Genomic DNA, 243,793 nt, shown 5'->3' with positions numbered 1-243,793 from the left:
ACTACACTTACTAAGAGCCAAAGACCTCCAGTTACCAAACACCTGCTTTCAGGGACCTTCCATGCACTGTTCTCTGAGCAATGACCATCATCAAAGAAGGATGAAACATCAGATGTAATTTCAACCTTATCCAAAACACCAATTCTGTTATTTCCGAAACTGCTAAATCCTCTCAGCCTGTTCTTTGTTTAAGCTATAAAAGGCAAAATCTTCAACTTTAGAGGATAATAGTGAATGCTTAGAAGTACTCAAGTATTGGATCCTCTCAAAAAACAGTGGAGCTGTAAAGACAAGAATTGACATAGCACATACAACCAGTAATAACAATAATAAGCTCGAATCATGTAAATATACTAACAGATCAAACTGGTTTGCCTGTCAAGTTCTTGTCCATATCTAACTAGGTTAAGCCCTTTAAAATTTATCTCCAAACAGGATACAAATGACAGCTTGTTTTTGGAAAGACAATTTATCTTATAGGAAAAAAAATCCTCATGTTAAAAAAAGGTTCAAGGAAAATAAGAAAATTTTTCTCTCAAGTTACTTATTTCCACTTTGTATGTTTATGTACATATATATATATAAATTTAAAATTTGATTTTAAAGACCAATTATAAAAGACTTCATAATATGAATGTTCTGGATTCTTTGTCTACTAAAATCCAGCTTTTTGGATAGATGACAAAATTCTAATGCCATTTCAGTCCACACTTGGATAAGAATTTAATCAAATAATATTACAATAAGTAAAAATATTGTTTCATTTTATCCAGAACACCAATAAATATAAAAATTATTCACTGAGAAGTTGCACACAATATTGAAATCTTTGGGTTTGCTATCAAAGCTGTTAAAAGAATCAAACATCTCTAGGGAATGGGTCGAGGTCTCTAGCTAAGCAGCATAGGTAAAATTCACTGTTTTTAATTCAAAATATAAGGACAATCATGTCAATTGAATGATTTACTCAAAAGGATTCAGTTGTTTGCAAGTTTTAGATCACTTGTTTTGGAAAACAGATGACTGTTGAGACACTGGCATTCATATGCTCTAATGCTGTTACAATTTCATAACTTCTGATTATTAGAGTCATGAGATAAAACTGGAGTTTTTGCATTTTAGAGTCCAGTTGTATGAAAAAAACAAAGCACAAGCTGCGTGCTGCATTCAGAGGGGAACATGCCTATAATATAAAGAAAATCACAATTATGGTAACGAAATTTAAAAATATGTATCTGCTGCAATTAAATTTGTACAGCCCTCCTAGTATGGGCACAAGTAAAGCTGCTGTATATTGCTATAACTGCCACTTCTAGTGATGTAACTGCATTTGCACTAACACGGATTAGAAGCAAATTGCATCCAAAGCTAAAATCATACTGGTTTAATTTGTGCACTTTAGTGGAGACATGAAACCTCTGAAGGGAGTTTCCTGGGTTTCTTTTACAGTGACTGGCATCTTAAAGACATCTGGAAACAAGCATAGGGTGATATATTATCACCGAGGCAGTGATTGAAAATTTACTGTGTGTAAAACTAGTGCACAGCAGAAACACTGTCCTTTCAGCAAGGAGCCAAACTGAGTACAGGACTTCTGCATGAATTTCCCTGCAAAGTCTTTAGCAGCCAGACTAATCCCAGACACACCTCGTGCTGACCTTTACACACATACACACAAAACTTTCTGGGAGACTTCCTTCCCCCAGTCCTTACTTACTTCATCTCCCACAGGGCTGCCTGCTGGACCTGGTGATCCTGCTTCCGTACCAAAGGAGAGAGCCTCCACCTCCCTTGCTCTCCTTCCTTCCCTCCCCAGTCCCTCACCCCTCTCTTCCCCTCAGGCTGGCAGGATTCCTGGCGCAGAGCATGCAATCAGTTTGCAGGGAGCAGCCACAGGAAAGATGCAGAAGCACAGCCAGAAGGAGCACCTCTACAAGCTGCTGGTGATCGGGGACCTGGGAGTGGGCAAAACCAGCATCATCAAGCGTTATGTCCACCAGAACTTCTCCCCCCACTACCGGGCCACCATCGGGGTGGACTTTGCTTTGAAGGTGCTGAACTGGGATGCTGACACTGTGGTACGGCTGCAGCTCTGGGATATCGCGGGTGAGTACAGAGGAGAGCCCCTTGCCCCCTCATCTATCGAAAGACAATGCAAAATACAGACCCCAATGCGTTTGTACTGCTCTGAAGGCTGGGAACTGCCACTGCCTGTGCAGCGAGGGAGAGCAGATTGAGGAGAGAAAACTTTAAGGGCAGGTTGACATTTTGGAGATTCCCTAAAACCTGCAGACTCCCAAACTAGGGAAGTCAGAGAGTCAGAGTGGAACCTCTGCTAGCTGATTTTTGGACATATTCAGGGACCCAGGCACCTCTCCCCAAATGCCTCAGTTGTTTCCCTGCAGCCGGCAATGTTCAGTTTTGCCTCCTTGGACTAACAGATCTCTGTGACAGGCAGAAGAATGTCCTGTTAAATCTTTTTAACTTGGTGGATTAGATGAAGCATTCAGTAAGATGATTACTTTTATAGTTTAAAAGATGAAGAAAATTTATATCTGAGTTAGTTTATTGAAATACCTTCCTTCTCCCTCTCTCTCCTACCTTCCCTCCTTCAGTCCAATGAAAGCAAATTTTTATATGTTTTGGAAAGAAAAATGTTTCTGCTTGGCAGTATTCTGGTTGTTAAAATATAATTACTAATATTTAAATACCCTTGTTCCAACATCAAGCAAAACAAAAGTTGATTTGTCCTCTGCAAGGAGAAAAAGAGTAAAGAAGTCCAGATATCTCCCCATACTAACATCATTAAAACCCACAGAATTTGACATTGTTGCTGTCAGAGCTTCAGACATTTTCAATTTGGCTTCAAATTAAACATAACATTTTTTTTGCCACTCACTTTCTGAAAATCAATCATTTTTGTTTCAGTCCACAAAATAAGTTTATCTTGATAGCATATATCCCATGCTCTAAGTAATAATTTTTCATTTAGTGAATGCAGGAAGCAAATACAACTGTAACGATAGATTGCAGAATAAAGGATGGCATTTAAAACTCAATTAAATTAAGAAATTGCTTTCATTAAGTGGGGAATAAAGGTGAACATCATATCAGCTGTTAGGCAACTGTACCAGCCTTTGGCCTGAGTTGTGGGCTCATTGATCTACTCTGGAACAGCACTGGGTAAAACTGGTGAGATGAAAAAATTCTTGACATTCTTAACGGTGGAGGGAGTGCTTTTCTTCTGCATTGAGCTGTCTCATGTCTGAGCTCTGAATTTGGCACTGAGGTACTAAAACTTATGCAACAACACTGCTTTATGCAAGACATAAACTCTGCTTTTTCACACACTAATACAGTCTTGTGTGTGGTTTTATGGTTTTAAATACATATATTCTCAGTTTCCTTTATTAAAAGATGGAATAATGGGGCGAACATTTATTTTACTGTTCACCAGTGGCTGATTGGAACAACAAATACATACACTGCCAGAAAAACGTTTCTGCATGAGAAAAAAGCATTTAATAGTAAATTCTGAATGTATCAGGGACTTAAAGAATGTATTTTGCATGCCTTGTTTCAGAGATTTATTACACTACTAATCATGTGCTGGCAGATCATATGATGTAGCTTTCAGTCAGGCTGCAGAAGCAATTGCACCTAGTTGTAGTACTGAATGACTAGCATGCTTTCTGAGTTATCACACATGGCAGAGAGAATTACAGCACAGTACTAAATTTCATATGAATTGCCCAATTCTAAGCATCATCGTGAAGGTCAAGACAGCGGTCAGTAATAAAAAGAGTTGCTGTCTTAGCTTTTATCACTTCTGCTTAAAGAGCTTTAGCTGTTGCTGGCTGTACATAGAGAGCAAGTTCTGTAAGCAACATACTGAATTCAGATGATCATGGCGCAGGCATAAAAGTTATCACACATAATGTATCTAGCTGGCTAGAGAAAAAGAGGTTCAAAACTGAAAGAGAAGTAAAACTAATTGGAAATATGGAGAGAATAGAATTGATTTCTCCTGGCTGTGGTTGGTTATGTATCAACATTTGCAAAATACAAATGGGCAAATGAGAAGAGGGAGGATTATAAAATCTCTGGCCTAAGAGCATCCTCTGTCTTTTAGTGGACTCTGTTATCAGCTCAGGTTTATCTTTTGGGATAAAGAAATAAACTTTCAGTCTCTTACCAAGCTAAGGGATGTTGGCTTAACATGCAGGACACCTTGAAGCAAATTTTGCAAATACATCAATAATATTTCATATCAGTAATTACATATGAATACATAGATATATATGTATGTATATATAGATACCAGGTATTATTTTACCTCTTATATCCTCTCGCCTCTCCATTATACAGGCAGTGAAAGCAGTACCAAGCCTGTGTGTACTCCTTGCTTTTCATGCTGTGGATCAGTGGGTAGTAAAATTTTTACAATTTAGAAATAATTTTCTTAAAAATATTGTAAGTAAAACCAGTGTCAAGCTTATCTACACTATTAGGAGGATTTATGTACATGGTGTCTGCCTTGGAGGACTGACATTCCAGCTGTGGTAGGAACAAGCAGTTTAGCCTGGTTTACCCTTAACATGCACGAAAAGAGAAAGTAAATTTGGTTCATCTGGTGCCATCTAATTAAATGTAGTTAATATTTGTGTAACATATTTTTCTGTGTCATAAACAAAACTATAATACGATCTAACAGCCAAATGCTGAAACTGCATTTATTTAGATGAGAGAGTAATGCAAAAAACCAAGGATAACTAAGTACTACAAAAATTAATTCAGGGATAATGTAGGCTCTTCATCACACATTGTTACATTAAGACAGTGGTTTTAACACAAATTATATTCCTGAAACTGGGGTTGTTAGGCAGGAATAGTAAGATTAACTTTTATGTTATATGATGTTATGGTGTTTGTAACAACATGTTATCTTTAAAATCTATGAACTTATATCTGATTCAGGGAAGTGTCTGAAATGACAGAATGTTTAGTATTGAGTGTGGGAGAATATATACATGTTAAAATTATCATTGTCTTTAATTTCTTCATAGTAATTCCATTTTGTTTCACCTTATGTCAAAAATTATCAGTTTTGGTGTTCCTGTTAAAGTGTGTTGTGTCACACAACATTAAATCTTGCTCTTCAGTCAATTTCTGTCTTTATTTCTTCATCTTTTCTGCTGCCTTTGTGTGCATATCCTTTAAATTAATTAAAAAATTGTTGAAAGGAAAGCTTTAAAGAAAGTGAATCATATTTTGCACAAGGTTACTGTGGATGGGGTTGGCCCTGCAGATGCAGGCTGGCACACCACTTCTGAAGAAAGCAGACAGCAGATCTGGGTGTATTTGCTATTCCCTTCTCTGCAAGGCTGCTCTCTGTGCTACTATTTGTGTTTTGTGCCCAAGTAGCCCAGAGATTTCTCTGAAGACCAGCTTTAGCCATAGATTTACTGCAGGAAGAAGCTTTGAGCATCAGAGAGCAGAGAGTAGCACATCAGAGCCTGCTTCCTGCTTCTTTTCCACAACCATCTCAGCATCCTCCTTATTACTCCTGTATTTGAGTGGGCTGGATTATTCATTACTACCAAAAAGATGTTGTTTTGTGTTTAAAAGTCTGGTTCTCATCTCATACAGAGTTGGACTGATGCTTTGGGGAAAGAACAGTTCCATTTCCTTTCCCAGTTACTTTCACCTTCAGAAGCAGCAGTCTTCCCACAGATACAGACGAGTTCTCTGCAGTTGCAAAGTTTTTAGGATTGTTATGCTGCAGAGGGAGTAAGTGGAAACCTGTTCACTAATGCCAGGCACAGCACGTCCTCAGCATTTTAGGCTTTTGGCAGCTGCTAAGCATTGCAGCACATATGCATAAATAAGATAGTCATGGTGATTTCTAGGCTAAGTTACCTTGAAATTACTGTTCTGCAAACATGAATAAGTCTCTTGCTGTGAGCGTTTTATTTCAGTAGAGATTGGTGGAATCTGGGGGCCAGATCCTGCTGACAGTCTGCTTTTCCTCATTCTGGGGTAGTGAACATCAGCTCAAGGACTGCTTAAGCTTCAGTCCATAAAGACAATTATTTGAATTCAAGTGTGAATATTCTGAAAGATGTTTTGAAGTGAAAGGTAAAAAAATGTTTAAATCTTCTCCAGAGTTTCCAGCTTCTCAGTGCTGGCTAAAGGATGTCTGTAAAGCAAGGTGGCTCCCAAAAGCATTGTCTCTTAGGACAGTGACAAGAAGTAGAATGCATCATAAAACTCAGGATTTGGCAGTTTTAATCAATTTTTAATTTCAATTTTTGTGCCACATTTCAGATGCTGTGGTCAAGATGGTGGAAATTACCTGAGTTACAGCACTTCATCATTACTTTTCATACCTTTATTAGAGACAACAGTGGTTAGTGAAAAATGTAGATTACTGAACTAATTTATATGGGGTAAATTTTTATAAACTATAAAAATTCAGCTGCTGGTTGCTTTAAACCCATGAACTGATAGCTTTTCCTGCTGCAGAGGTGCCACTGAGATTAAGATAAATGTGCAGGCAGCTGCCCTTCAGACAGGGAGTGCTTCCCTTTAGTAGAAATCTTGTTGCTTTGTTACCTTGGTCTCACTGGGTTCACTTCCAAGTAGAGTAGGATTCATCTGAATTAACAATTAGACATTTCTTCTCAGTCTCCAACTACAAAGGGACCCTAACCTTCAGTACTCCCAGAAAATTTTTAAAAATCTAATTTAGGGCTGATAATCCCAACATATAGCACCATCTCAGTGGGCAAAGGCCACTACAATTGCAGGGTTTGATGCCAAATGCCAGCGACCTTGCAAGGGATGCAGTAAAGTACCATGGGCCAGATCAAATATTTGCCAGGCTTCTGACCCTTCCAGCGAAAAGCAAAACCAACCTTCCCCAGTCGCTCTTGCAGTAAAGCAGATTCTAATGTTCAAGGCTGCCTGCGAGATACTACTGAATACCTAATGGTTGATCTATTTTCTAGCCTAGTTCCTGCCTATGACATTGTGCTACTGAAAACCTAAGGCCAGATTTTGACATCTTTTATACATCAAACAATGCCTATTTTTATGAGTAATTCTGCTAAATGAAAAAGTTTTAGGAACCTTATCTATTAATATAGGATTTTGTTCACATAAGCAAGAATCTGTGGAAAAGAGTACTTGTGCATTCTTAGACATATTGTTTAGTTCTCCAAGTTCCATGCAAACACTAGAGATCACCTTTTCCACAATTTAAATTAAATAAAAGTCATTATGCAAACGACTTTTGTATAGTCAAATTTATAAAGCACCTCTGATTTATAAAGCACCTCTTTTTCCATTTGCACTTGCCTAATGTCTCTCTGTCAAATATATTGATACATTAATTATAACTGATGGAGAAAAAGACCACTTCAAAAACAGTTTAGACAGTTAATCCAGCAGCTCCATTCTTTCTCTTTCTTTCAAGTGGTTGGTGATGGAAATTGGTTATCCCTGTCTTCCTGCAAAATGCTGCTTTTACAAACACATTGGCTTTTCTGTGCAGTGAAAATCCTGTGTATCTGGAGAAGCAGCTGGAAGCAAGAGGGAGAATCAGTGTCATACAATTTATCGGAAGCCTGTGGGCCACTACAAGGCAGGAGATCACAACTTTGGAGCCTTTAGCCTTTTATTCCTTTAATAACTTCCTTCATGGTGAATGATTTCATGCTGCAAATGAATAATTTAGTTGATGTTCTGTGCCACCATGTCCCACGTATCTTAGCAATCTGTGTCCCAATAAATATGTGTGAGGAGTGAGTTGAGCTGCTCTTACATCACCTAGAGTGTAAGCATCCCAAGAACTTTGTATGAGAAATATAAAGCATCAGTGAAATACAATATCCATCAAAAACTGTTTGTATATGTTGCTGCTTACCTCACTGCTATGCTTCTAATCAGACCTTGGCTTTTGGTGGAAGGCACCTTCTTGCAGATGAAAAAAGAATTTCTCAACAAGGAGATTATTGAATAGCACATGATTTAGCTACTCATCTGATTAGCCCACTGGTAGGAATCATAAGACATTTGAATAAAATATAGAGAAAAGAAATTTTGAATATGACCTTTCCCAGAAATAATCTATTTCTATCTTCCTTTGTCAATAGGACACAGTGTTTATTTAAGATAAAAAAAAGTTTGACATGAATTTGGAGAAGACAGGCTGCTTCTTTGGTTTCTGTATCATGTGAGTGACTTTCTCCTTGCTGCCACAGTGCTTAAAACCAAAGATAGACATCACAAACTGATGGTGTTGACCCTTTAAGTGGGTTCAGTGCTATTTCCATTAAGTGAAAGTGTGTGGTCTAGAAGCCCAGCAATCGGCACTTTTCCCTTCTCAGCCCTCCCTTACATTTGACAGCACAATTTCCATCAGATAAATTCTCCACAGGTAAACTTCCTGGGGTCAGAGGCAGACTGCCAATCTTCTTGTCTTCCTAACCTACTCAAAATTGCTCATGTTGAGAAAGTAAGGCTAGAAACAGGCTTGAATTTAATGCTTCTATTTCCATAGCACTTTGCTTCTATTTCCATAGCACTTTTTCCCACATATGAAAGCACATACAAGAGTTGTCTTGCTTAAAAACTGCTATTGCTGTGAAATGTTCCAGAAGCTTATAATGCTTCTTTGGATCACAGGTCTGCTGTAGACATTAGTAGAAAATCTATTTTTTATTTTCAAAAAAAGTTCTGTGTAATATATTTTTTCAGAGTTCCCATTAAAAGAGCAGATATATTAACAAATCCACAGCTGATCAACATACAACATCCTGATGTCATGTGTTAATTTGTTTACACTTTTAATAATACAAAATTATTTACATATATTTACAAAAGTCCATGTTTGAATATATGAATGTACTTTTAACTCACAAACCTTCTGTCCTTTCCCAGAAAGCACTTTGAATTCAGCAAATAAAACCATGAAGCTTCTGAAGAGATTTAGTATGAAATTCTCCTCACAGATCTGTTCACTGGAGCAATGCAGCTCTTTATATTGCTACTTCTGTGCTACTTCTTAGAGCACTTTCCATGTTTGTAAGGCTTTAAATTCACCTTCCTCACCTCTGTGTTTTAGTTTGCTAATAAAAGTAAACTTGTAATTACTCTGATGCCTGGTATGGCTCCAGAGCTATATTATGTTACTGCTGGTTTTTATCATTTGCATAAGAACATGCAGGATCATCTTCATGCTTGAGCAGTTCAGTTGTGTTAGATGTTTTAGACAAAATACCATAGTACTAAGGAACTTCCAATCTAGTACCTATACTTTTTTTTTTACTCTTGTTGAAAGTCCTATCATGTACCCAAAGACTCTTGGTACTGTTCACAGACCATACACTTATTATTCATTTATTACAGTTATTATTCACTTGTAGTGAACTTCATTAACTTTCCTTGGATGTTGAGTTGAAAATTCCTTTTTCATGCAATACTCTCCTGCATTTTCATACAAATTGTTCTAGCATGGTACTTGTAATTATTTAGGCAAAGAGTAGTTTCCCTGGGAAACTATAAACATTATAAAATGAAGTCCTGCACCCAGTAATGTTATCTCAGAAAACCTGGTATGTGAAATATTAACCTAGACTGGAAGCAATAATTTTTACAAGGTGGTGTTTTTTATTCCCCTCCTACTTTCTTCACTACAGGACAGGAAAGATTTGGAAACATGACCAGGGTGTATTACAGAGAGGCTATGGGGGCGTTTATTGTCTTTGATGTTACAAGACCTGCGACGTTTGAAGCAGTGACAAAATGGAAAGAGGATTTGGACTCTAAGTTGGTTCTTCCAAATGGCAAACCTGTGCCAGCAGTCCTATTAGCAAACAAATGTGACCAGGGAATAGATGTTCTTATGAACAACGGCATCAAGATGGATCAGTTCTGCAAAGAGAACGGCTTCGTGGGCTGGTTTGAAACGTCAGCCAAGGTAACGTTTCCATTTCTTTTCAAATGTTTCTAAGGACAGAGAAATCAGCTTGTAAAATAGTTCATTTGGTCTAAATATGCACCTTGAAAAGCTCCTCTCTTGGTGGTATGAAAGGTGGATTTTTAAATATATAGTATGCATTTCTATTTCTTTTAGGTCTTTTACTGCAACATTCTGAAATGCAACTGCTGTAATATGAGAGGCAGCAGTAATGTACCCAGTCAACAGGTTACTGCACAATAGCCTGGGGAGGAAGCAAGGCATAAAAGCTATCTCTTGTGAATGATATGAGGATGTTTTTCATCATTCTTAACATTGAATATTATCTCTAAATATTTATATAACCACTTTGCCCGAGAAATGCTGATTTGAGACTATTGCTTCATTGCATCAGATTCCAGAAATAAAGTCAGGTTATTATAGTCTTTTTACAATGTTCACTGTTATAAACTCTCATTCTCAAAAGCCTTTTCAAAAAAGTCACAGATCTGGGGAGGAAGGAAGTATCAGTGGTCAATGTGCTGAATGAGATGCTCTGAGGTTCAATTCTTTCCCTTGGTACAGATTTCCTGAGTGCATGGAATATTGAGATGAACATCAGAAAGGGCACTCAGACTTTCAAATTCTAAAGGCCAAAAGTGCATTGGTACTGTAGATCAATTTGTCTCATAATTTCTGTTCATGCAGGATTTGGAGAGCTGGCATGTGAAATATTGATTTGAACACAACAATTCAGTGGGTATTGTGTTGATTGTATCCTCCTTTTATGAAAGCTGGTGTCATCATTCACATCTCTTAGGAACTTTTGGATGCTTGAAATGTAAACAGTTTGGTTCTGGTTTAACCTAGATTTTTAGTAGTCTGAAAGTCAAAATCCTTCATTTGATTGTTTAATTCCTTTTAAACACTTTATGTAAGGTACTTAAGAACTTTTAGAGTGCATCTTTGTGTTTTACTTTTCTAGTCTTGACACCTTCTTTAAGCATTAATATTTAAAAGATGTTTCACTTGTAATCAACAGAAGTAACAGAAGGGGGATAGCAGCATATCCCAGACTGTTTCAAGCATTGCATGAGCTCTGGGCTGAGATTGCAGCTTTACAGTACTTAAAGGGGGCTTATAACAAAGATGGGGACAAACCTGTTTTGAGGGCCTGGTTTGGTAGGACAAGGGGTAGTGGTTTTAAACTAAAAGAATGTGGACTTACACTAGGGATAAGGATTTTTTTTTTTTTCTGGCAAGAAAAAATAGGGAGGTGTGGAAATAGGGGTGGTGAAACACAGGAACAAGTTGCCCAGGCATGGTGGATGCTCCATCCCTGGAAACATTCAAGGTTAATTGGATTTGGCTCTGAGCAACCAGATCTAGCCAAGGACGTCACTGCCCTGGCAGGCTGGTTAGATAACTTGAAGAGTTCCCTTCCAATCCAAGCCACTCTATGATTCCATGATTCTATCTTTGTAATGAATGTCTTTGCTTTCCTACTAAATGGGTCTCAAATCTAGCCACTGTTTCTTCAAGATGCCATCTCTAGGGGGAAATTTCAGTCTAGGTAAGTGTGTAAACTGTCTTGCTCCACAACAGGGTACTTCCTATTCCTTCATGTGCATCACCTGGTTTGTATTCAAGTCTGTGGTTCATCTGCTGATTTGTGTTGGGTGAGGCCAAGAGAAGCCAGTGTTCCTCTTTATGATAAACTACATTATACTATGAGAATGGAATCTGTACCATGAATTCCATACATCAGTCCCCAGCGAGAGCATGTCCACCATTCAGAAAAACAACCACATCTATTGTGCCAAAGGCCATTTCAGGTCATGACAGAAAATGAATATGCAAACGATTTCAAAGATCAGGGAGAGGTTTGATGATGATGATGGAGCCAGTCTACGCAGAACTATGGAAGTATAAAAGATGTATAAAGGATATAAATTTTTTAAAAGTCACAACAGAGGAAATTTTTCCAAGTTTCTCTAAGCTGCATAGAATTAACATTTTCTGTTATTTTAGCCATGATAAATATCTAGATTCTTCTTATGTTATTTAACTCCAAAACCCAAGCAGTCCCCAGATTGCGATTGCAATCATGTAAGAACAGAAAAAAAAAAAATCCAGCTATGACAAGACTTGTTTTCAAAAGCTAACCTGAAGGGAATGGTTAGAATTGAGGGCACACAGCTGTTACAAGACTATTCTCTGCTGTTATTCACCAGAGGCTAGGACCCATTGTTCTGCAATCCACACACCTGATTTCCACACATAATTGGAGGCTCCTGACTTTAAAATTATGCATAAAGCATTCCAGTAAAGATGGTAGAATCAAAACATTTCAACTAAGTTAGATCAAAATAATTTCCCCACTTGGTCTAAGTTCTAAAGTAAACCCTACACTTCCTTTTCTAAACAAAAGTTATTATTACTACTATTTTAGAATTCTGGATATTATACATACCTGGTATCCTTTCAGGCTAGGGTATTATAAGTGATTGAACTTGAGTCTGGGAAAAATAAATTACTAACTCTGTTTGCTTCAGAGAATAGAAACTCTTCTGAAGCAGAATAGCACAGAAAAGGAGTCATCATACTGCAGCTAGAAGTTTTAGCAGTCCAAATAAGTAATAACTCTCTTTTTGTGGTACCCTGGAATAATTAGATCTCCAGAGGTTTTCTGGAGATATGCTTGGAAATGTTAAAGCCTTGAGAGCAAATTGAATGTGATTTATGCATTTTGGAAAAACAAAGGTGATTACTTGTAAAAATAACATCTTTTCGTTCTGGTTGCCTTGCATAAAGTAGCATGCTACATATGTGCCTACCATATTTCAAATTGTCAATGATTTTAAGCTTTTGTCTGTAGCACTGGAAGATTACACAAAAAGAAACCCCAAAAATCACTGTATTATTCCCTGGTGTTATTTTTGTAAGTTATCAGCTCCAATATAAAACATTTGAGCCACCTAATAGAGTCTTATGTATTAGTTTTGATTCTTACATTAATCTGAAGGAAATAACCTTCATTCAGGCTTCTTCTCACTACAAAGATTTTGTTTGGATGGTTTTATGTGTGAGAAAGGCCTTATTGGGCAACACCACTTCACAGTATAGTCACAAGTTACACTGTTGCCCTATATCCGGTGGTGAGCCTGGTCTCTTTTTCATCTGAATATTTACTTCACTCATATTGGTTGCTGTTCAAGAGCCACATCCCCAGTCACCAAATAACCCTTAATAGTAAATTCTTTAATAAACTTCATGACCAGAACTATTCATTCTTTTAAAGGAAGGAAATTTCTTCTGTCACACATTTAATTATCGTGCACATGGCCAGAGCAGCTGAGAGCCTTTTAACTGTTTTCACCACCATTCGTAGTTCAAAGACATGAGCTTTTGACTTGGATTAGAAAAGGAGTAATTTCAAGCTTATTATCACTTTATAATGAAAATAGAATTTGTACAACAAAACAGGCAAGTCAGACAAAACTAAATGTACTTGAAAGTACCTAATTCAGAAATAACTTGAAATACTTTACGACTGGCCACGGCTGTGCTGTGATTGCCTGAGTTCCTCTTTTCCCTGCTATAATTCTGCTATCAGCAACACAGAATTAGATGAAAAGACATTCATGTTTTGTCCAAATTGTCCAGAAAGGCTGGTAGCTGTGCTTTTCAGGTCTTTACAAAATTAGGTTAAGCACGCAGCTCATCTCTTGAGCATCATGGCCTGGAGACTGATGAGCAGTCTGTCTCTGGGCTATTTGGATGCATCCTATTTGAACCAGGACAGTATTAAAGAACCTTTCTGCCTCTAAGAAATGCAGATAATAAGATGTCCTTCATTCAGCTTTTGTTTGACAAGCAGTCCATGGTGTGCCACCACAGATTGAGAATGAGTTGATTTGGAAAGGACCTTAAAAATCATCTAGTTCCAACCCCCTACAGGGCCCAAATGCAGGAATAGCAATCAAAAGTCCTCTTTGTCATTGATCTGCTGTGTTACCTTCAGAAAGTCATTCTCTCCTCTGTTCCAGCCTTTCTTTCAAAAAGCAAGGACATGAATTCTTCCTATTTTACCAGGGAATTCTGTGAATAATCCAAGCTCTACTGGACCTTGTTTAAATCACAGATTCTTCAGTTCTTTTGACTCAACAACTATTATGAAAGATGAAAAAAGTAAGATATGCAGTAGACTTGCAGAGGAATGGGATAAGCAGTTCTGGTTTCCATAAAGAAAAACAAGGTTTGGACAATAATTTGAATTAGGCTGACACTCTAAACTAATCTGCTGATCTGATAACTTAAATCCAAGTAATCTATTTGAGACCAGACCCAGTTAGGGGTGTGTGGATTCCTATATTGTATTTTTCATTCACTCAAAAAAAGTCTAAGCAATCTCACTGTACAGTCGTAGAAAATATTTCAGATTCTGCCATAAAGCAAGAAATAAAGCTAACTCTTAAGGCAGGAGATTTCATTTCAGATGTACAGTCACTCCATGCAGAATCCTCTGCAGAGTTTGTTTCCTGTATTTAAAAGGAATTGATTCAAATTGTCCTATATTAGAGCTGTCCTGTAGCTCTCAGGGTCATTGTTATGAAATGCATTATTTAATGCTGTCCCAAATCTGGAAATTCAGAGAATCACAATTTTTTTTTAGATCAGAAAGTAATTTAATGAAATAATTTTGTTGCAGGATATTCAACCAGCTGTAAGAATTCAGTCACAGAAATTATCTTGTTCTCAGAGTTTCAGTCACAGCAGTTCACATCCATGAATTTCATGTTCATGCATCCATAACTTGTATGGCTGCATTTTCCTAGAAACACCACTGCAGGAGTACAGAACACCATCTTAATAAGGCTCTGTTCCAGGCAGTTTCCAGGGAGTTCTGCTAAGGGAGCATATGGAGCCATTCCCTCAGAGTCCTAGCTCAAGGGGAGTGCAGGTTAAAGCATCTTTCAAGTAATTTCCTTGCTCCTGGATTTTAGTGCAGTATGGTAATAAAATGTGGAACCTATGAGCTTCTCAATAGGCTCCCATCTAATACCTGAATATTTCACAATTTGTAAATGTTTGCTTATGGGATGTCAATTTCCTTCAACTGCAGTAATAGTCTAAGGTCATGTCTCTAGGCAGTGCTGATTGAGAGCTCCCCAAGTGCTCTGTGCCTGCATACAAACTGTTCCTCACCCTGGTTTTCAAAGTAAGACTCAAAAGAATCAGATTCAGCAGGAGGAAAAAATTGTCAATGTAAAAAGGGAAAAACATTCCATCAGCAAACAACCAGATAGTCAAATCTAAGACATGTGCATGGTAAAGAAAAAGTTCTTTCATCTAAAAGTGAGACATGCCCTTAAAACTTTCCAGGGCCTTTATTCTTCTACAAAGAACTAAGAGCCAGTCTAATCTGTGGGAACTTATTTCCTATATTAAAATGGAATGCCCTAAATGTTAATGTTCTGCATCTGCAATAGAGATAGCAGATAAGGGGGAAGGTAATCCAGAATGCAAAAACGATTGCTGAGCTTGTATACTGCTTTGAGTCACATTCAATAATGGATTTATTTACCCTTCAGTTGATGCTTGCAAGACATTATTTCCAATAGCAGTCAATTCAAGGGTTTTAAATAATGCAACTCTCTTTCCCTGCCCTCAGTTGCTATCCTTTCCATAAAACTACCCTCTGAAAGGATATATTTTAATGAGATTGATCTACAAAACAAATGATAATTTCATTTATGTCCTCCACTGTTCCTTTCTGGATTTCAGAGATTACTCAGAGTTATTTTCTTTGCCTTGTTTTGTTTGGTAATAGAATAAAGAGTAGCATGTTCTGATTTTCACCTTTGCATTCCTTCTTGATGAGGCAAGGAGAAAGACCAGCACAAGTAATCAGGCATTGTCATAGAAACAGGGTTGAGGTCCTTGCTCTGGCAGATTTTGGCAAGTTGATGGAGGATAAATCACTTAAGGATGGATTCACAACTCAGCTCTTGTACTGACTGAGATAGTGTTTCAGATGCTGGAGCCACACAGAAATGGGCTAGGCACCTCAGGGGACAGGGCAAGGCAAAATGCTTGGGAAAGGCTTTTATAAAGGCTGGCATACTGAATCAGGAGTACAGGACTGATAGACACCATAATACGTGTAAGATCCCTTTTGGTCTTGCAGTAAAAGCTCTCTCTTTTCTTGAGAAAGGAAAGCATTGCACTCTTACTTTATCATGTGAAGACTTCATCCTGTGCCATCTCCCACTTTCCTACTAGCAACCACATGCTGGACCAAGTTTAATGCGGTTCTGCATTTTCTCTTTTTGAGAAATGGCCACAGCAGCACTTCCCTATCACATAGAGCTGCTGGCCAGATAAACACATCCAAGATGCAGTGCTGAGTAATATCAGCCTTAAAAGCAATATAGGGAGACAGAGTGTCTCTTGTGTTTGGAGAACTGTGAAAGTAAAAGTGGTCTCAGAGGAGGCTGGATAACAAGCACTACAGGTGCGAGAAAAAGTGGAGAAGAGAGAGGAGAGGAGAGGAGAGGAGAGGAGAGGAGAGGAGAGGAGAGGAGAGGAGAGGAGAGGAGAGGAGAGGAGAGGAGAGGAGAGGAGAGGAGAGGAGAGGAGAGGAGAGGAGAGGAGAGGAGAGGAGAGGAGAGGAGAGGAGAGGAGAGGAGAGGAGAGGAGAGGAGAGGAGAGGAGAGGAGAGGAGAGGAGAGGAGAGGAGAGGAGAGGAGAGGAGAGGAGAGGAGAGGAGAGGAGAGGAGAGGAGAGGAGAGGAGAGGAGAGGAGAGGAGAGGAGAGGAGAGGAGAGGAGAGGAGAGGAGAGGAGAGGAGAGGAGAGGAGAGGAGAGGAGAGGAGAGGAGAGGAGAGGAGAGGAGAGGAGAGAAGAGAAGAGAAGAGAAGAGAAGAGAAGAGAAGAGAAGAGAAGAGAAGAGAAGAGAAGAGAAGAGAAGAGAAGAGAAGAGAAGAGAAGAGAAGAGAAGAGAAGAGAAGAGAAGAGAAGAGAAGAGAAGAGAAGAGAAGAGAAGAGAAGAGAAGAGAAGAGAAGAGAAGAGAAGAGAAGAGAAGAGGAAAATAAAAATAAATCTGAACTCCAGAAATCATTACAATTTCTTTGGTCTTCTTTTATAGGACAAAGCCATATAGGAGGTGACAGTCACAGCATTTCAACATAGAGACCCACTGAAAGATATTTTTTCACTCCATCTGCATTTTCTTGCTTTTTTGAAACATAATTTTATTTTTAGGTATAATTGAGGCAATTTCCATGTCTCAATACCATTAGTAGGGTGGCTGTGATTATTCCTCTCTGTCCAATCTTACGCTCTGATTGTTGGTTTCTTTGTGTTTGAGTGGATTTTCACTCTCTTTTTTCTCTTTCCTCCTCTTCATTGCCTTTCAACATGCCTTTCATGCTCTCTAAAATCACCAGGCCTCTGGATGTCTGCATTTGGATTGCAGGATCACCTTCTACTCTCTGTAGCTCTATCACTGCCTAGCAGAATATAGATTTTTCTTTTGCAAAACACACTATAGGAGGAGAGGTGGAGAAATCAATATTTCATTAGTCAGACCAGAATACAGCAATGTCTGATCTGCAGGTCTAGGACGCCACAGGATTAAGGTTGTAACAAAAGACAATAGCAGCATCAGAAAGGAAGTGGTCAAGGCAGGGACCTGGGACAGCAGGAGTTGCTTTGTTGGCATGACCACAGGCTCCTTGCAGCAGGTGCCTGAACATTTCTCCTCATCCATACTGTGTGCCAGTTTTCATCTGAGCCATGGGAGCAGGCTGGAGCTAGACACAAACTCAAAAACAGCTGTGCTGTCTGCTAGGGTTACTCTTCCTCTTCCTCACCTTGTACCCCAGCTGAAATTGTCATCCACACGGCTTAAACAGTTCATATACATGTTAAGGAAGAGAAAGTGCCTCTCTATACTCAGGACAGGACTTTTTATTCCTTTCCTCTTTTTTTTTTTCTTTGTTTGAGTACTGGCTGGAGCATTTTTTTTCTTCTGCATTTTTAGGCTCATGTCTGGCACATGGACTTCCATCTATCACCAGCAGGGATGAGGGATGGCCACCTTTACCCATTTTATGTTTTTGTGGTCTTGCTTCCTTCCTCCTCTCCCAGTGCTGTAAAATGGTAGCCTCTGACAAAGAGGGTTGCTGTAAATACGCCTCAACACTAATCAGTTTGGGCAGAATCTTAAATAGTCCGTAAGACCTCACGCTGCCATTTCAACACTGAAGCAGCACATGGACAAATCAAATGCTCACCAGCCCATCAGTAAAGACAAACACAGTGCAAAAGATCTTTACATTTCTGTTTTGTGCACTTAACAATCCTGTTTTGGCTTTAGTTTTCTAAGCAGTTCTGAGAGATGTTTTTTATTGTCTTGATTTTTTTTTTTCTAACAAAATTTCACAGTGGTCTGAAAAGGGTTTTCAGTGCATGCTTGAGGAATTTTCTAGTCTGGTCTGAGAGAGCCATGTGATACAGGCAGAATTTTAACCACTCAGTGCAGAGACAATTCCCAGTTTCGTATTACTTTCTAGTAGTTACTATGTACATTACTTTTCTAAAGTATTGGGAGTTTACAACTTACTGATATTCTTTACATACAAAATATTTAAGTTCATGTATGTCATTGAAGAAACCTGTGAAATCTTGCACAAATTAACAGTTTCAGTTAGATCCACAGATTTCAGCCCTTTATTGTGGTGCAAAGGAATGGACAAGGGAATTTGTGGAGTTTTGCCATTGATTTCAAGGGATTTGGACAAAGTCAGTCTCACAGAATCCGTTCCTTTAGCTTTTGATTTTCCTATAAATGTGTCTTCTCTACTGAAACACACACCTTTCTTTCTTTTATTTAGTTTATGGCCTCAGTACAGCAGGCTCCAGACTGTCATCCAGAAGGACCTGGACTTGCTTGAGAATTGGGACTAGATGGCATTTAAATGTCCCTTCCAATGAAAACTATTCTATGACTCAGTGAGTCAGCTTGAAAACCTGGGTAAACTTAGGCTGAAAATGAAACATTATCTTTACTGAGCAAGAGTAGTGTGTGCATATACATAAATGGATGCCCATATATTTGTATGCATTTCCATATGGATATATGTGGCTGTGTGATACAATTTCCTAGAAGATTGAAGCTACAGTGGAGTTTCTATCTCCTGCCTTATAAAATAAGTAATCAATGCCAATAGTTACACTAGAAGAGTGTATTTTATGCAAGAAAGCCTGACTTTGCATTCCAAACATATTTGTGGCTGTTATTTAAAAAAGAAATAAATCCTTACTCAGTACTACTGCTTATTTTCTATGCTGCATTGGGCTGTGTCTCACTGATCGGGCTGCTTCAGCTTTACTTGTTCTACAAACAGGGTAAGGGCTGCTGCAAGTTAAATGTGCAGTTGGTATCAGGCACATGTAGGAAAAGATGGTCTTTAGCTTTCATTTTACACCCCTAGAGTGAGGATTTCATTTCTACAAGTGAAACCGGTGGTGAGGCATTAGCATCAGCCTCAACAGGAAATAAAGGAGGACTCCAAATCATACAGAACTTTTTTACTGTTTTGTGAGTAATTTGAGATTGTATCATTTATTCATGAATATGAAACTGGTCCATCACAGGTTTCATTGTGAGCATTGCATAGAGAAATCCTCTTGAAGTTGTGGGAAAGGCTTTAAAAAATAAGTGTTATGCATGGCTGTAATTGCTGGTAGGTAATTAACTATTTGGAAATGAATAACCATTATTCAATCAGTGAAATATGGTCTTTGGAGATTTACTTCAGGCTTTGGTCTTCAACACCTCTCTGGCATTTGTTTTTAGTTTATTGAAGCAATCAATCACCAAGAGATTGAGGTAATTTAAAATCAGCTCTGTGTACATTTTAAAGGAGATATGAATCATAATATATATTTAAAACTTAACCAACTTCAAAACTCCAGTGAGCACTATTTAACAGAGCCAATTAAAAAAAACCTGTTTATTAAGGTAAGTAAACTTCTGATGTTGCCGAGAGAAAAGTTTAATTATGCACAGGAAACATGCAACATGGTTTAGTTAGTATTCACTAATCAACCTCTCTTTCTTTTTCACTTGCAGGAAAACATAAACATCAATGAAGCTTCCAGATGCTTGGTGAAACACATAATTGCTAGTGAGAGTGATCCAGTTCAGTCTGTTGAACCAGATATTATAAAACCACACTTGAATTCTTCCAAGATGGTCAGTTGTTCAGCTTGCTTTAAATCCTAAGAGACTTCCAGACTATTGCAAGAGCTGAACAACTATGATTCACAATTTATACTTTATTCAACGAAACCAGCCTGCCCACATTGTCCCTAAACAGATTGTCATTTTCTCAAAAATATATTAAATTTTTCCTTTTTTTTTCCCCAGCTAAAATTTATTATGAGGTGTTCATTGATAACAACTATTCAAAACTCCTTTGGATATTGGTCAAATAAGACTCACGGTGATGGCTATGTTTTCCTATTTGGGTGGCACCAGTGGTACCAAGACCTATTTGTTTGCCATGTGGTTTCTGAAAATTCATATTTGTGATGTGACTGCGGCAGCACCCTACTTGTCCATTGATTTCCAGGATGTTTTCTCAATACCTTGACCAGGCAAATGTCATCACTGCACTCTTTGTCACCCCTCAAACTTGAATGATCTTGTTTCATGTGAGGAAGATGATGATGAAAATGAAATTCAAGCTATTCAGAAAGAGACACATAGTGAAAGGACTGAACATGAAGGAACATTTCACATCATTCATTTCTCCAGAAGATCTGAGCTTCTGAGACTGATGAAGAATTGGCTCCCTCTTTCTGAGTAGTTTCAGTCTCATAGTTGGTAGCATCATTTTAGATGAAGCAAAATGGAACAAGTCAAGTTGGAGGGGTGACAAAACAGGCAATCAGGGTTACAATCTCCTGGGTGAAACAGATCAGGGTTTTCAGAAAGGGTTCTATAAAGCCATCATTTCCTCTGGAAAGCCCACATTGATTTTTTCCCTGCCTCTCATCCCTCATGCCACAGATATCCCCATGTGTTTAGACTGTGAGAATTCTATAAGTTCTAACATGCATCCCTTCATTATGTTTATGGAAAATTCACTATGCACACTGTAACATAACAGCAGAACTTTTCAGGAATCCATCTGTTGAGTAGAAGGATATTTGCTTTCTGAAAACGTTCTTCTAAAGTGTATATGAATGATCACAGGAAGCAAGCAAAATGAAACAGTCTTAAGACACACTTCTGGAAGATGTGAAGAATTTATTGAGCCATCTGTGGAAATGTAATTGTTGATTTTCAGCATCTCATAAAAAATGCAGGTTGATGGAGTCATTCAGAGAAGTGTGTCTAGACAAGTAGTCTTGACATCTGGCTGCAGGTCCTTTCAAGACAAACTTTGCCTCTATCCTGCCATAGACAAATCACTTGCATTTTCTCTTCTTACTCAGACTTTTCCTTCCTAAACTGTGAACTCTCAGTTGCAGAAGCTGTTTTCAGAGATACAGTCCTCTTCTTAGAGGTGTGACAGCATGCAAGGGAGGAGACAAAAATCTCATGATGCCTTATGTTTGCAGATGTCACTGCAATACTTCACTGAACACTTAGTTGGAAATGAAGGAGTGAAATTCTCAGTCTAGTGAATACCTGCTGCATAGGAAAAATGAAAAAAAAAATGAAAAAAATCCTCAAGCTGACCTTATACTCTGAACATATTTCATGTGCCTGTAAAATTCATCCTACCTGGCAATGTAAGGTTTATGTTTGGACTCAAAGTTCTTTTCCAACCTAAATGATCCTATGTCTTTGTGCCTCTTTCACTAAATGCTCTGTTACTATATAGGCACTGCAAACATGAGTTATGTTTCTCTCCCTGGAGAGCCAGGGACAGAGACATAGCTCTTTATGTGTTCTTCCTAAAGCCTTCGATTTTTCTCACAAAATTTTGGAATAAGAAAGCAAGGTCTCTGTTTTAAAAATAAAAATTCACACCCAGAATTAATCTGCACAGACATAGATATATGGATACATATATATAATGAGCTGGCTTTTTTGAGAGTAATTTTAAAGTTGTCTTGGATGCTGTGTCATCCTGCAATAGCTGTGTTAAACATCCTTTAACTCCTGCTGTGATCTGTGTCAAATACCTTAAGCTTCCTGCCTCAGTTTCCTCATCTGTAAAACAGGCATCTATGTACACACCTACCTCACAGCACTCCCTGAAAGTTCCTGTTGGCACCGGGCTTTGGGGATACATGTTCTACAAATGCCAAGCTCTGATACTGCTCAGAATGAAATATGAGTGCCCTCTAGCATAAATACACGGTGCTGTAAAGCCTTAGTGTTCTAAATCTATCAAAGGCTTGCCTGTGCTACAAAAATTAGCCTCAATTATTCCACCTCAGTTAAGCTGGTCAAGGTTATAAAGCAACGTGTGACTGCATGGGATGATCAGATTGGCTGCAGATGGTCTGCAAGCGGAAACTGTGGCTACACAGATGTCATGGTACTAGTTTAATAATCTCAGCAACAAAGCTGCAATTTAGAACTAGTGCCACATCATTTATTTCAAATTTAAAGAGTCATTTAAGTCAAGTCATATGGGTGCCTTATTGAGGATAACAATTCATATCCTGAGGAGAACACAAGGAACTAGATATTTCAGATAGCTTCTAAAGGGCTACATTTTCATGAGTTGAGCCCCGAACTTGACTTATAGATCTGTGAGTGTCAGGTGAAGCAGAGGAAATTCCCATTTCATCCAAAAATACTTTTATGCCCAATTCACAATAAACCTAGCAACTTCTAATGTGCTTTGCTTATCTTCATATTACCTTTATTTGGTGGCTTCTAGCAATACTCACTAAGCATAGCATAATGGGAAATTCTACAAGACTTTGAGAGCTATGGCTAAAGATCTGGTATAACAGTAACTAAAATAATCCTGCATAAATAAAACACTTATATGACATATAGATATGTTTTTGTTCTGCACTCTACTGTATAAACCTTTATGCTTTAAAGAATGGGCTCATTGTTCCATAATGTTTCTGTTGTGTCAGGTTCTACTGCAGTCAATTCTTGGGCAGATTTTCCACCTCTGGTAGAGAGAGGACAGAGTGTGGCCAATTGCTAGACTAAGGACTACACAAGATGTGAGTTCTAAAGTCATACATATTTACACTATGAGAATTAGAACAGCATCACAAAGAATCAGGCCTCCTTAGCAGGTTACATAATTACATATGTTCATTTTTATTTGTACTAAAGTGATAAAGATCTGTCAAGTCTTTTTCTACAACACAATAAATGTGCGAATGCAACCTGAATATCTAGCAAACAGAGCTAGAGGAGGTTGTTGTAGGCAGGCCAGAATAAAAGCTTTAACTTAGAATTAATGAGCTCAGTTTGTGCCAATACTCTTTCAGGAAATGTAAAGTTTAATTATACTGTGTCAGGCTCTAACAGCTTGGATTTCCTTAGGTTTTTTGATGCACTCTGTGCTGTGTCCTCTTTGCTGGTCACCAAGGACCAGGCATCTTATTCACATGTCCATTTCAAAATTAAACATTTTCCCTTTCTGTTTGCAATACGAAGTGAATGATGAGTCTCTATTGTTTTGCAAATGGGCAAAGGTGTTACGGCTTTTTCTCGGCCGATTACAGAGTCTCTCACCTTCCACCGGTCTAGCTCAGGTGTTGGGATGATATTCCTCTGGGCCTTAGCCACAAAGACGTAGATAAGATATCAAAAGAGGCTCTTTCCCCTGATAAAGTTACAGGTTTATTTCTCGTGGGTAGTGAGTGAAAAGGGAAGGGAAAAGAGAGGGGGGAAAAAAGAGAGAACGGGAAAAGAGTGGGGAAAAAAGTGCGGGAAAGAGAGTGCGGGAAAGAGAGTGCAGGAAAAAAGAAAGTGGGAAAAAAGAAAACGGGGCAAGAGAGGGGAAAAAATGCGGGAAAGAGTGCGGGAAAGAGAGCGAGGTCAGCGGGTCCTGACCTTTTCTAGGGTCTGGAAAGGGGGGGCGGGGAGAAATTGGATCCCAGCCAGCTCTGTGTGGCCAGGAGGGGAGAGGGACCAAGATACAGGGCACAGCAGGGGTCACGGGATGTACCATTTACAATGTATCTAGGGAACGCAACACAAAGGTACTGCAAAGTGGAATTAAAATTCATTTTCATTCTAGTTCTCCAAATACGCCCCCTGGGTGTCCCAGTACCTCAAACTACATGTTGATGGACAAGGGAGGTGCTGGACATGAGAGATCACCCCAAAACATTCAAAGAAAACAGTGGTTGAACATCTTCACCCACAGACATCATTTGCAGAACCAGTAATGACAGAATATCTTTCATTTTCCATATTTGAAGCTCCATACAAAAAAAACCCTCATGATCCTAAATACTTTGGGCAGCATATACATATTACAGATAAGAAAATGGAGGAGTGAAAAAGAATTACTCAGTTATTCCAGAAATATCATAATTTATTTGACCAGGTTCAGCTTTCAATAGAAAAGTAAATCTGAAAATCAGGCTTTATTCTTACACACAATTTTTTTTAGATAATGTATTTTCAATAACTTTTCTATTCAGGAATTGCTGTTCCAACACTACTTTATGTATTCAGCTTGAATTATTGTACATCAATGTTTTATCTTCAGATTTTTTTTCTATTTTAACCTATCTGACTATATAAAATGGGGAAGGAGGGAGAGAGGGAAGGAGAATGTGCACCTTTAAACAGCAGTGTTGTTTGACTTCTTGAAACAGCTTTTCTAGATGGATGAAATGAAATTGGCAAACAGATGTGAGAAATTAATTTAGAGTCAATTGCCAGGAAACAGTCAATCAAAATGTCTTTTACTGCACCAATATTTATGCATGTGACCGCAGGTTCTATTGTAATAAAAGATGGTATTTCTGACAAATCATGGAATATGAGTAATTTGTAAAATTCATTCATTAACCAAAGTAGGCACATACAAGTAGCCATAAGCTAATTCACCTTTCCTCATATGTAGCCAATTTATGACATATATATATGTCTATTTTAATAATTTAAACTACTTACTTTCTGTACAACTTCTCTTTTAAACTATCCAGGTTAATATTTGACTTTGGTTAAAGAGTTACATATCTGAGACAGAAAACTTCTGCCTTTTCTCCCTATTTTATGTCCAATTCCAGATGCAACTTTTATGACTCCAGCTCTTCAAAGAACCTCCGTTCAAAGTTTGATTTTGCAGGCAGAATTTTCGGCTCACAAAGAGATGCATCATCTTTGCTTGGAGGCTCATTAGTAAACACAGGCTCAATTCTTGGAAGTCTGGCTGGGTGAAAAAATGGCCTAAATATGTAAAATGGGTATCTGCATGCCTAGGATGTAGTAATTTCATTTTTCGTCTGTCAGGACAAGCTGGTACCTGCAGCAGTGTTACTCACTGAACTTTTCATGATTCCTTAGAAATATTAGATTGTTTTATTAATTAAAAAAAAAAAAAAGGTGAATGCATGCAATGTGAGCCTAGTATTTATTTTGCAGTTCTCAGCAAAGCAAAAATACAGCATTCTGGTTTCATTGACTTTTTAAACTATGCAACCTGACACCCACACCCCAATCCGGAGGGTGCTACAAGACCCTCAAAAACTCCCCAGGACTTGGTGGCAAAGTTGCAGCTGCACTGACCACATCTCTCAACAAGGAAATATATTTGACTGCACAATTTGGGAATGTTAACTTCCTGAAAATGATCCCCTTCACAGTTGCAGTAGATGCCTAATTAAGATTGGAATCTCAGTGTCCTGTGTTTCAAATGCAGCAGTAATATTTACAAAGATGAAATATTAAACTGAGAAAAGCCGCAGCACACTATTCCAAGGAGTGGAAGCTGAGCAAATGAAAATTTCCCAGTAGGCTTCTCTGCAGGTAAAAAACAGAAAATTCTTCCGGTTTGGTATTTGCCAAATTTCTTCCAGGAAATGAGCTTTCTGTTAAGCCAGAGTAGCTCAATTCCACAGCAACTGATTATAGTTGCACCTGACTTCTACAGAGTTTACGTAGATTTGAAAGTTTTGATTTCAGAAATGGCATCTTTGTCAAAGGTTTAAAAGTCAGTGGTCCCTAACCAGTGGTACATAAAGGTTAATTTGCTGTACCATGCAACTTCCATGCAAATCTACCCATGTATCTTCTTCTTCTTCCATTAATCCATGTACTTAGTCTTCACAAACCATGCAAGGAAAGAGATTCCTCAGCCACATCCAAAATCCTGCAAAGGAGATTAACATAATGAATAGGGAGGCAAGGAATAGCAGGCAACCAGGGTCAGGGTGAACAGAAACATCTGGGACTGATCCAGGACCAATTCAAGAAGCATTGAGGCTTGACAACTTCCTCAGCAAGAAGTTTTATGAAAATCTGACACAGCATGAAGTTTTTATCACTTAGAGGCCTATGAATTTTCTAGGACACAAATTGCTGTTTTTACCTTGTGCCTTGTGTGCCTTGAATTTTGCTTCTTTACTGGCTACCTTGCCAAAAATGTCTCGTTTATTTCAGAATTTCTTTCTCTTTGGCCTTTGGTGCCATCTTGTCTCCTTAACTTGACACTCTGTGAGTAGTTTTTATCAGAGTCATTAAGACTGAGGCTGTTACTTTTTAGTTTCTGTCATGTTTCTAAGATTTTTAATTTCTTTAAATGCCAGCTATGCCCAGACAAAGGGCACAAAGCCTCATACTGTGAAGAAAAATAATGTTGTCACAGCCAAAACCAGAACAGAGGTTTATCCAGATGACAGAGACCAAAAGCCCTAGTGTTGTTTATTCTGGAGAAGAGAAGGCTCTGAGGTGACCTTTTTGTGGTCTTTCAGCCCCTAAAGGGGGCTACAAGAAAGTTGGAGAGGGGCTTTTTACAAGGAAGTGTAGTGACAGTGCAAGGGGAAATGACTTCAAACTGAAAAGGAGTAGGTTTAGACTGATTATTAAGAATAAATTCTTTACTGTGAGTGTGGTGAAGGACTGGATCAGGTTGCCCAGAGAAGCTGTAGGTGCCCCATCCCTAAAAGTGTTCAAGACCAGGTTGGATGGGACTCTGTGCAACCTAATCCTTTTGAAGGTGTCCCTGCACATGGCAGGGGGATTGGAACAAGATGATCTTGGAGGTCCCTTCCAACCCAAAGCATTCGATGTTTCTATGATCCTATGATTCTATATTCCATACCATGTGACATCTCACTCAGCAATAGAGAGAAAGTCTGTGGTGGGGGGCAGGTTGCTGCTTGATGACTTTCTCAGCATCAGCTGGTTGGTGGTGAAAAATTGTTTTAATTTCCATTACTTGTTTTTCTTAACTTTTATCTCCCTCTGTTATTTTCTTTTTGATTAAAAATTATTGTTGTTATTGTTGATCTGGAGGCACAAAAACAGAGGCCATTAGGGGCAATAAAACAAAAAATTGCAGCATTGTGCGGTTTTTAACCTTTGCTTAATAGTAATGTCAGATTGTTTGCTGAGTATACACTCACACATGGAAAAAATTGTTGTGCTGCATTTTTTCATGTGCACAAACTAATAATTAAGGTTAGAGTCTCATCAAAATTTTTATTTTGTACCAGTGGCTCTGGATAACTACCCAGAAGTGATCTGTCCTTATGTCTCAGCTTGTTTTTTCAACTTCAGTCTATCAGAAAAGATTCATTGCCTGGGAAAGGTGAAAAAATTGAGACACTCTCAAGATATAGTCACAGTGGAACAGAAAAAGGAGGAATTCTGCCAGCAGCCTTGCTGATGAAATTGAGAAAGGAGCCGAGCTGAGAGGAAAGGGAGCCAATCTCTAGAAACAGTTACCCCAAATGGATTATACAAGCTCTTCATTTCGGGTAGTTCAGACAGTAAAAAATCCAGCCGGCAGAAAGCCTTCAGGGAAATTGATGAGTGGGGTTGCCTGAGATTAATGAAAACTACACAAATAGAGCAAATTGGCAGGAGTAGGGGTAAGAGTCTGCCCTTTCATAGGTCTCACAGTTATTAATATTAAGAATCTGACATTACAGTAGATGGCTTTGATGTTCTAAGGTCTCCAAGGCCAAGAATTATGCTTCCTCCTCCTGTCTCCATCCCTATCCAAGTGCAGACATTAGACTAATGGAAAAAAGTGAAATGGTCTGTCCAAAAGAGGCTTATAATCAAAACACTCAAAAAGATATAGATAGTGATTGGGAATATTGAAAACTCTATGACCAGCATGATAAAACAAGATGAATATTTATCATGTTCACTAGTCTACTTCTCCATCTACCCATTTTATATGCCTGTTCCTGCAGTGTTTATTCATCTGGCTGTATATATATATATAAATGGCAATCATTTTAGGGTTTCCATCTCAGTAAGCTCACATGTATTGTTTACCTGGGTCATCCTCCATCTTCACGCTATAAGCTGCAGTCTGGTGTGGGAATGCAGAGCAGTTTATGTGGAAACACCATGCCTTGGGGCAGTTGAGGGGCTTGCAATGTTGTGGCAAATCCTCTCCGCTGGAGCTCCCATTCTCTGCTTGTTCAAGGGAAATACAAGCCCCAGGCAGTGCTTTGGTGTCCTGAAAAAAGGAAACAAGGGCTGCAGTCACACAGCCTTAGCCCAAGTATGCAGCAGAAGAGGAGATAACTCCTACCTCCTGATGAAGCCGGCACGTGGGAATGGGTCCAACCTGCCACACAAAGCAGTGGTTTGCGACTCCTGTGATGCCTCACCTGAGCTTGGATAGCACAGCCCCACATGACTCCAAATGCAGACTGACCCCCCACTGACTGAACTCTTTAAAGAAAGCCAGATCTAAAATGGGATGTAATCACTTAGTGCAAGACTAAGTTTAATATCCACCATTGCAGTCTTCCAGCCCCGAGGTGTCCAGCTCCGCAGTGCCTCAGCTCCTGGCAGCAGCAGTGCTCCAGCTGCCTCAGCTCTGCCTCCTGGCATGCTCATGTATCCCCCTGTGCTGACAAGACCGAGCAGTTTACTAATTCTCAGTTTTCCTCCTCCACACCGTTCCTTTTCTCACTTTTCCAATTCCTGCTCTCTTCTCCCTGCCCCTCCTGCCGTAAGGAGCAGTGAGCAAGTGGCTGTGTGGTGTTTGGTTGCTGGCTGGGGCTGAACCAAAACATCCATGGGGCTTTATAAAAAAAGAGAAAAAGCACAGGATGTTGTGTCTCCCATTCCTGGCCTGCTGCAATAACCAACGTGGTACAAATGCACATGGCCAAAGGTTTCCTGTTTCCTAATAAACCCTGAACTGTTTGGTGAAGGGTGAAAGCTTCATCAGAGCTTTTACGAGCCTTATACCTCAGGTCAAGGATCCCATGGCCTGGTGATCTGGGGATTGTTGTGGAAGTACAGCTAAGAATCAAGCTTAAGATTTAGAGGTGCAAGGTCTATAAAATCTATAAAATATCCTCTGTGGTTTTATAAGTGCTGTCTCTTTTCATTTTTATATATTGCCTCAGCGTGTTCACGTGTCACAAGTAAACTTTGTGAATAGAAATGAGCTAGCTGCAATCTGCATTTCTGTAAAACCAAGTTTGATTTAAGAGATACAAAAACTCTAAGTACATCTGGATGCACATTGGTCCTCTGCTCTGAAAACAATAAAAGCATTTGTGATGTAATCTACCATCTAAGAAAGAAATTAAGAGGGACAATAAAAGTTTAAAAATGCGAGCAGGGAGAAATTAATTTCAAAATATTTCTTGAGTATTAATAAAGGTATAAGGGATAATCTTGCTTAGTGGAGATTCATAAAAAGATACTCTTATTAAGTAAATAATTGGAAAGCAGAACATGTACATATGTCAAATGGATGGAGCTATCACCAAGAACATGGTGGAGCAATGTGTTGAGATGATTAAAGAAAAAGCACGAAATATATGGAAAAAGCATGGAAATAATATTATGAATTTTTTTAAAAATTACGAAGACAACATTTCAAATTCACAAGGGAAACAAGCAGTTATTGTAGCTCTTCTTATGACTCCTTGAGCAAATCTGCATCAGCAAAACCAAACAATCCCAGGCAGATGATATTGATAAGAGGGGAAATCATTGTGCCATGCATTTGTGCAGATGACACCAAAAATCATAGACATTTAAACCATGTCTCAGATTTGTATATGCTCCTTGTCCACAGAATAGGTACATGCAGTATATCTGCTTCCAAGAACTCAAATGAAAACGGAATGAATTCTGGAACTACAGGAGTTTCCTGCAGGGCCCCCTGAGCTGTCAGTGGGGGTGTTACTGTTATACAAGGGAGACACAGGAAATACAAAATCAACAACAATGCTTTTCAAGCATTCAAAGGTCATGAGGAAAGAATGTCCCCAAATACAAGCCTGTTGGTTTTCTAAAAATATATATATATATATATGTAGATCCTTCTTTTCTGATTTCTGAACCCAGAAGGCATATAATTTTTTTCTTCCAGCTTTTCTCATGAAACAAAATCTGGAATATTTTTTTTCTAAAAAAGGGCAATTAAAATTCCCACAGTCCCATATGATTCCAGAAACTGGAGGCCCAGCAAAAGCATTGCCACTAACTTGTGTTAATTAGTGGCTTTCAGTGACTGTCCAAATTCACCTCTCCAACTGCCATTTCTGAAAATATTTGCTTTAGTACAACATACAGTACTATACATGCATACATATATATAATATTTACAGAATAATACTCTGTATACATAGTATGCATGTATGGTATTATCTGTATAGCTTGCTTAATACAAATATAGCCAATTGTATGCAACTGTGGTTGTAGGGATGCTAAATCTCCTAAGAGAAAGTTCCTGCCAGAAAACCTTCTCCTCTGTGGTCTCATCTCCATGGGTCAAGGTTCCTGCCAGGACCCAGCTCTGGCCCTAGCTTTCCACAGGCTGCAGCTTCTTTCAGAGCATACCTTCTGCTCTGGGATCCTCCAGGGGCTCCACCATGGACCCCCATGGGCTGCAGGGGCACAGCTGCCTCACCATGGGCTGCACCAGGAGCTGCATGGGAATCTCAGCTCTGGTACCTCGAGCACCTCCTGTCCCTCCTTCTGCACTGACCTTAGGTCTGCAGGGCTGTTCCTGTCCCATATTCTCACTCTTCTGTCCCAGCTGCTGTGCAGTATTTTATCCCTTTCCTCAAATATCTTATTACAGAGGCGTCACCAACATCATTGATGTTTTGGCAGTGTCCACCTTGGAGCCAGCTGGAACTGTGTATGTGTGTGACATGGGGGCAGTGTGTGGTGTCTTCTCATAAAAGACAGTCCCCTCAGACGGACCTATAAAGTCAGAAAACTAGGACAGATCCAGAAAATGGAAAGCAGATGGCTCAGTAGAAGGTAGTGCTTTACATCATAACTCAGCAGATTAAAATGACTTCATAAAATGTAGGAAAGGACAGTTCATTTTAGTCTCGTGGGAAGTACCAATCTTGGCATGCTGCAAAAGAGTGATTCTTTCCTATTTCTTGGTGACTGTTATACAAAAGCTATAGGGTGAAGATCAATGAAAATCACCCTCTTAGATTAGGTCTCAAGCATATCTTTCTTTCCTTGGTAAAGAAGATAGAAATACCAAGGGGAAAGATTCAGCAGCTGAGCTGCTGAAGTGTACCCATCATTCAGCACATGGACCAATTCTGTAGGAATTACCCTGTAAAGCATTTAAATATTCATCTCCCAGAGGCCACACGTCAAACCAGTAGCTGAATTGCTTTTTCGCACCTTTTCTTGTGCCCGTTTTTTGCAGTGACATATAGGGCACCAGTGAATGACTGGCCTCAAAGAAATCTTCACTAAAACCTCAGATGTTCTGGCAGCCACAGAAATCATTGCCATTGATTGAGTCATTAGGCTGTCTAAGATTTCAGTCACTAATAACAAATTTTCTCATTTTCTTGTAACAATGACAACAAAAATAAGTTTTAACAAAGCAAGAATCTCAGGGCAGCAAGGCTGTATAAGAGCCAGAGAAGACTTTATGTGCATTCAGAGACCAGAAAAACTAGAGGGAGGGGCATCTACTGAAGAACCACAAGCAGCTTTAGATGTTCTTGAGATAAGAATGGTTGGTAGCTGAGGCAATGTCAAAGACTTGTACTGTTCTTGCTCTCCTTCTGCTGCTTTTTTGATGGTTAGTAAGAATAGGGCACTGGACCCTTAGTCTGAGCCCTGATGGACCCTTTTTATGTTATGCAGTAAGTGAAATGAAGACAGCTGAAATTTTTTGGTGTTGGGGAGATAACAAGCCTTCAACCAATAGGAATCCAGGGTAATTGGGCAACTAATTTTTTTTTGCCTGCAGAGATCATGCAGTACTGTGTGTTAGGAATATAGTTCTCCAGTAACCCTTTGGAGCCATGCAATTTAACAATCTGAGTATTTATATTTTAATTCTTAGCATGATGTAAAATGCCCCTATGAATAACGTGGTGGGTTGACACTGGCTGGCTGCCAGGTGCCCACCAAGCCACTCTATCACTCCCCTTCTCACCTGGATGAGGTGGGGGAGAAAACAGGATAGAAAAGCTCATTGTTCAGGATAAGGACAGGAGCATGACCCAGAAGTTACTGTCACAGGCAAAACAGACTTGACTTGGGGAAGTTAATTAAATTTATTGCCATTTAATAACAAAGTAGAATAGCAAGAAGTCAGAACAAATCATAAAACACTTTCTGCCCACCTCTCTCTTCTTCCCAGGCTCACGTTCACTTTATTTTTTTTACTTCTTTCTCTCAAGTAGTGCAGGGGGATGGGGAATGGGATTTGCAATCAGTTCATAGCACTTCATGTCTGCCATTCCCAACTCTTCCAATGATGCCAACATCTACTCTGAACTTGTTTTCTTTTCTGCCTTTGGACTGTGGAAAACCAGAAAGACATCCCAAGAGAAGGATACATTTTTTTGGTATCTGTCTTAGGAAGCCAGGAACAGTCTTTGGATATGATTTGACACTGGATGTGGCAGAAATACACATGACCAGCACAAATAGCTGGCTGACCTTTAGGCAAAACTTTGGGTGAGATGCATTATCAAGCATTCTAGCAAGTCTGCCTACAATAAATAAAACTTAAACCAAGAAAAGTTTAATTGAAAAAAAGTAAGGAGTAAACCATAAATACAGAAAATTAGATAACATATAAAAGTTCTCTTTCTTCTAATAATCTTAGGTTAACAGTAACTCCTGTAAGGACATTTTAAGTTTTTATATATATTTAATATTTTGAGAGAATATCTTGGTTTTCACCAGGAACGATAGCTTTTCTGAAGCAGAAGAATTTAGATTTCTCTTTTCTTGTTCATATATTCTTAGTTTCCTTTAGTATTTGAAATTATTTGTCTTGCATCTTCTTTAATGCCCTCTTACAAGACAAAGTGAGACATAAGTTTATGGTGGTTGTTTTTTATTAGGAGTCAATTATTTTTTTTCTTGGCTCTACCTTACCTTCCTCTATTTTATCTTTTGTCAAAACAGTAACAGATAATGGAGATGATTCTTTTCCTTTCCAACATAGATTTTACCCAATTTCAGCCAGTATTCATGCTTCAACAAGTCATTCGAGTCATTTGGTAGAAGACATATTGCCATTTCTAAATGACTTATAAGCATGTTAATCTTTTCATAACTCATTTATGACATTTCAGCTAGTTAATCTACAATAAAGCATTCTATAAACCAACAAATTGATATAAGTTTTGCCTTTGTTGAGTTCTATTTTTCTCCATCTTTGTCTCAATGGTTGTCCCGTTTGTGATCTGTATAGTTTTGACAGTTTGTGGTTGACCCCATTACACTGATCTAATTGATGACCACTTGAATTTTGATGACAAAGTAGCTGTATTAATCATGTAACACACCTGACTTCTTTTACCACATTAGCCCTCTGGAAAATCCTTTAGCAAATTATATCCACATGTTAAGCTCCTCTGAACAATCAGTCCTGCTAAAGCCTTAGTCCCAAAATCCATTTCTTTTCTTTAGAAATCAGTCTCTTAATTTCTAGCAACTTAGCCTTTTTTCCACCATGTTATAACTAAATGATATGAACATTTCATGCACAAAGAACAGTCATTTTAATACAGGCAAGTGGAATTGACACAGAAGCTGTCAAATTATTTGAAATATAAGTACATAACAGCAGCTTGCAATCTTGAAAAACTTCACTGTTCTTTTTCCTATGTGTGGAAAATGACTTGGAGTATTTAAGGCCATCTCTTCTTTGTGGCTTCTGCAGTGCTCAGAGTTCTCCCTGACTGGAAGTCCTAGAAATAAACTCATTAAGGAGAGATTTAGAAAGAACTGGGTTATAACTAGTGAAAACGACACTTCTCACTTCACCAGTCAGATGTTAAGTGAATTAGAAAGAAATGGCAAAAGTATGGATTTCTTTAGGGCAATTTTAAGAATTCAATTACAATGGAGTTTCAAAGCTCACAAATCTGCTAATCCTTCACAGGCCTAAAGGTTGCTATTGCCCAAATACAAGAGTATTACTCAGCAGGTGAACCAACAGGCTGCTTAGGTGGGATAAAATCTCTATTATTATTTATCTTTAGAGAATGAAGGTAGCCCTAAAAGATATTAATCAAAAGTTACAGGTCTTGTCTCAACAGAGCTGTGGTATATTTACAGACTGCACTTAAGTATGAGGCCACAAAAGTGTGATAGCAGTTACCTTACACGTCTACTTTATTGCTGGATTTTATTTCAATTATAAGTGGCCTTAATATTTATCACTCTGTATTGCTGGTCTCATTATGGAGCTACTCTTACAGGGGCATTTAAAATAACAGGAATAATCCAGTATGTTAAAATATTTTTTGAGACTTCATAGAGGAAATTTTTATGCAGGTACTGCAGATAGTTCTCTGAAATTATTTAGTTTTATTATTCCACCTACCCTAATCATAAAAATTGCATTAAAATGTTAGATCAGGATATTTTCTTTTAATGAAATATCTTGTATGCATATGTGTTGTGTGCAGTGAATCAGAAGATTATGAAATGTGTTTCATAAAGTACTTGTGCACCTAGGCAAGTGAACAATTTAACCTACTGCTGCAAAATACAGTGGTTTTCTCAGTTAGTCATACTGATGGATAAGCATCTCTATACAAAGCACACAAAAAAGAAATGCTGACTCTGTAAGTGATCTACCACACTACATTGAAATTCTGACTTTAACTCCCACTGTGCCTCAGCAGCAAGAAACATAGTGGGATTTTTTAAAAGACATTCTCATGGCATTCATCACATTGATTACTTCATAAGGTTTTCCCTTCTGCCCTCACTAAACTGTAAAGGATGCTGCTGCCTCATTGCCTGCCCTTGGGGCTCAATCCACCCACACGGCTTGCAATGTCTGGATCCCACCTGGTCACGGAATCAATCACAGAATCGTAGAACAATTTGGGTTGGAAGGAGCATTAAAGATCATCTATGTCCAAAGACCCCACCAGAGCAGGTTGTTCAGAGCCAAATCCAACCTGTCCTTGAACACTTCCAGGGACGGAGAGTCCACAACCTCTGTGGTCAACAAAGAGCAACCTGAAAGAGAAATCTCTTTATATGACAGAGTAGCACGCAAAAGTCTGTTTAGATGAAGTGTCAGAGAAATCTCTTTCCAGTTTCCCTCCTGAGAAGCCATAGTTTGACATCCAAGAGAAATTTTTCTAGGACACAACGCAGCATTGAAGTCAGTTGCATTCACCCCAGGTTTTAACAAGTGGAACATTTTCCATTTCACAATGCATTGAATATACTTCTCTCCTGTACTGCATTGCCTCTGAGCTGCAAGGGGAAGAGATGGAAACAGTACAATTGCCTGGAGATCTATCTAGGGTCTGTCACTGACCCAAGAATCTTCCTGGGAGCATATTATATTTGAATTTTCAGGGACAATAAACCTTCAAGAAAGAAATAAATTTCCTGAGGAGAAGGATAGACATCTAGATCAGCAGATAAACCTTACAATACAGTCATTGCAACCAGAAGAGAGAACCAAGGCTTGCCAAGGGGCCTCGTCCCTGACATATTATGGCCAACTTCCTTTTAACACAGAAAAAGCCAAATCTTCCACTGCTTTCTCAGTGTGGCTCCATTTGCCTAATCATACATTACTTAATTGAAAAACAAATGCTCAGTAGTTCTGCACTTGCAGACTTCCACCCTGTGTGCTGTCCTCCACCTGGTCATGTTTCTTTGTGTATGTTTATTCTTACCAAGAATGGACGTTTTGGCTGATATTAACAGAAGAAGGTGTGCTGTTTCCTCTGTAGCATTTATTTTGCTTTCCTTATCTTAGGCAGGAAAGCAAAGGAGGCTAGAGTGCAAGAAACCATTCCAGCCTAAAAAGCTTTAGCTCATGGGTAATGCTGGAATTAAAAGATTAAAACACTTGTTTCAAGTGCTAAGTAGTCATGTTCTCTTATTAATGTCACACTCTACTAAGCATTATGCCATAGTTTGTAATGCGTGGATTCATCCCACACATCCTGTGCAGAAAAGTGCTTTGGGCTTGTGTTTAAATTTGAGTGCTTTCCTAAATCAAGATTCCAGGAATTATACTCTCTTTCATTTCCTCCTCTCATTCCCCCCAAACCCAGTACTCAGTGGCCTCAAATGTGTTTTCTTTGAAAGCCACACTTTAAAACTCAGTGATTTTATGAAGACCCAGAGCAGACACTTAATCTGGAGACATCCCCAGACACCACATGCCCCAACGCTTCATTGAGTCAGACCTACTGGGCCTTCAAGGGACTCTGCACTTGCTGTTTCTGCTGAGACATTTCTGTGCGTTCCTGCAGAGGCATTTTTAACATCCATCTAAGTTGCCTGTAGTGCTTTGCTGGATCTGTAACAGACTCTCAGAGACAAACATTTATCACTCCTGCATTACCATACTCTGTTCTTGCTGTACTGTGGGGAAGAGCCTTACTTAGCACATTAATAATGCAAGGAACAATTAAAGAATCCTACTTTTAATGAGATGGTACTTCTCCCATCAGTTTTAAGCAATGAATATTGCAAGCTCCCTTTTCAAGCAGGTTAGACTAGTACTCACAACTCTCTGCTGTCAAGGATAGAAGCTCCTGCTGAAATGTGCTGAGCTCCTGACACTTGCAGGATCTGCTCTGAGCCTGAGCGTTGGGTGGCTGTCACATCTAATTAATGTCAATCCAGGCCAGGGATCCTACCTCTAAGTCATGGTCCTTGACCAGATAGTGCTGTTCTAACTAGAACACAGGGAGTGTAACTCATTGAACATGCTAAATATAGAATGTGTCAATTTATGAAGGGGCAGAGAGAGATAGACAAATTTCCATTTTAAAATGTTTAATTTTTTTCCCATGGAAACCAATGTATGTGAAATGATTTAAATGTTGGGGATTTTAGGGGAAAATATTTGTGAAAGTAGTATAGATCTTGGGGGAAGAAAACCTTCATCATATGAGGATATGTTCATCTCTGACAAAATATAAAACCAAAACAGGCACCAGAGATTATACAGCATTAATTGCTGCACTAATCAAGTGAGCCAGCAGTGTGTAACAACTTATCGCTGTTCATTTTAGAGTTAGATATTGCAATTGTTCAAGAGACTGAAATAAAGCATCCTTCAGCTTTGTAAGCAAAAGGAGGGTTGTGAAGCTATGATTTTTAGAACTGAATTGATCTAGCTAGATCGCATATGCTCCTGCTGAATCAAAATAACACAGGAACAAGGTTCAGTCCCGAACATCAGTGTTGAGGGAAAACCTAATTCCTACTACCTAAGCATACTCAATCCCTTTTCTAATCAAGTTGTCTATTCAAATTTTTATTTGCAACCTGTGTATAGGTTATATATATATGTGTAAAATGCTTTATAGTCTTTCAGTTTGGATAATATTGCAGAGAACGAACAGAATATTATGAATAAAGTTACTTCTTTTACTGATAACTTTTGAAAGTTATAGTAGAACAGGGTTCTTTGCTAATAATCTCTATGAAAGTTGTATGACATTGCTCAAAGTATGGATGGAGATCTCAGACTGTGCACGTCTATGAAATTCTGAAGGGAGTGACAACAAGAAAGTAATTGCCCCAACATTGTTCAAAGAAAATGTTTTCATTGTGTCAAGGCTTGGATTGTTACTTGGAATAATTTAGGTGGGAAGTGACCTTTTTATCCCATTTAGTACACCTGTCTCCTCAAAGTAGGTCTGATTTCAAACTTAGGGGAGGATTCTCAGGGTATTTATTGGCCAAATTTTGAAAATCTTTAAGAATGACAGTTCCACCACCTAACTTGGAAATTTTTCTTGTTAGAAATCTGGAAGCTGTGTTTCTTGCTGCTTGTCTTTGATTGTGCACCTTGGAGAAAGGTCTTGTGCCATTTTCACTACCTCCCTTAAGACCATTTAGGATACATTCAGGGTGTCATCTCCTGAACTATTCTGCAGAGATGCTGACACACCTTTGTGACCAGTTCAGGCAGCAAATTTAACTCAACTTTCCAGAAGCAAACTAAGAACAGAAACGAATATCTCATTGCAGGGAAATAGGATTTTAAAAGCAATGGTCTCTCTAATCAAGCAGAAAATAGTTATCTCATCTTGATTCAAACATGAAGTGAAAACAATTAGGGATGTCTGTCACTGTTAAATGCAATAAAAAATGCCTTCACTTTAGACAGCATCACATAAGATGATAACTGTTAAATTGGTTAAAGTTAAATGTACTTTCATTTGCCAGTATTCTCAAGTCCAAATGGGAATGCATCTAAACCCAGACTTGTGAACTTCATTTCCACAGGAAAATTCCCTCAAGTGGAGGATGTCTGTAACTAAAATGGTAATTTTCTTCTGCAAATTCACCATAATAAAGCAATTATTTTGCTCATATATTAAACTTGTTATAATCTGTGGATGGTAAAATCCAAGAAGTTCTCACATTCATTTTATACTGTGGGACCTAGAGCTGGATGCAACACTCCAAGTGGGGTTTCCCTAGAGGAGAGGGGAAGAGTCAGCTCTGCTGATCTCCCTTCTTTTGATGCAGCCCAGAACACAATTGGCTTTACAGGCTGCAAGAGCATACTGATAAATTGTGGATGCTAGTGAGAGACAGGGAAAACAGCAGTTTGAGTTTTCCCGAGCTACTCAGAGGAAAACAGAAGGGAAAGAATTAATAACAAAGTTTAGCACCTGGTGTTGTGGACAGGAGGAGCGCATGAGGAACGTGATGTTTTGGTAAAAGCATGTTTACAAGAGGTGTTGCCTTCCTTGGACCAATGAGCTTATTCTATCCTTAGTTCAGCAATCCAGTCTATAAAAATGTGCCTACTCCTGCAATAAATCACTTCTGCTTTCTGGATGAAGCCTGTGCTGCTGTATATTTTGCCTCTTCCTAGCCTTACAGTGACACTGAATCATGTTTTCCTTTTGGTCCACCAACTCCTCCAAGTCTTTCTACCCAGGACTAATCTTGACCTACCCTGTGCTCAGACCATACTTGAGCTTAATTTACTATGTACGCATGGAATTTAATTTGTGATATCCCTCATGCCTTCTATTTGATAGGTGTGTGTTTGAGTTGGGGGATTTTGGGGTTGTTTTTTTTTTTGGTTTTTTTGCCTTGTTTCTTGGTTTGGGATCTCATTTATTTGGCTTTGGGTTTTGTTGTTGGTTTTCATGTGTTTTTCTGGGAGAACATATGCATACCTACTCTCCAACACCACAGTCTTTTGTACTGAAGTCCTTTGAGTTCAACTTCCTGCATCTTGGGCCAGTGAGCTTTCCTGTGACTTCTGTGTTGGTAAAGAGGTTCACTAATGATATGGCAAAGAGGGCGAGCAAGGAAATGTAATACCATAGGAGAAAAATGTGTGAGGAGATAAGACCCACAAAACTTGAAGAGTTTTACAGCTCTTGTATGACACCCAGACAATTCTACTTGCAGATTAGCCACTGCTAATCCCTTCAGGCTTAGTCACTTTTAGGGACTTCAGACAGGTTAAATTGCTATTACTAACAGTTCAGAGCACACTACAACAGAAATAAAAAATAGAGTGCTGCAAAATCTTCATTTGTTTGATTCCAGAGGTGCTATTAAGCAGCTGTCAAGTATTATCATCAAGGGCATAACATTCAGAAAGTATTTAGAACCTGTATATATTATGTATGTGCACATACCTAAATATGTATAGCAGTTTTATGCTTTGGGATAATATTATAAGTAACGTATTCTCTCTAAATTAGCTTTAGTATTTCTTCTTTTAACCTTGGCTATATGATTTTTCCCATAAGCTTTTGACCCTGATGATTTTCTGAAGGACTCTATGCCTGAAAAAGCTAAACTTGATTTTCACACTAAATTGTATGGTGACTGTGGGGTTTATTGGACACCTATTGAGGCATATTAATGGTGGTCTATTCTGGTGCAGTAATGTCACCATTATTTTTTGTCATTCTCATCTCTATAGATTTCTATATAATATGCTCATAAAACTCGAGCAGCAATCTGAAATTTCTATATTTCCTGTTCCTTTTAAAGGTTACCTAGAAACATCTGCAGCACAATAACAGTAAACTATCACACACCTAAGAATACTTGCTGTAAACTGCTCCATTGTGCCAATTAAATGCAGTATGAACTCTACACAGGGGAGCACTTTATTGCTTCATTATTGCTTTTATATAATTTTAAATCCTGTTCACTGCAGCAACAAACATCCAAGCAAATATTTAAAAAGCTAAATAGGGAAATGTAGAACAAGTTAATCTGCTACTGGAAACTTTAATGTGTGCAACTCCACATATGGCATATCTGTGTTCAGGGGGCAATAAAATATTTTCAAAGGCACCAAGAAAATGGCATATTTGCCTTTTTAATACATGCAATTAAACATAATGGGAAGGGATCTAACTGGTTGAGTGGACTGAATAGATAGCAACATGTGCTAGTGCTACAAATATTGCAGTGATAGTTTGGAGAAACATAAAACTAGAAAGGTCCAATTCACTGTAAAAAAAACATGGCTGTGTGGGAGCATAAGGGATTACCTGTTGAATAAAGAATTTTTCTAGCAACGTAATTCATCAACCACAGCAGGTTGAAACTTCCTGTCAAAAATTGCCTTTGGTGCAATTAAGATTTGAGCAAAAGTAGATGTTTTGAAGTTCTTTCCTTTAAAAGTCTCCAGCTGTCTGAGTTTGGAGAGTCAGAGCCCTTGAGCTGCTATTGAAAAGCCAGTGAGGTGGGACAGCTGATGTTCTTCTTGTGTGATTAATGACAAAACTGGATGGCTCAAACAGCAGGTGCCTCAGAACTGTAGAGATGATGACAATTTATTTTCATTAAAATGTTGTCTCTGCTCTTTATGTTATTTTATCATAGGGTTTTTTTTTGTCAAAGCCTTCCAGTTTTCAGTCTGCATGGTCACAGAATCAAAGAAGGGTTTGGTTTGGAAAGTACCTTAAAGACCATGTAGTTACAACCCCCCTGCCATGGGCAGGGACACTTTCCACTAAACCAGGTTACTCAGGACCCCATCCAATCTGACCTTGAACACTTCCAGGATTGGGACATCCACAACTTCTCTGGGGAACCTGTTCCAATGCCTCACCACCTTCACAGTAAATAATTTCTTCCTTAGATCTAACCTAAATTTTCCTTCTTTCAGTTTGAACCCATTACTCCTGTTCCCTATCACTACAGTTCCTGATGAAATGTTCCTCTCTGGCTTCTTTATAGGGCCATTAAATGTCCTGTCATGCCCTAGTACAAACAGCAACCAAGGAAGACATAATTTAATATGAAGCCATAAAATGCTGCAAAGAACTATTTCTGTTTCTGGAGTAATTTATGCACAAAGGGTTCTGCACTTTTAAACTAATTTTCTTTTTTTAAGATTATACTATATCTACATCAGATCCTCCAGCATGGTGTTTCCTCTGAATTGTTCTGTTCTGGGTAAGTTTAGTCCATCTGACAAGCCACAATTTGAAGAAATTATTGCCTATCCTTGAAAGCAAGACTGTGCCAATACTCCATCAGATTTTCCAAATTTCCCTAGCAACCCTGTGAAACAGATGAAATTCTGGTCCAAGAGGGAAAAGTGAGTGGAAAAATGCAATGAGGATATTAATGATACACGGTGGAATGTAACCAACTTGGCTCTCTCTGTGTAACCCCTGTAGGCTTTCTGCTTTGATATAAAAGTAATTAATACAGAAATGCAAAAAGCCACTTCCTGGCAAGAACATCTATTTTCGATTTCAGAATGCAGTGGCCACTTGAGGGCAATTCCAAAGTATATGTGAAGTAACACCTAATGAACTTAGCTAAGTTTCTGGTGATGACAAGGGCATAATATCACTTACCATCATGAAATACCACATAATCTCATCAATTTACATTTCAATGTGTTTATGGTACACGTTTCTTGCTCACCTAAACAAGGTCCCTATGTATCTATTCATCACTAGCTACTGCAACCACCTTTTAGGGAGTTAGTTAAAAAGACTTGTAGAAAAATTATGATATTAAGATCCCAAAGGGTTTTGAAAGAGAGAGGTGAAGATACGATCAAAGGATACACCAAGAAATCAAGAGGTCTTAATTAGATGTCAAAAATAACACTTAATTTTGGCTTAGGGTAGGAAGGAAAAGGAAGAGAAGCAGCAATGAACTTGTCTTGTTGTACCAGAGCCCAGAGCTTAGAAACACAGATTCAGCCGCATATTTCTGTTTACCAAGCAGGTAGAATATGGCTCATATGATATCTTTTCAAGGTGAACCACTGAAGGGTTGCAAGAGAAACATCAAGATAGAAATGTACTTGGTACAGTAACTCAGAATTGAGACAGTAGGAGGTTCTTGCTCCTGAGCTAGTGTTTACTCACCTGAGCAGACTCTCAATCCTCCTGCTCCCAGGTGTAACCTACTTTTGGATTTCCCTTTCCGGATTTACAGATATAAGGAAGAAATTCTTTACTATAATGGTGGTGAAGCACTGGAACTAACTGCCCAGAGAATTTGTGCGTTCCCTATTATTGGAGGTGTTCAAAATCAGGCTGGATGGGGCTCTGAGCAACCTGGTCTAGTAAAAAACGTCCTTGTCCACGAGAGGGGGGTTGGAACTAGATGGTCTTTAAGGTCCTTTCCAACCCAAAGCATTCTATTACATGATTCTATGATATTTTCAAATCATTTAATGTGTCACAGTGAATGGCACCACTTCATTTTTTTCATTTGTAAAAGACTATTATCTTTGAATATTTACTGCAGTCCCCCATGGTCTCAGAGGAACAAAAAAGAAGCAGTCTCATTATTTTGCTGCCAGTATCTGCCCAAGAAAAGTTTAAACACTCGTTCTGTATGATGTGATTATAATTGAGCTGAATTAGATTTTAACCTCTGAAGAAAACCAGAAAAATGTAATTGAAGCCAATAGTTAATTTGCATTTTACTGTGTGATAGAGGTCAGGACCTACCTCGGGTCACTTCTTTAGTACTGGTTTACCAAGTGCAAAATCTGCAATCGGAACACACGTTTTTAAAATAATGGTTTTACCCTACCTGGTTGGCCAGTTTGTCTGCAGGGTATAAATGGGGGGGTTCAGATCTGTGCCCCACAAATGAATTTCAGTTATTTGTGTATTGAAACTCTCTCAATACTCTGATAGTAGCTCCACTCACATAAAACAAGCACATATCCAAGTAATTATACATATATAATGTTAGGTCTCTGTTTCCAATTTACTACATCCTGTGGCTAATTGCCTCAGTGCAGTCTGCCTATTAGTTTGACTCCCAGCTGCATTCAGGAAGCCAAGTGGGAATGCCTGCATAAGCCTTTGAAGTCCTTTACATTATCTGCTAATCTAAAAAGCTTATCAACACAACATTTGAGAGGAAGAAATGGAAACTTATGAAAAAAACATTAATCTTCTTGAAGTTTTATAAAGTGCTTTGACACAATAGGAGATGCTAAAGTGAGGCTTTGTCCCCAGTCCACTTCTCTCAATTCTGTCAGGATGCTCTGCCAACACTGAAACTCTAAAAAGCCTGCTGTTTCAAACCATTCCCTAGATACTGATGAAATTCAGTAGGAAGGAGCAACATTATGTTTTTGTTAACTTGTGCTGATCATCAACACCAATAAACTCTGGACTTGACTGGTTGAAGAGTTACAACTCTACTTGACATTTTGTGCCTCAGAGACATTGTCATCACACCATGTTAAAAGCAGGTTTCCCAGGAGGCTGGAAAAATTCTTGAGCTGTTTGAGCTGAAGGTGGAACATTTATTTTCTCTTTATTTATAGCAACAGTAAATGAGCAGAAAGATAGATATACTCACTGTGAAGCCCTAAATTTTAAACTTATTTCTGCTGATTATTCTCCTACAGTCTTGTTTTCCTCCAACAAAAACAAAAACATCTGCTTATGTACTCTATGGCCCAATGGTGAGTGTATATTTAACTAATAATGATATTGCACTTCAATAATATTAGATTTGGTTAGCTGAAGGCTATTGATTGCAGCATCCTCAGTAAATTCAAGAGCTGATTGGGGGCTAAGTCCCCATAGCTTTGATGAGGCTTGCAAAAAAGACCTTAGACCAAATCACAGCTTCCTGTGGCTCATAGGCTCAGAACACTGTCTTACCTTTCCTTAGATCTCAGGAAATGAGGAAGGATCTGAGCATTTGGAGAAACTTCTCCTCTGCCTTATAAGTAAGGAAAACAAAAAAAGGTTTTGTTAGGTTGGTAAGGACACAAAACAGCATTTCTACTTTTCATTGCTTCTTGTCACTGCTTCAACATTCTTTCTAGCTAAGTTTGCTTTCAAATACCATTCAGTTCTGTCAGTGTAATGTATCTCATGTTCTTACTGTTTTTTCCTTTCTCAAATCTATTGAGTCAGAAGCAAATCTTTCCATTATCTGCTGGGAAGACCTTAGTGTTGGTGTTTTAGTTTTCTTTCTAGTGTTTTTTTTTCAGTCATTTCTAGGCATTAGTCAGTCATATGTGAAGGAAGGTTCCTGGAGGAGGTAAAAAGTTAAATAAATAATTGTGATCTCTTGCAGATGTTTATTTTTCTTCTTTGTTGTTTGCTTTGAACAAATTATCCAAAGTTGTTTAAACTGGAAGTCTGTAATTATGCTTTGTCAATGGAAAAACAAATTGATTTTGGTCCTGGAGTAAGTGATTCACCTGCTAACACAAGAGTGTGAATAGGAAAAAAATATACTACAAAATTTCAAAATGTGTTCTTTCCATTCGTCACGAATTATTCCTTCCCAACACCTTTTTACTTCATTTTAAATCTCTGCCTTCTCTTTTCTTCATTTTTCACTCTTGGGTCATACCTCTACTTCACATGTTCACATTTTTACTTTTACATTTACTGTTGTTATCTCAAATGCAATAATATTATGTAGGTATGGGAAACAAGATTATCTTTCCAAGTTGTTTGTATTTACTTCCATCATGGATAGATGATGTGTGGATGGATGGACAGACAAACAGATACATGGACAGATATGTGGACCACTGCAGAATACACACTAATGTATCACTTTAAAAATCTTTTAGTTTTGCATATTAATATATGTCACATAAATATTCTGTTATACACAGAAATATGAAATTAAAATGAGAAAGAAGAAAAGTAGGTACAGTGAGGCAGAATAAGGCACTAGGCTAGAAATTAGAAACAAAGTGTGTTTCAATCTCCTTGAAGTATTCTCCTGGTGCAAAGAATCAACTTTTTTTGCTGAGCAGTGCCACTTGATGTGAGGGAATGGGGTGAAGCTATGCTTTTTGCAAGTGATAACTCGTAATTCCCTAGGCTCAGAAAAATGAAACAAGCAGCTCTGAAAAATCATTGGACCACAGGGCAATACTTTTGTGAATGGTTAAATAAACAGAGGACCTGTGGTATTCATAGCATCTGTTACTAGAAAGCTGAAAATAAGTAGTAGTTGGGGTGTGATTTCTTCCATCGCTAACTAATTTTTTGAAGGGACTGGCAAATTTTATTTGATATTACTCACAATTAAAGGACCACTTTAATTTGTCTTTCTCTGTCATGTAATTTATAGTGGTCAAGCAGAGGAAAAAAGAGTGGAGACTACAGGAATTACATATCCCATGTAGAGGGAAAACCAGTAGCAGGGGTGCAACTTAATCCTGATGTCTCCCAGATTGGGTGGAATAAGAGAACTGTCATTGGTAAGAAGCTTCATACAGAATGATATGAGATACAAAAAGTTCCAAGACCTAAAAAGTATTTCAGGTAAATGTTAAAATTATGCTATTGTCTCTGCAAGCTAGAAAGTTAGTGACACTTAGAAGGTTTTATTTTAAAGGTTGAAATAATGTGGACAGACTTATTCACATAGCATGTATATCATTCAGAAAAAGTGCATACCCACTATAATGCTTATGAAACTTATTTTTTGGGCTGTAATAGGAGCTCATTCAATTAGACAGTTATGACCTTTGGATTAAAAAAGCCACATCAAACACATACAAAAGTTCATTGATGACATTGGACTAGCTTAATAAGGACTTAGGGAGCTGCATTATGATTTCATCTGTTTCAACAGTAGTGAACCATTCAGCAGAAGATGCTTGTGAAGAAATCCTAATTATACAGCCTGGACAGTTCTTAAAACTTTCAGGATGAATGAGAATAGCAACGAGTTTCCATTCTAAAAGGAAAGGATTAAAAAGAAAATAATTAACAGAACCAGAGCCTTTCTAGGCTCTAAAAAAAGAGCTGCTTTATTTCCAGGGTTACTCTTCAAAACATGCTGTCTAAAGAATAGTCTTTTTAGAAAAAAGTTAGCATACTTTGACAGAAATAGCCAGAGATCTTCCAACAAGTTACAGCAGATGGCAGTTCAAAAGACAGAGGACATCTGTTTATGATTCATCCGACTTTGCAAAAGGCTATGAGAATTTGAGATAGCACTCTCAGTAGAGTTTTTATCCCTCATAGGTGAGAATGGAGTCTCCTCTATCTGGCAAAAGGTCTAACAGTGATGCCAATTTGCCAAGTAATCCTCATAAATACTCAAGAAGTTATCTTTGGCGATATGCAGGTCTTCAGGGAGAAGTTACAAGACGCGGATGTGTAATGCTTTCAGACAGAATGCTTTGCTCCTATAGACAAAATCTGCTTTCAGAATGTTTTTCCCTTTTCTTCTGTAAACGAACAATGAAGAGCCAGGAAGTCAGCTAGAAAAAGATTCTTTCACAAATGTTTCATTTGTGGTTATAGAAATTATGAAACAAACTATTGTTGGTGGAGTTGCAAAACTGCAGTGATTCGATGATAATGATTGTCTCAACTATTTTGCTTCTCCATTTGAAGCATCACTGACAGCTGAAAAATATAATTGGATATCATGCCAAAATAACTGTGATTTTGTTATGAAAGGATATCAAGAAATTTTCCACAATCAGCTATGATTTTATCTCTTGCCAGCTGGTCTCATGCATTTCAAAAATGGTACACTTGAACTCATTTACTAGAGCTAACTGTCTTCAATGTACATAGACAGGGTTGTGTAAGAAAATGAAGTTAAATAATAATGACAGAAAGTTTATTCTCAGAATTTCTCCACAGATGCGCTAATTAACTTCAGTAGATTTAAGACATGACCTCATAGAGACAGAGCAGCTGTCAGATGACCACACAGTTTTTAATGTAGACTGAATAATTGTGTTTCCAGAGTGTAGACAAAGCAAAGGCAGAGGTAGAGAGGATGTGACTGTTTTCTGGAGATACATAACAGCGGGGATAAAAAAGGATTATGCTATCTCATGGCTTACATATACTCATGGATTTTATTGGTTTATTTACCTATTTTCACAAATGTACAGTAGTCTAATTGATATAAAACATTTTGACTGCATTATTTTTAGTTTGTGCAGGAAATTAATATGTTTTTTGTAGATGTGACCAATGTAATGTGGATTTATAAAATGGCCTGTTATTTATGTTATTTATGACATGTAAGACACAAGAATTTGCAGATGTTTGTCACAAATAGAACAAGCAGATTTACTTTTTTTTAAATATGTAAACGACATGATAGCATGAAAATTGTAATAAACCAAAGTTTTTGAACCAGCAACTGAACTGCATCACTGAAATTGTCTATTCTAATCCCATCAAGTGACAAGCACTGTAGGTGCAGTGGTGCCATCACCATATTGTAGAATCATAGAACAGCCAAGGCTGGAAGGGACCTTGAAAGATCTTGTGGTACAACTTTTCATGGGAAAGAGAATCTGTATGAGATTATTTAGACTCTGTCCAATGGCAGCTCAAAACTTTCAGTGATGGAGACTCTACCACATTCCTGGGGATGGTTGTTCCCTTGGTCCAGTTAATGACTGTTCTTACTGCTAAAAGTGTCTTTCTTACACCAAGGTGAAACTGCTGGTGCGACTTCTACCCATTGTTCCTTGTCTTCTGCCTTGGGAAAACAGAACCTCCATCCTCTTTTTAGCTCCCCTTGGAGTACTGGAAACTGTGACAAGATCCTTCCTGATCCTTCTCCGGAGAGGAGAGACCCAACATCTTCAGTCTTTCCTCAAAGGGTAGTTCTTCAGACCTTTGATCCCTCTGTAGCTCTCTTCTAGACCTTCTCCAGTCTGTCTGTTTCTTTCTTGAATTGTGGGGCCCAGAAATGGAGACAACACTCCAGGTGTGGCCTGATAAATGCTGAGTAGAGTCAAATGATCATGTCTCTTCCCTTGCTTGAAACCAGATAAACAACATCCACTGCATTCCCCATATAAACACAAGGTGCTATTTTGGTGTAAACAAGGATCCAGGTAAGTCTGGCTTGATTTGTACTCAGCAAATCTCTCCTGTTTTTTTCCCAATAATCTGCTTCTTTTGGTAAGTAATACTTTCTGGAAGACTCATTCCAATACTTTCACAGGACTTTAAGTTGGGTTGATGGGGCAGTAGTTTCCTGGGTCCTCTTTTGGCCCCTTCTAGTAGAAGGGTATGACATATTTCATACTGATAATCCACCCCTGCTATGACAAACTACTTGCTAATGTTAACATAGTCTAAAGGTAGGAATCTTAATCTCATACTTAATCTTGCGAAATTCTGCTGCTGTCAAGCATAACTTAAACCAAAACCCAAGTCATAGTCAAGTTTATGTCACAACACTCTTAATTGTCATTTTTTTCAAATAAACAAACAAACAAAAGCAATAAAAAAGCCCCAAGTCTTGTCTTGAAGACTTCCCTCAGAATTCCAGATGACAGAGGGATAGATGGTTGGATGGGGCTTTGAGAAACCTGGTCTAGTGGAAGGGGTCCCTGACAATGGCAGGGGTGGAACTGCATGATCTGGAAGGTCCCTTCCAACACAAACTATTCTCTGAGTGTTTGCTGTTGTTTTTCAACCCCAGGAAAATAAAAGATGGTCACATTCATTAGGCATGTCTGAGCTTACATCTGAAACAAAAGTAATACTTTACAAAGAAAGGTTTTATGGAAGGAATTCTATCTGAAATTTAAATTTCACAGTATAGTCATTTCTACTGAACACATATGGATATAAAATATATATATATACATAATTTACAAATTCACACAAATACATAGAACTACTTGTGAAACTGACCTGAAGATTTGTTTTGTTTTGTTTTTGTAGCTCAGTTCATGATTGCATATTGTACAGCATTAAAATCATTCCAACACAGACAGTTTAATGGAGCATTCCCATCATGCAGCTATCACAAGAATGAAAATAATTACACAGGACTGATATACCTTGTGTGAATTAGTACAAGCTGTTTATGAGTTAGATCACTATACACCTATGGAAAGATTATTTCTTTCTGTGTGCATTGACTAGCTCCTCACTTTTTAAAAAAGGGAATACATAATACTTTCTACTCAGCTTGTTTGAAGGAAAATAGAACGATTGTGCTGTTGTGAGCTTTGAATAACTTTACTGCTTCTGTTTCTCTGGCAATAAAATTATCTACTATAATAGACCATTATATAAAAACTTTTCTGACAAGTGCTTTTATGAAAATTGAGCAGTGGAAAATTTCTACGGGTTGCAGTTTCCCTTGGGAAGAAAAAATGATAGGAAATTCCTTTCAATCCTGTCAGCACAATAAAATGCAGCATTTCATATATACAAATAATGTGAAGAAATTACTGCAAAATGCAACTTGGATGTGTAGAAAATTGAGAGAATCAATCAGAAATGCTTCTATCTTGATGTTCCAAAATAAATGCAAGCAATAAACATTCCATTTTCAAATTAGTTCATGATAATAATGTATCTTTACTGAACTCACATAAGGAAATGAACGATTTGGTATAAACAGAGAGCAGTACAGAATGTGCAGTATCAGGATAAAACGTTCATAGGAATTCATACTAACTGGGAGGTATTTCATAGTGAGAATTGATACAAGAAACAATCTACATTAAATTGTGTTAAGAAGTGAACAACAGACAAAATTGAGGCTGATGGAACCTGTTATCCCATTCTTATTGAAATAACACACTTTTCTTCCATCCTAAGCCTCCTACGACATCTTTAACTCATTGCAACGTGGCTCAGAATCCCACTTAACATTCTAACAAATCCTTACATCACATTTGCTTGAAGATATGAAAAAACTGAATATAAAATACCAAAAGAAAGCACTTTTCATATATATATTTACACTTTTCTCTCTTCATTGGTCTGTAACACCAGGTTGCACCCAAATGCATTATATAAGGCACATTTTACCTATGTTATTTCTTTGTTCTCTTCATTACTCCTAAACTCGGTTTTGTCCAACTCCAGATATGATTTTTTTAAACTGATTATCACAGAGTAGTTTATAGTGTAAGGTCCACAGTGCCAGTTTTTGCCCCATTTCCTGCCTGCACTGCAGAGCCAAATTTCTCTGTACTGATTATTGTGTTAGAGTCATAAGTATCTCATTTTACCTAGAGCAACTGCTTGCTACTGCTATCTATATAAAGTTGTAGCTGTACCACACTAAGAAAAAAGAAAAAAAGTAATGGAATGACAGTCAGACACTGCATTTTAAACAGCACTTAATGCATTTATTAATGTGTTCATTCACATTAAAATTGCAGACTTCAGAAACCAAGTTCATTTATAAAGTTACAGTCATTACATTGAGGTTAGACAAGAGATAGGATGGATCTGACCTGTAGTTCACTAATTGCAAAAAAAACCTTTTTGTGAATATATGCATGTGCAAACACATAGAGCAAAATACCTGACAAAAGAAGTTAAATAGGTATTTGGGGTATTTGAACTAATTGAGAAAGGGAATATTTTGCAATGTACAATTCTCCTCATTCTGTAGTCTTATGGTCTAACAGTATCTTATGAAAAGACTTTGTGCCTGACAGTTCTTCCAATCACAGTAACATGCAGAGTTGATTTGGATCAGGAGAAAGAAAGCACCCTTATAGTCATAAGAAGAAGATAAAGCTGATATCTGCATCATCATCTGTTTACCATTCTTATTTTCTAAACAAATAACACTGGAAAATGCTTCTATCCATATTTTAAGGACCAAAGAGGAGTTGGCTTCTCGCTCCAGTCCTGAAGGAGAAGGCATGGTCAGTCTGCATGTGTCATGGGAAGGATTTGGTAAGGGAAACATGGAAGGAAGGATGAGTGTTTGAGGGAAGAGCAGGTGAGTATACTGGAGAGGCAGAGGTGTAGCATCTCTGCTGCCTTTATAGAGAAACTGGAAATTAGGTGGAAATAAGCTATAGTAAATTTGAATGGGACAAAAGGTGGGAGCAGAAATCATTGTAAAGCAGAAGAGAAGGAGGGTAAGCACTAGTAGGATCACAGTGGAAAATTAAAGGCTCTAGGACTAAGATAAGTCTCACTGTGGAGGCAAGGACATGACTTAAAAGAAGAGGGAAATATTGGAGTCGGTAAGTCAGGAGTCTCTCTGATTTCTTCAGAGAGAAATCAGAGTGCAGGGATTGAATTAAAGTCTTTGGATGGAATGAGTAAGTGAATAGATGGAGTGAATAAGAAAGTAAGTAAATGGAATAAGTTTTAAGTGCTTTTAGTGAGTAAAAGGTATTAGATGCCTGAGAAGTAGTACATGTTCTAGTGAAGGTTGAAAAACATATTAGTGTTTTCTTAGAGGCTCCAAGAACCTAGCTTCAGACATAATAGAGTTAGAGTTAAGAGTATTACTTACATTTTTCAGTTAGAACAAGATAGGCCATGAACGTAGTCTATACGTAGCCTGCTGTGCTAAGAAACCAGAATTCTAATAGGTTAAGAAGTGGTCCGAGTTTGTGTCTTAGCTAGTTGGAATGTTTCTATAAAAGAGCATTCATTAAGGAGAGCTGGTGCTCTATGCCATGGCTTTATGCCATGTGCATTTTGCAACTTGCATTTTGCCACTGCTTTTTAGGCCATTGCTTTGATGCCATTGCTTTGCTTTGTTTTTGCTTTTGAGACTGATGTACTTCTACAAGAAATAACTTTATAGCAACTATTACCTGCTTCACTTTTTAAAGAAGAACATAACCTGACAGTGTGGGTGCCCAAGAAGCACCCAGAGGTTTTTTCAAAACCTCACAGGGAAAAATCTTTATTTCCTCCCTGCAGACAAAAGAAAGCAATTGTGACTACCACAGGGTTGTTGCTTTTTTCCTGCCTTCACAAGACAGTAGAAAAATGCTTTCTTCTATTCAGAATGTTGAAAAGTGGAAATCACAACATGAAAGAGAAGAGTATATACAAGAAAATATGATGCTTACTTATAAGTTGTGTTGGAATGCCAAATCTTCATCTCTGTGAAATAGAAAAGAAGCCAGAAGATCCATGAGTAGGTTGGTATTGTCCTGCAACCACCACTAAGAAATAAATAGTTCTTTGTATGAAAACTACAGTCATGTCTTCCTTTGTGCAATCTGACTTCTTCAACGAACCAGTGCTGAGGAAAGTTTTCATTCTTTTGTTGAAGAAAAATAGTTAAAAAGGAAGGTTCACGATCCAAAATGGGCCAAGCTGCAGGGAATTAGTGGTTCTTATCTCTCTAACCTAAACATATCTGATAATAATAATCAATCTTGGGGGGAAAAAAAGGTTTTGAGAAATTAGAAAGAGTGCGTGCAAGACTGTGAAATATCTGAAATGCTCTGACTTTCACGGAATTACAGAATCACACAATAGCTGAGGCTGGAAGGGGTCTCTGGAGGTCATCTGCTCAAATCTCACTGCTCCAGCAGGGCCACCTGAAGCCCTGCCCAGGACTAAAATTATTTCCAATCACAACAGATATCAGCAGTGTTCAGGATGAAAGGGAACTCTAGTAAGGAAAGCAGAATATAATTCATGCTTTTTGCATTAAGCAAGGTGCATGATAACCTTCTACAATGACATGACTAGCTTGGTTGATAAGAGGGAAAGAGGGACATTTTTTATACAATATCTTGTTTGTTGGCTTCAATGAGAATTCTACTGCTTTACTTTGTAAAGGTTATTTGGAAAACTGGTGCACCATTTCTTGGTACACAGGTTTTTCTCATTGCAGGGCACAAAAGAGAATTAATAAGGACTGGCATCTTCCCAAAACAAAGTGTATTACCATTTTTCAATGTGAATTAAAGACATTTTATGAGTAAAATAATGATTTCAAGGGCTGAAGCTTTTGTTCCTGTGAATAGGCAATCTTGGGAAAGTAGTATGAAATGGATAATGGTGCTGTCTGATTTCTACAGAAGACAAATAAAATACCTAAAGAAAAGCTGGATGACTCATACAGCCTGCAGGTTTTTCTAAAGTAGCCTGAAGACAAAAAAGAGAGTTTAGTCACTATAGCCTCCCAGAGAAAGCAAAGATGTGAACATACAGGGTAAAGAAGAAAATACACACAGTACCAACTGTACCAAACATGCCAGGGAATTCAGCAATACCAGTTGATTGTTCTTTTTCCACAGAAATTCTTGGCTGAAGTTGCTGTCTGAAAAAATATCTTTAACACCTGTTTTTCACTTATAATGATAGTTTAAATTGCAATAAAGATTTTGACAACTCTAATTTTCCTTTTTCTAGAGCGTAAAGGGGCTTTGTGAAATGAGTCCAACTGATGTTGAATCTGTAACAAAGTATCTTCAAATCTACATTCAGCCCTTACAGTAAATTATTATAAACACAGACATTGCCAAACTGTGACTTCACACATTATTCAAGAACTTTTGAATATTTGCACCAGAAATGTCTGATCATTTATTTCATGTTTGTTCAAACAATGCAAAACATTGCGGATTAGACAGCATCACAACATTTCTTGGTAAGTAGCTATGGAAAATGAGGGATAAAATCCAGTACATAGTTCTCTTCCAAGTGGGGCATGAAAATCATAGAAAGATCATATTAGCAGTGAGAAACCAGATGTCCAAGGCAGATGGTCATGTTCACCAATGGGCAGGAGTCTGAACTATCAAAGTATAATGGTGGAAATGTTCTTTCAGCCTACACTGAGTCTCTCCCATTATATCAAATACTAAGACAAAAAAAAGATCATACCAAACCTCTGGGTTCTAACAAGCCCCTCTGAATCAGCAGTGACAAGATTAGCAAGCAGTCTACAGTAGAGAATCATATACCTGAAAAAACACTTGAATGAATGAATTCATGCAAGCTAAATAGCATAATAAAGCCATAGCTTCTTTCTACTCCAGAGAGAAATGAGGGATGAAGTACTAAATGAGCCAGACACTTGATGTGAAACAGCCCAAACTGCTAAAGGCTCAAGAATGACAATCAGTCATTTGTTTTCTGATGCTTAACGGAGATATTGGAGTTCCACAGACTTCCTGAAGAAGGAATAAAACCTATCTAAAGGACGTTTTATTCTACTAAAATTTTATTGCCGAGACACTGTCATAACATCACAACTATTCATTGGAAATACCACCACAGTACCAGAGGAATTTTGTCTTCCAAAACCATATGCTTTTAGTCATCTATCCAGGGATTAGGAGTTCGGTCTTCCACAAATATAGTAGAATTAAATTTTGCCTTTCAAAATGAAAAAGAATCATAAAACAGTTAGAGTTGGAAGGGATGTTAAAAATCATTTGGTTCCAGCCTTCCTACCACTGTCAGGGATGCCACTCTCTAGATCAGGTTTCTCAGGGCCCCATAAAATCCCATCCAAACTTGAACACCTCCAGCTATGGAGCATCCACAGCACCTCTGGGCAATTTATTCCAGAGTTTTACCACCCTCTAGGCACAGAATTTGTTCCTAACATCTAACATAAACCTGCACTCTTTCAGTTTCAAACCCTTGTCCCTCGTCCTGTCACTATTGCACGTATAAAAAGACCCTCTCCCTGCATTTTACAAGCTCCCTTTAGGTGCTGAAAGGCCACAGTGAGGTCTTTCTGGAACCTTTCCTTCTCCAGGCAGAACAATCCCAGCTGTCTCAGCCTGACCTCATAGGAGAGGTGTTCCAACCCTCTGATCTCTGTGGCCTCCTCTGGACCCATTCCAGCAGCTGGCTTTGCTGTGCCGAGGACCCCAGGGATGGATGCAGTATTCCAGGTGTGGTCTCACCAGAGCAGAGGCCCCTCTCTGGTGGCCACGCTGATGCAGCCCAGGACATCCTTGGCTTTCTGGGCTGTGAGTGCACGTTGTTGGTGACAGATTTGTCTTCTGATATTTATGCTTTATTTTCAGTAACACCACAAGCACCAAGAAAGATACTGACAATATTACGGCTCCCTCAGGAGAACAGGATTATCAAAGCAATTTCACATGCATACAGACTGTGGCTTTTGTCCCACGAAATCCAATTTTAGCAGATAATTGTGTTTCAAGGTAAAGGAAGATCATACAAGTCTGTGACTACCCAGATTTTTCAAAACAGAAAAAACGAAGAGATTTTTTTTGTTAATTTTAATATCTCACAAAAAACAATGTAGAAGACCCAGTGTAGAAGACCTATTTGTACTATGACAAAAGAAACTGGTCTTTTCTGTGAAGATTAGTAATTAATCAAAGACAGGTTCTGGTACATAAGAAATGTAGTGTCAGAATTCCTCATATCTATGGAATAAAAAAAATGAATCTGCCAGAGAAAAATGAGATGCTATCTGTTTTAATCATGAGCTAGCATCTCACAGAAAATAAAGAAAAAAAAGAAAATTTAATTAATTTAATTGCCAAATATCAAAAGTATTTCAATGTGACAATAAGACTAAAGGATGAAGTGCACCTGATAAAAATTGTGTTCCACTTTCTATAACACATGAGACCACTGAAAAAGCTAACGTGCATTTATTCAGAAATAAGAGAGAAATGTGTTAAAGATGTTACAAACTCATATCTGACTGTGAGGCATGCAAGCAGATCTCATCCAGCTTCAGACAGTAAATGGGAACCAACTGGCCTTCATTTCCTGGTTATACAACAGCTGGAGGCATACTCACTTATTAAAACTAAAAAGTGTTTAACATTTCAAACCACTCTTATTTAAAACATGAGGTCTAAAATAAACTGCAAAATATTAATTAAATGCTTTTAAATATATTTTCTTCAAAGGGTGTGGTGGTGGAATTTCCTCACTGATATGTTCCCAGTAACTTTGAACCTTACAAAATGTTCACTGGCATTTCTGCATACAAGCAGAAAGCAACATCTGACCACTTCATTGGAATATTTGTGGTGGAATCTAAATATTTGGAGTGAATTTAGCAGTCCAGTGATGTCTATAGTGTAAATGTCTGCATTCAACCATGTGTCCTTTGAATTCCTTTTTAGGCAATAGATATGATCATTTATGTGAGTCATCTGACCAACTGTGGGATTTAATAGGTCACATCTTAGATGTACAAACTGTACTGTATCATCTATAAACAGATTTCAGGGTCCTGATCTTGCATAAAGATACTTACATGGAAATTTCATAGGATGTGTTCAGAAGAGTCCCTTAGGATCTCTACTATAGTCATCTTTCCTGACCCTCTACTTCCTTTTGAGGCCTCAGGAGCCACCAAAAATAGAGGGTAGGAATGTGTTAAGACGTTTTTATTTTTTTAAACCTTCACTTTCATGAGCAATCTCTGTGCTACATAAGCACTGGGATGTGGTTGAATATGAAAGTGCTGTCTGTCAGACCACACAAGCTGGGAGAAGATTCTCTTCATTCATAGGCAGAGCCAGTTTGTTGTAAAGTGTCAGCAGAGCCAAGCAGAGACTTGGCTGACCTTGGTGAGATAGTGGCAGGGTGGAGGGGACACTTCAGTTGCAAGTGAAACTGGTTTGGCTTTCTGTAGAAAATACAGAGGGTGACAGCCTGCCCCCCTCAGAGTTCTGAGATCTAGACAGATCATAAATCAAAGCAGACATGGAAAGTCTGGGTGCCTCCAGATTCCTGTTTAAGACTAATTAAGTATATGTTGAATGATTTGGAAACAACTAGAAAAGGGGTGTTGAGTCTTCAATCCAGGATCATTACATTGTTAAGTTACAAAAAAACCTTTAAGCTCATGGAGTCCAACTAAGGTTTGATTAACCCAACACCAAAATATTGACCACTAAACCATGTCCCCAAATGCCACTATGTGGTTTCAGCATTACAAGGATCAGTATATCCTTCTGGTCTGGTTCATGGTGGTACCTCTTTTGTCATAAGCTCCAAGTGAAATCTTCCTAGAATATTTTTCTGACTTTGAGACAACTGATCTATTATGGTCAGGTGTTTGGAGAAACAAATCTCTTCTATGACTGGAAGAAAAATTACAATTTCTTGGAAGTAAGGTGCTATATCTTCATTGGGACCAATAATAGCATTTAAAACAAATTCCTGAGACAGCTTTGGGGTGACAAAGCAAGAGAGCAAAGAAAACTCCACAGTCAGCCATGATGGTGACAGGGCTTGAGGGAAATACTGGCAATGTCTGACACAAAGTGGCTATTCAGTTTGTGCTTTGGGGGACAATCCTGGGTACCAGTAAAGCATGCTATTGGCACCACAGGATCACAAGACTTCTAAATCTTCTGCATCTCTAGATCATCTATATCTTTGCAGTGCTAGAACTAAAGGCACTGGAAAAACTAGACATGTCTCACAGTCTGTGTTGACTGCACATAGAGATAGTCACTGGAATGAGAAATATTTAAGACCATTGTTTTCTTTTCAATTCCATTTTATGTGTCAAGGAAGATTTGCATAACGGTGCTTTTAAAGGAAACAGAATTTTGAAAAGCACATTGCCAATTTATGCCAAATTAGTGACAAGTTGTAAGTCTAAATGAACTATTCCTGACAGCAGACATCTGAACATGCAAAGAGGTATCAGACTTATGCTTATTCAAGCTCTTCAAAAGAGACTACAAATAAAGGAATAGGCAACCTGTTAATTCAGTACTTTACTGAAATACAGACTTTGGACAAATAGCAGCTTCTGCAAACAGAATTCTGGAATAAAATACTCTTCCGGCCTAGTACTGCTGCTTTTGAAAAATTAAGAAACAATTCAATCCATGGAAAAGAATAACCATGGTGTGTGCTGTTATTGAGGCTAAAGCAAATAATTTGGAAATAAGGAGAAAATAAGTCAGCAACACAAGCTCTAACAAATTTAAAGAAACATAATCAGAAAGAAACACTCAGTGGCATGTCAAGACATTCAGCTTGATTGCTTGGATGTAAAGATCTATACCATACCATCACAGAACCTTTGACTGACATTATTTTCACAGATGTTTTTTGAATGAAAAAACTACAGGGACGTGAAGAGCAACAGGAGACTGAAGGAGCTTTTCTTCCATATGTCCAAATATTTGCACTGGTCTTTTAAGAACCAATAATAACCTTTGATAACTGTATAACATGTAAAAGGAAACTGCATTGCTTTTCCATCGTGTAGAAAAATTATTCTTTTTAGAGAAAAATATGTTTTTGAGAATTTAATTCCAATGCATGCTGACTTTTCAGAAAATGAGTAATGGAGTCATAATTATTCTAAAGGCAGATGCTTGATTGTATTGATTGCATTACACATAGCAAAGGTTGAAATTTTGGCAAAACAAATCAGAAATCTCTTCAGACATTAATAATAAACCATTGTAAATGTTGAAAAATAGCCCACAAACAAATGAGGTAAGTGGAATCTTTGTTACCTCATATGAATTAGCTCATATTTGGTTTAATGATACATTAATCAACAGAGAATGAAAAATGAATACAGACATGCCAGTCATTTAACATAGTCCAGCAATATTAAGAATCTGATAGAAAAATGTAGAAAAAGAATATGCAGACAAAAATATTCTGTTCTGCTTTCCATAAGTTTTGCAGCAATCTTCTATGAAAGAAGTCAACAAAATCAAGAAAAAGCTTAAAAGTATATGGTTTCTTTTTATAAAAGTACACTCATCAGGATAGCAGGATATTCAGCTTAATTATGAAGTTGAAGACTTGACTATCTAATGAGAGTATAAAATATGTTTGGCTGTACTATTTTCAGACAAACTGAGATCTTTATTTTGACATCTGCTTCTTCTCTGGAGAGATTTAGCTATGCCAAGAAAAATGTACATAACATAATTACAATGTACAAAGAAAAGGGCTTAGAGAAAAGGCTGATACCTCTTACTAAAAAATGTTGCATACTGATCTCCAGCCTATCTCCAGTGACAGGCACTCATAAGGACAATATAAACCCTCGATTAGCCACATCATTCAAAAGACAAGTAGAGCTACCTCTTCATTACATAAACCACACATAAACCAATGGCGACTGAAGAGGAAGGTCCTGGAGCAATGGGAGAGATGTCCATAAATTCTTCCCTGGGGTGTTCCTTGAGAGTAAGCCAAAGGGGAAGTCATGAGCTTCATAATGCAGTAGTGATGCAAAAGAACCCTTGTACATGCCCTGCCTGAAGTGTGGAACTATGGAAATCCTAACCATAGGTAGGGATGTGGCCAATGCTGGGCACATGACATTCATCAGCAAAGCAAAAGCAGGATTCAGCCACACACTTTGCTTAATAATGGCTAGGATTTGACCTAACAAAACTAACCAAAAAGCCCATGGGTTTAGATTTTTCTACAATTTTAAGATTTCCCCTGTGGAATTTAGAAGACTATGACAAATGAGCACCTATCAGCACAAATCAAGCTAATCTCTTGGAATCTATCCAAGAGCAAACCATTCCACCTGTTCTGGAATGACAAATATGGGACAGGCTGAAGGTAGAAGTATTTTTATGGCATTCTGCAGCAGAAACAAATCAAAGAGACAGCTTGCTTTGATTTCTCAAGATATAAGGGAAGGGAAAGATTACTCTGAACATATTGAAAACATAAAAAGAGAGCTAACCTTCATGTAAGGCATTTAACTTTATAGCACGTGCAAAGCTGTGATACAGTGCAGATCACCGACTAGCGATCTTACTGTAAAACCATGTACACAATTTTCTGCATCCCTATTAGAAAATACCTTTTTGAGGGGGAAAATTACACTTCACTGAAAAAAAATAAAATAAGTTTTAGGAAAAGAAAACAACATCAGAGAAAGCTTTTTGATTATTCTGGCTTTAAGGAGTAAGGGAAAGTGTTTGGTTGTGTGTATAGATGCAAGAAATAGTCTCAAATCCTGGAAATCGCCATTCCAAAGACAGATGGTATGACTTTGTGGCTTCCAGATTGTGTATAGGAGATCACAAACAGAAATATTTCTAAATGGTTTGACCTAAGAGAAAGAGTGTATAATATTGCAAGGCCAGCAGAATAAACGTGCAGTCAAAAAGTCAAAAAATATTTCTCTATTTGCAGACACCTGCTATAAATATTCTGTATCAGGTGAAAAGGAAAGAATTCTGAAAGAGAAAGCAGATATATTCTTTACTGACAATATATATTAGTTTTAGCAAAGAGAAAAAAATATATGTTTAGACAGTTTGGTAATCACAGATATTATTTGGTATGGTGATTTGCTAATCAGAGATACTAAAATTGTAATACAGCTTTAAATTACACTGATTAAATTAAAATTAATATTTGCTTTCAAATGAAACTGTATGATTAGTATTTATATCTGTTCTGTTATGATGAAGATCACAGGACAGAATCCAGTGATGAAAAATTCATCATATAAATTTCAGCAGAAGCCAGTTTTCACGATCCAAATGCTTGCAGGAAAGGAAGATTAGGATGAACACAATAGGTGAGGAAGTACTCATGGTCTGTCTTTGCCCTTGTCCCTAGTGGATACATGTAAAGTTGTCTTTGGAAAAGAGGAATATGTACTTCCACATTTTTAAATGAAAATAATTCCTCGATTGACAACTTACCACGGATGGAAAGAGCTCATAATAAATTAGATTTCTGTAATATCATATGTATCCAGAAAAAAAAAATAAAATGGTGCTAACATTATAGTGTGTCAATCCTTTATCTATGCAGTCTTTATCCAGAAGAAAAAGAAAGGATTGAATATAAACCTTTTTGTGCACAATTTCTGTATTTCACATGATATTCTGATATAAAACTGTTACAGAACAATAATTCAGAGGGCAGAACAATGATGAAAATTCAGAAAGTTTATCAACACTGCAGCCCTTCAGCTCTATGTGAAACATCAGCAAAAGCCCACTACTGGAATTATAGTGCCAATGGCCTCATATAGCATATATAAAATTTTCATTGTACAAAGAGTTAATTAAATATGGGCATTACTGCATGATTATTACAAAATTTCTGGTCTCCATGTATTAAAATGGCTGGACAAATGGAAATGCCTTACTGTATAGTTCACTCTTGATTAAACTTATCAAAAACCTGGTGTCTCCTCAGACTTTTGTTAAACTTTATAAGTGCTTTGATCTAAAACACATAATCATCTTTCCTCAAAGCACGAGAAGTGCAAATAGGAACAAGAATTTTTGCAGCAGTAATGAAAAATGCCAAAGGGATGTACGCATATTTTTTAAATATATCACCGGATTCTTTTCACTGTAGCACAAAAAATTTCTCTAGCAGAACTATTTGGGAGAAAATTACTTATATGCAGTTTCAAAATAAGTTCTCTTTAAGCAGCCTTTCAAACAGAAAGGTGCAGAAATAAATCAATAAAGAGCCATGAAAATCATCATCCCATACAAGAGCAGATTACTGAAGCTTCAAGCAAACAGGTTTCAAAAGGTTCAGTGCTCTGTGCACAAAGCTTTGCCTACAGAGATAGGATTTTTTTAAATCGGTCTAAAACATCATATATTGTATCAAATTCCAAATGATGGAAAATAAGACACTGGGAACCATTTCCCTCTTTATTCCTTAGATAATATAAAAATCCCTCAACCAGATTGTTGGTCCATTTATAAATACAGTATTCCAGAAGAATACTTAGCAAAACCAGACATCCCTGAGAGAAATTGCTTATTTGATTTATGAAGCATACTTTTTAAATATTTCTCTAATTTTACTTTGTTCTTGAGTCAAATAAGAAAATCTTGCATTATAAAAAGTTTTATCTTTAGGAAGTAAACCAGTGGAAGGAAAAATAAAAACGAGAAAACAGATTTGTGAGATTTTATTCAGTAAAATACCTTGACCCTGAAAATGGATATTTTAACCCTGCAGGTCATGGGTTCGCTTTCTGTGTAATGACAAAGATGGTAGTTATTATGTTTGCAAAGGATTAGTCATTACACTTGTTGGCTTTACTTAATACATAACAATTAGAACCTCATTCTCAACAGTTTTTCTCTGTTAAACTACCTTTCACAGTATCCATTCAAAATAATATATAGTGTTGGGAATAAAATGTTCTACAGAATTGTTCTGTCTCATACTATTAAGCCCTTTCAGTCAAAGTGGGAAACTAAAGAACACTCAGTTTCCTTGCCCCGTTTTGTGATCTTTTTTGTGGGTTTTTGCAGTCGCCAGGATTCTTAAAACAGTCTTCTATATCTCTGTTGTGAGAAGTTTCAACGAACAGAAACAAATGAAATTAAGAAGCTGTTGAAAAACACACTCAGAAGTGTTGAAATTAAAAGCCTTATCACATCTAGGTCAAATCCAGGTCCATTGAAATGTGTCTGAGAGCTATTATGATCTGTGTGAAATGAACATAAATACCATTCACAAAAATGTCCTTGTTTGCTCTAGAAATGTTCTGAAAATGCACTCAGTGCTAACTCAGGTCATCAACTATTGCAAAAAGTAGCTGATACTGCTTGAAACTTCAGCAGCTAAGGAAAAGCTTGTGAAAATGTCTACAAGTTCACTGACAAGGAAGGGTTGTGTAAAGAAATAGAGCAGCAGAGCTGTTCAGAGCCCATTTTCTGTGCGAGAAGGCACCTTGCAGTGTGCTCCAAACTAGTCTGCACAATGAAGGAACAATGGTCTGTAAATAACCCTTTGCTTGGCAGAGCCAGCAATCTCAACCTTTGCAAACCACACTATAACCAAGGGCAATATCCAACGAGACTCTACCAAGCACCTCCTGCTTCAGTTACAGCTGGAAATTAGCCTCTGCTCCAGCTTGCTGCTGAAGTTGTAATAATCCACACACTGAGCAAAGAACACCACTGAGCTAATGCAGCATCGTCTCACCCCTTCCAAACAGAAACACTGCAAAATTCCTGCAGATGAAAACTTTGGGAGATTTAAATCAATGTGAGGGTTGAGGGAAATAATCCAAAGTTTTAATTCATGACCCTCAATAGCCTGAGGCCTTTGCAATGTGATTTTTACTAAGATAAAATGTCTTATTACTAGTGTACTCTCTGAATTTATTTGATTTAGATTTATTATGTACTGTACATGATAGCACTAAATACTTGTAAAAAGAAAATTTTGCTTTAGAAAAAAAAGAAAAAAATTATGTTAATATTTTCCCCTATAAAAAGCATTGCCTAATTAACACATTTTACGACATATTTTCTATTTTCATTACACTGGCTTTCCCTTTGAAAAAGGTTTCTCTAAAATGTTTAAAATATTCTTTCATCTATTAACCAGCACTAGAAGAAGAAGAATGCTTCCTTGAATAAAGGAACAAAGTCAAAATCAAAATTGTCGCAGTAAAATAAGCATACCAGCAGCCATTAATCGAAAACTAGCCTGAATGATACAGATGCTTTGTCTGATCATATATGTCTTCTGTGTACTTGCAGCACTCAAAAATATACAGCCTATTCAACTTTTGCATAATAGTAGACCAACCAAGAAAACTATAATGTACAAAGTGGGTTGCTGTACCAATTCAGGTAAAAGACTCTATATGAGAAACAGATGAAAGAAGTGAGAGGAATCCACATCAGAGCCATCACTAGGGATTTACTAGACAAGATTATAACACCCTAGCTTATTACTGCATAAACATCTTTGAGGATGACATGACTAGGATACTATTTTAGGGATACATTTGTGAATTTTTATTTCCCACTCTACACAGCAAAAGGAGAAAAAAGGCTTTTTCAAGCATACATACCTGAAAGCTTCTATGAATTATTGCAGAAGGACATTTGATCACCATGCAGTCAGAAAAAGTCAGTTATCTACACTATTACCGAGGAGCTTAATTGAGAGACCAGAGTAGAAAACTCAATAAAACATCAGCTGAAGGGCTCAAACCAGTGTTGATTAGCTTTGGTTTTGCTTTTCTTAAGGATTCAAGAGAATTACAAATTTACAGTGTTTTATCAACATTGGGTTTTGCTCACAGCATAAATAAACTTGTAGAAAAATAGCGTGTTTTATAAATTATAGTTTGGATTCACAAGCTGTGATATCTAAGCTATAAACCTATACTTTAATTTACTTAACATATTTGATATATTCTACAGTTTTTTATACCACAACCACTGCTAAACTTCAAATACATGCCAAGATCAGTCAAAAAGGCAGCATGAGAAATGTTTCTGGCCTGTCTCTTAAGAAATAGTGTGTTACATTATTGCCTCTTAATAAGACGATTTTATTAGATTTTTAAATGTGTTTTTTTTCCTGTATGGGAGAGGATCTAAGTCATAAACTGAAATTTTCTGTCTAAAGACTGGACCAAGATACAAAATTATGGTACTTTTTCTGGGGTCTTTATTGCAGAATAATCACAATCATAAATCAAAAATGTAGAGTAAAAAATAGATCTTTCATTTTAGAGGTAAGAGTGCACTGTCCTGAACATGGTATACATTGACATAATACGTGAATTTTATGATTGAGTGACAGTGGTGCAGTCTCTTCCAGACTAATGTGCATTGATATCATGAATAGAAAGCATTTTTGCAGATTTTTAAGTAAGAAAACCTTTCTTTGAGTGAGACGTTTTCCAGGATAAATGGACTGAGAAACTGGCATTTCCTCTGGTCCCTGCCCCGTTTTATTACTCTCCACTGGATTAAAAAGAAAGCTACAATAGATTTAAAGATCTTCTTGAGTTAAGCTGGAAAGTCCATCATTACCTTCAAATTATACAGCCTCTAGTTATGGTGAAAAGGCCTAAGGATTCCAATATGGCAGCAATTGGAAGAAAATGTAGTGACCTTTATGAGACTGCTATAGCTAGGAAAAGAAAGGAAAAATATTCTGATGTGCCAACTTTTCCTTAAATCTCTTTCTTGGCTTGTCTATTTATTTCCAAATACATTATCCAACTTAATGGAAAGTGCTTCATTTCCTACAAATATTCCCTAGCTAGTAGTGTAGTTACTTCTTAAATTACAAGCAAAACCCCAGTTGTCTACAACTAAATAATCCAGATGTTGCTATTAGTTTCAGAGTCCATAATCAGAGTCCACACCTGCATAAATCTCATCTCTTTAATACATCTTGCATTTAGCATTGCAATATAAAGAGCAATTTGGCCATACAGAGTTTGACTCTGTGTAATTGCTGCAAAATGCCTTCAAGACAGCTTATATAGTTTCATATTTTGGTGAATAATTAAACGGCTTTTTCCTATAAAGTGGCTCCATTTGTAACAATACTGGTAGAAGATTTCTCTCAATCGACCAGTTTTCAGGTAGATCTGGGCCTGTTTAACCTTCTTTTGAGTTCTTACACTTCTCAGGTTGTTCAGTCAACATCACAAATATCAACTGGTCATTTGCAAATGGTAAATAAAATGTAACTGGGAAGATGAAAATATATGTCTGGAGCCTGAAAGAAAATAAGCATTTTATTATTTACTTCTTTTATTTAGCTTTACTAAGATCTCCAGTCAATCAATAATTTTAAATCTCATATTTTTAAGACCTGTAAAATCTGGCAGAAATATCTTTAACATATTGCATATCACCCTTGAGACTGCAATATGTGGGAGCTGGAACTGACTAGTCATGTTTAAAAAAAGCATCTACAAAAACCTCCAGTATTAAAATATTTATGGTCTTCCCTCATTTAGAATATGAAAAGCATTTCAAACGAACTTCCTTAGTACTTTGCAGCTTTTGATGTGTTACTGAAACATAGAAGATAAAAATAATATGAAATTAAAATTGAGGTGAAATACAAATAGTTGTTCATTCTACAGAATGTATGAAAAGCCTTGAATAGGTTATTTTTAAGGAAATTTGTTAGAGATCTGGAAACTCTCAAGTATTTTGGGGAACTCTGATCTTGAAAGAAGGGTGAGCTCCATACCTGTGAGTAGCATTCTTCCTCAAGTCTCTGGTTTAGATATTAATGAGGACACAGTGACAGATTTTGGTAAAACAAAGGATTATTTACTTAACTCCACTAAACTATCATAAACTAGTCAGTGTCTGTGCAGAACCACTAAAGGATTAGGAGTTTTTTTATGCTGTGGAAGACAGTCTTCAAACACTCACTCTTTTATCAAAATGGAGTGTATTATTTTTTTTCATCTCTAACTTTTTGAACAAAGTAAAAGTTTGTCATCAAGCTGTGTCTTTAATACACAGCCTTCCTCAGAGAGAACTTCTAATCCAGTCCAGACAATAGGTTCTGAAGGTAGCAGTTTGGCCTCAAATGGAATACTAAAGCAGAATAGGGTAAGAACATTACTGTATGTTTTTTCCATAAAAATGAAAAAGTAACCTCTCCAGAGGGTTTCAAGCTCTCCAGATATTTTTAAAAATCTTGGAGAGTTAAAACTGAGATATGCTAAGAAACTTTCAGGATGTTTAATTTTTACTGATGTTCTGAAAAGCTTGGGTATTTCTGTCTCTTCAACAATTCATTACATTAACACTGCCCAGTAAGTACAATCTACAGAGAATTAAATCTGTTTGCATTGTCTCTAGCAAGAAAGGTGGAAGGAGGCACAAGCCTTGAAAGAAGACATCTTGTACTGAGTAAGGAATCCAAGTCTTCTTTACACAAAAACCATTCTGGACAATCTCTGTGGTTCCAGATTAATTGGCTATTGTTACCAAAATTTGTTCATCGATAATATCTTTATGAGCATTTACATTACGTTTTCACTAGCCAGCCAAAAGTCATAAACAGTTTAAAGACAGCTGGTAGAGCCCTCTCTGTAAACCTCTAGCAAGTGTCCTCTGAAAATCCTCAGTGAGTACACCTCAGCTGTCTTTAGCCATTGTTGGCTTGGGGATTTTTATAATTTGCTTTGTTTTGTTGGTTTTGTTTTGTTCCTTAATATTTTTTTATTCACCTTTGAATGCTAGATAACATTTAATTGGGTAAATTAAGAACTGCCATCTGGTCTTAGTGGGATAGATAGATAGATAGATAGATAGATAGATAGATAGATAGATAGATAGATGATGGAAAGAAAAATAAGGAAAGAATAGAGAGACCTTTCATGTCATTGTTTCAAAACCACCATTCTGTTTTATATTCACTCAGAAACAGATAAAATGTGCACATTTTCCTTCCTACTAGATATATAACTCTTAATAAAGAAATGCTGGACAGCTTTGTGATTATTAATTTTTCTTCAACTTCTTTTTCAGTTTTTATTAATATTCATTCTTGCAATTGCTCACTTTTTTTAGTGAAGTTTAGTCACTTCATTTTTTGCTAATGTGAACATGCAAATATACGATCAGAACCTTCATTTAAGAATGTATACAAGGTACAGGCTTTATATACACAAAATAATAATGCAAATATATGGAGCAAGAAGAGATTTACAAATTCAAACAGCTGTGCAACTTTTACTTTGCCTGAACATCTGTTAGGATTGTTGAAATCATATGAAAATTAAGTACAAAGTGTACATTTTGTTTGCTATGCAAAATCTGTAGCACTTTTAGAGGCAGCTTTAATGGGTTATAAACCATGAAGGAATGGAAGATATTACAGGCAGATACATGAATATCTACATACACATAAATAAATATGTGTGTATATATATATATATTTACGTGGTATAAAAACTGGTTCTGTTTTTCTCTTTATTAACTGGAATAGAAAATAGAGTTGAAAATAGTGTGTCTTTCAGGGAGGGAGGGTATTTTTAAGGTACAGTTTTTCTTGTAGCTTAGACTTAAATTTGCTTCAGTAACTTATATAATTAAGAGGAAATTGTAAAGAAAATTATCCTCTCATTCTGTTAATTAAGTATCAGAGGGGGATCTTCTGCTCTCATGTTGGAGATTTGCAGAACAGAGGCACCATTTGAACAGTTGCTGAAGGCTGCTTTCATAGACATTATGCAGACAGGGTTCAGCAAAACTGGGTTCAAATTTGGCTTCATAATATGTTTTTCTCTACAAGCAACATTTAGACAAGTAGCTTTCATATGGATGTCTAATGCAGGACTGTAGCCTTCCATATCCATATTTGCCTACTACTATGCCCACTTTGTTGTTTGGTTTGTTTTTTTTTTCCTGGAAGAGAAAATGGTCTTTTCGAGTAATCTAAATTACAAGAACTAATTGCCTGGTGAACAGAGTTTACACTGCTCCTGTCCTGGAAACACTTGAAAGACTTATGTTGTGTTTTTTTACAGAAACTAGAGACGAGATCACTGTGCCATCATTAAAATCAGTGCTGCTGAGAAATCAAATAGTTGTCTCATGGTGATTCTGTATTCAATTTAATATAACTTAGAGGAAGATTCTGCTTTACCAGCTCAGCCTTGGACAATATAAGATGAAGTGCCCAAATTCTTAAAAGTTGCCTTGACTCTTTACCGAAATCAATACAAATATTTCTATCATTTATTTCTTCTGTATTTTAAGAGTGCTTTTGCTGATCATGTCCTGGCTCAGAATAACACAGAATAGCCTTTAGTCCACACAGCTGCTTTCTCAGATCTCTATGGAGAAGTTATTCAGCCATTTACAAAAACACTCAAATCTTTGTTACAGGCAAAAAATATTTCTGTGCATGCTTTCATAACAATCACAGAATAAAAGGTTGTGGAGAGAGGTTTGTTTTCAAAGCTTTTATATGTCAATATGCTCTTAAAACTGTTTATATGAGGCTTACTTTTCTATCAGGAGGACACTGGAATAAAAAAGTTTTGGGGGAATCTTTTTTACATATATTACAGTTTAATCACTTACATAAATGTAATGCATGATTTAAAAACAAATCTCTTCAATTTCGCACAGAGGCAGCAGTCTTGGAAAAAAAACACCTAACAACTCACATATAAATTTCACTTACTTTTCCCAGAAAACTTATTTTTCTACAGAACAAAAGAAAAATTACAAAACAAAGTGAAGGAAAAGAAGTCAAATTCAAAAGTTCTTTAATATATCCTCTGGCTACATTGCTACATTCTAGTTCTACAAGGAGATATAGTGCTCTTTCTTATTAGCTGGCACTGCAAGAATATAAGTGACCCAGCAGTCAACATTTCCCACTGTGGCAAAAACAATTTTGTAATTGTCCTGTGAATTAGGGAAGTGAACTCCAGGAGGATTCTTGCATCGGGTATTTTCTTGGGCGATGATGTGGAAATAATAGATTTAATGAGAATGGTGTAACGATGTGGAATACAATTTCATTCTTGAGTAAATTTCACATCTTTTCCAACCAAAAAGTGGATTAATGTAAAGCTTCAAGCAGGGAACTAACCTGGGGATCCTGCGGCTAAACACAAATAACTGAATGGCCAGATTTGCATTTCAGCAGATATGGATACAACACAGGAAGAAAAGAAAACAGGAAACCATGAAGTGGTAGAGGCAGAAACAACAGAATTTTTCACATGCTATGGGATTCATTTATGTTAGTACCCCTCTATTGACAATGAAATTTGCTTGATCAGATCTGAACCCCACACAGAAAAAGTGTACCTCAACATGTGCAGTTATAAACTAGGAATTATGCCTGTAGAGATGCTGTACCCTAGGAGCACCTGTATTCCAATTTCCCAGCAGTGTCTGGGTGAGTGGGGTGTACCAAAAGCTTAAGGATAAAGAAACACTGAGTGCCCTCTGCCGTTACCTCAGTCACACTGGGACAATATTCCTACTCTTGCATTAGTTATTGCAGTGAAGTGCCAAAGACTCAGCAAAAAGTATTCCTAGGCAAATTCAGGAATGGAACTATCCATAATGAAGGCATGGCTCTGCACTATGGTTGCTCTACCCTACATGGGGAATTTTTGATTATCCCTCCATGAAATCCATAAAGGATGGAAAAAATGTCCCCACAGCAGCAGATTCCAGAGCTTTGTCCCTTTTCATTGCCACCTTCAAGTCCCCTGTCTTCTGACAACACATCTGGCAATATCCCACACGAGGGATTAGGAGCAAAGCTGGTTTTCTAAGCAGTTTATGCAATTCATCTTATCCCTTATCAGGCCATGCAAATGGGAGAAACAAAGACAGGCAAGACTAAGGCTTACTGTCCTGTGTTGCTGCACACCCTGGAATGGGAAGGAATGTTATGTACCAAGCATTGCATGCAGAAACATTGGTTTCAGGAGTACAGACTACTTCTCTGTGTAACTTTCTGACCTCAACAGCAGATAAATATCCAGAAAGGTGACCAGAAAAGGAACTAGAAAAACGGGGAGGGGGCATGTGAACTTCTTGGTCCTCCAGTGTGGACACTCATTTCATATGTGATAGCCAGCAGGATCAGAGTCCTCTACCTGGTTCACAGGTTCCCAGACCTGTGATAATGGAGATATATGTCTACACATTCCCATTAATTAGGTTAATATTTGGGCCATGTTGATTTGAATAAGGTACAAGACCCAAAAACATAGCTCCAATTTTAATGTGTTCTACTAGGGGCAAGAAATTGGCTGGGGAAATACACATAATGAGCCACAGCTGTTTCAAGATTACAGCAGAAGTCTTGTTTTGAACAGCTCTAGAAATTGGCATGTATTACTTTTATCTTACTTGTTATGTTCCACAAGATAAGGTCCATGACAGCCTGGTCATATTTCTTTGGTAGAATTCTAATAAAAAGCCCAGGTCCTTTTATTCAGTGTACTTCCTTTAAATTATTATTTTTACAGTTGACTGTCTGTTTACTGCAATGAAATTATACTTAGGTTTAAGACCCTGTCATACTGAGTACAGTAGAAAAGTTTCAGTTAAGCAATTTTTTGGAGTTGCTGAGGATGCTCAGGCTTCTCAGAACTGTAAGTTGCAAAAAAAAGTCAAAAAATGGCATGAAAAAAATTTCTCTTCTCTGGAAACAATCAAGTTAAATGTTCTAAAACAGATTTTCAGACTTACTGTCCTGCATGACAGGAACACTCTGAAGTTAGTTGAGTAAAAAGTAATTCTACCTTTGCTTGCTCAGAATAAATTTATTGACCTTTCAAGTATGAAAGACTAATTTTTACAAGGGCGTGTAGGGGTAAGATATGGGGTATTGGCTTTAATATGAAAGATGGCATATTTAGACCAGATATTGGGAAGAAATTCTTTACTGTGGAGATTGTGAAGCACTGACACAGGTTGGCCAGAGAAGTTTTGACTGCCTGATTCCTGGAAGTGCTCAAGGCCAGGTTCGATGGGGCTTTAAGCAACCTGTCTAGTGGAAGGTTGTAGTGGTTTAGATTTGTTAATTTCAATATATTCATTTTTTGCTGTGAGATAGTATTAGGCGCAAAAGCAAGGCAGGCCTAAAACTTAAAGGGTGTAAATAAAAATCTTATTAACAACATAAAGAAATAATATATTCAGAATAAAACCTTCAGACCACCCCTCCTCCCCTCTCCCACACCCTCTTCTCCTTTTTAACAATAACATAAATACTTCAGTCAGTTGCTAACTTAAAAATAGTCATTTTCTGTTTACTCTAGGGAGAGAAGTCTCCTCTTGTCAGGCTATAGGGACTTCTCCACAAGAAGGAAAAAAGCAGTTCTCTCATGGCTTCAGTTTCTATGAACCGCTGCTGCCCAGGAATCTGCAATCGTGAACTCCTCCCATCTTCACAGCCTTCCCAGACACTGTGCTTATGGGCCACGTTAAACTCATGGGGTATTTACTTTTAAGCATGAATTGTTCAAAAGCAAAGGTTCTCTTTATCTCTTTTTCTCTCTGTTCATACTTCATCCCCAGGAACAGAGATCCCCTTTTTCCCTCAGGGCAATGATCCTTGACACAGATGCTTTTGCTCCATGATATATCAAATTGAACACTCTAACCCCCCAGGTCTTTGTCCACAGTTTATAGGAATTTTTAATATAGTACAATCCATCCCTATAGCTTAAAAAAGGGTTTTCAGCCAACTTTCACGGTGTCTCCTCATTCTCCTTCTATCTAGAACTTGGTTCCTGCTTCACTGACTTTGGTGCATCCTCTTTGCTCTTTTCCTCTCACTCAGGGGAGGATTGAAGATCTGCAAGTCTTATCTGAGCACTGGAAGGGTTAAAATCTCACATGGTGGATGAAGAGGCTTCGGTCAGGCCATGCTGGATCTGTGCAAGGATCTCAGCAGACTCAGCCTGTGCTGGAAAGGGCTGGCCTGAGCCCGAAATGGCAGCAGCTGCTCTGGAAAGGGTGAGGGGGACAGCTAGGATCTCACTCAGCCTCCCCGGGCTCAGCTGCACCACCCACTGTTGATGGCCTCTATTCCTCCCTGCCGGGCCATGCCAGCTCCCCAGACAGGGGCCCAGCCCTGCCCATGGCCACCATTCTCCCTGCCAGGCCATGCCAGCTCCCCAGACAGGGGCCCAGCCCTGCCCATGGCCACCATTCTCCCTGCTGGGCCATGCCAGCTCCCCAGACAGGGGCCCAGCCCTGCCCATGGCCACCATTCTCCCTGCCAGCTCCCCAGCCCTGTGCCCTGGCAGGCGCTGAGGTGGAGCCAGGCCCTGTTACCTGCACTCCTGCTGGGAGAGAAAAGGTACCTTTACTGGTTTTGCTCACTTCAAAATGTGAATTCACGGAGGTGGACCTAATTCTCCAATTGGTTTCTCAGGCTGTCAACAACCAATCCAGCCTCCAATTAGTCTCATCAACTCACAGAGGAAGTTCTCAAAGAGAAAACTTCCGTGAATGCTCTCCTCTAGGTGTTAATCAATACAAAGCCAGCACAAAGGTATCTCTGCCCATGGCAGAAAGTTGGAACTTTATGTTCTTTAAGGTCTCTTCCAACTCAAACCAGTCCATGATTACATGCTTTACATAAAGAATTTTGAAATTCTAGCTACTTGTCAAGTCCTTCCTGTCATCTGCTACAACGTATTCTAAAGCTGATGCCAACAATCAAAAAAGTTAGAAGATCAAGAGCACTGAAAAGGAGTCAGACTGCATTAACAATCTGACACCAAACCACAAGGACACTGCTCTTGATTCAAGAGAGGTGACAATGCACAGACGCCCCTTTGAACCATTGTCATAGCAAATGCTCTGATATTCAATACAGTTTAAATGCTTTAACTTCATCTTTGATCAAAGTCTGATAAAAAATACCTAATATATTCTCCAGATATTTCTTCCTGTTGTTTAGTGCTGTCAGGGTACATACTGATGTGACTGCTTAGACAAGACAGCGCAGTCCTCACAGCTGTTCAAGTCTCTTCTGGAAAAGCAGTGGTATATGCAGGAGAATCAAAGGCCCTTAACTCCAATGAAACTCTATTTGAAAACTCCTGAGATTTGTATCAGGAAACCCTTAGATGCCAAAACAGCAGCCGAAGCACTTCTAGTAAACAAGAAAATACCAAAAGGCTGTCAGCAACAAGAACATCTTCATTCTCTTTCTCAACTTTCTGGCCAGTGATGGCATCACTCATCTGTCATGCCTCACCGTTAATTTTCATTCCAAGGGCCAACAAAACAGGAAACATTGACACATAAAAAATCAAGCTAATGACTGTGAAGTAGATCACAGCAGCTGGATTTGCCTTGAAAGCAAATTTCTCCTCTTATTTGGTGGAGTAAGGCCAGCATTTCTCTCTGAAATGAGAACTGAAACTGGAATGTGAAATGAGGTAGGCGTATCAAAACATGTTCTGGTAAGATATGTATCTAATGCATTTATAGCAACTAATGACCTGGGCTTATATTTTGGGATACTTCATCTTTCCTAGAAAATCTTTAAGAAAACCTGAGAGGAAACAAACCGAGAGAAAACAAACCTATAAACAATGTCAGTTGAGTTTTAACAGTTTTAAGGGCCACTATACTAGTTGTTATAGAATAAATTTAATGCACTACCTGTACGGTTTTCATTAATTGCTTCTAGCAAAGTTAATTCTAGTAATTAATACATCTTTGCACGTCACACAGTCAGAGCCCTACATCTGTGCTGTGCAGTCACTGTTCAGTTTTATGGTTCTTGGTATGGTTCTGTGGTATAATCAGCATCAGTCTGATTCAGTGTAAGTAGTACAAATCAAGATTCGTTCCAGAGCATCTAAACATCCTCAAGACTGCTGTATTATCCTTCTTCTAGTCTTCCTCCAAACTGTCCTGTAGTTTACCAGTTATTTAGACAGTGAATGGCTACAGAGCTGGACTCCCTTTAGAGAGAATGGAGATAAAACATTTAAAGGACAGGATCTCCTTCCTTTTTAAATCAGCTTTTGAAAAGAAGCCAGTTTCGTTTTGAAGTACCTGACAGGTGGTATTTCTTTCTCCTGTTGATCTAAAGAGGAATAATCAAGTTAACTATGTCATGTGCAGCCCTCCACACAACAAAGCCCCCAGTTTTGATGAAATGAGTAGTTACTCTAATAAACCAAGTACATCTGCATCTTTCTGATGTCTGTCATTTCAGGGCTATTTAACTATTCATATGTAAATTATCTGGGCCACAGAAAGCTACCTTTGCCTGTAGTGGCTGACACTGGGATCCTGTACATCATTAATACACAGCACCACAATGACACAAGAGTAGTAGCAAGTTATTTAATTGACAGTGATGTGAAACTGGATGGACATTAAAAACATAATCTGTAGGATCATACTGGAAAACTAAATAAGAGATAGAGCAAACAATTCAGAATTACATTATTTCCCTTACTTTTCACACAAAAACATAACCACTTTCCTCCAATTCATGTTGCCCCCTCCCAAAAAGAGGATTCTTGATTTATAGTAATCTAGTAATACAAGCAGATAGCACTTGCATAGGACTTTTCCACTTCAAGTAATTTTGCAGATGTTACTAAGTTGGTTAATATTCTCCTGAGAAGGATGTACAGGAAGTAACATTGTCAGTATTAAGATGCTCAAGTAATAAATTTCAAGTTATATTTAATTTTTGGCTTTCAGCACTAAGAAGTTTATAAATAAAAACATCCCAGTTTATGTCACAGGAAGTTCGAGTATCTCTGATATTTGAGTCAAAAATTGTCAAAAGGAAGACTTTTAAATCATTACATTCTATATAATTTTAAATATATAAACTTTCTTATACATTCTTATTTTATATGTATAAACGTTGTCATCTTTATCCTCCCAAGATGGCTTGACGCCAGTCTCACAAACATTTTAATGAGAAATATTCCTAGAAAATTCAACAGGACTTTTCCAATATGTGAAAAACAGGACAGAATACCAAGATCAGTAGAAACCCTCTCAGCTTAGTATCTGATTTGAGAGAAAGATTCCTCTTGCACAAAACGTGGATTGGAAGCCTTATTCTGTTTTGGGGAATATTTTGGTATCTATTTTCCTCCAGAATAAAATAATGCAGATGAACTTATGATTCCGTATAGTGAATTCTAAGGGTCTGTATTTTGCCATGGCATCATCTTTATGTCTTTCAAATAAAAAGCATTTAAGCTAGATTTTCTTCTCAATACAAAAAGATTGTAAAAAGTTTATCTGGAAAGCTGGCACATAGATAGTGGCACTGTCTTGTCTCTAAGCAGTGTTGCACCACTTAATGACAACCACAGCCTCCATGATATGTATCAGATATCTGACTACAGCAAATGGTAAGAGTATACATTTTGATGAGAATTAGAGACATATTTTCTCAAAACATAACCTTTGTCGTTTTCTCTTTCACAGCTGAAAGATGTTAAAATGTCAGCTAAAATCATTATTTGCCTTATGGTTTTAATAAATTCTTACAAAGAAAATTAAGCAGCCTACACACTGACTCATGAACAGCTTTTTCCATTTATTTATTAACAGATGCCCAACGGTGTTTAATAGAGAGTGTTCTTCCTTCTCTCAGCATAATTTACCATATGCAAGAATTCTGTGTTTTATAGGAGATGCTTCTTATGGAACAAACCTCACGATGGTATTAAAAAAAAAACATACCCAAAGTCTAAACTCTATGCAGTAATAAGATTTTAATTGAGGTAATAAAGCTTGTGTGCACTCAACAGAGAAATTACTAAAGATTGATTCGGATAAATTCTGGCATGAGTTTTAAGACAAAGAAAAAAATCATTTACTGTCTCCTTGATAGTAAGTATAGACCATATCATGCTTGGCCAAACAGGTTTCAGTTTGTTGACACAAATCAGAGATGGAAATAAGATTGTAACAAAAATATTTTACTCAAAAAATCCCATTCTAAGTGAGAGTTTGGTAAAAAGACAAGCGATTAAAGAAATAGAGGACATATCCATGAGGAAGAATAATTTTTCTCTTTTACAAGGTGTCTTATAGATATTAGAGTGATGTGGAAGAGAAAGACCAAAAATGTTAAGCTATCTGCATGGTCGTTTTTCCATATCAGGAAGCTTACAGAAGAACTGCCAAACACTATTTCATCCAGCCCACAGTCTGCAGAGCCAGCTAAAATATAAAACATCACCTTCATTAAGAATTCACAGGCTTGAGAGACATATTACTCTTACTTCTTTTCTTTTTTTTTTTTTTTTTTGCTTAAATATGAGTTTACAGTTATTGTTGAAAATGATTTGGAAATCATCTTCCACATTTTCTTTTTACCAAATATCATTTGTGACAAATGAAAAAAAGTTTCAATATTTTACTTTTCTTTCTCAGAGGCTTTAAGGAAAGTGAAAATCTTAGATTATTTGGAAAACTCTTAAGAAGGAAAAGAAGTAGTTCTCGAAAGCCTTTTCTCAGAACAATGAGTCAGTTTCTAAGAGAAATTGTATTGGGTTTGCATGGTCAGGTTTTGGTAGCAGGGCAGCTGCAGGAATGGCTTCTGTGAGAAGTTGCTGGAAGTTTCCTCAGCAACAATCCCAGGAGGCTCCAAGGTAGACGTGCCACTACTGGCCAGGGCTGGACCAATAAGAAAAGATCGTAACAGCTTTATGATAATATATTTAAATAATAAAAAATGTAATTGGTGCCAGAGAAGAGCAGGGTGAGAATATGGGACAGGAACAGCCCTGCAGACCCCAGGGTCAGTGCAGAAGGAGGGACAGGAGGTGCTCCAGGCACCAGAGCTGAGATTCCCCTGCAGCCCCTGGTGCAGCCCATGGTGGGGCAGCTGTGCCCCTGCAGCCCATGGAGGTCCAAAGGGATGGAGAGATCCACCTGCAGCCCATGGAAGAGACCCAAAATGGAGCAGGTGGATGCCTGAGAGTAGGTTGTGAACCCATGGAAGGCCCATGGTGCAGCAGGGTCCTGGCAGGGACCTGCATACCCAGAGAGAGGAGCCCATGCTGGAGCAGGTTTCCTGGTAGGACTCATATCCTGTGGGGGACCCATGATGGAGCAACCTGTCCTTGAAGGACTGCACACCATGGAAGAATTGCCTGTGCTGGAGCAGGGGAAGGATTCCTCTCCCTGTGCAGGGACATAATGACCATAATCCCCTTTCCCAATCTCCTTAGACTGCTGAGAAGGAAGAACTAGAGTTGGGAAGGAGGGAAGAATGGAGGGAAAGCTTTTTTCACCTCTTATAAGGTCTTACTTCCCATTATCCTACTCTGATTTTGTTAGTAATAAATTCAATTAATATCTCTGATTCAAGTCTGTTTTGCCCATGACAGTATTTGGTGAGTGATCTCTCTCTGTCCTGAATTCAGGAACTTTTCACTGAATTTTCTCTCTCCTGTCCAGCATTGGTGGGGAGTGATAAAGAGAGTTTGGTGGGTGTCTGGCATCCAGCCAGGGTCATTAAAATGGAAACTGGATAGTTCCTGTATATAAAAGAATCTGGCCAGTCACAGCAATAGAATCAAAACTAGTATTAAAAAACATGTTTTCTCCTTCCGTACAGTGATCCCCTATTTGCAGTTCATTATTTTTGTAAATAATTCTGGCCCACTTTTACCAAGACACTTAGTAAAATATTTCCTCAATTCCTTAAAACAACTTCTGGAAAAGAAACCACTCACTTGGCTTTCAGGAACCTGTAGCTTCTTCTGGATAAGAAATTGTTCTTTGTTTTATAATGTTCAAGATCTTTTCAGGAAAAATGTGTATGTGTTTAAGTGTCTCTTACTGGTATTGAAGTATTTTTTTTTAGCACAAGGAGTTAAACACCTTCCCACATCCCATTCCTTCTTTGAATCTGCATAGCTTGTTCCAGCTCTTTAGACCATGATGGTGGCTTCAGATTATTTGTGGCGATATATCCAGCCACACAGATTTTCAACCATATGCTAAGTAGATGGGAAATTGTGTTTGCATGGTGCTAAAGTGAATCTACAATATCTCTTAATGTGAGATATTGCATCTCCCTTTGTCTTATGTCCCACACAGACACACAAAGACACACAGACATCAGCATGGTCTGCTTGCTCTGCTGATCAGCCAGCACTCCTGACATCTAAATACTTGTGACATGCTGTATTGAGCCTCTGCCCTTGCCAGACAGGAATTTACATGAAGGAAGCAAAAAAGGAATACATATGTGTCTCACATGCAAACGCTGTCTTCTTTCACATGCAGTGAACACATAGCAGAAAAAGGAGTATCAGGTGTAAAACACCATGCATTCACCTCAGGGTCCTGCACTGCTGTAGTGATGGGTATAAAAAACTGCAAGACAGAAAGGATTTAGAACCAATCCCAGGCTCATGTAGAGCACAGCTTCACCAGCCCTCAACAGTGCATAATATATATGTAATATAAATATCTATAAACTGTTCACAAATTGCATTTTCAGTCCCTGAGTCAGTTTCTAGGAATCAGCTGGTGACCCCATTGCAGTACTCCCATGTCTCTCTAAAGGTGAATGCACCTTAAAGTCTTAAAGCACAAGTTATGACATTCAATTCATAAAGGAATGATAAGTAGGAAACTAAAGTTAGTTTTTTACTTATAATTGTGATGTAGTTGGGTACCATCCCTGCACAGCCATGCACTAAAGTCATAAATTCCCTGGGTTGTCCAGGAGCTGGTCATCTAAAGGGAGGACTCCATGGAATGATTTGAGACAAAGAACCAGCCTTATGCTAGCTGATTGCCTGAACAGTCATAACTGAATGGTGTCACAGCTGGCAATTTCAAACACTTCTAGAGATTCCCTGGGCAACTCCTGCTCTGTTCAGCCCACGCTGTATGCTTGAAGGAGGTGTTATTCTGGGTGGACATCCAGTCCCTTCTTTCCAGCCACATCCTTATGAGGCCCTTGCCTCTGGAGAGATCATGTTTGGCACACATAAGGCATCTCTGAACAACCAATATTAACTGCCCTCGTACAAATGGTGTGTTGGCTCTGTCTGGGATGTTGTTAACCTTCATGTAGGAGAGTATTTGTTATGTGGTTAAGCTATTAAATATAGACAAAACTAAGATATTAAATTCATACATCTCCAGTCCAGATGGAGATGTGACTGTGAGGATCTGTGCAAGGTCAGCTGCCAACTGTCCTGAAGCTTCAGGAGATTTGATCACCCATGGAAGCATTACCTAAGGCAAGATCTGAATGGATGAGGATTTTCTCTCTAACAAACAATCCACTCTGATTTCTTCTGAAACAAAAGGCAATTTGCATCAAAATCCCTCCCACTCACAGAAGAACCCTCCCTCTCTGTTTCGTACTAAGTCTCACTGTCCTGTCTTTTAAAAGTTATGATTAATGGTGTGTCTTCCTCTGAAGTGATTAAAGCCAGACTATCCGGAACTACTAAATAGAAGGAGGAGAGGCTCAGGAGCTAGTGCTACACCCAAAACCAGTGACCAGAAGAATTGTGTGAGATGGGGATAAGGTGACTGTGGTGAGGGAAGTATGTGGTGAAATCAGGATGACAAGTCAGCAGGTCCGATCAGAGTCAGCATAAAGGAGCCACCTGCAAAATGCCTTAGAGACTGACAGGGAAGATTGAGTTTAAAAGTGCTACTAGAAGAAGTGGGACATTCTCCACTGAGGTTCCTCACTGCTCATCAATACAAGGGCTAACAGCCCATTACTAAAGCTGGCCCTAAGCCCATGCAGCCAAACTCCAACAAAGGAACATGCCCTCCGGGCCCCTGAAACAACAGTAAATCCCAAAAGGCGAAAAAAATACCTTCTAGCCAAGGTGCTTGGAAACTCCACCTTATATCATTAATATTTCCTGATTAAGATAACTAATAAGTATTTAATCTTATTTTGTTCCTCATCAACTTTCAAGACATTACCAAAGGCAAAATAAATAATGATCTTAATTATTCTCTGTTGCACAATCATTTACCTTGCCACCTTTTATATCCAGTCATTTTTTATAAAATCTCTCAGCAACCACAATTTTCTCTGCTATTCAGATGCTTGGAGATTTGCTGGAAAGATGGAAAATAATAGATATCCTGTCATTTGAGACAATTCACTACAGAGATACAAGCCTATAGTACCACTCCCCCATGAAACAGTAACAAAACATCTGTTTCCGATTTCAATATTGCTAATTCTGTCAAGGATTTTTCCTTTGTTCTGCTTGTGTAACTTCAACAAATGCTAATAAGAAAGGGGGGGGGGGGGGGGTCGTATAATTTAGAGCAGGCTCTTCTTCCCAAATCTTGTAACTTAAACTAATATATTCCCTAACTGATCACCACTGGTAGAGATAGATATATATAAATAGATACTAGTTTATCTTGACCCAGTGTCCTGGCAGATTTTTTCCCACTTTTATCTCAAGATAAATAAATAAAATTCTGAAGAAAATCCAACAAGTGCTAGGACATACATCATGTTAAAGCACTGCAAGTACCTCAAGTATTTAATCCATAATAATTTAATACATAATAATTGCATATTGCTATCATTACAGGGTCTAAAAATAGAAATAGCTTCATATAGTTTTAGATCTTGTGACTGTTTAGCTGATACTTGAAATACTTGATTTTTAAAATAAGGGTTTAGTGTGAATAATTTTTATGTGCAGAATGTAAAAACATTAGACATATGTGTGTAAAAAACATTATTCCCAATTTATGCAATATTATATCTTATGATGAATACATAAGTATGCAAGTTAATTTCTTGTGTGTTTAAGAGACATAAAAAGACAATGAGAGGAGGCAATATACAGTATTGGGCTTTTGTCTCTGCATGCAAATAGTAGCATTGAACTAGGCTGGCAGAAGCCCAGGCGACCAGTGCTTTTCATCAACCAGCCCTGCTCCATCATCCCTTGGGCTTTGGCCACTATGCTCCCTGTACAGATGCCTGGTGCCACTGGCACACCCAAGGGACATGGAGAGCAACTTGCACCCATCCTCTGGAGGCTCACCAGCTGCTGGATGGCAGGAAAGAAAGGTATTTATTGAGTTATTTTTAACTTCTTTCTTTCTTTCTTTAATAAATTGCCTTCTCCACACATCTGTTCCCTACCCTGCTCAGGGCACCAATAAGTGAACAATTTCAGGAATCATTTCCAAAAGCCAGCACTGCTAGAGAGGATGATATTAAAAAAGCAGCACTCAAAAGATTGAAACATTCCCTCTCTCTCTCTCTCTCTCTCTCTCTCTCTCTATTTGAACTTATGTAATAAACAGTATCCTGTGGCCTAGCATTAAACCTGAAGAAGTGCTGGGGTTAAAATCCACTTAATTACACCAGGTCATTCACACCCCATTCCCCAACTAGGTTGTTGTATATTGGTATGGAACAAATATTAGGAATATCAGTCTAAATGTCTTTGACTTTTCATCAAAATCTATGTCTAGTGAAGACATGGAATGCCTCCTGGGTGAGGACAACTGAAGCGGATTATACATCTTCAGAAGTGAGGAAAGCACTATGTGGGCAGCAACACCATCCATGTGCACTCCCAAAAATTGAAATTCTCTGTCCAGCTGGGCTTGCTTGCTTCTTATATATGTTCACTGCATCTGTGGACAATCACCATCTTGTCTGCAAATGTACCACAGATTTTTGAAACATTTTTAATAACTTATTCAGAACAATGTTGAGAAGTCAATAGGTTCCCCTGATGCATTTCAGCTCTGTCAAACCAATATACAAACTTGCTCAGTACAAGGAGTAGAATATTGAATTTAAATGGTCAGTTGGAAGTAAAATAAGGAGAAAAAATGCATAGCAGAGAAAAAAAAGAGAAAGAAAAAGCAGAAGGAGAAACAAAAGTAAAAATGAGAGAAACAAATTCTATCAATAGGAGCAAGAGTATTTGCTCTGCTGTTGCTTCTGTTACCTTATCTACTGGTTTAAATTCTATTTTAAATGAATGCAATTTTAATTCAACATGGAGGAATGCAGAAGAAGGCTGTGTATCTTTAATTCTTGTAGTCTCAATTGTTATGTAATTTGAGTCTTTCCCTGGAATGGAAGAGGCTCTCTTCCTTTTGGTTATATTGGCAAACTTTTTTGCCCGCCGATAAGGGGTGGACACAGATCAGAAAGCACATAATGACATTGCAGGCCTCTCAGCTGTCCTTAAGAAATACTCTGGTAAAGCAGTTCACAAAACTAAGGTAAAGTAAGAGTTCATGAGATATAGACCTAAGAGATTTTATATTTTTCCATTAGGTGAAAATGTTTGGGTTTGAATTTCTGCAAGGAGAAGACGATCCTTTTTTCCTACTCAGCATGGGTGAGGTGTATCTGGAGCTCTGTGTCCAGTGTTTGGCTTCCCAGTACAAGAGAGACTCAGGCACTCTGGAGTAGCAAAGGGCCAGGATAAAGATTTAGATCTTGCAGCATCTGTCATACAAGAAAAGAATGAAAGAGCTGGGACTGTCCAGCCTGAAGAAGAATTGAGTCACAGGGGATCTTATTAATTGTGTAGAAATACCTGGTGGAGTGTGTAGAGAGAATGGAGCTGAACTCTTCTTAGTAGTACCCTGTGACAGGACCAGAGAAAATGGAAACAAATTAAAATACAGTGTATTCTATTTAAGTTTAAAACCCTTCTTTCTTTTTCCTATGAGGATGGTGATGCAATGAAAGAGATTGCCCTGAGAGACAATGAAGTTTCTATCCTTGGAGATATTCATAACCTGACTAGTTACAGCCCTGAGCTGTGTAATCCACAGGACCCTGGCTTTGTATGCAAGGGTAGGCTTCCTACCCCAATTCCATTCTGTGATTCCATTAACAAACCAAATGAAAAGAGAAAATCAAAATTATCTAGAAATAGCAAGGCTACAGCCGCAAAAATCTTGCCATAAAAATGTGAAATAGGAATGCTGATATTGTTGATGCAACCTAACCAGAGCTGCATTATCTCTGAGACTCACACAAGTAATTTTTGAGCAAAAATTGCCTTTAAACGTACCAGTTGTTATGTAAATAAATATTTCTTGCAGTCTGAGGATAAAATCCAGACAACAAGGAGCTTATCCAAGCATTAGAAAGAATCTGGATGAGCCCATTGTGTATCCAATGGGAGCTTTTACTGACAATATACACATTGTAAGTTTAATAGAGGACTGCATATTTTGAGGTCTTTTCTAGTAGGAATCACTCAGAACTAGAGAAATGGAAATGTCTCATGCTGGAGATTTTCATGTATACATTTGGAAGGTTAATTTAATCTGAATTGCACTGCTATATTACTGCCTTTTTGCTTTCTACGTTCTCTTCAGCCAAAATTACTAAATGTGTTTCTTTTTTTTCTGAAGGGAAACCACTATTCAGTCATTAAGTTAAAGGATCATTTCTGAAGAGTTCGATTAGGCTGTCTTTGTTTTAAATCGGAATGCTCTTTAAAGTAGAAGAAGCAGTATTAAATTTTCATTTTAAAACAGCTTAAGCAAAGTAGGAGATGTAGGCCTGCAGTATTGTCAAATCACACAGCAGCACATGCAATATCAGAAATCCTAGATAAGATCCCTCTTCCATCTGCAATTGAAAACAAACAGAAATATGGTGAAATGCCGTTTTTAAGAGCTGAAATAACTGGTACATTGTATAGCCAAGAATACCAAGGTTAACCCAGTGTATGTACGAGGTGAACATAGCAGTCTGATTCTTGCTCCACTTACACCAGCTTTAATCAAGCATGAATGACACCTTTGGTAGTTATTCCTCTGTTGGTCTGGTGAAGGCTTCCTATCTTCACTTTCCCACTAAACACAGCACCAGAGTGTAAAGGTAGGAGAACAAGGGACAGTTCTTAGCTAAGTCTTTTTTCAGATTTTGTTCCTCTGTAAACTCAGCCTTTGCTCTTCACAAGGCTGCTTAGGAAGGGCTAGTTAGGTTATTTCATTGCCAGGTGGAATATTACATATGGCATGTGCCTTCATGCCAAAACTGCGAATGGTTTTCCAACTTTTGCAGACTGAACTACAGAAACAAGTAGAAAATACCAGACCACACTTGTAATGTAAATACAGATGTCACCAGGCATCTAAATAATCCCACTGTGCTATCAGCTTTGAAATCTGTTTATCAACACTGTGCCTTAAGTTTTTCTCAAATGCCTTATTAGCATACATACAGCCAGCATGACAAATCAACCTCAACACAAAAACAGTTGCTCCCCAGAGGACAATAGAGATTAAAATAAGCTACCGATGCCTTTAACCACAGTATCACATTGAGGAAATAATTTTGAAGAAGCCAAAATCATTTTGATTAAAAAGTCTCATCAGACACTTCACCTTCACTGGTTTCTTCAAAGACTTTTTAGGACAGATTTTAGTGATTCATCCTAGCTACTTTGTTGAAATAAGATCTTTCTAGCTGCATTTTTCTTACAAGTTACATTGTGCAAGTTAATTGAGCATATTGCTGTCTCTTGATAGATAATGTAGATAGATAGATAGAGTTTTACTGGAAAATTTTAAAGTTTAGCACAATTTTGAAAACTGTATAAGACATTAGAACCTACAATTTTACCTGGTCTTAAGTATTTTTTGCAATTAGTCAATTGTATAATTGCATCATGACTTGCATTTGTTATCCATGATTCCTTTGATAATGTTATTTCTATTTTCAGAATTCATTCAGAATCATCAGGGGAACAAATTGAATTTTTATATTCATGTTCTTTAAAGGCACAAGAAAGTTAAATCTGTTCAGAAAAAAAAAATACATCCCTGAATTCTTAACCAAAATTTAGAGATCTTAGCCAGATCCAGGAAAATGAAAAGAAGATCCTCTGTGCTCCCAATAGTGAGAATCAGTCGCAATATAAAGATCAGGTACAGAAAGAGTTACATGAAGGACTGATTGAAATTAGTCCTTTTTGCAGAAGTGAGTAAAAATGAGCATGGGTGGATGAAATAAGATGAAGAAGGAGATCAGTAGGGTCAGAAAACAGGAAGGAAGCCAGGTAGAATGGAGAGACATCAGCCAGCTTCAGCAATTTTTGTGGGCAGCCCCTGGCTGGACGCCAGGTGCTCACCAAAAGCATTTCTATCACTCACTTCCTCAACTAGGCAGGTGAGAGAAAATGCAAAGATAGGCTCATAGGTCAACATAAGGACAAGGAGAGATAACTCATCAATTAATGTCATAGGAAAGGCCAAACTGACCCCCTCCCACAAGAGACCATCCTCTACCAACTTCTCCAACATGAGTCCACGGGCTGCAGTTGATCACAAACTGTCCCAGTGTGGATGCCTTCCACAGGGTGCAGTCCTTCAGGAACAGGCTGCTCCAGTGTGGGTCCCCTACAATTTCAAAAGTCCTGCCAGCAAATCTGCTCCAACATGGCTCCTCTCTCCATCAGGTCACAAGCCTTGCCAGGCATATGTCCAGTGCTGGCTCCCCGTAGGGTCAGAGCCTCCTTTGGGCATCCACTTGCTCCAGCATGGCATCCTCCATGGGCTGCAGGGGCACAGCTGCCTCACCATGATCTGCACCAGGAGCTGCATGGGAATCTCTGCTCTGGCACCTGAGTAGCTCACTCGCTCCTTCTGCACTGATTTGGGCTCTGCAGGACAGCTCCTCTCACATGTTCCCACCACTGCCTTTTCTCTTTCTGCACTACTACTGGTGCTAATGGGCTCGGCCTTGGCCAACAGCAGCTCTGTCTTGGAGCTGGCTGTCACTGGCTTCACTGGACACAGGAGAAGCTTTTAGCAGTTTCTCACAAGCACCACCTCTATAGCTCCCCCTCTACCAAAATCTTGCCACACAAACCCAGCCCAACAACGCAAGTAGATAGGACTGAGCAGTGAGGTAGTCAGAGATACACATTGAGATGTGGTGGAAGGAAAGAGACAACACCTGGATCCAGAAGTGGGAAAAGTAATAAAAAAGTTTGCAAAATATGAAAAAATGTTCATCTAAGTGGAGGTAGAAGCAAAGGTCAAATGAGAATTCTCTTAAAAGTACAGTACTGATGCTGATGTCAAAATCTGCAGGCTTCCATTTTCTGAGGCAGAACTAATAGAATATCATTTGACTACTAGGAAGAATATTATATGCTGTCATCCATTCTACTCCTTTACAACATATGCCAAGAGAAATTAAAGCTATTTGGAAATTAAGGATAAGTTCCATGGGGGAAAGAGGCAATCAATGTTTAGTGTGCCTAACTGGCTGCAAAATTGTACATGACAACTAACATGGAACGTAGCAGACACAGCAGAAAATATCTCATAAAAAGTCACTTGCAAGTTTGAACAGGTCCAGGCATGGCAAGAACATACCAGATACACAATTTTGAGTACTGCTTGAGTGTAACATAGAATGGAATTTCAGAATGGTTTGGGTAGGAAGGGACCAAACAGGTCATCTAGTTCCAGCTCCAGAGGCATCTATTGCCTTTCCAGACTCTCCTTCCCTTATAGCCATACATTTGCTTTTATTCCCACCATACTTGTTTCCATTTTTTACCCATAAAGCCACTTACACTTCAAACATCTCATTCTTCTTCCTAGCATTATAGAATCATAGAAGTATTTAGGTTGGAAAACAACCATAATATCAACAAGTCCAGCCTTACCTAACATTAAGTCCATCGATGAATCATAACAGGATTGGAAGTGACTTTTAAAGGCTATCCAGTCCAACCCCCCTGCCATGGACAGGGACCTTTTCAACTAGATCAGGTTGCTCAGAACTCCATCCAAAGTGACTCTGAATATTTCCAGGAATAGGGCATCTATCACCTCTATGGGAAACCTGTGCCAATGTTTCACCACTTTTATGCATTTTTGTTCCTTGTATCTAGTCTAAATCTACCTTCTTTTAGGTTGAAACCTTTATGTCTTGTTCTGTCTCAACAAGCCCCACTTGAAAGTTTGTGCCCATATTTTATACAGGCTCACTTCTGAAAGGCTGCACTTAGGTCTCTCTGGAGCTTTCTCTCACACTGAAATATCAATGAAAACTATAAGTTTAGAACGTGAACTGCAGCTGGGCAAACCTGGATATTCACTCTTCTTCCTACTGAGAGACCTGTCTTTATGTTGTCTTGACTATGGACCTTATTCAATAATAATCTACAGCCATTATTATAATCCTCTGTAATCTTTTATTCAAGACATAATAACATATAATTTTATTGTATTTTTATTTCTATTTTATTAAAATATAATTATATTGTATTTTAAATAATTTATTTGTCAGATAACGGGCATTTATAAATGAGAAATACAACTGAATAAAACACCTGAATGAGTGTTTGATGGATGTTATCAGTGTGTCTGATAATTGACAAGACAATCACTGCATGTTCATGCTTTCTCTGAGGTCTTTGGGAAGCAAAATATATCACTGCTCAATCATATAGGAAGCCTATAGTACTGAAAGAAATAATATCCTTTAGAATATTGATAAATAACTAAGATCTTAATTTTTATAGAATTAATAGTCAGAGTCAGAGTGGGATGGTCAACTGGATCTTCTATGCAAATCTGATTACATGAACAGTGGGGGGTTCTTGGTGATTCTGTTATCTTTGAAAAAAAATGAGCAACCAGAGCTCAGTTGCTTGCTCTATAGCACCTCATAATCTGCACTCCCACCATCAATATATGTATCTCCTCATATACTTATCCAACACTGACTTTTCATATTTTCCTTTCTTTAATTCTGTTGCTATGGAAATCTTCCCCTACAATGTCTGCATTGACTCAAAAGTGCTGAAAGCCTTTGAACATGCAGCACTCTTCTGTATCTTCAGGACAGTTTGGAATAATGCTAAACAAATGCAAGTGAAAATTCTGTTTATAAAGAAATCCCTTCACCTCTTCCACTCCTTTCAATGTTGGCAAGTTTATTTTAGCAAAAAATAAACAAGCATTGAGTATATAACCCTTCGTATACTAAAGCTTCTCAAGGAATTTAACAAATGACACGCAGTCTGCAATGATTACTTGTCAAATGCTGGAGCACAAGTGCCCCTGGAGAGCAATTGACAGTCTCCTTGTAATGCCAGCTTGTTATTCTTTGTCTCTTACAGAAATGAAAAATAACATTTCAAAAGTCAGCACCCAATTACTCTCATTGTATTCAAACAGGACTTGACAAGCTTCCTGAATGTCCTGCAAAGGACTGTGCATCTCCTGAAGGGCACAAAAGGAGACATGAGAAGTTCCCACGTAATAGGAGAGGCAACATCTCCTTCAATCTTCACTCTACTGTCCTGACATAGCAGGACACTTAATTCTGTCCAACTGACATGAGCAAAGGAGATCAGTGGAGTTTTATCCCTCAGAGTAATACAATGTCAGGGATAAAAATGTGAGGGAAAAAGTGGATAGCTATTTCCAGTAGTTCTTAGAGGATGTGTAAATGGAAGAATCAGTAAATATGATCAGAGAATCTTACTTCAAATAAAATGAATTTTTTTCCACCTGGAATTCAAGCATCAGTTCATCTGTTATCACTATAAGGAGTTTTCACAAAGTCTTACTGTTGCTTACTGTCCTAAGCACACTCTCCTCCTTTCCTCATTCAATCACAGCATCTTCTACACGGATACTTTTAAGTACAGAAATTCTAAATTTACTTCCCTAACGATTTGATTACTTATGCAATCTACGAAGCTGTTAAGTTAGTTCCCCTTGGGCTACTTATGTTTTTCACCTGTTTGGTGTCCTTTTTTGGATCAAGGGTCTGACATAGTTTGGCACTCACCTTCGTCAAAAATGAAATTTTAAAAAGGCATAAAAATCAAATAAATCAGAAAATAACATAATAAATCATAATATAACACAGCATAACTTTACATACAAATAACCCAATCAACCTAAAAGTATTCCTCATGAGAACACCAGGAAATATGCTTCATAAATGCTGTAATGGCTAGAGTGTGGCTTAGTACTACTAACATTTTCAATTCATTCACTTGAAGTCTCTCTCTAGTGTGAACCATTTGTGTTCCTGAATGAAATTGTAAAGGGCTTTCAAGATCATCAAGTCCAGCCTTTGACCAAATACTTCCATGCCCACTAAACCGTATCTCAAACTGCCAACTCCACTTGTTTTTTGAAGGCTTCCAGGGATGGTGATTCCACCGTTTCCCTGGGAAGTCTGTTCTACATTAATCATTCTGTCAACTAAGAATTTTTTTTCTAATTTCCATTCTGAACCTCCCCTGGTGCAACTTCAGTCAACTCTTGTCTTATGTCTAGTTACACCTCACCACAAACTCCTTTTAGGTATCTGTAGAGAGCAATAAGGTCTCCCCTGAGACTTGTCTTTAACCCTTCACCTGGGCCATTTTTGGATCTTTCCCCTTAGTGCCATGCACAGTTATCATTGTAACAGTGAACTGGGGAAGGATTGCTGCTGGCATGATCACATATGGTAACAATGAGGTAAACACCAGCAGAGGATCCAGTCCATAACTTTTCCTACTTTCAGTATCACATTATTTCTTTAATAATGAGAAGACAGAATAGCTCAGTGCAAGTGAAACAAGCAGTGTTCTGTACCTATTACACTCATTTTATTATCTCCTGGATCATTTTGAAATAATCTGTGGATAATTCCAATTCCTTTACCAATTTGAGCAGCATATGTGGAGATGCACTACAGAGCAAGGCACTTAATATCCCTTTGAACATGTTTTACCACAGTCGTGCCTGGAATACCACATTCAATTCTGGTCATCCCTGGAGAGCTCTGAGAGCCAGCAATGAGATATTAAGAGCAATAGGCAGAACTCATCCTTGGTGGGGAAAATAGGTGACTTGAGGCATGTTTCAAATGATGTTTTATCCAGTTATTTCTCTTCCTTTACAGTATTCCAGGAATGAGCAGATTCAATTACCAGGGAGGTAGTAAGACATGGACCTCAATTACAAATTTTCTTTCCCAGCCACGTGATAAAAATGAGATAGCAATCAGCAATACCTATCAAATTTCCATAATTTATTAGAAAATCTGTGTTCTAGATACTCAAAATGCAATACTGACATAAGAAACAACTTTCTTGATAATTAAGAAAAGTTTTCTTTTTTCATTTCTTATGTTTCAGAGAAGGATGGTCATTGCTGCCTTATATTGCAGCATGAACTATGGAAAAGTTTCATTGATCTTGAGACTATAGCTTCAAAGAAGGATGATTGAATTCCCTTTACTCTGATAAGATCTGATCCTGTTTTTCTGAAGTGAAGGGCATTTTGTAAATATCCTGTTGGGGCAGCTTCTGTCCTTTAGACAACACTGTTAAATTCAATCTAGGTCAGAAAATATCAGAGTTTATTATTGCAAAGCGTAGATATTTTCTTACTATGAAGGAAAACCATTTTCTTTTCTCTTTCATAGAATTTCTTTCCAAACAGAACATTCAATTTAACTTTTCAATCCATAAGCAAGTAAGTACTGTACTGCCAATTCTCAATGGGATAGTTCAGAATTGGTGATTGACTACATAGCTATAATTTTTAAAAGATTAATTCACTGGTGACCTAAATACCAGTACAGTGGCAAATTGAAAAATGTTCCTAGGCAACAAGGACCTATCAACACAATGAAAATTCCTCCTTCAGAAATTGCTACCTGAAGCAAAGCAGCAAGTATGTATAAGATTTGAAGGAAAGTAAGAAAAAGATGAGCAAGAAACGCCCTTATTTAAAAAAAAAAAATCATTATGTATATTCATATGATTCTGGGTTTTGTTTTTTTTCCAGAGATGGGAGACTCTCAGGAAATCTAAAAGGGAAATGTTGCAATGTGTGACTATGGAAAAAAGAAATACCGTCAGAAAAGCAGAACTGATGAGAGATGGGTAAAAGCAATACTGTATCAGAAATGTGGTCCTTGTCACAGAAAATTCCTGATCCCCTTGAGTTATTTATGATCACACAGCAGTTTCTCAAGGGCAGATATGTATAGCCTTTATAGTTCTTGTAGAAAGAAAACTTTTTATTATTGCATTAGTGTTGCACTCCCTGGCATAGACATGCCAGTAGCTGACTGAACACTTACTGTGCAAAGTTGTGGAAGCATCACTGAAGAACAGAACTAGCCTATTACGAGTAGCAAAGCACTTATTTATTTCTATAATATCCCAGTACTGAGCCCTCAGGGTGAGCTACAATATGGGCCTTCCATCTTCTTCAAAAATACTTGGAAATTGAAATATGTAATTTGTCTGGCTGCTAAAATTCATGTATAGACACAGCTTTTCTGTCAAATTAAAGGACAGATCTGGTCACTCTGCCACCTTTCTGTATCTCAAAGGAAGCAATAACTGCATCACACTCCCACTTACTAACACCATGTTCTGTTTGAAATGGATCATGTAGCTGTTTTTCCCATCTCATGCATTGCCATAAGAAAGTTAAATTTAGAACTATTGTTCTCAGTCTCTGCTTGAAAAGTCCTGCTTCTTGCTCAGGTTTGAAGAAGAGTTTTTGCCTTTAAAGCTCGTGTGTTCTTCCACCTCTCTTAGTTCCTTATTTCCCTTGCCTTATTACAGAAGCAATGCACACTTTCCACCAGAACTTTTTCACTTCAGAATGCCTTCTCCAAGGCCTGCCAAATTGATTAATCTTCCTTTACAGACCTAATGCACTGAGCTATGGATAATGTAGTGAAAGATTAATGCTTTAATGATTTTACTTACACTTTCTTTCTTAATGGAAGAGTCTTCCAGTAGAAATTCATGGAGTAAGAGCCTCTCTAGATGTAGCAATTGGAATGATAGAAGGGGTGGTGTTGGAAAGGACTTTTAAGTTCATCTAGTGGCATGGACAGGGAGACCTTCTGCTAGACCAGGTTACTCATAGCCTTGTCCAACCTGACCTTGAACGTGTCTGTGACAATCCACAACTTTCCTAGGCAGCCAGTTCCAGTGTGTCACCATCTGTCTCATAAAATAATCTTTCTTATGTTCAGTCTAAATCTATCTTCTTCCAGTTTCCTTTCTTTGCCCCGGGATATTCTAAAAGGCATTTAATATGCTTTCAAAGAAGTTGCAAAATAGAAATCCATAAATTGTAAGTAAATGAAAGATCACTGTAAGAAGAAAATACTTTTATTTCTGTATGTTTTTGTGTAGTTGTTGTTTTGAATTGTTTTTTTCCCAGAACTGTAGCTGTGTTTCCATGTCTCAGAATTTTGAACTTCAAAATTCTGTTGTTTTTCTTTTAAATCAATTTGTTCATATGACAGAGTAGAGACATTTTTTCCAGAATTTATAGGGAGTTTGCTTCAAAGAAGAAAAGCTGTGACTTGCAATCAGAAGAGATTCACACTAATTACTTTGAACTGAAGATGTATAAGAAGGAAAAAGATCATAGAAGAAAGATTTCTCCCAGGGTAACTAGTCTCTTTCCGTATTTTGGCATTAGAAGTGCTATTTGACAGTTCTAGAGAGACATTCCAGTACAGGTGATTAAAATTCATCCTCGTGTATATAAATTTCCAAAAGAATTTGTCTCTCCTTTCCAGGGATTGTATACTCGCTGAACCTTTTGCTAAAATTAGTGTATTTACGTGAAAGAAAAATAAATTTTCTGCAGTAAAAAAGAGGGAAGCATTTTATTCTGTCTACTAAGAACACATGAAACTTGTCTCAGATGGAAATTTTGGAATAATTAGCAGAGGATGGAAACTAAACAATCTATTTTTAGCAAATAACATATTAAATATGTAAGCTTACAGAGGTTTTACATTTACCACTGAATGATTACTAGTTTGTCTGTGGAAGGATGCTCAGTTATTAGCCTACTTGTGTAAAGTAAACTTTAGCATTGCCTAATATAGATCAATATTATGTACAGTATATCCAGGATTGTTTCTAGAAAGTGGACTTTATTCAATCTTTAGTCATTTATGGGGAATTAAGTCAGCAGTTAACCATATTGCCTTTTCAATAAAATGGTAGAAAACAACATATTGCTATACAAAGGGACTACAAAACAGCAGAATGAGACTGTTCATAGATGCTGTGATCTTGTCAATCTTTTTGTTTCTGTGTAAAATAGGTCTGTTGCTTCAATCTGATTTTTTTTATTGTTTTGGAAAAAATAACATTGATGTCCCAAATGTCATTAAATAACTGGTATGCCTACCATATTGCTCCCTCTCAGTCTTTTGGCTTGCAATATTTATATTTATGCCCATGTTCTTGTGTTTCTCAGCAGAAAACAGAGTAAGCTAGAAAATAAATATTTAAAGACACCCCAGGGAGATAACTTACATATGAACAGCAACCACTGCTTTTGAGATCATAGAATTATATAATGATTTAAAATCACAGTATCATAAAATCATTAAGGTTGTAAAATACTTTCAAGATCATCAAGTCCAACCTTTGACTACATACCCCTCTGCACGCTAAACCATATAGTGAAGTGCTACATCTACTCATTTATTGAACTCTTACAGGGCTCTTACAGTACTCCACTACTTCCCTGGGGAGACTGCTCCAATGCCTTACCACTCTTTCAGTGAAGATATTTTTCACTAATATTCAACCCAAACCTCCCTTGATGCAACTTGAGGCCATTTCCTCTTGCTCAGTGTTGGAAAATACATCTAAGATCATCAAGGTCAGCTATGTCCCTAAGTGTCCCACCTACACATCTTTTAAATACCTCCAGAGTGGTGACTCTGGTAAAACAACATTTTATGACAGTATCTACAGTCATGTTTGAAAGAACAGTCAGCCGTAAGTTGAAATTATCAACAGCAAATTTTGCAGAGAAAATAAAAATTGACGGGGGAAAAGAAAAAAAAACAGAAACACTAAGGACACATTTACACCTAGATGGGAAATGGTTTTCTAGGATTATCCTGAAGAAACGAGGTGACTGGACTTAAAAATAGGTAACTCTATCTTCTGCATTTTCTTCAGCTTCTTGTGGTTATGCTACGTTGACTCAGTCATTTTGAAGTGACAAATACAATTGGTCTTGTTGAATATAGCTGCTGTAATTACTGTATGATAGCTGGTACATGAAATGGAATCTGAGCCTTTTTTCTCCTTCTCATCAGTCTGGTGTTAAAGCTGTCTGTCTCCAGGAGATCTACAGAGAAGATCATAAGATTTCTTTTCTTCTCCCACCTTTTTCTTGTAACTTGTAATATAAAAACAAAACATAAAACAGTCTGGAGCAGTCTGTTCCTGAAGGACTGCTTCCACCCTGTGGAAGAGACCTGCACCGGAACAGTTAATGAATAATTGTTGCCCATGGGAAGGACTCATGTTGGAGAAGTTCATGGAGGACTGTCTCCCATGGGAGGGACCCAACGCTGGAGCAGGGGAATGGTGGGAGATGTTCTGCCTCTCTTAGTGAGTTTATTTAAAAAGGACTTAAGGAACTACTTTTCCTTGAGGTGTTACAAAGGGAAACTTGGCAAAGTTCCCTTGAGGTTAAAAATGAAACTTTACTGGAAAACTTCAAAAGATCAGAACTTAACAAAGCATTTAACCAAAATAAAGCATCTCAGAAAACATTGTCTTAGCAAACTCTAACCCATCCAGCCTTAAATTACCCATATTTCAAGAAGAGGTAATTAGGAGATGAAAAGGAGAGCAAGAGAGAGAGCAAAGAAAGATATAGGTAATGCCCTTGTATCCAGCATGGTCTCAGATGCCATAAAATAGAAGAACAGTTGTCAAGATTTTCCTGGGTCGGGGTCTTCAAAGACACAAGAGCAGTTGTTGGTTGCTGTAAATTTGTTTACTGCATGAATACATCAGTCTTGAAGGCAAAGAGTTCAGAGATTGAAGTCCGTGCTAAAAGCTTTCTGGCATAGAGTCCCGAGCACAAGCAGTAATGGCAACAGCAGCTCCCTGGCATTTTTCTTCTTCTTCCTCCATTTCTTCTCTTTCTCCTTCTTCTTCTTCTTCTTCTTCTTCTTCTTCTTCTTCTTCTTCTTCTTCTTCTTCTTCTCTCACCCCAATACAGGGGATTTTATCCATAAATCACCCAATCAGGTAAAAAAACAATTCTAAAATATTCTTCCTACACCTAAAGTAGGAAAGTAGCGTCAGTCCTTATACATAATTTACACGTGTAGTTCTATCTATTCACATTAATGGTTTTGTTTTACCTAGAAATGCAAGCGATGTTCTGCTATGTTTTTGTTATATCTGCAGCTAAGTTACTAAACTTTAAACTAGGCTTTAGGGCTTTTTATTCTCTTAAGGCACTTAAAGTATATTCTTATTTAAAACTAAAACTAACACTTCTATTTCATGTCTGTGTGGCTTAATATATTTTAATTTCTCTAAAGGCTTTAATTTAATCCCTGCATTCTTTTCTCTCTCTGAGGGACTCAGAGAGGCTTCTATTTTATACATCCCAACAGATTGTCTTGGGGCAGTGGTTTTTATCTGCTCTGACCTCCTGTGAGCCCCCCCCTATCCCCAGGTGGAGCTTCCTGTCTGATGGTCACTCTGGGCTCAACTAGGCTTCCACGGGCAGGGTGAGGGGCATTGCTTCCCATATGCCAGGGACTAACAGCATTTCTGGACTACAGGCTCCAGCAGGGAGTGGTGTGGAGCATTGCACATCTTGCTTCATGCAAGACTTTTTATGGCAAACTTTTCATTACGAGCAGATTTTTGTAATTTATGAAATAAAACAAGATGCTCCTTTGACGGCTAGCACATCTGGGTTAATGTTGGGACTCAGAATGGCTGTTGGTAGGAGGAGGATGGGAGGGATCTCTAGTTACATTTTTTTCCCTATTTACAGGGATGCTTGGTTCCCTTTATCCCATTGTCTCAGTCTTTGCTACTTCAGTATTTTCGGTTGGTGACTAAACTGCTACCTTATATTTCTTCTGTGTGGGTAGGGTTTTTCTAATAAAGGAAGTACAGTGACATGAGCTCTCAGGTCTCCAAAGGCACTTTGCTGACACTGGGACTGTGCAGTGATTAACAGCAACTGTGCACAGTTTGACCTCCTTTTGGTCTATTTACTGTCTATAAACAAAGGGCAATTTCCAAACAGCCACTTTTCCCTGTTCCAAATTATTTTCTTATCATGTTTCATGCTAGTGCAGTTCTATTGGCTTTGTTTACACCTTATGAAAGGAACATCAGATTTGGACTCTGTAAAAAATATTAAAATGCTTCCATTTTGTAAAGAATGGTTCAAAACCTCTCATTGTGGTATCCATACTTGTGCTATTTAAGCAAAAAATACTCTTTTTTCCCCAATTTCTATGAACATATACTCAAATGCAAAATAGTTTTTAAAATTACACTTTCCAGGGCAGGCTATAACAGTTGTGCTACTGGGATGGATATTTGGGTGAAAAATTAGAAGTTTTTACTTCATCTTCAGTGTAAAATTAAAGCCATGAAGTGCCTGAGTGGGCTAAGAGTTTCAGATTCACATTTTTCCCTCATCATATAATGCCTCATCATTAGTCCTTGAAACAATGCCTGCTCTGAAATCTTAAAGGCAGAAAAGGTTGTTTGGTTTGCTCAGAGTATTCCATAATTAAATCCAATGAAGCTTTCAGTATGAGTTATTAACTTGGTGGTAGAAACAGACATTTCTTAAACAAAAAACAATTATATCTGATGTGATTCATAAAATTTTTAAGCACACAATATTAACTTGCTACAATAGGGTTATATTGCAAAGTTGTCAATCCCAAGCGTTAAAAAATGCTTCCATTCATGTTATTTTAAATAATACATTTGAGAATCACATGCTTGCTCTTTTATAAGGCATTTTAATATTTTCAAGCATTGCTATCCTGGTATTTAGAAGCAGGCCACTGGAGGATGGAATCTGAAGGATGGACGTTATTCCAGCTCCTGTGGATGGACAATGAGAGCCTCCATTTCACCCTTAATTCCATACTGTGAGTGGAATCACCACCTCTCTGATCTTCTGCCTCTTAGCCCATGAGCACATCCTAAACCCTACCTGTCAATAAGACTAATTATTTAAAGTTTCACAGTTCAATGGTAAATGTATATGTGAACATGATAGATTCTCAGCCTCATGAAGAATTAGTTCTATCCTACTAGAGCCTCTTTACTGTCATAATAAGTTGCATGATCTATGATGAATAAAAAAGTCTTTCATGCAGTTATAGTTTGCCAGGACTAGGATTCAAACCCTGTCAAATTCTCCTTGCTTTCAGTTATGTAGAATCAAATCCTTTTCAATAGCTGAACAAAAGCCATTGCAGTGCTTCATTTTCCTTCCCAAAATGAGTTTACTGCCAGTAAAAAAATGAAGAAAGACTTGTCGGTGATGGTAAGCAGAAGAAAGTTACATTTAAATCACTGAGAGCAACATTTTTCTGAGTAACATGAAGCTGATTTAAAGCAACATCTGCCCAAAGAAAGTGGCTATGAATTACATCTACTTAAAGAAGAAAAGGTGACAGATTTCAATATAGAGAACAATACTAAGGGATAGTTAGATTTTTGAACTATTTCACAGCTGACAAGACACACCATTTAATTACTATTAAAGCTGACCTTTATTGGAAGCCATATGGCTAACTTAATTTGGATCATAATTTGAGGACAGTGTAAAATTTCCAGCCCTTAAGAAGAGGTAAAAATGATCTGTCTGGCATCAGGCTCTCCATTAACCAGCAGATATGTGACTCACCTGAGGAATTCAGGCTCAGAAATACTGCTCCCAGAGCATAATCAATGTGAGACAACTGATTTGGGCATCACAAACAGAAGGCTTGCATATACCGAAATTCACTTTTTTGTTCCTGTCTTACACCAGAGACTCCTTCAGAAGAAGCATTAAGGCCTATCCTTATCTGAAAACATATATATATATATATATATACATACATATTTATGTACACATACACAAGTGCAAAAAATACCTATGTTTAAGGAAAGACTTTAAAATTATAGGGCTAATTTCATTTCTGCATTGGGACAAGCAAGGAACAGAAACAAGGTCTTTGTTGTGGTCAGATCTTCTGTATTCAATTTTCCGAATTTCCATCCAGTTCTTATTTTTCTAAATTGATACCTACTTCTTTTAAAAAATACTTAATCATAGGTATGCTGTTCATATAGACTTTTCTTCCTTTTCTGCCTCTTTTTCATTCTCAACTACGATTATAGTGTTGGCTCTCTAATATATTATCTAGAATTGAGTCTGGGTTATTCTGGTCAATCCATCAAGTCTCATTTTCTGTGAAGAATTTTCTGGAGAGCTGATTTTTTTGTTCACACTACCTCCTGTCTTATGGTAAAACAAGAAGAGAAAGCTGGGATAATGTTATCCCTGCTGCAATTTGAGAGAAATAGCAAAGTTGCATCAAGAATTAGTTTAGACCAGGATGTTCAGCCTAGATAAACAACGACTATAGGGACTATATTAAATGGAAAAATATCTGAAGGTAGTGATATAGTGTAAAAAAACAGGACACAAAAGAAATGTTTTGTGATTTCCAAAACACAGTGCAACATTCTTCCTGCCTTAGTTGCTTGCCAAATAATGAAAATGCTCTTTTCTTGAAAATGACTGTATAATTTAAATGTCTTTCTTCTTTTAAATTTTTTCTCAGTGAGACAAAAAAATAGGAAAGGACAGGGAGCTCTCATACAAAGACATGTTTTTTATGTTCTAAAAAGCAAGAAAAAAACATAAATTATTATGTCACATAATTTGTGACAAATTATGGTCACAAAAAGTTTTCTAGAAGGCACAATTTCAGAAATTTGTCAACAGTGGTGATACAGAATTAGGTAACCTTAGAATTTCAGTTCCAAAAAATGTTCTTGTCTTGTGGATCAAGAGTACAAATTCCTGAAAAGCCCGGTCGCTTTTAAAACCACTATAAACACGTAATGCAGCCTTATAATCATTGACTGATTCTTGCACTTTGTTGATAGAAACGATGAGATCAACCATGAAAATAATGCCCTAAAGATTTCATGCTTGAAAAAGCAAAGACAGAGAGAGAGAAAGAAAGTTTCACTTTGCATTTGATTTTTCCACCCAACTTTGCAGGAGTTCAGGGTTCGGACATATGGTGCAGTATGTGCAATCAGTAAAGTGACAGCTACTCCTTCACCCTTGGGCAGCAAATGGAAATGTGCCTTGTTTATAAGCCAAATTCTAAAAATAACAAATGTTTCTTTTAACATGGCAGAATAGTGTGACTCATGCATCATTCTGACATAAACATGACATCTGTTGCAGTCAAGTCATTATGTCCAAATGCTGAAGTCAGATGCAGTTTGACCATTTTTAAAGCTCCTTATCAATCTATCAAAATTATTTAAGCATCAGTAGGAAAAATAACAACAATCTGGAGATCATTTCCCAAATATTGCATGCTGGTTTTATTAGGACCTGAAATCTGGGCTATTAATTCAATCAGTGAGGTTATAAATGTGTTAAAAACTACCCAAAATCACTCATATCCTACTGTTATATAAACTTAAATGCCTGGCCATCTTAATAGCTTATTTAATGGTTAATGTACAGAATTTCATGGGGCACCTATTACTGCCATAAACTGACTACAGGACACTGAGTAAGCAACTAGCAGCCTCTTTGCCTAACCTGTCCATCTCTAAAATGGAGGTGAGGGTAATGCTTTCTATGTGGCCACAATGCTGTCCCTTCTAAGCAGCAGCTTTTCCCATTAGTTTTCCAAAACTTATGTCTCTCAGATGGCTTTGAGCAGTTACAGCTTATTGCCCAAGATTGCTTTGTAGAGGATGGAAAGAGATAGGTACTTTCAGGGACAGCTCTCCTGGCAAATGAGATGAATCACCTTCTTGGAAGGATCCCCAGATGGCTATTAAATGAGCAGTTTAGAATTGTATTTTTCAGCTACACTGAAAAGTTCAGTCGGCTCTGGCAGCCTGGGAGGATGAGGGCTGAAGCAGACCAGGGGCAGGGGGAAGGGACTCCCTCTCACTCAGGGAAGAAGACCCTTTTCAATCGGGGCAGATGTAAGGTCTGTCCAACATTGTTTTTTATTGTCCCAGGTTTGGTCAGCATTTTGCATATAAATCACCCTCTCTTTGTACACTTTTGTTTTATTGATATTGTTGCTTTTGCTGTTTGTTTCCTTATCTCATTGTTGTTTCCAGTAAATTGTTCTTATCTCAACCTGATCTCTGCCTTTTGTGTCTCCAACCTGAGGGCAGGTAAGGGAGCAGCTTGAGGATTTCTTGTGGGGTTATTACACTGGGGAATATTCTTCCTAAACCATGACATTTGTCCCACTGAAAAATGTGTAGATGCATTAAGCAGAGTAGGTTTTGTTACTGTACCAACAAGACAGTTATTACTGAGTTGTTTTTAGCAGACTGACATAACAAAGAAATTAGTATACAAAAGTACCAGCCTCTCATTGGTCCTGTTCCACTTCTTATTATCTGAGCTGTTTCGTCATGTCAAATTTTTGCTTCATAAAGATTTTTTTTTAAAAAAACCTTCTCTTTTTGCAGGTGGAATTTGACAAGTGGGTGAAAGTCCGTGAAATCAAATTAACTTCAAAGTAATTTAAGGAAAAGTGAAGTGGACCTATAGCAGCAGTTGTTTTATTTTGGACGGAGCAGCTCAATGCAGCAGTGAAGAGAAGCTCCAATACCCTCTTACAGAACTACAGACATCAGCCAGTACCATAAAATAAGTACCTAAGCACCCTGGGCTGGATGTTCCCTGTCAGCTCTTTACCAGGGTAGCAGTGCCTTCCACCAAGCTCTAAATAAGCCATGTAAAACCAAGGTAAGAGGGAATGAATAGGCCATGAAATGCAGGGCTTTTGAGCGCAGCTGAAGCCTGAGAGGTGAGTCCTGTGTTCCTCCTCAAGGACAATTCAGAAGTGTGTGTCCTCAGATGCAACTTTTATAACAAGTAGCCTCAAAAAGTGGATGTGGAGAAGGTCCGTCTGAAACAGAAAGTCTGAAATCTACTGTTTTCCTAAGAAGGAGACATTCAGGAGAGCTGTCTCTACTATGCACTGCACAGACCTCTTTTATGTGAGCTACTGTGCAAAATAATAGGATAGAGTTCTTCAAAAGACTCTCCAAGGTTTTCCAGAGTTCTTTCAAAGGTCTTCTAAATTCACTTTCAGAATCTGTGAGATGAAAAAAAATTGAAAACAGGAAAAAACTCCCAGGTTACGAAGTCAAGAAATGGTTTAGGAAAATAAAAGTAAGCAGTCTCCTTAGTTACATCACCTACGTACTGATTCTCATCAAATATTTCTTTCATACTGATGTTAAAGTGACAACTAATTTTGTATTTAAGGGAGCAAATCACTCACCATGGGTTCATTCTGTGAAATTCTCAAATAATCATATGACAAAATGATTTAGCTGGTATCTGTCTTTAACCATCATCCATGCCTACATAAAACACCAACAGCGGTGTTTTGAGTAGCACAGCATTTTTGTACTTAAATTTTGGCTACTGAGTTTACGGCAGGTAAAGACCCAAACCCCTCTCTCAACCAAGTGTACTGATAATTTTCTGAAACCCATACATGAAGAAGAGCAGCTCTCAGTCCTATTCCCAGTTTGAGGACCTAGATGCTTTCAGGAAAATTTTTCACTGTAGAGGTGACAACAATAAAAGCAACAGCAACCAAACAAAAACACCATAACGCAGCAAATGAATTCAAACCCAGAAAGAAAAATCACTTGCACTCTTCCACAGTGCTGCATCTTATTAAATTTACCAGATGATGCCTTTCAATGATCTCTTTTATAGGAAAATTAATGTAGTTTCTTATTAAATCCATACTAGTTTTTGTGCCAGGCCCACAGCTACTTTCATGACTTCTAGTTCACCAAGGTAAACATTAACATTATTTCCATCATCTCCTGGAGATTTCTGTCTGATGGAAATTGTGCAGCTGCACACAGGGGCTAGATTAGGCACATTATAGAGACACAGGGTTATAAGAAAAATGGACTAATAAAAATTTCAGGTCAGAAAGATGAGGGAAGTAAGGAAGAAAACGGTGATTACTGGTGGTTTGGAGTGCAAGAGGACTGGGACCCACATGGGGATCTGGGGTCCAGATCTAGGGCCAGTATTCAACAAGGAGGGGGGAAATATAAGACCAAATGGGCAACAAAATTTAAAAACTGCAGCCACTATAGGCTTGCACTTCTTTCTGTTGTCTGAAGTGTCTCCAAGGGCAGTATTTCATCACTGCCATTATTTGTGTTGGGACTTTGTTCACCTTATCTAAAATATTAATAACTAGAAAGTGATCCTGAGAATGCTTAAGTCTGAAGTGTTAATTGAGACAGTGAAATGAAATTTCATCCTCTAATGACAATACACAGGGAAGTCTCCAGTCTCCATACAGGTTCTTCTAACAAAAGGAAAGAAATCATCTTCTGTTCTACAAAGACTTACTGTTTTATGTTTTCTGACACAAAAACCCAGCGAGAATTCAGTGCCAGGAAAAAGTTATTTTTGTGCTCCATACTTGGAAAATGTCATATTCTTTCAAATCCTTTACATTTTATCAAACAACAATATTTTTTTTAATTTCCTTTATCTAATTTATAAAAAAAGTTCCTTAAAATAAAATTACTGGCATTGATTTGCTTGCAACCCACTGTTAACATGATTTGCTTCATTAGAAATGATTAGCAGAAGTCCAATCGTTGCTCAGTAAGCAATAAAATCTAATTTATCACTTCAATAATACCACATTGCAGGATGCCGAACAGTAGGAAATTTTTAAATCAAGAGAAAAAGAACACATTTCCCTCATATAGATAATGACTGAAACTTTTGATGTCACTTTTGTAGAAATGAAAAACATTAAAATACACTTGAATTGGAGTGCAATTGCAAAGACTAAGTATCCCTGATGTCTTTTGTATTTGATGATTATTGGTCTTTTAAGATTGCAGATATTGAAGAAAAGTGCTTGTCTTTTATTTATTGACCAAACTACAAGGAGATATTTCATTCTATAAAACCAGATCATTCAAATAATCTGAACATCAAAAGAAATATTCAAATTTAAAATTAATCTTCTCTGCATTCATATCTTATCAAGGACCATCTCTTTTCTCCTTTTTCTGGCATGAATATCTTGAGGATGCATACGGTTTATGATTTTTCAGCAATGTAATTTAAAAATAGGAAAAAAAAGGAAAAAAGGAAAGTAAGAAGTTTTTCTGAACAGGTGCTGGAAATTATTGCCAGTAACTTTAAAAAAAAAAATAAAAATCCATGCTTCTTGCTTGCTACTGAAAGAGAAACATCACTCCTACCTGAATCATCAGAAGAGGTCATAGTAAACAAGGCTTGGCTACTGTGCTAATCAGAATATAATTTTAATTTCATGAAAAGCATTCAGAAACACTATATATTATCATTAATCTAGGATCTATTTGAAGTGAAGAGTTTTATTGCTATGAGTGTGCAGGTTTATTTAAAGTGGTACCAGTCTCTCAGTATGAAATAAAGGACTTATCCTAGTATATTTTAGTTCAATTTATTGACATTTTCGTGCAGCAAAGCACTAGAAGAAGAAAAGTTTAACAGTTGCTAACATGTTACATTTCTATCTCCTAAACCATATACCACCACTATATAATGAGTCACTGTAATTGCCATCAAGTTTAAGATGGTAGTTTCTATATAAAAGTTACTATTTCTTTGAGTTTTTGCCTTCTGTCTGTCCCTAATTTTCAAAGGTGTATTGAGCTGCAGCTCATGTTGTGTGAGAAAAGGGCAGAGTAACATGAGAACTTTTAAATCTTCCCTCCCAAAAGTGTCAGGATCTGTAATAAAGCAAAGACCAAACAAGTTCTGCCATTACAGAGGAGCTGAGGGTGCAGAGGTTGTCTCTGACAAGGCACATGGGGAGAGAAGAGTGAAGGATACATAAACAGGGAGAGGGAAGAAAGGAAGGAAAGGAAATAATTTCTTCTTCTCCATTTTCTTCCATATCATCTGTTCTGCTCAAAAGATGTCTTTATGAACTTGAAAATTACTTTAAAAAAAAAGAGAACATCTGATAAGAGTCAAATGTGGAACAGGTCAAGAAGCACCAGCTTAGTTTTATTAGAAACCAGACTTTAAGACAAACTGTTGGAAATTCTTCTGAGACCGAGACCGAGGAAGAGAAGCAGGAAGAAATAATTGGGGTGAAGGGAACCCCTTTGGTATGAAAACTTCTACTTAAATTAGAGAATCAAAAGCCTGAGTATAATAACAAAAAGCTTCACTCCCACTGACTGCCCTTTGGTTAACACAGTGCATTGCTACTTGGGATACTGAAAAATTTAGTCCTTAAACTTGAAAGCCTTTGTCCTAAGAGCAAGATTTTAAAATAAGTCTGCCCAGGAAATCCAGCCTTCTGCATAGCTTGGGGAATAGGTAGTGATTGCTCTTTGATGTTCAGTCTCTTGGAAGGCAACTTAGATCACATTTGCCCTTCCTCCTGCCTGTGGCATTTGCTTCTAAGAGAGTTGGTCTGCTTAAATTCTAGCTTTGAATCAAGAAGTTCAGTAAAGGAGCATTAAAATTTGTTCCCAATCTGACTTTGAAAGTCAGTGTTCAGCTTCAAAAGGAAATCTAGCTGCCCATGGACACTGCCAAGCCAAACAGCTAGGCAGATGCTGAAAGAATAAAAAAGGTATTTTGAATTCTTTTTGTGTATATGGAGAGAGGAAAGAAGGAATCAAGTAAGAAAATGAAGAAAGGAATGAAATTTTGGGAGAAAATATGGAAATAAAAAAATTTTAAAGGGGGGGGGGGAAGTGAGAGGAAAGAGAATTGTTGTGATAAATACAAAATGAGCTGCAAAATAATCATAAGGAAAAAAGAAGCTAAGAGGATACACTCAGATGTTCCCTTTGAGGCACAATGTATCAAACTACCCTTCGAGGGAGTAACTTGGTTCATCTTTGTGGAAGGCTGCGGTAAAGTAACAGCCAAGTGAAGAATTTATTACCATTTTCTCTTGTTCCTCAGACAGTTCTTGCCCTGCTCTCCTGTTACTACTGAATGATACTGCCTGATACTTTAATAGAGGACTGGATATTTATTGCCTTCCAAGTGGGTTGTTGACATTACTTTTAACCCAAAATACTCTGAATCACCTTCTCCTCACCCAGAAAATCACCTTTTCTTTGTACCTTGACTGTTCTCCAAACGTGCCATGCGCTGGACATGTTCTCCAAACCATGAGATGGACACCTCACCTTTTATAGCAGCTTGTCCTCTGTGGGGGTCATCCTTCTGCTGACAGTAGGGAGAACTGCAGAATATTTTGCTATGGCTGGAAATATATTAGTCTGTTCTGTGCTTCTGGGTTATTCCCTATGGATGTAACTAAGCAGATGGATGTTTGAGAGTGTGAAGACGTTTTGTAGCTGTGTATTTAATGGGTGTTTATGCAGTCGGAAGGAATCAATACACTAAGCATATCATCTCAAAATACTCAAATCAGTAAATATTTCATCCCAAATACTATACCCCAGCTAAAGATGATTCCAGGTGGGACATCACTTCTTGAATACTTGAATACTTATCTACCTCAAGATACTTCAGAGAAATACAGAACTAGTGCAGAATCGGGATTTTTTCTTCCAAATTATCTCTGTGTAGTCTCAGCCCTTCTCATCAACATAAAATAAGACCTAAAATTAAAATGGTGAAAGACTTGGTTACTCCAAGCACACAGTGTGGCACTGCCTGAGCCACTTCAACCATGAAAGAAGCACATGGGTTGGAGATAGCACACAATGAGCACAGATATCACTTCTTGACCCAAACAGGTACTCAAATGCAGCATCCACTTTGTCAGTAATCTGTGTGGGTCAGCTTTAACTTGTGCTCCTTCTCTTCTATCTGTATAGGTACATGTGATGTGTTTAGCATAGTTTTAAATGCATCCTGTCTTGGAGCCTATTGAGAAATACTCAGAAAAAAAGCTACAGAGGATTTTCAGACAGAAGCAGGTATTGCCTCTGTTTTGGTTCTATTGCAATTTTCCAAGCCTGAGTTTGCTGAAGTTTCCCTGAAGGACAAGCTAAATCACTAGAGCACAAAGAAAATGAAAAATGGTGCCTATAGTGACAGTGAAAATGAAAGAAAGAAGAGTCATTCTCAGGGGAACAGGGAATTGAAGAAGGTTTAAGAGCAAGGAGAATTAGTGACAAATAACACTCCTGTACTCATCCACCACAGACCATGGGCAGCAGTGGAAACAACAGAAGCATCAGTATGCAGTGTGAGATGACAGGTGATCACCCTGTGAGACAATGGTCAAATCAGTTTCTACCATGGTGTGCCCAGGAAAAAGAGATATGCAATGGAAAATAACCGTAGAAAATCACCTACCCATGCACAAAATGTATCCTCATAATTTTTTATTTTTAAAATTTATGTGAAAAATAATATTTTTATTTTATATATTTGCCTTGTCTCAAAAAACTTTTTTATTATTTGGAGCTAAATTAAAACATAGGTTTCATCCCATTCTATGGTGTTTCTTGGCAGTAGGCTAGCGAAAAGATTTCAAGATGAACATTTTGTAACTTCAGCTCTGTCATCTTAAATGTGAAGTCTATAAGTAATTAAATATAGGAATTTCTGTATTAAAAATCGTGACAATAGTAGCTATTGAAAAATTAAATTCAGAAGGATTTTTTCCTTAACAAAATAGAGTATTAAAACATGATTGTGTTTTGCAATACAAAATGACTGAAATGTAATTATCTTCTCTGAACCTTTCAAGTCTCTCTTTTCATACTTCATCTCGGTACTTTTCCATTTTTTATTTTTATGGTGCCATATTAATGGAGCTTCAATTATTTTTAATTATCATCATCAACTGAATAATTTACCTAAAATCTTTCAGTCTTATTTTCCTATTCAGACTATTTATAAAGGGTATGCAAATGCCCTGGGAATTAAGAAATAGACCACGTGCTAAGAGCTAAGCGTAAGTGTCTTATAACTGTGTGTACATAAACAAAGATTGTAGATATTTGAGGAAATACATTCTTCAAGCAATTCATTCACAGGGACATTCTACCTTCCAAATGATAAAACAAGTGAAAATAAAGAGAGCTTTATACCTTTTTTCGCTTATTTTCACTCTTGCATACATTACCCAGAGGATTGTTTCTGTTTCCTGTTGCATAAGGGCAGAGAACAGACTTTGGACAAGGAACTCACAGGACATGAAGGTGGCACATCTTCCACACTTCCTCCTCTCCCCCAACATGGAAATCTCTCAGTAAAGCCTCCTTTAATATTTCCCATGGGAACATATCGATAGAGTCAGAAATGGAGCAACACAATTTTCATGTTGCCAGGAGATGTGATTTGCACTGTGGCACCATATTTTCTTTCTTCTGACTGCAAGCACTATTATCATCAAGAAATTAGTCTTGGTTTTTAAGTGCAAAATAAAACACATTACTTGTCAGCCTGCAAGTCTGGCATAGAGAAGTGAAAGTCTTTTTGACTTCATGTTGCCCAGAAAGAGGAGATAGATCTCAAATATGGTGATGTCTGAAACATCACCTTGGCGAGTGTTCACAGGGAAATCAAAATTTCAGCTGGACTGTGTAATTCTGCAGGCAGACCTAATGGGAAAACACAGGCAGCTGTGGGCATAGAAATCTCCCAGGTCTGCAGAGAGTTGAGAAATCACTACAGAAAAGACTGACTCACACCACCAAATACTGGACATGAAAAACGTTATTTGCCACAATCCACAGAGTCTAATGCCTTCACTGCTGACTGGGTGCAAACATTTTCTGCACAAGAGAGAGGTGCCAAGTTAGAGACTTGCAATAGATTCAGGGAAGAGAACATCCAAACCCCCCTGGAAATGACGAATAATGGCCACAGTAGCACACAGGGGCATAATTTTACATACCAAGTCAGGAACTTTATGCCAAAGCTGGCACAAAATTCAAGGGCTTGAGCAAGGCAGGAAAGACATGACCACATCAAACACACTTGTAGTCTCTACTACAGGAGAGCAAAGCTCATTTCTTTAAATGATAGTACCAGGCCAGATCATTCTCAAACTTTATTTTGAAATCCAGCCAACTTCTTGAACTAAGAGAGCACAGGGCAAGGAAACAGAAAAAATGCAAGTTAAAATATGCAATAATTATCCCCTTTGTGAGTTAAAAAACACATTAAATTAAATATTTAAAAAAAAGACGAAAGGAAATATCATAAGACCTGTCAAGTTTCCCCTGACCAAGAGATAGTGACACATAAAGCCTCTTTATTATAAACAAGCCCCAGGCCTACTCAAACTACTGTATTTGGAAACTTCAACCTGCCTTGTCTTTGCCATCAGTTTACAATGAGTTATTACTGACAGCCCAGGTGAAGAACTCTTCTCTTTTTTTCCTAGCATAGCTTCTACCTTTGCCTTGATTACAATTCCCAGGGCAAGTAGTAGCACAGACAGAAAACTGTAATGATAAATAATCACAAATTTCAAATTGAAGATTTAAAATTCCTATTAATTTAGTATCAGAAGGAGTTATTGGATGAAGATAAAACATAACCCTCCAAGACAGATATTCTGAAATTCATCTGTTCACAGACATGATGAATGCAATGGGAATAAGCTTAGAAAATTTGAATTGAGGTCCACAGTTTTCAGAGCCTTTGAGGACTAGAAAACTAACTTACACTTAAGAGAGCTTCATTACAACTATGCTGTTGTAAAAGGAAAATAATTTTTACATTTTTTATCATATTGGATTTACATGTTGGAGCAACCTGTCAGGATTAATTCTGATTCAGGAATAAATGCATCATTCCTGATGTTTGAAAAAAACCAAAACAACAAAACTTTGCATCTGTTTGGCAGAATTTTCATTACTCATTCTTCATTACAGGAGTTCTGCTGTTGTTCTAGCACACATTTTATTTATAAAGAACCTACTGGAATTTCACATGTGCCACACTTTACATCTTATTAGAGTCAAACAACTAACAATAGGGCATGCCAGTCCCTGGGAGGGAAAAAGGCAGAAAATTGGAAACGACAGAAGAGATATTTCTGCCCACCTCTCTTTTTGCTCCCTTCTCAGTAGAGTTCAAGGCATTGTGCTCATTAAACCTCTATCTTACAGTAAGAAATATATAATTCTAATGTTACAAATACTTCACATTATTAATAAATAGAGAATAGAAAAATCTTTTCTGAATGTCTCATTATGAGGAATTTTTTGTCTTGTTCAGGTTCCTGATCAGGCTTCAAAATATCATTTTTCCCCTTTGACAAGGTCTGTTTGATAATGGCAGAAAGTTGTCCTTCAAGCTAATAAATCACTCGACTGCAAGCACAGAGAAGTAGCATGTGTTGTCTGTTAGATATTCCTAATAAGCATGACACTTCAAATAAGTTACTTTATACAGCTCAAAAAATGACCTTGGATTATTACTTTGACTCGTATTTTATCTTGTTAGCCTGCAGAATTTTAATTAGAATTGAGAACTCAGGAAACAACTATATTCAATCCATCAGCTTCTTACAACCCTAAAAATTATTGTAATTTAAGCAGTATCAGAACTGGAAGAGGGGATTTGATGTATCCTTTTCAGTTAGGTACACGTTATTTATAATAGGCAGGGGGATACTTGTAATTATTTTTCCTCTCATTTTGACTGGAGTCTTTAAGAATCTGAAAAGCCTTCTACAGCTGTCACTGCAAAACAGAATGGCTACAGAATTAATTTGGCATATTAATATTCTGTCCCTTTTCCTACCACTGGGCTGAATGTTTAACTCCCAATCTTTCCTGTTTTGGGGGTCAAATCTGCACTTGGTTTAAGATGTCATTTTGTAGAGGTTGGAAGGCAATGGCTGAATCTTTTCTTCCTTGATATGATTGCTTTCAATTTTACGATATTTTACAATGAGCAATCCCAGTAAACTCTTATCCCCTCAGATGCAAATTGGTGCGAGTTTTACACGAATTCTTTCATGTCTTCCAGCGTTTTTCACAGGAATTCAAGCATTATTATCAGAGCAGTTATGCTGCTAGTCCAAAATTCTGTGCTTGACAAAGACTGTGGTAAAAAAGCCTGCAGGTGGCAGAAGTGGAGAATATGCACCAGGGACTGACCCTGAGAAATTAAAAATCGAGAAAAGCCTCGTTAGTATCCTGTGCTTATTCCAAATTTGTCTCTTCCCTGCATAAACCCTGCAAGGAGTAAGCCTTCCCTTCTCATAGTTTCCTTTAAAAAGCATGGTCTTCTTGTTGTACATTATAATAATTTCGAATTACATTATAATCCTGAAAAGGGATGAGGTTTTATTTTTTAAAAACCACCTTACTCTTCTCTGACTTTTAACTTCGGCAATATTATATAATAATGAGTTCTACAGATAGGTTGCAAGTTGTGGGAGAAAGTAGAAGAGTCTTTCAGTTTTTCATCAACTTTTTTAATAACATTATGCTAGGACTGGTTTCAACCATTTGTACCAAAGGTGCATTTCTGAGTGTACAAAACATAGTGTTTGGTTTCCTCTCCTTGTATTATTAGACACAATCTTTTTTTTTCTTTTTTTTCTTAAGACAGGAATAAACCCAACATTTCCTGCAACAGGAAATGAAGTTTAAAAAAAATAATCTTCTCAGCTCCTAGGAATTTCTAATTCCAGTCCAAAGGTGCTCCTTTTCTGGGAATATGAAGCAATTAGCAAAATAATAGCAAAAGAGGAACAATGAAAGATGATTGTGTGTATCTTCTGACTGAAAGTCATTCTCTATTTGCAAGAGTTTGCTAGGGCACTCATCTCCTTGTTTTATTAATAAAGACAGGCAAATAAAGAGGAAAATGTTTCTTTGTTAAAGGTACAGACTACCACTATAAACCAGGTCAGTATTTCTACACTGTTGGTCTTCCAAACGGTGTCTAAAAATATCCTTTTGCATTTCTTTTTTTGTGTGTATATATATTGTTCTGTGGTGTTGCAACTCAGACAAAGCATTTTGTCTAAGAAAAATTTTGCTAAACCTGAAGTTTCGATCTATTTTTGTTTTACTTCTCAAGAAAAAAGGAACTTTGAGTTTATCTCTTAACTGCTTTCTTGAAGCCATTACAAAAATATTAGAAACTAATTTGCTTTTCCATTGCCTCAGGAATTAGATAAGTTCCTTTAAAGTTTCAGTACTGCCTACACTCAAATAGTGTGTGTATGGCTGGGAAGATATGGGCAGGCAAGATATTACAGTCCACTGACCATTACTCTGAAAGGCTGTAAGAAATGGTGGGAAAATAGAAAACAGTCATTTTGACATTAATTGACATCAATTGGAGAACACGTAGATCAAAAGGAAATACTTGAAAAGCAGTCCTAAGAACAGCCAGAGTGGTTTCTTCTTCTGCAAAACAAAGCCAATCTGATTTGTTCCAATTATTCAAAGCTGTACAAGAGTTGGGCAAATCTTTCAGATTTGTGAACTTCTGAGACTACTTTCTAGGTTCATAAAAAACAATTAAGCCCTATGAATGGATTTGTTAAAATGTAAATAATCTGAAGCAATTGTTTTTGTAGACTAAGGCCAAATGGCAACGTGAGTAAGAGGTGCAATCTTCAGCCACTGAACCCTGGCAGAAAAGAAAATCAAACCTTGGCTGGGTTTCATCTACAGGGCACGTTCTAAAGGCACCACGGTTCCTTAAGCTGTCCTTGCCTTCCTTCTATTATGGAAAATGAAGAGCCTTATTTTCTGCCCAGTCCAAGCTACTCTGTCTCATTCCACAAGTTTTGTGAAGTTTTTTATACAGAAATTAAGTGCTTCATGTCACTGTGGATAAATTATGTTGACAATTAGTGAGCTAATACCACGATTCCTAGAGCACAAATCTTATAGGAGCAACTGAGGGAGCTGGGGCTGTTTAGCCCTGAGAAAAGGTTCAGAGGTGACCTTACCAATCTCTACAACTGCCTGAAATGAGGTGGTAGCCAGGTGGGGGTTGGTCTCACATGACTGTCATTATTAGTCCTTCTTTTGGTCTTCAGGAACACAGTGAAAGTGAAAAGAAAGTTAAAGAACAAAATATCACTATGAACTTCTATGAGATTTACACATAATCTTTTAGCATGACCTGGGTGGAAAACATGCTAGTACATCCATTTATCTAACCAGTCTCAGGTCCTAATTCAGCAAGACATGTAAAACCACTGCATCATTCAGCAGTCTAGTTCAGAAGAGCATGTGAGGACCCTGTGGCTCAATCCCTGCTCAAAACAGGGCCAGAGTTATCAGGGTCTTGCCTGGTCAAGGACCTAAAGAAGGACTATTAATAACCATTTCATATCTTTAACACATCATTCAAACCACAACTCCTTTCAAAGTGTATTGTCCTTATATTTCATTTCTAAATTCACTTATTGTGCTTTTTTCTCATGTTCTGAAAATAATTCAGAATCAGAAATACCTGGCAGTGCTATGATTAACATAATTTACAATCATCTTCCTTTCCCCACCAGCACTCAAATAATATATGAGGAAAAATGAGAGCACTTCAGGATATTGTAAGCATTATTATAATGAAAAATTCACCTACAGCTGAATCTATTAAGGAGTCAAATGCCCATGTCCTAACTAAGAGTCTTTGTGCGTAACAAAGTCCAAAACTGATTATCTCAGATCCAATCACTCAGGTGCTAGGCCATGCTACAGCACCAATGAAATAGGAGTAAAGCTTCCTGCACATCTGCTCCAGCCCAGGATTTCCAAGGTCTGAGGGTCTCAGAAAGACAACCCTGGAGAGCCACAACCAAAGCAGTGACCATATTCCCCAATTCTCCACCACAATGGATACTGCAGACTGTTTCAGGGACAAAAAGCCAACCAAACCCACAGCAGACAAGAAGAGGTGTTTGCCTTTTCCAAAATGACCCGTGATTAAAACAGTCTCCTCAGAAGCTGAAGGTCTGTCTCTTTTCTCCCCTGAGGCAATTAGTCTAATCACTCAGTTCAGTATAAAAGTAGGGGAAATCTCTTTTTAAAAACTGTTCTGCTATTTTGATGTAATTAAATACTACTGAGACACAAGGCAGGTAAGAAGGTGGGCGCATCTCTTTAGTAAAGTGTTTAGAGTGATTCTTTGACCAAGGCCATACAAATACTCTATTCCCTCTTCAACTAAAACATAAATCCTGCTTCTCCCTTTTTATTGATTGGCAGCATATCTGGGCTGCATGTCATTTTGGTTGTTCTCTCAGGATGATTCCAGTCCCTACCTTTATTCATTCCAGTTGTAGAAGGAGTAATGCATTTTTTTGGTCATACCTGAAGATGCAAAAGGCTCATCAACAGGCAAAGACTGCCATAATTTCCATCAGTTTCTTTTATTGCCTTCCTATTCACACATCATTGACTTTTACCAGGTGCCCTGGTAACTGCATGAAACCGCCCAGCACATATTCATGATGTGAAACGAACTCTCATGGCCTGGCATTTTATTGATAAAAGTAAATTTACTCAGCATTTTAAATATGCAGTGTTTGCCAAATATTTTGGTGTTTTGTTGTGAACTTCAGCTACAATTCCTGTTAAATCTAACTCAGATTTTAAATGAGCCAAATTAAATATATGCCATTTAGCTAAAACAATGAAAACCTGCTTGAACAATAACCTTGGAACTAAGAAACAATCTGTTACAGACAGACTGGGTTTTATGTTTAATTTGTGTAAATGGACAATTGGCATATTTTCCAAATGCATTTTCCCATTTTCTCTAAACCAGACGTAAAACTAGGTTTGTACTACCTAATTTAAGTGTCTAAATTAGCAGAAATTTTTCATATTTTGTTCAGGAGGATTATTCATGACTTACAACTAGTTTCCAGACTGACTGACCCTCGGTCCTAATGAGGGAGTGGATGGGTATGATAGCAATGTGGGTATTAGGCAGACTGCCCATTTAACGTCCCTAACTCATCTCCCAGGATCTGCATCAGTGGAATCAATGTTTTTCTTCTTTTTTTTGCTAGAACTTTATTAAATGAACTCTTTTTCGTCATCTAACTTTGTCAAGCATGCCTCATCATATGAGTTAGTAAGTAGTCTTATGTCACACGCTGAAAATTAAAGCAACAGGTTATGTCTTCATCCTGACAAGCCTATATATGTTTACTGGTTTTGGCTGAGGTAGAGTTAATTTTTTTCATAGATTGTGTTGTGACACATTTTGGATTTGTGATGAAAACAGTGTTGATAACACGGGGATGTTTTAGTGATTACTGAACACTTGCTCCTCACCCCACTCCTCCAGCAGTGGAGGGAGGCTGGGGGTGCACAAGGAATTGGGAAGGGACACAGCCAGGACAGCTGACCCCAGCTGGTCCAAGAAGGGTTCCATATCATATGACATCATGTTCAGGAATAAAAGCTGTGGGGGAGAAGGAGGAAGGGAGGCTGTTCAGAGTTATGGAATCTGTCTTTCCAAGATTACCATTATGTGTGATGTAGCCCTGTTTTCCTGGAAGTTACTAAATTTCTCTCTGACAATGGGAAGTAGTGCAACTTTATGTTAACCCATGAGTTTCCATACTTTCACCCTTCCAGTTCTCTCCCTCACACCATCAGGGTCATGGCTGTGTGAACAAGTGTGTGGTGCTTCAGCACCTACTGGGATTGACCACAGCAATATGCTCTTTGTGATAGTTTCACAGGAATCATATTTTATGTATGTTTCTTCACAGGCTTTTGGTGTGAAACAGTACTCTCCTGTTTTAGTATGGGCTATAGCTTCTGCTAACTATGTTGAAAATGACACAATGCTTACAAAAGGCAATAAAATTAATATCTTCTGAAGCTTTGAGATTCTTATGAGTAAGGAATTCTTTTTTCCTTTGAATTAGTTCTGTGCCCTACTCAAGTGCAAGTGCTTCACTACAAGAGCTTCTAGCTGCTCTTACAGAACAACTTGAGCAGTCACATTAAGAGCAAAACTTCTGTCCCTCACCAACCATAAAAACTGAGGACAATTGTACTCTTAAATCAGGAGGCACTATTTGCTAGGGGAATCAGAGGAAGCAATCTTAATCTAAGTTTCTTCCTCTTCTGTGTGTACTGTACCTCATACTTTTGGACATCCAGCTGTCTTCATAGGGATGAAAATTTAAATAGGTCCCATAAAAACTACATGTTGACATGAGTAAAGTAGAAAGTGGATAAAATTTACAGATTTATATTTCATTTTCTAATGGAATTTAAATTATCCTAGGAACTTAGTAGAGCTGTACCAACAGTCCCTTCATTACCTGCCTAAGTGTAAAATTCTCCTGTATGACATTAGCCCCTAAACTCATTCTGTGTCACTCCTCATATTTCAGAGATGAAGCCATTATGTCAGGCTGCCCTAGGTGCTAGAGAGGAAAATCACTCCCTGCACACTATAACTGGGGAAAAAATTCCAACCATTTCTTTCTGTTTCAAGGTAAATGTGCAGTAAAGCCACACTGATACCCTATGAATCACATAACATTTTCTTGCAGCTTGTTTCCATTGTATTTATTTGGCTAAGGTGTGTTTTCCAAAGAGCATCCATCTCAACCTGAAGACTTCAAGTCATAAAGAATGCAAGATTCCCCAGACAGTTTGTTTTGGTGCTTAATTGGTGTCATTGTTAAAAATATGACACTTAATTTGAACATAAATATGCCTCCTTTCCTCTGGTATAGAACTGGTTTCCATTTATCATTAGTGTCCTAGACAGAAAAGTTATTTTTACAAGACATTTCCCCCATTCATTTACTTGTACATTGAAGTGACTCTTCCATCTTCTTTTTGATGCATGAAATGGGCTGAGATCTTTTATTCTCTCACCACAAGGCATCTCCTATATTTTTGCATCATTTTAAGGACTCCATAAATATTCATTCCTATGACCAACAGGCAGGGTCATGAATCCTTATTCCTTGTTGACTGCTTTCCTTATTTCCTTTGGCTGAATGGCATGGGCAAACAGTGGCTCTGTAATTACTGAAAAACCTACCCTACAGCATGCATTTCTCTTATTTCCCTCTTGTTTCTAGTTCAAGCCTGGCTTGAGACTCAAACTCCAAAGGAAGCTATTTTTCTTAACACAGAGACAAAGGCAGAGGTTGCCAAGCAACAAGAGCCATAGGAATTTTTTTTTTCTGAAAATTTCTTCCTCCCACTCAGACTTTTCCGAATTTGGAAGCTTATAGGTACAGAGGATTTGCATGGAAAAGCAGTACCTAATGTCCTTTGAATCAAAGCAACGATCAAAGGCTTAAAATCTGTATCACTAGAGAGTTCAGAAGCATCTGAAATTTAAGGCAGTCAGATTTGGCTTGGTGGCAGTCAGAATACACTGAATCTTTAATGCTGTTTTACCTATCTCTACATTAACCAGAAAATATGACTGAATTCTTGAGACCTTGTAGGTACTACCCAATACTGAATTCTGATGATTCTGACTTTTTGATTCCTACAAAAAAACCACAGGGCTTAAGTAAGTAGTGGTATCATTACAGGACTCTTATGTATACCTAAAAATGCAAATGTGCAGTTATGGCATTCCATATGGATGGCCACTTAAAGAACAATTATGTACTTAAACTCTGTCATTTTCATTGTTCCTAGTTTTTTTCCAGATAACTATTCAGGCTTTACATCATATGTAAAGTGCACAGTACATAAACTGTGAACAAGGAAATATTCCTTCACTTCTGGGCCTATGTTTGACTCCTAAGTCCCCATGCAGTCTTCTATCCCAAGGGTGCCAGCAGGCTCTGTTTTTTCCAACATCTCTACGTTCCCCAGCCTCAGCTGAAGCAATAGTTGTGCCTGCAGGGTTATAGAAACACTTTACTGCAGCCAATTAGGCACTTGCAATTCAAGCAAACAAGCAAATAGAAGACTTTTAAGACTTAAATGCTCTAAAGAGATGCCAAACTGCCCTTAAATAGTCCAGCCATGGCCAATCTGCTCTACAGGCCAAAATTTTGAAAAAGGTAGACAAAAGCCACTCAGTGCCATCACACTGCAGCCAAGGATTTCTTGCTTTTGACAGAATGCTTCATTAGATTACCAAAATGCCAGTGAAAGTCAAAAAATCAGTTTTTGTACTTGGGATCCTCAGTGCTAAATGATTTGTTGAATTCCACCCTCAACTTCTCACAGAGGCATGGCAGAATAGTGACTTGAATTCAGGTGCTCAGAGGCCCAGTGTAATGAAATAGCAACTTCTTGACTTCCCTTGCTAGCCTGAGCTACCCATGCTGGCCTGGGTGGTCAGGGAATTTTACAGGCACTGCTCCTTCCTAATCCCATTAGAACTCTAACGATGATGCTAAAACTCCTCTGTACAGTTCAGCAGAGGAGACCTCCAGATATTAGCTTCAGAATAACCCAGGTGCATTTCACTCTACAGTCTGCTCTCTCTCCAGGGACAACCAGCTCTTGTAGGACATGATTTCCATTCTGCAGCTATAGATAAATTTCATTAATTCTCAGGAAACAAGCTCTCTGCTGAAGGTCATATTTCCCGAAGTCACTTTGCAGACACAGCTGGAACTACACTGAGATTTCTGCCTTCAGCACTGGCTACACTGAATATTGGCAATGGTTTAAGAGAAAGTAACTCTTTATTTAAACAGCAAGTAGAGTACATTGTCGTGAAGTGAAAAATTATTTTGTAGAAACAAGGTTTTTAGGAGAAGCTTCATCTTTTTTGAACCCCAGGTGAGTTAGCTGGGAAAGTGGATGGCCTTCATGAAGAATGATAAGAAGGAATAATTCCAAGACAGACAGCATATAAGTGCTGTTAGTCCAGCCTCATTAAGTTAATCAGTTACACAAAGAAGGATGGTTAGTAGCTTTGGGAGATTGGCAGGGGAAGAGAGAACAGCAACAGTGAAAAAAAAACATGATTAGTGATTGTACAATAGAATGAGGGCAGGAAAAAAAAAAGACTATAATGAACTCCATAACTGGTGTTTCTGCTGAGACCATAATTCTAATAATCCTGTGGTTATGAATTCCTTTTCTAAGCTTCCTTTAGAAGATATTTTTTAGAATTCTGTTGCATTAGGAAGTGCAATGCTTTTCCACTGATAACTGCAGGTTTCTTTCCCTCGCCAGTTCCCTGTGTGAGTTCTTTCTGATGTATATTGGTTGTTAAGTGTCACCCACACAATTTTCAGGAGGACATTTTGTGTAGTGCATGAAGTATAGCAAATTCTGGAGTAAAAGTGTATGAACCATGTGTTTTGCTGGTTGTGTTGCAAGAGCTAATTGTTGGCACTAATTGTCACGGCTGTGAAGATGCCTTGGTCAATACAGCAATTGTTTTGGTATGTGTTGGACTACAGCAGGGTTGCTGCTGCTGGTGAGTCTGGCAGATTGGAATATTGCATGAAAATTGGTGCTAGGGTGAAAATGTTTGAATCTTTCAAAGCAGACTGCGGTGTGGGGGGTGCTTGGTTTTGGTTTTTTGCTTGTTTGGGGTGCAGGGATGTGTGGATTTTTTTGGTTTGGTTTGGTTTGTGTTTTTTTGGTATATATTCTGGTAGGAAAAAACAAAGGAGAAAATCCAGGGATGACAGCACAATTCTAAACCCCTCTTTCACAAACCATCTACATTTTCACTAAACAGGTGTACTTCTCATTCATGCACTCATAAAAACAAGATGCAGTGTCGCAGTTATTGACCATGTAAAAATGGGGGGGGGCAACTGCCTCTGCTTGTCCCTTCCAGTTTGCACATCTGAACCAGGAGTCTGGAATTTCCAGATACTATGTCCAGTCCTGTGAGAAAAAGACTCAGATAGCATTGTCTTCCAATTCTATTTTTCTATTTTTAAAGCATCTAATAAAACTGCAGCTATTCTGGGGAACAAAATCAAATCAGTGTAATAATTATCTGCTTGTTTTGTCCATTGATGATGGAAAACTTCTAGAAGGGAATACAATGGAAGAACAACATTAGTCTAAATAAATATAATAAATATACATCCATGGTGCATTCTCTGAGTATCTGTGTGACACTGCCTATCATAAAGCTGTTTCACATTTAAAGTTCTATCCTAAGCCTGACTTTCTCTATCAACAGGGAACACAGTCAAAAATTGCTGCTCTCTGGAACTAGTAAGAATAACTTCCATATTGCACAGATAAAATACATGTAATCTTTTAGAAAGAGATACAGGGAAATAAAATTGAAATCCAGTTTACAGCTGCATATTATTTACATCAACACATATGCTTAGATATGTGTGCTTCCCACTCTCAGTTTGCACTTAACAAAGCTGCACAGCTGGTGACCAGGTAACTGGGTATGACCTTCGTCCTTGTCCCTATCTTCTGAGATGATGATGTGATTAGAGAATCTTACAACTTTGTGTATTCTAACAGGTCTCACAGTTCCATTTAGATTTATAGCCTTCAGATCCTCCTGCTCAGAAAGGATTTCTTCACAGATATATAAACAATTCCCATTTCTACATATTTTTTGCAATCTGTACTGGTATTCTGATCAGATGTGGCAACTTATAAATGGGGGTGTCCTTGTTTGTGGGGTAAAATTAGATTCCCTCTAGAGAGAGTGGGGAGAAATTGGTATTTCAGAGTATAAGTTATTCACAAAATTTTATGTGGGAAAAAAATCAGACAAATAACACCCAAAACTGCCTTTATTTTCTTTTGACTATGTACTAACTTATGTCTGCAAGGCCAAGTGTAGATATCTAGCTCAGATGTAGAAATTAAGGAGATTAAGGCCCTAGGCTAAGATTCTGTTGAAAATACACATTTAGAGGCACATATGTAGGATTCATGTTCTGAGATAGGTGTCTAGGCTCCCACTACAGGAACCGAACATCTAGAGCTCACAAACACTGTTGGTCAAGATGCTGCAACCAGTCTGGCATCTCCTGCTTCTGGAGGACACAGGTGTGCAGCAAGTCCTATGTCTTCTCATGTGGGCATCATCTCACATACTTCAAAATATCTCAAATAATGCTAGGTGTTAATATTTGGGCAATAGATTTCACCTCTGAATTAGCTTTCTTCCTTGACTCTAAGAGAATCCGAAGCACAAAGCATGCATGCAGACACCTATATTTAGGTGGCCTAATGTGGAATCTAATCCCAGTCCTACTGACAGACATTAGGAAGGGCTAAACCCTCCCTCCCATCTTGATGATGAATAGATTCTGTGAAGAATTGTGCCAGTTCTTAACTATATTGTAATCAGGTCATTAAGTGCTTTTTCATTTGGCACACCAGCACTCAGATCTCAGCACGAAGCACTTTGTCACATTCAGAAATATATATATATCAGAAAAACGCATCATTACATGTACAAATTTATATAATCATGTACAGTGCATAGGGGGATAATGCACAATGCTTAGTACTGGTTCTTGATTGCAATTTAACACAATGACAATCAACTTCCCTGGGATGATAATGACTTTAGGGTTACTGAGCACATTTTCAACTCCAACTAACACTGAGCCTGCAAGTCACTTACCATATTTGAGGACCTAGTCCCAAATTCATCTGTCCTTGGTTTAGTTTCACAACTGGGAAGCATAAGCAAGGAGCTCAGCAAGCCTCAGCTTCTTCAGACCTTACTTACACCCAGGGACTGTGTTTGGCCGTCCATTGACTACAGAACTTTTTTGTACTACCATTCAGTTACTGTGGGTATAGTTGTTCAGCAATGTGAGCTAAGTCTTACCTTAAAACTAGGGATTCTCTGCAGCTGATATTTATTTTTGGACTGTCTACAAATGTAGGGCTAAGGGGACACAGCTGTGGCTGTTCAGCATCACTGCAGTAAAATAATTAGGAATAATAAAGTGGCAATTCTGAGACAGAAAGAACTCTCATTAAAAATAACTAGGAGCTTGGTTTTGGGTGCTGAGAGAGCAGATTAATTCTCACTGTTGACTTGGCCCAACATTAAAAATACCTAGAGTATTGAAAATGGATGGCCTGATTTTCAGGACATAAAAAAAGTATTTTGCTGTAACACCAAGAGATGGGTGATCCTGCTATTCAATACAAGACTAAGAGACTGAAATATGAATGTTTCCTAGAAGATAAAGTACTGACTATTTACATCTGAGATGTATGCCTTTATTTAATTTGCTTGGACTTTTCCAAGATCTCTTAGCTCCCTAGGGTAGGACAAGACATCTGCTCTCTGTCATTTGGTACTCCATAAACCAGCAAATTGACTTAAATCACAGGTTGTTCTGCAAAAAAATCAAACCTGCAGATAGTCATACTGTATTTAATCTGATACTTATAAGCATTAAAATTGTTGCAAGCAATGCTCATTTCTGATTACTGACTAAAAAAATAAAGTTTTGTGTTTACAATCAAACAGAGAACCTCAGCTGTCTTCTTAGCTCTGATACTGACTTACTGGGTGACTTAATTAAGACCATTATCACTCAAATTTCAGAAGTGCTGAGAGCTGTTGTTTCTATTGACTACATCTTTAAAAAGTGGCTGCTTAATACCATGGAAACATAAACTACTAATCTCTCCTCATCTTTCTTTTCCTTTTGAAACTGAAGATATTTAGTATTTACCTAACCTTCAAGAGTATTTGGAAGCTAAGTCCGTTAGTGATTGAGAGGCAATCAGATAGTTTGATTTACTCAGTGGATCAATCTGTAAATCAAATAAAGATAGCATGTCAGATCTCTGACATACAGCATTTCTTCCAATATCAGATTTTCAGAAAACTCCTTCAGTCCTACTACTTCATGAGAAAACAGAGAGCACAAAATTCCCAGTTAAGCTCTGATTATAAAATCTAAAGATTACTTGATCTATAAATGTTGAGTGTCTACAAAATGGGCTTAGAGCAGCCAATGTGGAGAACACAAATGCTGATATTGTTTCTGATAGCTTTGTTTGTTGTTTTTATTTTTTAAGTGATTACTTTTCCAGTTATTAATACATATTTACGAAGCATTGGAAAATATCTTTTTCCCATTTTAAAAGAACAGAATAAATATTCATTTACCTTCAAAATTTTACCTTATTATCTTTTTCCTGTCTTCTATCTTTATTTCAGGTGAAAATATATAGCTCTACGAATATTCTCCTTTTGCACGAATACCATTAGATTTCTCATTACAGTGAACAATATTTGTTTTTTTCTACTACACGAAGTATCAGAATGAAGTAAACAGATACAGTGAAGACTCGGGGGATATGATGGCTGTTGCTGAGTGTGACAGACTGGTTTGGTTGACTTTTAGGAATTTCTATTAAAAGCTCATGGGAATATGCACTAGGGAGATGGTGCAGAAAAAAAGAGTGAAGTGAACCCGTGAGACAACATAGCATTTATTCCCCAAATTCCTTGAGCTCAAAGGCGTACCTAATGTGCTTTGAGTGATAGGAATGAATAGGTCCAGCTGACTAAGAACAGATAGGGTTATTTTAAATTTGAAAATCTCTTTATCTGACTGCAGATCTGGGACTGCTAAAGCAGTAGCATAAGCAAAAAGAAAAAGAGGAAACTTAAGAATTACAGCTTTAGGTGTCTTTCTTTCATCATTTCTGCACTGGTGGATGATTCCAATGTCATCACAATAACAAGCAGGAGAAAAATGTTTTCTAACCTATTGCACAACTTTTGAACACAATGTTGGTGTATTAGACAGCAGGAGGAGAGAGGAAATAGTCTGAAAGTTGTCTTGTTTTGGTAGAAAAAGAATTTAAAAACCCACAAGTAAAATTTTTCATTAATTTTTTAATGGTTCAGTATTTTTCTAAGTATAAGTATATATAAGGAGGGATACAGACACATTTTACTCCATTAAAATTTATGGTTTGCAGATGAACAATGCAAATATGCCCAGAAATTTTTATGGATATCTCAAAGCCAGAGAGAATGTGATTGCACCTGTATCACATCAGCTCCCTGAGACAAGACCATTACACAGTCTGTCCTAGATTCTCAGCAGAGCAAGCAACGTGTGTTAGTTAGCAGGAACAGATCTGTGTTAAGAATTCTAGAAGGGAAAACTGTGATTTACTTGGGGAGAAAAGCCCAATAGCACTGAGATACCGAACTTCTACCTAACAAAACAACCATTACAATAAAACTTGGGTGGTTCAGGGTATAGTCACAAAATAGTCAAAGAGCCAGCAAATAGATTTCTGCAAGGTACTGACTGTCTCCTGGGACAAGCTGTTGAAACAGATCAGAAGATGTAAGTGTTGAGCACCTTGAGACCTTGCCACATCAGATCATTTTTTGATGACATGAATAAGTAGATTAGTTATAGGAAAAAATTCTCTTTGTGCTGCTGCTCAGATACAGGGGTGGAGCCCATAATTCAAAACCAGTGACCTGCCTTCCCTGGTTATCAAGAGCAATGCAAACTGTATAGAAAATTATATTCAGCTCCCTTCAGCAAGTGAACATCAGATATCCATCCATCCATCCACCAACCTTTCCATCCTCCACAGGCAGTTAATCCCACAATCTCACAAATGACCATGCTTCAGTCTGAACAGCTTTTCTGTCTGTGAGGTTTCATCCACTTGCTCCCAAAAAATTAACTTGAACAAATTCCTTATTCTAGCAAAATTATCCCAGCCTTTACTTAGCCCATGTGGCTATCTTAGGTCAGGCAATTAGCCACCCTTTATAATTGAACTAATATTTTTAAACGCAAAAATGTCATAGAATATATTCCCCATTTTTCTGAAGGTCAGCTGATAGCTGGTCACAGCAAATGTAGGCCATTAGAAAAAAAGTATAAACTCTATGACATTTTCTTGGACTTCATGTATTTATTATTCTTAAATATTTGACAGAAAAAGCATCTATTAATTTACAAATGAAGTATTTCACACCTTGCTTGTCTTTGCAGTAATGAGATATGTCATTAAGAAAAACTATACCTGGAAATATAAGCAGCATTGAGAGGGAATAATCTCACTCTTAATATAAAATGAGTACAATGAAATAGCATAAAGAAAGTTAAAGAAGTATGGAAAAAATAAATGACACTTTGCCAAAGTCCAGTTATGCATATTTAATATGATATACATAAAGATGGCCTAGGTTTAAATAATTCCTATGCCTGTCACTTGCCTCCAAATCACTTAATGCATTACTGAGCAATGAAGAGATCCATTCAAATGAACGTGTTCACAGAACAAAAACTTGAAAGCTGGATAGACTAAGACTGAAAAGTAAAAAAAAAAAGGGGGAGTTAGTGAGTCTATTAAATGAAGACCCGTCTTCAAAGAGCTCTGTTCCTTTCAAAACCAGGTATTGGGCAAGACCAATAGTGTGCCCCACCAACTAAAGCTGAGGGAGACTAGAAGTCTGTACAGCTAAATACAGCAGAGTAAAATCATCAAAACTCTCCTATCCCCCACAGACCACAGGGATTGTGTGCTTTCTGTGCCTCAAATAGGAGCTGCATGGGAGAATACCACAAAATCTTCCTCTGTAGTTACCATAACGCTAACAAAATTTGCATCTAGGCAATTCCATCACAAAAATTATCCTTGTGACTTGATAGGGTTCACAAAAACCTCCACATCTCAGCAGCATGAGGAGCATTATGACTAAGTCTATTTCATAGCTGACCAACTCTCAAACACAAACATGTGCCTCCTTCCTTTTAAAGAGCAGACCCTTTTTTGTGATTAAGTCACGACTCGGGCATCGCTCTGGTAAAGAGTTCAGCTTTGGAGAGTTTTTGCTTTTCCACTAAAGAAATAGAGCACTATCTGAAATAATTTGTCATATGAAGAAGTTTGCATCATAAAACATATTCCTGTTATAAGATTGGTTGGCGTTTTCACCTGTCTTATACAGACAAGGCATCCATCTATCAGCAAACTTGAATTTTGGTCAAAGAAAATTGAAATAATACCTTCCTTTGAAATTAAGTTGCTTAGTTATGTTTTTATATAACGTCTATTTGGAATATCATGTGACTGTGTAGCCCTGTTTTACTGGAAATCTAAATTCCAGATACTGGGTCCACAGGATCTCAGGACTGAGGTTGCCAGGCTTGCTTTGTTCAAACCTTTCTTGCCTGTCTACAGTTCATATGACTTGATTTAGCCATAACAGCAATTTCTCTAATTGATTAGGTCTCTGTGGCTAAGTTCTTTTGCTTTTGTTATCTTCATGCAGTACAATTGCAGTTTTATATATATAGAGATAAGAAACAGTCATTCTGTGTGGAATGAGATGTTTCTAACACAGTGATGTAGTATACAGAAATACAGACCTGTCAAAATAGAAGAAGCCTCAAGATGTGAAAGCGCAGGACGGAGCAGAAAAGAGTACAGGCATGGGATGATAAGAGATGGGGTTGAGTCTGGCTGTGCAGACCCCACACTAGAAACCACTCAGAAATGGGCAGTTAAAAAAATGTCCTGGGCCTGGACAAAAAGGCTTTACTGGTAATAAAGAAAACAAAAACATAGTACCTAAGGTAGATAAAAAACATGTATCTTACATGCTGAAAGTGATAGATTAGTCTGTCTTATTAATCAAAAGTAAATTGAACAGGATCCTTGAAAATGGTACTCTTAAAAATATTACTGGTGCTCATATTTGCAATCATTCAGCCAATGTTAACAATTGTTAAGAGTTCAAATACTCCTGAGGGCAGAAAAGATCTGCAAACTACAGAGACAGGGAGGCGTTGGGTACTCAGTATCAGCAGGGCTTCACTTGCTCAATATCAGTGTGTCATCATTACAGACTATTCTATAAAGCTTTTTAAAACCATAATTTATCTGATTTCCTCATAAATTTATTCCTGATCGCTATATATCTTTGCATAGTATCCTCATACCCTTTACAAAACATCTACATTTTTGTTCTAACTTGTGCCAATTCCTTAGTTTCACTCTCCATTTGACCTGGGCTTCAAGCCTTTGCCTCTCCAGCTGTTTATTGCTCCTTTGATTCTTCACTTCTATTTCTAGCCTTTAGTTACCTTTAGTCACAGAATAGCATTTCTAGAACTACATGACAAAATGACCAACAGTAGTCCATACCAGCTCTTCCTCTCATCTCACCAATTGATCATCTTTCTTTCCAGCATTTCTGTGACTGGGGACAACATTTTTACTGAGTTTTATGGGAGAAGACACCTTCACCTGGTCCCTTACTCACAGATGTCCAATTGTTCACAGCAGGCAGGTAAGGGTGACACCCTAACTCCACCAGGTCTCGTCGTACCCTTTTTCCAGAGACATTGGCATCTGAGGGTTTCCCAGTTAGCAGATGAATGGGAAAGATGTAGGAACTTTGGATCAATTAAAGTATTTTTTCCAGGGATTGAAAGTGCAGGTTTAATTTTCCAAAATCTACTAGGATTTAAAACAAACCTGGAACTGAGAGAATTCAAACAGGAAACTTCCTTAATGAAGGTATTTGGAAGGTTTCTTTTTAAAGGCATGATGAATTGGAGTTAAATGCTTTGGACTCTTTCTTTAAATGTCCCTTTCAACTATTATTAGAGATGTTACTGGCATTTCAATTTGCAAGTAAACATTTACCAAAAAAAAGTCAACTGCAAAACCCCTTAATATATAAGTTTTCCTCTGTATATAATTTAAAAAACAATTTCACCAGCTTTAAAAATCAGAAGGGGGAAATGGTAATACCAGTGACATCTACAATGTTTGAAAAGCTTGGGATCACCAAAGAAAAATAGCACAGAGTATTTTTGCCATGGAGTGTAACAACAATGACATAATCTAGCCAGCTAACTCTATTATCAGTTTACACCCACTCAGCACAATAGCACTCTTCAGAAAAAGACAGATGTAGGAGTATGGAATATAATGTTTCAGCAATGATCAGCAGCATATCTGTCAGACACTCTGTGTCAGGGCACAAGGCTGCATGGACCTTCTGCAAAGTGACAATGAGGCAGAAATCAAACTGGCAGCTGGATAAAAGACCCAAGTGCAGCCAGCTGTTTTGCTGATGAAAACCAGTAGCAATTTCACAGGTGCTTTAATTTATATAAAATTGCAGAATCTATTGCTATCTCACTCCCTGCTTCATTAATTCTTCTGGGGCACATTTGTATCCTGAACTATTAGCTTGTCGTAGGTGTGAATAGGTTTTGAAATTTGGAATTTTGTTCAGTTATGCTGCCATTTGTCAGAATCTGGTGCTGTCTGTCAAAATAATTCACTTGGATTCAAATTACTTCCAAATTGGTGGCAACATGATGGTCTTGCAGAAGTCATGGCATTCAATTGTTTATCATTTATATAACTTCAGATGTCATAGGTTTTTTACCTCAGTGTAATTGTATTATCTCTACTTGTTTCCTGATCTACCACTCTATACAATAAAGCTATAACAAATTATCACAGACTTGACAAGCAAAATACAAAAAAATTAATGGCTAGATTTTTAACATTTTATCTCAGGAGCTCTCTTCAGTCCTTAATTAGCACTATTTTCAGACATTTCAAATCTGTGAACAGTTAATTTCCATTATGTGTTTGAACAAGTGAGCTCCTACCTCCTGCCAAGTCAGAATTCATCACACCTTGTATCCACCATTTTAAGATTTGATCATCCTTTCCAATTCAGTGGTTTAAGTCCTTTCCAGAGTCAGTTAATTCTAGAGAGTTCAGTCTTAAATGGGAAGGATAAATTGTCATGTAGAGGTGCCTCTCTCTCTCCATTAACAGCTAAACCATGCTCCTTCTCCAAAGACATGAAACAAATTGGTGTTAGATATTTTTTCTCCCATTTTGAGGATTATCTAAATTAACCTACTGAGAGAAATGTAATGCAATATCATAAGGCTTTTTAATATAGCAGAGGACAATACGATCCAATAGCTAGGATATCAGCAAAATTCAAACTAAATTACATAGACATTAAACAATAAAATCAAACTGAAAAGAAAATGAAATGTGATGTTTCAAACACAGACTCGTGAATTTTCTAAACAATAGATCAAAAATAACTCATTAAAACCTCACAAGTTATCGTACCCTAAAGAAGCATTGTCTTTTGGAATCTGTAGAAATAGAATAGTCATAAAATCAAAGTAGAAATTGAGGTGATATTAATGGCAAGAGAGAAGTATAAAAGAAATTCAAAGCAGGACATCCTGATTCTGGTTTTATATCCTTTTCCACAGATAAGTCATCTTCAGTGCTGATACTTTTGGTTTGCCTTATTACTGTTTTGTAGCCTGTGCCCTGATCTTCTTGGGTTTTGTCATTACATATGTTAATGTCTCTTCTTGTCTTCTTTCTTCTTGAAGGGCTCTTTCCTGAAATAACTATTTTATTGCATAAATGGTCTTGCTAACCTTTTCTCTCATTTCATTTTAGGAAACACTTAAAGTCATTATTCTTCTAACCTAATTTTTAAAGCTCTTTGTCATCTATCTTGTTACGTTACACATCCATATTGTGTTTAACATGTAAGATTATCATGTAAGGAATCACCTCCCATTTGGGATTTATTTGAAAATTAAGCCATACATAAAACACTCAGAAATTCTTCATTACAAAATCACTGCAACTATGAAAAGTTAGTTGAAATTATGTATATTTATTTGTGAAATGGAAAATGCAGAAAATGGGGATGATTGCCTTATACTAGACAGCAAAGATGTGAAACGGGATTATAATGCTGTTGAAACTGAAATACTTGCATGAAGACATAAGCAGAATTTACATTTCTTAGTGTGAACAAACTCAGAAGAGACAGAATTATTTAATGCAATCTTAAAGGAAAGCAGAATGACATGCAAGATATAGAAATGCTCTAGTTATGCTTTTAAAGGGTGGAGGAGGAGAAACAGAAAGTAACAAATGTACTGTAGAGCTAAACTGGGAGCATGGGAAGTTGAGGGCTTGCCCCAGGGAGTTAAATCACCTGCAGCCACAGGAGACACCCAGGGCTGCACATTGGGCAGTTGATATATGGCCCTCTCTGCTCATCCTCATCCTGCTCTGAACCACATCACTTTGGTGTAGTTCTGCAAGCACAGCCCATACTGAGGTACTAGACAGAAATTCTACTCCTGCAGAGCTGAAGGAGAAAAACAAGCCAAGATTCCATAATGTTGCAATAGTTTCTACAAAACGTACTGGACCAAAGCTTCATGTCTCCAGCTTTTATGGTGACCTCGGGATCAAATCGAGTGTTCTTTTAATCTTTTTATTCCAATATAAATTAGAGAGCCAAGTTGTGCTGAATTTGGCTTTGTTGATGGTTATTGCTCCAGCACAGATCATTGAATGGGAGAGGAAAACTGAGCCACTTTTTAAAAGATGGGCTATCAATATCCTGGTGTCTATTGTCTAATAGCCTTTTTGAACTACATTGACAGGTTTGGTTTCTACACAACTAACCCCTAAACTATTTAGCTGAACTTTTCCAGGTCTCTCAAACCAGTGTGATTAACAGTTTCTCAAGAGTTGAACAAAGCCCATGCTGATACCAATGCCTGGGAAAGTGGTAGAGGCATTTAAAGTCAAGGCTCTTCACAGAGGTATAGATCAGATAAGAAGAATTTCACCAAAAGTGTTTATTTTCACTTGCTACAAAGAATACTTGGGGCAAGCTAACTTGCAGCTGACTAAAATTTCATTAAATGGATATTTCTGTAGGCTTGTAAAATAAACTAGTTTTAAGTGTAATCAAATTATAAGCAGAAATGGACTAGTGTGGAAAGGGGAAGCTATCTACACAAGGCACATTTGCATTTTGCTTGATTATGCACACTGAAGAGTGAGGGGATTCATTTCTTGATGAAGTTGCAGTGAGACACAGAAATAAATATTTTTATTTTTTATGTTTTCATACTTCATTTTATCGAGTCAAAGATGTGTCATTCTTATTTGGTTTTAATAAAAATTTGATATCTTTGAACCCATTTGTTGTAACTAACAGTAATTAGTAGAATAATTAGTTAACATGATCATTTAAAACTAATCAGCAATTATTAATGACCTAGTAATGACTTACTGTTAGAGGAGTAGGAGATTATTTAAGAGTGGCTTTAGATCATGTGATTTACTGCCTCTTGTTTTATAAGTGTTTTGGAGTGTGAAAGAGAGGCTTTCAATTTTATGTGGGAAATGACAGATTTCTTTTTCAAACAAGAGAATTCTTCAGGCAAAGGAAGGGAACCTTTAGTTACCTCATGTAAAAATGGGCAATTTAAATTTCTGGGTGACCACATTTCCATATTCAGCTCAACACTGGTCCATACTAGCATGGAAGATGTTTCAGGTGGATGGTAACACAGCCTGATGGGCTGACATGTGTGCTAAAACAAGAGAATTTTTTTCCTGCCTCTGCTGTTAATTTGTTGTGTGATCTGTAGGTCAGCCATCTCTTTCTTAACTTTTTAGACTCGTTTAATATATATATATGCTCCCTGTGGCAGCTCGGTAGGATGCTGATCCTCAGGTCACAAAGAGCAGCAAGAGTCCCTGTGCCTCCTGTTCAAAAGCCCATCACAGCCCACACACCATTTCCATACTTTGGAATATGGACTGTGATGCTGATGGAAGCACTGAGGCTGTTGCCTGTGTTGAACACTGTGAGCATTCAAAGGCTTATCTTAGACCAGGGAAACTGTCGTGGATGACACTTCGCTGTTTATATTCATCAAAACACATACTTTAAGGCTGTCTTCTGTAATTATATTGCTGATAATTTTCATGCTGATTACAATCACTTTACAGTGACTCTTTTGCTGTCGTTGATATGTGATTTTTTTTAATCCGTTGGCAATTTCTTGTGAAAAGCTGTCTGAAGTGCTGATTACAACATCCCCACTCAGCTCTGTAGGGGGAAGAAGTAGGATTGCAGCAGGATTGCAGCCTAATGGACTGCAGAGCCAGAAAAAAATAGGAAAAAAGGGGGGGGGGGGGGGGGCGGGGAATGGCACAACTAGAGAGAGGAAAGCAAAAGAATGAAAATCTATATTCCAAATGTCATTGTGTCATTGGAAAGATTTCACCAACATCATCCCAGGATGATTTCATGGTCTTTTATCATATCCTGGCTGTTGTTCCTCTCTTGTAACCTGTGCTGTAAAACTACTGCCTTCTTTCTCATTTAGTTGGTTTCAAGAATTAAGGTTCCCATGGTTATCTGGGTGCAAGAGGAATAGGCTTGGAGTCCAAATTACCTTGTGCCATAGGCTGACTTCCCATGGAGTAGTCACACTTTTACTGTGTAATTAGCTGCTTTGGGAATGGAGCACTTATGGGAATGCCCTTGATGTGCACTTAGTGGGAGAACTTTAATCAGATGCCTCATACTATCTAAAGATGTCTCAGCCCTGGACTAACTGGACAGAGTAAGATACTCTACTTAGCACTTCATGTAAAAAGGACACAAATATTTACTACATCATGTCCTTGTGCATGCCCCACATCTTCCTGTGACAGCTCAGTTTCTGAGGGCAGAAGCACAGCAAACATACCTTTGTCTGGATATCAATGTGAACACCTTTGTTAAAGGAAACTTGTGAATTTTTTTTTTCTAGTCTACTTTAGTTCCCATTATAATGAGTTTCAGTGTTTGAATTTGAACATAAGAAATTTCCTTTCTTATCAAACCCTTCCAAATCCTCACGCAGTGTTGTCACAATAAGTGATGGCATCAGGTGCACTAGGACAGAGACAACACAGTAATTACAATGGGCTGATTAATATGAACAAAAACACTGGATGGGATTAATATTAATTAAGACCAACATATGAACTAAATCTTCTTTTCTCCCTACCTTTCTAATTGCTTCCTACAGTATTATCTGATTCTAAAACCCAAATTAAGAACTGCATTTAAATTTTTCCCTAAAGTATCATAATTTATCTACTTCTTCTTTCCTACTCTTTTGCTAGTATTTCATTTTGCTGTCAGAATTCCATATAGAAAAAATGTTTCAATAATCAAGGAAATTCAGTGTGTATGTGCCCCAATAAAATGTTGCTGCTGCATCTGCTGTTTTGCTGTTTTACTGTTCAAATTTCTCTGCAAGAACAGGACCAATTCAAATGTTTTTTCTGATCTTCAGTAATACACAGAGGAACACCCGAGCAGTACAGATCTAAAACATAATGGACACAAAGTTCATACCAGGAATGTGAACCTTCCAGCAATTAGTTCAGCTATTGGAATTTCTGCTCTGAATTATTTTCTGTACTGCAGCCTCATTCACTTCAGTTCAGTAGAATAACTCCAACTCCTACAGTACCCTGAATGGATTTTGAAAGCTTTGAAAATGGCATTTTTATGCTCTTAAATGGTAATTAATTTCCTTTGGCTAGTTCCCTTAATTAAAGGGAAGACACAGAGCCAACAGCTGGAAATGAGGGGCCTATGGCTGCAGCAGGTACTGCAGTGAGTTGCCTGGGCATGAAGAATGTGTGCACAGCATGAGGAGATGGGGCACTGATGAGTCCAAAATAGAAATCTTGTTCCACAGTTACAGGTCTGGAAGAGTTATTTTTATATGTAAAATTTAACAACTTCTGTCAAGCTTTTACCTAGATAGCTAACCATACCTCTGGCTTTTTTTTGCTGTGCTCCTTAGGTCACAGACTGAGGATGTCTGAGAGAAGTCATCTGAGAAAAAAGCACGGTGCAGTGGGTCCCAAGTAGGTTCAGGATCAGGTGGATGCATGGGAAAGGAGTTAAAAACAGGCCAAAAGCATTAGTAGTATTAGAGAGAAGTGCTGGAGAGGGAGGGTGCTCCACAGCAGGTACTTGAACATGGGTTGCTCACTCACTCATCGTGTTTTGGAAACTTTGGGTGTTGCTACTGCAAAGGTCTTCTCTGGCTGGCATTCCTCGTGTTCCCCATGAGCTTGGTACCAGGGTAGAGCAAGGCCTAATTGCATTCTCCTGAATATGCATCTTCACATTGTGCTGTACCCTTGAATGACCCCTTCCCCTTTCACAGATATTTGACAGCTACTAATGCAGCGAACCTGGTGCAGCAGGGAGGAGGTTATTATTAGCCCTGTTGTGCAGAGAGGGGGAGATGAAATGCAGAAATCAAATTACTTTTCTCAAGCTGCACAGAGAAAATGTGTCAGTGTTACTGCTGCACCAGTGAGCTCCGGCTGTGAATTAGGAGGGATTTGGACATGAAGACACAAGTGAAATTCCTTCTGTATCTTTGTCCTGTACCAAAGGCAGTTCTAGACCCTCTTGTACTAGAAGGTTAGTAAGAAGGAACAACCTTGGGGCTTTCACTTCTCTCTGGCTGTTTCTTAGGAGAAGGAGGGTGGTAGAGATTCTTTTGATGCTGTACCCTGGTCCTCCTCACCCACAGAATTGCCATGGTCTGTTCAGAATTCCTCTAGATAGAAATAATCAAGCAACGATCTGTTTTTCAAGAGAATAATTTTGAAAAGTAGTCTAAATAATCAGAGAAAGGGCTGATAACCTTTCAGCAGATTAATTTTCTTACTCTTCTGGCACGAGGCTTTTGGCTAAATGTCATCCAGGTGGCGAGTAAAACCTTGTGGAGAATGGGCATTTCTGTGCTTCTTACATTTCTAAATAAAACCTCTGAAATTCCAGTGATGGCCTGGAATTTATCTCCAAAAGAGAGCAATTAATAAAGAGAACTCCAGCCACAGAGCACCAATGGGCTTGAGCCATGAGCTTTACTTCCACCTTTATTTGAAGTGAATCAGCCATTTTGGCTGGAGTTATGGACTGCCTGTGAGGAACACTGGTGCCTGCAGCTGCCATACGGATTAGGAAAAGGCTAAGGAAAATTAGGGCACGGTATTGGTCTGGCACCTTGCCAGAGTTGGAGTTGTGTTTTCTCCAGTAATCATAAACATATAGATATCAATGTTCAGAAGAGAGCTGAATGTGGGATTTCCACTTCACAGGTGGTAGGCACAGGTATCTCTGTGCTCTGAAATGGAGGTAAATCACCATTGCACCTGAAGTGTGATCCTTCCTCAGAAGCACTGGTAAGATCCCAATGTACTGCTTCCCCTCAAATTTCTAGCATTTAAAAGGAAAAACAGCATTTTTTGTTATAACGTTTGTAAAGTGCTGAAAGGAGTCAGTCTAAGGCTGCGAGTTTTTGCCTGAAGCAAAGTTACAGGATTTATATCCATCTTAATGCAGTTACTGGGAAGTTGAATCACCCATTTTGGTGAGAACAGAATTGAACTGCAGGCTCATTTTTAGCCCCATAGAGAAGGCAGTGCCTCTGGCATCTGCACTAATATCAGAAAGAAAATTCATTTTAGTTAGAGTGCAAAGGAATAAATTGGTTTCTTTAGTACTGTGAGAAGGCAACAAGGGAAGTGCAAGAGAATAGAAATATTTAGTACATTAAATATAAAAAGAAATTTTATGCTTTAATATCAGCTATTTACTGCTTTGGCTCAGTGATTATTTTATGCAAAAGGCAGTAATTTAGCCTACTAATGCTTCACATTGTGACTCCTATTTCTAGCATCTATTGTTGTGATGAATGATATCTATTTTAGCAAAGAAATGGTATCCTTGAATGAAACTTGCTGTAGGTATTTTTATCTTGCCCTTACTGACAGATTTAGGCATAATGATATCTTAAAAGAAATCTAGATACAATTCTTAGAGCCTACTCTCAAAATAAATAAAAATGCTGCTTCTGATTGGATGTGGTGTCTTAGGGAAGCTGCTATGGGTGCTTCAGCAGTTGAACACTGTAAAGATCACCATCTGCATCCAACTGTAAAGCTAAATAAGTACAAGATAAATCGATTAATCTTTTTTCCCTTTACAGTCATCAGAAGAAGGAAGCATCTAAGCCTTCTGGATGGCTGCAAGCTCTTTCTCCTGTAGTCTGGTCTGCATTTAAATGTTTGTAGTTTTGCAGGAACCAAGAGCTTCCCCTAGGAAGCCCATGGATGTCTTCTAGCGTCTTTTTGTAGAGGCAACAGCAGGTTCTGTGGCAGAGGGAAAGGGAAATCCAGATGAAGACAGCCAAGGTTTTTCTTTCCTGCAAAAATCTCCTTCTATTGCAAAGAGAGAGGGGAAATTGCTGGAGCTCTATTTCACATTCTTTCATCTTGATGCAACAGCTGCTGAAGAGAGGGGCCAGAGGCACGGGCTGATGGAAAAAGCAGTCTTTCAGGGCACCAAAAATGTGACACTGACAAGCAGTGGGACACCAGAGATTGCAGATGACTGGAAAGCAGGGAGCCTTTATCACCTGTGTTGGAAGGCAGAATCACTTCTACAGCTATCAAGGTCAGATCTGCACGATGCCTTGTGTAGGTAGGTGGGAATCAAGAACTTCTGCCCCTGTATGTTCTGTGTGACTAAAATGTGATGGGTGCAAACATTCACGAAGGGCAACTCTGAGGAATCAAAAGCAAAGCCTACTAGAGAGAGGAAAGAAGATGACAGGAAGATGTACAGGATCTCCAATCTGTGCCTGCTGCTTTCTGCAGTAACACCTTAGAGAGAGTTTGTGATACTCGGGGTGAATTTCACCCTTTCCTGATGGACAGGAAGTGTCCATATAAAACTGCCCAGGGCTACCCTGTGTCCAAGCCAGTCACAGGCCAGTGCTCACTGCTCTCATCCAACCCATCACAGAAATCTCTGCTCCCATTCCTTTGGGTTCTCTGACTTTATTTGCTATCTTATGATGATTGATGAGATTTGCTAACTTATGACATGATTCTTACCTTGGTGTGAACAATCACAAGCAGGCTGATGTTAAGGGTGCTGGTTTCTTCTTTCAATACTTCTTTGTTTTGGACATTCTGAAGTTATTTTTACATAGCTATTATTCCAGAATATACTATCATTCTTATTCAAAGTCACTTTTCTTTACTCATGGTAATTGGTTGAGGTTTTCTGTATATGGTAAGGCCAAATTTTGCCATATATACCATGACAAACCATGATCATACAATTCAGTTAAACTAGATGGAAATAATTCCCCACTGAGACTGAGGGTTCAGGGTGGTGCATAAGCCATCTGTTTAAACTGTAGACACCTGAACTTTCCTAATTTTGAATTTTAAATGGCCAACCACTTGCCAAAGCTGCATGCAAAATGGGTTTATGTCAGGATAGATTCTTCCAGTCTGTGGCCTCTTACTAGCAATGACAATCCCATGTGTCCTTGGCCACCATGCCTTACTACAGTGGCAGTGTCTTCAGTACATTGGGGCAGAAATTAAATTTTATATATGTCAGTCCAAACACTAAATACCTATTAGCAGTAGAACTTCCAGACTAGGAAGACCAACTGGAAGCTGTTTTATTTGTCTTCGATTTACAGCTTTCAGAGGGTTGATAATAGCTTTCCAATAATCCATGGTGCTTTGCTCTTACTTTCACATGCACATGCACACACAGAAATCTTCCTCTGATGTCTGAGACTACTGGGATTCATTAGCAAGAGTATTCATCTTGTTAAGCATGCATTAGTAGCATCCACTGTAAATATTAATCTGCTGTTCTCAAGTGATAATTGCAGAACATGGTGATTGCATCAACCTTCATCAAGTCCAGCAGATGGAAAAGTCCTTGCACCCTTGTTTTAGACACTTGCAGTTGCAAAGATTATTTCTGCTTTTTCAGTCAGGTTAAAAACCTGTGACACATTTCTGATTACAAAGAACTATAAAATTTTCTTGCTTTCTTACTTCAGATAAAAGTAAGTATTTAGAAATTGACCCTGTACAACATGGATCTGGTGAGCTAAAAGATTCCTAAATGCAAAGTAATAGAGGAGAAAACTCTGGATTTTCTGCATCCCAACTAACCTTCTACTTAGAAGTCCCCAGTGAGAAAGGCACTCTCAGACCAAGGTCCATCTCAACCTGAAGAAAATAACACACCAATGCTTTGGGTGCTGCTGAGCAGTGATCCCATAGTATCATGACAATCCAACCACCACTGACTCCCAAGCACAGTAATCTGGAAGTAGGCAAGAGGCTGGGAGGGAACATTGTCAGGACAGCTGATCCAAACTGGCCAAAGGAATATTCCATGTCATATTTCTGCTCAGCAATAAAAGCTATGAAAAAGAAGGGAGGCAGTGGGGGGGTCATTCATTATTAAGGCATTTGTCTTCCAAAGCAACCACTGCACATACCAAGACCATATTTCTCAGGAGGTGGATGGAAATCACCTGTTGGTGGGAAGTAGAGAAAAAATTGATTTAGCTTTTTTCTGCTTCCACATTTAGTCTTTGCTTTGATTTATTAAATGGCCTTTATCTTGACCCATGAGCTTTTCACCTCACTTTCTCTCCTGTCTAGCTGGGGAGTCAGAGCATGGCTTGGTGGGCCAGCCAAGGTCGACCCACCATGAAAATTCACATGACTTGTGCCCTAGAAGTGCTTGTTTCTTCTAGGAGAGGAGGAGCACAGGATGAGTAGTTCAGATATGGGCATTCACAGTCAGGAAAGGTGAACACCACCATCTACATCCATTCCAGATTTCTGGCTGAGAACTGAGTATCTTCATCTCTATATCAGCTCCTGTTACATCATCATATGAACAACACTTCTGCAGGCATGGTAGCAAATCCACTTAACTCAGAAGGACTGTTCACTTGCTCAAAACCACGTGAGCTTAGCAGCAATTTTGGATCCAGATAATGGTTCCACTGTTGTGGATAATTAGCACTCTATGCCTTAGTTTCCCTGTGTGGAATAACTGTTGATTCATACTTGCCAAACATTGAAGAGACAATGGATGAAAAATTACTCCTAAAAGTCACTCTAATTCTTCCCAGAAAAAATTATCTGCATTTGTCCAAGGCAGAGAATCTCATTTCTTCCAGATATGTTATGGTCATTCTTACACATTTTTTGTTTTGTAAAAGCCTATTAGCCTTTTCAGATAAAGATTAGGAGGGAGAATACTTCTTTTGATAATTCTAACCTGACTGTTATTCCAATTTCTACCTGACATTATTTCTCAACAGATGAATCCAGTCTGACAAGAAAAGATCCTTGAAATAAGCAATTACTAATTTCTGGCACTCAAATAGAAGCTTTTTTTTAGCTAAACTCCAGGAAAAAAATTAAATACAAAGTAGAGCCTTATATGTCAGCCAACAGAAATCCTATTTATTGACAACTTCCAGGGGCTCTCTGAGCAAAAGAGCAGTACAAGGTCTGGTCTCTGGAGAATGTTTCTGGTGATGCTCAAGCCTGAATAGCATTAAAGGATAGAATTTTGCAATTTCTCTTATGCGGCGAACTGTGAAGTTTTCATTTCTAGGCTAGTTTTTTCCTCAATTCCTTAATTAAAAGTAATCAGCAGACTGCTAAGTATTTTTTTGTCTCATAATAGCAACTCACAAGCATATTTAGCATAGAATAGCAATTTCACTCCTTCATTAGGTAATAGTTGACTCGCAATTTCAGGCTGGGAAGCTCTGTCATTGTAGGATTTTACAGGGATACAGAATAACCTCCTTGTCAGAATTGAGTACCTTAGACACAACAGGAAAAATTCTCGTAGAAACTTGCTTACATAGCTGAATCTTTATGACAATGAAAATTATCTGAAGCTACACAAGTTGTCACCCTACAGAGTTACCTAAAGCTTAAAGTTGGATCTAACCTCTCATCCCACTTTCCTCCGTATGCCAAGCAATCTCACTCGAGTCTGTTGAAGTTTTAAGTCAGGTTTAATGCCAGAAAACACTTAGAAAGGATGTAGGATAAAGGTCCCAGTGTTTATTTCAGCTGGCATATGTCTGTTTTAAAATGTAGATAACAACAAAGTCCCCCAGTGACATCTGATACTCCTCCTTCCCCAGAGAACACCACATTCATACACATATTCATACACATACCCAAGTTTCAGCACTCAAGAAATCCTTTGGGTATGTCCTGAGAACTTCTACCAGCATGTGGGAGTGAATCTAGAAAGATGAAGATTTGCAAAATCACGCAGAGGTAGTGGCTGGGTTTAACAGTGTTTCACTCTGCTAACTCTGCTGCTAAGACATGGTTTTAAAAAGAACCATATAAGTACTCCCTAGGTTTGGGGATGCATAACTGGGTTGTACCCATATATAAACTCAGGAATGTGAAGAGTTGTTCATAGCAAAGCTCTCTTGCAGAAATGCAGGATTATCACAACAACAACAAAAAAATCTAAATTAATTAATTTAAAGCTTTTATTTTTAATGGGGACATGAAGCCAGCACAGGTTTGAAAAGAGGCTATTTCAAGCTAGGGGAAAGAGTCATCTCTCTAGTGAAAAAGATAAAGCAAATTTTCCAAACTAGTTTCCACACTTCTGTCACAAGCTCTATCTCCTGCTGGCTCCACAGGGAATGAGAAGTTGGCAAGTTTATCTTGGCTGAAAATCTCACATACTGTTCTGAGCAACTCTTGTGCAAATAGCTCTCCTCTGACTGGAAGGCTCTTCTAGCACTTCACAGCTCAGCTGGCTGGAGAACTCACTTTCATCTTAAATAACTCTTAAGTACATGGTCTCCCATCCACTCTGGCCTTTTACCTTATCAACCTTTCTCAAGCACTGATGTTTCCAAAGTGAAATATTTGGACTTCCAGAGACCTGACTTGCCTCAAACTCTCCTCAAATTGCTAATGGTTGAAATATGACCAGCCTGTGTGGCAATGTGTGTCTGTGCCATCCCACCACTGTGACCAAATGACAAAGGCAGTAGGGAGACGAATTTATGCTTGCCCTGTCTGAAACTCCTGATACTCTGTCAGCCTCAATACTATCAGGATTATGCCTGTACCAATTTGCAGGAGATAATCAGCATGATCTCACACAAGCATACAGAATGTGTTTATCCACTTAAACAGCTCACTTCCTTAAAGAAATATTTAACCTATGGAATTGCAGCCATATTGCAGAATATTTCCAAAACTAGATTCTTTCTTGCATTTGTGAATCATCAGTGGTCTGCTTCTGTGGTACTACATATTTTATGAAAGAGCAACACATTATGTGAGTATATACTCCAGTTTTGTGCCATAATTGATATTCAAAATTAAGTGAGATACGAATTAAATAAATTACAACAAATTAGGTTAATATTTGTAGTTCAGAAAAACATATGCTAATGAATTTATCAAGACAGAGGAATTTTTCTTCTCAAACATATACAAAATTCTTTTTTTATGTAAAATTATCTTTCAGAAGCAGTGATAGAAAAAGACATCTGTTACTCAAGCAGATGAGCACATATTTAAGTTAAGCCACCAGTATAGACTGAATTTAGTGTCTCCACTAATAGGTATGGAATGTAAGAGAGTGCTTGTCTGCTCCATGGTTGAGGACCTGTATTTCCATATAAGTTTTTAAAAGGAGCTTTATCCAGGAAAAATGAATGCCAGTCACAGATGCTACCAAGAGTATTCACTCTGTGAGAAAAGCAGCCTGAACAGCCTACAGCTCTGAAACCAAAGTAGAAAAAATATAATTTTAAGTTGTCTGAATGATGACATTTTTATAATCTGAACTACAGAACTGAAATGTGTGCCCAAAAATCCAAATCTAAATGTATCAAGCTCTCTAGTGCCTTCTGGCATGGAAATTGCCTACCTGTCATTTCTAGGACCATTTCTTAGAATAGCATGATGGATTTGACCACAGGGAGGCAATTTCCAGCTTTAAAATAATGCTGCACAAACAATTTTGTCTGCTTCTGAAAGGAGAAAAAGGTGAAGAAAATATTCTAAAAAATCCAAAACTATTGAGAAAGAATCAATAAAAGCTATTCAGAGGGGTTGTGAAGTTTCCATACTTGGAATTAATCAAAATCTACATAGGTATGGCCCCTAGCAGCTTGTCTTAGAGAACACTCATTTAGGCAGGGTTGGTGGATAGCAGTCTCCAGGTCTCTTTCAACTTCAGCTACTCTATGATAATATTCTCTTATTATATTCAAGCCTATCTTTTATCCTGACTTGAATTTATTTTCCAAGTGATGGAGCAAACAGATGAGAAATTGTTTCTTTAAACTCAGAATTAAGCACAGCTGAAGGAAACTCAAAACCTCAGTTATGAGTAATTATGAAATGCCAGTTACAGATAATTTCAAAATCTAGACTACAGATCATTTAAACCTTTCTAGCAGATTTTTAAACCTGTGTGTTTCTTTTTTTTTTTTTTTTCATTTGTAATTGCAAGAGGAGAAACTTTAACTGTTTATGTTTCCAAAACTTGTGAATTATTTTCTTTGGCTCTGAATTGCATCTGAACTTGATTGTCCTCTGGTAGGATTTGTTTACTATGAGGTTTTAGCCATTAAGTCCAAAAAGATATCAAATTGCCTCAGGATGAAGTCTTCATATACATTTTTTTGCATAACACAGATTAGTAAGTGTAAAGGAAAAAACCCAATAGCACAAGAAATTGTGCAGGTTTTTTTAAGATTTGCTACTATTTAAGATGTCTTTTTATAACCAACAGCTAGACAACCTGCTGTTATTGATCCCACAAACATCTTATTTACTATTAGTGAATTGCATACAAATGTACCAGAGTTGAAGAACTGTAGGAACAATGACCTGCAGTCATGAAAAATTCTGTCATATTGCTTCTCTTTCCTATGGGCAGTAGTTGAAAATTATCTGAGCAGGCAATGGGAAATTAAACTTCAAGATGATTAGGGAGATACTTGCACTCCAAACATTCATGTGAATACATTAACTGAGCTTCTGGAAGATTTCCATGGAACTCCTTCAAGGAAATACAGTCACTGGCACAGTCTTCTACAAACAAAGGAGCACAAATTCGCTGATTCATAATTGGAGATTTAATGTGGATTGCAAGTGGATATTGTCTACATTGACTCCATCAAGGCTTCCAACACTGTGTCTCACAACATCCTTGTAAGGCAAACTGAAGAACCATGGATGAGTAGACAATGAGGAGGATTGAGAACTGGCTGAACAGCAGATCCCAGAGGGTGGCACAGGTCTGGTTGGAGGCTTGTCACTAGTGCTGTGTCCCAAGGTTCAGTATTGTTTAATTACTCATCAATGACTTGGGTGAAGGGGTAGATGCCTCCTCAGCAAATTCTCTGATACAGTTGGTAGGAGTGGCTGATAACTGATGCAGACAAAAATTCCTCCTGGTTATGAGAAAGAACTTATTTACTGTGTGACTGGTCACATACAGGAACAGATTGTCCAGAGAGGTTGTGGAATCTCCCTCACTGAAAAAATTCAAGGACCATTTGGATGCAGTTCTGTCCCAGGTACTCTAGGAAGATGCTGCTTGAGTAGGGAGGTTGGACCAGATGACCCTCTGTGGTCCTCTCAGCCTTATCCATTCTATGATTTGTCAAAGTCTGCCTGTGCCTCAGTAGTAAGATGCTGCAAGTGAAAATCCATCTTAGGCTGCATGCTCATTTGTTCCAGATATATGGACATTTAGCAGCATTTCTGTTGCTAATAGAGATCTCATACATTAAGTAAAGAACTAGATGACATAGTAGAGCATAAAATTTCTAGGGAAAATGCTAGAAAGACATGGCTTGATCAATTTATTTACCCAAATGAAAGACTAAAATAAGTAATAGAATCATAGAATCTTTAAGGTTGGAAAAGACCTCTAGGATCATCAAGTCCAACTACTAAACAAGCATTTCTGTGTCCACTACCAAACCATGATCCTAAATGTCATATCTACATGATTTTTTTTAATATTTCAAGGGACAGTGATCTTTCCCTGGGCAGCCTCAACCATCCTTTTGACTGAGGAATTTTTTCCTAACATCCAACTTGAGCCTCCCCTGACACAACCTAAGGGCATTTCCTCATGTTCTGTGACTAGTTGCCTGGAAGAGGAGGCTGTTCCACAGCTGGATACAACCTCCTTTCATTCTAGAAAGCAATAAGGTGCCCTCTAAGCCTCCTTTTCTCCAAGGTAAACAATCCCAGTACCTGCTCCTCATTAACATTTTCTTCAGACCCTTCCCCAGCTCTGTTCCCTTCTCTGGACACGCTCCAGCCCCTCCATGTCTTTCTTGCAGGGAGGGGCCCAGAACTGAACACAGGATTGGAGCTGTGGCCTCAGCAGTGCCCAGTACAGGGGGACAATCCCTGCCCTGCTCCTGCTGGCCACACCACTGCTGATCCAGGCCAGGATGCCATTGGCCTTCTTGGCCACCTGGGCACACCCTGGATCATGTTCAGCTGCTGTCACCAGCATCCCTGGGTCCTTTTCTACCAGGAATCTTCCCAGCCACTCTGTCCCAGACCAGTAGAATTGCATGGGGTTGTTGTGACCCAAGTGCAGGACTGGGCACTTGATCTTGCTGAATCTCATACAATTGGATCGTCAGTTCAGCTTGTCCAGATTCCTCTGCAGAGCCTTCCTGTCCTCCAGCAGATCAACATTCCAGCCCCACTTGGTCTTGTCTGTGAACAGACTGAAGGTGCACTTGACCCCATCATCCAGAAAACTTTAGCTCAACACTATTTCCAGCTGCAGGAGGTCCAAAGTAATTATGTATTTCACTTACAGAACAGACCTTCTAAAATGTTTATTTTTCCTAGTTACAATTGCATGATCTACTGTTTTTACTAAAAGCAAACCTGGGGAAAAAATATTAATTTTTAAATGTTTTGAAACCCACAAAATTTAAAACAGTGTTGAATTTAACTTACTGTTTTATCTTGTTCTGCAAGGAAAATCAACACCTGCCAGATGGATTTCACCTGGATATCTGTTTGTCTATATGTCTTCAATACCAAGATGAATCAGGGTTTTATTCAAAAAAGGTTAACACAACAAATATTGTAATATAAGGTAGTGCAGAAGGAAAATTAATTCATAGTGTTCATAAGTTTTAGAATACTGAAGGAATGTCCAGACTCTGATCTGAGGAAATTTGACACTAGAAAACATACAATGACATGAAAATGGTCTTACAATTAAATTATCTTATCATGGAAGAAGAAACACCCTTTTTTGTCCTGGAGTGAGAAAATATCACCCCTTAAGTGTCAGGTAACAGACTTAAGTATGTGAAAGATACAAGTGACTCATAAAGAAGAAGTACATCAGGTGAATCTAGCCTGGAATGGAGTACCCTGTAGGCAGAGCAGCAGCAATAAGCCATGCTCTTGTCATGCCATCTTCTACAACATTCTCGAGGACAAGCTAAGGCAAAATGACCTGGATGAAATTCTTGTCACACAGAAAACTCACTGTGAACCACAGTCAGAGTGTAATTACCAGGAAGGTACAACAGTACTTGCACTCGACAGATTTATCAAGTGCAGTTCCTTCAGGAGTCTGTCCATGAGCCAGTACTAACCATATTTCTGCCCTACCATCCTTGTCATTAATATGTGTAGACATTGAATTGTCAGCCTATAAAAATGGAAGGAACTGGGACTTAGATTCCATGTGACCCTGATAAACTGAAAAAGTAGCCCAACAACATAGAACAAAATTCAAAAGAATGTTTCACTCCTATAGGAATGATTAATTTTACAAGTACTCAGTGGGGGGAAACTGCTTAGGAAACAGTTCTTCATTGCTGCAGAAATCTGAAAGAAGTCACATAAAAGTCAACAATATAATCTGCAGGGCACACGAAGTAATCTTTCTGCTCTCTGTAACTTAATAAAGTTCTCAACAGGAGTGTGTGTGTGCACTTTTAGGCACCACAATGAACCACTCCAAGTCCATAAGAAAGCAACAGAGGTAATAACTAGAGGATGGTAGAATGTGTCTCAAGAGGAAAAGGGGAATAGACTGAGATTTTTGATGCAAAGAAGAAAAAGCAGAAGAATCCCACAGGAGTAGTTTTAAAATATGTGAATGGTATTGCAAAGAAGAAGGAAACAAATTTTTCAGGTACACTGAGACTGGGAAAATTTTCAAGATCTAAAACCCACAAAAAAGAAATTTTAATCTGACAATAGGAAAAGTTTGTTAATAGGTAAGACAGTAAAACATTAGAAGAAATAGCCTAAGAAACTTGTGAAATTGTGGGTTTCTGGAAGAAAAGATAGAAAAACTTCAGTCAAATAGTCCACATAATGATTATTTGGGCTGATGGGTAAATAAAAGAAAGTTTTATGGTGCTGTCCTGCTATATTTTCTATCATTCTAGGAAGCAGAACACCTCTTCCTCTTATCTGTCATTTGCCTCCAAGGGCGAACACTTCACTCATAGAATACACTCAGTGCACTGCAGGTTCAGGTTCTACCACAGTATTTTTGTTGTGAGGTACACCTGAGCTATAGTCTCACAAAACCAAGACAAGGTTGGTTATTATACAAGTCCCTTAATTTGTACATCATGGAGGCCTTAACATAGGAAACATCATTGTTTTCATAAGCAAGATATGAAAATGATGAAAGTTGCCCAAAGTTGCCCAAAGTCAGTCACAGAGACAGTGGCAGAAAGATGAAGGTACATTACATCTCTCAAATTCTTGTCCTCTGAGTAGTATAATAAATAGACTGGTTCATTACAGACTCATCCATTTAATTCATGACATATAGCTTTGAATTCTTGAACTATATTTTTTATACACCATCTCACCTTTGCACTGTATCACAAGCATACAAAGGAGACCTTCAGTCACATAAGCACACAAAGAAGACTAAAGTTAAGTGAAATTTGGCCTTGCTTCTAGTGGAGAAAGGTGGACCAGAGCACCAAGAGTTCTCATCTGGCAACCTAAAATATTCAGTATGGTTCTCCAATGAGACAAGAAAACTCCTACATACAGTCTCTTGAGTAATAGTTTCTTGACTGTATCTCAAGAAGGCTGAAGTCAATTTAGAGTGGAGGTACTCTGACCAGTGATGGCAGTCACATACACATCACTACAAGAAGAGCAGGAGAAGATGTGACAAAAAAAGAAGGATGAACTCCAGCACAAACACATCCCCATCTTTCCTTCTGGAACCAGGACTAGCTGGACCATCCTGCCTGCAGAGAGAAAAGACCACACCATTCCTATGTGTAAAAAGGAACCATCCAGACCAAACAGAGGTACTTGTTTGTAGAATAAACCAGTCTTGGTTATCAAACTCTCATTCTGTCTCACTTTCTCTCACCACTTGGCACTGCAGTTCTACCCTTAACATCTTGTCATCATATCAAACACGAGGTTCTGGCTGGGATCCAAAGAGTTGCTAGACCTGGCTAGATAAGATTTCATATAGACTCCTGCTGAGCCAGGACCTGAATCACAGTCTTAGTGACAAACTGGTAACACTCAGGCAAGTTTGCCTAGATAGATTCTTTTTCCCTGAATCCTTCTTCTCTCTTTGTCTTCTTTCATTACCTTTTTTTTCCTTCTGGATTTCAGCTGGGTTATGCATATACAAAAATTACCTATTGAAGTACAAAATAGGTGAACATAGTGACACATTTTCTCTTGGCATAGACACAATTGAGCTAGAACAAAATAATAAAAAAAAATTGAACTAAAAATAACAGCAACAAAAACTGAAAGAGTATATTTATCATTTTTTACTTCCCCTCAAAAACTGTCCCTAGCTACTTTGTGTCTTTCTGAAGTGTTCCTCTTATTCCACTTGCCTTGAAAATGTATTGTGAAGGAGGCCTGAATAATCATATTACTAAGATGCTCTTGGTGTTGGGTATGTTTCACACAAATAGAAATTCTTTATATTACAAAGGATTAAAATATATAGTTTTTAACTTTTCAGTATTGAAAAATAAGCAAGTAATTTTTACAATAAGTAAAAGAAATGTAGTCCGTCAGTATGAACCTTCTGTTGTCTATACAATCATACAAAATCTCTTGTCTCAGACCATGACTGCTTAAAACCCACCCTGCCAATTTTTTAGCTGTGGTCAATTAAACACTGCTCAGCCACGGGAGGGATACCATTTCTCACAGATGCTCAGCTGACTGCAAAACAAAAGCAGACTGTCACAGACTTGTGGGTGTTTGACAACCTGCTCTGCACAGCTGCGCGCCGAGAACGCAGGACTGAGCACAGTTCAGGCCAGCTCCTGTGTTGCATAATTACTTTTATTCTGTTATAATAAAGATGTCATCCTCTCTGTAATTAAACCTGTGAATCATTAAATAGTCACTGCTTTACTATTTACAGAAGCAGTGAGTCTAATTTCTAATGATATTATTCTCTGGAAGTATTTTATGATTTGACATATTTTAATTAACTCCAAAATACTTTTTTTTCTTTTATCAACTCTGCCAGAGAGAAGTTCTTACATGTAGTAGAGAAAAAACTGCCTGGGACTGCAAGGGATCAGTGTTTATCTGTCCTGTATATTCTCAACATGTCAAAGATATAAATTTTATTTTTTACAGGATATCAAAAATGACCTTTACTCAGGAAAAGCATACTTAGTTAGTCCTTCAGTTGCCGGTAGTTCTTCCCACCAGATTCGCCGAAGATTCAAAGCCCGGTTTCTTTCATTTCTGAAAGACATCTGGAAAGTAACTGAAGCCTTTAAACTAAGTCCATCTACCTATGGTAAAAGCAAATCAAAGCTGCAGCTTCAAAACCATCTGATTGCAACATCAGCTCTCTGTTGTCACCCCAAATCAATACCTGTAAGCACAGATGAGTCCATCGTGCACATCTGAGCACAGTTTAGGTAATATGTAAGCACAAATTAAACCTAATGTTTAGGTCAGACAGAGGTACAGGAACCATCCCCTGCTGTCTCCATCTCTCCCTCTCAAAAGAGATTTTTGTGGTTAATCACTGCCTGTAGATTCTCTTGGTCACAGAAACTGAGGTTGATTTGGAGTGACAACAAATCCAAGGAGATGAAAGAAGTATCCCAGGAGCATTGCATCTCCATTTATCCCTACATTTTTCCATTCCCCTGTATGCAAATATTTTGCTCTCTCTGGCTTTACAGTCTACCAGCTTGTAGGGATGCTTTTAGCTTTCTTACAGTAGGAAACCACTGTGGGGTTCCCAGCCTGGGCACTGCTGCACGATACAGGAGATGCTCTGGAGTGCTACAGACACTGCTCTTGGGAAGCTGAGTGTCCCCTCCTACGTTTTTGTGGGCAAACAAAACCGGGGGACTGCTTTAACCACTGCCTCAGGTTATTGTGGTCCCTACAATATGAAATCAGGGTGCTTAAAAGCAGGTTACTGTAATCAGAAAAGAGTGGCTTTCACTCAAACATCAGACACTTTATTAAATACTAGGCCACTTCTACCGGTAAGTGTCCCCATTTTTGTTGCTATTAATAGAAAGAGATATTAAAACCAGAGCTCTAAAATAAAACTCGTAAGGCAGTAACTGCAAGTCTGAGAAATGTTGTTTCTCTGTCATGTAGCAGTACACGAGGCAGGGGAAGTCAGTGCTATCCAGCCTGACACAGCAGCACAATTCAGGGTGCAATGAGCAGATCTGCCTTAAAATGCTGGTGTAGTGCTGCATCCTACAGCCCAGAGATGCCCACATCATCCATTCCCAAGGGTTCCCTTCACTAAGGGCCACTGAGAAGAGACATTGGCTACTGGCAGAGTAGCCCAGCATGTGGCCATCTTGGACTTGTTGCTATTTCAAGAGCTAAAGCCCTCTGACAGGAATTCCGTGAAGACCATGAATGCTACATTCCCAAGTAACCAGGACAGAAACTAAGGAACAGGAGGAAATTTCAAAAAAGTGCCTTGACCTTCTCTCTGCCCATCCTCACCAGTAAAGCAAACACTAAAAAAAAAATCCGTACAACTAAAATCCTTTCTTCTGCTGACCCAGTTTGTGAAGACAAGTTGTGACCATTGAGGACTACATTCCAGAGCACTCAGACATGGAGTTTTTGCATTGTTTTAAATGTAAGGAGGAGCAGCAGCTGTGGTGCACTTTAAACCACCCATCAATATTGACGATTTAGATATTAGACCAGAACCTCCCTTCTCCCTGCTCCAACAACTGTTCTAAATGTTTCTAAATAATACACATGGGCTGCTCTGACTCTGAAGTAGACAGAGCACAGTTTGGCAGGTGGCAATCTGGTTTGCTGATGTTGCAGTGAGTTTCCCTGACTCTTGGGGCCTAGTTTAAAACCGTGAAAAACAGTAGTTTAATTTAGTGGAACACTTGTTTGCAGTTTCTATTTCTTTATCACCAAGGAATAATTGAATAAAACTAAACCAAGTTTTTTTACCCTTTTAGACTTTGAAATTTACATTTAGACACTCAAGTGCTTTGGTGCACCTACAAATTTCACTCTAGTCAAGACAGATGTTTAAACATAAACATAAACAGATGTTTAAAACATAAGGACCCTTGGATACTTCAATTTGGATGTTTCCACCCTTCTCACTGCAGCCATTTGTGCACATGCCTAACAGGACTCAAGTTAAATCAGAAGAGCTGAATTAAGCACCCAAATAAATACTAGCCAGACTCTGTTAGAATTAGGAGAGAAGAGGTTTTGACAACAATATAAAAATGTACCAATCTAATTTAAATTGACAGTGCCCCTTCCCACTCTTCTCCCCACTGCAGTGTGATCCAGTTCTCACCTACCCTCTCATACAAAACATTTGGAGTTTCTTTTTGCCCAAGATCCCTTCTATTTTTTTTTGCAGAAAATAATGTTCATTAATGTAAAAGGGTTTTGTAAATAAGGCCAGAAGAAAAAAAATTCTTTTTCCAAAATATCAGTCATAGGTATCCAGATTAGGATTAGTGACATTTGAACATTTTCATCCCTATCCAAGAGGAATAAATGTTGGACATGTTTCCTAGCTGCTCCTGACAGCCATACAATGGCAGAGCAAGGACATAAAAGCTAACAGAAACAAAATGCACACCAGTGTATTTCATAGATCTAAGGAAGAAGCCATGTGCTTTTAGGAAAATGGGATTATAATTAATGTTTGCAGCTTCTCCAATTTTCACTTCACATCTTGGGATTTATCTGGTTTATAACATTTTCCAAATTCTTGATTTTCCTAGAATTTTAACTTTTGTTATCTCCTACAGCCTTTAAAAAAAAAAAAATTTATATTTATAATTTAAAATGGTACATAAATCTCTTAAACGTTGTTAACAACTGCAACGAGACATGTTGTTCAGTCACATTAATTAAATTTGGACCTCATTTCATCCGTTTCTGACAGAAACAGTATCTGGAATCTACACAGGTTTTTTTGAGACTACTATGAAGAAGAAAGATTGTCCAAAACCTGGAGTATTACCCTGCATTTCAGATGACACAGATTCAGATCCTCAAAGAACAAAGGATTCAGCCAGGTTGACACAAAGATATTCCAAGAGGGGACTTACTGTGAAAATTAAGACAAAAAGTAGTTAGACTTCATCTGGCAAAACTGACCTTACTTGACTCTGACAAGCCATTCTGCAGTTTTTAGACAGGTTGCAAGAAGACTTCTTCAAATGAGCATTTGCACAGATCAGGATTGTTCACCAATCTTCCAGTGAACACTATTCCAACAATTTCATAGGGTGAGATCTTATTTAACTGCCTCATTTATTTGTTTTGCAAGCATCTTGTCATGTTATGTACTGGTTATCAGAAAAAAAGAAAAACAAGTATTTTTTCAAAACAATTCACCTTACCATTATTAAGCAATTATTTTGCATGACATCAGAAGAGCACTTCCTCTCAACTCATAGAATCACAGAATCATAGAATGATTTGGGTTGGAAGGGACCTTAAAGTCACCTCCCAAGCCTGTCCAGGTCCCTCTGGATGGCATCCCATCCTTCCAGTGTGCCAACTGCAGCACACAGCTTGATGCTGAGGGTGCTCTCAAAGCACTGCTCACATCAACGACAAGGATGTTAAAGAGCACCAGTCCCAGTAATAATTCCCAAGGAATTCCACATGTCATTAATGTCCACTTGGACATCAAGGCATTAAACACAACTCTCAGAGTGCAATTTCTCCTCAGAGAAAGCTGCGTGTTTCTTGCTGTTCCAGTTCAGGAAAGGATTCTTTAATTCAAAACAAAATAATGCATTGTCAGTCTTCCAGATCCAGACATCCAGCAATAATGGGCAAGTGACACTACCATCCATGCATTTGCATTCTTAAAAAGGCACCAAATATGCCAGCCCATACTGACTGAACAAGGTAGAGAAGGAGGCATACTGATAGGTAAAAGAGAATTAAGAGCAAAGAATAGGAAAAAAAACCCTAAGATTACAATTTGCAGCAAAGGGAGATAGAATATATACTCTGTAAGACAAACTGTATCAATATTGGTCAGTGAAAGACCCTCAAGTCACTTTGAGAGTCATGTCTCTTTTATCCTTAACCAAGAAATAATTCCTCTTAGTGTCTCTTCTATTTTCAGCAGGTTCAAGAGTCCTTTTGAAACCTGACTTGGAAGGCAGCCAACAAGTCTCTGCCACTGGGCAGAGGATCTGCAGCTGAATACCAATTGATTTCATTGTGTAATACACTGAGGTTTGATCTATGCACCCAATGCAGAAGAGGAGACTGAACTCCGAGTAACTTGCTTTGATAAAGTGAACATCATGAAGTAGAAGACTAGGACTAGTTGATATGAATTACCTTTGCCATCCAAATGGCACAATACAGACATCCTAACAGAGCTCTGGTAGCTCTGTTGGTCTCCTGAGAGTTATAGTGTAGCTCAAACCAGCAAAAAATTTTGTCTTTCACAATCAGAGGGCTGCAACGTGTAGCAGATTGTAGAAAAGATCCTATGAAACATAGGAAATGGTGGACTGTAGATAAGGGACAGAGTAAAAAGTCCTTCAGCTACCTTTGCTTCTTCAGTTTATCATGGAAATTTTCTTGCATAAATAGCAAACTCACTTTCTAATGGCACTAACTGCCATCTAAGATATAAATGTGCCATGCTGAGATCAGTGGACATCTTCTCCTTTTGTAAGATCAAGACTTTCTGAAAGACTTCTACCAATTCATACAGAGCCAGGTATCACTCAGCCATTTTCAACCACAGAGCAAAGGGAAACACAATGGAGCATTATTTTTCCACTGTATGTTCAATCTAGAAATGAACTACATAATGTCTTGTAGCCAGGGTTTGTCTGTGAATAAAAATCCAAATGAAGAAGAGAACATAGGGAAGAAGAAGGTCGGTCTTGTCAACAAGTCCAGTCTAAGCTCATAGGCCTTTTTGCACCTCTGTTTGGATATCTAAGCATAATATTTCTCCAGCTCAGAATGGTACTGGAGTGAGGAGCACAGAGAAGGGTGCAGCTGGAGCAAGCTACATATAGACAAGCCCTGTTATTTTGAGGAAGTCTAAACAGGAGTGTGACCACTCATTAATCATCATTAGATCATAAGTCTTTGCCAGGGACTTTACAGCCTCTCAGATTTTGTTGAATGTTCTGCTAGTATTTCCTCCAAAGTCACTAACACACAATTTTCAGTTATAGAATTGGTTGAGCTATAGTCTCTTATTTGCAATTATTTATGAGGCAGCAATATCTGTTCATACTAGAATGTGTTCAGATAATAATTATCATTCTTGATTAGTTTAAAATCTGACATGCAACTGTTAATGAAAACCATCATCCATTTTGTCCATTATAAATGTGAGATTTATTATGTGAAGAAAAGAAGTTGGCAGAAATGCACACAGACAATTTCAAACTTCAACCCCAAATATCTTGCATCCTGGCAGGAGAAAAAGACAAAAAGAGAAAAAAAAAAAGGTGGAGAGCAGATTCATACTGAGTCTTCTCCAAGCTCAAGAGTGGTCCAACCCAACATGCAAAAACCTAGTAAAAAATGTAACAGGAGACTTGCATGCATGAACAAGGAGCTTCAGACTAAACTTAAACATAGAAAGGAAGCAAACAAGCAGCATCAGATCTACCAGGAGGAATATACGGATACTGCCCAAACCCACAGGTAAGGATTGAGAAAAGCTAAAGCCTGCCTGGAGCTGAATCTGCCAAGGGACAAGAAGAGCAGTAAGAAAAGTTTCTACAGCTCTATCAACAGCAGAAGAAAGATTATGTAAAATTTGTGCTTCAGTATTTTCTGGCAGAAGAGGACTCTAGGAATCTCAGACCTTGAGACAAGATAAAAAGTCTAGATAAGACCCTCGATGGAGGGGAAACAGGTCAGGAAACAAACTAGACATATGTAAGTCCCTGAGAACTAAAGGGCTGAGAAGCCCTTTGATGATATTGTGAGGCTACTCTTGCCATGGTAGTCCAGGCAACTGTGGGAATTTCCTAAGGACTGACAGAAAGCAAATATCACTCCCATCTTCAAGAACAGCAAGAAGGAGAATCCAGAGAAAAACAGACTGTCAGCCTCAATTTGATCCTTAGGAAGGTGATGGAGCACTTTCAGATTTGTTAAGCACAAGTAGGGGACTGTGAGTTGTCAGCAGACATTTATGAAGGGAAAATCATGCCTGACCAAAAAGAGCCTTCCATAAGAAGATGAGTATCTTAGTGCATAAGGGGAGAGAAATGTATATTCTTCATTTTGATTCTAGAACAAAGAAGTCTCCCATAACTTAGTCACAAACAGATGAAGCATAGACTAGACAAATGGGTAACAAGGAGGGCAGAAAACTGTTACCAAGTACCAGGCTGAAAATGTTATGGTCGTCAGGACAGTGTCCACTGGAGGCCACACAATATTGCTGCATGGTGGGGCCAGTACTGGAGTCAAAACTGCTTACCATCTTCACAAATGACCCATAAAATGGGACAGACTGTATCCTCAGCAGGCTTTTAGGGGATTCGAAAATGGAAGGAGCATTTGACCCACTGGGAGGTTGTGCTTCCATACAGAGAGACCTCAACAAGCTTGAGAAATGAGCCAAAATGTAACAGATTGAAATGCAGCTTTACAGAGGTGAAACATTGAATACGAACCACAGTTGGGCAGTTGTGACAAAGAAGATAAATAGCATAACTTGATGGTCTAGGTGGAGCATTGCCAGAAGGTGAAGGGAGGGGATCTTCCCCTGCTACTTGGCACTGGTGAGAAATTTGGAGTGATGGATCCAGTGCTGTGGTCCTCAACACAAGAAAGACTTACTGGAGGGAGTCTAGTAAAAGTCATTCAGGAATTGGAGCACCTGCCATGCAAGGAGAAGTCAAGAGAGCTGGGACTATTCAGCCTGTAAAACAGAAGGCTCTGAGGCATCTTTTCAGTGTCTATAAATACCTGATGGAGTAGAATAATGATGATGCAATCAGCCTCTTCTCAGTGATGACCAGCTACAGGACAGGAGACAATGGGTACAAATTAAAAGTAGAGAAAATTCAATCTAAGCATAAAAAAGCCTTCTTTTTCTTTGAGGGGAGTAAAGCACTAGTGTATGTTTCCCAGAGAGTCTGTGCTCGAATACTTGGGAGATATTCAGGTTCTTACTGTACATGACTCTGTCCAACCTTTTCTGGTTGACCTTTCTTTGAGCAGAGGGTAGAAGTAGACTATCTGCAGAAGTCTCTTCCTACATTAACCATCTTGTAACTCTGTAATTCTATATGAAGTCATATTCACACCACCAGTTTTTCAAGACATTACATGGCTGTCCCTAGCAGCTCAAGGCCAGGCAGTTTTCACAAGTACCTGTACAATACAAAACCTGCCGTGCTTTAGGAAAGAATCAGGCTCACATTTCCCCAGATAGAGGAGGGAACTGAACCCAGCTTTTCCACATCCTATGTGGTTTCCTAACAGATGGGCCAGAAGGTTATTGCTAATGCAGGAAATGGAACATAAGAGAGTTTATTCCCAAGCCTATTTCTTTGTGTCCTTCTAAGTGGAAAGAGCTGGACTCTGGAGGGTGATGGAGAACAATGGAAAACAAGCTGCTGCTCTGTATTGCCCTCTGGAAAAAAGTGTATATTAAGAATAGTTCTGCTCTGGCCCCAACAGTACATGAGGTTCTCTAATGAGGTTTTCCAAGAGCTATTGTTTCTGCCAAGCTTCATGTCCTACATTTGCATATCCTGGCATTTACAATGCCTTGAAAATTAAGAAATAAAAAGTACTGCCCTTTGCAAATCTTAAATCTGGCTATACACTAACAGCTTTCAGCCTGCAGGCTCACAGCACCTTCATGGACAGAAATAACCAAAGACAAGTGATCATTTGGAGAAGAGGCAAATCTGATGGGCTGCAAGGAAGAATCAGCTTGATGGGCTTTTGGGTGCTGTTGAGCTCATGGATGACAAACTGACTCAACAGCAGAGGCACTAAGGGAGGTGGAGTAAGGAGAAGAGAGAGAAAAGTCTGCAGCATTAGGACTGTAACCATATTGGTGACTATGCAAAAAAAATGTTGGTAGATATTTCTATAATCTCTTTCTCTTCTCTGGCCATAGAAGGTAGAGGAAGGGCAAAAGGAAATGAATTCTTCAGTTATAAATAAAAACAGAAAGGTAGCATGAAGATTGCATTACTCCAATGTAAAATTAAATTATCTACCCTGCTCTTACTGAATAGGGTGTTCTAATATAGAGCCCTGACTCAGATTTTAAAAGCATCTTGTACCAGAAAAAAGGAAAATAGCAGTCAATGATTTTACAAGGTCGTTATAGAAAGACTTGGAAATACAATTAAGCTCCAAATGAAAACAAAGAAGTAATTTAGAAGATTGCTTTGTTTCTTGTTATTCTTTTAAATGCGTGGAATTGAGAAACCTCATCATGCACTGGCAGTGTTATAAAGGTGATAAGCAGGCCAGATGGGTTGAGATTACCCTGAGGCTTCTGCTGGATTTCACAGGTGCCTATGAGAAATTCCTTCACTTTCCACAGACCTAGTAACACTATACCTAAGCTTCTTATGCACTTTTGAGCACTGCTTTTCCAAAATAATTTGGATGAGCTGAAGAGATTTTAAAGTGAGAATGATCAGTTGGATTGGTCAGTTCTTGGTCAAATATACGTGAATAAACTGCAAATCAGATGAATTGTTGAATTATAGAGTGAATCACAGATTGGTTTGATTCAGAAGGGACCTTAAAGATCATCTAGTTACAGCCCTTTATGGTGTGGACAGGAGGACATTCCATTAGACCAGGTTGCTCAGAACCCTATTCAACTCACCCTTGAACACTGCCAGGGACGGGGGAGACTCAATTTCTCTAAGCAACCTGTTCCACTATTCTCATGGCAAAGAATTTTTTCCTAATATCTATTCTAAATCTACACTCTTTCAGTTTAAGCCTTTCTTAGGTGATCTAAGTCTTCTTCATGTCCCCTACAGATATAAAAAATCAATTCCTTTTCCCCCTCCCCCTGCAGGCATTTTCACATGCTACAAAATTTAAAAGTAGCATTTAGTTTGCAATCCAGAGAGAAAGCTTCAAAATGTAATTCTGTAAACCAGACCTTAATTTCCTTGGAAGATCTTATTCTACATGTTATCTGTATATGAACCCTGAAGGTAGTCTGATGTTCACCATTACTAAACCAACCAATACCAATAGAGTCAGCCCATTGCCACCAAATCCAGTTAACTCAGATAATATACACAAGAAATATTTTTTCAATTTTAAATTATGATACAAAAGTTATTCGGGTGGTTTTATCCAGTTCTCTGCAGCGTATTTTTATCTTTTCCACCTTATCTAAATGAACCAAGATTTATATGACTACAAGGAGATTTAAGCTGTTACCAGACCCACAAGACAAATGCTCATTAAGTTGTGAAAGCTTTAAGGCATGGCTATCTTCCATGGACAAAAATGTAACAGGATGATGAATTATCCTGCTCAGGGGTTTGTGTTTGTTTTCCCAATGAATGCACTTTAAATTGCTGGTAGGAGAAGGTTTTGCTGGAACAGATGGGTGACATTAACAGAACAGAGTACAACTGTCACTGGTGGAAATATTCGTCTTTATCTTTGTACTCTATTCCTGCATATAAGTATAAGGTTTTTTCCCTCTTTAAGTAGCTGGCAGTTTTTCACATAAATAAGTGTTGTATTAAATAAATATTTCAAAAGATTGCAGAGAAGTAAAGTTAAGAAACTGTTAGAGTAGTTTTGGTTTTACCTTCATTGCATTAAAAATTTGCCGTGGCATTGTTTTCCCTAGCTAAGATTTAAATTATCTTTATACCACAAAGTGGCTCTGCATTTTCAGGAATAAAATGGGGTTTTTGTTCACTTTTTCCAACTAGATAATTAGATGTGTTTTTTTTATTAATTCCCCTTCACCTTCTTACAGTACCTTCATTGCCTAGGTTGGACACTGTTCATTCTCATTTCTCAGCCATACCCTGGCCTGATTCCTCAGGTGCAGCCCCTAGAGCAGCTCACTGGCACCCTCAAAGAGCCTCCCAACATTCCACACAGGTTCACACTGTGAGACAATGGGGAGCAACTTCTGACTCATTAAAAAGTCTGCTGTAAATAATAATGATGCAATTATTGCAACACAAAATCCCATAATTAAACATTTGCATGGTATGTCTACTGAAGAATACCTAAAACCTCAAAAGATTGTCTTCTCACCAGAAATGCTCTTTATGACCTGGCACCAGCTGGGTGTTTTTAGCAAATTGTTTTTAGGTCCCTGTACATCTCTTTTGCCTGGGTTATTTGAACTATACTCTCCTTACAGGAAAGGTTGTCTCCTACTGTGCTATTGTTCAGTGGCAAGCAAAACAGCTGCCTCCGTGTGCCACTAGGTTGAACTCTGTATTCAGCTGCTCCTTGTCAAGTCATAGCCCACATGTTGAACTGCTACAGCACTGAAACAGGCTCTTTGGTACCACAGGCACTCATAAAAAGAAACAGAGGCTTAACTGTCTCCCACAGGGTTTGTGCTTTATGGCTCTGTGCATCATTTTGGCTAAACCGTTGACTGGAAAATATCTCTGAGCCTTCAAGATTCCCTTGACAAGCTTTTTAAAAAATAAACTAGCTAGAATTCATGATCTTTCCTTACAATGCAAAGCTCTTCACTTTAAAATACAGACTACAAACATTATTAGAAGCTACTTTTTTTCAGGTGGGATGTGCACTCAGCTGGGAGATGTCAATTTATTTGATCGGAAGAGTATGCATCCACCACTTAGTACATTCAGGTGCAAGCCTGAAGATAGGTCATCTTTGGGATCATATTTTAAAAATGCTTGAATTTTACTCAGAATTTTGGACATCTGTAGTTTTGGTAGAATCCTTGCCTAGGAAAACATCCCGTAGTTTGCTGAGTGAGAGCTAGTCCATGCCATGGTTTGTGCTTGTACTACCCCCTATTCTCCATCCCACCCTTTTGCTATTCCTTTAAATTGAAAAGGACACTCAGCTTCAATTTCCCAGTGGAGCAAGACCTGATAAGGATATTACTTCAAGAAGAAAGCGACCCCAAGAAGGTCTCTCCATTCTTTATCTGGGGAACAAGGGGACCCCATAGCTCAAAGAAATTCCTTGGAGAATTTTACTCCTGAGGTAGAATAGATGTGCTGATAGACAATATTTCAAAAGGCAGTTGGGCTGAGAGCATTCAAAGGATCCTTTCACTAAACTTAGTAGAATTTATCTAAGGATTTGATTAGAAAGAAGGATAAATAGACCTTCTTCCCCTCATTATATCAATATGAGAGTATCAACAGCTCCATTCTTGTTTGTGGGTAGAGTTTTCCCTTACGCTTGGTCATAATTTTAAGTATTTGCAGTTCATTCTTACATGAGAGAAAAAAGAAGACAAGTAGTGTGACATATTTGGACACAAAGTGGATTTTTATAGTTTCCAGGTAGCATGAGCTTATCCAGAGCAGAAGGCAATTGCTGATGGTTTTATAGTCCGAAAAGACCTTTAAATAAGACCAAAACAAGAAGCACTTTTATTGCACGTCCTCTGTTGTTTCCTAACAGTAGCATTTTCAAAAAGACCTATTTTTGTTCAGCAGCTCCGAGAACACTGGAGACTCATTCACATTTCTTCTGTCTTCAGTCACAGTATAAAATCTCCAATATTATAGAATGCTTTCTATTAAGGCCTTCCTCACCTTTTAGATCACTATTGCAAAAGAATAATTTCAGGGTGAACTTTTCCAGGTCAAAACCTGTTGCTGTGTCCTTACAGCCACAAAAAGAAGGCCTGGATATCATACATCATGATATCATGTGTCAGCCCCAACTGCAAGGAATCTTGTAGCAAAGTAAAAGGGGTGCTCTTAACTCCTGAAATGCTATGCTGTGGGTGAGAAGCACTCTCCAAATGAAGAGGGGGTCTCTCAGTTCCTCCCTGTTCCTGGGGGATAGAAAACATGGGCACTGCTTCATATACACAAAAGAAAAAACTAGTCTTTTCCAGCAAGGACAGGAAAAATATAAAGCTGCAAAATACAGACAAACAAGGAAACAAAGGTAAAATGAGAAACCTTAGGAGGTACCACCCATTGTTGAGGTGTTCTTCAGACAGCTGAATGAAGAAAGTTCTGCTCACCAACAAACCCTTCTGTATGTAGCTCCCTGGAGGAGGCCAGGGAGGGTGGCCAGTGACCACAGACATGGCTATTCACCTGATTCACAGAGCGTTTCTCTGTCCTCTGCATATGTCTTTTTAACTCTCTTTTAGTCAGCTGTGTCCCTGGGCTACTGGAAGCTATAGTAAGTACACTGATAAAACTTAATGGAGACTTGCCTTCCTTTCCCTTCCCAGTTAAATCCAGTAGCAAACATCTCTTATCCAGGCTGCTAATCCAGCCCTTTACCTGGACTGAACAGCTGTGTAACAGTGATTTGGGAAGGCAAATGCCATAACTCTGAATGTCTCCCCCCTTCTTTTATTCTTTCCCCAGCTCCCAATGCTGAACATGGTGCAATATGGTCTGGAATATCCTTATAGTCAGTCTGGGTCGGCTGTCCCAGCTGTGTCCCCTCCCAATTCCTTGTGCACCCCCAGCATCCTCACTGGCGGAGTGAGGAGCAGAAGAGGCTTTGTCTCCTTGTAAGAACTGCTCAGCACTAATGTAAATATCGTTGTGTTATCAACATTGTTTCCAGCATGAATCCAAATCATAGCTGCATTGCAGCTACTAAGGGGAAAAAAAATAGCACTATCCTAGGCAAAATAGCACACTAAATAACACTTTTTCCTTTAGTTTGCCATATGTGTATCTTCTCTAGTGCTCAGATAGGCACAGGAACAGGGTGAAATGCACACATATTTCCCAACATCTAAGTAAACTTAGAGACAAGCCAGAAGAACAAAAGACCTTAAGAACCATAAGACAGAAGTCAGACAATGTTTCTACATCTCTAAGACAAATAGATTTCTGGAGATCATCTCCTAAAATCAACCTTGTCCTTTAAATCTGCTTACAAAAGCAAAGAGAACAAGATTTCTCATGCTAAGACACTGAAATTACACGGTGCTCAGCAACTTAAAAAAAGAAAAAAACAGTTGTGTCTGAATTCTGCTCTCTTTCCAAGACTCTGCCCTGAAAATTCCATGAGAAAATGCTACCAAATATCTGTGGGGTTTTTAGCCTTGCCCTGGTCAGTGCAGTCTGTTTCAAAGTAGCATATGTTAAAAATTGCGAGCAGGGAATGGAGGATTAGATCTTCCCCCAGCTCAAACCCACTGAGATGTCCTAGACAGGCAAGTAAAAAGAAATTAGTAGTTTCAGAAAGGTACAGCTTCAAATCCATTGAAGATGTTACACCAGTCAACAGTACATGGCACTGGTTCAGTCTTTCAAGTTTTTTCACCGTCTCCCTTCAAAACGAAAGCAAAATCCTTCCCTCGACTCACTGGGCTACTACCTGGGGATGTGAGGGTTTCTTTTTATATATCAAGCCTGACCTGAGGGGCAGTGCAAATAGAAAGGCTACTTTGCTTTCTCTGGGATTTTGGCTTGTCTCTTGTAGCTCACTTTTTCCAGTCACAGAACTCGGCCTCAGGCTGACAACAGAACAGCTTTCCTAGACACCTTCTATATGTCTTGGATGTATATATATAAAATATCATCTATTTTTCTTCCTTACAGAAGTATGAAATGACTGTTTTCATTCCTAAAGGGTTCTGGTAGGCCAGAATACATTAAAATGAACCTTGGACTTCACACTAGAACATTTCAGCTGTGTCCCACAGGTCCATGGTGCATTGCACCACTGTTACAGGCAGAGCCATAGCTTTGACAATGGCTATTGGAGTATTCACATTTCTGCCAGTCCATTTATCTGGTCTTTCTGCCACTTGCCTCTTCCAGGCACAGAGCACCAAAGTAACCATTTTTTCTCTCAAGTCAAAACTCATTCCCCAAAGTAGAAAATACAAAGACTCTCCCTAGACTGAGGTCTGGAAAATTTAGAATTTCAGTCACTAAGTATATTTGTGGAAACCTTGATCAAGAGTTGTTATCAGTCACTTCTTAGAATCACAGAGTTGTAGAATGTTTGGGGTTGGAAGGGATCTTAAAGGTCATCTAGTTCCAAACCTCCTGCTATGGACAGGGATGCCACTCACTACATCAAACTGCTCAGAGCCCCATCCAACCTGGCCTTGAACACTTCCAGGGATGAGGCATCCAAAACCTTTCTTTTAGACACGGACACAAATCTTACTGCCCTAAAATGCCACCACAATCAGATCAACAGCATGCAGATTTTACCTCCACACTTTAAAGGAAATGCTAACAGGCAGTAGGGTGCCCTGCAGCAAAATAGTGGAATCCGTGGGATCAATTTTCCGTGGCTCCAACCGTGTGTTGAGAAAACTCATTCAATTCACTGTAAAACCACCCCGTGAAATTAGGATTGAAAGCTCATGTCAAGACTCCCTACACATTCCCAGGCATCTGGGAAATCATAGGTGCTAACAAACTCTGGGTCATTGGAGTGACTGTGTTGTTAACACACCATTTGATAGGCTGGATTTACTGAGCTGCACCACAGTTTCCAGCACAACTGCACCAGCAAGGCTCCTGCTGTGTCTCTGCTGTGACTATCCACTCTCCTCAGCTGGTAGCCTTGACTTGCAGTTTGGGCCCATGCCAGCCAACACTCTTCCAGACATATACAGGACATAGTTTGGGGAATGGCACAGGACAGGGACTGTACCCAGAGGGGACCAGAGGGGCTTTTATCCTGCTCTGGATAAGAGAGGAAAGAAGACTTAGACATGCTGCACCTCTTGATTTCAGGACCTGGGACAGGATCCTGGACCATTTTATTATAAGCATGTGTACATGGACCAAGCATAAAGCTTGGTACAAATTGTTCCAAGTGTACTCAGTAAGAAAACAGCTATGCAGTCCAACCTCAGTACTTCTCCTGTAGCCAAAGAAGGCCATGTCATAAGGTACCTAGAAAAGGAGATTATTTTTCTCAAGGGTAGAACAGCAGGAAAAACACACCTGACAACCATTTTGCCCAGCCACACATCTCTGTTCATATCAGATGAGGCTCTGCCCTGCTTTACAAATTACATTTAAAAAATGAGAACTTCAGGCATTTTGTCACTGGTGACTGGCCATGTTTTATGGTTGCTTCAGCTTCTTTGTTCCAGAAATATTGCCTACATTGTTTGGTATGCTCCACTTTCTCCCTCTCAGTATGCAAAAACTATCCAAGAATGGACCTGCTCTGGTTATTGACACATCTGCATTGACAAACAGGCCTTTTTTCCCAGACAGTCTCTTTTGGAACCAAAACTTTGAAGTTTTATCAGCCACTGTCCAGGCCCTTTTATTCCAAAATTTCATTAACAAAAGCTTTCTGAAAGTGTTCTTTCATGTCCCTACAGAGAATCATAGAATAGGCAGCACTGGAAGAAGGGACCCTGAAAGATAATTTCATCCAATCCTTTGTGGGAAAGGAAGCCTAGTTGAGATTATCTACTGCCTTGTCCAATCGTGTCTTGAAAATATGCAGTGAAATACATGGGATAAGAAGACCATACTAAATGATCAAAATCTTTCTCCCACCCTTAAGGATAATCTACATCCCATAAAGCAGCCTAGGGGAGGTTTTCCCACAGAAAAGCCCTAGAAATCTGTTGTAACACACTGCAGGATCTCCCAAAGAGCTGCACTGCAATTCAAGGCTGTAGCAAGCCAGGCCCTAGTAGCCTGTCTCTGGAAGTGTTTTTTCCACCACAGCAGCCCAGAACCATGGAAACACAAAATTATCACCTTCCCTTTGTTCTCTTTTAGCAGCAGCATAGATTCTGCCTAATGTCTGCTTACACACAAACCTCAAAAAAAGAACAGCAGCAAAATATTTATGACTCTCTGGTATAAAGTTAATTAGTCATTTGTCTGCCATTCTATAACTCCCTGTTTTAACACAATTTCACACAATTTATTTGGGTGATGATTTGGGACAAAATATTAGCTGGAGAGCTCATAAGCCTTTTGTGAATTATTTGGAACTGCAGGCACTTAGCTAATATACTTTACCTCTAACTCAGTTATGTCTCCATAGTAATTGCTGTTTACACAGTATGTTTGCTAAGCCAGGATAATATTATTTTCATATGATTCTTCAAAATTAAGCTAATATGAGACCAAGATTATTAATTTTCATTGAAATGTTATGAAAAGCCTATTAAAGTGCTGGTCATCAGCCTAATAGCAATAATATCTATTCCTTTGCTCTCTCAGGATCTGAAGTGGACAAAATGGCTATTGATAATAGATGCTCTATTCAGATAAATAACTGAATGGGGCAGACTTTTAAGTACAAAGGAAATCTGAAGTGATACAAGTGTTTTATTCATTACCATAAAGGCTGGATTTCTATCCAAATGGCACTACTAAAAGGAAAACAGAAATCACGATAAACTGCCTCCAGCAACGTGCTTGCTATTCATCTGGATGTGACCTCTGCGGACAGGGAGCTGCACCATCTGACTGCTGCTGAGGTCTGAGGTTCTGAGCACTCATTTAAAATAAAATATTATCTACTACACAGAGGTTCAGCTGTGGCCTGACCCTATGCTCAAGACCCTCTACCAGCACAGAGCTGGAATAACTCTTGTCCAGGAGCAACATGCTCCCTGCAAAGGTATAAATAGCTTGGACCTTCATCTGCCATTAACTGGTTCAAGTTCAATGAAGTTAATGGTAAATGGATTTATATCCGAGGATGACCTGGCCCTGAACATCTTAGAAAGTCACACACATTCTATCCAAACACAGTGAATTATGTTTTTCTCAGACATTTTGTTTGGTATGGATTGCCACTGTTGTGTTCTCTCTGCCTTTAGATTAAAAGTTGTTTGGGGAAGGACGCAAGGACTTTACCATCAGTCCAGGCCCATCGAGAGGAAATAAAACAGCTTATATTGCTAAAGAACAAAATAAAACTGCAGGGGACAAGGCCCAAGTGACAGTACTGTGAGTCTGAATGATGCCTCAAGGGAGAGTTCCAGGGATGGGACAAAGTCCCAGGGAGGGGACTGGTGTCACTTCCCTTAATTTTCTGGTGCCTCAACCATTCCTGAAACAAGAATGAGAGAAGGCTCCAGAAGTTCTTGTTTTCAATAACCCACGTATTTGAATGGAACCTCCTGAAATAATTTTATAGTTCAAGAAGATTGCTTATTTTGATCTTTGAAGCAAGATATTAGTCAACAGGATGTACTGCTGGGCAAGTTCACTTCATCAGATATTTCTACTTTTATTTCCAACCTTCACAAAAAAGCAAAGTTTAATTTATGCACATTGAAATATGTTTTTTACCCTTTAAATCTTACCTAGAATTTCGGAAAGGATTGCCTACAGCCATTAAAGCTTGAAAAACAGCCCTATTTGCATAGGTATGTAGTACAAGAATAAAAACTAAGTGTCTCAGAAAAAACATGGATCATTTTTATAGATTTTCAAAATGCAAGAACCTCAAAAACTAACTGTATAGGGCTTGTTATATGTAAAGATATACAATAAAAACATTTGATTCGTTATTACTATTTATTATTACATACTTTCTACTTATATTCATAACAAATATTTTTCCTAGTCAAATGCTTTTTTTAATGTGCTTCTCCAAATCAGTTCTGTATTCACTTAGTACACTGTTCCCTTTTCTTTAATCATTTATTTTTAAATGTGTTCATTTATTTTTAAATAATTCTAGTTTATAGTGGACTCTGAAATAAGTGGTTTCACTAGGGCTGTGGGACAGCTAAAGCAATAGATGCAATAAGGGTAGAGTGGTGAGATACCTACAAGAGTTCCCTCTGGGATCTCTAGTGCATGTTGAAGAAAAAGATCAGCTCATTTCATTTTATGATCTCTTTCCAGCTTCATTCTCTTTCCGTAGGTATGTAGTTAAATAGAAAAGGAATGTTGCATGACTTAATTTAAGGAAGTTATCACGTATTTGTTTCTAACATCAAGCAAGAATGGAATAAGTATAGAGCTCCTGGTGTGCACCATTCCTGCAAACTCCCAAACTCTCTACAGATTTTCCTTCTCAAGGTCTTTTCACATAAGTCGATTTTGAGAATGTTTCTTTCCTCTGGTGACTTGCCTTAGGCAAAGAGCATTTTCAGGTACTCAGAGGCTTCAACAACAGCACAGAGATTTCCTATTTATTTATTATCCTCATAAACACAGATACATAACCTCAACTCCTTTATCATAACATCTTGCTTAACCCCTTTTTCTCATTTTAGGGGCTCTGTTCCACAATCTAAGAAGTAATTAGTCCATCCAGGATCCACTTTCTAAGAAGTTGTGCTTTGGAGTTCTATCTCTTATTGAAGCCGCCTTCTGGCTCTGCCCTGTAGAGTCCTGACATCAGCTCTGTGTGCTTTGGACACACATACATTACTACACTATCAGATTTTCTTTATCAAGAGAGTCACAATAAAAGAAAGCCTATTTTCACATAGGGACGTCTCAAAATGTAAGGAAAACTATAAAAATTGACTTCTTTATTTCTAGGAATCTAAAGCAGAGGTGAGAATAAAGCCTAGTTCTTCAAATTTGCATTTTTAAAAGGAGAAAAAAATCACAACAAATAATTCCCTTGTCACATTAGATGCTAGTTAAAATGCAGAGCGTGCAGTTCCAAGTTATTTGCATTATTTGTATTTTTTTTCCTGTATAAATTCCCCTTAGGCAATTCATTACAAGATTTGGTACTCACTTTTTAAAATGCTGTGGAGGTTTATGCTGCCATTATACTAAATGCTGCTATGCAGCTTAAAAAGCATACCTTGAAAGCATGAGAAGTTCTGTCCTACCAGAAGCAAGTTAGCAGAAAGTGCTACATCATCTCCCTAAATATCAATTATGCACTAGGCTGCCCTTGGAGACTGCAGCTGAGATGGGCTGTACAATCCCCAAGCCTTCCACCTCATGGGCAATTTTTTCAGCTAACAAGCCACTTGTGAAATGTTTGGGGGAAGGAGTCTGTCCTTACCTCTTGTGTCAGCTGTATGTTTTTAATCTGAATTGCAGTTCTGGAGGGTCTTGTGTTTGCCAATAGGTGCCTGGCACTTTCTGAGGAAGATGACAGGATCCAGCTGCAAGGGAGTGACGTGCCTCTTCAAAGGTGCTTAGGTAAATCACTCACTCCAGAGTGAGAAATTCTGTTTAAGCTCAGGGGAGGACACAAGCACACAGAAAATTTTCTGATCAGGCTGAGAAGTGTGCAGTGATTTTAGTGTACTCACAAAATTAAGTAGGAGTTGAGAAATTTTTCTGTTTTTAATCATCACTTTGGTCACAGACACCTACCCTGTCTTCAGAAACCAGTCCATCCCTCTGCAGTGCAGTTTTCAACCATCCCTTTGCTTTGAAGTCAAACCCTGAGGGGAAGGGGGTGTAAAAAACATGCAGAAGGACGAGGTCATCTCTCTCCTTCTTTAGTAGCTCAGCAGTAGGGGAACTTGCCTAGATAAGGATTGTGGTTATTATCTTAGTCTGTCTTCAGGGATTTGAAATGTTCACCTTCCAGGCAACTGTTCTTATCACTGGCATAAACCTCACCTGAAGAATTTGCCAAAACCCTCTAGCATATTGTTTCACTTTGATGATACTATAAACACACATTAAAGAGAGAAACTGTGTGATATAAATTACACGTTTGCTGCATCAGTAAATAAAACATTTCTCTTATCTTATCCCCCCACAGGTGACACCTCTCCACAAGGTGATGGTCATGCTTCTCTAGCTCATTAAATACCAAACTATTCTATTAAAGTGAAGCAGGTTTTATAGACAGGATAGAAAAATTCCCCCTTTGGTGCACAAGGCTGTGGTTCAGGTGCCTGGTGATACTGCTTCCTATTCTCTGAGGCAGGAAAATATCCAAATCATGTATTCTCATTACTGAGCACTGGGAGGAAATCCCACAACCACCTCCTCTTGCAGCTGCAAGCCTGACGCAGTCTCCCAGTATGCATCCAAATCTTTATGGCAGAAATGGATGTCATAGGTGCATTCCCCCAGCATTTGCTAGGCTCAGAGATCTCCCTCTTTATGGGGCTGACTCTGGTGAGGTGCCATATCCTCATGCAGCTTCCACTCCATTAAAAGGCTGATGAAAGCAGCAGTGTAGCACTTACCAAGTTGCAGCATAATTCTCCTTGTATATGTAAGTTCTGTCATGATCCCTTCTACATTTTGGTCTTGCCAATGAAATCTGCAATCTGTTCCAAAAACACCCCGGGTTTTACCAGACCTAATCAGTGGTCTGTTTCTGGTATCTAATGTACATGGTTCATTCCCTTTCCTCTTATCAGGATGCTGCTCTGAATGCTTTCAAGTCCATAAATTTCTTGGGGGATACAGATGATTGCATAAAACCATCTGGACTTGCCAGGTGGTATAATATACATTAATCACAATCTCGACTATAGAGAGTCGTTTCTTTATGACCCTTGCCACTTATCAACAAACTTTAGATTCACCATATTTTTATCAAATAAAATTTCTGTAATTCTGTTCCTTGATCCTAATGCTTAGTCTGAAAGGTCTACAGGCATATTCACAAAAAGCAACATGAAACGCCAGGGGTAAAATTGACTGTGAAATTGAAATTCATCCCCTTACGACTTTGTTGAGTCCCTAACGCAAAACTTACACTACTTTTTTTCACCTAAATCTTATTTGCTGTCTATTATGTATAGCACTCCTTGATCGGATGAATGCTTTGCTTTCAGATCACAGAGCACTTTAAACTAAAGAACTGGACTTCTGAGCTGAGCTTGAGCAGCTGGCAGACAGAAGAGATGGAGACAGTAGCAGATTTCCTGGAGGGCAGTGTCAATAAAATACAGAGCAGGATACTGTATCCCAAAATCAAGCCCACAAAGGATGTAAATTCCCACTTCAGCCTCCCCCATACCTTCTTCTGCTTCAACCACTGCTTCCACCAGCAAAAGTCAAGAGCATGGATGCTACTGGTAGATAAATTTACTGGGAATGATGCAAATCCAAAACAGGACATTCATTATGGAAATCGTGGAGCTACAAAGCTACTTGTACACAGGAGTGCTGCTACCACTCAGGCAAAAAAGTAGAACCTCTTGATTAGATAGATCTCTTGATTGCTGTTCTTGATTAGATAGCTGGGGGGAGGGAGGGGGAGGAAACAGCAAACTTTTTTCCTAAACTGAGGATTATCTGAGCTCTCCTTATGTCAGTGTTTATGAACAGTCTGTTACCCAGCTATATCCCAGCCATCCACAATACCTTACCTAGTACAAGGCAGTAATCTCTTAAACTGGAAGATATTTTCCTAAAGACTATGTCTTCCTACTATTTCTCTAAAAGAGCAAAATCTCAGAACCAAAAAGGCAAGGCCACCTTCTAAGCTCCCAGTACAGGCTGATCAAGGATTGCACACATCCAGCTTCTGCCTGTTTTGTTGCTGTCAGTATTCTGGGGTACATGCACCAAAAACAGACACATAAGCCTGCAGCAAAAGTTATGTATGCCAGGATAGTATGGCTAGGAGCATGTAAGCTGATATTCCTTGGTGGCCAGCTTCACACAGGCTTCATTTCCGACTGACGATCTGCATGTGCTGTTTGCTCCAGCAGGGATCTGCTTACAAATTTGTGGTGTTCAGCTTGCCTTAGGAGGCAACCCACAGTAAGGATATGGCACACTGAGTACCCAGACCCCAATTTGTTCTCCATAAGATCATTCCTGAGGGTATGTGCTAACCCGTATAAATCACTTACAAACTTCCCTGTGTTTCCTTGCCTTTCAGAAAGTGTGTTTTCTCCCAGAAAGGAATATGAAAGAATCGTTCCTTTGAGAACTGGTTCTGTTTGAAGAAATCTACCATTTCTGGTAGCTTGAGTTGTATGTAACAGGCTGGAAATGTGAGAAATGGGCACTTAAGATAACTTTGGCCATTAGAACCCATTGGCTTCCGAGGCAAGGTGCTAATGAAAATAAAATTTCTGCTTTGGGTGTTGCATGTACCTATTCTCGTGTGTGTGTGATGGGTTTATCATATGCTTTGATAGCCTTAAAGAAGACTGAACTACTTTCATCTAATTTCACATCTAGCTGAAACACCATCAGTCCAGAGGCACAGTGAGAACTGAAATGTTTCTGAACTCCTCCCCTGCTGAGAATAGCAAAGGCTTGATGAAGGTCTTCATAAATTCCAATAGGCAAGACAGTCGGCTTGAAAAGCAACATTTGCTTGAGATATTGGTTTTGTTCTGAGTTTGTTGGGTTTTTGGGTCTTCTTTTTGCTGCAGCAGACTAGAAACAGACAAACTTTTCCAGAAGGGAAGTTTTGTCAGCAGAAACAATATCTTTTATTAAGCCAAATGCTACAGCTAGGAAAAAAAGAAAAAAAACCCAAGCACATTTCAGGAGTGCAAAGAACTGAAGAAAGTTTATGTACCTTAAAGCTTGCCACCTGTTCTAATACAAGGTATTTCGTCTCCCTAGAATCCTTCTCTTGTTTATAACCTTGGAGCACCATAAGCATGCAAAAAATTATATTTATTTGATATGACAAATCTCTATGTAATAGAATAGCCAGTAGGCCTCTGGGAAATAAGCTGATTTGATTTATAGAGAAAAAGTTAAAAGCTTTTTCAGACCTAACTAGAACTAGAATTATTTACAGAACTAACTTGGGCTCAGATTCTAGCTATTTTCTTGGCTGGTTGATATTTTGCAGTGGAGTGCTTGCTCTTTCTATGATATGACAGTCAAATCTGCTCAAGGTTGGAGGTATCGCTGCAAGCCTTGCCACAAAAGTTGCTTTCAAACAAATAGATGATTTTATAAGAACAACATTTTTCTGACCAAAAGGAATCTCTCTCAAAAAAATTAATCCAACTCTTTGTCTGTCTGTGGAGGCAGACAAGAACAATTAATAATATAAAAAATAACAGAAAGCTGGAGAAAAATAATGCTAGAAACAAAACATTATGATGTACATAATAGTTTCTGTCAGCCTGGACTTGGGAGTGGGAAAAAGATTTAATGAAAGGCAGAAAATCAGTTCTCATTAGTGAGTAGGCAATTTCCAGAATGAAGGGCTCTTGAAAATAGCTGTGAAGGGTTGACCCTGGCTGGACACCATGTGCCCGCCAACATTGCTCTGTCCCTCCTCAGCATGGCAGGGAAGAAAGAATATAACTAAATTCTCGAGGATGGAGCTAAGGACAGGGAGAGGTCACTCACCAATTACCATCATGGGCAAAACAGACTCGACTTTAACTCAATTTATGGCCAATAAAATCAGCGTAGGGTAATGAGAAATAAGAGCTAAATCTTAGAAACATCTTTCCTAAAAACTCCTTCCTTCCAGCAGCTCAGGAGCACAAGGAGTGGTGGCTGTGGTCAGTCCATCACACATTGTCTCTAGGAGGATTGCTCCCACTCTTGCCCTGCTCCAGCCTCAGCTCCCTCCCACAGGAGACAGTCCTCAACAAACTGCTCCAATGCGGGCTTCCCATGGAGTCACAGCCTCCTCTGGGCATCCCCCTGCTCTGCCTGGGATCCTGCAGGAGCTGCAGGTGGATCTCTGCCCTATTGTGGACCTCCATGGGCTGCAGGGGCACAGCTGCCTCTCCATGGGCTGCACCAGGGGCTGCAGGGGAATCTCAGCTCTGGTGCCTGGAGCACCTCCTGTCCCTCCTTCTGCACTGACCTGGGGGTCCGTTCCTGTCACATTCTCGCTCCTCTCCTTGCTGCTGTTGCCCAGAAATTTTTCCCCCTTCTTACATGTGTTACCTCAGAGGTGCTTCCACCATTGGTGCTCGTCCTTGGCCAGTGGTGGGTCTGGCTGGCATCTGACATGAGGGAAGCTTCCAGCAGCTCCTCACAGAAGACGCTACTGCAGCCCCACACTACCAAAACTCAATACAAAACCTGGTTTGAATTAAAAGGGGAAAAGGGGATTTAAATCAGATCATGACTATGGAGTTCTCTCATAAAGGATATAATTGCATAAGGCTGTTGTAAGGTGATGAGAAGTATAAGAGAATATTGTTGTTATTTTAAAAATAGAGGGAAGAAACCACCAAACAAAAAAAGTGGGGTTTAAACCTTCAAGAGATGTCTTAAAGAGACTCCAAGTTAACTCTTAGAATCTCATTTTCTCCATGGCTCCGAAGTAAATTACACTTTCTTTTTCAGAAATCAATATAAAAACTGCACTGTCACACATTGTTCAGATACCTGTAAGGACTTTTTCCGTCTGTTGCCAGGTTTCCCCTGAGGAGTGGCCTTCATAAATCAACCTCATTTTTCATTTAACTTTTCACCTGTCTGATCATGACAATGAGCTGCATCTCTTTTTACAGCTGCTGCCAGGTGCCACAGAGGTAAAACTCTACCTCTGACTGGGTGGGTAGTACTTCAGGGGTCAGTTGATGTGATTAAGCTTTCTAGTCCAGGCAATTTGTTTTGAAATTCCTGTTACTAAAATGAGAGTAAGGAATGAAATCATAAATATTGGTCAACAAATGTAGAAATGCTGAAGAGTAAATTATTTCTTTACAGACCACAATATTTTAAATAAAAATCTGTACGAAACGGACCTCACTCTCCAAATAACACTTTTAGCAATGATATTTCAGAAGGAATGTAAAAGGTGATGTGCAAACCTGACCTGCTAGTATTAAACAAAAGCACAGTAGACTCCAGGAAAATACCCCCTGTCCACATTTGGTTCCATCAATAACAGTAAAAAGAGCAGTTGGTCATAATGTGGTCAAGCTTTCTGTACCCTCTGTTGGGCAGCAGGGATGAATTCTTTCTCCATAAGGGTTTTCCACATCTTGTCCCAAATTTCCTGCTGACCATCTCTACTAATCACAAACTACTTTCAGGGAGAGGAGAGGAGAGGAGAGGAGAGGAGAGGAGAGGAGAGGAGAGGAGAGGAGAGGAGAGGAGAGGAGAGGAGAGGAGAGGAGAGGAGAGGAGAGGAGAGGAGAGGAGAGGAGAGGAGAGGAGAGGAGAGGAGAGGAGAGGAGAGGAGAGGAGAGGAGAGGAGAGGAGAGGAGAGGAGAGGAGAGGAGAGGAGAGGAGAGGAGAGGAGAGGAGAGGAGAGGAGAGGAGAGGAGAGGAGAGGAGAGGAGAGGAGAGGAGAGGAGAGGAGAGGAGAGGAGAGGAGAGGAGAGGAGAGGAGAGGAGAGGAGAGGAGAGGAGAGGAGAGGAGAGGATGCAGAAGTGGAAAGGATGTGACAATGAAACAAAATTTCCTAAGGATGAGAAAGGGAGGGATTAGAAGTGTCACCCTCAGCTAGGGAGGGATTAAAAATGTCACCCTCAGCTAAGGAGAAAGGAGGTGCTCAGGCACCCCAAAGACTGCACTCCCAGCATGCAGGCATGCTGAAAGCATTATTTTGCCAGGTATCACTTCTTTTCCTTAGCTTTGAGTACTGAGATGTTTTAAGCAGCATGATTCCCTATGGTCAGAGAGATAGAAAAAATATAAACTTCTTACCTTTGACTTTGAACTAGAACAATTTTCCTGAATTATCAAAGTCACTGTGAAGCTTCTCCACTTATTCTGTCTCTCTCTGCAACTGACTCTAGACCTAAGTCTCTTGGGCGAGGTTCACACAGCTAAAATACTTTCGTTTTATTTAGCAATAATGAAAACCTGTTTTTATCTCAGCATTTGCCCTTAGCAGACATCAAGCCCAGTAGACTTAACCCTGATTCCAGGGCCAATTGCAGGAGGTGAAGCTGCAGCTGGCTGTTTCCACATGCCCTATGCTGCTGCTGTGCAGAGTGCAAAGTGCCAGCTATGGAGAAATGTGTGGGTCAGGTAGTGTCACTTCTCAACGTTTTCTCTGTCCACTTGACTCCTTTTTGCCTTACAGTGACAATTTCCTCTCCAGCAGGTCAGTCGTGGGGAGTTTTGAATGTCAGCAGGAGTTCTATGGAATACTGCACATTTTGATATGTCCATGCAGTGCCTCTTCCCATCTGAGGTCAGGCTGATTCCCTTACACATTTCACAAGAAATTCTCCTAATTACTGAGATTATTTTGGTCTGGGTTTTTGGTTTGTTGTTTTTTTTTTTTCAAGTCAGACATCTGTATTTTGGGTATTGATTGGAAAACATTCCAAGAGTTTTTTTAGTGGGCACATATTTCCCCCTCCTCCCCCTTCATTGCTGCCTGAAATCTGAAATGTAAATGGGAAGAAACACCAGCCTGTCATATGGAGCTCTCTGAGGAAGAAGACATCCCAGCTTATCTCTGCTCTCGATTCCTTATTATCTGGCATCCCACAGGCTGGAAGCCTTTTCTGTTATTCCAGTCTATTGTAGCGAATGCATCCATCTTCATTATTATTTTGACTTTTTATCTGAATTAGCCCCTTACAAGCTCAGACTGGCAAATTCTTTCTGAGGATAAAAATATGGTATATGCATATGTTTATTTTAATACATAGATTTCTTTAACTATTTTTTCGTTGTTTTTCTATTTTTTTTTTCTATTGCATAAGATTCATCCTACCTAACATTAGCTGGCAAGATACTTGTATAAATTTTCTTTAGAGGTAGGAGAAGGAGATGACAGTTTTTTCCATCCAAGCACAGAGTCCTGTTCAGCCCTCACTTATTCTGTATGGATTACAGGGAGAAATGAGACAGCCAGCTCAGTCTGCATGTCTAAATCTCAGACTGGTAATGTTAAATGCATCTCACTCTCTTCCTGGTAAAACTAATCTCAAAAACTGAAAAATCAGCACTTATTAATTTCTTTCTTTTAGCTAAATTTTATCTCCACTGGGCTTTTTATTTTCTTTAGTGCCAGTCTAGGGATGCATATGGATGAGGATTCAATTTGGATGAGCTCTTTGCTTAAGCAGGATCTTAGGTACTCTCCCAACAGAGCCACAAGTGCTTGCATAGCTGCAATAGGATGAATATTGTCTCTTTAGCTGCCGCTGATGGTGATCAAGAACACCACTGTCTGATTGATTGTTTTTAAAAACAGGCTGCAACCAAAAAAGTAAAGCAGAGTAGGCTTTGCTCAGTGTTCCTGTTAACAGCACCTACTTCTAACCATCTTCAGAGTAATCATCAAGGCTGAAACAGCAGTTTAACTTCTACACTTAACAGAGAGATACAAGTATCTCCATAGAATATTTTTCCAGTCTTAGAGTATATGGCCCTCAAATACATTTGCTTTTCTCCCTTAACTGCAGAAGGAGGCACAACAGCTTCTTCAGACAAACTATCCAATTTTTAAGCAGCTAAAGTTAGATAAGGCAAATTGTATTTTATTTAACTAGTAGGCATAGTCCATCAGTTATACTTTCATTACAAAAGTATTTACTTAATTCTCTTAGTGCAGCTTCTCATTAACTGGAATTCATTTAACCATTTTGGACAGACATCTGAGCAGCAGCAAAAGGAGAGCTCAGACATCAAATGTGACTGAAAGGATTCTGTGGCAATAAAACTCAGAAAATGCCTCTGTACAATAACCAACCTGAGACAGTGACACAGTCCTAGGGTGTTCAGCACCACAGCAACTTCTCCCCTGTGTTTCAGCAAGTAAAATTGGGATATTTTCATATCAATGTATTCAACTTAAAAGCGAGAGTATGTAAAAGACCTGATGCTTGGAGCAGGTTGCTCAACAATAACTCACCTCACACAGAATTATTGCTGTGTGGATACTGCACAAAAATACCTAAGCAGTTGCTGCAGTTTCAAAAGATGGAGAGAAATCTGCTCTTTTTGGGGAAATTGCGACATCTGCTGGTTTTTAACGACAAACCTAGAAATGCTTCATCATTACCGATTTCAGAAGAGGCACACTGTGCGAGGGCACAGATGTGGCTTTGGAAACTAAATGGTGGTGACAGCGTTGCAAGGCAGCAAGACAGGAGCTGAGTTTTTGGAAACCCAGTAAAGTAATCAGTCAAGAGTTTAAAATAATTTGAAGATCAGCTTCACAAAAATACTTCACAAAACATCACAGATCACTGGAGTCTGACAGAATTAGTCTCAAGACATCAGAAGTCAATACTCAGAAATAAAGTTTAAGTTCAATTTTCTGTGTTTTCTGATGCTCTCCTACAATTGCACATATAAATAAAATTTAACACTGCATTCAAAACATAAACTCTTCAGTTCTGCAATGAGAAGAAAAACCTTCCAGAGAGAAGTAATAGAAACCAAGTAGTTGCTAGCAATTTTTGCTAGCAGGTATTTACTAATTAGAAAAACAATATCACAGTGCACTAGGAGTGGTGGTCTGTTCTCAGGTGCCTGTTTTTAAATAAAAGGTAAAAACAGGAGAATCATGAATGCCATCTTTAAGGATATGTGACTTTTCACAAGCAAGGGAGTATGAGTTTGACATGCTCTGAATTGCTCTGCAGAACTCTATTCACAGCTAAACACTTGCACATCTCCCAGCAACTGCTGCTTTATTTTAAACCTGTGTGAAGCGATCTATTCATAAACTGTGTGCACAATCATATTCATACACCACTTTTGAACATTTACAATGAAAGATGGCTCATAAAGACAAGAGGAAGTTGTATTTTTAAGTATGGAAATTAACAATGAAAATAAAAGTTTTCCCTTCCCCTTGAAGGCCAAAAGTCTGGACCCATTCTTCTCAGCTTAGAATTAAACTGAAATAGCATTCAGTGCTTTTATGACCTCCAGATTGTTTTATTATTGAAGTATGATATATCAGACATGGTAAAGAGGAGTCAGGTACAGTCATGGTTGGAGGAAAATTTATTGTTTTCTCTCCATTCAGGGTATAATGAACAAAAAAGTACGTTTGTCACTGTCAGCAATGTGCCTAGACCTGGGGTTCTTAAGGAGCAGAGGGCTTCTGCAAAATCAGCTGCTGTTTAACAGACCTCGATGCACTGATTTCTAAACCAGGAAATTAACAGTAGGCTGCAAAGAATTAAATGTCTCCAATTGTATCCTTCAAGCATTCCAATAAATTCATCAGCATATTCTTGACATAGACCAGATAAAACATAAAGTTGACAGTGACAGAGTGCCATCACCTGAGACATCAAAACCGGGTTTTTTCTGCATTCTTGTCAGCAGCTTGTTTTTAAAAATCCCAATAACAAGATGAGAAAATAAGAAAGACTAGAGAAAAAAAATTTTTCAAAATGTCAGTACTCAGAATTATGCCCAGATGTTCAGTAGGAAATCAGTCACTGAAAACCTGGAATTGGTATCATTGTATTTTGATGCACAGCAGAAAAACACTTCCAAGGCAGAAGTGGCAAAGGACCAGCATCTGCTACCTGCTAATTAACACTTTAAACACGGCATTGCAGGTGGCTGAAACAGAAGAAAGCAAACCTAGAGCGTGCTGGCACGCTGAACCCCGCTCTGCTGGGACGGATCTCGCTCCCTCCCTCCTCGCTGCAGAATCCTTTCCAGAACCGCCTGCAGTCTTCTGCATTTGTCTGCTCCTTCACTGCCTTGACAGCCAGTATTATAGTTATTTAGATGTTGTGTAACTGTATTACTTAATGTTTGCACAGTGCTTTGAATATGTGAATTGCTATCCAGCTATTCAGTGTTATTATTTCCATTAGGATGAGCCATAAAAGCATATTGAAAAAGACCGTGCTTAAGTTGAATAACCTCCTTTAAAAAGGAATAGCAAATCCGTCAAGATGTTCTACTACCTAAGTACTTGAAATTATGTTTGCATTTGCAGTACACACACATACATGGACATGCATATTATTTTATGTCAAGGATCAGTATACTGGTTTAACTAGTCCTTCAGTTTATTACTATCAAAGAGAAAATATAAAACCCTACACCACGAATATAATAAAGATTTGGTTAAGTTAAAATTTAATAGCATGCCTTAATGACAGTATTAAGAAAACCAACCTTGGAAATCAAAATTAATGACATTCTTTAATGTTGCTCTAACTGTCTCAACTTTGTATCTTGTACAGGTCAGATTAGTTTTATCAATTCAGGGAAATAAGCCAGAAAGGTTGTACAAATGTAATTATACTATTAACATTTTAAAGATATAAATTGTAATGTGCATACTGGAACCAAAGTGAAATTACTTTTCTAATTCTAGGATAACTGCTAAGAAGAGTCATGCCTCTCAGTTTAAAACAAAGCATATGATGAGTTGTGTCAGTATAACTACAATAGTATAGACTAATACTTTATGGCAGCTTGACTTGCTATATTCTGTGGGTTTGAAAAGCTGCACAGTCAATCAATTAAAAAAAAAAAAAAAAAAAAAAAAAACAAACCACCACAAACAACTGTTTTCTGACCATATGTGTATAGATAATTCCAATCCTCCCAGAGATTTATCTCAGAGAGGAACACTAGCTAGAATAAAGTTTCCTAACTTAAAAGTAACTAGGATGGAATTAATTAAAGACACTCCAAAGAAGAGTGGTAATAGTTGTGGCAGATATAGAAGCATCTATGTTTGCACAGAGGGTTTTTATAATTCATGGAGAAAAAGAACAAACCTACTTTTTAGAAGCCAGTCCATTTCTTCCAACTGTAGCTTTTCATTTATTGAGTTATATCTCTCTTTACAATGCATGCCTCATTTAAAAAGATTGATAGATTAATATTACTGAAGTGATAGCTTCAATGAACATGTCACATCTGATGACAAGGTATGTTTTCTTTAAACATGAAATCAAATTAAACATTTACTTTTTAACACACAATCTAAGCATCTCAGTTCACATTTGCTGGTTCAGAGGAAGTCTAGAAGTTCAACCATGGGTTGAGCATTCTAACAATTGTTAGGCAAGCTGGAAGCTGTGAAACAAAAGTTGGATTTCATTAGTATTTAGTCCAATTTTTTGGACTATAGGCTTAGAGAATTAATCAGTGTTTGAGAAAAAGGATTATTCTGAGACTCATGTTGATATCTCCATCCTTCTGAATCAGTCACTAGAGTCTCTATTACAGCCGATAAAGGAAAATGGGCACTTTTAGAGATAATTTATCCCAATGTAGATTGCAAAATGAAACAGACTGACCTCCATATGGGGAGACTGGAATGAATAGTAAAATTATGAGACAAATTGATTCCACGTTGGCTCCAATACTGTGATCAGTAATTAGCTGTCATGATTGTGTGTCTAGAAGAGAAAATGTCTTTAACATTTCTGTGTTGCCTTCCTCTCACCACCTCACTTAATAGAAAGAACAGTCTTAGAAGAGGAAAGGCAGGCACCTTAAATCCCTACACGAGGATGGCTTGATGGCTGCAGATTTATTCAGGAAATAGAAGCTGCAGTTTAACATTCCCATCTCTGGTTTTCCCAGCTGTCCTCACTTAGCTTCTTGGCACTTCCCTAGGCCAAGAACCCTTGGGAGACTGCCCTGGCTAAGGGAGGACATCCAGCAGAACAGAACAGCTTCTCCTCTTTCTTCATTTTGGCAGAAAATAGGGAAAAATTTCCCCTAGAGGTCAAAGTAAAAATAGTTTTTAAAAAACCAAACCCAAACAAACAAGAAAGAGCTCTGTAATGAGCAGAATCTTCAGATTTGCTCCTCCAGCCTGGCCTCTGAAGCTTCTCTTCATCAGACCAGTGAGATGGTTGATACATAAACACCATTGCTGCCTCTGTCCTAGCATCCTTTCAGCCTCCATTTGGACCCTCTCTGCAGATTCCACTGCTGTTATCTCTCTGTTTGTTAGAGTTTTTCATTAAACACATCCAGAAGGAAAACAGAGTGTATCAAGCCTGTGCCATTATGAGGCTGCTTCCAGCCACCCTCCTTACTCAGCTTGCTTGCTCTGCTTCCTGGACTTCACCATGTGTTTCTTCCCTAATCACTCTATTGGCCTTTGGGCATGGACTGATTCTCACAAGGGATATCCAAATTGCTAGAAAAATTAGTAGAATGGGGAAAACTCAAACCCTGGACCTGTAAACACCCACATCACTTACTACTTATTCCTGATTCTTATCTTCCTTTCAGTATAAGTATAGCTATCAGCACAGTGTCCATGACATCCTTTGATATGACAGCATAGATTGCTTCATGGGCTCTGCCTGATCAAATATTCAATGATGCTTCTCTGTGCAGGCAGCTCTGAAGAGCTCGTCCTTCCTTGCAGAGCCTTCCACTTTCAGTTCTAAATGAAACCCTTGGCAGGCTTGCATATCTGCCAGAAGAGCTCTGCACAACACAAAGTACATCGTGGCTTCTCTCGTGGCTGAAGGTCACATCTCAATCAGTTAAGGAAGAGCCTGTATGTTCTTCCAGATGCTTTTCATACACAATTACAATATGGGCTGAGGTAACTTCTGTCTTTTTTTTTGGACTAAATACTCTGAAATAATAAGATGTTGAAATTCAAGTCATATCTTCCATCAAAGATATGACTTCACCATGCTCAGAAACACTGTCTGGGGACAGCCAAAAAAGAGAAGTACTGGCACCTCCAAGAAGACTAATGAATCCATCGTGGGAAGGTCAGAAAAGGCAGCACCACATCACTTCCAAGTCACTGCCACAGGAGCACAGGAATTATTTAAATCTCAAAATTTCTCCTTCAGCTTTTCAATTTAGCAAGCAGCTGCCTTTGGCAGAAACCAAGAGAGAAACCAAAATTTGGCAGAACGCAAGAGAGGTTTGGGCTGAAATAATTTAGCATTGTGAAAGAATGGAGCAAAGGAAGTGGAGGGAGAGATGGAGGGAGAAGCATAGTGCAAATAATGTCACAGACTTTATTTCCTCCACACCCGTGATGGGAGGAAGAAGAAGGCACATCCTTGTTGCAGAGAGAGTTCCTCTGAGAACAGATAATCAGAGAAAGCTGTCATTTATCAAGTCACTCTGGCTGTCACTGTGCTGCTATTAACTCTGACTCAGTTCCAGCATTTCTGCATCAAATGGTATTAACACCAGCCTTGCGGAAATTATTGTTTCTTTGCTATATCAAAAAGTCATCAGATACATGTTACACCTTTCATCTAAAGAGTTTCTGCTATTTGGTTTAGAAGCAAGCAGGAAATAAAGGAAGCAGGAGGAAGACAGTTCTGAGAGCACAGAACTGAAAACACAAATGTTTATTGTAGAGAGATGCTTATGTAGGGTGGGCAAGTATGAAGAAAAAGTGTCATTTATAAAAGAGCACTGGTGGTCAAGTTAAAGATGTCCATTGCAGAGGAGTTGGACTAGATGACTTTCAAAAGTTCCTTCCAACCCAAGCCATGCAAATATTCTGTGATCAGTCAGGTGGTTCTGAGGTAGCCCTGAGGTGGCACATTCTGCAATGCCCATTTTATTTTTAAGGCAAAATGAAGGAATGGTGTCCAATTACCCCTTTCTACAAACTGTCACTAAGGAGAGTTGTACATCTGCTTTCAGAGTAGAGAAATATTCTCAACAGCAATATCCAACATTTTGGGGCTCAGTAAAGTGAAATACATTTTGCATTAAGTTAACATTAGGATTGGAATAAATATACCCATTTCTTCTCAACATGTCTGTGTGAGTGGAAGCATAAAACAGATTCTGCCTAGATTCCTGATCTGGAATGTTTAGATGTCATCAGTAAGTAATAGAAATTATAAGTCAATGATTGGCATAGAGAGCTTTAAAAATCTTAACCCATAAGACAGGTTATTGCAGCAATTATCTTAAAAACAAATTTTGTAGTGAAGAATCAGACAGGTATTCTTTGAGCTACTGGTAAGTTTAAGGTCTAAAGAATATGATGAAGGACTTTATAGTGAGGCAAAGCTCAGCTTGTTGAATGACAATGAATGTGCAAGCTGCTTTTTACACTAGCTCTGCAGAGGAAAGTACTAGACAAGTACAATGCCAAATTTGGAAGATATATATCAGCCAATCTCCTACCTTTGTATATTGCTGCTCAAAAACATCTCACTGGGTTACTGTTCTTCACTTATTTCCTGTTATTATTCCCCCACTCTAGTACCTCTACTTCAACCCTATCTATGAGCTACAAGAACCAGAGATTTTCAAATTCCAAATTGCATCAGAAAGCTGCAATTGTGCAGCGATGCCTAGGACTTCTGCCAGTGCAAAAGAAATCAGATTCTGTTTGCTGAAGGGTGCTGAAGGAGAAATACAGTCCTTTATCACACAGAAATGCACTAAGCTCTCTCCTGGCAGCCCACTGGTTTACATTGTATGTTGCATTATTAGTCTTGTCTTCTGAAAACAACTCAGAAACACTCAGCAAGAGAGAATTCCACAGTATCCAAAGGAATTTTACAGGCAAACAATTGACCTGTTATTAGCGTAGACGGCATGGAGCTTCACATCCCAGCAGACATGTGGTTGTCAGCAGCAGGAGAGCAGCTGCAGTCTCTTTTTTTGGAGCTGGCACACAATGTCCTCTCCGGGAGCCCAGAGTACTCCTTTGCCCCTGAAAGAAATCATTTCACTTCTGTCAGATAGTTATAATGAGAAAATAATTAGGAATATTGTGGATGTTTCATCACGTATTTGGTTTTCGGGAGATACTTCCGTATAGAGGGAAAAAAACATGGTTTAACATAGAATTTGTAAAGGAAGGTTATATAACCTTCCCACTGATATAACAGTTCATTTTATCTATTTTCAGGCTCAAGAGAAATACTTTTGTTCCTTATCATTCATGTCTCTCTATAAATTTTTCAGTGGGAATGTGACAGTGTCACTCACTCAAAGGCAGCACTATCCCAAGGAATATTTTGCAAATGTTACATCGCAGGAAAAATAAGTACCTGACAAACCCCATCCTTAGAGAGGTCACTCACTGTGTAGAACCAGAGATAGTTTCCAATGCAGTTGTCTAAGGACTTTTTTAGAAATAAATCTCACAGAGCCCTGACAATGTTTGGTGCTGTAGAACTGAGGCCTAAGATGAGATCTCTGTCTAAAATCATCAAGGAACTTTGAGATAAAAGTTGTGTTCAGTAGCTAATGCTTCATAGTTCCAGGCAATCTTGAGCTCTATGGTATATTTTCCTATTTCATTTTTAATATATATAATTTATTTTATGGCTGTTACTTAGTATATGTGTGTATACACATATAGATAGATATGCATATATATGAGTATATATATAGTGTGTGTTGGTACTGACTACTTACTTGCTGACAATCCTTTCTCAGCCTGTTATGATTTTAGCAAAGCCTGTGAAAGAAAGACAAAAAGATGGAGTGACAAAGCTGCATGTCAAAGCATTTTCTTTAGTAGAATGAAAGGACAAGGAGTAGATTATTATGAAGACTGGAAACAGAATTTAAAATAAAGAAGAAAGAAAGGAAGGGAAAATTAGATTTTTGGGCTAAATATGCTACCTCCTTTTCTTTAAAGGCTACCAGAGAAGTTCAAAGACGGATGGTTTATATTTCAGACAGTAATGTTTTTTACAGTTTCTCCAAAACACACCTCTACCCCAAAGTGTACCTTTTCTCCCTCTGTTATCCTAATATGAAACAAAATTGATTCTGACTGCACGAGTAGAAGATGACTGTAGCGAAAAACTCCAGTGACAGTAAAATAGCAACCTTTAAGTGCCTCAACACTTTTTTATTAGTGAACTCAACACTTCCATTTTCTCACAGATTTGAATTGGTCTCTTTACTATTACTTGTGTTAAAAGAGCTTCATGGTCATTTTTCAAGGCTAAACCTGGGTCCATGAGTCTTGTTAGTCCATAACTCAAACAGGGAAACATTAAAAGAGATTTCTGGAAGCAGCCCAGTGCCTGCTCAAGGAGCTAGGAGATTAAGACCATAATCCAGGGTGCAGGTGGTTCTCAATTCTGGTAAAGTTGTAATTTCCATGTTCCTTTCTCTTCTGGTGATCTTAGAGCATTTTTGAGGGGGGAGTGCCATCCCCCTCTCCACCTTTTATACATCAGTTTCACAGAAAGCCCATCTGCCTGTTTCTAAGTAAAAACATATTTCCATGTCTTTTCATGATAATTTAAGGGTGGTGAGCTACACTCCCTATATCTTATCCCTGCCTACATTTCCAGTTACAACACAAGGATCCAGAAAGAGAAAAGTGTTGGTGTAGTTAAACTGCACACAGCAGTAGATTGGAACTAGCCCTACTAGAAAGATACTCGAGAGAAATTCCTTGCTCCTGCCCCAAATTGCTCTTTTGTCCAGAACTAATTTATGTAGAATTAGAAAATAATCTGGGGAGAGAATTCATAAATATTATGGTTAAAAGCCTTTCTCTTCACTGATGGCATATTCAAAACTTTCAGTAATGTTTGGCATATATGTTTGATAAGAACTTTAATAGAAGAATCTTTCACATAATGTATTTGAGTAACAAAGAGAGAAATGAGGCATTTACCGGGCAAACCATAATACATATTTTTCACTGTACTTACTGTATTTTTTACATTTCCTGTTGTTGTTTGTAAAACTCACAGTACCAGGGCTGTTTCAACAGTTGAACTTTACTCAATGACTTTGTCAACTTTGTCTTTCAGCATTATTCAAATATTCTCAATTAATTTTAGAGTAATGGGAATTTTGGAAAGCAAAGATTGTAGTGAATATTTGATGAAGTAATGGTAAGTCAACAGTCTAAGCATGGCTTGATTATGGAAATGAAATTTGGGCAGGGAATTAAACTATTAAAGCAGAAAATGTCTAATTAAATGGAAACCATGCATTAAACGTCACTTATTCTTTACAAGAGAATTATTTTTCAAGTTCTATTTAAGCAGTATTATACAGCAACATATAATTAAAAATCTAATACAACCTTCAAATTGTAAAAGGCATCCTACTTCTAATAGGAAATAGCAGCCTACTTTTAACAGGAAAAAACAGCCTATGTTTCCATTAACTGAAACAAATATTTTCACTTTCAAAATTTATTTTATGTTTTATGTTCAGCATACAGAACACAGAACTGATTTCAAGGAAAAGTAAAAAGAATAAGAAAATGGATTCATAAGTGTGTGAAGTATTTACACATCTTCTAGATAGCAGAGGAAATGCTCTCAGCTCCTGAATGTTTCATAAACACTAGCATGCATATTCTGTAAAGTTTATATCCAAAAGCTCATCATCTGCTTATTATTTACTGAATGTCAGTCTCCCAGTTAACACATTTCAATAATTCAGTCCCAAATCAGAAACAATTGCACATGATTTGCATTTACAAAAGACCATGAATAGAAGAAAGTCAGTCTGCTGATAGCGCAGCGACTGGCGATGCTTGCCAGCCCTTAATGCCCGTGACAGGGATGACAGATTGGTCACCTTATTTTCTAGCAGAAGATCATAGAATCACAGAATTGTAGGATCATAGAAGCCTAGAATGGTTTGGAAGGGACCTTAAAGATCATCTCATTCCAACACCCCTGCCAAGGGCAGGGTTACCCTTCACCAGACCAGGTTGCTCAGAGCCCCATCCAGCCTGCCCAGCCAGAGATGGGGCATCCAAAACTTCTCTGGGCAACCTGTGCCAGTGCCTCAGCACCTTCTGATGGATTCATGATAGACATTGCACCCTCATATATTTAGGCTCCTTTATCCTGACGCCTAGCTTTGTCCTCAAATGAGATAAACAATTCAAATGTTGTATCAGCATTCTTTGTGTCACTATAATGTCTCAGAGGCCAAATGACAGTGTAGGATGGTGCTGTGGCTGATTAAATGAAGAACAGAGACAGGTTTCCTGTCTCATCCTCATAACTGTGTGTGTGATCACTGAAAGAAAAACACAGGGATAGTTTATTTGGTTATGAATAATTTTTCCAAGGAGAATGAACTTTTTTCACATTTGATAAGGGATTTCAGGTGTAAAAAGATACCTGAAAAAAAAGAAAATTATTTGTTTCTTCAGTTTTAGATGAAGAAATGTGATTTTTTTTTAATTTAAAACTCTTTTAAAAATTATAGTTTTGTTTTTATATGTAATTTTATTCCCAAGGGGAAAACTTGATTGCTTGAATATCAAAGTGAAAAATCTGTTAGAATTACATATTTTTAGTCTATTTACAATCTAACCACCACACAAGTCACAACTAGCTAAAGATGGGAGACATAGGTAGTCAGCAATTGCAGCTTCCTAGCAGTTTAAATTTTGCCAAGCTATTTCCAAGCATGCACATGAGTGACTGAAAAGATCTTAAGAGTGAGACCTCTGATTGGGTCATGAAGGTGTCATACCCAAACCTGACATGTCTGAGGGAGAGCTCAGAAGAATCTGTTTGAAAATTTAATGCTTGCTGCCAAAAGCTCTTATGTTTTTAAATTCAATTAATTTCTCACTGGTTGTTTGGGAATTTCATGCATCATCCTAAATAGCCTGACAATGTTATATTCTTGTAAAAACTACCTGGAACACATCCCACAGCACACACAGAAACAAAACTTATAGCAGATTCTTCTCAGAGCACTGTAAGATCAGGAACATGAATAACTAAACATCAGAATAGCACAGTTATTTTAAAAATTGTTCCAGCTGGCTAGCATAATTACCCATGTCACCCCAAACCAATTTTTCCAGTGGAGTTTGCATCTCCAGATCAGCACTAAAGTGTGGAGTATAGCTAACACATTTGGGGCATCAGGGAATTTAAAGACTAAGAAAAGCTGTTGAGGAGAGAAAGTAATGGTGTTTAATACTAAATGAGATCAAAAGAAAGCCATCAGTATGAAATGGGCTGTGTAGAATATCTCCCAGTATGGCAATTGCATTAATGAGCATGCAGTTTCATGAAGGCAAGTTGTTACAGACACTGGACTGTGATACTAATTACACCCTATGAAACATAAACAACTCAGAAATGTAGAAAATCTGCTCTAAATCCTGCAGTCAGCTAACACGTAGATGTAGATTCACTAGGAGGATAATGGTGTGAATTTCCTTGCTCCCCAGGTTCTGACATGGGAGAGTCAACATCATGGATCAACAAGAAAAGGGGGTAGTGAAATACCTAATGTGGGGAAGAGTTCTTCAGCTCTGGAGCAGAAGGTCAGGTCAATTATGCATGACTCAGGACATTTTATGATGGTAAAAGGACCTGAGCACAGGCAGTTCAGACCTAGAATTCAGTGAGATACAGGTAGGAGCAGTAATTCACTCTCTGCTAGATATGAGACATTCTGACTCTTACACCTCTGTACATGGCCCAGTCAACATCTGTAAAATAAACCAAATCTCACTTCTTCTGTGAGCCTAACACACTTCCAGCAGCACTTGGGTGGAAGCTGTTACAGCTGCATGGCCCCAGTGTAGCCAGACTCAGAGCTCTTCTGAGAGCACTGAGGAATATTGTTATTCCCTTAGACCCTTCTTTAGTGATGCTCTAAAGTCCCCATAGACCTTTGCTCATCTCTTAGAGACTTTCAAGTGGCTCCTGAGACTTACAGGATAGGGCAATAGTTTTGAATTAAAAGTGGGTCAATTTAGATTAGATATGAGGAAGGGGTCTTTTATAAGGCCAGCAGACATTGCCCAGAGAATGATGGATGTCCCATTCCTGAAAATATTCAAGATCAAGTTGGACTGGATCTTGAGTAAACTCTTTTAGTTGGAGATGTCTCTGCTCCTGGCAGGGGAGTTGAACTACATGGTCTTTAAAGGTCTCTTGCAACCCAAACTACTGTATGATTCCACAGCTCTACACTGCTGCAGATCTGTTTTCAGATCTTTGAGCTGAACAAGTACACAACAACATCAACAGCAGAACTAAAGAATATTCAGGACAAGGAGTCGAGGCAGAGGAGACCAGTCAAAAAGAAACATGAGGAATTCTCTAGAATTACTCTATCATAGTTGATTCTGACCTAAGGCCACAATTTTCTCCCTTTCTTGTCATTATATTAGTTTTGCTGGTTATTTTTTGGAGCAAATTTCTTCCTTGCCCATTGAAATAATTGGCAAGGTATGCATAGTCTATAAGTAGACTCCATCTCCATTCACTTCTCCTTTTTCAAAAACACCTCACCTGCTTTCTCTTTGCATTGCAACAAAAATGCTGTAGGAAAATGCAAAGGGAAAAGAAGAATCTTCTCTGGATAAATGTCTAGATTGCATCCTTAATATGATGTATTAGATGCCATGCATGTAATTGATGGTTCTAAAAGCTATCCCTACTTTTCAGTATTGTCTTGCTGTTGTCAAGGAGTCTTTTTGTAAATACTTGCTTTGGAAAAATATAGTGACGAAACACTTTCCAGGTTTCCATGACTGCCGCAGTGTTTAATTTATTTTGATTTATTCTGTGTTTACATCTGCTTTCAGTCTTTGTGTCCCCTCCTTTGAGAATCCACCTAGTCCATGTTGATTGCCAAAAAATTGATTGGGAATTTCATGTTAAAGTCTTCCCCTAAAGAAAAAGGAAAAAGAGGGGTGGGCCATTTGATTTTGTCATTCTTCACCCTGAAAGATTTTTGATGTACAGGATATAACTATAGCAGATGTGAATATGAAACAGAGCTCCCAAGTCATATGCATTACACAGTTGTTTCACTGTTATAAGAGGAGCTTTTCCTTTCATTGCCTCATCGTAGTTTGTTCCAGCTCTTGGCTAGTTTTTCCAGTAAACCTCATAGACCCATATGGACCATAGAAGAAAAGAAACATAGTTTTAATCTCCATTCAGCAAAACACAGAGTGCCTTTACTTCTAACAAAAAAAACCCATATGTTTCAATTCCTTTGAACAACTTTCTCAAAGTTATCTTCTCACTTCATATTTTCCCTTTCATGTTTGACACTTTATATCCTTTTAGTTGTGGATCTAATTCCAACTACATGGCTAAAACCCTGGGTGTGTCTTTTTAATCATCCTTAGTTATGAACCAACTGAAAAGATTCTTACAATGGGTGAATCACACAAAACTTACACCTGCAAAAATGCATGTTTATTGCAGATTTCCTCCTGAACTGGTCAAGTGCATGAGTACAAATCCATGTTAGCAGATGTTGCCCATGACAGCCATGCAGTTTGAAAGCTGCTCAAGATTTCCTAAGAGCATTTTCTTCAGGGGAAAAACAAAAAGTGGAAGCAAAGAGAAGTTTGTTGTCTTTCTCTCCAGCCTGTTTTCAAAGGCAATGATACTTGACTATTCCAGCACTGAAGCATAGTAATGAGGAGGCTTCTCCCATCTGGCCTTAGCTGATTCAGACAAATCTCTCAGTCTTCTGGCTTTTCACCCCATATCCTCATGATATGAGGAGAAGCTGTGGATCTTACTAACTTTCCAGTCTGACTTTTGTGTGAATTGTGACAATGGATAAGGATCTGGGTACACTTTAGAATTGGCTGGATAAGTCCATTCTCCTATGAGGAGAACTAGCCTTTGCCCTTTCTAAGCATTTTCACAGTGACTTTTGGAGACATATAATTCAGAGGGAATCAAGTCACTGATTTTTACAAAACTTAGCGCGCATTCCAAAAATTTTGCTGTCTTAAATAAAAGATCATTTGAAAGGAAAAATATGCATAATTGCAGTGATTTCTGGTTTTCCTCTTTACTACTTCTGGGTTTCTTCCTTTACTGCTGTGTCTCCTCCATTTCCTATGTCCCTCTGTTTAAATATGAAGTTAAATAGTTTCCAGATGCAATTTTACTGCTCCCTTACCCACATAATGAAAACTAAAAGACACTGTAGAATCCCTGTTGAGGCACCGCTATCAATAAGTTTGGCAAACAACTGCCATAAAGATTTTTTATTGCTCTGCTGATTTAAAAAGTAAGTCATGGAGAACCGAATGACGTGCAGTAATGGTTTAATAGTAACAGATTCACTTCGGGGATGTCATGATATGTCTTGAGAACTTTTGTTTAAAATATGTGTAAAAGCACACAGGATACAGTTTGGCAAGTGAAACCTTTCATAGGCTATAAAGTGCAATTAGTCTGTGGTTTAATCCAGTTACATTTGTGTGATAAACAAGGCTGCTGGGAAAAATCACACCATGTTTATTCCTAAAGCAAAATACCTATACAAATTTACTTTGATTTTCTTTAACCTTTAGTAAGGCCAGTTTGCACCTTTTTGGTTCATAGTAACAAGAGTTAAAAACCCAACCAAAAAAAAAAAAAAAAAAAAAAAACAACAAACACACACACACACACACACACACACACACACACACACACAAAAAGACAAAAAAAAAACAACCAAAAAAAAACCTCCCAGATTTTGCTTTTTTATGTTGAAGGCAATTTGATGCTTCAGTCAGAGATAATTTACACCTAGAACTCAGAGTAAAGCAACAGACTCTAGAAGGCTAAATGAAAGTGTTTATCTTTCTAATCCTAAATTTTAAATGTGGGAAAATTTTAAGATTCAAAGTCACCTATGTGACTTTGTCTAACAAATACTTAGTCTGTCTCATAGGTTTTTTTCCATGAGGACTTTATATCTCCCTTCTTTAAACAAAATAGAAAAGAATTTGGGGGTTTTTGTCCAGACACACTGTATTTTTACTGGATATCAAATATTCTTGAAGCTTACCTTGGACCTGGTAATGCTTTTGGAAACAGAGTATGAACCATAACACCAAAATGGATGGAAAACTTTAATTTCTGTCTGCCAATTTTTTCATGTAAACCCCATATTTCTGAACGTATTCTTAGAATGGTAACAAGTACACCTGATCAGTGTAAATTAGGTCAGAACTCAGGTCAGGGAGTAAACCAGTTCCCTTCAAAAGAGTGCAGTATGTCAGGATTTACATAAATGAAGTAAATTATACTGGGCAAGTAATTTTCAAAACCAGGGAGAGTAAGAATGACCTAAACGTGAGATTTTAAAAAGAAAAAAAACTAACATTAGTAGAAATTAGTAAACTGGTAAGAAACCATTTAGTAACAACTTCAGCCCTCCTAAAATGCCTATCTGTGTGCCCAAGGAAGGGCAGAGGAAGCCAGTTACCTGCCCACAGCTCCTCCTCAGGAAGGTCACTCTCCAGACCTGCACTCCAGACCTCTTGCCTTGCAAAGTTTCGCCCCAACCAGGACATGGCAGTCCCTTCGTCCCCAGCTTCTCTCATACGAGAGCATATAACCTGAAAAATCCAGATTTCTTCCTTTCCTTTCTCTTGGTTCATCAGTTTACTTTCTTCCACACACAGTCCAGTCTCAGGTCACTGCAGTTTTTGAGCTATTCCTTATTCTCCAAATGAATACCAGCTCTTGCTGTATGACACCAGCTGGATTCTCTGTTGAACAAGACCATGTGATGGCATCCACTTATTTTGTGGTGCAGGTTCAATCAGCACTGGCTTGACCCAAGGTAAAACTTGTTGCAAAGACCTGTAGCTGCTGTCAGAGGAGAAGTATTTCTGTTATATCAATGATGCTTTTGCTACTTGTTTTCAGCAAGGATCTCTTCAGTCTGAAAGGTTTTCCCTTCCCTTTTGCTATTACACACAAAAACTCGTTTTTTAAAGGACTCCTTTTCCTTGGAAACACATTCCTAGCCTCCCCAAACTCTCCTGATTTTCTCATTTGCAGTCATTTGAATGAAATTAGCCACTGGTACAGGAATCTGTCAACATCTGGCATTTAAGGAAAATAGCTTAGTAGGAGACAGAAAGCACTTTTGAATTTTTTTAGAGTAAAAAATTCTGTTCTTTGAAAGAAGTGCTTACTTACACTGTTGAAGATCATATGAAGTCTCTGCTTCCAGTACAAGTTTATATCCTTTTCACTGGGATTATAGAGACCTGTCTTAAAACCCGAATGCTGCCATGGAAACTGTCTACATTCTTTTACTCAGAGGGAAAAGTATTCTACAAAAATTTCTGCTCCAAGCATATTTTTATTCTATCTCAACCCATTGAGGCTGTAAAATGGAATGGGCACAGCTGCTTGAGATGGTCATGAGGAGTTGCAGTAGCAGGATGCAATCTGCTTAGGCCATCTCCCATACTGAATGTGGAGATACATGCATTTTATGACATCATTTTGCATATAGATGTCTATATGAATGAGTCACTAACAAATGATGAAATGAGAGAAGCAGGATCACAAAACACTCATGTGGTCTGTAATAAAATACAAAATTCATATGTAGGGCCATACCAGGTAGAGATTTCCCAATTAACCATTAAACATGTTTATCCTGATAGTCCCAAGACTGACCACAGTAGAACATATATGAATTGGTCAGAGAAGAACACCTTCCTATTTCTCATCCATCAAGGCCCATGGAATTAGAAGAAATAACATAGTGCAATAGATAAAGGAGTTATTAATAGTCCACAAGCAAGAAACTCACATTGCTGAGTGGAAAGTTTGGCATACATATTCTTTCCATCTCTAATTCCTGGGAGCTTGTGGAAAAGTCTATTGACTAGATAGAGATGAAGTATGAGTAATTACATTATGTCATAATTTTATGCTTAGCATCTGGAGATTATTCTGTCTCCAAAGTCAGAAACTCATATATGACAACAATGAACAATGAATCTGATTCTCATCTTCATTAAATTGTGTCTTCATTGCTGTAATTTCAGTCTATTTTTTCTCCTAATATTCAGTCATACTAATATCAGCTGATTCGGGATGTGAATAGCTAACTAGATTTGCATGATTTCATGCAGCTCAAAGAGGAAGCTGAAATTTTCCTGAACTCTTCTGGGGAAAAAAAAGAAAAGGTAATGATAAAAAAGTCAAGATGTACTGCTCTGTAAATAAAACTTGTTTTCATATTCTAATCAAGTGGAATAGACAGTTAATGCCTTCTGAGTAACTGCATGGTTCAGGCTACTGATTGGTTTCATTACAGGTCAAGAGACAACTTTCTTTTAGTGGCTCTGAAATACTTGAGAAGTTAATTTGTGAATCACACAGTCTTTGGTGTGATACCCTCCATCACCAGACATGTGTAGCAGCTAGAGGTGTTATCTTCTAAAGCTGCTTGTCCAGCTATCCCACCACCCCATTGTATAAAATCTCTTGGCTGCTTTGCTGATCAGGCTCTATTAAAAATACTGAGTAACAGCAATTTGAATTAGAATGAAGCATTTGGAGTGACAAGGCAAAGTTAGTTTGGACCTCAAGGCATATTGTGAGCGTTGACTATCACTGCCAGGTCAGACAAGCAGACACTTTAATCTGCTAACACAAGGTATGTCAGTGAACAGGTCAGGTCATACACACAATGAGTTTCATTCTGTTTCAGTCTCCCTCTCTGAACAGTTTCACAAGTACTTGTTCCTTTTCCAGCCAACTCAGCTCAAAGCTTGTAGTCAAAGCAAGTACAGAGCTCCCAGAAGTTTGCATTAATTTGCCTCGTAGGGTGGTGTCAGTTTATTTAAATTTCATAGAATCATAGATCTGTTACATTTTGGAAAGATCTCCAAGACCATAGAGTCCAACTTGAGTGTTCTGAAAACACTGTCTTTCCTTGAGATGGGATAAGGGTATGTCATTAGTTTTCCTGGCCACAGACCTTAAGATATGTATCATTGTTAATTGTGTGGATATACGTCCTTCTGCAATCATATCAGCATCAGATTTTTAGCTGCTTTGTTCTCACACAGACAAGAATCTAATATTAAAACAAGGTGTTCCAATTATAATTTATGTGATGATACTTCAATATTATTTTGGATTATAGCAATTAAATTACAACCCTGGTCCTTCCAGTGATCACAGTGGTACTATCACTGACATCAACAAAAGCCAGATGAGATCCAAAGGGAATGGCAGAGCCATTGTTCGCCTGGGAATCACTTCTACCGAGAGAGATTTTCATACTCATGCCTAATTCATTTCCTGCAGACAGGTAAACACTAAGTACATAGGCCAAATGGAAAAGTTTCTGATTTGATTTACTGGTGTGGTTTGAAGGTGAATAGACTGCATTTAAACTGGTGTAAGATCCATCCAAGGCCCATTTTTTCTTTACCTGGACTGTTTCCCCTCCACAAGCCTAGCACCTTCTACATTACACAGTTCTTTTTTTTGAGATGCAGTGGCAAGGGACACGTTGTGACAGTGTTCCTCAGGCACAGGGGCTCAGCCATCCTGCTGCCCAGGGCCATAGGCTGAGCTGTGGCTGGCTGTCTCAGTCTTCCCAGTTCTGATTTACACTGCAGCCCCCAGGTCTGAAACCTAACAGTCATATAGATTTCAGTTTCTAATCATATCTATCTTTCCCTCAGCCATCTTCTTCCCCACATTTCCCCTACCACTGATTTTTCCTGAACTGAGACTACACATAGCTGTAATGCTAATGTCACTTCAGACTAACCTCACTCCATTCCCCAGAGATCTTGCTTGTTCATTCCCTGTCAAGGTTGACATTACATTAAAATGGTAGGTCTGAATTAGACTGAAGGTTCATCTCTCTGACACTCTGACAGGTACATGGCCTCCAACAATTTCTCAGATTTTTTTGAGGCTCACTGGGATGATATTCAGGTTCCTAAATATAAGTCCCTGCTGCTATTTCAGATCCCTATGTGTATCTTTCTTGGCAACCATCTGTTTCTCCAGGAGGTCACTGGTCTTCCACAGATCCTGTGGCATGTCTTTCAACTCCAGGCAGGTGTGTCATGTATTTTAAGATATATATTTCTGGCAATTAAACCCAGAAGTCATGTCTCTGTGTTCAATACTCTTTGATAAATTTCTGGTCTATGTATTAGCCTACTCTTTTTAATTAGACAGTTTTAGCTCTAATCTCATGACAAGAAGGTTCATAAATTTTATGAAAAATTGCATGCTTTGGTTGGTTATGAATTTGCTATTGCAGTTAACCTGAAGCTGAAGCAGAGGCCTCTTGCACACAGGTCTAGTTAATACTTGCTTGCCTTAAAGCTGTACCTAAGCACATTAAAATACCATCACCATCAACAAAGCACATTGTCACATAGCAGTGTATTATGAGGCAAGTTAAAATTTAAATAATAGCCATAACTGCAAAACACAAATGGTGATTTGAGATATGGCTTCAATGATGGGATGCACAAAAAAAACCATGTGCAAGTACTAAAATCTGCCAGAGGAGAAGTAAGGATGTACAGTGGGCAGGAAGGGTATCTGATAGAACTGGAATTCCTGTACAATAAGCAAAACTACTACAAGACCTGATCTCAAAATCAAAATATCAAGAAGAGAATATCATCCTTTTTTTGGGGGTGTGGGACAGAAAAATCTAAAGCTTCAAGGATGGATGAGGAAAAAAAGCAAACCTAGCCTAATTCAGTTATGGCTTCCCACATCAGAGAGCTTTGAGGACCATCAGGAATTACAGCCATCAATCCAGACTGAAACAGGATCAGCTCCACTTGAATAGTCACAGCTATAGTTCAGGATAAGCTCATAAAAGCCAATTTTGTTCTGGGTGGGGAGATAATTAAATTCTTTTCAATGTCATTCATGATTATACAGACCTCCATCAATTCCCACTCTTATCTATGTGTTTAAATAGTTCTTCCCTATTTATCTGTTCAAAATATGGAAGAAAGTTTTTAACTTTAAGCACCTGTAACCTTTTTCTTAACACTTTCAAGTTCTGCTACAGCCTTTTAAGATGGAGGAAATAGAATGGCTAAAATTTCAACTCCTCATGGCCTAAGTAGAGACATCAGAATATCCATAGCTATCCATTCTGTTCTTTCCTTACTAATTCCTGACAGCTGACTCCCCACTTTGGCTGTTTGCAGTACTTCTTGTGGGTATGGCACAACAGGTCTTTGTGTGGCATCATTAGGTGTTGGTTAATTGCTGCTATTTCACAGGGTTTGTATATCATATTGCATGGACTTTTTCAATTTACAGATGAAGTTCAGATCATATTTACACAGTGTAGGATTAACACTTTCAGCTGCAAGTAACTTAAAATAGGAATTTTGCCTAACTAAATCACTAGCCCACTTATTCTCCCTGAACTTGTCTCTAACAGAGGGAGAAAGTAAAGAGATCTCCAGAAAGGTTTTTCAGAATCCTCATCTAACACTACAGAGAAAAAGGGACTTGGGGTTTTTAATATCATTCTGGCTGCACATTGGGATACAAACAGTACCATACCCCCTTACAATGAAAAAGTAATTCATGTAAGTGAGACTGGGAGGTGCATTTATGTTCCTTTTCGCTGCTGGTTTTAATACACAGTTCCTTTTGGGGTATGCTTGGTTTCTTTGAATCTCAGTAGTCCACAGACTTCCCAGGACTCAGCACTCTGTTGTTGCTTATTTTATTCTTCCCACTGCTTTGCTGAGTTCAATACTGCTAAGTTCCAAATTATTGTTCATTATGGAAAATGTGTGAAGAGAAAAAAAGGAAAAAAAAAAAGGAGAACTGATCACAACGGAGTTTGTAGAATACTGTATGCACAATCCGCTAATTCCATGACTGTTCAAGAGATCATAGTATTTTCTTGCCCTCGATAGCCACCATGACATTTCCTTCTGCTCCTGTGTCTTTGCAGTATTATAGATTTAGAGTTTCAGGTATCTAGAATTAGGATTTTTTTTTCTATTTTTGTGCTTCTGCAGGAAGCATAGAGAAGCATTAAGAAGTATTGGCATCTTGTGCTTCACTTAATTTTAGATATTCTGAAGGTTTATTTAGCAACAGTAATAAGAAGGTATTTATAGATATGTCATGACTGTAATCAAACATTAGGAATACTCATGAGTGTAGACATTTTATGGATAAACTGATATAAATATATATAATGAGAGGATACTGTGGAAATTGAGTTTAAACAGTTTCTCCTAGAGCACAAATTGCTGCTATTAAAGCTGAGTAAAAAAGAAGATATCTACCCCTAATAAAAAAATTCATCAGTTACTCAGGATCTTAGCACAATTTAGGCTTCAATTCTATGACTTACTTCAGGAAGATTTAGATAAAATATCACATAGTAAGTTCCTTGAAATTTAAATATTTCTATAGTATTTGTTTTGCTTCTCTTTACCAGAGATGAAAATCAGTTTATCTGCAATGTTTGAGTGAACTAGTTTATCACCTTGCTCCCTGAGCCAGACAGCCACTGATATTCTCATTTTCATTTTCCCATAGCTGACAATAATTTACCACATTTGTCACCCTCATTGATTTTATTAGCTGTGGATCCAATATTTCCACCTTGATACAAGCAGAACTCCAGGTTGCCCGAGTAATGGCTGATAAACAGAGTCTTACATAACTTCAGGCATAAACAAGTTTTTCTTCTATAAATTCTCAGATATAAATATGCAAAAAAAACCCCGTATATTATATATAATCCTCTTATTTTATTGGAAATTGGTATTTTTCTGCTATGTATCTCTTTCACTACCAATCAGCCTCCTAGCTACAACAAACCAACTCCCTTTGTTTCTAGGGGCACAGAGCAGCTCAGTGCTGCTGAGAGTACACTGGTGTGTTGGCAATGTGCATATTTACCTCAGTTCAGCACGGTCAGTGTAGCCCAGCTGGGTGCCCTGTGCCTTGAGCAGCCCCGAGCACACAGCAAGAACTTCAGCCATAATCTCAGTTTGATTATTTTCTTGACTTTTTTTTTGGTGCCTGGAAGAAGGCTCTTTGATGTGGGAGATCAGGGGGAATGCATGGACTGCTGCCAAGTTTGACCATGAGCCAGTTTTTATTCTCTCAGAATGGGCAAGCCCTGGTGAAAGCTTCCCAGAGAGATTTTGGAGCCTCCATCCTTAGAGATACTCAGAACCTGTAAAGACACAGCTCTGTATGACCCTACTTTGAGCAGAAGGTTTGGATTAGAAAATCTGAACAAGTACATCAACAATTCTATAGTTCTATTAAATGTCCTTCAACAGCATCTCCAAAAGTGCTACTGCACCATGGAGTGCACTCTGGAGTAGGGGTTTCTATTCCTATTCTTACTCCCAGGAAGGGAAAACATCTGATGGAGCTGGATGGAAGAAGTACCACAAAATTACACCAGGCACTGTTGAAGACTGCTTGCTGTCATAATTCAGACTGCAGTAATTTTCTGCAGGGAAAAGAGATTTTTTCAAACAATTCAGGATCTGACTCTGACTGAAAGCAACAGGAAGAAGTTATTTCTTCCTCTTTGGTAATCAATTCTCACCATATAATGGAGTGAGTGGAAACACTTCAGATCAGGTTGCAAACGCCTAACACGTCTTAGTCTCACCTCTGTATTTATCCTGTGTCTTTATCTTTACATCTATGCAACAGTTCTTAGACACAAGGAGCTCTGAATAATGTAGTCTTTGCCAGATGACAGAAGAACAGTGGGTTTTTCTGCTCTCAAGTGCTGCAGTCCCGTTCTGAAGCTTTATACAATATTCATCTCATGTCTGAACAGGACCTCACCCAATCCAAAATCATGTCAGGTTAAAAACCCTGATTTTTGAACAATCAGCATCTACTGTCTGCTCACAACCTCTTCTCCTCTCCAAACTGGACTTTTCATATTAACCCAGGAGCAGGACACAGAGTTTTCTACCAGCACCAGCTGCTGTTACTCTAGAGATGGAGTCTTATGATAGCAACACAAATGTGTCACCACTCTAATGACACTGCTGCTCTTCAGTCATATCTTTGTAGATAGGCAGCAGCCACTGACCCAATTTCCACAGCTTTGGCTTTGTCTTAGGCACTCTGTCTGTGCACAAGAAGGTCATTTCAGAAATGACAATGAAATGTCTTCACACTTCAGCAAGCTGGGATGATTTGGAGAACTCTGTGCTTCTGTTTTTGTGGTTGGTTGGTGCAGGTAAAGCGAGAGGAACTCCTTCATCACGCCTTTCATGGGTAAGCTATTTCCCCTTCATGCTACTGGCAACTGAGGTACTGAGTGAAGGAAAACTTGTTTCTCTTCTTTACAGATGAACAACACATGCATTTCCTGTGTTTGAGTATTTTCAAGCTCTTTATAAAATAAGTGATAAAACAAAACAGCTTGCTTGCTTGCCTTAAGATTAAACACAAGCACAGATAGAATTTCACAAAAAATTATTCATACCATCAATTTTTAACTGCGATTAATTGACCTTTCAGTAGTGTGAACTAATGAGGCTTTCAAGGAATGGTACAGTATTAATTATAAGGGGGAGCTCTCAATGGTTGCTAAGAAACAGCTATATATTTGTAATCACTTTTTTACCCTTGGCAGCAATGCCCTGTCATAGATTCAAGAATGTTTCTCTCAGAACAAATCCCTGTCATTTTCAATTAGCAGGCGAAGAATTTAAAATCTATTTGCTGATTAGTATAACAAGACAGGAGGAGGTATGTCTGCTGAAGAAAATATAGAGAATCACAAGTAATGCATATATTAAAGGCCTAAACATCCCATGCAGGTCTGGGCATGCTGAATTAGCAGGTCCATAGTACGGTTTTCATCTAGGTCAACTAACAATCTCACAGGGAAAAGCCAGGCATGGTTATGGGGGCACCATGACCAGGCAACTCTTCCAGCATGAAGCTGAGGTCCAGTCACCCTCCTTTAGGACAAGACAGCTTTGTCATGCTGATTGGATTTGGGATAGCAATGGTCACCAGCCAGCTTTATCTGAAGCTACAGGATAACCATAGAAACCCATAGAAACCTGGAAAAATCTAAAAATGGATAATAATCAAAAACCAAATAAACTATTGAAAGATGGGACACTTTATCACCTTTGCAATTTTCCCTCAAAAAAGACTCTTAATGTTTTTTTAAATGACGTCTCAGATATGATTAACTTTATGATGCATAATGGCACTTCCTTGTTTTAAATATTCCCTAGTCCTTGCAATGTGTGCCTTGGAAAACAACCCACTAAAATCCTGCACAGTGTTCTGTTTATGTGAATTGTTGCCTTTACTGCCATGTGGCCACTTCCCATGGGTGAAGTTAGGAATGTGCTGAAGCATTTACAGAACTTAATGGTCTACATAGGAATATGGGAAATCAACTGCATCCAGAGCACTTCCAAAACATGAAGAATAATAAAACCAGAAAACCCTAGAGATTTTTTTAAATTTTCCTTGGAAAGGCTTACTAGTAACAACAGACCAAGATTTTTAAACAAAAACATGACATTCATAGTAACATTCCTTTTAAAACAGTGTCTGTATGTAAAGAATGACCTTCAGCTTTTATGACGGATATTTTTACAGGCCCCTGCACAGATTGTTTTGTGATACAAAGACAAAAAATCCAAAGTTTAAACTAAATTGGAAATAAGCAAGTTATAGATCACAGACAAAGATGGTGAGAGGGAAGTACCCGGATCATTTGGGAAGCTGATCTTCAAGAATCACAGGAGTTTGAGAACAATCTTAAAGACAGTAATTCAGGAGCTCACCCTAGTTAACTTAGTGATAAAAATATCAGAGAGATTACTTCCTTAATCAGACGCTGGCAAAGTTTGTTTTTTTAAATTACTGGAATTCCTAAAGGTGATTAGAAAAGTTTTGTTATTGTCTACTGATTGCATGTGGGTTTGCCATATTTACATAATGATTTATTTTTGTCTCAATGCACAGATTATTTTCAGGAATGGAAGAGAGGTGTTGCCTTTCTCTGAAGCAGCAGAAGATGAAGCATAATTAGTTCTGCTGAGATGGATCACAGCTAGGAACAAGGGATTGTGTCTCAGCAGAAAGTCTCATCCCAAGGTTAATCGCTCTATCAGATCTGTCAGGATTGAAATTTTACTTGAATAAGTCTGTCAGGTTGTTTTTCTAGGATTTCTTCTAAAGGACAAGATCTAGCTCCTCTTGAAGACTCTATCTATTTGTTTTACATAAATGCCATTGAGGAAGGATCACTGGTCTTGGTCTTTCTTGCTGCCTTCCTCTTCAATTTACAGTAAATAGGATGTTTTATGTGCTCTGGGGGATCTCCATCTATGGTACAGCTCCCAAAGATCATGGAGATCTGAATTTGCTAGTCCAGGAATAATTTCCCATCTCATACTTTCTTTTTCTGAAGTATGTATGAGAAAGACATTGTCTCTTCAATATAACAGAAAAATTATGCTTCAGAGGCTAAAATGGAAAGTAAACTATTTCAGATTAGAATTAAGATGATTTTTTTTTCCTAATATAAGAATACTTATTTGAACAGCTTTCCCTGGGCGTTTAGAGTCATCTTTTTGCATATAGTCTTTTAAAACTTATAAAGGAGAGAATTTAGGGTGGCCAGAGTAGCTGTGCATGGCAAGCAAAACTGACAACAGCTACCTATTCTCACCGTATAACATCTTGCATTTTTATCTTGTGAAATCACAGACATAACAAACCCAGCCCAGGCCTAGGGGTAGGTGTAAAATATACACTATTTTCATTCTTACCTCTTTCGATATATTCTTATAAAACCAGGCAATGTCAAGGAATAAGTAAACTATAGATTTTCTGGGGTATTCAAACTTTCAAAGATAGACAGTTATCCTCACTACCTGCATGGAGATTACCATGGCTTGGAAGAGCAGTCTGGTGCTTGAGCTGCAGAGCAGCATCTTCCTGCAGCAGTAGTCACTTCCCAAATCCAGTACAACCCCAATGCCTTACATTTGGTACTTCTGCATAAACGTCTAGCTATTTTTTTCTGTTATTCTGTGCAATTTGTTTCTTTGAAGATAAATATTAGTAATTATTTCTATAACAAAATTTCTGAAGACATATTGTTTTGTGCTCAAGCATTGGCCGAGATAAATATTAAACACCATCTATTAATATCTCAGACTATGACTCCTCTTTCATCATTAAGAACTTGGAAACAGGTCTGTACTCCTTAATTAGCCCTCCTTTATTATCCTACCAGCATACAGAAATGGTATTAATCTGAGCAGTGGCAACAACTATTATCTACTACCTCAATTGATTAATCTTTGCTTGTGAAAGAGAAGATTAAAGGGAACTTGTTGCTAATTTTGGAGAAAAACTGACTAGGTAACATTTTTGTCCTTTGAAAGGGAAGCTTCTATTAAACACAGTCATTCTTCATCTATCTCACTATTTCACACTCCTTATGAGGAACATCTCAGCCAGATAAAGAAAATGTGAGCCTATTAAAGTCAGTATGTTTACTGATGGGATACCTAGCTCACCTGTGTATTTAAGACCAGACATTTATTTTTCAGCTTCTAATGTAATCCAGAAAAGCATCCTCAAAATTTCTGCCACTAAGCAGAATGAGCAGACAGCAACTTTGTCCTTTAGGTAAGCCTTTCATTTTCCATTTAAGCTCTGAACCTTCTGCAAGCATTTCTTCTGGCTCCCTCCCATTCTTATCTCAGTGAAAATCCTCAAAAGAATAATTTCTAACTACTGGGGTACTAGACACTTTTTTTTTCAACTGTTCTCTTTGCTCGTGGTCCTTTCTCCTCACTACTCTCCTCAGCCACCTTCTTGAGTCACAGGGTAGCTGCCACTCAAGGATGCAGAGAAGCCAGGGATACACAGTACACTGTACTCAGTGTCTGCTCAGATGCAGCAAATCACTCCTAAGCATGCACATCATTGAGAGGAGCAGTGAAAAGTCAGCATCAAGGTTATACTCAAGTTCAAGAGCATGGTGATAACTGCTAGTCTCCCAAAGCAGAAATTAATCAAATACAGCCTTGGTCTGGACAGTGTGGCTGTCCCACTCAGTCTGAGGGTGCTGGTGGCACACTGGGTAGTCCCTGGAGCAGATCCTGCACCTTCTCCTGCCTGTCTGGAGCAGGAGCTGTGAGTCTATCCTTTGTTCCTGCAGTGAGCACATGCTTGTCCAAGGTGTGAGTACATCCTTTTTTCCACTGCTGAGTGTTCATGAGTCTCACAACCTCATGCAGTAAAGCAAATAATGTGTGGGCAAATCTTTCTTGTCACAGCTTTCTTGTCTGCTGCACTCCAGAGCAGTTGTCTGGCACCTGGAGTTGCCAAAGAGATGCTGTTTCTGGTTACCTTTTATTTTGGTTTGTTTTGCCAAGGAAGACCTAACAGCCCGAGTCAGACCTCGTCACTACATACAAATAAACAGGGGGGTCTGTGTTGTTCAAATAAACTTTCTGGCCCTAAACATGGGGACCATAAGCTTCTCTTAGAAAGTCCCTAGATGCATGCAAGATGCACAATTATTCACATGAGGGTTTTTCTCCAGGATGCCCCTGTTCTGATGGCAATCAATGAACAGTTACTGGCAAGAAAAGCCTGCAGTGAGAGGTTTGCCATGCATGCCATGACAGGCACATCACATTTACACCACTGCTTTAGGGGAGCAGCCATCATCATCCTGTAGAGTATACAAGATTATATTGTTAGGTCCCTGTCCTTATGATATCACAAGTGAGGTGGTACATGAAATTCCATCCTGGCTTTCCTGCCCTCTGTTCCAGAGGGTCTCTTCAAAAGCAGTTCTTGAAATACTTCTTTTTTCCAGGAATCAAAGGACAGCCTTTCCAAAGACATAGTGTATAGCTTTTATATGAATGTCAGAGTGGCTCAGGTCACCATAAAAAAGGTTACAGAAAATCATGCTCTGATGTTTGTGCTCAACCTACTAAATACCACAGATGTCATATTAAAAATTTAGAAACTCTGCTAGATTAATATTGCAGTTATCTAAAAGCAGAAGCATACTGAAAGTAATACTAAAACACAGAGAAATTTTTAAAAGCATCCTATTTCTTACTGCATTTTATTACACCCTTTTCAGCTTTGTGGAATTTACTGTCAATACTAATGCAGAGTTTTGGTTTTTTTCTAAAGCTCTGTCATGGTTCAGGAATGGCATTCCCCAGTCCAGTGCCCCTGTCAAGACTCTCACCGATCAGATGTCACTTGCTCACTCCCTCCTCATTTTCTTCCCCTTCCCTGCTCCAGGGAGGGGGTTGAGATTTGGAGGCAGGAGGGTGAAAATTAAGGTTGAGTTAAGAACAACTTTCTGGAAACAGCAACGAGATAAGAAAAGGAGCAGTAACAGGAGCAGTACTAATAACAAAAGATATAAGACAGAAAATATATTTACATGGAAATAAAATCCTTCACGTCCCAGCCTCCCATGATTTCTCCAGAGAAGACACCTTTACTCACAACCCTGGCAAGTGATGAGATGGTATCAAATAACAGCAGGGTCTGGCCATGTCCTTTTCCCAGTTATTGTAAAAATCCAACCCTGCCAAAACCAGGACACACTAAATACGCTGACAAAAATGTTATTAACAGGCACAACAGGGGAAAAAACAGGTACAACAAGCAATACTTTAAAAAATGGCTTTCATCTTCTCTCTTCTAACCAATCTTTTCCATGCTCTTACCAAACCAGCAGCAAATTCAGCAAAGAGGGTGAAGCAGATGGGGATAGGCAGATATTAAGATCTGTGTAAACCATCTACAAAACTGCTGTAAAATACTGAGACTACAGCTATTGTTTTGTTGTTTTAGCAGTAACTGAGAGGGAAAGTAATTTCCTAGCAATCAATGAACATAACTTTGCCAGAACAATCAATCACTGTCCCAGAATCCATTATTTAGGAGGGGAAGTGTTTACAAGAAAAATCTTGTAAGTGGTTGGAAAGCTAAACTGAGAAAAGGAGTTGCCAAGGGCCATCTTCTCAATGGATATGTATTATCCACTTAGGAAGCCCGTGGCTCAGTTATCACCTCATACCTTATAGCTGAGATTAGAAATGCATAGGCTGAAAAACTGGGAAAAAACCTGTCCCTGCCACAGGGACAATGGTCCATCACAGGCATTTAACCTAACAACTCATAACTTCTTCATAAAATATGGATATCATTTGGAGTAATTCACCAAGTTTCTAACATTTTTCCATTACCTCACATATAAATCTGCATTCCTGTCAAAGTGAATTGTACTTCAAAGGCCAGAATTAAATTTCTTGTAACTGAAACATGAACCTTCCTATCCAGGTAGGTTTCTTATTCTCACAGAGCAGCTTTTTGATCCCAAAAAAAAGTACAGTGAATGGACTTCTACAAAAACAAGCAGATGGGAAATAAAGACCCATGGATGATGGGAGATTCCACAATGTCATATTCAGAAATCAAGTACTGAACTCAGAAGTCAGGTGCCCAGTTTAAGAGTTAGAGGTTGTACAGCCAAGTTAGGCACTCTGAACACAGTGCATTGGAAGGAAAGGCTATGATGTCCCACCCACCAGCACTGGGATGCTCTCACAGCTGAGAGAAAACATCACAGAAACACAAACCATCAATTTACCTTCTTATCAGTACCTTAGTGGTACAATACTTTGCCAGGAAGAGAGAGCTTAAAGTAGGATTGAGAGTATCAAATTGCTCCATTAACATATTCCACTCTCTTCAGCAGAGAAGGGCAGCAGAGTGGAGTCTCTTGTAACAGTGTGCACACTACAGCTTTATAAATGTTCAGTGAAATATTAAAGTGGCTTTCCTGGATCATCTATCCTTGGCATATCACAGGCAGCCACAAGATATAATCTTTAACATATAGTTGTAGAACTTGCATGAATTAAACAAAGTCTGTCCTTTACTACAAGAGTTGTAAAACCTTAAACCTTGTTCTACCTAAACCAAAAACCAAATTCATGGAAAATTAGGTTATACCTATTTGTGCCAAGATTGGCCTTTAACTGAAACATCTAAACTCACTAGGAGATGTTTTTATTCCTGCGGTACTTGTTGAAAGAAATATATCTTCTCTTAATCCTAGCTATGCTCAAGTGATTAGTCAAAATCTGTTGTGTGAGGAGACATGAATGCCTCCTTCCTTTCTGTGGAACTTACAGTTACTGTCTTTGTAAGACTTTCAGCTTCAAGGCTCTTTTTTCTTGTTGGTAACTATTTTAACTGTATCCCTCATGCAAGCCGCTCAGGACCCTCTGCACTTTCTACCTGAAGCCCCTCTGCTCACATGCCCCAAACTCACATTTTCCTTTTTCCCAATTTATTTTCACTCATGCCATAGTCTTTCTGTTCCAGGGAGATTTCTATTTTTTCTTCCTTTCCACTATTTCTTTCAGCTGCTAAGTTCCAGTTTTTGGTTTGTAATAATTTCATTACCTCTAGTCCAGGTCTCCTATTCTAACCCTGCTCACCATACACCTTTTCTTGTGTGACATCCAGATTCCATGTACTCCCAACATCTCTGTGACAAATTTGCTTCTGAATTCTAGCAAGATTCGAGGCATTGCATTTTCACTGACTGCATTCTCCAGCTCTACCAGTGTAGAGGGGTACAAAATCATGACAAATTTGATGATGATAAAGGGGGCACATAGTGCTTATTATTAGTGGTAAGCTTCTTTTTTTTTCCTTTCTTTGTTTTCCATAGTGCCTATAGGAATCTGTTAGTTTTAGTTGAAATTGGTATTTCAATTTCTGTCTCTGCCTATCTGTGGGATTATTGAGCCCACTTCAGCCATTCACAGTTGTGGGGCAAACTGAGGTCACTCATAGAACAACTACATAGGTGGAAAAAAATCACACAAGAAAAAATAGAGAAATCAATAAAAGGAAAACATGAGTAAAACCTTGATAAGTGGTGCATCATGACATGGAAAATGGAAGAATATTAATGATATATTTTCTTAACTTCTTGTTGCACATGCCTGTCACACTCAAGAATTTCAAATAAGGTGCATTACCACCTGAACTGAACAGAAAGAAGATGGCTTAGCATTCAAACGCTTTCCATAATTTAGGACTAAGAGCAAAGGGCTCACCTTGATACACACAGAAAAACTCTTATACTCCAAAACATGCTGGCTATTTCCATGCCTCTTTCTGGAGGACAGTCACAGGCCCAGATTATCCCTCACTTTCTCATGGGTTAGAACCACATAAAAAACCATGCTAGTGTCTAAATCAGTGACTGCCAGTCTTTTATCTACATTTTTTACTGACACAGTCTAAGGAATCAGCTCTGTTCCTGGCTCTGTTTCGTATTCCTGCAAATTCAGAGGCAAATTGCTCCAGAGCTGACTCTGCTCCATTAAAAGGCCTATGATTTTAGTAGGGGTGAGCTCTCCACATCTCAGCTCTCTAGCTGTAAAATGGTAAGTGAGGAGGAATGGATTAGAAGTGGAAGATTGGCAAGGAGGACTGTAAATCACTTGGGTGACATTGCAGCTGGGAGTAATTCCTGATAAGCCTGTGTGAACAGCAGGCCAGTCATGGACCACATTCAATGGTGCCAGTGCCTCCACTTGGCTACTCCCGTCCATGTGTTGCTTTGGGGGTCCCCTGCTTTGCAAGGTAATGGAAATAAATTTACTTTGTGTTCTAGACACAAGTTTGTGGTTGGCCCAGGTGTCTACCTGTGCTGACTCACGCAGCAACTACTACTCTAGTGTTTGAAATGAAAGATAACAGAAAACTTTTAAAGCATAAGATGTCCCTTTTCCTAGGGGATGAAGAGGGGGGAAGGTGAATTTCTTTCTTCTGTATTTCAAATTCTGTTTCTAAACGAGTCATGAATACATCAGAATTGAAGATTCCCTTCTGGTACAGCTATGAGCATAAGAATAATTTAGGTATAAGCCAGTGAATAAATCTGCATCACATTTGTTTCTTTTTGCTTTTTGTCCTACTTCTTTCAATTCCTATTTATGAGGATCTTATTTTTCACCTGAGACTCGAAAAAGCCATTTCCACTATGAAATGCAGATAGGAGGTGACACTCATCCTTGTGCTAGCTCTAGTTTTCATTTGCAGGTACTGACCATCTGTCCAAACAGGCTGGAGTTAGAATAGAGAATGAAAACTTGCAAATTAAAGTCATCCCAATGTCAAAATGTAATCAAATTTTGAAGAGTCAGGAATATTGTAAAGCACTAACAATTTTTTTAGAGATGTACTCAGCAGACTGGTCTTTTACAAAGCAGTGTGGTGCCTGGATGAACACACCTCTGACATTCACTCCCTCCCCTAACTGGTTTTGCACACTTGGCAAGCAATAAGCCATGTTAGATGGAACTTTGAGTAACCAAGGCTTTTTCTCATAGCATGTAATTCCAGAATGCCCAAAGGTTTTCTATTAAAAAAAAAAAAAAGTAACAAAACTGAGAAAAATAATTTTTCAACATAAAAAAAAAAAAAAAAAAAAAAAAGAAAAGAAAATCGCAGTACCTGAGGAAAAAAAGTCAAACATTTTATACCACTCTTTCCTCCACAGTCTGTACCCTCATAGGTGGGTGGTCTTCTCCTACACTTGGTTGCAGCCAGTTAAGTGCATCTGGCAGCAAACTCTAATCAGTCCCCATTGATACTAAGAAATTCTCTGTGAGCACATTTATATCCTGGTTTCTTGCTCTCCATTTTTGCCTGGGTTTTGGTTGTGTCTACATCAGCTCCACCCTGTTACCTCTCCCCCACTCATTTCACATCCTCTGAAACCTGTTCAGCCTCAGCAGCTCCCTCAGGCATGACACAATCACCCCTCCAAAAGTTCTCCTCTTGGCCCAGACACCTATAGAAAGACATACATTTTTGGGAGGAAAGAAGCAAGATCGGTCTGTTATGGACACATGGCTACGTTTTATCTTCCCTGAACAGTGAGCAGTTGTGCCTGTGCTGTTTCATCTGCACCCACAGTGGTGCTACAAATAAATATCACAGAATGTCACAGAACACTGAGCTGGAAGTGACCCACAGGGATCTTCCAGTCCAACTCTTAAACGAATGGACCCACAGCTTTGGTGATATTATCACCAAGCTCTAACCAACTGAGCTAAAACATTTCAACAACCATCCCAGAAACTGGCTGATGGGATGGTTTGCACAGGAATTTCTGCAGAGAATGTGTTTTCTCAACATCCAGAACATTTCTTTGGTGTGCTGAAATTCTGAGATCCTCATCTGCCTAATTCCCTGAGAAAAGAAGGAGAGCTCTTCAGCCTTAACACATCCTCAAAGCTGCCCTTTGATACTACCTCAGCCCTTGCCAAAGTTTTTTTCCAGCCTGCCTCCAAGCTACCCCAAAGCTATCTGCTGTGGTGACTGGCAGCCACAGGGCCCCACTAAACAGCAGAAGGGAAGAATTTCCTCCAGAGGACAATTTTCAGAAGGAACATGACTTGCATGCACAAATTGCCTGTTGGAGGATATTTTCTCTCTCTGTTGGCTATGTGAGGAGCCTGGGGAGATCAGCCTTCTGACTCAAATACTGCATTTAGATGCTTGAAGTTCAGTAATATAATACACAGGATTGCTAAGCATATATAACTTTCTAGGTTTGCAACAGATAAGAGATGTAACTGCATTTTGATGCCTGTGATAAAATGCTGGAGGGTAGAGGGAGGCCCTAATCAGTCATCATGTACATTCATCACCAAAACTGGATTTTCATTTAGTCGGCAAATTTTATTACATTTTCCAGTTTGGTTTTAGCAACCCGTATAAGCCCTTCTGCTGATAAAGGAACTAGAGCAGACAGTGGTTTTGTGTCTGCTGCAGACCAGCAGGACAGTTTCTGGAGCTGTGTATAGAATCACAGCAAATTATTTACATATGTGTGTACAAGAAGCCAGATTGTCCCAAGGACCTTGGGGAGAGCCTTTGCAGAGACTGGAGGGACTGACAGATACCAAATGTTCCCAATCCAGTGCTTGATTAGTGCAGTCTTACAGCACTGAACACAGAGCTGAGCCAAAATCTCCTCAGGAAAGCATGGAAATGGAGTCCTATACCCAAATGAAAATTCTGCCCGTGCAGCAGTGCCCAAAGCGCTGTGTCCCAGACCGGTGGCACTCTGGAACAAAAGAGCCAGTTCAGCTCTTTAAGCTTATTCCCACTTGACAGGAGTGGAAGGCAGAAAGAAAAGGCTCTGACAGCTCCCAGTCAAGTACAAACAATTTCCCTGCATACTCAGTTCTTCATAGGTTAGCTAATAAAGATGGTAAGCACTCTGTTGTCAGTAAAAGTGATGATTTTCAGCTACCCGAAGCAGAAAAATACATGTGTTTCTGCTCAGCCACAGAAGTCTTTAACACGATGATGGCTTGTTTTCGCCTTTTTTTTTTTCACACCTCAATGATTTAATTCCTCAAGGACCTTATGACAATCGAGGTGCGTTTTGCAGTGACTAGAGTTGTTGCATAATTGCGAACAAAATGACACATATTTCTTTTATCTCATTATCTTAATCTGAGTAGACCAAGTGAGTCACAGAGACAAGAATACATGCTAACATCTGAGGAAAAAAAAAAGATAATTTTAGATATGATAAAAAAGAAGTGGATGACTCTAAGTGTTATATAACATGGACCTTTATATCCTCCTGTGTCCCAGATACAGGTACAGATCTGAAATACCACAAATTTCCCAACAACAGACCAGGTTAAAGAACCTTCCACCCTCTGTCCCAGACATGCAGCTCTACAAAATAAAAGTATAAAGATATCAGGGAAGCTTAGTATACATGCTGGTTCTCAGTGAAATAAACAACTGGCAGGAGGGAGCAAACAGCAAACTCACTGAATACTTCATTACCCATTTCAATTCTTTTGTTCCCTAAGGGAGATAGTAGAGCAAAAGCACTCTTACACTCTCTAATCCAGTCCTCAAACTTATAATCACTTTGAGATAGGAAAGGCAATTTGCAGGGAGCTCATGGTAACTGACTCGCATTTCCCGGTGATTTTATGGACTTGGCCACTGCACTTCTGGTGAAGGCAGGAAACCTATGTGGATTTATATGGCAGCATCTGCCTCCATTAGCAACCTGTCTCCAGGGATGGTGTCAGTCACCAGGAGCCACACACTTGAGAAGGCCTCATTAGACAATTGAAACCAAATAAGCAGAAAGAAAAAAAGGCCAGCTTCTTCTCCTTTCGTAAGTGGAGGAGTGAAGGGTAACTTCCCTAAGACCTGTATCTCTGCCCCAAGCAAAGGGCTTTGGTTCCTTTCAGTCTATCCTCTGTGCCAGCCCATAATTCTCTTCTTCTGGAAAGCTGCTCTAAGCATTGTGACACCTCAACTAACAAGCACAACCTGCCAGCAGAATAACTCTGATGCTCTGCTGCTATATCCAGCGAAGTTACTCAGGATGAAAACAATCCATTCTCCAGCCATCAGCCACCCAGGGGACAGGAGTGTGCACAGGATGGTCCTGTCCCTCCCCTGCTCATCCCTGAGGGAACCACTGGAGAGATTAAAGCCACAGGTGTATCCTGTCCCAGAGGAAAACAAGTGTTCACCACTCTTCTCCAACCAGTCCTCCTTCAGCTGGGGGATATTCAGCTGGCAGGAGAGGGTGTTCATGATTCTGTACAATAAATAAACAGGGATCTCCAGATGCACCTGGTTCCAACAACTTGTCTGCTCCTACAAGAGGGAATCCAATTCTCAAAAGGCTGTGCCAGAAGTAGGGATGCTGGCTGGGTGGGAACAGGCCTCATGGGCAAAAGACAAGCAGGGAACAAAGACACGCGGGACTCATGGGCTTCTCACAAAATCTTGTGAGAAAAGGAAAAATAATAATATTGATAAGGAAGATAAACAAATAAAACTAACTAAAAGGAATGTGGTAAATGTGAGAAAGATGCTGTGCAAACATTCAGGCTGTGGGTGGGGTGTCATGAGTCCAGAGAAAAATACACAAGAGGTTTGGTGGGAGGGTGGGGACTCAGAGTCTCTGAGGACATCTGCAAGCCAAGCTTAGCAGCTGGGAATGCCCATTAGGACTGAGAGAGAAACAGCAATGCTATGTCTCTCCTGATCGTGAAGTAAGGGGGAAAGAACCCCAACAACAACATTTTGAAGATCAAAATGAAGACGTGTGGGCTGACTGTACAGCAGAGAAGTAAATATCTGTGATACAGCAAATGTTTGAGGACAGGATTATTCCATTTAAAACAGAGCTCTATTCCCTGACTTCAGGTTTCATCAAGACAAGCCCTCTGATGAGGTATAGATGCTCCTCGTTCCTCGTTTTATTGCCAAATTTTGTCTTACTTTAAATAAAAAGGGAATGTAACCACTGAAATTTTATGGACCCTCCAGGGGATGCCCTTGTCAGAACAGAATTTACTGCAAGCATCCTTAGCTTTCACAAGACAGAAATACTTATTAGATCAGCATGGATGAGAGAATTTTCAAATCTAACACCAGGGTATAAAAATGTTGTGCATAAAAAGGCAAATTGGGTTTTTGCTCTGGAGAGAAACATTCATAAATCAATCAGTGGATAGTATAATGCAGGATGCAATGTGAAGCAAGAGGCTCAAAAAAAAAAAAAAAAGAGAAAATAAGATAATAATTTCAGAAAATTGAAATAGAAGTAGTAATTTTGATTATCAAGTTCCAGATCCGATAACTCATTTAGCATAAAAAGTGGGGGTGGTGTGGGGAGGGGAGAGTTTTTAAGACTCAGAGAAGCCTCTGGTTTTCAGGAGAAGCAAGAGCTGTTTTGAATACCCAGCAGAAACCAAGTGGGAAAACAGAAAGTTCAGCTTCACTCCTGGAAATCTGCTTGTTTGATATTAATATGAAATATAAAGAAATGTCATAGAGGCTGGTTTTCTGCAAAATTCTATTATTCCATATAATTTAAAAACAAACTAAATGGTCCTTAAGATGTTTGTTTAGAGTTGACATTTTAAAGTAGGATTTATTATTTATATGGTTCTTCAGACAGTTTGTCCTTCAGCTATACCTGAGGGATATGGCTTCAAAGCATAAGTCATGGTTAAATAAGATTGCTGTGGCAAAGAAAGAGATAAGACAGGAGATAATTCAGGCATGTCTCTTCAAGAGCAATTCTTGGTCATGGTACGAGCTTGAAAACAATGTGACTTTAAGACACCAGCAAGCAGGAGCTCCATGCTTTTTGGTAAAAACCATGTTTTACAAGCATACCACTGCCTTTAACTGGCACTGAAGACATTTATCAATTTTCAAGATAAGTCCTGTAAATTACTAGCCACTTTTAATGTTGTATGAAAAAATCAAGCCATAATTTCATATTTACTGTAAGTCAAGAAAATCCTGTTAATTTCTTTCAAGATGGATTTCATCTTTCTATTCGAATTTTGTAAAACAATTACCATGTTTCCTCAGGCAAACGAGTATAATGGATTTTCCCCAGTTTGCTTTTAGATGGCCAAGGTGCTGGATTTAATTTCCAGTCAATCTCTCCTAAGACTTTATATTGAAGGCAGAGTCATATCAAAAACAGTGGAAATGCTGTTTGAACAAGAATTAGAGGAATAGGCTGCACAATGAGTTAATTTAAGGGACTCTTCTTCCAAGGAGACAAATTTATAGACTCCATGAATATTAGTGTTAGTTTTTCAAACCATTCTTAAAATTAGTGAATTAGTTCAGGCCAATTAAACAATGTGCAAAGCTGGCATATGTGATTGTAAGCAATATTGTATCCACCCTGCCAGATCATGGGACCATAAAGGAAAGGAGATGGAAATTTAGGTCACTTAAGTCTTAAAAAGAAACGTCTCCCTATCTCCTCATAGTACAAATCATTATTCTGGCTAATTAGCCACCAAGTTTTCCCCAGTCTATTGAAATGCCTTTGCTTCAGATCATGTTTTCCATTCTTGAGGACAGCCCATTCCTGATAGAAGTAGATCACTGAGGTATCATTGCTTGAACACAGGAAGGAAAGACTTTGCAGAAACGAGATGTGAGAGCACATTCATGAATATGATGAAGGCCAGGACAAGTGGCATCACATACTCCTTCTACATACAGGCTACATATTTGTTCCACAGATTCATCACTTCCCATAATTATGTCCTTTTAAAGCCTGATGATATGATTTGCATTAGGACAAGGCTCACATACAATCATTTACTGCATTTCATTTGTGGATCATTAATAACAAAGGGTGGCACCTCTGCTACTTGAAATTGAGTAGAGCATAAGGAAAAAAAGGAATAATTCCACAGCATTTGTCTTTTGGTACCTTGTTCACAAAGTATTAATCTTCATTTGGAACAGTGGGATCAATGTTCAAAGGATCATGTGCTCTAAGAATGAATTCATTCCAAGACTTCATAATCTGCTCTAGTATATTCCCAAAGGAAAAATAATTGCCTGAAACAGATTATTCTTTCTGTTTTTTCCAAGGATTTAGAACAAATTCTTTACTAGTACCAAACCATTCAGCACTGTCATAACACTCTTGTCCTACAGGGTGTTTGTGGCTGGTCTAATTCCACCATGAAGGTCACACATTGCTTTGTTCTGAGATCCACAGGGATCACTTCAAATGATGGAATAAAAGAGCATATATTCATAATGAATGCTGTTACAGGGATATAATTTTGATAAACTTCAGACAAATTCCCCCCGCTAAGGCATGGCTGAGTGCCCTGCTCTCAAAGCACTTGAAAACACAAATGAAGGGTCTGGTTTTCTTGTTTTCTGATTTTTATGAATAATCTTGGCAAATTTGGTGAGAGTTTCTTTGTGCTGCAATTCAGCAGTGCCACTTCAGGCCCCAGGAATCTGAGTTCTGCAGCAGGAACCATGGCCTCAGTGCAGCTCTGATGCCAGCCAGGAGAGCTGTGTGAGCTGTGCTACGTGAGCTGTGTGCTTTCTGCTGCTCAGAGTGGTATTTGGCACATGTCTCACCCTTGTGTCCACCTTCTCTCCACACAGCCATGACTGCTTACTCTGAATACTGATGTGGGGGTCCTGAGTCCTCATTTCAGAGGGACCACTCAATATCCAAGGTTTACACTTCAAGACTGAGCACCTGGACCCACTGTTCCTGTTTTCCATGGTGTTCTTACTGACTAGACTTTGATCACTCATCTTTCCCACAGTCACCAATTTAAAAACAGCATTGATTTTTCTGACTTCGAGCCCTGGCTTGTGTTTCTTACAATACCTGACTGCCATCCTCATCCTGGAGAGCAGCCTGGCTGGACTAGTCACTGTTGTGTGGGATTTCCCATGTCTGTGGTGTGTCCCTGGTGGCTGCAGCTGCAGAATGTCCTAAATTGCCCTGACTGTTAAGAATTTTGTTTACTTAAAGTGTGACAAGGTGCAGTGCTAACAAACTCTTAGGTATTTAATTATTAAGAACAAGAACCCAGACATGAGTATTCTGACAGCTTTTCTGACTAATGATAGCATTATTCTTTCGCTCAGTGATTCCACTCTTTCTACCACTAGTGCTTTTCCTTTTGATTGGCTTTAAAGAACATTCAGTCTTGGAAAAAGCAGATTCCAATACTCCCTGAGTGTTCCCTAGTGTGTCCCTGGGGGCCAACATTATCAACACTTTAACCAACCCATGAAAGCAGTGTTACCTCAGTCCTCCTGCTTTTCATGACTTACTAATAGGTAAGTTTTTCTTTCAAACTAGTTTTTCCTCTATTATTAAAGTGTTTTGTTATTGTGAGCACGTCTAGAAGCGAAGAAGTTGAGTCTCTCCTGACTTGGTTGTGTCTGCAAAGTAGAAGTGTGTACCCAAGATTGTCATATACACCTCCTCTGCATTGTGACAAACAGGTTCTTCCAAACCTGGATATTACCTAAGGATTAAAACTCTGGAACTTAAACTGTCCTCATGTCTACTCTATAGCATCTAACACTAGGAGAGATCCAGACTGCCTGAAGCCTGTCCAAAAACATTAACAAAGTAATGACAGATTCCTCACAAGCAGTAAGCCTCACTTCTGAAAATACATAAATTCACCTCCATCAGTGTAACAATTTGAGGTAATGGTCACTGCCTAAAGACCTTCATGCTCCTTGTTGCCAGAAGCATCTGGGGATGTTAAGATGGTTCACATAGATTGTGCATTTGACTAATGGCAATATGTGTTATGGCTAATTGAGACCACAGGTACAAGGGATTTTCCTGTAAACTCCATGGCAAAGGTGCAGAGGGCAACACTGGGACACGGTCTGAACTGAGACTGCCATTAGCCTGTGCAGACAGGCTTATGGAACAAGACTTCTTGTCCAAGATGGAAACAGCAGCAACTGCCAGCTGTGGCCACTTCTTGTGGAGACCTGTCTGACACCTGGAGATTTGCCAACAGAATTTAGCCTTCTGTGAACAACTCTTCCATGACTGTGGGGAATCTGCCTCCTTCTTGTGCTGAAGTGAGTGAATGTACTTCTTTTGGAGCATATTCACAACATGATCAAAGATGATGGAAAAACTGAGGAATAATAGCAAATAAAACAATATAAAACACCTCTGAGGTATGGGGTTTTCCGTCCCAATATCTGTGAAAGCTTTTATCTGTGCAGAATGAGTGTAAAAGACAACAGACATAGGTTTTGAACAAAGTATGAGCACATATCCATCAGAAAGGGGGAAGAAAGATGAGAGGGGGGAAAATATCTTTCACAAAGTCTGTTTACATGCTTAAATCTCCTGTTGAAAGCCATTCCAAAGTGTCTTACATCACTTGCTTCCTCCGGACTGAAAAGAATATGCATTTACTACAGATGTCCTAAGTCACCATTTAAAACTATTTCTTATCTTTTACTTTAGAAGGTTGATTCTATTAATCAGAACGGAGGGGAGTGTGACAGCTGGAAAAGGAACTAGTGGAAAACTGGGAATATTTATTGCAGCCTTTTGGGGCTCAGGGTATCTGAGTCTTATTTAATATTTTGACACATTAAACACTAAGCAATTTTTTTATCATCATCACTCAGCCCTGGTACATACATGCAGGCACCTATTAATTATACTGGCAGATAATATATATGAAGATGCCTACTTAGCTTCCACTTTTGAGAAAATGCATTATACTCATCAGGGCTGCCCCAAGGGCATGAGTGACTTGTCCTTGTGAAGAAATGCTTGGCCCTCAATTAAAATCCTGAGCAGAAAGCATCCACCTTTCTCATGAGACAGCTACTTCTGACAGGCATCAAAAAGAACCTGTATCCTTTCCCTAGCCTCAGGGTATAGGAGACAGAACAAGTCAAGAATTAAAACATTGTAATGAGAGTGGATTTTCACTGCTTATGAAGATATTTCCTGCATAGTAAATAGAGATGTTACCTGATATGCAGCAGTCAGAGCTTAGATTGTGTCTTAAGACAGATTAAAAATAACAGCACTGTAGGAAACTCCCTCCTTGCCAAGCCCAGGGGCCCAGTACATTGGGAGCAGAGAGGGACATACTTGAATCACAACTTGATGCCTAGCTACAAAATAGTGTATTGAAACTGAGTGCATCCAGTAGAATTCCCTATGATGTACTGGGGGACCAAAACCAACTTCATGTGTATGAAGTCGTCTTTGTTTATTTTTTTCTGACCATCTGCTAGCTACAGCTCTTCCAAAGTGACAAATCTGCCCCGAGTAAGACTCATCTCATGGCCTGAAATTGGAGCCCCTGTCTGATTATTGCTGCCACAGTTAAAAAGTTAAATTAATGCAATGAACTGACCCACAGTAGCTCAATGCTTCCTGTGTCCTGGCTACTACCACGTCCTCTGCTCTGCCCAAAAGTGAACTGCAGGGAGCTACCTGGCATTTTCCATTTTTCACTTATCTAACAGGGGGCCCTGAACCTATTTCCAAGCCTGAGGAATAGCAAATCAGATCCCTCAGTGGTTTAAATCAACTTGTGTTGACTGGTTCACTCGAGCTACATCCCAGCTGTAGCCTTTTCTTTCTATGAAGACTCTTCTAAGGCTTCCTAGAGTCAATTCTAGCTTTAAGTAGATATTGATTTCATTTTGGAAAAAATCTTTGAAGTCCCAACCCCTCCCCCCCCCAAAAAAATAATGAAAACATCAGTGAAATGAAACTTATCCATGCCTAACTGTTCTCATGGTTGATATAGTCCCATTATTAATTTTTAATATAATTCCTCAAGAATCAAAATTGAAATTCAGGTTCTGGATCTGAGAGTAGCATATTTTACTAGTCTGGTAGTCATCTGTTACCAATTTTTTTTCCCTGAGCAACTACTTTCCAGAGTATTCTATTCACATTTTGTTCATATTCTGTTCTTAACGTGATCTGCAAAGGGATATAATAGGAAATGCGTAAGGACAAAGTGTATATTTCAAGGACAAATTAATTTTGAGAGTGAATTCTTTCTGCAAGAGTCTGCAATACTCTGGGTGTCAGATTACAAAAAAAATCTATCAACAGGTGAGACCAGTTCATCTATTCTGTTGCATACTAAGTTTATTTTTTATGGGAAATAGAAGTTTTGAATTGGTGGTACAACTTGGAATAGACTTTTCAAAGTCAAATACTGCCTGGCTTTACAGTCTTAATATCAGAAATATAATAAGCAGCAGTGATATTAATAATAAATATTCTCAAAACTGAGATGCAGAACTTGAGTGCAGAACAAGATGCAGCTTGCCTCAATACACATATCTGTAGGAATTTAATCAAGACTAATCTTATATTCAGAGCCTGAATGTCTCAGGTGGACTGGAGGCAGGAAAATGGCAACAAGCTGTCACTTCCTGTAATCCTGGGCAAGGATAAGAGAATGAATGATTAAAGTCCCCTTGCTCAACACAAAGAAAATGTCAAAAAAGCAGTACAGAAGACCTCTTTGAAAAGAAAACAAATTCTAACTGTCCCTGAAGTCACCATTGTTTGGTGTACAGCATGAAATATTTACATGCTGAAGAATTGAAAACTGAATTCTGATGGAGTTCATTGTTTACTCACTCGCCCTAAGAAATTCATCCTCACATTTTCCACAGGTACCTGCCTACAACCAGGACAACTCTTTCTATCCATCATTTATACAGCCATGAAATAGGAGCCTCGTCTGTGCCTGCCTGACTCTACATCACAGGATACAGAACACCATGAGAATCCCTGTATGATACTTTTGGAAGTTCACTGAAGCTTTAAGGAAAGAGAACTAAAGAGAAAGAGAGAGAGAGAGAGGGAGATGATCTTTTTACAGTACTGAAGATTTTCAAAAGTTAGAACAGTAAGTTTTACTCTATATGCCTCTGATTATATTTCCCCTCTTTGATCACCATCAGAGAATAACAACTGAATATAGGTGGAGATTTTGTAACCCGTGGTGATTTAACGACTTTTATTCAGATTTTGCCTTCTCCAGAAATGAGCATTGCTCTGTTTTGCTATGAACTCAGCCTGGCACCCAAGTGATCACTCACATTTTCTTTGGTTTAGGCAGGCTGGCCACAAGCAAAGCAGCAAAACCCAGTCCAACAACAGCCAGTGGGGCACTAATCCAAATTTACCACTTCCTCTTTCTTTCTGCATGCTTCATATCCTAATACATCATGTTATATATATTTGTCATATGTCACAAACAATTTCTGCATAGATGGGTGATCTACATGTGTGTATATACACACACACTTTTCTCCACCTCTCCCTTTTCATCCTGTACAACAATTACCATCCAGACCAGGGGCCTGACAAGTACATTCTTGGTGTTGGGGATTAATTAGTGTATTTGTCATTATGACCAAGTCCAGCTCAGTTTGGAGCAATTAGAGGCTTCTGTCAACTGCTACCAGTCTTCAGTATTTGATGTGACCAGCAGTATTTATCAGTCCCCACCTCAGCATAGGTTTCCTATAATAGCTGACAGCTTCTGTCAGTAGTTGTCATTCACAAATTTGCTGAACCTGCCTGAGGCCTGCCTCATTACCTGTATTTTCAAAAAATAACATGTCATACAAAATGCAAACAAAGCCATCTCACTCTGCAGAAGGTATCAGCTTTCAGCAGCCATTTGTTATGTACACAGGCAAATACCCTTCCATGGTCTCCCACATTACCTTTCACTGACAGGAGCTTCTCATAGCCCCCCAGAGCTGCTCAGGATTAATTCCTCCAAAATCCACTGTGGTTAGACATTCTGGGACTCTGTTCTGTGAGTGACAAGTGCCATCATTTCCCTGCTGCTTTGCTCTCCTCCCAGCTTCCTGCCTCTAGCCTTGGACTGAGCTTTCTGTAGTGGCCACAGTACCAGCTGGAGTCTCACATTTGAAAATGCAAGAAGGGGCACTCTCAAGGCCTATTTTGGATTTTCTTTCTATTGAACTTGACATCTTTGACCAATAATAATAAATATCTCCAAGTGGATTGTAAGTGAAGAAATTATACACACCAACAATAATTCTGTTAAAGCATGTGGAACTTTGCCAGACCCAGGAAAATCTGTTGCACTTGGCAGCAGACTAAAATATATAACTGCAACCAGGGAAATATTGTGAGTTTACTATCCTCAAAAAGTTTACTGTCCTGGAAAATTGTTATTGTACAGAACACATGCCAAGTTAATATTGTAATGGATTTTATGGCCTGGAACAGCAGTTAGCTAGTGCTTATAGCCAGAGGGCTATATCCTCAGATGGTGTAAAATAAGTGAACGTGGAGGAAATCACAGATTTATCAGGAACAGACTTTTAAATGCGGTACAGCTGGCCTGAGAATAAACCTGTGGTTGCAAACCTTCTCTTACAAAAATTGATTCTGTGATTTTGTGTGATTGTGAACATAACAAATGTATAACTTCTAATAAATTTAGAGGAAGAGAGATGTGTAAAGTCTTGAAGACAGATGTATTAAATCGAATAAAGCAGTCTAACTTTTTTTTTCTAATAATAGAAGACAATTATTCCTTGCTGATGCTTGTGGGACTATTTTGCCTATGGTTATGATCACCTGAACCCACAGGAAAATCTTTGTTGCTCCTACCTGCTTCTTGCAGAGGTGTTGGAGGAGGTAAGAACACAGCTGAAGTGGGGAGAGAAGAGCAGACACCAAGCTGTTGCAGAATGGCTTCACCTTGTATTGCTCAGGCCCTTTTCTCTGCAGTTCTGTATTCTGTCTTCCACTTGCAGGTCTGTTACCTTTCACCAAAGCTACTCCATTGTTTTAACCTTTCTCCTGCTGTTGTTTTTGTGCTGTTATTTGCATGGTGTTGCACCCGAAAACCCTGACATTATCCTTATGTCTGATTTCTCATGGGAAGAAATTGTCACCAGAGTAAGAATGACTCCTTCCTTCTCCTTACTCCTCCCCACCATTTCTTTTACAGCTTGAAGTTTACATTAAAATCAATTAGTCAATAACATACTGACTAACAGAGACTTGAACCTCCAGTTGGACTTATAACATATACCCAAGCTCACTGTGAAACACTTGGGCTCATTCAAACCATTTTAAGCACTAGTATCAAGAGGGGAGTTTCAACGGGTCACAGTGAAAGGCCATTATAGAAAAACATGGTGGAAAATTATCATCCTTAGCATCACCTGGAGAGGATCACCAGAAGATACCTTCATTGGAGATTATGCTGCACCTCTTTTTGGCCATCCACAGGTAAAAGCTTTTGCTTTCCCTGTTCTCTTTCTTTCTCTCCTTTGTATTTTTCCCAACAGTAATTTTAGAGTGGGTGTGTGCCATCAGCTACAGGCTCCATGAATAAAACATTAAACATTTAAGTCTGTCTCAGCATCCTTTGTGTGATCCTTTGTATCTCATCATATGACCAACCTTACCTCTTGCCTAGGGCTGAAAAAACTTCCTTTTGTGCAAGGCTTGACAATGACTTAGCATGTAACTTTTTACAAGTTTTCCCAGCCTAGGTGCTGTCTCCCAGAGCAGTGATGTGACTTAGCAACTAAGTCAGGAGTTCTGTCCCATCTCATCAATGGAAAAACTCAGAATGTTACCCAGCCATGGCCTGAGTGAACTTCAGCCTCCCTCTACAAACATCTCTGTCTCAGTATGTACAAACTCTCCCCTGGATTCTTCTATAGCTTTATCTAATACAGAGGCAGTCTGAAAATTGTTTTCTCAGTTAAAGCTTAAAGTAGCTGTGTGTAGGAGTTCATGCTTTATTTCTCTCATATCTCAGCTCCTCAGCTGTAAAGCACCCTGTGGTGTGGACTCCATATCCCATAACACAAAAGCCTTTTTCAGAGGCTTACATGTAATTATGGCACAAATTGCATAAATGAAGTCAGTGATGGCATGTCTGGTCGTTACAGCTATGTCTATATTTGAGAGTTGCAAGGAAGGTTCAGTGGTGGAAATTAATTGTCTGCATTGTAAATTTACACTATTACATTATTTCAGTGCAGTTTGGGCCATGTCAGATGTATTTGGCACCCTCCAAAAAACTCTCTGGAAGAGCTTGAGAGCTAGAATGGGCCAGGGACAGTCACAACAGGCTGTTCATATGCAACCTCCATTTTGGAGGGTCAGAGATGATAATAACACATTTTGGGACAGTTCTGTAACAGCCAGTCCCACTGCTACTGGGTGAAAACAGCCCTGGAAAACTAAATGACAGTATGTAGTCCAATTAATTGTGTTTGTGCAACACATTTAATCCCCAAAGATGCCATTCCCCATTCCAAAGGGTAAAACCACTTTCAGAAAGATCACTAATGCATAAAAAAATCTGCCTAGTATTATTACTTTGAAATGTCAAAGCTTTCCTGCTTACAGTTTCAAAATCAATATTTAGTCTCTTTAGCAGATGTGGTTTAAGTTCTCATTGTTCTTAACCACCTGTAGCCCTTGCACGCTGGACTCTGAAAGAGCTCAACACTTCTGAAAAAGAGGACATTTTAGTCAGCTCCTGAATAATGGAGCTGAAGCAGAAGAGACTCATTCCCTCCATTTTTTAAGCATGGTAACAAAGAAAACTCTTCTTCTAAGCAATGACCTAATTTGAAGGCAAACTTAGCCACTGTGCATTCAGAACAGATGCTTATCCACTAAGGTTGCTTAGATTTTTGCATGGAAATACAAAAATGAAATATTGCATTCTCATTATTGAAGGAACAATAAAGTCATGAAAGGAGACAAAAACGTTACAAAATCAGTTCTTCCTGCCAGCTTTGGAGAAACCTGAAATAGCTAGAAGTGACATGCTTGTATGATTTTCAGTACCATGCAAGGATGATTAAATGAGTTCATCAAATAGAAAGAAAGTATCATAAAATGGTTTTGGTTGGAAAAGATCTCTAATATAATCTAGTCCAACCATTAATCCAGCACTGTCAGGTCCACCACTAAACCATGCCTATAAGCACCTACCTGCACATCCTTTAAAAACACTTTCAGGGATGGTAACGCCATCACTTTCCTTGGATAGCCTATTCCAGTGCTTGACGGTCCCTGTAGGAAAGAAATTTTTCTGAATGTGTAATCTAAACCTCCTCTGCCACAACTTGAAACCATTTTCTCCTGTCTATTTTTTGTTATTTGGAATAAGAGACCTCACCCCATCTGGATACCTCCTTCTTTCAAGTAGTTATAGAGAGCAAGAGCAAATCATCACAGATCCAAGAGAAATTTTCCTATGTAAGCTTGAAAACTTCAAAATGAACATGACTGCAAAGAAATTAAAACAGAAAATTTAGCCTTCAGAGTAACCAGTACTTTTATGATGCCAGAAAAGATTCATGCAACAAACAATGAATGGAAAATCAGTGCAGAAAAGGTTCAAAGCCTGCTCAGCAGTGTGCATTCTGGGGCAGCTGAAAACATCCAAAACCACAAGGGAAACGTGTGGGTGAGCTATGTGCTATGGACTTGCATGTGAATTGGGCTTCCTATTTTTTCAGTATCTATTTGCTCAGACTCTGTATAGCATCATAACCATTTATAGATTCCAACAACAATTACCTCTAGTGGTGTTCAGAATAATGGAGAATATGCTTGTCATATTCAGCTTTCAATTCTGTAGCTAAGCACCAGAATTCATGTTATCTGTGAATGGACCAGCAGAAGAAATACACAAATATATACATATATAATATAAACAGCACCATTTTTCTACTGTCTCTGCTTTAATCCAAGAGATTCTTGTATTCCTATTCACACAGAGTAGTACCTTTCTTTTCAAGCAGCCTCACTGATTTTAAGGTGCTGTGAGGAAGAGTCAAACTTTATTCAACATATATAAGAGGCCCTTGTGGGCATAGTGAAAGTACAGGGTTTTCACAAGATATGTGAAGGAGGAAGATGTTTAATGCAAAACACCTGGTCAGTTCTCATCTGAAACATGAAGAGTATTTTAATAATTGTTTAGCAATAGCCTTTGTCCTTCTCTTGTATCTATTAAAATGAGAACCCAGGCTCAACAAATATATTCCAAGGAATCTTAGAAGGTAAAGACCACTGGTGTTTAAGTAAAAGGTTTTTATGGGAGGAAGGGGGTATTTTGGGTACACTTGTAGGGGTTTTCAAAGTTAATCTCAGTAGCGATCTTTAACAGAATATACAAAATTATTCTTAATATTTAGTCTTTGCGGACTAAAGATTTAATTCTGTGCAGGTTTCTATTGCAGCTGACATTAAAAAACTCAAGATTAAATACATTTTAAACTACATTTCTTGCCTTCCCACATTAGAACAAAATTTGATACTAAACTGAATTTCATCTGTGATAATCTTAGAATCATAACTTGCTATCAGGGACATTAAACAGTAGCAGATTTGTAAGTGAGCCATATTTTTCTAGTTAATGTTCAACCTAAATCTTAATGACATCCTAAAATTTATATTAGTTCTCTGTTTTATTGGGCATCCTTGGTTTATGGGCTTGATTTTCTTGATCTTATAATACCTTGCAAGACTGACTCCATGTAGGTAAATGTTATTACACTGTCTTATGAGGCCATGTGTGTATCCATGCCTTCTTGAAACATCTTGCAATGACAATTGGCTTCCTTTGTTGTTCACTGATGTATTAGAGTATGAAGCTCCAGAGTGGCACATTTAACCATTGGGTTTTCATCCATTTTACTTGACAGGGTTGAGCATTATCAGAGAAGGATTGAGGGCAAAGAAATGAATGCACTGTACCAACACACTGACAGGAAAAAAGTCATCTATCAGTATTTAATTTGATGAAACATGCACTGCTGTCAATTCTGCAGCCTTTCTGTGAACAGGACTCTCCTCATCAACAGATGTGGATATTGAATGAATGCAAGATTATACCAGCCAAATGAAAATGCATTTGGTCCTTGAACTGTGTGTTTATTCTACAATGGAAAGGTATTTTTTTCTCTGCAGCAAGCAGCCATTCACAGGCTCAGTTTCCCTTTAATTATGCATTTCTACAGTTTTCCAGGATCTTGGAGCTATTTGTTTGCTTGCTTTCTCTTTTAAAAGATCTTTACTATTCCTCCCAGTGTTCATAACTTGCTAATATTCATCTGAGCTAGAACAAAAGTTTACTAAGCCTCTGTTTGAAGCATGGCTGGGCAGGGCACATCACTGAACTTCATGGGAGTGGTAGGAGGGAGTTGCTCCACCCTTTGTAACAACAGTCAGTCCCTCTGCCTGGTGTCCTGAACTTGCACTCTGAAGTCTGCTTGTAGAGGTCCTGAGCCTTAGTTCAAGTCATCTCTACTTACTCCCATGAAGACACATAAAATATCTGCAGAAAGGAAATCCCTAAGGATTCAAATATGTCATTTTACCAAAAGCATGTCTGTTAGATGGTTTAGCCACAGAGAAATTTTCAACTAAAGAGAAGTTTCTTGTAGTAGAGCTGGATAAGGTAAGTGCCATTACTTTTCAGGCTGTCAAATGTCACTCTAAAAACTTCAGTTATACTGAAAGGGCACAGAATTAATTGCCTTCTCTAATACAGTACCTGAATTTAATGAAATGAAGAAGTCAAGATATTTTTGTGTTCAGCCCAGTTTTTATTTTCTAGATTGCCACTTCCTCAGCCCTGAAATAGTCTTAAAGAGATATAGAGACAAAGATAGAGGAACCAGAGGCAGTCTCTCCATGCTGACCTTCCAAAGGACTGAATTGGTAGAGATGGGAAAAGTATGAAGAGAAAGGGAATTACTCCTGCTGTTTTAGGACTAGTTGAGCAAACAGGGACTCTTGGCTACTACAGCTGGCTATGAGGAGCAATTACTGAGCCAGGTGATAATTTCTAGGGAAGAGCAGTGGCTTCATTCAGGCACCCTGTGAAATAGCTAACATCTGGCAGACACTTGTATCCTAGCAGCAGGGGGGCTTCCCTCCCTCTTTTCATTGCTCTCACAGAAAAGTCAGTCAGGGTTGGCTGAAGGATGCTCTGGAGCATGTCTGCACCCCTGGGGTGCAGTGCTGAATGCAGCAGGATGAGTTGAAGGAATTCAGGAAGTGGCTCATTTGTGTATGGGATGGAAAGTGTTACCACTACCCCTGGGTTTGGGAAACAACCAGGACTTCTGGAGCGGTGATGATGCTTTCACTCTGTTCTGTGGGGTGCAAGGAAGATGGCTTCAACACTTTTTTTGTCATGAGAATCCTCCTGCCTCAGAGAGAAAACAGTGTGGTAGGAATCTTCTTATTTCCCTTTCCTCTGTCAGTGTTCAAATGAAAGGTCAAGGAGCACTACTTAAAAACAAATCATGCTTATCTTGTATTCTTTTTGTGCCAGGAAAGGGGACACAGTCTGTCTCTGAGGGAACCTGATTTATTCCATCCCCAAATCTCTGTTTACATATGGAATCAATGTTGTTCAGTGCCATTGACATCCATTGGTTCCACTGTGGTCTCAGTAGATCTCAAGATTTTGGATAATAGCTTCAGTACCTCACCAATAAGTAGTGCTCATGTGAAGCCAAGCGACACTATGTTAATATTTATGCTGACATATAGATTAAATTTTTAATGTAGTATACCCACTTGAGAATGGTGTACAGCATCATGGGAATTTTTTCCAGGTATTTGATTACACAAGGAAAGACCCCATCAGTTGCAAAACACTGGTGCTATTCCCAGCACGAGGAATACTGTCCTGTGCATCACAGGGTTATGCTCCAGTACCCACCCAGAAGCAGATGCTGAAACACTCTTATTCTCATTACTTCAAATATACCTCAGTTTGCTTGTAAATCAGACCTCAATGAAAAGAGATGTAATGTCAACAGGCAGTTTGGCAACCATTAAGAAGACCCAGGAGGAACAAAATTTGTTGTTGAAGCTTTAATAGACCCCACAAATCTGCAACAGCCTGAACAAAACCTTTTTTCCTGTTTTTCATTTTATTCTCTTCAGCTATCAAACACAGATCCTTCAATAATTACTGTAAGATCATCCAAGCAAGCCCCTCCTGTAAATCCTGCTCAGTTAAGTTAACCTGGTTGTATCTGCTCTTTGAATGAATACCTTGTATTTAACAAACAGGTTGTTCATGTTTGGCTAAACCAGGCTTCCTGGGAGGACAGTGAAAGATATATCAAGTGCTGGTTAATCTGTCATCACTGAAGGGCTGATTTTTTGTTTTGTCACTTGAATTATCTCGCTTTCATTCCTGATGTTTACATTCCTCTTTTCCTCCTGAAGAGCTCTTTTAGTGCCTGTTGTTTCCTTCCCACAGAGGCACTTGTCCACTGTAACAAAGCCACCCTTCAGCCTTTCTTTTCAAATAGATTGAACTGTGCAATCCACTCAACCTGGAGCATTTTCCTGAGCTCTCATGCAATTTCACAGATTCACAGGCTAGCTGAGGTGGGAAGACATCTCTGGAGATCATCTGCTCAAAAAGAGTCACCCAGAGAAGGCTGCTCAGGACTGAGCAGCAGATATTTATTTCAGGTTTGAAATAAATATCAAATAATATTATAAATAAATAATTATTCAAGTTGCATGGATCTATGTTCACCATTGCAGTCAGAGGGTGGAATGGTAAAACAGAGTTGGTTGAAAGGGATCTGCAGTGATCTGCTCTGCTCCCCCACACTCAATGCAAGTGCAGCACCCAGCTGGGATCATATTGTTCCAATCAGGTTTTGAGAATTTCTGAAAACATCCCCATAAGTTCACTGGGGTGCTACTGCAAAGCTTCAGTTCCCCTGTGCTAAAGACTTTACTCTTTGTGTCCAGGTGTAATTTACCTGGCCTCATGTCTCCCTGGTGCTTGCTGTCTATGCGTTGGGCACTGTTGTGTTCAAATATTCCATTGCCACTGGAATTTTTAAGTCCACTGAAGTGAGATGCATTCTTGCTTTTTAAAGAAAATAAAAATATTTTTAAAATAGTTTGATTTATGTGTTCATCCAAGCTAGCCATAATTACCTAGGAGACTAAAAAACTAGTTTCCAAACTTGGATGCTCTAGACTAAAAGCCACAGACCTCACACCAAGGTGTTAGACAAGAGCTTCATAAATAATAGTAAAATGTGACTTTTTAAAAATTGTGTTCTAATCAGCTTTTAACCAAGACTGAGTCTTTCCAACACAATATGCAGGCCATGTGGAATAAAACTTCAGATCAACAATTCATTATGATACAGAACTAGAATTCTGGAAGTACAGTCTAAGAACAACTAGAATATAGAATCTGAGATCAAAATCGTTTGAGTGGTTTGGTTTCACCCTATTTTGCTTTTCTTCACTCCCATATCAGTTTTGGGCATTGCAGTAAGAGTCTGTCCCGACAGGGTTGTTACCTACAGCTGCAGAGTGGTGGTGAAGAGCCTGTATGTCCATGCTACATCTTTTCTACTTTTAGCCCCTCCCCTCCGCCTGAACATCTCTACCCAGGTCTCATCCAGCTCCTCAGGTAATGTCCAGTGGCTACAGTCCCACAGAATGTCCTTCACAAAAGCAATTCCAGGTGCACCCACAGGCAGGGAGCTGACGTGTCCTCAAAATTTCCAGGTATGGAAGGCCATGAGGCAGAAGAAGATTTGACGGTGTGTAAGGTGTCCATAAGATTTATAGGTGTACCTTCATATAATCTGTTACATTTAAGGTCCCTATAAAGGATTTGGGAGGGATATTTACAAAAGTATTTTCGATACCATCATCATTTAGGGAGCAAAGTATTAAACACTTTCCTACAGCATACAAATCACTGTGCCTGGGGAATTGCAGTATCTGGCATCTGTTAGGAGCATGTAACATACATTGAGTAAGGAACCTGATCCCTGGATAGCTCATTTACTTAATAAGTACAGGCAAAGGCTTTACTCATTTCCTCCTGCTATGGCACCGAGATGGCAACCTCACTACTCAGCTACCCAGACAAAGCTTTTAACCCTTAGCCCCGAGGCTGGCATGTAGGCATTGAATTTGCTGCTCAGCTGGCTCTGTAATAGTTCAGCCTCATTGTGGAGTGTACTGTGCCTGTGTTGTGCCAGGTTATCTCTGAGCACCGTGCTTATGTTCAGAGAACAAGCTCATTAATAATGTCACATTATTCAGAAGTCACTCTTGTGCATCATGTCATTCACTGGGTGTTTTGGCAATGGATAAATAGCCTGTCTGAAGATGCATTCATTCCTGACATGGAGAAAAATGTATAATTCTAGCACACCTCATTCCAGACATGCAGAAGTAACCACTGAATCTTGATTATTTAAACAGAAAAGTACAGAATTGAAGAAACATAGAATCATAGAATGGTTGGCTTGGAAGAGATCTTAAAAATCATTCAGTTCCAACCCCTCTGCTGCGGGCAGGGACACCTTCCACTACAATAGGGTACTCAAAGTCCCATCCAGCCCAGCCTTGAACATTTCCAGGCATGGGGCATCCACAGCTTCTCAGGACAACTGGTTCCAGTGCCTCATCACTCTCGCAGTAAAAAATTTCTTTCTAGTATCCAATTTAGACCTACTCTCTCTCAGTTTATATGTGTGTGTGTACATGTATGTATATGCATACCATATGTAAATAGTCTTGCTTTGGAACTAATCCCCATTCATCTGAACTGCTGCACTTACCCATTAGGCACTCCAGCCCACAGCTGAGCCAGATGCCCTGGAAAAGCAATTATTCAGTCCTTACAGCTTGTGTGCACCCCTTTTAAAAGGAATAGGTTTTAAAATTAGGGCAAAATGTTCCCCAGAACTGACTTGGATCCAGCAAAACAGTTATATGCATATTCAACTTCAAAATTGCACACTGTAGTACAGCTAGTTATTAACTGTTCCTCTGCAGAGCTACCAGCAAGCCACCAATGTATTTCTCTCTGGGGAATTTAGCTATGTAAGACATATCCATACTCTATTAAACAAATCAAGAAAGTATATTGAGAAATCTCGTATGGATAAACAGATGCCAGAGCCTGAAACTGCAGCAACTTTACTGTGGAACAACTTGGAGGCGATCTCTGTTAGGCAGTCACTTATGTCTCCCAAGCATGTTGGAAATATAAAACAAAATGAACTAATTTATTTCAGGGAAGTAAAGTAACTCTGTTTCTCAGCAGTAAGCCACGGGGCCATACTAACTCATTTTCTTGCAGACATATGTACACACTATTAAACTGCAAATCTTTGAGAGTTAGGAGAATATAAAACTATTTCCACGAAATAAAAGCAATAAAATATATGTTGAAAAAGAAATCTCCAAGGTATGCCATCAGTAATAGACAATAAATAAAACAGCATTTTGGAATTAACATGAAATAATAACAATAATAATAATAATAATAATAATAATAATAATAATAGTAACTCAAAAAACACCACTAGAAATAAAACAAAGGCAAAATTTTGACCAAGAAAAGAATCACCAGGTAAGAAGGAAGTGATTGTGTTTCTGTACAAATTAGTGCTGTAGATGTAAAAGCTTCATATTACTGAAGACCTGGCTTTAGAAGAAAAAAGTGTTGTCTGGCTTTTCTCATTCCAAGACTGACACTCCCGTGGCAAATGCTCTGATGAGATTTCCTGTGGAGGTGGGTGGAGAGGGAGTAAGGTAAACAATCAAAGGATGAAGTGTTATTCCACAGAACACAGCTGGACATTGCGAGCTAAGGAAAGCTGACAAGCATTGGATCATATAAATTGTATCCCAGAGATCTGCAGGAAGCCACAAGGGAAAACAAAAAGCTTTAGAAGGAGTCTTTTTTACATAATGTTTTGCATGGAGGAGGAAGAATTAAGTAATGGAGCCAAGTATAATTAATTGAGATTATGGTAAAAGTTCTAGTAGAAGGTTGAAAAAGCAGCTCCACATGGAGAGGGAGGAACAAGTGCCAGGGTAAAGAGGTTACCTCAAACTTACTTGTGTTTCTTAGCCCTTAAGGTGAGTGAGGCATTCATGTCTTGTGTTTCTTGAGCAACAATGGCCTGCAGTAGAGACTGCAGTTAAAAATAAAAAGCTGCCATTACCTAAATGACTGTCCCTGCTGAAGTTGTGCATTTCAGTTCTTTGGTCAGCAACACATAGATAGGCACTGAGCAGGCAGGGGCACAGAAGCAGCGCATCCGTGATGGTGACAGTGAGAAGCAGTTGCAACATCAACCTTCAGGTGCTGCTCTGTCTGGAAAAATCTAGAACGAGGTTTGCAGGAGATGCTGAGGTAGACCAACATGGTGCAGTGGACTAAGCTGGAGGAAAAGACAGACTCCCCTCTTTTGGCAAGCCCGTGCATCATGTCAAGATGTCAGATATCAGCCTGGAGAAGGCTATAGGAAGACTTTCTAGCAGTCTTCCAGAACCTATAGAGGTCTAAAAATAAGTTAGTGATGCACTTTTTGCAAGGACATGAAGTGATAGGAGAAGGGATGATGGTTTCACACAGAAAGAGGGTAGTTTTATATTAGATTAGGAATAAATTCTTAACTGTGAAGATGCTAAGGCAGTGGAACAGGTTGCTCAGAGAAGCTGTGGATGCCCCATGCCTGGAAATGTTCAAGGCTGGGCTGGATAGGATTTGGATCAACCTGGTCTAGGGGAAGCTGTCCCTGCCCATGGCAGGGGGTTGAAACTAAATGATCTGTAAGGTGCCTTCCAAAACGACCCATTCTATGATTCTGTATCTTGGGTTCTAAGACACATGGGGTGAAGAACAGGGTTTTGACAGAAGAGGACAATTTTTGCAAGCTGGCAAAGAGGACAGAATTAAGAATATCCTTAAGGACACCATCAGGGTCTGCAATGATGTTGAGAGGCAGCCAAGCCCTCATTGAGATGAGACAGAGATGCCTGGGGAATAATACACTGTTGATGACACCAATATTCCTAGAGTCCAATACAGGAATTGTCTTTTGCAATTTACATGGGGAAAGCATGCTCAACATTTGGCATAAATTGAGTCCTCAAGGAATTATTGGTCTGGTCCCCACATGTCCTCTGGCTGCCCCCAGCATGACGTGCAGCAAATCTGACAGAGCAACGGAGACAAATGTTGGTGACTGTGAGGATAAATACCCTCTGCCACGTGTGGACACTGCAAGACTTCCCAGACAATGCAGCCCAGCCCAGACCCAGCTGATTTAAGAATTTATTCATCATTCATTCTCTGACTGAAATAATTTTGTGAGCTAAAAAAAGGACTTACTTTTAAAACACAGCAATTACATTTGTTTGAGAGAGGTTTTGTATTTTCCCATTTCTTCCTTATTTTTAGCTAAATGTGCATCTGGTTGTCTGAGCAATGTCCAAATCTCCTCTAATGAAACTCACTTAGTGCAGGTCACAAGACAGATTTCAGCACTGTCGTAATCAGAATTCAAGCTAAGTACATGCTGAAGGGCAGCCAGCACAGAAATTGTCTTAATATTTTCATTTTAAATTTAATTAAGAGTGCATAGACCTTACTTTATCAGAACAGCTACTATTTTCTCCTGAGAAAACCTATATACATTATTTTTGTAAGGTTAGAGATCTTTTTTGTTCAGCTCTAGGAAGGTAAGTGAAAACAGTTGGACTGAAACAAAAGAAAACATCTACAGGATCTTGGAAAACTCTGGTGTTTATGCCTCTGGGCTCCCATCTTCTAACACATACATGTGCCTTGTCAATCATAGTGGATTGAATGCCAGATTTTACAGGGGAAGACCAGTTTTGGACAAGAAAATTTTAGGTTTAAATACCTAAAATTTTCACAAAGGGCAGAACAAGCAATAAGCACTCCTAAATGATCTGCTTAACTGATACACTGCCTGCTGTTCTTAAAATCCAGATGCTTTATTCTAATTGTCCACAGAATAGCAAAAAGCACTCAGCAGCCATCCATTCTTCTCAGGCCAGAAGCAGTAAATTCCCATCTCCCTGCAAATATCATTTTTCATCTTGTTTATTAAAGTCTGCCAAGTTCCCAAAGAATTAAGGTCTTACTCAGCTTTGCCCTGATTGTAAACAGATAGGGAAGAACACGGGCAGAAAGGAGTTCATATCTGTTTGCATCAGAAGTTTTTGTGTGGGTCCAGAATACCAAGAGGCTCCTTCACTCATCCATCCAATCACTTGGGTCTGAAAGATGGACTCTGTCCATGTTGCAAAGGCAGAGAAGGGGAATTTTTTAGCACTGACCATCTCTACTGACTTGCTTCCACTAGTGTGATAGTGGAATAAATTTCTTTGTTGAGTAAATTCAATGAATCTAAGTAATTAGCAGAGATTCTAAAAATACTTTGGGCTATATAGTTCATACACATTCACACACATATATGCACATATATAGATATATATAAATGTATGTGTGTATATATATATATAGATATATGTAAATGTATATATGTGTGCATATATATATATATATGTCAATGTGTGTGTGTGTGTGTGTGTGTGTGTGTGTGTGTGTGTGTGTGTGTGTGTATATATATCTATATCTCAGAATGTCATTTGGATTTTGAATTTTTGAGGAAAAATTGTTAAGCAGCCATCAACTGCCTGGAGCCACAGAAGAGTGAGTTACAGTAATAATAGATTGTTCTCCATTATGTTAAAACTCCTCTTAAACTGTATCTTACCAGATACCATGGCAGATCATTAGGGGACTTCTTATCTGTGAAATCTCCCTTCACACATAGCAGCCTGACAGAAACAGAATAGTAATTTTGTTGGTTCTTCCAACTCCTTCTGTCATTTTAGACTGTATTTATCAAAAGGGAACAGTGTTTCTGCCAAAGGTAATATTAACATAAGTTAACATGAATTCCTGCAATTAAACCTCCCTGAGAAACAGGGTTTTCTTCAGTCATTTAAATCCAAAACACAGACATCTGAAAGCAAATCTGACTGCAAAGAAAGGTGACAAACCACTTGGTTTCCATTCTCTGAAGAGGGAAAACAGCATTAAATAATTATGAAATGGGTCCAGCCCGAGAAAATGAAAAAAGAAAACAAATCCTTAAATACTTACTCAGTGATGATACACTGAAGGGAGAGAGGGTTTTCTGTCTGGTGAGGGCAAGGGCAGGTTGCTCATGGATCTGCAGGTGAGGCTAAGGCTCTCCAACACAGAGCCAACCTACACCAGCTTCCCTGAACATATATTCTTTATTTGGGAAGAAGCCAATTGAGATCCCATCGCCCAGCCAAGACAGTTGTTTTCACTTGTATTAAAATCAAATTATAAAATAAAGTCCCATCCAAAACCACAACACTCTCCTGGTTTTGTGTTACAACCAGATGAAGCCTTCACTCAGCTTTACGTGGTTTCCACACAAAAATATAAATTATACACAGGCTTGGCAATAGGAAGAACATATTCCCCATTCTGGGTTAAAAGTGAATGAAATCTGCATGTTTATGAGCTTCTTTATAAAGCTTTTCCATAGCTGTATCTGTTTTAGAAATAGAACCAGTCAAATTAGTTGTAGAGTAATATCCATTACAAAAGTGGTTCTTCTGTATTTTTCCACCAGTTCATCTTCTTTTCTTCTTCTTTTATCATAAAAATTGACTATTTGTTTGGAAGACTTTTGTCAATATCTTGTTTGAGCAGTTGTACAGTAAAATCTCAAACTCTTTCCAAGTGGCCAAGGTGCTTATTCATTACTTTGCATGTCAGTAACTACAAAATCAGAGAGTATTGTCTCCCCTCTATGAGTGGCAACAGAAGTACCAGAAGCTAAAGGACACTAGGCTATAAACATTTTTCTGGGGTTACTGTCTGGATTAATTATTCATGGAAAAATCCACAAAACTTTCAGGCCTTTTAAATCTTTTAAACTATACAAAGCAGTTTTTTAGTATTCACAAATACAAATACTTTTTAAAGCCAGTCTTGGTATCATTATTTGGAAGATACTAATCTATTCTTTCTACTAGCAAATTAATCCTACACATAGTTGTGTTTACTCCTTAAGCCTTAGAAAATATTGCATAGTATCCTCTGATAGTTACAGTATTACAAAAGTTCTTTTAAAGTTTTTATTACACTCCTTCAAACTGTAACTGCAAATAGAGAAAATGAGGGAACAGGGGGATAGTGCTTTTTACACAAAAATAGCAGGAATAGGGGAATAGTAAGAGATTCAGTAAGCTGACCTAGAAATCAAGAAACTGCTCTGCATTCAAGTGGAATAATGTGGAATAAACCTGCTACACAGAGCTGAGGTTTGAGGTGAGGCCCTTGGCATTGCATCAGCCTTGAGTTCACCCATTTCTCTCTCTTGAAGGACAAGCAAGGTGGAGAAAACAGCTCCTACTCCAAGGGGACCAGCCCAAAGGCCACGTGGATGCCTCCAGATCTCACAGTGACTGCCAGAGCTAGGATCTTCCTGCTCAGCTCAGATGAGACAGCAGACCTTGAGATCCCTTGATTGCAGGCCATCTGAGAAATGTATCAGTGCCAAGGAGAGAAACCAGCATTTACTGAGAATATGTAGAGACCCAAGTGAAAGAGCATCTTCCTAGAGCTGGCACAACCCAGCCCTACAGCCAACATTTTCCTTTCATTACAAGGATTAGGTGTAAATTGGTCTCCAGGTTCAAAGGTCAAAGGACTTGCCCAAATGAAACAACAGAGGAAGGACATTCCAAGTGACCCAAAATGCCTTGCTCACTCACAAGTCACAAGCAATGAGACAGGGAAGGGATTAAACCTAAAAAAAAAACAAAAAAAAAGCCACAGCTATTTATTTAACAACCCAGGTTGTCACGCTGCAAATTCAACAGGTGCAGATTAGTGGAGTGCTCATAGGCCTCTATGCACAGGGTTGATTAAATGCTCAAGAAATAAATTATGACTGAGAGAAGTACCATAATCTTCCAGGGCAGCAACAGCTGTGCAAATGACATTTATGTAACATCCTCCCGACACAACTATTTGATGGGAAAGTTAAAACATTCCCATATGTATCTTTTTTCCCAAAAAAAGCTTCTCCAAGGTCTAAGCTCCTACACAAGAGTTTGATAACCTCAAAGGCCAGCACAACAGGTCTGTGAAATAAACAGAGAGAGGAATTTCTCTCTGGGTCATATTCTATCCATAGTGTTGTCTCTGGAATCTGCTACAAGAGAAAATCTCCACCAGAGAGAGGTCAATGCTCAGGAACACCAAGGAAAGTGGCTCCTGGCATGAACAGCTCCCATCAGTAAAGCATTGTGAATGCTCCCGTGGTGAGATGAAGGATCACCCAGCCAGCAGAGTAGCAATGGCCATAAATGAGACAAGAACCAAGTCAGAGAAAAGGGCTTGGAGAGAACCAGCTCAAGCCAGAGGTGGGTGCAAAGGACACCCACCAGTGGGTAGTATTGTTGTGGAGTGCACACAGAGGGCACCTGTGCAGTTGTTCATAATGGGCTATGACTAGTTATTTTCATTCACTAGCACGTTTGGAACATATTTCTCAAACCATACCTTCATGAATGGTAACGAGGCCCCAGGGTATTTACCACACCACTTACCTGTTATTAGAGCATGCTACTAATGTGTCTGTGGGAAGCTGAATATTAGCTGAGGGGCTGGAATAAAAGGGCTTTTAAATGCTAAGAAAAATTAATTATATAAAAGCACAAAACAGTGATGAATCAATCAAAGACCAGCACACTAACAGAGACAAGACAGGCAGGTCAGCTGCAGCTGGCATCCACCCTTCAAACATTGTCTGGATCTAGTGATCAGAATTAAACTCCCTCTCCCTAGGGTCCTCTCTGTCTGAGTCCTCCCTCTCACAAGATGCAATGGCATGGCCAGACATGCTGTGCTGCCATGGCTTAAGAGATTACAGTCCCAGCATGTCCCTGGCCTCTTGCCCCCACCTTTCCCTCTCACTACATTTGATGCCAGTTACTATCCTTCTATAACCCCCAGTGAAAACTGTGCTTGTGTCCAGGTTTGTGTCTAGGACTTTTTAGTGCATTTTGCTTGTTCAGATCTTTCAAAAGGACATTTTGGCAGCCTGAGTCTTGGGAAAACTACATCAGCAGGATTTAGGAGGGGGTGAGGAGGACTGGTCATCAGGGTAGTGGGCTAAGCACTTCTACACCAGCTGAACTATGGCCAGATCAGCCTGGTGGACTGTGTATGAAAACAGGGAAACTCGAGTTACAGCATCAGCCAAGGGAGGTGCCATTGCACTTTTTTTCAAGATTTAGGCCAAATTCTGCCCAACCAGAGGCATGGATCATTTTTCTGTTACTGTATTGGACAACCCAGAATGTCAAACTTCTTCCATTCCTCCCAACAAAAGAAATGTGGGGAGGTTTGAGTGGACCTACAAGCAGTGAGATATCTTGCACAGAAATCCAGGTGAGGAGGCAGTTTTAAGGTGTGGTATACACAGGTGGTACTTGTGACATGGAGACTGTGCAGTACAGAAGAGGATCTCCTCTATAGCCACAAATGTCCTTCACTGATGAGATCACCCCCAGAGGATCCCATGCAAGAAGCACATGTCAAAGTCAGTGCTGGCAGAGCTGCTGCTACACAAGGCTTGGTAGCCCTTGAGCTACAGCTGAATGCTTTGAGACACACTCTTCTATTCCACTCCAGCACTTGAAAAATAAATCCAGAAGCAGAACCAGCTATGAGCAGAGGGCATACAACATCAGAAATTGTTTTTTGGGATCTACAATACTGATCCTGGAGGAGAGGAAACTGTCTGTGCCAGCCTGCTGGAAGGACTAATATCATCCAGAAATCATGACAAATGTCCTGGAAGAACCCAAGCAGAACATGAACCTTCTGCAATGCACCACATGCCCAGGACTGCTGCAGGGAGCTCAGCACTGTACACAGATTTCTGTGTGCATTTGCATATCATACAATCCATAGAGGGTCCTGAAGAGGTTCTATTTTGCATGGTGAAAGCATCAAACATGTTTCCACTTCATGTTAAAGAGGACTTGATGTTTCATTTGAAGAATGGTACCTTTAGTGACTAAAATGTTACGACTTTTTATCCAATCACACACACACCCTCAAATGCTGGCTCTACGAACAATTGGTGATTTGATTCAAAACTCAAAATGTCAAAATGAAAAAATCCCTCAGATTATCAGCAACTTTGGTTTTATCTGATGAAATTCATAGGAAGTGTCTTTTCTTGCATTTTAAAGCTAGGAGGAAACATGACACTGAGGGATCTGGAACCATAAGGGCTAAAAGACTCAGATCCCCTCTTGAGAAAATGTGTGAAAAATTCCATCATCAATCTTGAAAACAATGCTGGTAAATTTGTCTTCTCTGTGCCAAAGGAAATTAATTTGAAATGAACAGCTTAAAAATGTAGTTGAGCACTCTCACTTTCCTTGCCAGAGTTTCGATCCCTCGCAGCAGTTACAGCTTCAGTACTTGACTCAGCTCAGGAGGTAAAATATTTCCTGGAGAGCAGAGATAGAATAAATGACTAATAGTAGGAAGAAGTGGGAAAAAGGTTGGTAGGTCTGCAGGTTCATGCAAGGGCCCTGTTCCTCAAGTAGCAGCTGTGATTTGGGAGGTTTTTGTCCTGCACCTTTCCTTCTCTGCTCTTCAGTCATACCAAGGGCCAGAAAAGCTATTTCTGTGGCCTTGCAGCCATGTGACAATTGCAAGAGAAAAAGCAACCTCTTAAAGCATTACTGACAAGCTATTTCAGCTATTAACTCTGATTTTTTTTTTCAATGGTACTAATCTGGTTACTATATAACATCCCTATTTCAAAGTAAACCAAGGAAAAGGAAAATACATCCATGCACATCCATGAATTATTATTTTGCTTGACGAGCAGGCAATATGTAGGTGTTTGCTCAAAACAGCCCCAGGAGATTCTGAATCCTTTTCTAAGAAAGGAATCAGTTACTGCAATTAAAGACAACAGCCTAAGACCCTCAAAAAGACAGAAAGTATATCTCATGGGCAGAAAGGAATCCAAATTTGCCATAGAAATGATTTACTGTGAATTTTTGGCTCAGCTCTGTAATGCAGATGAGCATGCAGTCGAGCAGTCACCTTCCATATGCCTGAAATCGTGTGATGTTGGTCCTTGTCAGTACAATGCAATAATCACTGACTTGCAGGTTGCCCAAGTACTTTCCACAGTTGCAAAGAACAGACGTTGCACCATTCACTCTGGCTATGAAAGACAGAAATAATTGGTCTTTGTGCTAATATACTTCTATGACTTCTATTGCCCCATCATCTCAACACTCTCTCGTATCCCTACCATGAAATAGGAACAATAACCCATTAACACAGCAAAACAGGCTGTATTGCCCAAAAATGCATTAGGAGAGGACAGGAAAACATGGGAAACTTCTCCTTGGCCAGTTCAATTGCTAATGTCTATTAGTCCTTGCAGCATTCAATTTTCCTCCAAAGAGCATGACCGAATTAGGCTGTTAAAATAAAACAGTAAAAAGTAATTAGACTGTTCTACAGGGCTCAGCTTAACTAGATTTTTTTTAATATTTTGGTTTCTTTATTTTTCTTGTGAAAAACATACTGTAAATCACCACCTGTGAGAGACAGTTTTCTAAAATCATTGAATTGCTTTCAAGAGTTTGCTTTGTTTAAAACTTAACTAAAATAAACAATCACACAACTGTGAGTTACAAGACTGATACAGATCACCATTAATGAGAAAAATAACCCTTATTTTAAAAGAAATAGCTTCAATCAGTTCTATTCCCTAAAAATTCTAGATGATCACTTTGGTTTTGCATTGCCTATGTAAACCTCCTCCCATATGAGCAGGACCATCAAGAAAGCTTGGTCTGCTTCTGTAGGTCCCCCAGAGTAAGCAAGATGGTTGTCTCCTAACACATTGCAAATTTCTAGCCACAATCCCCATATTTGTTTGTTTAGGTTGTATGGATCTACAGTGGGTGAGTCTCAGGAAGCCTTCTGTTTTAAGTGTATAAAGACAAATCAATTTCCCATGTTTAGCAGCTGTACTACCAACATGGCATGGCAGTCCAGTTATCAGTTGTATCATTGTGTTAGCCACAAAACTTTAAAATATGTCTTGTGTGAAATCACCCCAGTAAAGGAAATGTCAGTCTAAGTATCAGAAGTGTATTAAATGCCTAAAGCCATTTTTTTACTCACACACTCCAGCATTACCAAGTGTTTATATGCCAGCCTACAGCTATAAATACAGCTCTGACCATAACCAAAATGAGACTTCTTTTCCCCAGAGTGAGACTGCACACACCTGCCACTTGCCTCCCTGGGTAATGGGACAAAGTTTGGAGGCAGTCCTGCAGGGCACAGATCACTGTCCTGCCCAAAATCTTTACTGATGCTTACGAAATTGGAGGCTGGAGCTACAGGCTCAACCCTAGGTGAAGGCAGCAGAGAAGGTGCTGCTCACAAAATTGCAGAATATTTGAGATAGGAAGGGATGTTTTGGAGACTGTTCAGTCCAAGCCCCTGCACAAAGCAGGGGCCATCAGGAGCAGGATGCTAGGGGGCAAGTACAGCTGGATTTTTAATATCTCCATGGACTTCATGCTGGTGCTCACAATGCTCTTACCCCTGCAGTTCAGTCAGTTTTCAGTCCACCTCCCTGTCTATTTATCTGCTCTATATTTCATCAATCTGCCCTATGAGGATGCTACAGAACAGAGTGTCAAAAGCCTTATGGTTTCTCCTCATCCACAAAACTCATAATTTCTTTCTAGAAGGCTCTTGGTTTGGTCTGGCAAAACTCCCTTTTCTTTAACCTATACAGACTGTTCTCAATCACCTTCTTGAACTTAATGTGTTACCTTCTCAAGGTAAGGCTTTGCAGACTGCAGTTCTCAAATCCGACTTCTTGCTCATCTGAAGTGACACTGAGTGACAGGAGTGACAATGGGTGAAAGAAATACAGAAAGTTAACTGAGACAGCATGACCACCTAAGGCAACTATCCGGTTTTGCTCATCACCAAGGTTTGCTGCTGACCTTTCTCATTACTGTAAAAATAAGACCTGTCCCAGATAAGCAAGGTAAAGTATATTCCTGCTTTTTCTTTTCCTTTTTTTTCCCCTGTCCTGGACACAGTTGTGCACTGATGTCTGCTTAGGACACCTACAACTCATTTATCTGCTGATTATCCCTCCTGGAGATATATAGGTACTTAAAGTTCCTGATGAAGATCAGGACCTGTGAATGCAAGACTCCTTCCAGCTCTCTGAGGAAGATCTCAACTAGTTTTACCTCATCAGGTGGTCTGTAGCAGAAATCTGCAACAACAACAACAGCACCTTCTAATCCTGACCCACAAGGTCTCAGTTTATGGCTTATCACTCACACCAAGGCAAAGCTCGACGTGTTCCCAATGCTCTCCCTCATACAGGGCAGATCCCTCTCCTTACCTCCTTCCTATGGAGCCTGTAGCCAACCTTTAGAGCCCTCCAGTTGTTGGAAATATCTCACCATGATCCTAAAGAGGTTGTGGTCCTGCTATTGCACACAGACCTCTAATTCCTTCTGTTTGCTGTGCTGCACTGTTGGAGTGCCAGCACTTTGGAGAGGTGTCCAGTCATAATGATTTCCCAGAAAAGGCATTAGAACTTTCCCAGTTTTTGACCAGGTTGTTGAAGACTCCAGTGTGTTGACTCCAGTCAGTTTTGCATGAGTTCATCAGAGCCCATTTCCCCTGTAGCAGCCAAGCTGATGAAGTTCCCCAAGTGATGAATCTGCCCAGAAGGGCTGAGAAATGAAGAGGATTTGTTTTCCTGCCCTGTACCCTTTACTAAGCACTAGTCCAAGGTCAGAATAGATGTAAAATTTTGCCACTTCAAAGAAAAAGTTTCACCTGAAGAATTGTATCTTTCTGCACACTCCAGTTTTACCAAGGGGACATGATCCTACTGAGTAACTTCACACTTCATATACCCTAACATCTCTCCCCATCTGCAAAGCAGGTTCATTTCCCCCTGTTACTTATGTGACCTATGAACATCCTCTTGTTTGGTATTACCAGTATTTCAGTATATCCTGTTTACACAGAGGGGGAGGTGTTCACACAGTCCTGATGTGATCCTTCAGAGGGACAACATACTCCAAAAGTGTTCATAAAACGAGGTGAAATTTATTTCAGAAGGGGAATGCTGAGTGGACATCCACAGAAACTCATTGGCCACCTTGGGACTAAGCCAGTCATACTCTAATCTGCTCACAAAACATAATTAGCCATGAGGCTTAAATCTATTCTTGTTTATATTCTAGAAGACACTGTTGTTCAGGAATAAATATAATATGTAAATAAAAAACAGATTGTGAGCTTTAGATTTTCAGTATCAGATAAAACCATAAAACTTAGCTTATCACTAGATTCCATGCATTCCAGTAATGCTAAATATCAGACTACAATGACCCGAGAACAAAAAATTAGTGAACAAATCCCACATATTTCAATGAGATTTTCATACCTTCTAGCTCCTTTGAAATAGAAAAAGTACAAGGCTTTATATGTATTTATACAATGCCACCTAGTGTTGTATTCATCAACACTTTTTAATCCAGAGATCACACAGTATTTTTTTTAAATCAGTGTTTGCTGGCACATTATCACAAAAATGCTTTTCAAATACTGAAAACCAGCAGTCAGATTACATGGCCAGAGTTCATTCTTTATCTCCAGTTTTTCCTTTGTTGTTCTTTACAGTGCATGCAGGAATGTGACTTAATTCTTACTATTCCTAATTTGCAGCTACTTTATAAGCCCTGATGTCACACACCACAGAAAAAAAAAAAAATTTAGAAAAAGAAATTTATAGCACTCCTCTACCTAGACCAACTTTGTAGGAACTGGAGAAAATCAAGCACTTTGAGGGACTATGTCCTTTCACCTTAAAACCAATATATAAGAAAGGCCTGGTGAATTACAGCCCCAAAGTTTGTCTTTCTCTCTGGTGACTGTCTCCACTATTCTGCAGTAGAGAAGCAGACAGTGTCTACCTCCCACTAGTAAAGTAAGCAAAATTTCTGGAGAAGGGGAAAAGTGGAAGCCAGTGAATTCTGGCATCATGGTGAAGGCTTCTGTCTCACCTAAGGGGTTAGAGTTGCAAAATGGACTCACCACCATCAAAGAGGAAGGGGAAACAGATGTGACTACAGGCAAAAAGCCTGGCCCTGCACACAGTATTCCAGGTGAGATAATCCCCTCCTTTGCCCAGCTATGATGCTGTGCCTGATGCCCCCCAGGACACGCTTGGCTCTCCTGGCTGTCAGCTGTTCACCTTGCCATCAACCAGGACTCCCAGGTCTCTTTTTTTGGGACTGCTTCCCAACCTCCCATTTGCCTGTACATACACCAAGGGCTGCCCCATCCCAAGTGCAGAATCTGGCTCTTTCCCTGTGTTCTGGTGTGAGTGACAGGGGTTTGGGCTCTATGACCATGGGACACTGCCTGCAGAGTAGCATCTGCTTGGAAGATGCTTGCTAAGCAGACAGAAGTAATTTTCATCGTGACAGCTGATCTCATAAGGAGAACTTTAAATACAGGAAAATGAAGAGAAGAGTAAGTAGTAGCCTTG

The 243,793-nt window shown here is 38.7% G+C and overlaps 1 protein-coding gene and 1 long non-coding RNA gene across 4 annotated transcripts; one reads left to right on the top strand and one right to left on the bottom strand.

Moving 5' to 3' along the window:
* Positions 1 to 1,689: 1,689 nt before the first annotated feature.
* Positions 1,690 to 25,222, top strand: RAB38 (RAB38, member RAS oncogene family). Of its 2 annotated transcripts, XR_015801313.1 has the most exons (4): positions 1,690 to 2,106; positions 9,702 to 9,982; positions 20,103 to 23,656; positions 24,167 to 25,222. XR_015801313.1 is itself a non-coding variant. In XM_014877502.2 (3 exons), exons 1-3 carry the CDS (start codon positions 1,902 to 1,904, stop codon positions 20,253 to 20,255), a joined length of 639 nt encoding a protein of 212 aa, XP_014732988.1. In that variant the 5' UTR covers positions 1,690 to 1,901; the 3' UTR covers positions 20,256 to 23,883. The 2 variants fall into 2 exon arrangements, 1 of the variants encoding a protein (XP_014732988.1); XM_014877502.2 differs by lacking the exon at positions 24,167 to 25,222 and having other exon boundaries at positions 20,103 to 23,883.
* A 315-nt stretch (positions 25,223 to 25,537) lies between these two features.
* LOC148224729 (uncharacterized) lies at positions 25,538 to 183,516 on the bottom strand. Of its 2 annotated transcripts, XR_015801314.1 has the most exons (4): positions 183,471 to 183,516; positions 182,623 to 182,760; positions 28,428 to 28,614; positions 25,538 to 26,289 (listed from the first exon to the last, which is right to left on the bottom strand). It is a non-coding gene; the product is annotated as an uncharacterized LOC148224729 (long non-coding RNA). The 2 variants fall into 2 exon arrangements; XR_015801315.1 differs by lacking the exons at positions 182,623 to 182,760; positions 183,471 to 183,516 and adding an exon at positions 44,711 to 44,774.
* Between the last annotated feature and the right edge of the window lie 60,277 nt (positions 183,517 to 243,793).

This window comes from Sturnus vulgaris, chromosome 2, assembly GCF_052056855.1.
Source record: "Sturnus vulgaris isolate bStuVul1 chromosome 2, bStuVul1.hap1, whole genome shotgun sequence".
Lineage (NCBI taxonomy): Eukaryota > Metazoa > Chordata > Aves > Passeriformes > Sturnidae > Sturnus > Sturnus vulgaris.
This window is presented reverse-complemented; position numbering and strand designations above follow the sequence as displayed.

What these genes read in the sequence shown, in the direction of transcription:
- RAB38 (XM_014877502.2), top strand. Translation starts at nt 1,902, where the DNA reads ATGCAGAAGCACAGCCAGAAGGAGCACCTCTACAAGCTGCTGGTGATC. An exon ending in GCAGCTCTGGGATATCGCGG is followed by an intron (nt 2,107 to 9,701) that starts GTGAGTACAGAG and finishes TCTTCACTACAG; the next exon opens with GACAGGAAAGATTTGGAAAC. An exon ending in GGTTTGAAACGTCAGCCAAG is followed by an intron (nt 9,983 to 20,102) that starts GTAACGTTTCCA and finishes TTTCACTTGCAG; the next exon opens with GAAAACATAAACATCAATGA.